The sequence below is a fragment of the Lepisma saccharinum genome, chromosome 19 (assembly GCF_977018435.1).
Source record: "Lepisma saccharinum chromosome 19, izLepSacc3.1, whole genome shotgun sequence".
In the NCBI taxonomy this organism is placed as follows: Eukaryota; Metazoa; Arthropoda; class Insecta; order Zygentoma; family Lepismatidae; genus Lepisma; species Lepisma saccharinum.
Genome location: NC_139247.1, coordinates 71,269,986 through 71,558,343, shown reverse-complemented (window position 1 = coordinate 71,558,343; position 288,358 = coordinate 71,269,986). Strand labels below are relative to the sequence as shown.

The 288,358-nt window shown below is 38.0% G+C and overlaps 5 protein-coding genes across 5 annotated transcripts in view; 3 read left to right on the top strand and 2 right to left on the bottom strand.

The window, feature by feature from the left end:
• Nucleotides 1-44,940: 44,940 nt before the first annotated feature.
• On the bottom strand, nt 44,941-108,227 carry Fkbp39 (FK506-binding protein 39kD). Its single transcript, XM_083141072.1, has 11 exons — nt 108,024-108,227; nt 97,337-97,426; nt 94,610-94,774; nt 91,998-92,069; nt 84,457-84,588; nt 83,151-83,270; nt 80,858-81,042; nt 59,319-59,394; nt 57,131-57,261; nt 50,957-51,135; nt 44,941-46,632 (listed from the first exon to the last, which is right to left on the bottom strand). Exons 1-11 carry the CDS (start codon nt 108,031-108,033, stop codon nt 46,551-46,553), a joined length of 1,242 nt encoding a protein of 413 aa, XP_082997198.1. The 5' UTR covers nt 108,034-108,227; the 3' UTR covers nt 44,941-46,550.
• Nucleotides 108,228-108,425: 198 nt separating this feature from the next.
• Vlet (COMM domain containing 10 protein valette) lies at nt 108,426-143,466 on the top strand. The gene is made up of 4 exons (XM_083141381.1): nt 108,426-108,658; nt 131,550-131,754; nt 132,915-133,070; nt 143,073-143,466. The coding sequence occupies exons 1-4, from the start codon at nt 108,624-108,626 to the stop codon at nt 143,274-143,276; spliced, it is 600 nt and encodes a 199-aa protein (XP_082997507.1). The 5' UTR covers nt 108,426-108,623; the 3' UTR covers nt 143,277-143,466.
• A 2,188-nt stretch (nt 143,467-145,654) lies between these two features.
• Nucleotides 145,655-180,122, bottom strand: LOC146002921 (U3 small nucleolar RNA-associated protein 15 homolog). Its single transcript, XM_083141071.1, has 9 exons — nt 179,714-180,122; nt 171,258-171,350; nt 170,676-170,860; nt 168,627-168,750; nt 167,524-167,704; nt 166,086-166,303; nt 164,611-164,912; nt 151,710-151,843; nt 145,655-146,045 (listed from the first exon to the last, which is right to left on the bottom strand). Exons 1-9 carry the CDS (start codon nt 179,801-179,803, stop codon nt 145,789-145,791), a joined length of 1,584 nt encoding a protein of 527 aa, XP_082997197.1. The 5' UTR covers nt 179,804-180,122; the 3' UTR covers nt 145,655-145,788.
• A 7,031-nt stretch (nt 180,123-187,153) lies between these two features.
• Nucleotides 187,154-206,383, top strand: LOC146002920 (glycosylated lysosomal membrane protein A-like). The gene is made up of 6 exons (XM_083141070.1): nt 187,154-187,257; nt 190,796-191,053; nt 195,205-195,414; nt 198,537-198,761; nt 199,989-200,272; nt 201,364-206,383. The coding sequence occupies exons 1-6, from the start codon at nt 187,192-187,194 to the stop codon at nt 201,533-201,535; spliced, it is 1,215 nt and encodes a 404-aa protein (XP_082997196.1). The 5' UTR covers nt 187,154-187,191; the 3' UTR covers nt 201,536-206,383.
• Nucleotides 206,384-232,179: 25,796 nt separating this feature from the next.
• The window catches only part of para (sodium voltage-gated channel paralytic), a 386,365-nt gene continuing 330,186 nt past the window's right edge, over nt 232,180-288,358 (top strand). The window contains exons 1-2 of the mRNA XM_083141023.1: nt 232,180-232,653; nt 282,438-282,496. The gene's annotated coding sequence lies outside the window, so the exon portion shown is untranslated. The remainder of the gene's footprint in view (nt 232,654-282,437; nt 282,497-288,358) is intronic.

The window sequence follows — 288,358 nt, the reverse complement described above, 5'->3', positions numbered from 1 at the left end:
TATCCTGTACTGCTTAAATATTCACTTTAGAGAGAGAGAAGCCTTTATCTCTTCGGCCCTCGAACCGAGCTAGCACTACTCTGAGGCCCCGGATGTTCTGCTTTCGTCAATGTCTTCATTTTCGAATCACTATATCTTATAAAGCAACCAGAGGACGCTGATTGATATGATCACCAATCGACTGTATGAATTGTCTTACCTCTGAAATCTCATTAACCGATTCTTTGTACAGATCAACCGAAAAATTGAATCCGCGTATTTATATCCTCATTATATTCTAGAACGTTCCGCAGATAAAACGATTCGTTAATATTGCCAGTAGTTGACTCCTTCTCTCATTCAAGAACGTAGCCTCTCCCGCCTTCCAGAGATTAGAAATTACAACGAATCGCCCTACGTATGGCGCTACCTTTGTTGTGCAGCTTCCAAATGCTGACAAGTCTCTACATAGTGCTCAAGTGCGCTGCGACAACACCGAAAGCGTAAGAAAAGTTTACGTGCAATATTATCAACAACAGGGTTATAGAACATTCTCCGTCTTGCCTCGATAATTTTCTATCTCCTTAAATCATCGTCACATTATTCAAAAAGCCGAAAACCTAATTTTATCTAGTATAAAATAGAAAATTTCCTGGGGGGGGGGGCTCGAGCAACCTCAACCCCACCTTGGATACGTGCTATTTACAATAACAGGGTTATAGAACATTCTCCGTCTTGTATCGATAATAATTATTTCTCCCAAATTATCATCACATTATTCAAGATGCCAAAATCCTAATTTTATCTAGTGTAAACAGAAAAAATTGCTGAAGGGGGGCTCGAGCCTCCTGATTCCCAACTTGGATACGTGCTATTGACAATAATAGGGTTATAGAACACTCTTCGTCTTGTCTCGATAATTATTTCTCTCAGATTTATAAATTTATTATCTTTACATTATTCAAGACGCCAAAAATTTAATTTTATCTAGTGTAAATTGAAAAATTTCCTGAGAGGGGGCTCGAGCCACCTCATCCCCACCTTGGATACGTGCTATTAACAATAACAGGGGTATAAACATGCTCCGTCTTGCCTCGATAATTATTTCTCTCCTTACATTATTTTCACATTATTCAAGAAGCCAAAAACCTTATTGTATCTAACGTAAACTGAAAAATTTCCTGGGGAGAGGATCGAGTCCCCTGTGCCCCATCTTGGATATGTGCTATTATCAATAACAGGGTTACGAAACATTCTCCGTCTTGCCTCGATAATTATTTATTTCCTTAAATTATTGTCACATTATTTTATTTCACACCACAAGAAACCAAAAACCTCATTTTATCTAGTGTAAACCTAAAACTTTCGGGGGGGCTCGAGCCCCCTAAGCCCCCCCTCTGGATACGTGCCTGGTCCCGGGTTCGATACCCGGTGGAGGCACAAAGTGGTTCGGATCCCACTTTAAACTGTGGGTCCAGTCCCAATTAGCCTTACTGTGCATAAAGTAGACTTAAAAAACCAACTCAAACCAAACCTACCTGTATTATTAGTAAAACACATTTTATGTGTGTGTTGGATATGGTATGAGATTTAATTAGGAAAAGCGATGGATAATGTAATATTTATACAAAGTAAATTAATGTATTATGTCCTTACAACAAATGTAACTATTATAGAATAGGAAGCCAGTGGCGAAATTAGCCGTAAGTTTTTTTTTAATTCCTCGCAGTAGTAAATATTGTTACAAATAAAATCCAAAAAATTAGATCCTCAACTCAGGTGGATAAGAGATCAAATTATAATTCTCAGCTTGCATTTACCTCCGATTATTAGAAGTATCATTCGACCGAAAAGCAATCTCCGACTGTTGGCTGATAAATGCGACGTGCCCAAAATACAGGAAAACGTAACAGCATAATCGTTCCATTATTTTTGTTTTGTATTTGTATTGCTTTTGTTTTATTTCAAGTATAATTTACCCCTTGGCTAATCGCAAAGATGAAAATGAATGGTGAGTAGATGAAATGGATGATCACAAATCCATGTGGATCACAAACAGTACAGAGTACTACACAGATTGTTGGCCAACATGCCAGAACCTAGTAAGCCCGCAAGAATGAAGTTCCTAGGATATATTACCTGAAAGAAATATTGCTATTTGAATGTTTCCCGAAAAGACACCATTTATACAATAACCATCATCTAATTCATTCGCCGGCTCGGTAGCCGAGGGCGTTAAGTGGTCGACTTTCGATTTCGCTTCCGAAGTTCCCGGTTCAAGTCCCAGCATAGGCATAGGTGTTCTCTGCGAGTCAGGCACGTATCCAGGAATTCCCTTCGTGGGGGGCTGAACACCATATTTTTAAGGTGTATAGATAGAACCTCACAACTGTATGTTTAAGGCCAGTGGTGGCAATTGGGTTCAAAAGGGGAGTGAGGGTGCAAGAAAAGTTTACTTTCTCTTCCCTTGGTATACAAGGGTTAGCATAAAGAGGTCATAGTGTGAAGGCAAAAGAATGGGGAGCAACTATCCCCAAAATCGTCGCCACTGTTCAAGGCTGCCAAATTATTCAGAACGTGAAATCGGAACATTTTTTACCACTCAACTCCTCTGTTTCCATGCATTAACATTGTGTGCCGGAACCATCTCAGTATGTGTGTTTGTCCATATCTTATCATCAGACATCAAAACATCTATGGCGTCTTCGAGTGTTTTTACGAAGCTGTTACACACGCACGGTATGGACAATCCACTCGACAACGCGAGACTCAAACTGTTGGCTGCGAACTGGACGCAGAAATTTCTCGAATATTTCTCTCTGATTCGAGCCTCAACACCACTACTGTGTCTTGTCCTCCCATGTTTACAGTTCTTATAAAAGCCGAAACCCACCAAATTATTCATATTGAGGCCTAAGCACTCGCAAGTGTTCACAATTTCTGTCACAACTTCCGCAGTCTTGTCATATATTGGCACGAAACAAAGTAAGTCTTCTCGAATACAGTTCGAAACAATTAATTCACAATGAAAACCCTTCCGATCCCAACACATCTAGTGTTTCTTCTCCCAATATGATTAAATGCTTATTCATTTATCTCCAGTGACGTGCCCAAGGGAGGGTTGGTGAGGTCATAACCCAATTTGACAAAGTATTCCTTCAAAACATGAACGTCAAAGAGAGGAAAAGATGGCAAAATGAGGACTGACCACCGAAAATAGTATGCATAACCCTCCTCTTCTAAAATTCTGGGAAAATTTGGTCCGGGCACAACTAACTCATCACTCAAAACTTTGATTTTCAGTTGATCTGTGCAGCTTATTTCTTTTTTAATTAACCGCTCCAATACCCGTTACTGCTTAAATATTCACTTTAGAGAGAGACCTTCGATCTCTTCGCCCCTCGACCCGAACTAGCACTACACTGAGGCTCCGGAAATTCCGCTGTCGTTAATGCCTTCTGCTTTGGACCCGAACTGGAACTAGTAGTAGACTTCGTTACTTTATGGTATTTAGTCCTTTTCATTTTCGAATCACTAGATCTTATAAAGCCACCAATAGACACTGACTGATCACTAATCGACTGTATGAACTATCACACTTATCTTTGAATACTCATTAAGCGATTCTGTTGTACAGATCAACCTGGAAATTGAAGCCGCGTATTTTAACCTCATTATATTCTAGAACGTTCCACAGATAAAACGATTCGTTAATGTTGCCAGTAGTTCGACTCCTTCTCTTATTCAAGAACGTTCCCTCTCGCGCTTTCCAGAGATTAAAAAATTACAATAAATCGTCCTACGTGTGGCGCTACGTTTGCAGCTTCCAAATGCTGACAAGTCTTTGCATAGTGTTGCGACAACACCGAAAGCGCAAGAAAAGTTTTAATGCAATATTATCAACAACAGGGTTATAGAACATTCTCCGTGTTGCCTTGGTAAGTATTTTTCTCCTTATATATTATCGGCACACTATTCAAGAAAACAAAAACCTAATTTTCCCGGACCCTGTGGCTGAGTGGTTAGTACATCGCGCTGCGACCCCAAGGGTCCCGGGTTCGAATCCCGCTCGGCCATGGTTGTGTGTGAATGTCAATTTATCATTTTCATAATTTCATCACTCATTCCCATCTTCGTAAATTAGCTAAGAGGAACAAAACGCGAAGTAAAATGAAATAAATCAAATAAAAAAAAAACTAATTTTATGTAGTGTAAACTGAAAAAATTAAGGGGGGGCTCCAGCCCCCTGATCCCACCTTGGGTGCGCGCTATTAACAATAACAGGGTTATAGAACATTCTGTGTCTTGGCTAGAAAATTATTTATCTGAAATTATCATCACATTATTTAAGAAACCATGAACCTAATTTTATGTAGCGTAATTTCCTGAATGGGGTGCTGGAGCCCCCTGATTCCCACCTTGCATACGTGCTTGACTCGATAATTATTTCTCTCCTTAAATTATCGTCACGTTATTTTATTTCACACCACAAGAAACCAAAAACCTCATTTTAACTATTGTAAACCGCAAACTTTCGGGGTGGCTCGAGCCGCCTAAGCTCCCCCTTGGATACGTGCCTGCTGGGAGTGTCCCTTCATCAATTTAAACTAATCATCACTCATCCTGTTCGTCGCGATTAGCCAAAAGTGGAAGAAGACGCTAAATAACAAAAACAAATTTATCCTCACCGTGGCGATCAACTGGAGAATCTGAAAAGTAGCGTAAAACATTAAAGGGAAATTCCAGGACATTCAGTAAAAATTCATATCAGAATATGCCCGGACAAGAACTTTCCTTATAATTAGACATTTAAAATAAATGCAATAGGTTAGCTGGAAAGAAAAGCTGGCAGTGGAATATAGCCTACAGGGACAAGATATCACGCATATAATGTATGAAAAATAAACTATGCATTGTTTCGGAATAAGTGTATTCTTCTATCGCGTATTTGATCTCTTGTTGTCAAATTAAATTAACAGCTTTGGTGTATAATATCAAAAGATGCATGAAAACACATCGTTTCATGAGCCATCTGCTACATTCTACGCATAGCTTTCTTCCGCTCGTGTCCGCTTGGTGACGTCACAAGCTCTAGCCAATAACGTGCAAGTCGCGGAGTGGCCCCCTCTGGGAAAGACCTTCCAAGGGTTCGTTCCAGGAAACACCAACAGAGGGTAGTAGTTACCAGCAGAGATAATGCACCATGCCAAATTAGTACCCCTATGCCATATATATCTCTCCTTTCCTCTAGTAGTAGCGATGGTGGTGGTGGTGGTAGTAGTAGTAGTAGTAGCAAAGACGTTTTTACCCTCGTAAATTATGCAAAAAAGGGGGTAGAAGTTGGTGCTAAAGCATTTGCGTTCGAACAAACGATTTAAATTATTTTTTCAACACGTTCATTTTCACATTAATAATGGAAAACAAGCACATAAACTATTTTTGAAAGACAGAAAATGCTTGATAAATGCATTCCAAATATAATTCTTTTTTACCTTAACATGTATAACTTTCATGCACGAATATATGTTTCACATATATGCAACATGGAGCAACGTGGATACTAAATTGTGTACGTATTGAAATTTCCTTTAATACATATTATATACAACATATATTATTTAAATACATTACACATCCAATTAATCCATCTCACAATAAACCAACAGCAAAAATTACATAAATCGTCTCTCAAATGTGTACGTTTCCTTTCATCCAAACAATGGACATTTTCACTCAATTTTTTTTACAACAATTTTAAAAACTACACCCTGGAAAAATGACCCCTGCAAGTTCTCGCGTTTCTCTGCGTCCAGTTTAAGGCAGAAACGAGACTTCCAAAGTTGCGAGGCTAGCGTTGCGCTGATAACACGCCGCCGCCATGTTACTACGTCACTCCTTAGGGAGAGCTCGCTTGTCGTCTGCTTCGAGCGTCCAGTTCCGGATGGGTAGCCCACGGTGAGCGAACACGTGCAGCAGTTTCGCAAATCTGTACCGATTTAAATAATGGAAGAAGGAGCGATAGGAGAAAGGAAAGCTATGCTTTGTAATGATCATTCTTCTATGAAATATCCCTGCTGCTCACGTGCAAAATAAATGAAAGGGTTCAGCTGCGTGTGTGTTCTCAGGCCATGCGAAAAATATTGCTTATAAAATTGGTTGCTGACCAGACACTCAAAAATATTTTTTAAACTTAAATTTATCGATATTTACCGTAACCTATGTAGTGCAAAATATGAATTTTCACATTTTTCAGTTTATTTATAAAGCCTATTTAACTTTCTTTTCCATAATGCAATTTCAGTTTGTGTTCCATTTCTGTTGCGCAAATTATGATCAAATATTTTTGTGCAGATAAGAGAAAATACACTGAGAAGATTACATTAGTTGCACAGCACATATCTATACTTAGTTTATGTATAATTATTACAAGGAAATGTATATAACCATGGGCGTAGTAGTAATGGCAGCACTATGTTCCTACGCGTCAGCAAAAATTCGATGCGGATGGTGTTATGTTACATCCGGTGGTAGCGGGCCACGAGCGATTTTATTGTTGAGTCAGCAGAACGTGACTGTTGACATTGAAGACATCGGAAGCGGTGGGGGGAGGGGGGTCAATGGATTTGTCACGTTGTTTCTTGATGTATGCTAACCTAACACGTGCGTATGTTTGTGTGTGTGTGGAGAAAATGCGCGCGCAACCATTGCGTATGATTCAAAGACATGAAGAAATGATTTAAAGATGGCGCCGAAGGTGCTTTACCCCCGAAAGTTTAGTGGCTAAGGTTATTGCTCTGTAAAACAAGAGGCGTCGAGGGTTCGATTCCTGGTAGAGTCAATATTGATTGATTGATAGATTGAGTTAGTTTTTTAAGTCAATTTTATGCACGGCAAAACTAATCAGGATTGGAGCTACAGTTGAAAAGTGGTGATTCGGACCACTATGTGCCTCCACCGAGTATCGAACCTGGGACCCCTTGATTACAAGTCGACGATGTCAATATTGAATGGTCTCGATTAGCCTGTGTGTACATAAAGGCAACAAAATGGTTGAGTTCGAAAATCGAGTTGGGTTAGTGGTTAATGTTGTCACCTGGCAATGAAGAGGTCGCGGGTTCGATTCTCTAGGTAGTTAAATTAGGCCAATTGTTTAGCCCCGCCATTATAGGTCCCCGATTAGTCCATCTGTGCATAAATAGTGTTTGAATAAAATCAATATGGCGGCCTTGGGTTAGTGGTTAATGTTGTCGCCTGGTAATGAAGAGGTCGCGGGTTCGATTCTCTAGGTAGTTAAATGAGGCCAATTATTTTGTCCCGCCATTATAGGTTCCGATTAGTCCATCTGTGCATAAATAGTATTTGAATAAAATCAATATGGCGGCCGCGTTTTGTGTTTAGCGGCGGCGGCGGCGGCGGCGACCGGGGCGCGGCGCGGGGCGGGGCGGAGCGGGGCGGCGCGGCGCGGGGGGTGTTTTTATTCCGCGAGATGTTTTAACCAAGTGGTTGAGGGTTCGATTCCCAATGTTGGTGAAAATTGGATATTCAATTGTATTTGTTTAAAAGTTCCGATTAGCTTTTTTGTGCACATAGAGAAAATGAACTAATTGGAAATAGGATGTTTATGCTGTAATGAAAAGGTCCCCGGGTTCGATTCTCAATGTCAAATTGGCTGATAATGATGTTGTTTTTAAAATAAAAAAAAAAGTGTGAATAAATTAGAATCTGTTGTTTTGCCGTGTGGGGCCCCAGTAACGATTATCTTAAATGCATAAAGAGTAGGTAAAATAAGCAAGATGGCCGTCACTATTGTTTTGTGATCAAAGAGGAGTCACAGGTTCGATTCAATCAAAGGAGGCAACATTCTATGTTTCAATTCCATGTAAAAGTCTAAAGTTATGTTTCGATTAACCTCAATGCATAAAGAGGAATTAAACAAAAACAAGCAAAATGGCGACAGATGTGATAAAAGAAAAATTGAATTAGTTTTTTTATAGTGACAAGAAAAAATAGCGAATCACTGTTAGAAATAGAATGAAAATAAACATACTTGCCTTTGCGTGTCCAGCGCTGTGCAGAAAAGCTCTCATGCTTTATCTCCGACAAGTCCACAATACACATTTTTTTTTATTGTATAGTTAATTATTAATGTTGTTATTAACACAGATTCTTACCAGTGTGAAGAAAAGCTCTCATGCTTTATCTCCGACAAGTCCACAATACACACTTTGTCATTATATAGTTAATTATTAATGTTGTTATTAACACCGATTTTTACCAGTGTGAAGAAAAGCTCTCATGCTTTATCTTCGACAAGTCCACAATACACATTTTTTCATTATATAGTTAATTATTAATGTTGTTATTAACGATTGTTACCAGTAGAAATATAAACCATGAGGATTTTTAAAGGGGTGATAAATGAAAAAAAGCCAAGACATATATTTTATCCCTGTTTATTACCAATATTTACAAAATTCAAAAAAGCCGCACACACACACACACATACATATGTAAAATGTTTATATTGTGTCACCAGTTTATCAGCATGTTATTTAACAAGTTTTTATTCTTCAAGTTTGTTCACTCACCCACATAAGGAATTGTGTCACTATCATATCCATTTTCTGCTGCAACCACTGAATTAAAATGTTTCACTATTTTTTCCACAAGCATGTTCTCGCAAAAAAGAAACACTTCTTTGGAAAGTCTTTTTCCGTCGATGTTTTGTATAGACAAAGGCTCAGGTTTTGTACATCCATGTAGATGGGAAAGCACAAACTTCTCCTTATTACATGCATGGACAGGGGAAATATCTGTGCAACCGAAACATTGTTCGCGAAGGTCGAGAATGCAAGATTCCACACAGTTTCCAAAATATGATTTCAGATACGGCGACACTGTTTCACACATAACTTTCGCATGCTCGATGCACACAAATATCTTCATAAAGTTCCGCCACGAACTTTCTGCGATGAACACTATCTCCAGGGAACCGTAAGCTGGTTTTTTCCTTATAATGATCTGACGACGATTGTACAGTGTGGTTATCAGCAATTCATGTTGCTCACTTAGTGGGTAGGAAACACGAGGCTGCTCACCTGGAATAGCGATGTAATTGTCGATTACTGGAAACAATTCCTGAAGAGCGTGCCACTCCTGCAACTGTAGTTCAACACCGGCCGCCCCGCTTCTGTGTAGCCTGACCACAGGTTGGAAATCCAGATGAGAGGAAAGTCCGATTGAGATAACCTTTGTTTTCGAAGCATTCAAATAGTAGACGTGATCAAATAATATCGACTGGCGTATAAGACTAAGCCCTGCGTCAGGTCAACCTTGCAGCAGGTTTTAGCATATGTAGATCCAAACGTGCGCGCAAGAATATAGTTCCACTGAGACGGGTTCTATTCCGACACAACTGCATACTTGCAAGAAAACAGTTATTTAATTTGTAATATACAGACAAAATAATACATTGATTAGCAGGTATGGACTTAATTGGTTGCAATCACTGTGCAGACGAACTTAGAACCGCAGATTCGCCAACTCGAATCTGTAATGCGTTGAAGAGACATTGAAACTTTAGAGCGAGTCGAGCGAGACTGAATGCGTTGCAGAGCGGGTGAAATCGCTGATACCAGTGTTGCACCTTCCACTATTTTAACCCTATGTTTATTGTAGAGCGGCGAGAATGGCTGAATCTCCTGTTCAGCGCGCAGTTATACCCGAATGTTATTTTGGGCTTCATCCGAAAGGAAATGTTCTTCAAAGTCAAGCAAGTTGTTTTAAATGCATAATCCTCCTTGCGGCAACAAGATCAAAGTAAAACAGGGCGTGAGGTGATTTGCCGTCAATGTGCACACGAATTGTATCACGGGTGTTGAATGATTTGCGGTTTGAGTTTAGCAAGAGGAAACGATTGTTTGTTGTTTGACGACAAAAGAATCTCCGCGGTATTAAAAGATATCGCAGTGAGAAGAAACATGTTTATTATTTGGACGAGACGTCCTTCAACTCGGTGGGTGGGGGAAGGGGTAATAAAACATGGAAGGATACCACCATGCAAAACCACCGCCAGGGCTGAAGAAACCGACGATGAGGGGAAGGGGGAGGCTTATTGTTTCACCCACTGGCGGCAATGAAAGCTTTGTTGAAGGCGCATATTTACTGTTCCGCGCAAAGAAAGGGAAGGGTGATTATCAGCAAGAAATGGACAGACCAAGATTTGAATCCTGGTTTAGTGAAGTGATTCATAAATTGAAACCAGAGTAATAGCGACAGACAATGCACCTGATTGTATATATCACCAATAACAAATCATGCTTTTTTGGTGGTACAACTTGAAGTGCGTGTGTCTTACAGTAACGGATGTATTGCGAACGAAGCAACCAAGTTTTTCATAAATCTATTTCTTTCTAAACCAAAAACAATAATTTGTCATTAAATTCAAAAGGGGCCTATCGTTGTTTACTTTTATCTTTGTTTATTTTTATTTTTGCGTGCTCGAAATATACACACATGCTCTCATGTTTAGAAGTTGTTTCGCTCTTATATTAATGACACATTTATTAAATAATATATGCGCAGAAAGTACTTTTAAAATGTTATGTTTCAGGAGACAAAGAGAAGCAAAAATACAATCCACTTGACATGCATGCGGGTTTTGATGTGTTGTGCGGTTGGCAATACTGTAGATTTTCTCAGTGTCTCCGATGTAAGCAGCTCGGCGGTTGAGGAAAGACTGGCACGGAAGATTCTGAGCTCAGTTCTCGCGCGGATTGATACACAAAACCTGCTGCAAGGTTAACCTGACGCTTGGCTTAGTTACTTGTTTTTGTTCTTCAGATAAATGCTGATCGCTCTCTTTCTGAAGAACCCCCTTGAAATTAGTGTACGGTTGAAATCTTTTTTTCAGCGGCATCGAAATAGAGGATTCCATGACTAAGAACTGCGAGATACTGCATGTCGCAGCGTGCAGATATATATTTGAAGAAATGCGTGGGTGTGTTTTTGAGACGCATGCGCGCGTAGCAAACCAAGCATGTGCTGGACAAAAAAGGTGGAGGGGGCGGGGCGTTACAAAGATCAATGGTGAGAGAAAAATCAGCAGAATATCATAAACGTCATATTGAGGAAATATTGGATAACAAATATTAATTAATTTAATTAAAGCATCAACCGCATTGTCGATCTGAAATTAGGTTTATAGACAGGGGGCAAAATGGAAAATATCGACGATGTTCTAGTATTGGATTGTTTCTGTATTTCCATCGGTATAATCCTCCACCACATTTGAAGCATACTGTTTTATCCTCTTTTTGAATGTAAAATAATCCTGCTTCGGACAGAGCTTCTACAAACTTGAATTCTTTTGATTGCCAGTTTCTGAAAGAGGACAATCTAGCATTGAAAGATCCCATCTCTGGATATTGCGTCATTGTTCTGTAAAGACACAAAACAAGATAAAGATTATAAATAAGCTGTTGTAAACTGTAACGCTACAAAATTATTAATATACTATTAGGACTATATGTAACTTGTATAAAATTTCAAACAGTATTTACTGTCAATATTTTCTAGTATACGTACCGAGTATTATAAATTTAATTTACGAGTCATCAAATAAGTTGTTATAATATTGTCGTTTTTTATCGGTACTGGGAATAAAATTTGAAATTTATGCATGGGTTCACCAGAGGCTCTATGGAATAAATACAGAAAACAGTAATGCCCACAGTACACAGACCCGTAACTTTGTATCTGATGAGTGTTGTACGTATAGAATTTAGAGTTACTTTCCAAAAATCGCAAATGGTTATGCACATGTGGAGGTTTTCCGTAACTATCAAAAAATTCTCCCCGGGAGTTACTGTCTATGTAAATTGCTACCCAGTGCTTCCCGGGGCTATCTTTGGGGTCTGTATTTACAATCAACGCTGCTGGTAGTTCCACATGTACAGGTAATTCATTAGCTGCGAAAACCCCAACATGATGATTGTCAAAGGCTCTATTTGATATTAACCCGTGAAGCAAATTTAAAGTCGACAGCATTGCTGGACACTAAATAGTAATATTGTGCAACTCACCTTGTTATACAATTAATCCAGATGAATATCTCTTTGATTATTAATTTCCATGAGAGCGTCAAATTCAGAGTAGATAACACAAGTCACAGTAGATTCCAAAGCCGATTTGAAGTGGACTTCCAAGCTAACAGCCCCTTGCCGTTGAAGGCTGCAGTGGGATATGGCACTTGCAGCTGCGTCTGGTGTTATATCGAAAACAAGTAATGCGTATCCCTGGGGGTATTCCTCACGCGATATATTGTTTCCTTCATCCATATAGTGTATCCCTGTTCCAGAGAATAATGTGTGATATGCTGTTATGTACTTGTTGTTTTCAAAGTCTGGTTGAAGTGGTTTGCCGGGAATTTGGACTCCATCAACATATAAAGTAAAGAAGTTGTAATTGAAATGTTGAAAATTGAATGGGTTTGTAGACAGAGTGCCGTTGAATGCATCGTTGGTAACAAACCCCACAACTAATCGTTTCGGAAGACGTCCAAGTATCACATTGTCAATTGTTTTTGAAACAATATCTTTTGGAATAGTTACAGCTTTAAGTTGTACTCTTGTTAGAGGGTATTTTGCTGTATGTTTTTGCAATATGCGATTGTGACTAAGTTTGATGGATGAACTGACCGATACTTTTCTCACATATAGTGTAGCATCCAGAATTTCCACTTTGCCTTCACTGTCATCTAATCCCATCAAGCAGAAAGTGTTTTTCGAAGGAATCAGTTTTATTCGCATTTCCACTCCATTGATCAAAAATTTCTCTTGATTGAAAATATCAGAATGCAAGTAACCAAACATATCAAATGTTTTACTCTGTTTTGTTAGTTGGTTACGTTTTGTAAAGCCTTTGTTGTCTTCCGAAACGTTATCAAAAGCGCCTGCTGTATCTTTGTACCACAATGCACTTTGGAGATGAGATGATTTTGCCGATATGTCATAGTTCAGTGCTTTTTCAAAATAAGACCTGTATGGGTGCATGTGAGATGGAAACGAGATGAGTTTGTTATTTAAGTAGATTTGTACTTCGCTGAACATTGCATTGAGAAAATCATTGACAGGTCCAATTGTTTTATCTGTGGGTAGCAATAACTGACCATTCGCTTTTACAATTCTGGCATCTATATTCAACATTGTGTGTGCTAAATCCATATAATCATCACCATGTCCAGGTATTACAAACTCGGTGGGGGCATTATCTGCCAGAGAACTAACAGGTTTGTATCCGATGGTGTGGTGTTCTAAGATGCTTGTCTGAGTAGGTTTTACCGAGAAAATATCCAATTCACTTTTAAAACACTCACATGATTTCTCCCTAATTAGCGCCATATCTAATCAAAAATATCTGATGTTATTTGAATTTTCTTACGGTTGCGTTTGGTTGTTTTCTTGGTGTTTGTATTGGCACTGGATCTCTTCTTTCTCTGAGCGATCCTTCCAGTTCGCTGTCCCGAAGCAGAGTGATTCCTTTTGAAATGTTTATGCCCCTGATAACCTGAACCAATCATTTCCTTTAGCTTTGTTTCAGCTTTTCTTTTAAGATTTGATCTGGCATCCGAAATTCTGGATTGTAGTGACTGTTTTAGGGGTGTTTTGTCTACAACATCACCTAACACATTTACCCCTGTTTTTAACATTTCTTTCCCTACAGCTTTCGCTCCTTTTTTGATAAGAGGCAAAGCTGACCGAAAAAGTCCTCCAAGAAAACTTCCAATGCCATGTCCTTTTTGATAGGCAGCACCGTAATATATGTTACCCACACCAGATCCAGCTTGTTGATGGTAGTATTGAAAATATGGGTCATTCATAATCAGAGCTTTTCACCACAACGTCTAAAATGAAGTTTCAAACACACTAGTCCGAAGGAGAATGGGATGTGTGCACCAGTGCTATCCCTTAAGTCAATTTCTATTTGTTCGAAATTATGTTTCTGCACTGGGATGTAATGTGGTGAATCGAAAATTTGCACACCATCACTTCCAAAAGTATGTTCCATAGGATTAATGTTTATAATACGTAATAGAGGGGCGACAGCATCTCCCACCATATGTGATTCCGCAATATCTGTGTAAATATACATCTGGGAAGGAATTTCTCTCACAACATTTGGAGGCGAGCGTCCAATTTTTACTTCTGATAGATCATCGGTCGGTTTAAAACCTAATATCCGTGCCAGTTGAGGTGACAATCGTACATTTATGTTTCTCTGCTTGGTAGATATATCAACAGTCACATGTTTGTACGCAGGATGATTTCGGAGACTAAAATTTAATGTTTCAGAATATTTATTGATTTCTGCAACAATGCTGTTTATAGATGCGTAATAGCCTTCGGATATTCGAAGTTCGTTCCATTTGACATCATCCATAGATTTATATTGAATATAGTTGTTAAATCTTGTAATGTTTAGTATTGAATAAGGATAATGCACTTCTACCAATGCCATCTCCCATTTGTTGGTGTCCAACTCCACACGGTTCTGAAGCTTTGTGGTGTAATTAGTTAGAGTATTACTTGGGAAATATTTCATGGAACTGTTACTAGGCAAAGTAAGGTAGAAAGCGCCTGCTTTTCTCATGATGTGTTATGAAGGTTATTTGTACCACTGATGAGAATACCTACAAAAATTTATGCCTCTCTCTCTCTTTTTTTGACTCCAAAAACGATGCGCTAATCCAACTGTCAAATAATCTGGAGTAACCTTTCCAATGAACTAACAACTTTTTACTGGCTCCTTTACCTTTGGTCGCAAGGATTTTATCAATTTCATGCATATCCGGTAAGCGGACCAATTGCAACTCTTCCGTATAAAATGTTCCATCGATTTTATGTCCTTGTAGATCTTTTAATTCATACACTTGAGGATTTCTTTTCAAAATACGTTCCACCACAAATATTTCTCTTGTCCAATTTTCCATGTAACCTTTGTCAAAGCGTTTTTTGGTTTTTGTTATTCTCACTGTATCTCCTATTTTGAATGGCATCTTCAATGACAATAGTAGAGATGAATCAGATTTGAGTTTTTTGTCATACATATTGTGCCATACTTTCAAAACCTTCTCAGGAGTAACATCTGCTGGTGCCATTTTAATACTCGAGTGAATTTTATGATTATAAGCTTTCAAAAGCTTTGGGAGTACATTAACATAACAGCTGGTTCTTTGCTTAGTAAAATACTTCCACATGCGTTCCTTTAAAGTTCTGTTGAATCTTTCAACAATACTAGCTTTAATATCAGGATTCTTTGTTGTAAAATAAATTACATTTTGTTTTTTGAGATATTCCTGCACAATACTGTTGGTAAACTCACGGCCTTTGTCAGTTTGTAATTTCAAAGGTTTTCTTTTGCTTTGTTTGAAAATTTGCTGGAAAGCCTTTTTTATACATACACCAGTTTTATTTTTTACAGGGACAGCCCAAGCATGCCTGCTAAAAATATCGATAACTGTGAGTATATATCTGTACCCTTTGTTGTGATTCCGCAAACTCTGCATGTCATTCAAGTCAGCCTGCCATTGGTCATCGATATTATGCACAAAATAAAAGTTTCTCGGAAATCGACGCTTTTCAGGTCTATGCAAAGTGTATGCAGTTTGCTTTGTCAACCAATGTTTGATTGTTGACAATGGTATGGATTTTTTTACAGCTTTCCATAATGTTGAAGCTGTAGAATAGGATGCTGGATGAGATGGATTGTACCAGATATTCTCTAATATTTTTTCGCTCATGGTTTGTATCTTGACCAAACTGGAACAGTACGTTTACGTTTGTGCCCTGGAAATGATGATACAAAAGAAATTGGTTCCTTTTCTTCTTCTTCTTCTTCTGTTAATTCTTGTGCCTCTTCTTGGTTAGCTCCGGACAGCGGAATATGGCGTCCGGGGTTGCCAAAAACAATCTGTTGAATAAACTCCTGTCTCCGGGGGTTTCCAATATATTCTTGAGGAATATTAGATAACGCCAGAGCTCTATTGAATAGTTGCCACCCAGCAGGATTGCTTGTTTTTCGTGGTCGAATTATATCCGATACTAGATCGACAATATTTGAGCCTTCAATTTTATTATTGTTAATAAAAACTGCCCCATATTTATCCCAATCAATATTACTATTATGTAAAAGACGTTCATACAACAGTTCGGCTTTTCTACGATACATGCTGGGTGTAGCAGCTAGAATTTCTTCTTTCATATCAGTCAACTTCTCAGTAGATTCTGTAATCGGTAGCGACACAGGTTCTCTTTGTTTTCGAGTAATAGACAGAAATTTTTGGAGCACAATACTGTAACGATCCCATTTTTCATCATCCGAAAGACCTTTGAGATTCAAAATTACTTGCATATCCTGATCCAATTGCGATAAGGATGTAGACGGTGCAGACATAACAGGATGTCTCATGTTATCCATAAATTCTTGAGGTATTATAACCATTTTTTTGGCATGCTCCATGTTCAGATTTTTTTCACTTAAATAAACTTGATAACACACCTCCTATTAAAGGGGCTAATAACGCAGGTAGAAATCCTCCGTGTTGCACTAGTATCTGTTTCTTCTGCTTTGTAGAGTGTCCTTTGGCAGAGAGATTACGTATCACCTTCTTGTACCGGCTCAATCTTGTTTTCTGAGGTGTTGAAAGAGGAACATTCCCTTTTAGAACATTGTAACAACACTCACAGATTGAATTAACTAAGGAAGAATCAGCAGCTTGTAATATCGCTGTGCGAAGAGCTGGTTTAGCATCCGACAAAACTTGGAGCACTTTAGCGTGTTTCACTCTTGGAGCCATGATGACAGAATAAACGACTAGTGATTATGCTTGCTTTTTTTGTAGGAATATATACATAATTGATATCATCGTCGGGAAATATCCGCGACCGAAAACGTACTTCTTCCGGAGTGTTCTGCTTCAGATCAAACAGCAAATATCCATGGGGTTCAGCGGTGGCATTGTAATATGCATCTTTTATAAAATTTGGATTCTCCGGGTATACTTGTCTAGATAAATAATTAATTTGGGCTCTGTCTCTTGGATTTTTGAAGCATACAATATAATGACTATTTAAAGATATATCCCTATTCCCTTTTCCCTGATGGAATAGATTTTGAGTGATAAAGAAAAGACTAATATCACGATGATGACACCCTTTTGTAAATAAATCTGTGACTCTTTGATCGCATTCCCTCATCTGATCATCGATAATAATAAGATGAGGTCCAGAATTTGGCACAAATTGGTCAATATTAGGCATTCCTTCCCGAAATTGTACAAAACCAGGGAAATCATTGTATGCAGATTGCCATTCCCCGTAGCACACCAAAATATTGTTGAATTTTACATTTACCATTTGGGGTAAACACTGGAGAAAATGCTTCACAAAATATGTCTTTCCACATCCTGATGGACCAGCCAATATTGCAGAGAACGGGTGTTTCCACAAGCACTCCATTTCTCAAACTGTGAAGAATGTTTTAAATTACATATAATATAAAAGTCGAATGTTATGAATATTTTTCTAGTTGTTAGATTTTACTGATATGTTGCATCTTCAAATTACATATATATATATATTATATTGAATTGTATTATATATATATATATATATATATATACACACACACAGATACAGACAATTTTCTTATAGTACAAAATTCATTTTACAACGGCACAACAAATGCCAGATAGCATTGTACGCATGCGCGTTTGTAAACCCCGCCTACATATTCCGAGCATCAGCGTTGTGTTAGATAGCTCTCCATTGTTTCAACAACGATAAACAGCTTGGTGGCCCAGATCAATTGGTTCTGGAATCTACTGTGACGTGTACCGTCTACTTTGAAGTATAAAAAGGTGAGTTGCACAATATTACTATTTAGTGTCCAGCAATGCTGTCGACTTTAAATTTGCTTCACGGGTTAATATCAAATAGAGCCTTTGACAATCATCATGTTGGGGTTTTCGCAGCTAATGAATTACCTGTACATGTGGAACTACCAGCAGCGTTGATTGTAAATACAGACCCCAAAGATAGCCCCGGGAAGCACTGGGTAGCAATTTACATAGACAGTAACTCCCGGGGGGAATTTTTTGATAGTTACGGAAAACCTCCACATGTGCATAACCATTTGCGATTTTTGGAAAGTAACTCTAAATTCTATACGTACAACACTCATCAGATACAAAGTTACGGGTCTGTGTACTGTGGGCATTACTGTTTTCTGTATTTATTCCATAGAGCCTCTGGTGAACCCATGCATAAATTTCAAATTTTATTCCCAGTACCGATAAAAAACGACAATATTATAACAACTTATTTGATGACTCGTAAATTAAATTTATAATACTCGGTACGTATACTAGAAAATATTGACAGTAAATACTGTTTGAAATTTTATACAAGTTACATATAGTCCTAATAGTATATTAATAATTTTGTAGCGTTACAGTTTACAACAGCTTATTTATAATCTTTATCTTGTTTTGTGTCTTTACAGAACAATGACGCAATATCCAGAGATGGGATCTTTCAATGCTAGATTGTCCTCTTTCAGAAACTGGCAATCAAAAGAATTCCCGTTTGTAGAAGCTCTGTCCGAAGCAGGATTATTTTACATTCAAAAAGAGGATAAAACAGTATGCTTCAAATGTGGTGGAGGATTATACCGATGGAAATACAGAAACAATCCAATACTAGAACATCGTCGATATTTTCCATTTTGCCCCCTGTCTATAAACCTAATTTCAGATCGACAATGCGGTTGATGCTTTAATTAAATTAATTAATATTTGTTATCCAATATTTCCTCAATATGACGTTTATGATATTCTGCTGATTTTTCTCTCACCATTGATCTTTGTAACGCCCCGCCCCCTCCACCTTTTTTGTCCAGCACATGCTTGGTTTGCTACGCGCGCATGCGTCTCAAAAACACACCCACGCATTTCTTCAAATATATATCTGCACGCTGCGACATGCAGTATCTCGCAGTTCTTAGTCATGGAATCCTCTATTTCGATGCCGCTGAAAAAAAGATTTCAACCGTACACTAATTTCAAGGGGGTTCTTCAGAAAGAGAGCGATCAGCATTTATCTGAAGAACAAAAACAAGTAACTAGTCTTATACGCCAGTCGATATTATTTGATCACGTCTACTATTTGAATGCTTCGAAAACAAAGGTTATCTCAATCGGACTTTCCTCTCATCTGGATTTCCAACCTGTGGTCAGGCTACACAGAAGCGGGGCGGCCGGTGTTGAACTACAGTTGCAGGAGTGGCACGCTCTTCAGGAATTGTTTCCAGTAATCGACAATTACATCGCTATTCCAGGTGAGCAGCCTCGTGTTTCCTACCCACTAAGTGAGCAACATGAATTGCTGATAACCACACTGTACAATCGTCGTCAGATCATTATAAGGAAAAAACCAGCTTACGGTTCCCTGGAGATAGTGTTCATCGCAGAAAGTTCGTGGCGGAACTTTATGAAGATATTTGTGTGCATCGAGCATGCGAAAGTTATGTGTGAAACAGTGTCGCCGTATCTGAAATCATATTTTGGAAACTGTGTGGAATCTTGCATTCTCGACCTTCGCGAACAATGTTTCGGTTGCACAGATATTTCCCCTGTCCATGCATGTAATAAGGAGAAGTTTGTGCTTTCCCATCTACATGGATGTACAAAACCTGAGCCTTTGTCTATACAAAACATCGACGGAAAAAGACTTTCCAAAGAAGTGTTTCTTTTTTGCGAGAACATGCTTGTGGAAAAAATAGTGAAACATTTTAATTCAGTGGTTGCAGCAGAAAATGGATATGATAGTGACACAATTCCTTATGTGGGTGAGTGAACAAACTTGAAGAATAAAAACTTGTTAAATAACATGCTGATAAACTGGTGACACAATATAAACATTTTACATATGTATGTGTGTGTGTGTGTGCGGCTTTTTTGAATTTTGTAAATATTGGTAATAAACAGGGATAAAATATATGTCTTGGCTTTTTTTCATTTATCACCCCTTTAAAAATCCTCATGGTTTATATTTCTACTGGTAACAATCGTTAATAACAACATTAATAATTAACTATATAATGAAAAAATGTGTATTGTGGACTTGTCGAAGATAAAGCATGAGAGCTTTTCTTCACACTGGTAAAAATCGGTGTTAATAACAACATTAATAATTAACTATATAATGACAAAGTGTGTATTGTGGACTTGTCGGAGATAAAGCATGAGAGCTTTTCTTCACACTGGTAAAAATCTGTGTTAATAACAACATTAATAATTAACTATACAATAAAAAAAAATGTGTATTGTGGACTTGTCGGAGATAAAGCATGAGAGCTTTTCTGCACAGCGCTGGACACGCAAAGGCAAGTATGTTTATTTTCATTCTATTTCTAACAGTGATTCGCTATTTTTTCTTGTCACTATAAAAAAACTAATTCAATTTTTCTTTTATCACATCTGTCGCCATTTTGCTTGTTTTTGTTTAATTCCTCTTTATGCATTGAGGTTAATCGAAACATAACTTTAGACTTTTACATGGAATTGAAACATAGAATGTTGCCTCCTTTGATTGAATCGAACCTGTGACTCCTCTTTGATCACAAAACAATAGTGACGGCCATCTTGCTTATTTTACCTACTCTTTATGCATTTAAGATAATCGTTACTGGGGCCCCACACGGCAAAACAACAGATTCTAATTTATTCACACTTTTTTTTTTATTTTAAAAACAACATCATTATCAGCCAATTTGACATTGAGAATCGAACCCGGGGACCTTTTCATTACAGCATAAACATCCTATTTCCAATTAGTTCATTTTCTCTATGTGCACAAAAAAGCTAATCGGAACTTTTAAACAAATACAATTGAATATCCAATTTTCACCAACATTGGGAATCGAACCCTCAACCACTTGGTTAAAACATCTCGCGGAAAAAAAAACACCCCCCGCGCCGCGCCGCCCCGCTCCGCTCCGCCCCGCGCCGCGCCGCCCCGCTCCGCCCCGTTCCGCCCCGCGCCGCGCCGCGCCGCGCCGCCGCCGCCGCCGCCGCTAAACACAAAACGCGGCCGCCATATTGATTTTATTCAAATACTATTTATGCACAGATGGACTAATCGGAACCTATAATGGCGGGACAAAATAATTGGCCTCATTTAACTACCTAGAGAATCGAACCCGCGACCTCTTCATTACCAGGCGACAACATTAACCACTAACCCAAGGCCGCCATATTGATTTTATTCAAACACTATTTATGCACAGATGGACTAATCGGGGACCTATAATGGCGGGGCTAAACAATTGGCCTAATTTAACTACCTAGAGAATCGAACCCGCGACCTCTTCATTGCCAGGTGACAACATTAACCACTAACCCAACTCGATTTTCGAACTCAACCATTTTGTTGCCTTTATGTACACACAGGCTAATCGAGACCATTCAATATTGACATCGTCGACTTGTAATCAAGGGGTCCCAGGTTCGATACTCGGTGGAGGCACATAGTGGTCCGAATCACCACTTTTCAACTGTAGCTCCAATCCTGATTAGTTTTGCCGTGCATAAAATTGACTTAAAAAACTAACTCAATCTATCAATCAATCAATATTGACTCTACCAGGAATCGAACCCTCGACGCCTCTTGTTTTACAGAGCAATAACCTTAGCCACTAAACTTTCGGGGGTAAAGCAAAATTCGGCGCCATCTTTAAATCATTTCTTCATGTCTTTGAATCATACGCAATGGTTGCGCGCGCATTTCCTCCACACACACACAAACATACGCACGTGTTAGGTTAGCATACATCAAGAAACAACGTGACAAATCCATTGACCCCCCTCCCCCCACCGCTTCCGATGTCTTCAATGTCAACAGTCACGTTCTGCTGACTCAACAATAAAATCGCTCGTGGCCCGCTACCACCGGATGTAACATAACACCATCCGCATCGAATTTTTGCTGACGCGTAGGAACATAGTGCTGCCATTACTACTGGCGTATATAAAGGGCATACTAAAATTACCAGTTTCCTTATTCTACCCGCTTGTTCATAAAAAATTCCTTCGGACTTATTTCATTCTCTTAAATTAGAGACGTATAGGACGGGATACGTATGGGAAGGAAATTTCGTAATTCCACACACCAGATGGGACTGCAGACCAATATCTGCAATTTCCTGATAGTTTCGGAATTTCTGCGATAAGAAACTACATTGAGACTGTCAAATCAGTTATTTTCTCCCCCTCGAATCATATTAAAGAAATTTGGTTCTTAAAAACGTAGTGACACAAGATGAACAGAAAAGTATCAATACTAATAAGTAGTGTGACTACATACACTGAAATGAAATACATATACTGAAATGGTACGATATAATTATTTTGAATTTTGTACTGCGAAAAAAGCCGCCTCATCTCGTTAACCCGAACGCATTAATTGGTTGGTTCACAACTTCGCCACTAAGGATCCTATCGAGACGAGACATGGCAGCCTTGGTCTCGTTCTCGTTGACAGTAGTAAATGTCTGTCTCGTGTTTATTTGTAAATGTATCATTGACAGTCTCGTCTCAATTTATAAACATCCGTCTCGGGTTTTGGAGGGCAATTCTCGTTCTCGTCTCAAGTCTAGAAAAATATAGAATTAACAACGTATGCAAAGGCTTATCATTATAAATACAAAAAAAAACTTTCTTAATATTTTTTTTTCCTCGTTTCGACGGTACAGCCCTCAAAAACTAAATATTATTCTGCTTATATATGCAAACCAAACTGCAGGTTCAGAATTACCAGGAATGAACTCGCGTTGTAATTATTATACACAAAATTCATGATTTATCTGAGGAAGTCGCGTCGCATGTTCCAGGTTTAACTCGACCTGAGCATGACTGTTTCCTTGTGAGTGACATTTCATTGAACTGGAAATTGTTACATGGGAGGATGTGTGCACGAGACTTTGGGGACAGTTAGGGGGATGCTTCTATTGTTAATGTTAGTGTTGTTCACGAGACGAGGCATGTTCCGTCTCGTCTCATAAAAGGAGATGGGACAAGTGAATGATTTCGAAATGAGATGGGACAGAAGAAAAAGTTCCTATCTTATCGTGGCTGGTTGGGTGATACTTAGATTGTGCAGTTGGTGGTAGTGTGTGTGTGTGGGGGGGGGGGGGTGTACTCCTGCACCCCGACTTCGAATACTGCTTGTAGTTATTAATCTTCATTGTAGCGATTAGCCAAAAGTGGGAAGAAATGTGATGTTAAGAGATGATACATACTAAATTAACCATGCGTTCTCATCGTTGCGGTTAAACAAAGTGAACGGAAAAGCGACGTAAAAGTAGGCTAAATACAAAAATTTGCAATATATATTAACTGAAGAAAACTGTCATTTACTGTAGGAAATTTAAAAACTTACCGTACCTTTTTATACTGTATCACCTCTTATATTGCAGAAATTGGCGTGTAAACCAGTGTGTTCTAAAAGTATTATCTTAAAATTTGTGAAGAAAATATTATGACGAAAATAATTGTAATTCCAGAAAAGGCATTCCTATAACATTAAGTTCTTGCCAGTCAGAACTAACCTATGTATTCGCAATGAACAAGGCTGTTCACGTGTTCAACCATTGACTGTTACAAGGTTTGCTTTGTCACCCTAATGGGAAAACCCTCCACCGAGTGGCTGAATTATAGTAAATACTACTATACTGCTAGGGCATAATTCATCTCCAAGAAATGGAGCACAGATTTTTGCACTGGAAGTTGTAAGATACTTGTTTTACACAGTAACAATTGAATTTTCTGTCGCTTCCGCGGCTCATGCTAAGTTGACGGGACGAGCAGAAGCCCCGCCTGCACGCATTTCTAAGTGATGACGTCAGAGGACCTCTTGTCTGTAGAGAGGACGTTTTCAAATCCGTGACGTAGGAGGTGAATTTCAGCGGTGTTTGAAGGCGTGTTTCTCGAGAACCGAAACAAATATCGCCGAGATATTTTGCACATCTCATGTTTGTATCATTATCTGTAAAATGAATGGATTTAAAACGTTTTTCATGTCAAAATGGAAATGTCCATTGTTCATGCATTTGAAACAAAATCAATTAAGACAAGTCTTATTTCTCTGTCTGGAAATTTGCAATGCATTACAGAGAACAATGATGCATTGCGAGCGAAGCGAGCAAGAAAATTTTACGAAACGTATTTTTATTTGCATCAATCAATCAATCTTACAACTTATTTTCATTTAGATCGTTCAGCGCCCAAGGCCGACTCCCGCCGCCCCATAGCTACGGTTCTGAACTTAATAAGACTAAGAAAAGGAGGTATTGCGAACGACACGAGCAAAAAAAAACTAGGAAAAGTATTTTTATTTGCATAAAATTTGAAGTTGTGAGCGGTAATTGCCCCCTGCAGGTGCACTTGGCCGTCAATGTTTGCCCTTCCTAGAACTAATCTCAGTCCAAGGTTGGGGGGGCAATCCCTGCCATTAACCGCCTTTGTAGGTACAAGAGATCTGGCCAATAAGGACGTTTGCAGCCCACGTGACTGTCCCTGAAAGAACTCTCCCCCAATTTGAGCTGGAAACAGCAAACGTAGACCGCCGCGCTATCTGTTGACAAAGTATGGCACTGCAATTTCCAAACGCAGCACAGTTTAAATTTAGCTTCCCGGTCTGTTCCCTTCTGTCTGTGGTCATACATCTTCCCCCCCTTCCGTAAACAACGCCAGTGCCAATGGCTGAATGTAGTCCACTCAAGAAAGGGATTGTTATAAGAAGCAATGAACTGTTTAATTTTTAACTCTTATCATTGGCCGCGGGAGTGGCGCAGGAACGTGGGGGGTACAGGGGTACATTGTATCCCCTTAAATTTTTGAAGGGGGTACTGTACCCCCCTAAATCCGTAAATCCCATTGTACAGTGGGATCCATGAGTATTACCGTGCAAATTGTCCATCACCAAGTTCGTGCACTTTATTTGACCCAATAAGAGCTTCAAGAATTAAAATAAAACTCGAAAAAGCTGTTGACAACTTCTGCACCAGTATACATAAAAATCCATCGCTTAAATCGAAAATTTAATGAAAATAGTCATGGACAATTTGCACGGTAATACTCATGGATCCCACTGTACCCCCTTAGATAATTTGACAGACGCAAGGTGCTACTGTTAAAAGAACATATTTTCAATTCTCTCAATAAAAAAGGTTTAGATATATTGTTTATAACTTACAAGCATTATCTTACTTACCACAGAAATTCAAACCATTGTAAACTTATTCTAGTCTACATTGTGCTTGCTACTATAATGTAGTTAGTTCTTGGAAACCTCTTTAAGGAGATGGAAATTGTGTAAAATTTCTGTGAAACATTGGAATCAGATAAAGTTTTCTCTCAGAAAATCACGCTCCAGATGAATGCTCCTTTGCGTAAGGGGAGTACACTTTTCAAAAGAAGTTGCCGCGTCGATTCAAAGATAATATACGTATCAATCTTCATCAGAAGAGTATATTACTGACCTTTTCCTTTGAATTTCAAATGAAATTTTCCGAAACTAAATACTTACACAAACGAGATGACACATGATAGACCAACTTGGAGGTACAATGTACAGTGGGATCCATGAATATTACCGTGCAAATTGTCCATCACCATGTTCATGAACTTTGTTTGATCCAATAAGAGCTTCAAGAAATAAAAGAAAACTCAAAACATGCTGTTGACGACTTCTGCACCAGCACACATAAAAATCCATCGTTTAAAAACACACAGGATGTAAGATAAAAATTAATGAAAATGGTCATGGACAATTTGCCGTGCAATACTAGTGGATCCCACTGTACTCCTGTACTTCACCCATAATTTTCATAACTTTGTAAGACAAGGGTCCCGGGTTCGAATCCCGCTTGGGCTTGGTTGTTTGTGAATGTCTATTCATCAATTTCATCACTCATCCCCATCTTCGCAAATTAGCGAAGAGGCACAAAACGCGATGTAAAATAAACTAAATAAATAAATCAATCATAACTTTAGAGTCTGTGTTTCCTCTCAAATTTCGAAACGAGACTGAAATAAATTTCTGCAAAATCAAAGCGAGGCGATACTTGATGTCCGAGATGATCTCGTTTGAAACTCTGGTATCATATTTGAAGAAATTGGTAAAAATAAATTTAAATTACTTTGTGTCTTATCCAGACATACCAAGTGTATAATTTATTGACTTCTTTTTTAAAATGTCGTGTACTTTGTTTACTGTAATTGCAAAGTTAATCCATTAGTGACAATTGCGAGCCTGTGATGTCCGGTTTAATCTATTTAGGATATAATTAAATATAATTCACATTCGGCTGGTAGATTGGTAGATTTTGGATTGAATTCACAAGCTCTTTGAGCGAGATGGGAAATTTTGATTGAGTGATTTGGTTTATTTTATTTCGCATTTCTGCCACTTTTGGCTAATCGCGAAGATGAGGATGAGTGATGATATGATGAAATTGATGAAGGGACACTCACAAATAACACCCATGCCCAGGATGGGATTCGAACCGGGGACCTCTGGCGTCGTAGAACGCTATGCTAACCCCTCCGCCACGGAGGCTGGCGAGGTGGGAATGTGTTTTGGATTTTCTTTGTAGATGCGAAAATATTTAACTGTGATGCGCACATGCTTTTCCTTACATTAAAGTTCACCTTTTCATGTAAACGAGGAATTGACAAGTCACCTTAAAACACGCATGTATCTGCATTTTATACTATTAAATACGAAAAGAAACCTTGGCCGGCTCTTCATATTATCCACAGAAGATTGAAAATAAAAATAAAACAACTTTCGAGCGTTTGGCTTTCCTTGCTTGCTCTGAGATCTGAACTATTTCGGTTTTGTATATGTAATGATAGTACTTTCAGTGCTTCAACACCGTCATTATGGACAACTAATTATGTAACAAATCACATGCATAACTTGGTGTGGACAAGGGGGGCATTTGCCTCCCCCCAAAATATTCAGATTTATTGAAATTTACAGGTTTGCGAACCTGAGGAGCAAAGTAGTAATATTTGTGATTTCGCAAACGTCACAGTTATTTAGCAATTGCGTAATCCTGGATACTGATTTTATGGGATGGAGAACTTTTAGTCTCTATTCGCCCAAAGTTAAGCCCCAGGTTTGATTGAATGATTTGTTTTTTTTAAAGTCTACTTTATGCACAGAAAGGCTAATCGGGACTGGACCTACAGTTTAAAGTGACTGTGTTCCTACACCGGGTATCGAACCCGGGATCCCTTGATTACAAGGCAATGACGCTGCCACTGCGCCATCGGGGAGACCCTCCCAGGTTTGATTTTAACTCCTCAAAATTAGGCCCAATGACTTATTTCTCGATCTCAAAATTAGGCCCCAAGTCTTGATCTTCCCCCTTCAAAATCAGGCCACAAGTCCGATTTTATCCCCTCAAAATTACGTCCAAGTCTGATTCTGCCTCTCAAAATTAGGCCATAGTTTGATTCTGCCCCCTCAAAATTATGTCCCAAGTTACGCCCATGTTAAAATTAAATGCTTTGTCAATTGTTTTACAAATATTCCAGACTTAGACCTCTTACGAGTTGATCGGGAACCTCTCAACTCAGATTTTTTTAAAAAATACAACACGGTATAGATGTCTGAGGAAAAACCGAATAGACGGCTTCTAAAAGGCATTGGATGTGGTACACATCTGCCATAAATTGTTTAAAGATATTTTTATGCTTAGCTATGGGACTTTAAAATTAAAATGAAATGAACTGATGTGGACTCTATAAGTATGATATATTCAATAATATGGTTTCTATATCCAGTTGGTGAGAGACGATTATTCCTGGTTGGGATGGCTGAAGATACAGGAGAGGCAGGAATCTTCCTCGAATTCTTTAATCCCACCCTGCATTAAAAATCAAGAGATGTGTCTTTGTTTGCAATTTTCACATTTCGAACTCCTGATATTCCGTTTCGTTAAATTCAAAATGAGCCCAGATCAAGGTCCTGAGATTTATAATTTTCGGAATTGTTATCTGGTTAAAATATGTTTTTAAAATGACCATAAATACTAAGAACTAAATTTTTTTTATGCAAATTCTTAATTAAAAAAACAGGAAATTCGTGTGCTGTTCTAAAATAGAATATTTACCATGCCTTCACATTATACCTAGGTACTACCTTAGAAGTAGTATGCGTAGTATATATATATATATATTTGCATATATGCACGTGTGTGTATGTGTGTATGTATATATGTATGTATGTAACCCCCCAAATGAAAAAAAACGTTCCTGCGCCACTGAGCCGCGGTGGCTCAGTCGGTAACGCGTCTGACTACTATTCTCAAGGTTCCGGGTTCGATCCCCGGTTCAAATCCGGGAACTTTTCTAACGTTGGAAGCGGCACCGGCGCCCACCCAGCGTCGAATTACATGGGTACCTGGGGGGAAACCCTGGGGTGGGGGTAAAGGCGGTCAGGGGCGTGATGCTGATCACATCACTACCCACTCATGACCGGATCAAGAAAGTGTGGGGCGTTACCCCCACACCCCCTATACACCTTCATACGCTAAGCACAGGAGAGCATTTTACCTTTTTTTTAAAATCATTTAAATCATTTGTTCACAGGGAAGAATTTCCGCATCAGCAGACGATAACTGATTTGTTCACTTATCCATACAAGTGTCCAAGCTTAGCAATACGTTACTGCATTAAAGATAAATGAATTTAGAGGAGAGTATTAAGATAACTTAATACTATGAACTACATTCAATCATCTCACCTGTAATTAACGCTACGCTATGGAAAAAATATATAAAATAATATGGTACATAGTCGTTTCTTTGCAGGGTAGTACGATGACGGATGAATTGCTAAATGTAACAGTACCAAAAACGTAACGCTGATTCAAGGTAAGTGTTGTTTATGTGTGTATGCAGATTGTATTTATAAAAGTACTTACAAGTGTTGATGTCTTAATTTTTTGTAATTTATACGTGGACGCATAGAAAGGTGAGGAAACTGTTGATTTGATTCATCAATTTAATATATTAGATAAAAATGTAAAATGTCGACGACTCGAATATATGCATGTCATTGTAACAGTCGTTGATGTGGAGTAGTACAGTATATGAATTGTATCATGCAGTCGTAATCGGATGTTATCAATAGCCTACTTTTTCTCTCCTCATCAGTTGTAACACTGCGAACATTTTTTTCTGGACTTGTCTGCAAGTTACTTTAAACTTACATGTAGTTTAAAGTACGTAAGGAGTGACCTTGTCCAAAATAGTGAAAACTTTGCTGTAGGGGCTTATCCAGTTTTTCTTCATACGGGAGGGCAGGACTGTCCTTGGTTGGTGCGGCGGGGGCTTATAACAAAACTTTTTCAGCAGTCGGAAGAAATCCCAGCTCTTTGTCTCTTAGTACAAAAATGCGATACAGCTTTAAAAAATAAAAAAATCTTGCAAAACAACAGCGTGGTTGGAAACACTTCAAGGGGGTTACGTCATGAAACGTACGCGACATCTGGTTACTGGAGAGCGTTGGAAAGATACATGAATTTGCGGTCAAATATATTGCACGATGGAAAAAAATACATCCACAACCTTTAAACAATCTATAGAAACTCAATTCCTTAAGTACTTTCTCCTGTAAAAATGAAGAAATTAGTTTGTGCGAGATCGCACAGTTACCACCATAATTCATAATTACACCTTATAGAATGTTCCGCAATGCAGAATAAGTAAGTAGCAATGTTAAAAAGGACGAAATATATGAGTTATACAGTATGTAACATTGTTATTCGTACACATAGAATTTCCGAGGAAAAAATGTCATATCTACTAGCAAATATAATCATTTTCATATGTACCTGGAAATTAATGTTAATGAAGGTTTCAAAAACAAATGTCAATAAAAATGTGTGTTCAAAGTATATATACAGAGCATATAATTTGTGTGAAAATAGAAAAACACGCTGTTTCATGCAACATTGTTATTCATACAGTCAAGAGTTTCAATCTTCCTCGCATACAGCGCCACCGCTATTCGGGCGATTTAGTGCAGTTTGCAACTTTGTAACAAGTTTGAACATGCAGGCGCGCTCCCCGTCAAGCTGAATGCTGGCATAGGTATTGTTGTAGGCCAATCGTCTATCTATCCGCTTGTTCGAAATGGGCAAGGTGAAGGAATTAAGTTCTGATCTGAAGGATGTTGTTATAAATTTGGCCCTTAGAGGTTATTCGTTAAGAAAAAATGGACAAACAGTCAATAAATCACACTCCACAGTTCAATACAAAGTAAACAAATTTAGAGAGGAAGATTCAACACAGAATGTGCCGAGAAAACCAAAAGAGAGACGGTTGAATAAACGTGATGAACGCTTTATTTTAAAAAGAGTGCGAGAAAACCCCCGACTAAGTGTTCCTCAGTTACGACCGTTAGTAGAAAATGTTGCTGGTAAGACGATGTCCGATCAAACTGTCCGACGTGCCTTGTGGAAGCATGGATATCATGGCAGAATACCACGAAAGAGGCCGTATGTAAATAAGGTGAATCGCAGAAATAGACTTTCATTCGCGAAATAGCACATCCACAAGGACCAGGAATTTTGGGATAGTGTCATATGGTCAGACGAGTCCAAGATTAATATATACGGGTCAGATGGGATAAATAGGGTCTGGAGAAAATCAAATATAGACAATGATCACATTAGCACCAGGCCCGTAGCTAGAGGGGGGGCAACTGCCCCCCCTGAGAGCCTGCTCTGCCCCCCCTGTGAAAAATACACAACACACTCCTACCTGGAATTCCCACTACTCTTTACAATATTATATCCCTTATTACTCTAGCAACATAACAAAGACATTTATTGATTTTATGATTTATGAAGGTGTGTGGGATTCCATATAATATATGAGTATTGTGGGGGGAAAATTACCTTCCAGATTCAGATTTCGGGAAATGATCTCACAATTCTAAGTATATAGAACAGTTGTGACATTTTGAGAAGTCTTGTATTAAAGGTGCCTAATGTGTTTGGATGTTTTTCTTGGATGTGTTCCTATGAAGTTTGAACTGCATAATTTTTTTGTTTCCTCAGTCTACCTTTTGGTAATAGCGATTCATGTAATAGAGAGATGGGAGTGGATATTTAATTTTTTTTTACTTAGCGTTGCTTTTATACCACATCTAGCTAATCGTGACAATGAGTGATGACGTGAAATTGATGAAGAGACACTCACAAACAGTGCTGCAACCACAGGGGGGGGGCAGGAGTATTGTCCACCCCCCCAATCTTGGACGGATGCCCAATCTAGGGTGGGGGCAAACACTGAAGTATAGAAACATGACTAGCAGAATCTAAGGAAAGCAGGACAAATGGATACTCAAAATGAAATTAATTTTCAAGTGTTTCTTGAATTTTTCTTCCAGACGGTTAAGGGCACTTGCAGGAGGCACAGAGGAACAATTGCCCCCTTGATTTCAAATTTTATATAAATGAAAGTACATTTCGTAAAATTTTCTTCCTTCGCTTCGCTCGCAAAGGTGGGGCGTGCACATTTGGGAGACAATTTGGCGGATGAATTTATCATGTAATGTATTTAAATAATATATATACAGTATATTAAATAAACTTTGAATACGTACACAATTTGGCGTTAACATGTTACACATGTATTTTCTTATTTTACGTCGCTCCATGTTGCATATGTGTAAAATATATTTTGTACATGAAAGTTATACGTGTCATATGTACAAAAAGAATAACGTTCGTCATGCATATTCTGTCTTTCAAAAATATAGTTTGTGTGCTTCTTTTCCATTATTAGCTGGCATGATATTGAACGTGTTGGAAAAATTATTTCAAATCATTTGTTCAAACACAAATGCTTTAGCACCGACTTCTACCCCCTTTTGCATGATTTACGAAAATAATGTCGTCTTTTAATGCTACTATTATTACTACCACTAGCACCACTATTATTATTATTACTATTATTGGCACATTTACCCTGGTACTTGACCCTCTCCCCTCCAGATAAAAAATTGTGGTTTCGCCTCTGCTCACAAACAACACTCATGCGCAGGCTTGAACCTGGAACCCCTGGCTTCGTAGTGTGTTATGTAACCATCCCAACATGGAGGTCGGCTAGTGAAAGATGTAGGACAGCTTACCGGCTCAAATTATTATCAAACACGACAAAAATGTGATAGTGTTTCACATTTATTATTTCGGTTAGAAAGCGATAAAATGTGTAGTTTGATACGGGTTACACTAAGCATCTTATGCAGTGTAAATATCAATTTCAAATCTTATGAGCCGGCCCCCGTGGCAGAGTGGTTTGCACATCGCACTACGATGCCAGGGGTCCCGGGTTCGAATCTTGACCTGGACATGGATGTTTGTGAATGTCCATTCATAAATTTCATCATATCACCACTCATCCCCATCCCCATCTTTGCAAATTAGCCAAAAGTGGCGCAAAGGGCGATGTAAAATAAAGCAAGTCAATCAATCAATCAAATCTTATGAATCATTTCTCTATGCAAACGCATGAAATATGATAAGCAACATAGGTGTGCGTTATAATATCCATTTTATAAAGGAAAAGTTAAGTTTTAACCCTGACTGTTCGCATGATATCGTTTCCATATCATGTTATATATTGCTCTAAGAATTTTAAACGGCAGTAAAAATAAATGACATTTGCAACTGCGAAGCTATGAATGGGATTGCATACATTAAGGACGAAAGATGCCATATTTAGATTGCTTGTAACATCGAAAGAAGAATTAGACGAGCAAATAGTGACTGAGAAAAGTTGCTTGCCTTGATGTCCTGTACACACTAAAAGTTGTCGGTGTTCATCAAGCGGCACCCTATGAATATAGGTTCAAGAAAATGACAAGTAGAAAAAAGCTGCAGTCAAATAAATACGATTGAAAATCTCTCAAATTATATTCTATTTATTTTCTTATATTTATAATATTACATTTTGTCTGTAGTAGACGTTGTCTGTTAAAGTACCTCAGGCACAACCTAATCTTTTGACAAATAACTATGTCAATTCTTCTGCTATGGAGTGGATTCTCCTAATGTTATTCACATATCTTAAGCCATTCTCTGACTGGAAGAAATCAGTATCAGAATAAAAAAAAATAATGATATTTGGGGTTTGTACGCTTCTGTTCAAAACGTGATAGCGATAAGCGGCCCAGAGACCTTGTACCGTGGAAATGGGGTAAGGCGAAGGAGGCCCCTTATATCGTTCGGTTTCGTACCATAGTCATTAAGGAAGGTATTTTTCATAATGTAAAGAGGATACATATCGCTCTATAAAACTTGATATGAAATATTAATGATGACACTATAATCCAAAAAGTCATTGATCAATCAAGGGATTCCTATTTGTTTGTCGGGTGTCAAACACAGTATTTCAACAACACAATATTTTGCAAATGGTTACCTTAACCGGTAGGAAAACATTGTCTGTAGTGATGCAAGAGTCTTTCATTTGAAGCAAATAGAATCCGTGGTGGACTAAGGAACCCATGTTTTAATGTTTTAGCAAGTAGGCCTACAAAATATGTATTACAAATTTTTACACAATTCATCAAAGTGTAGATAATATGTAACCATTATTATTTAATTAATTTGATTTTTCTTGCATAATACAACACAATGGTGTTGTTGGATTCTCATTAAGATTCCTTTGTGCGTAAAAATCTTGCATACTGGAAACTAGAGGGAAACATTATGAAGCACGATTTATAAATGACTTCCTTAATCAGTTCTGCAGAGAAGCTAAAAGCTGTTGGTACATATTAATCGTCTATTAACATTATTGACCTGTAAATATAAAGTAGATATTAGTATAAAGCAGATTAGCCTATTTATGTTAAACTTTATTTTTATATTCTTTGGTAGTCCGAAAGGTCATGATCGAAATATTGTTATTTGATGTTGCTTGACCTTTTTTTGTTCGTTGGAGTTTCAAGATATCACTCCTTTCCTGTTACTTATCACTTTTGGAGGAGGGAGGCAAGTGCCACTCTGTACCTTGCTATATCTATCTGCCAATGCAACACAATATATTACAAATTTGCCCCCTCTAGGATTGACTTCGCCCCCCCTACTAAGAATTTCTGGCTACGGGCCTGATTAGCACAGATCCAACAGTTAAAAACGGTGGTGGGTCATTAATGATTTGGGGCTGTATGTCATCCAAAGGTGTTGGTACCATCCAGTTTATTGATGGTATCATGGATGCATATGTCTATTTGGACATATCGAAGAACAATGTAAAGCAGAGTGTCCAAAAAATGGACATTCCGCCCATCTACAGATTCCGACAAGTTAATGACAGTAAGCATAAGGCGCGAGTTAACATGAATTGACTAATATGAAATGTGCCCAAACTACTACAAACACCAGCTCAAAGTCCAAACTTAAATCCCATTGAGCATTTATGGGCTATTTTGAAAAGGCGAGTCCATAAAGCAGGCACCAAGTCCAAACAAGAGTTGAAAACTGTTGTGAAAGCCGAGTGGAATAAAATAAGCTCTGAAACATGTCTGAAACGGGTTAATTCTATGAAGAACAGGTGTCAAGCAGTAATTAAAGCCCAAGGATATGCTTCAAAGTATTAGAACTGTCAGTCAATTTGCTCTGAATATACTTTTTTCTTTTATATTATTAAGTGTACGAATAGAAAAGTTGTACAAAAAATGGCATGTTTCTCTTTCAGTTTCATTTAATTTATTATTGTCATTGGTTATACAGAATGTGGGTAAGATTTTATGTTCCTAATGATATTAGTTATTGAATTGTAAAGAAACAATTTCGATAGAGTGTATTTACTTTCAGATATTAAAGCATTTTCTTTGAAAATCTGGGTGTACGAATAAGAATGTTACATACTGTAGCTGTTTTGACTAGATCAAAGTAGTAATTAAAGTACACCTGTTACCTTACCGTGAAGCATAACAGCCCAAAGGCTTTGTGCAAGTGCATATAGCACCCAATACAACATTCCACAACAACATGAGACTGGACATTTCCTACAGTTTCATAGATGTATTATAAAATAAAGTAAATTTCATAGATGTATTATCAAATAAAGTAAATCAAACACGTAGAACAGAAAACTTTTGAAAATGGCAAAAGTACTCCGAAGTTCCAGGTTTTACTTACACTGCCCATACTTTTGGATCTAATATCTCCATTTTTTTGTGCTTTCTGCATGCTGGATCCAATTTTATATTACTTAAAACATCAGAACCTCTCAATTAAAAAAAATCAACTTAAGTCTCGAGGGGGGTACATCAAACAATAACATTCTCTACCAAAATTCTCTGTTGTTTACTTTTTCAATTAATTTTGACACTGTAGTGACTTTACATTGTTTCATATGCAATTGGGCAATGAAAAAGTACATTTAGTGTCAAAATGACTATAAGTTGGACCTTTTTTTGTAATGTTTATGGGGTGTTTTTGAAAATTTTGGGTGGGATATTTGATAAAGTGACTGCTTAATCTTATTTATGAATGCCCACTGTATTCCCATGATTGACTTTAGTTATTTGAACTTAAATAACAAGCAGTCTACTTTTTTAAACTTGAAATGAATGGTGCCAATTTCAAGGGGAAGAAGAACTTGTTCAATCACTGTTATGAATTTAGCAATGTCTGGATCAAGGACTGAGACAAGACTGAACTAAAGATGCGTTCAACTCTGTTAGTGTAAGTGCCATGTAAGTGCATAGAATCTAAAATAGTTGTGAATGAAAAGTCAGAAAGTCAGTTTTAAGCCCATTTTTATCCTTAAGGTATGATAATCAGGACTGAATCAACAGATTAAAGTGAGATCTAAACCACTGTGCAATGTTCCACAACGGGTTGAACCCAGAACCCCTTGATTACAAGGTGACTGTATTACCACTATGACATTGGAGAGGCCCCAGTGAATGAAAAATGGTAGACAATTCATTGCATTGCATATTTCACTGAAAATGCCAGTCAAATTATATTTCAAGACTACTTATTGATACGTTACTTAAAGTGCAAATTCGAACCACTGGGTTTGAGTGCAGATCAAGACTAAATGTAAAAAGCGCTACATTTAAATTAATTACTCTGTCATATTGAATAAGTATATAACTTCATATTAATTGTACTGACCACTCTACTGGAAAGAAAGAAAAAATGTATATTTACTTCAGTTGCAGTATGAACATAAATACAAACTGTATTGGCACAAATGAAAGAGTTAATTAATAGTAGTGGTTCTCATACTGTCACAATAAAATATTTTAAGGAATGCAGGAAAGAATTCTTTTCTTGTTCACATCACACCTTTACCAGATGTATTGATTGATTGATTGAGTTGAAGATTTAAGTCCACTTTATGCACAGTAAGGCTAATCGGGACTGTACCTACAGTTTAAAGTGGGATCTGAAGCACTATGTGCCTCCACTGGGTATCGAACCCGGGACCAGATGAATTGAATCTTTAATAATGTTTACATGAGTAAATACATAAGAAAATTCTGTTTTCAGCAGTTTCCAATCTATACATTGGCAGCAGTGGTCATACACACCAAGTAGTAAAATTAATCTCCTCTGATTGGAAAAAAAAATGTTGAAAATTAGAATCCTTTATCAGAGCAATGACAATATAGGCTCTTTCAAAGTAAAATGTACTTTTTTGTTGTCAGTATGAATTCTTTGAGAATTATAGCTTAATATTTTAAATGTTTTTTTTTTTAAAAAAATCTTTCTTTGCAGGTAACAGAAAATATTAAAATGGTGTGCATACCATGTATCGTGATCCCTGTAGTCCTCTACATTTGGTACAGATTTCTGCAGCCCATATTTCTAACCTTTATACGACCATGGTGGCCCTTTGGTGAGGATAAGAAAGAAGAAAAGGAAAGCAAATCAGAGACAGCCTCTAAAAAGGATAAGGAATGCAAAGCCCCAGCCAGTGCAGGTGATCAAGCTTCCGATATCACCAGACAGAGTGAGTTGCTAGCAGGCAGCGAGAGTAAGAAAGATAATTAATGAACACTGTATATTTATTATGCTGATCATTCCTACATTTTCTAACGGCAAATACAGACTGGTGAGGAAAAAAAGTGTTAATAATGGAAAATTGTTTTTAGTGTTGTGTAAATATGTCATTCTGTTGTAAGCAAGCAGTTCCATTGTGCATGGATATTTTTATGTTGGGGTCACCTTGCTTCACAGTTTTTTGGGACTGCACATCGTGTACTTTTTATGGCATGAGTAAAATCTCAAATTCAGTGACAAATGGCACCACTCATTGTTCTTTGTTTTATCATGTTAAGATAAGCACATGAATAAAAAATTGCAATTCAATGTGAATTGATGTAATATATGATGCAAAAATTGGCTTTTATGATTATATACAGTTATTGAAGAGATTCTGGGTATTGTAAGCAGTATTAGAATACAAGAATGTTGAATGGTTTCAAAAATTTTAACAGAAAAAATATATAACTTTGTAAATAAATGTAGGTGTCTCATTTGAAAATGTAACCTTTTGCATACAACCATAATTCTGAGAAGAAAAATACAGCAACGGCATTAGGAGTAGCAAGTTGTGCAAGGTTTTGCCATTATCCCAAACGCATAGCACTAAATAGTGTAGTTCGCTGCACTTTTTGACACTGTGTAGTGCAGGTGTTTTCCAGTGTCAGGCTGGTGCAAGGAAATGACGTTCAACCAAGTAGACGGAAAGCAGTGTTCAAGTTCAGAAGATTCAACAAATGCCTGTCTGCTGCTTTAAATGTTAATTTGATTGGTTAGCACTCACCACTTGACCATACACCACACATACACCGACCCGAACGTTGTGCAAATGGTGCAGACACCAAGTACACTACTTGACTCCAAATCAACGAACTAGGCGACTCAGTATTGCACCGTGTAACCAACTAGACGCTTCGGTGCAAAGAGAGTCAAAAAGTACAGAGTCAAGATTAATAAAACTATGATAACATTCGATGTTTTCTTCTAGCAACAAGAGCTGAAATACTTTGTTGCACTACCTAATAAATGCTATCAATTCAACTTACCTTGGGGAAGGCCAACAATGAGGTGAGGGCTGCCATAATCCTTTACAAAATCAATGGCAGTCTAGGCTCTTTCAAAGTGAAATGTAGGTTTTTGTTGTCAGAATGAAGGGTGGGTACAAGAGTTGGATCTTTTCCAGCCAATTATAAACCACATATGGCCAGGGTGCAAATCAACAGGGTCAAGGCAGAAAGGTTGGAGAGTCCGCAATAATGACAACGGATGTGCAGGAACCCAAAAAGTCTGGACCTGAAAAAAAAATCCCGTTCCGATCCAGACTTTGGAAAAAATGATGGAGTTTAAAAGTAGTTTATTCCCTAAATTTTTTTTTGTACTGAATGTCCGAAATTTATTGAAATTAGCTAAATAAATCATTACCCGAGGGTGAAATTGTGTGTATAATTAACGTTTATTTTAGTATCGGGTAATGAATATTTTCCGCTCCTATAATCTCCCAATTTAGTCAGGAAATAACATTATTTTTCCCGTTTTGAACATGAGGACTTCAAAAATACCCCATCCTGTTTCCTTCCCAACCAAAAATTTTGCGACCCGCACCCCTTGCACTTCATTAAAGGTAGAAGAGAAATCATTCAAATCTCGATTTTCTCTTTGAACACCATGGTCAGGCAATGGTGTGTCATTGTGTTTGTCCCATCATTAATTTTCCCAGTTTATTATTCATCGTCATGTTTAACACAAATAGCAGAAAATTGACTTAAAATAACAATGAGCGTTTTTTATTTCTGCGTTCAAACGGGAATGAAACCAGCAAGTGTGCATTACCGCATCCCTCTGACTCGCCCTGACTGAAGAAAGAAGAAAATAAGCTCCTTTTTCCAGTTTTTATACTATGTCCGTATATCTCGCACTTTTTCACTTAAAATATAAATGTATTCATCCAAAGATTTACATGCTTTAAGCACTCTCGCTGTGTAGGAAAAAAATACTTTCTATTAAATATGTAGGCTACAAATATCGCCAATGAAACGATCAGCAAATGGATCTCATCTTGGAATAATGCCGTATTACTTCCTAGTTGCTCATCCAATTGATATGCAAAGGCCTCTACTTTGCCATGATATCTCTTATTCTTCTCATCATCAAGTGCTTTTATATGATCCATTTCATCCGATATACAAAACGAGAACAAAGGCCACAAGTACGTGCTTGAATTACCCGGCCGCCGTGAACTGGAAGTTGTTGTGCTACAGTACCACAATCGAAAGACACGAGAAGAACGTGTCTCATGGAATCTGCATATGGCAACACTGTGCAAACAAAACACAAATGGTCACAAGTCGCATACCGAAAATGGAGTCTGTTCATGAGGAGCAGTACGCGGCTTTGAAATTTTGCGTCCGTCTGCAGAAAATCGCCACGGAAGCATACGGCGAAGATGTCCTTCCACAAACAACCACATTTCGGTAGTTCAAGAAGGGCCGTGTTTCGACCACAAGCAGGGTGGTCCAGGCACTCCAGCCACCACAGTGAACGAGATCATGGTCAACACAGCTGCCCTCATTGTTCGGGAAGATCGCCGAATAACAATAGATGAACTGGCGGATGTGTTACACATTTTGCATGGTAGTGCGTTCACCATTCTGCACGATGGCTTGCACATGAGATGCATATGTGCAAGATGGGTGCCGAGATTGCTAACGCCTGTACAGAAGCAGGTGAGAGTGAAGGTGTGTCGGGAGCTTCAGCATCTGGTAGCGGAGCATGGCGAGGCCTACCTGAATTCCACCAAAACATTGAATGTGTCCCATGCCCTCCATACAGCCCGGATCTTGCTCCATGTTACTTTCTTTTTTGTTCCCTCATCTGAAATCGGAGCTGCGGGGCAAGCGTTTCGACTCATCAAAGGCGGAGGAAGTTCTGAAGACGATGTCAAAAGACGGGTTCCAGCACATCTTCCAGGACTGGCAGACACGATTGACCAATTGTATACAACTCCATGGGGACTAATTCAAAAAATACCATATCAACCTGGACCCTGCCTAATGTATTTTGTAAGTAAAAAAATTCATTCTCATTCTTTTTTGACGCCCTCATATGTTGATTTTCCCACTGAGGTTTGGAACCCTCTGCTTGAAGCACGAGTGCAGACTCATTTTTCAATGCACAAATCTTCTTTTCTTTTCTATGTAAAGCAAACAACTTATTAACCCTTGCACACAAGTGAAAGAATTGAATCATACAGAACAAATTGTCATATTTCCTTTCATTATCAATGGAACTTCCTCTTCAGTACAAACACACAGTGTATCCAAGTGAAGTACTGCGAAACTGCCAACATGCAGTTATACCATTATTACTGGCGAAAATTAGACTCAAGCAATTTATGGAAGGGGAATCGACTGCATTGTAAAGGTGCCTGATTTAGCTAATTAAATATTAAAACAGGAACACGCTGTTGATAAAAGCTTACGAACGTTTATGTACTAGTGGCATCCAGAAAAAGTTCCAATGCCACCTTTACGCGGCGCTAGTGGTCGGAGCGCAACACGCATATGCAGGCAGGAAGAAGTGTCGTGTGGCTGTAATCTTGTGCAAAGCAGCAGTTTTAGGACAATTCTAGGTTAAAGATTGCAGCTCTCATACAGTCTTCCACTGAATGTGAGGTACATGTGGTAATCTGATCTCTATTCAGAATCTGGAATAGAGCCACCAGCAATCGTGTGAGGTGTACAGACCAGACATCATGAGCAACAGTATGATCAGACGATAGAGGCCAATCCTATGTGCACGACCCCATAAAGCTGAGCACATGCAGGCTCTTTTACAACATTTCAAGTGAGAGATCTTGGACCACTCCCTGTACAGTCCTGGCCTTGCATGTACCCACTTTCATCTCTTGTTCAGCTGAAGAGATTTCAGGCAGCTACACTGCAGTACAGATAGTTCCAGTCTTTGCTGTCAGACATATGCCATGGGCACACAAAATTTAGTGTCATGCTACGACCAATGCCAGAACAACAGTGGTGATTATGCTGAACATTACATTAGGAGTCACTGTAACTAATTGTTTTAATTACTACTGATATTCTTGTTTTATTTATGCATAATCGGTAGGGACCTTGATCTTTTATTTTTCTTCCAAATAGGTGTTATTCTTTCTTTCTTTATTTTTACAATTCATTGTTATTTTTCCCAAAATTCACTTTTCATTTTAGCGCATATTGTGGTAAATATACCTAAATTTATACCTTCATGGTATTTTTAAACTAATGTTTTAAATTGTAGGTCATGTGGTGTACGTATTTTCGTGACAGTTTGATATGTTAGAACTAATTTTTGAGTAAGTTATTTTCCATTATTTCTCGTTCAACAAATGCCGATGTTACGACTCCCTTGTGGCGGTAGGTGAGCACTATCTCCACCAGAATCCTACCACGTACCTCTGTGATTCAAATCACTTCTTGCGCAACAAATACTGATGATGCGGCTTCTGTGTGAAGCCCACCACTTTGCTCTCTGGTGGAAATTCTTCCGATAGAAGTTGAGAAAATCCTGGGAAATATTTGATTGAATGTGGCTGTTGGAATTATTCCACGTACAACATGCATTATAGTTTTCTCTTACATAAAATTTGGAAAACTTGTGTTTTCTAGATACACAAATATGGCACATTTTGTTTCCTTAAGCCTAAAAAAGACAAGAATGTTGGATTTCGAGGTATTTCTCATTGTTGTTTAAGCACATTTTTAAAATTAGTGAAAAATGCAAACGATTCACATTTTATGCCAAGTTCTCGTTATTTTGCTATTTCAAACGGGTGAAAAATGTGGCCACTACTTCAAAGCATTTACATTTTTCACTATTATCGAGTTTGCAAAAAATCAAGGTCCCTACTAATTGGAACTTACTTCTGGATCAATCAGTAGATGAAAAGTGAAAATTTAGCAGGACTGAAGAAAGTGATATGCTTTTAGGATTAATTATATTAAATAATTTTATTTCATAACATTGGATATTATAGGAGTTTAAACAGACATCTCTCATCACTGGCTTCTGTTCTGGCGCCGTGGTTGTGTTGTGCATAAAAGGGGCCTAAAAGTGGAGGTCTAGATTTAGCAACAAGATTTCCTGTTCCCATGAAGCACTACATAATGACATCTTTCAAAGCAAACACCTGGCACATTCATTCAATCCTTTAAAAAATCAATAAAGACAAAATTCCCCGACTTTTCTTGACCTCTCAAACTCCCTGACATTTCCCAGGTCACCCTGATAAAAGTTCTATAACACTAGCCATAAATTTCACCCGGATTGGAAAAATCACGCCATCTTAACCACCGACGAAACTGAACGAAGGTTATGTATGATGCTCTTACAATGAATACATAAACAGTAACACACAAACTCATTAATTTACCAAAAGGAAACTTCATTTGACAATGTACAATAATACAATTAAAAATGTTAAACTGGGTCACTTTCATGGATGCAGCATTTGCTTCGCTTTTCGCTTGCCGGACCTCTTGCAGTTTTGGCCAGATTTCCCATCATGCTCTGCACCACTGTCACATTGATATTATGCATTGCAAAGATGAGGAGTGATGATATAATGAAAGCGATGGACACTCGTGAAGATCACCCATGACCACTGCCACAGTCAGCACATACATGTAGATATGGTTGGTTGACAATTTTGAAAATATACTAACCAGACAATTATTTTACCAACTAAAGAACCAGGTGCATGGCCTGGACTTCCTCAGGCTGAAATTTCTGGGATGAACCATGAAATACAGTGGAACCTCGATTTTGTGTTTTTCAGGGGACAAAGTTGAAAAAAATTTAAAATGTGGGAAAATTTTATAACATTTTCCTATGTTGGGACCATCAAGACTGATTGTATGTATAATGCAGGAAAATGTAAAATTGGGATTCCACCATATCCACACCTGCACCAAGAGGACTCCCTACTCTATCTGCAGCTAGGTAGCCATAGGATGTACCAATGAATGGTTCACAGGTTGAACAAGCCTACGTGCTCTAGTCGATTGTAAATACCTCTACTAGGTGATTTGAGCTTTCATCCTTTCATTACGTAAATAGGCCCATCTGACAGGCTTGGCTCCATCTTCTCGTTTGTTGAAATGATGAAAGCATTTGCAGTTCCTACACCCAAAGATTTGTAGCTGTGGCAGAAACTTCTAATTTCTTTGGACAATATCAGTGATCTGAACACCCTATTTTAAAAGTAAATTGAAAAGAACTGAATAAGCATATGGATATTCAAAAGAAGCCCTTAGCAGTTGTCCTCACTAGATAATAGGTTCCTTTCTCATAATATCACCAGTCAGTCAACATGTGAGGCATGTCAGGAAAGTAAAGATACACGTGCATGCTGTGATAGTTCTCCAGGAAAAAGGCCAATAACCAGCAAACATTCATTGTCAAATTGAGGCAGTTTATGGGAACATTATGAATTGCCAAAATGTGACTGAAGTGGTGGCGTGACTTTGTTGTTGAATGTCTGCTGAACATTCGCCCTTTTCCTGAAGAATATATCAATATCACAGCCTACACTTTCCTTTTGGGTTGTTTTTTTTCGCAGCAGCAATTTCCAGCACGTGAGACAAAAGAATCAGCGCAGCACTGCGAATAAATGCTACTGGAAAGAGTAAAGATCAAGGTTACTGTCAGCATTATGGCCTACATATTTTACCTAAGATATAAATCTGTAGTATCTTTACTTTCCTCACACACACCTTGTATTTTGATAGTGTTACCACCTGCAACTTATTTTTACTATTTTTTTAGAATGGTCAAGTGCCATCTATAATTGGCCTAGCAATTCAGATTTGATAAGAGTATTGTAATTAAGATGCTATCACAATTAATGTTTACCAGTATGTAATTCTTATTTTGTGGTATTACCATTTGTTTATATATCAACATCTTTTACTCAATAATTATATCATTTTTAAATACACCAATATAAAGATAGTATTTTGAATGAAAAATATCAGTGTTTCCTCATTGGCTCCTCACTAGTCTTCATTCATTAATCTGTTCCAATGCCTAACTACTTTTTTCTGTTACAGTATTAATAAAATAACACACTTTCTGCTTTTATATAACTTGAAATGTAGGATACTAATTTCCTTGGGAGGATGGACAACAGACTGGCTCCACCCTCTCCCAAAACTCATGATTACCCAGATATCTATAATCTGGATTCTTCCAATTGTCATTATCTTGTAATGGACTTGCTCTGTAAGAACTTCTTGCACAAGAAAGAGTCATTGATAATTTTATGACCCCCTTCATCACATCGAGAAGAAATGCAGCTGTAGCATTCTTGCACCACCATATATGAAAAATTTGTGGCAATTTTAAAGGATAAGGCAATTAAAGGCAATTTGGATAAATCAGGCAGAGAATACAACACAAGAAAATTTTAATATTTTTTATTCTTCATATGATAACAGACTCGTGCAGTTCAAAGTTTATCTCAAATAGGAAGTCAGAAGCCTCAACTGCAACTTACAGATCTACTTTCATGGCACATCAAGTTTCCAATACAATTCTTTGTTCAGTCTTTTTGTATGTATCAAAAGAAAAACAAACTCCAAATTTGCACTTACTTCTGCATATCTGAAGAAAATCTAAATGGATCTATTTCCACTGAATACATAATATATAGAATATTTAATTTTTTAAAAATCAAGATTGTACACAAAATTAGTAATTAACACATTTCACGTGTATTGGTACTTCAACAATGGAAAAATGCAGTTATAATATAGAGTAGTTTTCACTTTTTTTTTACTAATTTCGTGACCAGTGACCGATTTCATATGCCCCAAGTGACAAATTCAGGTAATACAAGTTCACTTATGGCTTGGCTGGACCTTTGGTCGACAACAAGGCAGCAGTTTTTGAAATTTCCCACCTTTTAAAAAAACTGCTATGATATTACAAAATCTGCTTAGAATTCATTATAGAGATTTTATGTGAATGTGTGGTATTGTATAAACCTTCACAATATCTCCAATACCTGTCTATAGCCATTTGCATTATTTTCCACCATATGTCTCAGGAATTTTGTAGTTGCTTGTAATTGGAGATAAGAGGTGTCCAATGAAGACTACATAATCCACAATCAATTTAATGTAATGCCAATGAGAAATTAAATTCTACATGTTATAATTTTTTTATACATAATTAATACTGAATAATGACTTCCTGAAAACCAGGCACGACATTCAAACAATGCTGGAAGCTAAAAGCATCTTGGAATCTTTGAAACAGCAGAAAAGTCAGACGAAGATTTGGAAGATCCGAAGGTAGTGTCAAAGTTGCAAGAAATGCTTCTCTAATGGTTATTTATTTTCAAACCCCAAACTTCAGAAGAACAGTGCAATCAAGACTATTCTTCAAGGATCACTTTTCTTCCATAAAGTTCATAACTTTCACTTGGCAAAATTTGAAATATGTTCCTCAGTTTTACAAGTCTCTGGTAGCTAATTTCCAAACATTAAGAATGTAAACCTTGCATCTTATTTATTCTTGAAAGTTATCTGCACTCCTCACGGTCTGTCAGTCTTTATCCCTGTTGCCTAGATATTCACAACAGTTTCGTGGCTATGTAAGCCTATTAAACTATCACGAATATAGACAACAGTGAGAGCATAATACACATATTAACACAGCTCTGGTGTCGGCCAAACATTCAGCCCAGCCTTAACTACATAAAAAAAAAAAAAACTTAGTACATTTGTTTAAAATATGGTCCCCAGTGCTAAACAATAATATATTGTGCAAAGAAAGCAAATGCAACTTTGGAGGATGGATTAAAAAAAAAATCTTGCTTCACCTACACGTTTTCTTACTAATTGTCCCACATCCCACCTACAACAACCTAGATGAGATTTTTTATAACTGCCCCAACATGTTGTAGTTAAAAAGGAATGTAACTTTCTCTGGTAACAAGTTACCCACTTTAATTCAGAAAAATAAATTAATCAGCCTGATATACAGAAACCATAATTTGGAAGTAGACAGGAAAAAAATAATCTGAAACTTGACTGCATTTCTGTGGTTAAACTAAGGAAATCACACACAAACAGAATAAAAGCAATACTCTAAGACGAATTTTTGAGATTGTACTTATAACTGTACCAATGTCATAAACCTGTTGTACTGAATTATCTAACGAACAGCCATAAAAATATTTCGGAGACAATACTGAATATCGTAATCTTTATGTAACTTGTTCAATGTCCTTTATAAAACATGTTCACGAGTGCATTTTTAAGGAAGAAAAGGCTCCGCCATGGAGAAAGGTAGCTTCCCTTCCAGTCGTGCAAGCCTGACAGATGAAAATGCATAACTGTAACAGTCCAATAAGTTCTTCCTCACTTAGCTTACACTTTTCAGTTCCACTTCAAACACTAGAGTACTGTTGGGAGGGATTACTGGTGGTGATCCTTTCTTTCCATACCTAAAAACACAAAACAAAAACAATATATTTAGGTTTAGCTCACTTGTACTAACAACACGAGTAAGCAATATTTTCTCACTTGACTGGTATTTGAGGCATAACTGTTTGTCTTTACCAGATGAGGTTGGTTTTGATTTTAACCAAAATTATGACAAATCAGAGTTGCTACGATTTTATTATGAAATTCCCGACATTTCCAAGTTTTCCAGTCCAAAAATGAAATTTTTCCAGACATGTTTATCATCATGATTTTTGGTTTTGAACCTTGTGTTTTTCAATTAAATATACAGGGTGTATCAGAAGTCCCTTACCACCCCTTGTAAAATCTGCAGTGATGAATTTTCATGGAATTTGATATGGGTGATACAAAATAGGCCTAGGGGAACACCTTTTGGAGTATGTCACGGGCACAGCCGCTATCTTGAATTCAACTTTTTTATTTAAAATGATAGGTGGGTCATGTGATTCATGACCATAGGCTAGAATTTAGTCAGAATGTCAAATCTGAAATCAGATTTCATGTAACTTTATTTGGTGAAACGTTATTGGCAACTGAAAGTGATGTTTACCTGTTTGATGCAGGTGCTGAACCATGCTGTTAACAACTGAGGAACGCATTCAGATCGTCAAACTGTGGGGTGGGAGAAGTGCCCCTGCAGTGGCTGCAGATTTCAACCTGCATCATCCAGAATGTCACCCTGTGTCACATGTTGCAGTGGCACAGTTATTAACCAAATTCAAGGAGACTTGCAGACTGCAAACAGTCACGGATGAAGCAACAGGTACGGCAGTGCTGGCCTCCTCCTAGACGTCACCGCAGTGAAGCACACATCGTATAGTAATGCAATGTGCTATGAGTCACAATTCAGTATACATGGTGCTACAGATTCACAAGTGGCATCCGTATAAGGTGCAAATGCAGCACACCTCTCAGAGGATGATCCAGACCGCCGCATGCAGTTTTGAGAGTGGGCTGCTAAATCAAACGTCGATATCCACATACTCCATTCCGATGAAGAGAACTTCTACGTAAATGGGGAGGTGAATAGGCAAAACATGCACTATTGGTCGCATGACAACCCCGTATGGTCAGATCCCTCCAAAATGACCAACACAGGCAAAATTATGGTGTGGGCAGGCATATAGGGAACATGGATAATCGGTCCTTTTTTCATTCAAGGAAATTTAAATGTGGAACGATACCTGGGGATGCTACAGGAACAGATACTGCCAGATCTGATGTCAGAAGATGGTCCATTCCCCATGTTTTTTCAACAAGATGGTGTGCCTCCCCATGCACCTGGATGAACAATTTCCTGGGCCATGGATTGTTGGATGTGGGCCAGTTGAATGGCCTGCCCAATCACCAGACCTAACTCCAATGGACTTCTACCTTTGGGGACACGTTAAAGCTATGGTGTATGGTGTAAAAATTCATGATCTTAGTCATCTGGAACAATGTATCATGGCAGCCTTTGAGCAAATTTCACCAGATACCATGTATCTGTGTCCACACATATTGGAGAAGCATCTGCACACATGCACTGCCAAGCTAGGACAACATGTGGAGCACATCTGTAACAGGTAAACATCACTTTCAGTTGCCAATAACTTTTCACCAAATGAAGATACATGAAATCCATTGTTGACATTCTGACGAAATTCTAGCCTACAGTCATGTATCACATCCACCACCTATCATTTTAAATAAAAAAGTTTAATTCAAGATGGCGGACATCCATGTGAATTACTCCAAAAGATGAACAGATTCTCTCGGGCTATCGACCAGGTGAGTTGCGGAAATTATTCCAAACTTTCCAGAGCTAACATCACTCATCTTCAGGGTAGAAGTGCAGTTCTGAGCGTCAACCCGGTGTATATACGTTCGTGGAAGGGGGGATCCCGGTGAAGATGGCATGTCTGCTACGTGCGCGTGTCTGGTTAACTAACGCTAACCAGGCTGCGTCCAGTTCAAGCTCCATGTCGCGATTAAGATTGTATTTTTCTTCATAAATGATTATTGCTTCCTTTATAATATGGTCCCAGTAGTTTGAAGTTTTGGCTATGATTTCTGTGTTGCTGAAATCTGGTCTATGTCCCTCGTTGATTGAATGTTCTGCTAGTCCTGACTTTTCAGGGTGGAAATACTTGATGGAGCTTTGATGTTCTTTACAGTGCTGTGCTATTGTCCTACCCCTTTGCCCAATGTATGCTTTCCCGCATTTGCAGGTAATATGGTAGACTCCTGGTTTTTTGAGTTCTAACTCATCCTTGGATTTGCGTAGTAGGCTTCTGATCTTCGGAGGTGGTTTGTGAATGGTTTTTATGTTATGTTTCTTTAGAATTCGGTTGATAACTCCAGAGATATTTCCTGTGTAAGGAAGGAAGGCTATCTTCTGGTCAGCTTTGTCCGTGTCGCCTGGTGTGTTTGGATTCCCCGGCATGCCCGAATTCCCTGGTGTGCTGGTCTTCTTGGACAGTACTCGTTTTAATGTCATGTTGATGTGTTCCGAGCACTCGTTCTGTTTGAAAGCTGTGCGAAGATGATGTATTTCATCTGATAGATGCTCCATGTCGCTGATGGAGATGGCCGGTGAAATAAAGTAGAGAGAACTGTAGCTCTTTGAGATAGGTGGTGAAAACTGTTGACATTGAGATATAGATCGGTGGGAGTCTGTTTCCGGTATGCACTGTGTCCCAAGGATCCTTTTGGCTTGCGTCTGGTGAGAATATCCAGGAACGGCAGGCTGTTGTTGTTCTCAGTCTCCATGGTGAACTTTATATTTGGGTGTTGATAGTTTGAATGATCTAGGAATGGGCTGAAGAGTTTCTTTACCGTACCGTGTGGCTAGACAACGAAGGTGACGTCGACGTATCTGTAGAAGGTGGTGGGTTTCAACGGAGCTGTGCGCAGCGTTTCGTGTTCAAAGTTCTCCATGAAAAAATTGGCTACACTCCAAAAGGTGTACCCCTAGACCTATTTTGTATCACCCACATCAAATTCCATGAAAATACATCACTGCGGATTTTACAAGGGGTGGTAAGGGACTTCTGATACACCCTGTATGATCCATTAATTATTATGAATATTCACTTTCACAACTTATGACGTGCATCTAGCCTTCAGGCTAAGGTAACAAAGGTACATTATTTCACCATAACAGATCTCCACAATATAAAAACAAAAGAAAAAGTTCATAAACCACCATAATATTTCATTTTCTGGCAGATTTATAGCGTCGTAGAAAATTATGCTTTTTTTGCTTACATTTATAAGTACACAGCATCTGGAGAAATTTTTGTTGCATAAGAAAATACCAACAAGACTAAATAACCTCATCTTCCCCAAACTTTGATAATTATGTTCATATTGTCAATGTACTTTAGTTATCGATGAGATATCTGGACTGCAAATTTTACTTTGATATTCATTCTAATATCCAGTATCATAAAAGTGAAAATTTATTACCGAGACTGAGAATCATAAGAACAAAAGAAACTAGTTTCAAAACTGAATCCAGAAGTGGAAGTGAACTGCTTGTTCATTTTGCAACTTTTTCTATTGCAGACTCCAAAATGCATGTAAATTCCATACGACAAAATTCCCTGACAAGCCCAAGTCCATGATATTTCCCTGTTTTCCCGATGCGTAGCAAGCCTGCAAATCATCACAAGTTGTTGAGTTTTAGTAAAATGTCATAAAAATTAATTTTGCACAAACTCAAACACTATGTATACATTATAGGGATGGGACCGATTAATCAGTACTCCATCGGTATCGGCCGACATAGGCATATAAGTGTATTGGTAAAATTACTGATTATTTCACCGATCCGATATATCAATAAATATCTGACAGAGCAAAAATCTGCAATTTTGTTGTAATTTTTATGGATAATCTCCATGCTCTACTTTCTAAAAAAGTAAATGTCTAAATATGCAACTTCTTTTGCATGGAGTCACCTTGAAACAATTAATTAAGGTCAATGAACCTTTCAGGTTCTTCAAGGACCATTTCTAATTTTATATCTGTTATCGGTATTGGCCAAAATTTCATATCGGCCCATCCCTAATAAATTATAACATTTAGGCCAGCTGTAGAAAAGCTCACTTCCTGATTTTTCTTAAGCTGCTAGTAGAAGAATGAGAATAGAAGGTGGTCACAAAATCAATGGACAAATAATTATATTTTTTCCTTGTTACACACAAAAAACACACTTGAAAGTGGCCTACATACTATTGTGTACTAATTAAATACTAATCTATTTTTGTAATTTACCTGGACATTAACACACAAAATAAATCAAAGAAACAAGAAACTTACGCCATATGTGGTGGACACTCAATCTTTCTCTTGCCGCCAACTTTCATTCCACTGAGACCAATTTCCCATCCCTTAATCACTTCGTTAGCGCCTAATTTGAACTTGAAACCTGGACCTTGCTGTGCGGAATCAAACTGCTTGTTGTTCTGTTTCAAACGACCAACATAGTACACTGAAACCTGAAAGAAATTATATCAATTATCTGTAACTAAAAGTGCAGCAAAACCAGTACGGTTGAAGTTTTAGCAAAGTTTGTCCAAATTTTGAATTTAACTAAGGTCACACACACACATACATATTCTATCATTCAAACTGAAGTACAGCGTGTCCGAGAAGTGTTTGTATGAAAACAAAAATTAACTGTACCCGCTAAATGCAACAGACATGAAAAAACGGCACCAAAATGTTCGGAAACTATTAAAGTTTTTTTTTTGTTTCATGTTTCTGTAACGTTGCAGTAGTGTAGCAGTGCCAGTGTTCAGCAAACCGGAAATGTATACAAATAAGGAAAAAGCCGAGTGCGTCCTGTGGTTTCACGAGAGCAGGTCACAAAAAACAGTGCAGAGACAGTTTCAAACATCGTACGGAAAGGTGCCGCCCGATGGTAGGAGCATTAAGTCGTGGTATGACAAATTCAAGACCACAGGTTCTGTTGCTTACGTACCGAGAAGTGGCTGACCATCAACCTCAGACGAAAGGGTGGAAGATGTCAGTGTGCAGTCCGAAGAAATACGTGCGTATGACCTCACGTGAATTACAGATTCCAAAAAGTTCTGTTCATCATGTGTTACACAAACGTTTACTGTTTCGTGCATACAAAGTGCAAATCCTGCAGGCTTTGTTACCCAATGACGGCAAACGTCGGTATAACTTTGCGGTGAAAATGTTATCACGCATTGACGCAGATAACTGATAATGTTCCTATCTGGAACGTGTTGCTTTTTCTGACCAGGTGGTTTAGTGAATCGACACAACGTGTGTATCTGATGTAAGGAGTCCCCTCATGAGGTGAGGGAGTCGACCATGGGCAGCCTGAAGGTGAATGTTTGGTGCACGCTGCTGCATGACAGAATAATCGGACCATTCTTTTTCTGTAAGGACACCGTAACATCTGGAGTGTATCTCGACATGTTGCAATTGTTTGCTGTTCCTCAATTGCTAGAATACCACCCAGATGTTATATTTCAACAACACGGTGCACCGCCACATTGGAGTCTGGAGGTTCGTTCCTACCTTGATCAGACATTTCCTGGAAAATGGATTGGTCGAGATGGACCGACAGCGTGGCCTGCACGATCTCCAGACGTAACCCCTATAGATTTTTTTCTATTGGGTTATGTGAAAGACAATGTCTACAGAACTCCTGTATCCGATCTTGCAACTCTGCAACAACCGATAACCCAAGTCATCACATCAATCCCTCCTGTGATGTTGGAGAAGTTAAATTTCGACTAGATGTACTCCGTGCTACAAAGGGATCTCACGTGGAGATTTATTGATTTCTTTCCTATTGCTAATAATACTTGAATAGTTTCCGAACATTTTGGTACCATTCTTTCATGTCTATGTTGCATTTAGCGGATACAGTTAATTTTTGTTTTCATACAAAGACTTCTTGGACACCCGGTATAACTTGTCCGTATAAAAATGTCAGTCATTTTTGACCAAGCATTTACAATGATTCGGATGACAAGACTGCACTCAATGCTTCTAAAAGATACAGTGAAACCCCGATATTACGTTCCCGCATTTTAAGTTTTCCCACTTAATACGTTCATCCAGTCAGGCCCCGGCAAAAGGCTGTGTTAAATAATAGAACCTTTACCTCAATCTTACGTTCGCTCTAACTCCCGTTTCCTGAGCCATGACGATATCTTTGGTCTGTGGAATGCTGGGGGGAGGCAGGGTACAACCTTCATTTGTCGCATCTTCCTTGAAAGACAGGAAGGGACAAGGGCACTTCTTGTAGTCCATGTGAAGAATAAATCCTTCTACCTCAGGATCAGACAACTGCACTGTTGCCAAACCGATTCTCTCTAAATGCTGCCTTCCCTATAGTTTGGACAGGTGTGACTGAGGTGTCTTTGTTCGCCCTTCCCCTCCACAAAAACGAGAGTGGGATTCGTTGCCAACTCATTTACGGAATCCTTCCTAGTTGACGGGAATAAAAAAGAGGGGGAGGCATGTTTCATGTTTGTAATTTTTTTCCTTTCTTCTTGTTTGCAGCGCTGGAAATGGAAAATAAAGATTTGCCATACCTGATAACAACTGCACTTTCTCTTCAATGGAAAGTAGTTTCGATTCCTAAGGAAATACGATTGGATCTAGTTAGATTACTTTCAATCTGAGGTTTTTTCACGAACGCTATATAATTTGGTTATCAGAATGAAACTGAAAACACACAAGTTAGTGATTTTTTTCTATGAGCAGATAGGGCGATATTTTACTCACTCTCTTACAAATATTCTTGTCAAATCAATTGTGTGGGGGAGGGATTGGGAGCGAAGTTTGGATACATGTATTATTCTACGTGAGGCAGAGAATGTTTCTCTATGCACATTACGTGACTTGTGCTGTAAAGTGATAGGCCAGGAAAAATGAGAATAAACGAGGAGTGTGCCGTTATTTCCTGAGAGCAACCAAATTTAGTGTGTATCTACATGCCATTAAAATGCAGGTGATCTAAGCTATCACATAAAGCCGCTCTGGAGCTCACCGAACCTACAAAAAATGTACCTGCGGGCAACCTTGGTGGGTAAAGGCTGCCCAAGCATGGTGCTGATCACCATCTCCTCCAAATTGGCAGGATAGAAGAGTATGTGGGGTTAAGGTAGCCTGAGCATGGTGCTGATCACATGATCTCCCACACCCCCTTTATATGCATCACGGCATGGTGCTGAGTGCATGGGGAACTGTACCTTCACTCTTTCATGCCCCTATGGTATCATCATTACAGAAAAGTGCCAAGTATTTCTGACCCAATTTTCTTGCTCCTGTGGAAGAGACATCTTAACCAATTAACATAAAGGTCACATGACATGATCTCATTCTTTAATGCCCTGCGTCTGAAATCTTGCTCCTATGTCTGAAGCATTGACATGACAACATGGGAGTGTCAAGCAGTGATCCTTCCTAAACCCCCTTCTTTGCAGAGCAGGAATGAGCACACTTCTGATAAGCGCTGCCCTACCACCTGTTTTAGTCTCCCTCCCATTGCAAACCGGTCAGAGGGTGTATGGGACCGGCGGGCAGCTGGTGCCAATGTTTCGTCTCCTGGCTCCAGAGCTATGACTCGTAAGGGAAGAAAAACGTCAGTGTTTTGATTCTCGCCTCAAAAGGTTTTTCTTCTGCCTTCGGATAATTGCCTTGAACACACACAGCAGTGCAGGAAGGAAATGCACATGATGCTAAGAATGATATAATCGCAGTGAAACTATTGGTGGAAGGGGTTTTGCCCTCCACAAGACTTCTAAATCCAATAATAAATTGTCGATTAATATGGATGTATTCATAATTGGGAAAAGAGAGACGCGGTAGTATATAAACACGGAGAAACTAGTACTCACTTTTATCCGCGAATGTAAATGGATGTAAATAACACTCAGTGGCATTCCCAAAGGGGGGGGGGATGATGGGGGTCATACCCCTCCTTTGGGAGAGTATTTCTAAAAATAATTAAACAAAAAGAATGATAACATCATAGGTAGGAAAAAATGGCTGACTACTATTAAAAGTATACGTAACCCCATCCCACTTTCGAAAATCATGCACGCGTCACTGATAATTTCTTGTGATGTCTAAAAATGCTTAAGTTTGACAAAGCTTGTTTTGTTCACTTCATGCTGTTGGGTTGATCGGGACTGGATACATATGCAGCCAAAGTGGAATCTGAATCATTCTGTATGTCTTCAGAACACTTTGGTTGCAGTATATAAAAACTCTTAACGTCCAGCTATAAATGATCATCTACCCCTCTAATTACCAGGGACTTCCACCCATACCCTACGAAATTTTGTCCCGTTAAACCGTCATTGACTTTCACAGCAGGTCTTGCTTTTTCCCCTGGAAATTCATAATCATACTTCTATGCCGTTGTTAAACAATTTTTGATATAATATACCCTTAAAAAGTAGATTGTGTAGTTATTTCTTACTGACACTTCCTTATGCTTTTCCGCTTTTTAAGTTTCCCGCATTTTACTTTTTCTTTATTTACAGGCCCCTGAAAAACGTAAAGTCGGGGTGTGACTGTATAAAGCAACTATGAACTTTCCAGAAAATGTAAGTGTTGACATTTACAATTTTACACATATTCAAAATATTTTTTTTTGGCAACATGAAATCGAACGAACAAAAAAATTCATATATGGGACAAAATAAAAATCCTTAGATGAAATTTCTTATAACGTAATCGAAGCATGCCATTAAAATACTATAAAGGTAACTAGTTCCATTGGTCACATGCCTCCATGGAAGACCATTGATTGCACTGTGGGATGTGAATCAAAGTAAAGTGCAATTTGCACCTTGTCTAGGTTATCAACTGTCACCCTCTAAGCCAATTGCCCAGTGAATGGAGCAGGTGGTAAGTGGTAATCAGATAGGGCAATATCTGGGGAACAAGGCAGATACATCAGCTTTTCTCAACCAAGGTGGAGAATGGTGTCACAGGTTACCTTAGAGACTTTTAGTATTGCATTACAGTATCTGTTAAGTAGGGGACAATGCTTTTCAGTCTCTCCTGAACATGCTCCAGATGCTGACAGTACTGGGTGCGAGGTGGGGTGGTGTTGTCTGGTGTCACAGTTTAGTGCTTAGATTGCATGGTTTTCCTTGATGATATTGTCTAGGAGGGAGCCTATTGTGCAACATACTGAGATGGTATGGCATGCATTTTTTTGAGGAGTTGTGCCAAGCCTGAACTACACGATTCTGTACTGGCACCTTTAACTACATTTCCTGCACCCAACCTAGAATGTTAAATGGTGGTTCTTTAGGAAGCAGTCTGCCATTTTCAATATACTGGTAGCTGTAACTCAAGGAGTAAATTATAATGGTTGATCAAATGAAAAGGTACAAAACGACACTGTTGGTGTAAATGAATACTTTATTCAAAATATCCTCCATAGGCCTGAGCACATTGATCCCATTGATGAACGAGCCGAATGATTCCTTCTTCCCAGAATTCCTTTGGCCGTGACGTGACCCAGTCCTTCACAGCATCCTTGAGTTCATCGTCCGAGGTGAAGCGCTTTCCTTTGAGATGCTTTTTCAGGGGACCAAACACATGGAAGTCACAGGGGGATAAGTCCGGACTGTACGGCAGATGGTCTAGCTGCTCCCACTTGAACCTGGCCAGTTCAGCGTGTGTGACCCTGGAGAAGTGTGGACGTGCGTTACCATGGAGCAGAACCACACCCTCCGTGAGCAGCCCCCGGTCGTTCGCCTTCCCCGTAAACATTCATTATCCGGCGATGAATATCGGCCAGTTTAACACCTTCCGCTGTCAGAAAACTGATAACACCTCGCTGCTCCTCAACAGTCGAATTTGCCAATGTTAACGCCATCCTGTCCGAACACGCACTGCCGCGTCACTTGGACGGCGCTCTGTATCGGAGCCTCTGCTCTCTCCTGCGCATGCGCGTTCCCCTGCATGCTCCGATGCCACGTGGCGACTTCAATCGCACCCCTACATATCACGCTACATTCTCCCATCGCGGCATCGGTATTATATAAACGATTCCGTTGTTACGACGTTTCGTACCTTTTAATTTGATCAACCCTTGTACATGGATGTTATCTGTTAAATAACAAAAAATCAGTAAGATTTATTTTCAGTCATAGCACTTTGTGTAAAACATTGCCCAATTTGCCTACATTGGCAGCTACAGTTTGAGATGCATTTACAGGGAAATATTCAAAATCACAAGTCTTTGAGAAGCTCTGCCAACTTCTATCTTATTCTTAAGATTTGAAATTTTCCCTACTCTGAAGATGAGTGACGTTAGCTCTAGTCTTTTCCAAAACTCACCTGGTCGATAGGCTGAGAGAATCCTTTCAAAAACAGGGATTTTAGTACTCCCATTTACCTTTCTTACTCTTCTCGACAACCATTTTTTGAGCTGATATTGTTTAATAATAACCTATGCATAAAAAATTAAAACTCTCAACTTACAAATCTTCCTGGTTTTGCCATTGGTCCATTTCCTACTTTAATGTCTTCAACGGTCACTCCGGCACCCAGCACTTTCTTTTGTGGCGAGACTTCTGCACCTGGTGTGTTCGGTGTCTTTGCATTAGCCATGCCTGTGAGAATACAAAGTTTGTACTGAATAATTCAGAATTCTAAGCAGGTCAATTCAACCCAGACAACATTCATAAAACTTACCTTCCTTTATTTTTCTTCTATTCCATTTTAGAGATGAAAAGATTTCTAAAGCAGATATGTATGCATCATGACTATTGTCTGGGCTGAAGTTACAAATCATGACATTTTTAAAACAAATGTAGTGTCACAATTGTGCACTAAGAAAAACTGCAAGCCACAATTTTTCCATTTCAACCTAAGCCATTTTCCCTATTAACATCTACACACATGGAGAACAATTTCTTTGTAATCCACATGTCATGTGTCAGATTCATGCTCCCATTATTCTATATGCTTTAAAACATTGTGTCCAAACACCAGTGGGATATCTGGTTCCAATAGAATGACGAACTCGCAAAGTTTCTTGCACACATATTACAAATGCTGTGATATCTAACCGATATTGCATTTTGTCCCACATTCATAATAGCTAGATGCACATAAAAAAAAAAAAAAAAAAAGGTAAAGTGTTCCCCTGTGCATAGCACCACGCCATGAAGGCGTATAGGGGGTGTGGGGGTAACGCCCCACACTTTCTTGATCCGGTCGTGAGTGGGGGTGATGTGATCAGCATCACGCCCCTGACTGCCTTTACCCCCCAGGGTTTCCCCCAGGTACCCATGTTATTCGATGCTGGGTAGGCGCCGGGGCCGCTTCCACCGTTAGAAAAGTTCCCGGATTTGAACCGGCCGGGGATCGAACCTGGGACCTTGAGCATGGTAGTCAGCCGCATTACCGACTGAGCCACCGTGGCCACATAATTTTGGTAAATAAAAAAGCAAAATTTTGGTACAAAAACAGTCAATTTCAGGCTCAAAAGCAGTAAATAAAATAACATTTGTGTGTTATAGCAGTGAAAAAACTGATGAAAAGTAGTATATAAAATGACATTTTGGTTTCAAAATTGTGAACATAATCCTAAATTTGATTAAAAAACTGCACTTATTTCACAAAATAAACATATCCCTTCCAATAGCACATTTACCCGTAGTAAAATTAACTTTATTCCTGTATAAAGGGGTCCATTTATGCCTTCAAATATTAAAAGCAGAATTAATCAATTTTCCGTGAATTACATAACACTCAGGATAATTCAAACCTCTGAAAATGTTGCATCTGTAAATAAACTAAATTTCTTGACAAAACAGGGTAGGAAAATACACCTCTCACCATTTAGAAACATGAAAAATTCACCTTACAATGTGTTATTTCACATTTTGTGTTATCGTCAAAAACTAAATATGCATACCCCTAATAATAGCATATCATGGAGAGCTTCCATCTTGAATTTTTAGCATCACTTCTTGATACTCTCTCATTCAATCACAAAATGCCTTCTCATATCTGTTACTACTGCCTCCTGGCGGCACTCCATGGTGCTTGTGCAGTTTCCTTCAAGAACTTTTCAGTTTTCATCTTACAGAACTTTAGACACAGAACATATTGGCATCTGCCACTATCAGGTTCATAGTTTACCTATGGTGAATATTTAATTTACGACTGGTATAACCACACACAAGAAGATAATCCTGATAGACTGGCCACGTGACCTACCATGTGCCAAACATTTTAGTGCTTGATTCACATCTTGCAAACTGGAAAATTGAACTTACAATCACTCGTATCTTGCGCAAAATTATACAGATTTAAAATTTTGAAACCATACCAAATTCCAGTATTGCAGGAATTACAATCCACTGACAAATGCTAGACCTCAAGCCCAATGGGTTATTGAAACCCACACATCAGGTGGTTTACCCAAATTTTTTTCCTGACAAGACTTCCTTTGTACTCGTACATACATTTACAAAATAACTGGTACTGCAACTCCACACCATTATTGGTAGAGATTATGCCAGTCTGGGCATGCTAGGCAAGCTAGATTCACATGTAGTGTGGCCTCATCTAGCCTTATGATTGTAAACACATTGACTATGGTGACAAATCTGAATTTTAATCAGTGTCGTAACTTCTGGGAGTTATGGATCTTACATACCTGGACTTTTCCCCTCACTCGTGTCATTCAGACTCCTCTTCTTGCTCTTCTTCGAACTCTGCTGATTTGGAGTTTCCTTCAAATAGAAATTCAAAATATTAATCAAATATCCAGTGTTGGATAGTAGAATAATTTAAGCAAGAAGACTTATGTGGACAGGTCATGTGGCAAGAATGGGAGAGGAAAGAAGAGTTTACAGGATTCTTGTTGGGAAAACTAAGAGACCGGTAGGAAGGCCAAGACCAAGATGGAGGGATAACGTTGAGATGGACATCAAGGAAATTGCTAAGGATGGAAAAGATTGGATTGGTCTTGCACAGAATAGGGACACATGGAAGGCTTGTGTTGCTGCAGCCATAAACCTTTGTGGTTTAAGAAGGCTAGAGAGTTAGTTGAAAATGAATGTTCCAAGGTGCTTCATAAATTGTTATCTGAAGAACCAGATTGCCATGCAAGTCATTATTGCTGGATTGGTCAGATTGGCATACAAAAAATGTTCATGTTTCAAGCAGGAAATACAAAATTTGTATGTACGTGGCCTGTCTAAAAAGTATTAAGACTTTATTCTGGGAAAAGAAAGTCACTTGCCTGGTGTGGTTTATGTTCTAATCCCCTTCAAAGTAGCCCCTTGCGATTTCACACACTTAGCCCAACGAGCATGTCATTGCTGGAAGCACTCCTGGAGTGCCTCTTTTGGAATGTCTCTCAACTCTGCCATCGCATCGTGCATAATCAGGGTGGCTACAAACAAGCAGAAATGAAATTCCCTGACTTTTCCAGGTTTTCCAGGACAAAATTTAAATTTTTCCCTGACAATTACAAACTAAAATAAATCTATGTTTTTGCAAAATGGAAATAATAAACTCATACAGATCCACATATGGTTTCGTTAAGTACCAATATCATCTTCTATGAAATTGACTTAATTTCTCTATTCTCTATGATTTGAATTCAAACTGCAAAACAGTGAATTTGGAAAATTATTACAATTCACAAGCTAGGGAAGGATTATGGAATTTTGTCATACGCAGTAAGTTTAAAATAAAATATTTGATTATTTTTAAAGTTACGACTAAATGAGATAAGAGTGAAGAGTGATTGATTAAGAAATACAATTTGTAATTTATCAGTCTCCTTATACATTCTCGGTATTATATGTTGATATTTCCACTGAGGTTTGGAACCCTCTGCTTGCAAAAACTATGAGTGCGGACTAATTTTTCAATGCATAAATATACTTCTCTCTTCTCTGTCAAGCAAACAACTTAACTCTTTTGAGCCTAACAATGAAAAAACAGGAATTTGGCATTGAAAACTGCTTTATTGTTTTTCGAAGTATTCTCCTTTATGGTCAATACACTTTTGCATTCGTTCGAACCATTTGTCAAAGCCCAATCTTCTTGAGACACCTCCATAATATGGTTTTCGAACGCATCAACGGCGTCTTCCGCCGACGAAAATCGTTGTCCACGCAATTTATTCTTGACATTCGGGAACAAGAAGAAGTCATTGGGTGCCAAATCAGGATTGTACGGCGGATGACCCATCAATTCGATTTTTTGACTGTTCCTGAAGTTGGTTGTTAGACGAGATGTGTGACAGCTGGCATTGTCTTGATGAAGAATGATCCGACGGCGTTTGTTTGTTTTCCGTATTTGACCGAAAACCTCTGGCAAACAAATTGTTGTGTACCATTCAGAGTTGACCGTTCTACGTTCCTCTAAAGGCACAGTTGCCACATGACCAGTTTTCCCGAAAAAACAGCCGACCATTTGTTTCGATGTGCTTCGAGCGCGAACAACTTTTGTTGGATTGGGTTCATCTTGAAACACCCATACAGTCGACTGCTGTTTACGTTCCGGCTCATATGCATATATCCATGATTCGTCACCTGTTACAATATTATATACGTCTTTTGAAGCACCATGATTGTATTTATTGAGCATTTGTTTGCACCAATTGACGCGAGCGTCATTTTGAGTTTTTGTCAAATTGTGTGGGATACAACGAGAACATACCTTTCTCACAGCTAAATGATCATGTAATATTTTATATATGCTGGTGGAACTAATGCCTATGGTTGCCTCAATCTCACAGTATGTCACATGACGATCTTGCAGTATTAGGTTTTGCACAGCATCAATGTTTTCTTGAACAACAACTGATTTTGGACGACCTTCGCGAATCTCGTCGGTGAGCGAATGGCGGCCACGATTAAATTCGTTATACCAGCGTTTCATAGTGGCAAAGGATGGGGCTTCATCGCCAAATGTGGAAGTAAGTTGATCGATGCACTCTTGTCTTGGTAATCCACGTCGAAAATCGTAAAAAATCATCGCACGAAAATGTTCACGAGTTAGTTCCATTTTATTGTTGTCGCGCAATCTCCAAGGCAACGTAAACAACACAAATGAAGCTATTGACAAAACATTTGAAGTACGTTATGGTCAATAATGCCAGACGATTCCGTACAAACGTCAAATCGCGCCTAACTTCAATCAGTGTTGCCAAGTCTCAAAATATAAATAGTGACCCTCGTATCAATGGGGTTTCTGCTACAGTACAGTATATCCAAGTGAAGTACTGTGAAACTGACAACATGCAGTTATACCATTAATGCTGACGAAAAGGGTATGTAGGTTGCCTATTAGAAATTTAACGCAAGGAATTTATAGAATAGCATTGTATAGGTACCTGATTTAGCTAACCACACATTAAAACAGAAACACTAATAATATAAGCTTCTGAAAGTTCATATACGAGGGGAGTGCTGAAAAAAACTCCAAGCACTAGTGGTCGGAGAGCGACACACACACATGCAGGCAGGAAGAAGTGACATGTAGCTGTAATCTGGTACAGTTGCAATGCAGCCGTTTTAGGACAGTTCTAAGTTAAAGATTGCAGCTCTCATACCACCGACTGCCATGTAGCCTACATTGCACGCTCAGAATTTGGCACAGAGCCACCAGCAATCGTATGAGGTGTGCAGACCGGGAAAGTATGGTGCAGACAATTCACGGAAGGCCAGTCGAATGTGCACAACCCCATACAGCTGAGAACACACGGGCCCTTTGCATCACTTCAGGTGAGAGATCTTGAACCACTCCCTGTACAGCCCTCACCTTGAATGTACAGACTTTCATCTCTTTGTTTAACTGAAGAGGTTTCTGGCAGGGCAAGGATTTGACAGCTACACTGTGGTAGAGATAGTTCCAGTCTTTGACGTCAGACAGATATGCCATGGGCATACAAAATATAGTGCCATGCTACGACGAATGCTAGAACAACGGTGGTGATTATGCCGAAAATTAGGTTAGGACTCACTGTTGCTAATGCAATAACATACAACTGATATTCTTGTTTTATTTATGCCTAATCGGTAGGGACCTTGATATTTTTTTTCTTTTCAAATTGGTGTATTTTATTTTTTATTTTTTACTATACGGTGTTATTTTCCCCAAAATTAACATTTTCATTTTAGCGCATTTTCTGGCAAATATCTGAAATTATACCTTCATGGTGTTTTTAAACTACTGTTTGAAATTGTAAGTCACATGGCTTACGCCTCTTTGTGAGAGTTTGATATCTTGAAAGTTATTTTGAGAAAGTTATTTTCCATACCCCTTTTTTAATTTTAAGGTAAGGATTTGTAGATAATGGAATTTTCCTAGTATATACTGAAGGGTGCATATGACCATAAGTGGCGACGGACCCAAAAAATTAAAATCAATCAATCTCACGTGACCGATACACATATATTATGGCACCAAAAATTGGCACTATCTTTTTTTGACTTGTTAGTGTTACGTTTCCCAAAATTCGCGTTTTTGTTTTAGAACATTTTTCTGCCAAATATACCGAAACTTAATACTCCATTGTGCTTTTAAACTATTATTTTAAATTGTAGGTCACATGGTCTACGCATTTTCGTGACAGTTTGATATGTTGGAACAGATTTTTGAGGAAGTAAAAGTAAAGTGCTCCCCTAAACTTTTCCATGAAGGTGTATAGTAGGGGTGTGGAGTTAGGGCCCCACACTTTATTGATCATGGCTGAAGGTAGGGGTGATGTGATCAGCAACATGTTCCTGGCTACCTTTATCCCTCAAAGTAACCTCAAGGTACCTGCTTCATATGATGCTGGGTGGTGCCGGAGCAGTTTGAATAGGTGGAAAACATCCCGGTTCTCCCCGCAGGGGATCGACCCTGGGTTTCTCGCATGGTAGTCAGACGCCCTAACAACTGAGCTCCATTAATTCTCGCTCGACAAATGCCGATGGTGCACACTTAGCTTGGTAATTCAAAACACATCTCGCGCGACAAATACGAACATGTGGCTCCCGTGTGAAGGTAGATACGCACTCGATCTCCTGTTAGAACCCTGCCACTTTGCTCTGTGATGCAAATGGTTTTGATAGAAGTTGAAAAATTCGTGGGAAATACATGATTTAATGTGGCTGTCGGAAATATTCCATGTACGTATAACTCTATAGTTTACTCTTGAATAAAATGTTGAAAATCTTGCATATTCTATGTACACAAACATGGCCTAGAAAAGTCAAGAATGTTGGATTTCATGGAATTTTTCGTTGTTTTAGGACATTTCTTTTAAAAAATCGCTAAAAACGCCAACAATTCGCATTTTATGCCAAATTCGCATTACTTCGATATTTCGAACGGGCGAAAAATGTGTCCAGACATCACTGCACATTTCTAAACATAACTTCGCACTAATTACCATTTTTCACGGTTTTGGCGTTTGCGAAAAATCAATGTCCCTACTAATTGGAAATTACTTTCTGACCACCCCTCGTATAAATCAGTAGATGGAAAGTGAAAATTTAGCAGGGCTGGCAGAGAAAAGTCAATTCTTGAAGAAAGTGATTTGCTTTTATGATTGAATAATTCGAGTAAATACGAGTATGATATTAAAATATTTATATATTTATTATTAGTAATTTATTTCATAATATTGGACATTAACCTTACTCAGTGAGAGATTAGTGACCATCTCCCACGCGTTTAAAGAGACAGGACAGAGAGTGGCGTTAATTTCATTGCAATACTAGTGTTGCAGTAAATTTGAGGTTGGGAGCATGCACTTGCCAATTTTTATAACGTTCATCAATGCAGATTTATGTTTCAATTTTTCGTGATAGTATTCAATATATATCCCATTTGCTTGGATTCTTCTTGACATCTAAGAATAGTGCAATGTCATTGTAAACGGATGTTAACTTGTGCAAAACCAGTAATACGTCAGGATGATGAAAGAAAACATTTGTAAGCACTGCTACATTAAATAAGGCAAAGTGAGCCAGAAGAGTAATTAAATTCCAGCAGCATATTTGCAGTCTACAGCTCTTCTTGTTTATGCATGCGCTTTTTGTTGGATGTTGCAGTCAATGCAATTTCTGTCGCATGTTGTAGTGAGATACTCTGTCGGGTGGAGATATTCGACAATGTATCAATGGAACCTATTTGTTTCCATGTTCCTTCAGTTTGCCCAACAAAATGCCTTACTACGACGTCCGATAACTATCGGACGGCCCCACCCGCTCGTATCCCCTCCATCTGTTGACAAGTCCCCTTACTACTCCCATACAGACAAGAAAAAATGATAATTCAATGCATTTTCCACGTAATATTTAGAGGCTTAGCCTTTACTCCCCCGATGATACCATATGGTATCATCAGAGTAAGGTCGTACTGGCCCGATGATACCATATGGTATCATGGTACGAAATGAATGTGCTTTTTGGACCTTCATACTCTTATGTTTGGGTGGAAACACTGACACAGGTCTGGAGCAAGCCTGGGAAATTCATATTGATGACCAACCTCCCCCCTCTCATCAACATATCCATGCCACATTTCCGAACAGAGTTTCATATTTTGGCTCATTATTCAACTTGTATGGCACCCAGGAATATGAAACATGTTTCAATCTCTTTGGAAACGTCCATTGTTTGAAGAGAATACTAAGGTTTGCGCCCTCTTCCCAAAATAGAGGGAGAAGAGAGGGCAAATTTCAGATTTTTCTTTTAAAATTCAGTGGTCACGCCCCGAAGCCCCCCTTCCTCAGTTTGGTGTTCTGAATTGTACACGGTTGCATGCTATGATGTTTTAGCTGCAAAACAAAACTTATCCAAAGTACATTGCTCTCATAGTGCGCGAGTTCTAACAAATTTCCTCCAAAAATGCAAATTACCTATTTTCCGTAAAAAAAAATAATCACATTTTGGCTTATTATTCAACTTGTATTGCACCCAAGAACATGAAACATGTTTCATTCTCTTGAAAAATGTTACTAAATTTCGCGCCTTCTTAACAAATAGCGGGAGAAGAGGAGGCAAACTCCAGATTTTTATTGTTTTTTTGATTGAAATTCGGGGGTCGCGCCCCCAAAACCCCCCTTCCTCGGTTCGGCGTTCCGAATTGTACACGGTTGCATGCTCTGATGTTTTAGCTGCAAAACAAACCTTATTCCAAGTAGATTACTCCCAAAGTGCCCAAGTTATAAAAATTTTCCTCCAAAAATGCAAATTACATATTTCTCGTAACAAAAAACAAATAATCACATCTTGGCTTATTATTGTATGGCACCCAAGAACATGAACTATGTTTCATTCTCTTGAGAAATGTCCATTCTTTAAAAAGAATACTAAAGTTCGCGCCTTCTCCCCCAAATAGCGGAAGAAGAGGGGGCAAACTCCAATTTTTATGTTTTTTCCATTGAAATTCAGGGGGATGTGCCCCCCCCAGCTGCTCCTCTTCGGTCCGGTGTTCTGATTTGTACACGGTTGCATGCTATGATGCTTTAGCTGAAAAACAAAACTTATCCGAAGTATATTGCTCCCATAGTGCCCGAGTTATAACAAATTTCCTCCAAAAATACAAATTACTTATTTTTCGTAAAAAAATAATAATCACATTTTGGCTTATTATTCAACTTGTATGGCACCCAAGAGCATGAAACATGTTTCATTCTCTTGAGAAATGTCAATTCTTTGAAAAGAATACTAAAGTTCGCGCCATCTTAGCAAATAGCGGGAGAAGAAGGGGCAAACTCCAAATTTTTGTTTTTTCATTGAAATTCGGGGGTCGCGCCCGCCAAACCCCCCTTCATCGGTTCGGCATTCTAAATTGTATAGGGTTGCATGCTCTGATGTTTTAGCTGCAAAACAAAATTTATCCGAAGTAGATTGCTCCCATAGTGCCCGAGTTATAACAATTTTCATCAAAAGAGTGTTCGAATTCAATGAAGACGAAATTCCCTGACATTTCCCTGACTTTTTTTGACACCTCAAATTCCCTGACTTTTCCCGGTTTTCCAGGTTTTCCAGGTCTGTCGCCACCCTGATAATGTCTTCTCAGCTGTCAAAATGAGAGCCTTTCACTAGATATTTTAGCTTTGGGAACAACCAGAACTCACAAGTAGCCATGTTCATCATCATCTTCAGATATCACTGTATTGAGAAACTGCATCCCTGTTGACAGCCTCCAGCATATCTTGTGCTACGTCACGTCAAAGTTTGTTCCTGTGAAAGCAGCTTAGTCGCAAGTTTTGCTGCTACCTTGTGAATGTCTAAATTCTTCCATAAAATTAAATGCAGAGAATCTTTGCTAATATCAATGTCATCAGCAATCACCCTGACTGTCAAACGACGATCTTCCATTATCAAGGACCTCACTTTAATCAAAGTTATCTGCATTCCGGCTTGTTGCTGGCCTCCCAGAATGCTGATCACTATCCTACAATGTGCGGCCATTTTTGAAGCGGTTGTACCAGTCCTTTATTTGGGTAACTCCCATGGCATCATCGCAAAACGCCTGTTGAATCTTGCGAATTGTTTCAGTTTTAGTGTCCCCAAGCTTCTGGCAACTTGCTGCAGTATCTCTGCTCCACATGTTCTGTCATCCTAGCGAACAAGGAAATGCGACAATACACAGAAACACTGCCTCATTTGCCACCTTACTCTCATCGACTTATGGGTCAGACTTGCCCAGCAACATGCGTGCATGTGCATGAAGGTTTGCTTCACCTCTTTGCAGTGTGAAGCCAACCTACCAAACACATTTTCAGTGGGAAAATAAAAGGGTGGATACTTTTTAGACAGGCCACATATTCTTAGAAATAGAAATTAAAATGAACAAAGAATAAATCTTCAGACTAGGGTTGAGCAGATACCAGTATCGCTTGTTACACACAATAATTACGAGATCAATGAACCAATCACATAAAAGGAACATTTACAATTTTGTACTTGATCAGCAGAATACTCATCAGTACAGTGGAACCTCGATTTTGTGTTTTTCAAAGACCCAAGCTGAAAAACTTAAAATGAGGGAAAATTTAAAATAGGACAATTTTATAACATTTTGCTCTGTTAAAACCATCAAGATTGAATATATAATGTGGGGAAATGTAAAAAACTGTGTCAGATCACTTCACTTTCTGAAAACAAAACTATTTCAAAAATTAAAAAAGCACACCACATCTGTGCATACAATTAACGACTAAGATTACAGGATTTTGCGAGAGAAATACTTATGATGCATAACAGGCACTACTCTCATTCATTTTTTTTTCTGCTAAAGAAATGTAACCTGTCTGCCTAGCCTAACACACAACATTATAACAAAGGTAAGTAAAAGTTTTCCACTGTGGAAGCAATTTTTAACAAAGTTGTTCAAATTTTCCTGCAAATGCTGAAAAACTTGTGGGTGTAATTTGAATTTGTGTTGTTCATATATACATGTTATAGACAGTGGTTGTGAAAACCCAAGCGGTTAGCTGTCAGAATTATTCATTGTAAAACTAATTTCTTGGAGCAAAAATTTTGAAAAAAAAAAAAAAAATGGTTAAATAAGTTATATGCAGTAGAAACCTGATTTTATCTTTCCCAGGGGACCAAACTTAAAATGCGGGAAAATGTAAAATCTGGTTTCCACTGTACAGTCAACTCTCGATTCTACGACCCCGGATATAACGACCCTTTTCCCGGGAACCGTGAAAAATTTAGAAAAATTTGGAAAAAAAAGTTGAAAAATTGAAGGAAATCGGCCGAAAAATACGTTGTTTTTCCTCCACTCATTCCCTTTACGAGCGCTCTACCGCTCACAGTTAGGTCTGAACTAAAAATAGACACCACCACACCATGCTTGAGTGATATCCAATAGCACTTGACCTCTGCCCTCCCCTCCCTCAAGCGCACCAATGTTACCCTACACCCGACTGCTGCTACCCAACGTGCCAGGCTTGTTTTGCCAATCTTGCTCTTGGATACGCGAGAAGAGAAGATCGAATGTGCTTGGATGTTATTTTAAATCGACTTGACTTGTTTCCTTGTCCTAAGAGCTGCTGAAAACTCACAGGACAGGGTGAGCAGCCCGAAATGACTGCTGGACTTGCAGTCTTTGCCAATGTGTATGGCAGGTCAAGCTCTTTCATCGATAAATACACCACCTTGAGAGATAAGATCGCAGGAATGTTCGAAAATACAGATGCGTGGCACCTGGAAGTCTGGCCCATCTGTCCAGCTCTGACCTAGAGTTCAGCAGGTTCCCGTGAGTGAGCAATTCTTGGCCTTGTAGCCGACAACTTCCGGTAACCGCTTTCATTCAAAACATGTTCTTTGTTCCCTGCAACACTTCATAAAAAAGCGAAACTGTTACAGATAATCAAAACCACATAGGTGAACTAAAGATCGTCAACCCGCTTAATGCGTTGTCATCCAGGTTTGCACAAAAGTTTACTTCGATCTTACGTGCATCATAACTCGCGTTTCCCACTTCATACGTTTTCCTAATTGTGTCGATGTTGTAATATCTGCCAAAAAAGTGTTCCGTTGGCTGACTGACTTCTCCCTCTTTTCCTGTCAGCAAACGTAGGGGGGGGGGGGGGGGGCGTTCCAGATTGTTTCAGCCAGGATTTTCTTGCTGATGCGGGCTGATTACAGGCGAGGGTGGAAAAGGAACCACCCCTCTTCCTAAAATCTAAAATGGGGCAACCAGTTCTGATTATATTCTTGAAAACGAACAAAAACCATAGAACAAGTAAAAAAAAAAAGTGACCCGCCCCCCTTTCTCCATCTCATTCTCCACCACTGGTGTGCAAGGCAATGTTGATAATTGCAGATTTCAGTTTTTATAATTTATTATTATTATTTTTTAATGCTGTTGTCTGCATAGGAAATATTGCCTGTATTATTGTCTGTTGCATCGTAAAATGTAAAGCAAGGGTCATTTCTTTCTTCTTTACACTGCTGTTAAAAGTTCAGTCTTCGACAGTTGCGTTATCTTTAAAATGCTGGGACTTTTCTCTTCCGCCACCTGTTTGCTCGAACTTCAGCCGTCTCCTTGCTTTTACAGTGTTTTAACGCTTTTGTTTGCAGATAACAGCGATGACTCATCCAGCAGGAAGGCAAAAGTTATTGTTTTGAATCTCGCAAAGCTGTTTTGATTTGACGATAACGAAATTCCAGAAAGGAAAACAAGAGTTAAAATAACTTCATGTTCTGCACCTTCTGATAAGCAAATCTGTAAATTTAATTTGCATCCGCTTTTCTTCAGAACCATTCATGTGGAGGAAAAAAAAAGTGTGTTCAATATAGGAATGGTCGCTGAGACTGATTAAAAAGACATTATTCAAGGGGAAAACCTTTGGAAGGGTGGGTGTTTGACATCGAGAATACTCCTAAATCCAACATTAAATCGTCGATTAACGTGAGAATAAATAACGATCTACCATTTTGATACTGTGAAAATGCTCAGTTTCATAAAGCTTGTTTTCAGTTCATTTTATGCTGATGGGCTAATCGGGACTAAATATACAGTTTAAAGTGAAATTCAATTCCAAACCCGAATGATTATCGACTGCCACGCTGTTTAATGACTTGTCCTAGAATAAGCATTGGGTGAAAACAGATCGCAAGTTGCGCGTTTCCTTTTTCAGGCTGGATTACAATGCAAGCCAAGGAAGGAGTTTCGACTGCTCCCTTGGAAGGGGAAGGAGGGTGAATGAAGTTGGTTGAAGCAAAGAAAAGTGACTTTTTTTTACGATGTATTTTACACAGCCGAACCAGAACGAAAATTACAGCCTTGCCTTTATTTTTATTTTTTTGTCTGGTACCTAGAGAGTAGTGATGGGCATTAGTAGACTAATATTAGTCGATTATTAAAACCATCGAAAAAATTATCGACTAATGAAAATTAGTCGAATTAGTCGTTCGACTAATATTAGTCGTTCGACTAATATTAGTCGAATTAGTCGTTCGACTAATATTAGTCGTTCGACTAATATTAGTCGTTCGACTAATATTAGTCGAATTAGTCGTTCGACTAATATTAGTCGTTCGACTAATATTAGTCGAATTAGTCGTTCGACTAATATTAGTCGTTCGACTAATATTAGTCGAATTAGTCGTTCGACTAATATTAGTCGTTCGACTAATATTAGTCGTTCGACTAATATTAGTCGTTCGACTAATATTAGTCGTTCGACTAATATTAGTCGTTCGACTAATATTAGTCGTTCGACTAATATTAGTCGTTCGACTAATATTAGTCGTTCGACTAATATTAGTCGTTCGACTAATATTAGTCGTTCGACTAATATTAGTCGTTCAACTAATATTAGTCGAATTAGTCGTTCGACTAATATTAGTCGAATTAGTCGTTCGACTAATATTAGTCGAATTAGTCGTTCGACTAATATTAGTCGAATTAGTCGTTCGACTAATATTAGTCGAATTAGTCGTTCGACTAATATTAGTCGAATTAGTCGTTCGACTAATATTAGTCGAATTAGTCGTTCGACTAATATTAGTCGAATTAGTCGTTCGACTAATATTAGTCGAATTAGTCGTTCGACTAATATTAGTCGAATTAGTCGTTCGACTAATATTAGTCGAATTAGTCGTTCGACTAATATTAGTCGAATTAGTCGTTCGACTAATATTAGTCGAATTAGTCGTTCGACTAATATTAGTCGAATTAGTCGTTCGACTAATATTAGTCGAATTAGTCGTTCGACTAATATTAGTCGAATTAGTCGTTCGACTAATATTAGTCGAATTAGTCGTTCGACTAATATTAGTCGAATTAGTCGTTCGACTAATATTAGTCGAATTAGTCGTTCGACTAATATTAGTCGAATTAGTCGTTCGACTAATATTAGTCGAATTAGTCGTTCGACTAATATTAGTCGAATTAGTCGTTCGACTAATATTAGTCGAATTAGTCGTTCGACTAATATTAGTCGAATTAGTCGTTCGACTAATATTAGTCGAATTAGTCGTTCGACTAATATTAGTCGAATTAGTCGTTCGACTAATATTAGTCGGATTAGTCGTTCGACTAATATTAGTCGAATTAGTCGTTCGACTAATATTAGTCGAATTAGTCGTTCGACTAATATTAGTCGAATTAGTCGTTCGACTAATATTAGTCGAATTAGTCGTTCGACTAATATTAGTCGAATTAGTCGTTCGACTAATATTAGTCGGATTAGTCGTTCGACTAATATTAGTCGGATTAGTCGTTCGACTAATATTAGTCGAATTAGTCGTTCGACTAATATTAGTCGGATTAGTCGTTCGACTAATATTAGTCGGATTAGTCGTTCGACTAATATTAGTCGGATTAGTCGTTCGACTAATATTAGTCGGATTAGTCGTTCGACTAATATTAGTCGGATTAGTCGTTCGACTAATATTAGTCGGATTAGTCGTTCGACTAATATTAGTCGGATTAGTCGTTCGACTAATATTAGTCGGATTAGTCGTTCGACTAATATTAGTCGGATTAGTCGTTCGACTAATATTAGTCGGATTAGTCGTTCGACTAATATTAGTCGGATTAGTCGTTCGACTAATATTAGTCGGAAACATTCCGACTAATATTAGTCGGAAACATTCCGACTAATATTAGTCGGAAACATTTCGACTAATATTAGTCGGAAACATTTCGACTAATATTAGTCGGAAACATTCCGACTAATATTAGTCGAAATGACCGAACATGTCTCATTTCCAGACGAACAATCGACTACTTGAGCAGAGGGCTTATTGTCAAGAAGGGAAGCAAAGCAGGTAGGTCTTGGAAAGGTCAGTGACTGGAATCTTTTATCCCTTGATGCCGCGACAGAGCTGGTATGCAAAGGGAAAGCTGACCCTGCTGTAGCTCTATCCCCCCCTACCTCCAGGGGGCGATCCCTACCGTCATTCATGTCGCTATTTTTGTTTTCTCTGAAGGGATACACATTCATAGTTCCGCCAGTGCACATTGTTGGTGCAAGAAAGACACCGCAACATTTTAAAAGCAAAACTATCCATTTCTGACCTTCAGATGGATTAGAGGGTTTATGATAAATGCATTTTACTGGAATGGAAATATTCTTAAACTTAAAAAACCGGTCGAATATAAGAAGAGAGTTTACAATCCACCAGCTCTGATGCAAGGTAAGGTAAAATTAATTTAATGAAAAATAAACATTAATTATGTTCGTGGGGCAAATACTAAAATATACGCTGTCCAGAACGATCTCAAACTTGCTGCAGTCGCTAGATGTTAATTTACCTTTCTGCCCCTTATGGTGTACAAATTTGCCAGCAACAACGGTGGCAGAGCGCGCAAGGTGGTTCATTCACATTCACACATTTTACGCCTCCGGGTTCGGGTTCGAATCCCGTGGTGGACATGGGTGTTTCTTATAAGTTTCCACTCATCCATTTCCTGTAATCACAATTCATTCTCATCATCCCGATTAGCCTAAAGAGGCATAAAAGCAATGTAAAATGAGGATAATAATAAAGAAAGATAGAGGATGTATGTCACTTTGGGTAACCACGACGATGAGGACGAATTGATCAAAAAGAACATCCATGTCCAGCCTAATACTCAAGGGGTGGGGCAATGGGGTAATTTACCCCCTCCAACTATGAAATGTTTTAATATGAAGCTGTAAAAACTACGAAAATAACATTGACGATTTTTCAGATTTTGCAAGAAATTCGATTTTATTCTTACATAAATGAATGGGTTGTTCGCGAAGCGAGATAGGCTCCAGGACTCTGCAGTCTACAATATTTGGTTATTTTATAATTTTAGTATTATAACCTTTAAAGGTTTAATTGATGCATATCTATCAGACGCCCGGATTCAGCCCAGAGTGTCCTTGTTTTAAATCCCCGTCCCGACTTTCTTCGAACTGCATTCACGATGAAAAAATGTCTTTTTTTTTTCATTTAATTATTTATTGAAATTTCCAGTACAGCAGAAGCCATTTTAAACCGGAAAGAAACAACAGTAAAAAGTACACTGGTGTTAAAACGAACACATTAAACACTAAACAAGACCAAAAAATTAAAAAATTATAATAAAGAAACGAAAATAAACAAAATATAAATAATAAACAAGACATGACAGTACCAAGGTAAACAGATTATTTACACAATGCATTACTTATGTACAATGTTTTTCAAGTTGGTGATAAGACGAATATGCAGTGAATATATCTACTTGGTTTGAGATGATGTTGAATTGTTTCGGTAGCCTTTGGAATATTGAACGTTGTATGAGCGAGAGTCTGGGCGTTGCAGTGTGGAAAGTTTCCTTGCTCCGTGTTTTATGTCTGGGCACTCTGAGGGAGAGTTCGTGGAGTTCAGACATGCTCTTCATTATAAGCATCATTGCTATCACATACTTAATTTAAAAATATATCATTTTCTATACATCTAATTATCATGATTGGTTAATTGATAGTCAAACATAGATGGTTTTGATTGATTGATGTTTTAAGTCCACTTTATGCACAGAAAGGCTAATCGGGACTGGACCTACAGTTTACAGTGGAATCGGAACCACTTGTGCCTCAACCGGGTATTGAACCTTGATTACAAGGCAAAGACGCTACCACTGCGCCATCGGGGAGGCCCTCAAACATAGATGGGATTGGGTGCCAAAACTTGAGGGGAGGGGGAGGATTCTATCTTGATTGACAAGGCTTAACACTATGAAAGCATAATATTTCATCTCGCAATCGTCGCATTAACGCATCAGATCACGAAACCAGTTAGAGCGACACATGATCTTTGGACGCAGAGAATTATTTTTTTAAGTAAGTACTTCGCAACATTAGTAAATTTTCTCACATTTAATATTAGTTGAAATAGTCACACGATTAATTTCAGTCGAAATCTACTTTATTTCCGACTAATATCAGTGGAAATCGAACACAACTGATTCTGATTCAGTTTCCAGACGAAGCGTAGACCACTGAAGTAGAGAGGGCTTATCGCTAAGAAGTGATGCAAGGGAGAATGGCCTAGGTGTATTTAATTTCTTGGAAAGGTGAGTGACTGGAAAATTCCGGTACCGCCTCACAGCATGCCAAATTGAAAGCGAAAGGTGCCCCTGCTGTAGTCATTCATGTGGCTATTTGTTGTTTACAATGGTGTCTTTTCTCAAGAGATACGCATTCAGGACTTGGAGAATTTCTTGGAATTCAAAGACCTAACCATCCCTAGGTATCATTAGTGGTGCAAGAAAGATATCGCAATATTTAAATCTCAATGTATGGCCTTCATGTGAACTAGAGATCTTATCTTAAAAGCATTGTACCGTAATGAAAATATTCTTAAACTTAAAACTAATGTCAAACTTAAGAATATAGTTTAAAATCAACCAGTTCTCACGCAAGGCAAGGGAAAATTAGTTTTAATAAAAATGAACACTAATTATGTTCTTGGAGCAAATACTAAACTTTACGCTGTAAAGTACAATCTCAAACTTGCTGCACTCGCTATAATACAACCTTGTATGTTGATCTTCACTTTGCGCTGAGTGGCCATTCACATTATCCGCCAATCACGACTCCGGGTTCGAATCCTTTCATGGGAGTGTTCCTTTGTAAGTTTCTACTCATTAATTTTCTTTAATCACCATTTATTCTCTCTTTGTCCTGATTAGCATAAAGAGACAAAAGCGACTAAAAATTTGGAAAATTATAACGAAAGACATAGGATTATTTACTGCAGAAACTTGTAACAAATAATCATCAGGTATTAGTAACGTTCTTTCAAGTTGTTTCATTATTGCTGTTTCACTACACAAAATAGGAATTTTACATTATGATATTGCTTCTAAGTTGTAAACCTTATTTTCGAACCGGAAAGTAATCATTACTTGAGAGAGGACCTCCCACATGGTGCAGTGGTAGCGTCATTGCCATGTAATCAAGAGGTCCCGGGTTCGATACCCGGTGGAGGCACAAGTGGTTCAGATCCCACTTTAAACTGTAGGTTCTGTCCCGATTAGCCTTAGTGTGCATAAAGTGGACTTAAAACAGCAACTCATTACTTGAGAAGGGTATATTGAAGCCTCTTATAGTATTCGAATTTTTATTTAGAGTCGCTTTTCTACCACTTTTGAGTAAACACGACGACGATGATGAGTGACGATTAAGAAATTAGTGAATCGAAACTCGCAAAGAAAGCCATGTAGATCCGCGTAATCAAGGGGCGATGAGGGCATTTACCCCTTCGAATTATGAAATGTTTTAATGTGATGCTATATAAAAACTATCAAACTAATTGACGAATTAATTTTATTTCGTCCTTGCATAAATGAATGGGTTGTTCGCGGAGAGGGGCAGGCTCCAGTCTGCCATATTTGGTAATTGTACCCAGGTAGTTTTATAACTCACATTCACATTCTCCCCAACGACGTTTCCGAGTTCGATTCCCAGTGTATACATGGATGTTCTTTTGTAAGTTTCCATTCATCAATTTAATCTAATCACCGTTCATTTTCATCGTCACGATTTGTCTAGGGAGACAAAAATGTGGCGTAAAATAAAAAATGTACGAATAGAGAGATATATCATTGCAGGGAATTGCGACAAAAATTACTTATCTTCGTATTTCTCGAAGTTTCCTCAAGTAGCTTAATCGTGATTCATAACGTTCAATCAAATTATTGTGATATTGATAATTCACTTCACAAAATAAAGACTTTCATACTTTAAGGGAACGGATTTACATGGAAATACATATCTACATATGATGCTAAAATCAATGTCATTCTGTATTATGCCGGACCCCGTGGCCGAGTGGTTAGCAGATCGCGCTGCGACGCTAAGGGTCCCAGGTTCGTATCCCACTCGGGCTTGGTTGTTTGTAAATGTCCATTCATCAATTTCATCATTTCATCCCTCATCCCCATCTTCGCCAAATAGCCAAGAGGCACAATACGCAAAGTGAAATAAACTAAATCAATCAATCAATCATTCTCTATTATCTTTTCGAATCTCGGAAATCGAATCGAGAAGGGCTATATTTATTTTACATACTTACATTTGGCACACATTTTACATATTTTTGTTATTTTTACATATAATTTTCAATTTTACAAACATTTTTCCATTGATGCAATTATTACATTTTCCATTCTTGTATTAAATACTAAAGTTTTCCGTTCATTTGTATTCTGTTTGTTTTATAGTCTCTGTTTATTTTGAATCTTGACAATTGAAAATGCATTTTTTTAGAATTACATTCTTACCAACAATAGAGAATACAAGATTAAGACTTCGCGATTAAATCCCTTAATTATTTTAAATATACTCCCATCACTTCATGCGATATTGAACACAGTTTCAGTCAATATTAATCTGTTTTAGGCACAATAGGATGAGATACGCGTTTCCTCACTCAAAAAAAGTAAGATCCTTGATTTGTTAACAGAAAATGAAGCACATTTGCATTTCAATTTTACATCAAAATTAATTTCGTGTAGGCCAAATGCATTTTATTCAGTAAGATGAGCTGCTTAAAAGTGCCATTTTTCACAATTATAAATCCATACTTAACTCCCTCATATTTCGATTATAATCACGAACATTTGTGCCCGCGGTGGCTCAGTCGGTAACGCGTCTGACCACCCTGCAAAAGGTCCAGGGTGCGTTCCCCAGCCGGTTCAAATCCGGGAACCTTTCTAACGGAAGCGGCCCCAGCGCCCACCCAGCGTCGAATGACATGGGTACCTGGGGCCTGGGGCCTGGGGCCTGGGGGGTAAAGGCGATCAGGGGCGTGATGCTGATCACATCACCCCCACTCACGACCGGATCAAGAAAGTGTGGGGCGTTAGCCCCACACCCCCTATACACCTTTATGGCGTGTTGCTAAGCACAGGGGAGCACTTTACCTTTATAACGAACATTTTTTGGTACATATCAATCCGTTCCCTATAACCCTTGTTTTCCTATCAATGAATATTCATTACTCTAAAGGATTGTGTCGAATTTTGCCTGTATTTGCAGTTTTGATAATTAGCATTGCATATCTGCCACTTGTGGCTAATAGCGACAATGAGGATGAGTCATGATCAGATGAATTTTGATGAAGATACTATCGCAAAGTGTCATGAAAAGATATGGATTTTATTTGAACCAGGAACTTTGGGTGGTAACTTCGTTAATCCAGAACTCAACACGTTCGTCCACCGAGTCTGCCATGACAATGCGTTGTCTTACACTATCATTTTGTAATCAATAGATCGCTGGATTTATATGCTGGGGCCTACATATTTTATACTGCCCCATTGAGCCTACATGAGTATAAACGTAGAATTAAAGAATCTCAAATAATAATAAAAGTTCAACTTTTATTAGTTAGGAAAGGAGTGAATTAGAGGTTTGACTGATAAAGAACTTCATGTCCAGCCACGTCAGCAATGGGGCCATTTTTTCCTAGAACTATGATACGTTTTAATGTGAAGCTATAAAAATTTACGAATATAATGAATTCTATTTCGTCCTTGCATAAATGAATGGGTTGTTCGCAGAGAGAGGCAGGCTCCAGTCTGCATATTTGGTAATTGTACCCAGGTAGTTTTATAACAATTGATGCAAGTCTACCAGACATCCACATTTTTTGGGACAGTCAAATCCCTGTCCCGAGTTTCTTCTAACTAACCGTCGCACCCTGCTTTTTCAGTCAAAAAAATGGTTTATAATCTCTCATCTCGTAATCGTCGCATTGGTGCGTTAGAGAACGAAACCAATCATAGCGGCGCATGATCTTTCGACACAGTTTCGCAATACTCTGGTAAATTTTCTCAGGTGTAATATTTCGACTATAATGCACAAATCAATAACATCTAATGTCTTACTTTTTTGTTTCATACCGAAAAAAGGCTTACTGTCACAAATAAATTATGTTTGTCGTTTTAGACTATTCAATTTCAACTTATTCGCTAGTATTTCATTCATCCTAATATTGCACCAAAGGCAGTTTACATCGTAATAAATAATTTTTAACTGATCAGAACTATATTTTTAAAAGCTTCACATAATGGTCACACCCCTTTAAAAATTTCGACCAATATGTGTTGGATAGTATGGGAGCAAGAACTCGCCTCCACTGTTGATTAAAGGAAATTTGAAAACACTGTTAAGGAATACAGTACTATTAGAATACTTCTAAGAATATATGTAAACATCAAACATGAAGCTGTACGACGTATGCGAGGTATCTATCAGTGAGATTGATTTGTTCCGTTACTTTAGATTTTAATGTAGCATCTCTATAATTGTATGTCTAACTGTAATACTACTATAGTAAAGTTATCGGTCACGTCTGACACTCCAACAAACAACATTTCGCATCTTTTCTTTGTTCCAATTAGGATTTGTCCCCCCCCCACCCAAGACACATGATAATTCCCGTGTATGGGCCTGCCTATGTCTTCTTTACGTCTTTATTTGAAGCCGGAACCTTGATGGTGACTGACATCGTGAGTACACAACTCAACGTTTCGGGCCACAGAGACTGTTCTCAATGTTCTCATGCGTGACCTTGTAATGAAGAGATCCCGGGTCTATTCTCTGTGCGCCTACACACACACACACGTCTGTGTGTGTGTGTGTGTGTGCGCGTGTGTGTGTGTGCGTGTGTGTGTGTGTGTGTGCGCGTGTGTGTGCGCGTGTGTGCGCGCGTGTGTGTGTGTGTGTGCGCGTGTGTGTGTGTGTGTGCGCGTGTGTGCGCGTGTGTGTGTGTGTGCGCGTGTGTGTGTGTGTGTGCGCGTGTGTGTGTGTGCGCGTGTGTGTGTGTGCGCGTGTGTGTGTGTGCGCGTGTGTGTGTGTGCGCGTGACTAATTTTAGTCAAAAAAGTAGTAGACTAATTTCTTCGACTAATTAGTCGATATTTTGTTTCGACTAACGACTAATTAGTCGATGGTGGAAATTAGTCGATGGTGCCCATCACTACTAGAGAGGGTGTGTTGTTTCTCCCGAGAGATCTAATCTTACCAGTTAATCTTGTAACAGACAATGCTCCAGTAAACCCGTATAAAATCCAACATTCATTCTGCCCGATTATCTCCGGACTTTTGCTGGCACCAGTCTGACTGGTGTCAAGATTCTTTGAGTTTCGCTTGCAATAAGCAAGAGATTGTTTTCCTTTGCATTGGTCTCAGTGCAAACGGATTTCTCATGAACTAGAATTGTAAGAATTTCCTGGAAAAGCAATGACTGTGCACAATTGAAATAAAGTAACATTATTTTAAATTCTCTTTTGTGAAAACTTTTCCATGTTCTATTTTCCTTCTCACAACACGCATCCTGTGCATAACAGGTTGTATAACAACCAGGATAAATGTTGTTACCATCTCCTAGGCATCTTATGTCCATTTGAGCTCCCTTTCAGCTGCAAATTCCAATAACGACCCCTTCGAAATAACGACCCTTTTCCTGGGAACTGTGAAAGGTCGTTGAATCAAGAGTTAACTGTATATGTAAATATTAGGGATGGGACTCAATCGGTACTGTATTAGTAATACATCTATACATCTCTTCTAATTTAGTGTAAAATTCTGCCAATTTGTTATAATTTTTTATGGATAATCTCAATGCCCTACTTTTAAAAAAGTAAATGTCTAAATATGAAACTTCTTTTGCACTGTAGTCACCTCAAAACACACCTTAATTGAGGAGGTACTTGAAATTTTATATTGGATCGGTAGAGCCCAGATGTTCAGGCAGTGAAAAGTATTAAAACTGGTAGACAAGTTTCAGAAAGAGGCAGTGAAAATTGAAGAGGACTAAAATTCTTCTTAAATCTTTAAAAACGTATTTACAAATAATAATTTGAATAACAAGGGTTATTGAAAAACGAAATAATTTTAAAAAATGCCTTGTCGGAATGACAAGGTACAAAAATGTTTGAAAAAGGCAGCATAAGGCGAAATAGGCAAAAAAAAAGGTTGCATAATGCCTTGTCGGAATGACAAAAGAGGCAAAAATGTTTGAAAAAGGCAGCGTAAGGTGAAATAGGGGGAAAAAAAAAAAAGGCAACAAAGTATTGTTCAGGAATCAGTCAAGGCTCAGCTAAGATAAAATAGACCTAGAATTAAGTACAGAGCATCCTGTATGGATTTGAAACTGCTGAATTAGTGTTCAACCATGATGGCTACCATTTGCAAAAGATACTTGGCACCGAGGGTTCCAATAGAAAACCCTTAATAAAAATCTCCACCTACCCCATTGGTTGGAGTCTTCCCAATTTGGTTTGGTGTCTTGGGGCTTTTATTTTGCTGCTTTGGGGTCTTAGCTTCCTTTGGAGTCTGGCTCTGCTTCTCTTTCTTTGGAGTCTGGTTCTGCTTCTCTTTCTTTGGAGATTGAGTCAGTTTCATTTTCTGTGGAGTGGGAACTTCTTCATCTTCATCTTGAAAGAAAAATGGTGGAGGAGGTTACTAAACAACTGCACCGGTATTTGTTGAATAATAATGTTTTACATCTACAGGTTAATTGTGCTGGTGCAAATGAATGATTACAGGCAACAGAAGTTGTTTCCTGTGCATTTGCACTATACCTTAACTGACACTCGCGCCTACTTAAAGCCGAAGGTTTATGGTTACAGCAACACAAGCCTTCCATCTGTCGCTATACTGGGAAAGATCAATCCAATCTTTTCCATCCTTACTATCTCAACGTTATATCTAACGCAATTATAACGTTATCTAATAATGTAATTACTCTAATAATATCTGGACATGAACACAAATTATGTAGTTCTAAGCAGGGTTGTTAAAGGTTCAGGAATCCATACATTCAAATGGGTTCTATTGGGTTCACTGCAGGACTGGAACCTTTTCCCTCACAAAAAATTCGGTCCAAGTTGCGTATTGTTACATTGAAAAAAGGTTCCTGGATCATATTTAAATTGAAGCGGGAAAACATGTTCCTGGACAGAATTAAAATTCTTCCGTAAAAAAGGTTCCTGGACACAATTTAAATTGATCCGGAAGAAGGTTCCTGGACCGAATTGAAATTATTTAAATATGAAAAGGTTATACTATACACATTTACGTTTGCTGATTTTCTCTCCCAGTCCGGGATTGAATTTATTTACAATTACAGACAAGGCTTGACCGATTAAAATTTGCCTTCTAAAAATGTCCGCGCGTATGTTTTACATTGGAATGTCACGCTACAGTTGTACAAAACTTAGCACAGGGAATAGATCAAAATGCTGCTCTTCTCTCGTGGGCCAGATTCAAAAACTCAGTTGTCGAGTTACTGTACATAATGTTATGCACTATATGGCATCACATTTGAGTTCAAACTAACCAGTCACATGTTGCTCTGGCATCCGATCCAGAAACCACAGCCAATAGGAGCCGTCGATGAGGCAACTTGAGGCTGCTGTTTTCCCAGCAGATATTATAACAGGGAACCGCAGTGCTGCTACAACCAAGTGAAGGAATGCACACGAGAGTATGGGGCTATATGGAGAGTGTTAACGTGACTGCAGAGTTTGAGTTTCAACCATTTCTACCTTGAACCTTAGATTCTTGAGACAGCCAGCACCTGGATTAGTCTTTCATGCTCACAAGTGGATAATTGTTTATTGTCAGGTCCGTATTCGATCAAAGTTGTGTAACGTTTCATTACAATACGGAACTTGGATCCTATTTAAACTGATTCGGAAAATAAGGTTCATGGACTGTATTTAAATTGATCCTGGAATAAAGGTTTCTGGATCGTATCTAAATTGATCAGGAAAGAAGGTTCCTGGACAGAAATGAAATACTTTACAGAAAAAAAGATCCTTTATTTATTTATTGAAATTTCCAGTACAGCAGAAGCCATTTTAAACCAGAAAGAAACAGCAGTAAAACAATAGATTAAGATTAAAAACAAAAGAACGGATAACATAAAATAAACAAAAATAAAACAAGCCAAAAAACAATTTACGCTTGCTGATTTTCTCTCCTGGACCTGAATTGAATTTATTTTAAATTCCCAGACCTTTAACAACCCTGGTTCTAAGTTATGTAACCTTCTACACTCACCTGTCCCCTAATCCCTTTTAGGTCCAAATATTTTCCCAAGGATCTTAATTTCAAACTTACGTTCCTCTTTTCATGTAATGAACCAAGTTTCACATCCATACAATGTTACAGGCAAAATTACTGTCTGGTATATTTTAACTTTTAGTTAGATATTATAGGAGAAGATAAAACCAACATGCATTTCCTGAACTAAGTCTGCTTTATCATATCAATAAACAAGTTGTTTCAACTTTGCATTTTAATGAAAATAGGCTTATTTGGAAAAAGTGGGATCAAAAGATGAAATTTGATTTGCAACGTTCAGGAAGTTATTTTCTCTTTCTCGACAATAATGCTGATACTCATCCTGTGTGATGGGATGTGCATGCTCGAATTGTACAAGAACAGTGATGCTTATCTTCATGCTGCAAAATTATCTACATTACAAAAAAATATATGTTTAAACAAGACAAATGCAATGAGGCAAAAAAATACGTACCTTCCTCGTCATCATCATCCTCCTCCTCCTCCTCCTCTTCAACTTCACTGCCCTCCCCTTCTTCGGAGCTTTCCTCTAACTCCAACATATCATCTGACTCTTCCTCACTTACTTCTTCTTCTGCAAATCAATACAATTATTTAAGAAAACCAAATTTAAATAATACAGTACATCATGACATGGCACAGCACAAATTGATGAAATATAAAGGTGGACTTAGGTATAATGAAATCAAAGAAATATTTTGCATTTTCTAACGATTATGTGCATCACCTTTCTTCAAAAACATTTTTATGGTTAAGTGAAGATTTACTCCAATGATATTTTTCCTGGATTTTCACAATCAAAAATGACTGGCATGCTTTTTCCACTTTACCTTCTCAATCCCTCCCAGGGACTTTTTTTTGGAACATTATAAAAAAGGTAAAAAAACTGTTTTGGTAATAGATATATTAAGAGGGTCACTCAATAAATAGTTTCCTGTGACATAAAATTTGTTACAAAAATTATTGAGTAACACTATGTATATGGTTGACTAGCCCCATCTGTCACATTCAAGGAAAAATAGGCATTTCTCCCACAGATGTGAAGGTGCATGCGCAGAGGGAAAGGAAACTACGAAACAGCGTGAAACACCAGGCTCAAGTTATTAGAGAGGAGGGCAGCATGGTAGGTGTAAGTGTATTGGACAGCAGGTGTCAGGAAGAAGTATGTGCCGTGATTTGGTACGAATGCGCAAATAGCTTGACATCATAAGCATTATGTTTATGGGAGTATTGTCTTACTTGTTCTCTTCGGAATACCAACTTCCAATGGTGTAGACAACACCAATGAAAAGAAGATACATTGAAGATTGTTATTGGTTGTGAGAAAAGTCAAAACTCCCATTTAAATTGCGATAACTTGAAGCATAGAATTCACGTATAATTTCCAGAATTCCCAGTGAGTAGCCATCCTGCATACTCTCTTGTAGAGTCTGGTTTCATTTTAGTAGCAGTACCAATTCCGGAGATATTGAAATAAATGCACACCTGGTGTGCAACTCAAACACAGGTTAAACATTACAGAATGCTATGCATAACCCAGGTAAGTACCATGGTACAGATCCTTAATATAATAGAAGATACTGACAATATTTCAGGCAAACCAAAAGGGAGAGTAAAACCACGAACAAAACATGAAAATAATCTTACAGGACCATTTCACAATAAGCTTTCTTTTAGGACTAGTAAGATTTTCATCAACGGATGACAAATTTCTTCAGAAAAGAATGCCACAGACACACAAGATGTTCAAAATATCTTACCCAATATAGAGTCTGACAATGGCTGTGCATTCACTTTTGCTTTCTTCGAGTTAACCGATCCATCTGGCTTATTGAGTTTCCGCTTGCTCGCTTGCATATTCATCGTGATGGCTGGAGATAAAGCGGATGTATCTGGAAAAGAACATGCCTTAAAATTAACAGAGTCTTTTACAAAGAATCCTGAAAACATTCTTTATGCTCAAAAGTTTTTACTAGCATTTGAGGTTACACAAGAATGATGAAATTAATTTATGTGGCAAACACCAAGTGTTGGCAGAAGACATTTTAGTGAACCACAACACCAAAACACTTTAATGTGAATCTATTGTGCTGTTTTTGTTTTGTGGTTCACTAAAAAGTGATTGGTGTTACTTTTGTGAAAACCCCTTGGCTATGTTGTTAAACAATATGTAAACATTAGGGTTGAAGTGATAACGACTGACACAGATTTGCACAAATTCTGACACAGATGCTAGGAAAGTATAATAATAATTGTTCAAAATATTGATTAATATTAGTAAGCTTATATTAAAATACATAATTGTCAATCTACTGGAGTTTTGCTTCAAAACATTCAAGAATTACAGCAGAATATTAAAATAACTGTTACGTATGAGGGGCAGTCAAATGAAAACCGAATACCCACCATAAAACACATTCCTCGCAAAAGTTGGCAACACTACTGTTACATATCGATACTGCCATCTGTAGGGTAGGAGAAATGAATAGTGAAAACGCACAGGTCCACACAGTTGCTTCATCATTGCTCAGGAGATGAGCGTAGTGAAAAGTGTGTTAGTCCAGCATTCGAAATGGGGGCAAGCAAAGAAGAGCAGAGAGGTGTGGTTCATTTCTTGGTGGCTGAGGGTGCTGGAACACGTGAAATTCATCGTCTCATGTCTGCAGTGTATGGCGAACACTGCATGTCCCTGACAAGTGTGCATGAGTGGCAGAAGAGATTCCGCAAAGGACGCACATCACTGCAAGACGATCCGCGGCCGGGACACACCAATCGAGCCATTACGTCTGATGTGATTGCGGGGATAGATGGTCTGATCTGCGAAGACCAACGAATCAGAGGCAGAAATTTGTGTTCAGGTTAGCATTAGTCATGGCTCTGTGCATGCCATTATCAAAGATCACCTGCAGTTCCGAAAAATTTGCACGCAGTGGGTTCAACATCAACTGATGGAGGGACAAAAGATTGACAGAATGACTGCATGTCAGAGTCATTTGCAGCGGTACCACGAGGAAGAGTATGGGTTTCTGTCACGTATCGTCACAGGGGACGAAACGTGGTGCCACCATTTTGAGCCAGAGAGCAAACAGCAAAGCCAACAATGCAAATACGTCTATTCTCCCCCTCCAAAGAAATCCAAGGCTGTCCATACGAGTTCCGGTAAGTTCATGATGACCTGCTTCTTCAACTGCAAGGGCCCTCTACTTGTCGACTTTCTAGAGTCGTTTTCACGTTCAGAAGAGAGAACGGGGCTTATGGAGAAACCGCACAGTGTTGCCAATACAGCGCTAGCTCATGTAGCCGGGAAATGATGACCTTCCTTCACAATGAAGGTGTTACATATTTTGTATATATAATGATAATTATATGTAATTATTAACATTAATATTATACTGTGAACGTTACAGTTACCCTTTTTACTATGATCCATTGCGATCACTACACACGCGAGTGTAATGCACGAATATGACACTTCAGAAATCACTTAAAAAAGTAAAAATCACAGAGCTCACACAACTGAAAACACTTTTTCGGGAGAGGGAAAAAGTCTCAAAGCAGATCTCTCACTCAAGTGACCCTGGCACATGGGTTAGATTCAAGTTGCAACCCAAACAAACAAATGAGTTATGGCCCACGTGAACTGATAAGACGTGAATGACTCAAGCAAGGCATGTCATATTTCTATCTTGAAGCCTCATATTTTGTCACGTGTTGGAAAGCCTTTCAAAGGTTAATATGGTGTCTTAATTTATGTGAAAGGTGATCTTCATTTCAGCATTAATGTCGACAGTAATGTAAACGAAAACAACGTGTATTTGCGACAGCACTAATGTTGCTCACAACAGCAGCATTAGAAATAATTGTCAATTATTAAATTTAAGTAATTTCAATTCTATTATAACAAACTGCATGAAGTTCATATTTTTACTGAATGGAAATAAAATAACAACTGGAAAACTTGGTGGTGATTAGCCGGAATGCTGCGGTGAGTCGGCTCAAGATGGCCAGACAACGTCTCCTTACTTCGCGCGCGGTTCGGGTTAAAAAAACTCTAAATGCATGGAAGTAATATTTCTGGGAACCTTTGAGTTCACTTTTTTCATAATGAAAGCTTCAATTTTACGGCATGTTTCAACGTTAGGAATGAAAACAATGTAAAAATTGTGTTTTCACAGAAAATTTGCATTTTTAATTTATCTAAAATTATGTAAGCAAGTTACCAGTTTTTTGTGTTCACCATCGTATTCTCTACAAAATTTCCTGCAAAACTGCAGGCACCGATTTTACTTAAGCTAAATTTGTAAATCCAGAAATTTCACAACAGCGTGCTCGTATTTCCCATAAGAAAAGCATTGCCCATAAGAGCCCATTGTGTCTTCTGAACGTGAAAACGACTCTAGAGTGTGGAGCCACAATCAATGTACAGCGCTATGCAGACACGTTGCAGTTTCTGCAACGTGCCATAAGGTCAAAATGCCCTGGAGTGCTGTCGGACTGAATCATCCTTTTGCATGATAACGCCCATCCCCATACAGCCAATCTGGTGAGGGATAAGCTTCAGACATTTGGCTGGGAAACGCATGAACATCCTCCGTACAGTCCCGATATTTCCCCTTGTGACTTCCACATTTTTGCTAACGAGTCATTCCATGTGAAATCACCCAATATTAAATCAATTGGTTGCTTGACCATTTTGTTATTTTTTTATATTTTCACCATAGGTGGTCTTGCTAATGACCTGCTCAAAAAGAATTTTTTTTTTTGAAAAATCTTCCGCCATCTTGGATTTCTGTTCATTTTTCATCACTGTGGGAAGCAAAAATGAGTGTTTACAAGGGTTTTAAAAAAAGGTTGCTGTGTGATTTCTATTACAGATGGAATGTTCTAGTTTTCACTGCCTCAAAGTAGAGATTCTGGCCTTTCAGAAAATGTATATATTGTAAGGTAAGAATCAAGTAACTGGGACTTTAATGGGTTTCAATATAACCATCGTAACGGGAAATTTTGCCAATTTTAAAGGTCTGTAAAATCAAAAGGGCTTGAAACCACAGGATGGAATTATTTTTGCAAGAACTATGAGTGGAAGGCTTTTCAGCCATGGTTAAACAAATCCGGGGTTGTAAGCCCTTCTGTCCGATTTTTAGTTCCGAAATCCGAAAATTTCCAAAATTTGTGAATTTCAAGGTCAAATATCTCTAAAGGGGGACCTGCCAAAAATTAGAAATTTTGGCCATGGATACTCCTACTAATACTTAGTAAAACCTGTGAATTTCATTTTGGGGTTCACACCGATGTTCATGTTACAGGCTGTCAAATATCTCTAAAAATGACATCGTGAAAACATAATAAATAGGCTTAAAGTGACCTGATTTCCATTATTTTATAATCTAGTTATTTTATAAGGGTAAACAGAAATTAAAATAGATAAACTAGTTAGTTACTAGTTGATATATTTCAATATATACTTAGTGTGCTTTTGTTAATAAAAATCAAATCAAATCAAAATCACTTTTTGGATTGAGAAGACAAATGTTAGTAAACAAACAAGAGTACTATTATGTCAGTAAGTATATACAAGTTGCATGCACATGTTTCTTAAAGGCTTATGAATATCCAATACTATCAAACCTTACTCAATACATCCACTCTGGTACATAACAAGTGTATGCGAAATATAACATAATATATACAACAATTGTCTGCGAAATATAACATAAGCTACCTGTAAAATATGACAAGCATTTAAACGCTTCAGAATATACGTATTCAAGTTCTTCCTCTATTTTTGTATCCCAGTTACATATACCATTATGATATACACAGTTTGCAATTCAATATATTACATGACAATGACATTTACAACTCCATATATCACTACACATAATACAACATTACATCAATATATATATATATACACTATCTACACATGGACATCAAAGTTACAGGGGATCTTGTCTGTCTCTCAATCCATGGAGCCATGAAAAAAAAAGAAAAAATATCTGACTGGTGCGTGGTCCCGAAAACACTGATTGGCACGGAGATGATTGATCAACGGACTATTTCTTATGTGCTTGTAACTTTAGTGACAGTTCTATGTTTTTCTGTTGAGTAAAATGTTGTATGTTCTCCCAGTAACAGTGGTGAAGTCACATGGTGTCAGAACATCAATTATATTGTTCAACTTCACCCAAGCAACATCATTTCTTTGTAAAGTAAAGCTCATTGATGGTCCACGAGGATTGAAGAACATCACTTTAACATCATTGTTTTCTTTTGACATTTCAATTACTTTACCTACATACCACCTGTTAGTGGCCACAGTGGCTCAGTCGGTAACGCGTCTGACTACCATGCTAAAGGTCCCGGGTTCGATCCCCAGCCGGTTCAAATCCGGGAACTTTTCTAACAAAGGAAGCGGCCCCGGCACCCACCCAGCGTCGAATGACGTGGGAACCTGGGGGGTAAAGGCGGTCAGGGGCATGGTGCTGATCACATCACCCCCACTCACGACCGGATCAAGAAAGTGTGGGGCGTTACCCCCCACACACCCTATACGCCTTCATGGCATGGTGCTAAGTACAGGGGAACACTTTATTTTTTTTACATACCACCTGTTATTGTAAATGCAAACGACTGTCATTTTCAATTATTTCATTAAAATGAAATATTCGTGGTGAGTCATCAATTCTGAACTCTACATGATTAATTTGAAATGATGCAGATATTCTACTGATGAGAAGAGTTGAAGAGTCCTTGGGTATGTAGCAGTGGTGATCTCTTGTTCCTTCAAATCTATGAGCTTCATTTAAGCGGTCATTCAGAAACCCTTGATCATTTCTTGTCACTTTCAGTCACCATGATGAAGTTTATCCTTTAATATTTTCCACACAAAACTCATACATGTCCTTTGGTGTAAGAATATGGCCTTCAGTTGGTCGCTGCAGACTTGTCTTTGCCACAAGTCTTTTTACCATCCCACCAATCCCATCACAAGGATCCTTGCCATGGCTTGTGACAAAAAAATGCCACTCAGCAGCCACACCGAAGTCCTGTTTATGCTTACATAAGTTAGAAAAATTCTTTCTGTTCTTATATTGGGCTCCTGAGCCATCTGAGAAATAATAAATTTTCTGTAGATTTGGGATGAACGTTTGAACAAATGGAATCAGCTGCTTTTGGAAAGCGTAAACAGCAGTTGTGTTGTGTACAATGCAGTCACTTATAATACAAAGACTTTTGATGCATAGATCATCTGAAGAATTAGTCTTAAAGTAAACACAAAAGGGGTGGACAGTAGCTTGAGCATTAATCCAGTGGTAGCTCTGGATTTCATCTTGTACAACAAATGTGAAGTTTTCAGAGAAATCACAAATCACTACACATTCATCCGGAGAAAGACTTTCTTTCGTTCTTTTGCAAAATTCTGATTGACTCTGAGCAATAAAGTGGTGACTTTTTAATTGCAGTAACTTCGAAGCTAAATTTTCTTTAAACTCTGAAATTGTTTCTACAACAGTGATCAAATTGCAACGAGCTGTTGTTATCCATTGTTTGTAAGTAATTTTTTTCTCGTCGTCATCATCAGAATTGTCCAAATCAGGATTCAGTTCATATAATTTTAAGTCTTGTGTAATTGTAAACTGTGTATATCATACTGTATATGTGACTGGTATACAAAAAATAGAGGAAGAACTTGAATACGTATATTCTGAAGCGTTTAAATTCTTGTCATATTTTACAGGTGGCTTATGTTATATTTCGCAGACAATTGTTGTATATATTATGTTATATTTCGCATACAATTGTTATGTACCAGAGTGGATGTATTGAGTAAGGTTTGATAGTATTGGATATTCATAAACCTTTAAGAAACATGTGCATGCAACTTGTATATACTTACTGACATAATAGTACTCTTGTTTGTTTACTAACATTTGTCTTCTCAATCCAAAAAGTGATTTTGATTTGATTTGATTTTTATAAACAAAAGCACACTAAGTATATATTGAAATATATCAACTAGTAACTAACTAGTTTATCTATTTTAATTTCTGTTTACCCTTATAAAATAACTAGATTATAAAATAATGGAAATCAGGTCACTTTAAGCCTATTTATTATGTTTTCACGATGTCATTTTTAGAGATATTTGACAGCCTGTAACATGAACATCGGTGTGAACCCCAAAATGAAATTCACAGGTTTTACTAAGTACTAGTAGGAGTATCCATGGCCAAAATTTCTAATTTTTGGCAGGTCCCCCTTTAGAGATATTTGACCTTGAAATTCACAAATTTTGGAAATTTTCGGATTTCGGAACTAAAAATCGGACAGAAGGGCTTACAACCCCGGATTTGTTTAACCATGGCTGAAAAGCCTTCCACTCATAGTTCTTGCAAAAATAATTCCATCCTGTGGTTTCAAGCCCTTTTGATTTTACAGACCTTTAAAATTGGCAAAATTTCCCGTTACGATGGTTATATTGAAACCCATTAAAGTCCCAGTTACTTAATTCTTACCTTACATATATATACATTTTCTGAAAGGCCAGAATCTCTACTTTGATGCAGTGAAAACTAGAACATTCCATCTGTAATAGAAATCACACAGCAACCTTTTTTTAAAACCCTTGTAAACACTCATTTTTGCTTCCCACAGTGATGAAAAATGAACAGAAATCCAAGATGGCGGAAGATTTTTCAAAAAAAAAAAATTATTTTTGAGCAGGTCATTAGCAAGACCACCTATGGTGAAAATATAAAAAAATAACAAAATGGTCAAGCAACCACCTCTGGGTGATTTGACATGGAACGACTAACCTGAAGAAAGACATTCATGAACGTCTGTTTCATTTGGACAAGGAAGTGCAACAGTGGGTGAGGTTGTGGACCTACCTCTTTCTACAAGACGAATTGATCGTCTCGTCTCCCCGTGGGATAAATGTTTTGAATAAAACAAACTTCATTGTCACTTTGTAGCAGGTGTGAACACAATCTTGGTGCCAAATACATAAAATTTATTTCTGCAAAAATTCCAGAATAATTAAGACTCCGTGAAAGTATCACACTGAAAACTGCACGACACACTGAAAACTGCACGAAAGTCATCAGCCCGTACCAATAAATAAAATCCAACTGATAATTTCCAATATTGGCACCACTGATATCTGCCCTGCTCTAATAAAAATCTACCATGAACATCATCAACACAGTGAGATGTTAAAACATTTACGAACATACTTGAAAACATTTTCTACATTTGGCAGCTTTAACTAGAATACCAGAAAGTTATGCAAACTCACCATCTTCCTCCTCCTCGCTCTCATCGTCACTATTCATCACATCGGACATGTCATCTTCTGGTACCAAATATCCTGGAATGCAAAATTTAAAATTTTTTACAATACTCTGCACGACCTTAAAAAACATGTGAAAATGTTCCTGCACCTTATAAGTTATGGAATAAATGCTGGAAAAAGGCATTTCTCCACTGTACTTTGTTTTAAAGGCCAGATATTTAACAAAAAATATATCTGGATATATATATATATAAGCAGTTACTTTGCCCACAAAAGACAACAGCCAATTAAAAAACTCACTTGTCAAAAGTATACCTTGTAGATACAGACTAATGGTTAAATGAAAGTTAGTTTATATTGCCACATATTTAACAATTTTACCAATACAACACTGTATTGGCCGATACTGTTAATCTGCCCTATTTCTATTCAAAATACAATAATTTGCAACTACAGTTGCAACATGCCAGTTTGTGTACGCTGACCTTGCCAATGGACGTATCAGTGCTTCAGTATCCAGTTTGCATGTCTTTGCGAAGTGTTGAGACGTTAACAAGTGATTTACATTGTTTTGTTTTAGTTCATGTAATACTGGTGCTTTTCTGCAGCCTAATAAAGCAACGAACAATTTACAACGAATTTTTACGTACGACCCTTACGTCATTATGAATTCTTGTAGGGAAGACAGAAGGCGTTGGCAGCAGAATTCCCCAGATGTTCCTGTTCCACACAGACAATGTTCGAAAACTTTTTAACAAATTTAGGGAAATAGGGTGTCATTGATAAGAATTAAAGGGGAAATGGCACGTGCTTACAGAGACCACGTTGGACCATGATTGCACCATACGCCTAAAAAATCCCTTTTGGCACCTTGCACAAGAAACAACATCTCCACGTCGTCTGCCATGCTTTTAAGCCTGAAACCATACATTAGAAGAATTGGAAGACATCAGGAGAGAAATTAAAGTAATATCAAAAGAGGAACTGACACACATTAGTAAAAAACTTCTTTAACAAAAGCCGTAAATGTGTGGACGCAAGTGGACGACATTTCCAAAAGCTCTTTTATAAAGGTATGTGCTCATTTTAATTGTCTATGTAATTGTAAAAGCTTATTTCACTACATAGCTAGTGGTTCCAGTTATGCAGATGCTGCATCCAGTTTGGTGGCAGACTCTGCCTTGAAAGGCTTTGTTGTAAAGTATTCTTTTTATGGTTCTTTAGAGGTTTCTATAAATTTCTGTGGACAGATTGGAAAAAACGTTAATGCTTCAGAACAGAAATATTCCAGAACAATGAAAATCTAGATGCATGACATGTAGATCTCTTAATGCACTAAGCTGCAAACCACTTATCCCTCACCTGTGAGATGTACAGTTCCCTGCCCTGTAGTGAAGGTGATCTACTCCCCACTCTGGAAAGTGAGATCCAACACTTGTTGCGGAATCTTCTTTTTGGAGAGAGAGCACAGAAGGAACTCTTCCTTCTCTGTTTCAAGCATTATATACACCAAATTTGCATAAATTTTGCACTTTGACATTTTTTTCGGGGTGGGGGAAACACGATTTTTTTAAGAAAAGTATTTTTGAGGGGATTTCCCCCCTTTCCCCCTCCATATGTATGCCGAATGTGCATAAATTATATATCGCCTGAATCTGTGATTCATTCTGCATACAACGGTATATCTTTCATATCTCTAGGGCATTTAGTTTCTGAGCTATAGTCATTTCAAGGTACCGCTGCATTTTGAAGCTTGAATCATTGGCCATTCCTTTTGGGGGTATAACTCAAGTTATTTGGTCAAACGACAATGATGCAAATATATTTCTGTTTCTTACATGCCAGCGATAATTTCTATGTGCATTTTGAACTTTTCATATCCTTTTTTTTTTTCGGGCGGGCGCGGGGGGGGACCCCATTTTTAAAAATATTTTCAGGGGATTTCCCCCCTTTCCCCCTCCATGTATACGCCGAATGTGCATAAATTATATATCGTCTAAATCTGTGATTCATTCTGCGTACAACGGTATATCTTTTATATCTCTAGGGCATTTAGTTTCTGAGCTATAGTCATTTCAAGGTGCCGCTGCATTTTGAAGCTTGAATCAGTGGCGTGCCGACCATTCCTTTTGGGGGTACAACTCAAGTTACATTGGTCATATGATAATAATGCAAATATTTTTGTGTTCCTTACATGTCAGCGATCATTTCCATGTGCATGTCGACACTGTCATGTACTTTTTTCTTGGGGGGAGGGTGGGGGAACCAAATTTTTTTCAGAAATTTTGGAATTTTGAGAGTAAGCACCCTCCCCCCCCACCACATATACGCCGAATTTGCAAAAATTTCATATAGTCTGAATCTCTGGTTCATTCCGCGTACAATGGTATATCACTCATCTCTCTAGGGCAATTAGCCTCCGATCTACACTCATTTGATTGAAACTCTGCATTTTGCTCAAAATCGGCTCGGGCAATAGAGGCTTACATGTGAAAAAGGCCTTGGGCGGCAGAAGGTTAATGCTTCAGAACAGAAATATTCCAGAACAAAGAAAATCTAGATGCATGACATGTAGATCTCTTAATGCACTAAGCTGCAAACCACTTATCCCTCACCTGTGAGATGTACAGTTCCCTGCCCTGTAGTGAAGAAGGCAATCTCCTCCCCACTCTGGAAAGTGAGATCCAACACTTGTTGTGGAATCTTCTTTTTGGAGAGAGAACACAGAAGGAACTCTTGCTTCTCTGTTTCAAGCATTATATTAACTGGAGCACTATCCTCTGGAAAACAAAGCAGGTTATACATATTTTACAGCACCTGTGCCACAATAGTATATCATAAGAATTTTGATTTGCAGGTTTTTTTTTGGCTAATTGCGAAGATGAGTATGAGTGACATGATGAAAGGAAACTTGCAAGGAACACTCACGCCCAGGCTAGAATTCGAACCCAGGACTAGTGCCATAAAGGTGCATAGGTTGTGGAGGCAGAGTACAACATTATCAATTTTGGTTAGGGATGGGCCAATACCGATCAAGTGCCAATATAAAATTTACCAATGTGGATAACCGATCAGATATAAAATTTCAATTTATTAATTTACCTCTAATTGAACCAAGCTTTTGCAATGTACAAGCCGACACAATATTGCACAATAGTGTAAGATATTTATAGATATATCAGATTGATAAAAATTATCAGTAATTTTACTGATCCCACCAATATCAATATCTGTTCCACTCCAAATTTTGGTGTGTACAATGCAAGGTTCCACTGTATAGAATTGCATAGGTCACGGACCAAGACGAACTGCTACAAAAAGATGTGTACAAGGGATGGTAAAGGAGCAGTTCTGACAAGATAATTCATGATTTATCTGACTTTTCTCAATGGATCGTGGGATATGTTGTATCCTTCAATAATTATATATTTTGCTTTTTCCTTATGTACCTTTTGCACAACAGAATAGAAGGTTTTCAGCAATCGCAAAATATGAAATTAGTACTATATAATTTCTAAAGAATTTAACCTCCATTAGTCTTCAAAATTATTTTATAATCTGAAATACATAATACTCTGTATTCTAAACACATGTCATCCTATTATTCTATTTCAATTCCTGCATTGTGCACCTAGCAACCTTGAAATTACACCTACCACTACAGGCAGCCAACCAATGCTCGGTACAAGTTGGGTTGCCTAGTGAAAAATGTCATCCTGAAATTATTTGTGAACACAAGGCCTTTGACCCAGTGTACCACCCCTCAAGATTTAAGTCATTTTTTTTAATCAACAGATTTCAATGTTTTACATATAAAAGTGTTTCCACGATTACAAAAGCACAAATAACAGATATTTGATCCCAAAGCATGGCAGACTTATGTATAAAAATTTCAGACATCGAAAATAACTATCAGTACCAAGCCTAACCTAACTACGTCAAGTTATAGCAGCTGTTGTGGGTGCTATATTCAGTTACACAAAGCATTCTGGCTGTTTTGCTACATGGTAAAGTTACACTAAGGTAACAGACTGACTTGAATTCAACATATCACATTTCCGAGAGGAAAACTCAACTGAAAATGTTCAGAAACAATAAAATCTTCATAAACCATGTAAAATATTTTACTTTCTCCAGGGGGTACAGATAAACAACTGTGAGAATACGATCTAAGCTAATAGATAATTTGAAAACACTTTACTATAGGTGAGACAGATTTCTTCAAATTTACAAGAGAAAGTACTTAAGCAAATCATTTTCTGTAGCGTTGTTGAAGTTCGGGAATGTAGTTTTGATCCATTTTAATGCAAATGCATGTGGGTTTCTACGAAAATTTATTTCCAACGTGCTATTGCCGCTGCCATTTGCTTTCTACATGAGAGCACAATGTTCCGTGTGTAAGATGACGTAAACCGCGTAGTCAGTGTTTCAACCCATGCCGTGTTTTCACTATAAGATGACGTTTCGAGGATGCGTCGTGAAGTTGTTGCCGGGTGTGGAAGATGCCATGGAATTTGTAATTCAACACTGACTCTTGAAGAAAGTGGAATGCAGGACGTGGAAAGTTAAAATTAAAAGAATTCAGTGTATTTACTTTCATCCAGAAAAAACGATGTCCGTATATGGTAAACTGAACAAAATGAGTGCTAATGGAACCTAACCTAGTAGGCATACCTCATCCCCGTGATGGTTCGTGGGGCTATCGTGAATTTTTGGTCTAACGTCAATGGTTTTTGGGGCTTACGTCAATGGTATAATAAATACTCTTATGTCAAAAATTGAACTTTTTTCGTGCAAAAATTTCGTGAAGTTTATTTTTTTAAAATTTAGGTATTTTTCTGTGAACAAGGTTGCAACACTGCACACCCACACTCCACACACAAAAACACTGGCACAACGTACAATGAATGGGTAAACTATCGCCATATTATGTGTGGAAATAAGGAAGAACAGTAAGTACTAGTTAATGTAAGAAATAGACATTATTTTAGTTAGAAATTCATTATTTCGCCTAAAGAAATGTTCTGCAATGCAGAATAGTACGTTAGCAATGTAAAAAGTGTGAAATAAATGATTTATAGGTGTCTCACCTATAGTAAAGTAGTACCGATATCTTTATATTTTATAATTAATGTCATTTAAAAAAATCCTGTTATGTACAGAGAGTATATAATGCACAAAGTTAGTGTGCAAGAGCACAGTGTTGAACTAAAATTTCCATGGTCTGCAGACTACTGTAAATACATCTTTTTTAAAAAAATTAGAGGTAATATTTCATCACAGATAATGCCAAATGAAAAAAAAAATACCAAATTATGATGAACTACTGTAAATAAACTCACCTGTAGAATCTGCATCTAAAACTGCCATTGATATATGGAAAGAGTTTTGTACGCATTGAGAGTAACGCTTCCCAGACTCAAGAATTACACCTGTTAAAATAAAAACATGTAATATTAGATCAATAAAAGGGTGGAATAAAAAAAAATGACCCAATCCCATACTCGCAGCATTCCTATTTTTTCATTTTGTAATTAACAAAATTAGTTACAACTCACTAACCGCACAAGCAAGATTTCATGTGTAAGTTCCTCCTATGGAATGGAAATCCCTCACTTCTAATTTTTATGTGCGTGTGTGTACATAAGAGTATAAAAACCCACGGAATATCATGCCTGCACCAATGAACTGCTTAAATGTGGGAAACTTGCAGACAACAAAACACCACCACAATTTGTAGAAACTACTGGCAATCATCAGTTATGGTGCTTATGGAGACAATGCTGTGGAATGTTCCACAATGCATTGAACAGTAGTAATACTGAAAGGTTAGTATACCACCAATAGTGTTTATTTAATACAAGAGCGAAATCTCACATTTCCCACACAAAGGCCAAACTCTGACGCCATAGAAAGTATAGGCACTGTGCAGGACCAAGTTGTAAATACTTGATACTAACATTTTCCCGATGGCTGTTCTACTTCAAATGATTTCGCTCCATGCACATATGGAGATGTTATAGGTATATACAGATCATTCCCTGACATTTGCTAAGCGGCCTGGCGTCAGCGATTGTCTTTCCCGGTGAACGGGGTCCGCGACAGTTGCATGCTAGTCTGTTTTTTTTGGCTCTCCCTGCCTTCGCTCTCTTTCCCTTTCTGTTGAATTTGCAGACTGACACCAGTACAATCCTCCCTCGGAAGTTGTGTTGTGTCGTGTCAGTGTGTTGAAGATTGTGGCTTAATATGGCACCACAAAAGTTTACATTACAACAAAGGATTTATCTTGTCGAGTGTTACTTCGGAAAGAGGAATTGTGGAGAAGTGCGACGACGTTTTGCAATGAAATTTCCTGGTGTTCCCGTTCCACATAGGACCACTATATTAAACCTCGTAAAAAAGTTTAGAGTAACAGTGTCACTTCTGAATAAAAAATAAAGTATACAAAGACAATCCGCACACCATGCGTGAGTTAAAGGAGTATTGTACGACAAATCGAGAGAATTATAGTACACAAACTTGCACGTGTAAATGCTAATTTCCTTCGGAGATGCCAGGAATGTGTTGCAGCAGAGGGACATCACTTTCAACACCTTCTGTAGTCAAGGTTAGTACACAATATGAAAACTAATTTTAATAGCCGTTCTAGCGACTGTCCTTGACCCCATTCACCGGGAAAGAAAGTGCTGACGCCGGGCCGCTTGCCGCCGAGTCTCGTAGCGAATGCTCTGTAGAATATTTATTCTTTTTTAACCAAATTCAAATAGTTACCAGTGTGGACAATTCTAAAAAAAATAAACTCCAAGGCATCACATGCGATGTTGTCCATTTGGCTACATGGGAGCCCTCGACACAGTAGCCCTGTCTAGTTGGCGGTACTTTTTGACAATGTGCAGTGCAGGTGTATCCAGTGTCAGGTTGGTGAAGGGTGGTGCAATGATATGACGTTCAACCAACTACACTGAAAGTGGTGTTCAAGTTCAGAATATTCAACAGATGCCTGTCTGCTGCTGTAAACGGTTATTTGACACCAAATACAGTACTTGACTCCAAATCAACGAACTAGACAACTCTGTTGCACCGTGCAACCAACTAGACGCTTCGGTGCAAACAGACAACTAGACGGGGCTACCCAACTCTTCCTATTTCAGTTAAATGCCTATGTCACGGCCAGGACTTATTTCCAGATCATACTGAAAACAGAACCTTTAAGCACCAAATTAACGTTATTCAAAAAAATCTATTGTACCTTATATATTGTTGAAAATAAATTAAAAATAAGCTAAAATATATTTAATTAGAATATGTCACGTATGGGAAGAAAGCCACCCCTTTAACAGGGTTGCAATCCGCGAATTTCAAGAATGTCATTGTATGGAATAAAGCATGTTTTCTCGTAGAATAAGGTAAGTAAACTAACATCCCACTAATATTTCCTTAATTTCAAATTGCAGTGTACGTGGCAAAAAAGTGTCCTTCGCAACCAAGATACAAATGACCATTTCGGATACTACGAAAGCTTGAAAAATACATTTCATGATTTTACAATAAAGAATAACCATTAAGGAACACAACCAAACAAAGTATCAATGGTAAGTTTCCACAGGTAATGAAGATCTAGCCACACTTTTTCTAGTCATATGGAACCATTACCGAACCAGTCATGAATGACATTTCCGGTCCGGTGAAAACTTGAAAGTTGCATTTCATGATATTAAAATATAGTATAAACATTAAGGAACAGAAACAATGTTTCAACAGTACGTTTCCACGAGTGTCGCTACAGGAGCTAATGCCAGGTGTCACTACAGCAAGCCTAAATCTTTTGTTTTAGACCGTAAGGTTCAGTCCGAGTGGTGTCATTTTTGTGGGAGGATGTTTATTTTCTGAAGTTTCACTCTGTTATTTAAAATGTCCCACGCTGGAAAGTAAGTATGGTGATTAATTCTGTCTTGCTTTCGTTATGGTGTGTTGAATGGTAAAAACATTTAGCAAACACATGTAATGTATATCCTAATGCTGTTAGCTAGTATTTTTTCTAGAAAGTCTATGATCCATGGAGATGTTGGTATTTATGTACGACTCGATTTTAATAAGGAGTTTCAACCGTTAGATATACATCACTTATGTATTGAAGGAATATTCGAAGTTACCGGCATTGTATTTAATAGTTTGAAAGTTGTAGTCAGATCCATATACCGCATTCCTAATTCAGATTCAAATATGTTTTTGTTACAATGGGAAAAACTTACAAGGTCCATTGATAAGTACAAACAATTTGTTGTTTACTTGCGAGATATAAACATAAATGTTCTAATTGATAATGCTGTAAAGAAATCATTCTGTGATACTCTCAGGTCTTATGATTATTATTATGCTAATGATCAAGTAACTAGAATGAAATCTTGCATTGATAATGTGATCACTAATGTTAACAGAAATATGATATCCTGTGGAACTATTGATCCCTGTTTATCAGACCACAGCGGTCTGTGGATTATTTTACCAATTTTAATTTATAACACACCCCCACCACAAAAACTACAAGTTTTAGATTGCTTGGTCAAACTAACATATGAAACCTCAGATAGCCTTAATGAAATTAATTTCTATGAATTGTTAAGTACCTGTAATAATTTGACTGAAGCATGGAACAAATTTGTACATACAATTGTCGATATTTATAATGAGTGCTGTCCAATAAAATACAGAACTATCAGCACTGGTAAGAAGAAAATGAGAACACATCTAACATGTTTCACTCCTAAATTAGCGAACCTTAGCGCTATTATGCAAAGACTACATGATAATGCCAAAAATAGCGATCAACTTTCTAAATTGAACTAGAATGAGATTAAAAAAAATTTAGAAAGGAAATAAAATTAGCTAAGCTAAAAGCTAATGAAGAGTACATAGCTAAGTAATAAATGCAAAGCTGCCTGGTCAATAATCATGTTTTATTGTGAGTTTTAAGGGGTTTTTAGCAAAGTGGTTTTAATTCTGTATAGGTCAAGCACTATGAAGTGTTTTTAACCCGAACCTTTCACCCAGTATCCTTACATGACACTTCTCTGACATGGCTTGATATTCCGAGCTGAAAACGACAACCTGAGGAAGGAAGCAGTAAAGCTTCCGAAACGTCGTCCACGTAAGAATACATACTCATTTGCGTAAGTAGACCAATTTGAATACTCTAACGTATTTATGTTTATAGATAGTGAGTAACACGCACGTAACCAATATGTTAATAATCAAAAAGGAAACTAAGATAACGGACGAAACAAAGTTGCCAAGTATCACACCCAATGAGTTTAATAGTTTCTTTATAAACAATCAAGAACATTTAAACAAAATTCCTGTGAACTATGAAGAAAATGTCAACAATGACCTTAATGGCTATCTTGGTAGGCAAAGTTTCCCACAATTTAATCATATAAATTTTAAGTGGATACAGATTACCACGGATGAAATTTTAATTATTGTCAAAAATGAAAAACTCCTATAGTGAAGATTTTTTCGGTCTATCAACATTTATTATAAAGCATATTATTGACATAATAGCACTTCCCATTACATATCTTATTAATGGGACATTAAATTATGGTATTTTTCCTGATAACCTAAAAATATCTATAACATTCCCTTTCCACAAAAAGTGTGATAGAGATAACCCTGATAACTACCGGCCTATAACCCTTGTTCCAGTGTTTTCTAAAATTATAGAGTACTGTGTACAAAAGCAATTGACCCCTTATTTTGAACAGAATTCACTTATTAATGTAACCCACTTTGGATTCAGATCGGATCTATCTACTATTAATGCGGTAGAGACTGTCGTAAATGAGATAATTAATGGTTTCGAGTCTGGCTCATATACATGTACTACTTTGATAGATTTAAGTAAGGCCTTTGATACAGTTGCGCATGAAATCTTGCTTAAAAAACTACAGTATTATGGAATAAAGGGTATTGAACTATCCCTTCTTAAGTCTTATCTCACTAATCGGCGACAGATAGTAAAATTTAATGGTACTTGTTTATTATCCTTGGGACAGATTTCGTACATAGGCCCACAAACCATTTCCGGTAAGGTTAGGCAGGGTCACGTATAGGTTACAATAGTTAAAAATTGGTTTTGAAAAAATATTCGTAGCCCCCCCCCCCCCGCACCATTCTCGCATACCCCCCCGAACCATTGACGCATAGCCCCACAGGTGTCCGAAGGATAGTAAACATTTACCAATTTAATAATAAGAAATCTGATGAGCTAGATGTTTTGTCTGGCATCCCCCTGGGATCAGTATTAGGTCCATTTTTGTTTTTAGTTTATATGAATGACCTACCTAATTGCCTACCGTATAAAACAGCTATCTATGCTGATGACACTACCTTTATTACAAATGATCATAGTATTCTTAACCTTAGTATCAAAAATAAAGAAATGTTAAATGCTTCTTCTTTATGGCTTAAAACAAATAGCTTGGTGTTAAATACGACAAAAACAGAAACTCACTTTTTCTACTTAAATAACCCACCATGCATCTTAAATAATCAGGATTATGTAAAATTGCTTGGCATATATTTAGATACAAAATTAAACTGGTCAGTTCATACCAAGGAACTGTGTAAGAAAACCCGTGTCTTATATGTATTGCGGAAATTAAAAAGGTTTAAGTGAGGAAATGATGATCTCTGTGTACTACGCTCTTTTCCATTCACACTTACTGTATGGAAATTTACTATGGGGAAACTCTACAGGTGCAAAGGAAGTCTTTAAATGGCAAAAGAAGACTATACGTTGTATTAAAGGAGTACAGGATATGGAGTCATGTAGGGAATTCTTTAAGGAATACCATATTATCACAGTGCCCTCTATAAATATTTATCATAGTTTAATGTACATAAAGGAAAACCTGCCCAGTTTTAGGTTGCGTTATAATGTACATGACTATAATACAAGGCACAATCTGAATATAGAAATACCATACGCTAGACTATGCACCACTCAACAAAATTTTAAACATAATGGAATGAGATTATTCAATTTGCTACCAGCAGTTTACTAAACACATTAATAATATATTAGTAAGATATTGTATATATAGTGTCACGGAATTTGAAGAACACTTCCGTCAGGGCCTGTAAAATGTAAATGTCTACTCATAATGCATCACAGAGCTGTAATCTGGATTTTTGTACATGACTTGTATTGTAATCAAAATACAGTACTATTTTCCAATTGCTTTCGCTGTAATAAAACATGAAGTTTAATTTGCAAACTGTATTGTTGAATTGTAATATTTTAATATGTATTTTTAATTTTCTTTTTTGTAATTTTTTATATTAGTATTTATATACTTATTATGACTAAGTCTATTGCAATCATGTTGTCTAATGACTAATAAAGTATTCTATTCTATTGATAAAAACTTTGCATTTGATGTTAGATTATTACTCATAATGTTAGCAATACCATATGGTAATGCTACGCAGATACATTAGATATTGGCTGTTCTTTCTAATTTCAACAATAAACTTCATTGATTAGATTTGAAAATCAATTTATTGAATCTTGAGCTATAAAAATAAATACTAATGACTTTTGTCTTCATTTACATTTTCTTATAGGCCTATTTTTATTTTAGACGTAATTTCAAATATCGGAATGAACTTTGCAAGGGAATATTACTTGCAAACATCTTAATTATTCAGTTATGTTTGCTATAATTATTACACAAATTAATTGTAAATATATTTTTTTACCAAAACCCAAGATAATTGTTTGTCCTTATGATTTCAGACATCTTACGCTTGCACAACTTGCAGAAGAACTAGAGAATAATGAGTATGACATTGATGGCATATTTTTGGACCACCTGACCCACAAGTTTTAACAGATGAAGATTCAGCAGATTAGGATGACGGTGGACTTATTGACAACCTTACTTTGAGAAAACTAAGTGCAAGGACGGAACTAGTTTTGGCAAATAATGTGAGAATATTATGAAACAGAGGATGAAGCTGTAGGTGAATCACAATCAGTGGATATTCTCTCACATTTTGATCCCTCAGCATCTCGACCTACAAGAAGAAAAGTACCTAAGATCCCTATCCCAACTTTTAAGCGAAGCTGGAAGGAAGAAGATATAAGGCGAACAGGTCGATAATTTCTGGAGAGTGATTTTACTCCAGTTGAGTTCTTTGAACTATTTTTTGAGTACATTTTGCAAGAAATTCAAAAGTACGCATTTTCAAAAACTGCACAAATCCAGAAATTTCTAAAAGTGACTTCAAATGTTTCATTGAGATTTTTATTGTAACTGGGTATTATGATTTGCCTGGTGCTAGGTACTACTGGGACTTGCACGATGACATGAAAAACAATGCAGTTTATAATGCAATGCGAGTGAACAGGTTTCATACAATAAAACGGTTCCTTACATTTTGCAGATAACAATAAAGTCATTGGCAATGATAAACTTTGGAAACTAAAACCACTGATCAAGAGGATAAACGAGCATTTCGTGGAACATGTTGTGCCTGTTCAGCAGCTCAGCTTTGATGAGTCTATGATCGCATATTATGGTAAACATTCCTGCAAGCAATTTATTAAAGGTAAACCTATAAGAATTGGTTACAAAGCCTGGCGCTTGAATACTTTGATGGATACCCCATTCGTTTTGATATCTATCAAGGAAAGAGTATAAAGGATTCCACTGATATTGAAAAGAAATTTGGAAAGGCTGCAGCTCCTGTTATTTGAATGCTACATGAACTTCCCGGAAATATAAAAACTCTACCTTTTGATAATCTCAGGGACAATAAGGGAAAACAGAATCCCAAAGTATTGTAAATTAGTACCAGCTAATGAAATTAAAAAGAAACCAAGAGGTACATACGATTCCTTGTCTAGCAATGATAATATGATAGCTAGTTTGTTGGCAAGACAACCACGGTAACCGTGGCCTCAACATCTTCCAGTATTTCTCCACTCAATCAAGTGAAACGATATAGTCAGACTGAAAAGAAAAGTGTTTGGTTCCCCAACCTTCTATGATAGGAGAATGTAACAAGTTCATGGGTGGGGTGGATTTAATGGATGAAAATGTGAATCGTTATCAGATTGGTATAAGAGGAAAGAAATGGTGGTCGTCCATTTTCACCTGGATCTTTGATACTGTTTTGCAAAATTCCTGGTATTTGTACAAAAAGTCAAGGCCAAAAGTTTCCCAGCTTGAATTTAGGCGGGAAAGAGCTCAATACTACATACTTCATTTGGGGTTCCACTACGTTTCCAAGACATGAGGGACGAGTTTTGGAAGACGTGAGGTACGATGGTTGTGATTGATCACCTCATAATTCAAACTGAATGTAATAAAAGACTGAGTCGTGCAGGATGGTTGTGCTCAAGCAGTGTTCGTACTGCATGTGTCAAATGTGGTGTTGGACTTACACAGTGTAACTATGTACTAATTATTAAATATTAAATGTAAGACTAATGTAAAATTGTTTGTGATATTTGCATTCTTTTAAAAAATAAACACATTTTTAAAGTAATTGTGAAGGTTATTAACTCTTTCGCTGCGGTCGTCGCATTTATGCACAGCACGCCAGGTGTCTTGCTCTGCGGAAGTCGCATTATTGCGAGTTCATACTTCCACTCGCTGCGGGTGTCGCATTTCCACAGTACGTCGCTTTTAGTAGCCTTCAGACATCTGTAGATACTATTTGGAACTATTTGAACTTGTAGTTTGTTTATATCCGTATGATGTCGCTAATTACGCCTCCCTTTAGAATACGAGCGTTGAGTGCTCTGACATGTCAGTTTCAAATGCATGTTTGAATGTAAACAACATGGCTTCGTCAAGTCGTCAACACTTGTCTGATAATGATGTTATTCAACTGTTGAATCAGAAGGTGAATTAAATTGTGACGATAATAGCGACAGTTTTTATGAGACTTCAATTGGTGACAGTGATTGTGTAGTGTCTGATGAAGAATTTGTACCGCCGTCCGTAACATCATGGAGCAGAGTGCAAAGCAGCATTGATCTAGGTGCGGGAAGTTCGACACAGGCAAGTGCTAAGTTAATTGGTGACAGTACAGTATTTAGCACACCATTTTCTTGTTTTATCAAATATTTCCCCCGCTCAGTATTTGAACACACAGCAGAACAAACTGAAGTTTTCACCACCCAGAATCTTCATACTACTTACGAATTTCCATGCCGCTCCACCACTCTGTGTCATCCCGTGTTTTGAGAAATACCATACCATCAGGGACTACAAAATGGTTTGCCAGTGCAAGGAATGACTTTTGTAATTTCTCTATAACATATTTTGCAATGTAATTTTTAAAAATTATTGTTTCTAAAAACTTTTTTTCAAAATTTCAAAATTTTTCAAAATATCATACCACCAGGGACTACAGAATGGTATTCCAGTGCAAGAATGAATTTTGTAAGTTCTCTCTCATATATATATCGCAACATAATTGTGAAAACTATTTGTTTATAAAAAAAAATTTTTTTTTCAAATTTAATTACGCAGCCAAGGGATATTGTGTGCCAGAGAATTCCGCAGCGAAAGAGTTAATTATTTTAAAAAAAATTACCAATTTGTAGGGGTGAACGCATAGCATTACCATATGGTAACTGTCTATAAAACAAAAAGGGAAAATGAAAAATGTCTAAAAATGATTCAGAATAACTTACTAGTACAAAACTCAATTTAGGATAAGAAAAATACAGACAAAAAATAATTCATGCGTTTCGCAAGGTGAAGACATTACCACTATGCCATCAGAAAGGTCCCCAGTACTGCCAATGAATGTAATAAAACATGATAAAATACACTACTATGGTCAGGTAAATACTTTTGCTGGTGAAAATAGCCTTATATGCTATTCTCACCACCTGGAGAAAATAGTCCTGGCCTTTTTATATATGGGGGTGCAGAAGTTGTCAACACGTTGCTTGAGTTTTCTTTCAATTCCTGAAACTCTTATTGGGTCAAATAAAGCACATGAACATAGTGATGGGCAATTTGAACATTATTATTCATGGATCCCACTGTACCTACATGCTAAACCAGAAGTAAATTTTACATCACACATTCGTCATATTGAGTTTCATTTGGCGTAGAAGAATTTGAAGACCGTTTGTAATAAAACCTAACTCACTGTACAATTTATATTACTAAGCTATGGTGCAAACTTTTTTTTGTAAGAATAATGTATCTTTTACTATATTTGATTGACACTGTTATAAAGACAAAGCATTCTATTCTAATTTAAAATTCTTCTACTACTGAGGTACATGTTTCATAGCGATAGGATGCATACACACCACACATAAGCGCCATCAACCCATACAGCAATGTGCAGCACATTGAAAAAAAACAACAAAAAAAAACACTGATGCAGGTATCTGCATGCTGGGTTATGCTTCAAACATGTTAAACGAAAATTAAATTTCACATCATATATACGTGTCATATTTGCATAGTTTTTTTTTCGATGTATCGTTCTTAATTAAATTCCGCTGGTATTCATATTTCATACAGATTGGATGAATTCACACACAAGCGCAATCACACTACTTCAGGGTGCACATGTGGTTAGGCTACAGGTACCGGCGTGCTAGAATACGCTTGAAACAAGCCAAACGAAATTATATTTCACACCTTACATTATAATAGTGAGTGAGTTTGTATCTGCCTTTGGATAATTAACAATTATGAATTCTTAATTTCGAAATCTAAAATCAGAAGGAAGTACAAAAAAAATAAAAGAACACGTGTTACGATGTGGTATTTGGAAACAGCCACGTTAGGAATAAAATACAAATATACACTGCACTAACAAGAACCAACTTTGGAATATGTTAACAGTGAACTACAAATGATACTAGTCTCCAGTAAAGATATAAACTATAATGGGTACATCTTACTCCATTTTGGATAAAACCTTACGTGCCGCCACATTCCACACCACGTGCAAATGACGATTACCAAAAAAAGTATTACTTACCCCAAAACATTTTGTATACTTTTCTTGGTTCCAAATACTTTACTGAGTATCGATTGAATCTATAACAAACACAATTGTCGCTGTTCTCGTGGTCTTCGTCACAGATTATACTTATACTTGCGATTTATGAATTTGTCGTAGACACTGCGCATGAAATTTCTCGAGTGTGTATGCTTTATGCGGAGTGTTCGGCCACTGAAAGAGGGCAGCACCAGGCAGTGCGCACCACAGATTATATATCCCCTAACGTGCGCACGAGAGAGATTTCTCAGTTCAAAATGTCCACTCTCATATCGTAAATGAGTAATACTACATCAGACGATTATCTTATGCGTGTGACAAGTACTGTGCGGTACATGGAAGAAGCAATGGAGACCCGTTAAAACCGAGTAAAATGATCTTATGTAATTTAGCAATGTTATGATTTATTTTGTTGCATGAGTAGAGCGTGCATTTATCACAACAGCTTTTGAAGTATTTTTTTTTACTTACGTGTCATGTAGAATTGATCATGAGTGAAATGGTGGAAGTAGTATGTCTATGGGTGGAACTTTTGACAACAAATGTAGCAAGCAAATTGTATGAAAATTTTTGGTAGAAATGTCAACTGCTGCGATATTTTCTCCAAACGCGAGGTAAATGTTTAAACTTTATTTCTTATTATAGCAACGTTGAAGTTGTAATTTTATTGAATGGGTCGAGTACTGTCACCAGGTTAACATATTCAGGTATTTTCACCAGTGGCTACGACTTGGAAGACCACACATTAGTCTTACACATATCTTTTACAATTTTATTAACCCTTTTATTGAAGGCTGATGAACCGAAAATAGGGTACGATAGCTTAAGTGGCTTTGTATCTGTGCATAGTAAACAGTTTTTAGAACATTCAAGCTTATACACAATAACCTACGCATTAAATAAACCCCTTTGCTAACTCTGGATTGAACTCTACTGATATGATCCTCCCATTCCAAATCATTATCTATTAAAAATCCCAAAAAGGTGACAGAATTCTTGGTACTACTTTACTATAGGGGTGACACCTATAAATCATTTACATTGCTAACGTACTATTCTGCATTGCGGATCATTTCTTTAGGTGAAATAATAAATTTCTAACGAAAATAATGTCTTATTTCTTACATTTACGAGTACTTACTGTTACTCGTTATTCGATTCTGTAACACACATTATGGCGATAGCGTACTGGTTCATCGCACGTTGTGAGCGTGTTTTGTCGATTTATGCAGTGTTGCAACCTTGTTCACCGAAAAATACCTACTTTCGTGCCCGGATTTGAAATTATGCTAATACCTCGCAAATCATTCACGTTAGCCCCACAAACCATTTTTCGTTAGGTTGGGTAAGCATAGTTAAAAAAATTAAAAATACTCGACACGTCATGTTATAGTGAAAACATGGCGAGTTGAAACACTGACTACGGGGTTTACGTCATTTAACACATGGAACATTGTGCTCTCATGCAAAAAGCAAATGGCGTTTGCAGAAACAACATATTGGGCAGAGATTTTCACAGAAAACAAGATTCATTCGCATTAAAATGGATCAAAACTACATTCACAAACTTCCACAATGCTACACAAACTGATTTGCGTAAGTACTTTCTCCTGTAAAAAGTAAGAAATCCGTTACCCCTATAACCATTTATAGCCACACGAACCATTCATATATAGCCCCACGAATCATGCACGGATAGCCCCACGAATGCACGGCAAGGTTAGGTTCGGTTAGGTTAGGCAAACATAGTTAAAATTGTCATGTTCTTGGAAAGCAATGGTGTAGTTGGAAACACTGACTGGGGTTTACATCATCGAACGCACGCAACATTTGATTCACATCATGAAAGGACATAGAGGCAACAGCTATCGTGCATCGGAGAGACATTAATGTTGAAAAATACATGATTTACCTGCAAAATATATTAAGCGAGGGGAAAAAACACTTCGGAAACATTCGTAAAGTATACAGAAACTCATTTCGGTAAGTGCTTTCTTCTGTAAAATTGAAGAAATACGTTTTGCGGATACGAAAATTTTACCCAAGTTGCAAGTTTTGGATCTTATGAGTGTTTATGCAAAGCAAGTTAGCAGTACACCAGTCCTGAACAATATCAGAAGTAGATTTTAATGAGGACCTTAAAAGATTATTGGAATCTGCATCAGCAAATAGGTAATTACTGACCAAGGGTGTTGAAATGTTATATGACAAATAATTTATGTAAATAATGCAGTGCAACAAATTTGAGCTTTGTGTCTTGCCGCGAGATGAAAGAAGGTGTTATTTGCTAAATCAAATATGCTGATTACGAAAATGAAATCAGAAATGTTCCATCACGTACCAATTTTTCTGGAAGAGATATGCCACATGTACATGTACCAGGTCGCCATCGGCGACCAAAAGTTTGGGGCTGGCGACTAAAATTTCGTTGTTTCAAATATGTGTCAAACACGCCCGAACATCTCAATCCAACATTCGTACATGGTTTTGGAAAGCGAGCCGATTGAAAACCCCGCGTCCACTCAATGCCGACACCATCTAATCGGCACAACAGTTCTGCAACTGTTGGGATGCTACCACTTTGGATGCACCTGCAACCAAACCCAACCCATTTTCCCTGCTTTGCTTTTCCTCCACTCGGACTTGAGGTGGGGAGGGGAGGGGTAGAGTGGAGCAGACCGTGGCCCAACCGAGACTCCTTGCTTGTGCACGGAAAAACCCTGTTTTCACAGTTGTGAACTGCTCTCGCGTGTGCCAGTGTCCAGTCTTTGTTGACAAAAGAATGCGATAAATGCACTCGTGAAGGTTGGTTGACGTGGTAGTAAATTCGTTCTGTTTACCTATTTTTTTTTTTTTTTGGTTCGGTGGTAGTTGCCTGTGAGTGAAGTGGTTCCAGAGAAATACATACATCAGCCTTCTGATTGATGGATGTGTATGTTCGATACGTGGATGCAAATGATTGGTCACATCAAGGAGGACATTTTAGGAGTAATAGAGCTTCCAAACTCTAATCTACTTCTGCTGGCTACTTCACAGCCATAACTAATTATTTAGATAAGGCAATAGGTTCAAAGAAATACAGAAACAAGTGTTACATTGTAGGCTTGGGTACTGCAGCAAATATGGTCGGGCACAAATCAGGATAGGCTGTGCTAATTAAAGCTATTTGTAATAAAATGATAAAAATTCACTGCCTTGCACACTGTTTGCAGTTAGCTGTGCTGGATGCATCTTAGAGCATTTTATTCCGTGATTAGGAATATTTTTCAGTGTTATCATGGCTCTTCTAAAAGACTTCACCTCTTGAGAGAAACGGCAGAAGTTACAGAAGAAATTCTAAAACTGAGTGATATCCACACTATTAGGTGGCTAGCCAGCAAGAAGTGCTGTAAGAGCTCTCTTGCAATCATGAAAGCTTGAATAGGTGGCCCAAATAGGTGGAAAAGACAATGATGGCGCTAAAGCTAAGGGTTTGCTGAAAAGTTTGAAGCAATTTAAATTTGTTAATCTTCTGTACTTCCTTTTGGATTTCTACAGGAAATTGAACCCATTAAGCGTGGCACTGTAAAATAAGAATCTTTTGATTGCATCTCTGAAAATAAGAATTGAACACTGGATGACCTACAATCTAATGTTGGACCAAGCAAACAAGATTTCTTGGACCATGTATCCATTTCAGGGAAGATCAGGGATGTGCAGTTCACAAACATTCAAAATGGAGAGCAAGATTTTCAGACTGTTAGAGGAAACTTAATTAACAATGCGAAGGTGTACATCACAGAAAGATTGCAATCTATATCAACAGATGTGATTGCATCTCTGCATGTTTTCGACACTTTGGGTCCGCCTCCCAAAGAAAATATTCTTCAGTTTGGGATAGAAGAATTAAAGAAGCTCTACATGTACTTGAACCCGAGCCTTCATAATGAGAAAATGGATGTTCTGTTAGCAGAGTGGACAGAATACAAACTTTTGTTTCCTTCTCTGACTTTGAATCAGATGCTGGAGAAAATTCACAGTGAGGAGTGTTCAACAAGATTCCCCAATTTGCTCTAGATTTTGACATTTTGTGCTGTTCTACCAGTGAGCACAGTTTCATGTGAGAGAGGTTTCAGCTGTCACAACAGACTGAAGACTACTTAATTACAGGAACTCTCTGAAGATTGAGACACTGGATGATTTGCCCCCCCCCCCCCCCCCTGTCAGAGTTTGACCCAGCAGCTGTGACAGCGCTACACAAACATTAATTATTTTTAATACTTGCTCATATTTTTATTACTTATGAATATAAAATAGTGGCGACCAAAGATTTTAGTCTGGCGACTGACTTCAAACTTGAAATTTCATGCCCTGCACTTAGCCTATATTTCATGTAGTTAGCAATATATTGTAATTCATGGAAAACAAAGTAGCACTTTCGCGACACTTCGAAACTACTCCATTACAGTACTGGAGGATCCTGTAGCTGTATTAAATACAGGTCATGGAACAAAATTAATTGTTTGTATTACAAAACATAAAAAAATGGTACGAGAAAGCTGCAAAAAGCTTGAAATGTACCTACAAGTTAGAAACGTGTCCTGGAAACTTTCCGTTTGTGGGTGGATGGTGAAACTTATTGTAGGAGTGTCCAGGAGTAATCTGCCAAAAGGTTTGGTGACCACCTTCCCATATATATCGTCTTTCCATGTCAGCGATATCTTTGTGAAATCGCTCACCATGTTGGTCACTTACATCTCCGAGATTAGGCGGGAAAAATCCAAATGAGAATGCAGGAAATGTATTTTCAAAGATATGTTGCACCCCATAACCTTGTAACAGTCCAGCATGTGTTCCGTCAGTTCCCTGTAATTGTTACCTGACATTACCCAAGAAATTGTTGCATACATCTTTGAAGACAAGACAAGCTGCCTTCTCAGTATCTGTCAGCAACTCTTCAAAGGTTATGTCTTTCATCAAGTAAGGAATCTGAGACCCATTGAAAATACCTTCTTTAATTTTTGCAGTACTAGTTCAGGAAATTTGGACAGTAAAAATTGAAAACCCCTGCCATCTTTGTACATTTCTTTCACAAAATTCTTCATGAAGCCCAATTTCAGGTGGAGCGGTGTTAACAGCACACTGTCTTTGTCAACAAGAGGTTCATGGGACACATTTGTTTCACCCGGATTGAAGCTTTCAATGGCCACTGTTTCACTACATAATGGTCTTTCCTTACCCTACTGTCCCAGTGACACAAGAAACAGCAATATTTTGTGTAACCAGTCTGAATTCCCAGCACAAGCCCCAGAACTTTGTGATCACCACAGATTTTTCCATTTGTGGTTAGAATAGCCAATATACTTCAGAAGTAATCTCATGTTCTCGTAGGTTTATTTTAACTGAACAGAATGGGCCACTGGTATCGAAGGTTTCTCGTTTCCGTTATGCAAGAGAACAACTTTGAGACTAGTTTTTGAGGAATCTATGAATAGGCGCCATTTTTCTGGATTGTGAATCAATCCAAATTCTGTAAACAGCCCATTTATGTCATTACAATATACCAGACTCTCTGCCATTAAGAAAAAGTGGAAAGACCAAGCTGTCGTGTACGGAATGATATACTAGTGTTTGGTTGTAGCAGGTTGTAATTCTGCTTGCCTTTTTGAAAGATTTAGATCTCTTACAAGATCGTTCAATTCTACCTGTGACAATGGCTGTGGTTGGGGCTGTGATGTAGATGGCGTTGATCACTACCGTCGTCTGTTTCATCTTCCAGTGTCCATTCCACTGGTGGTTTTGGAACTGAGAGATAATCAGAATGCAGAACTGGGTGCATTGCAGATTCCAAATTTGGATATGAAACTCTGTGTTTTGATTTACTTGAGTTTCCTGTTACTTTCGTTAAACAAAAGTAGCAATCTGTTATGTGGTCTCTAGGTTTTTTCCACAACTGTCGTACGGCAAATGGCATAGATTAGTGGGTTCCATGCAACCAGCCTCTTAAATAGCGGGGGCAACAGTTCTGTGGTGCCCAACACGTACCTCATCTACCTTTGATTCAAAATACAACTCGTACGCCTTTTTGACGATCAGAGAAATGGGATGTCTTTGCGACTTCGTCGTAAACTCACTACACACATAACAGAAAAGGTTTGGTGAATTAACACACATTCTAAACATCGCTGAACACAAGAAACACGCGAACACGCACAAACAGTATTCTTCACGTTAGGAGAATTTGCACAATACACATGGCAGGAACAGACACTGCTTGATCCCACTAGCAACTGACTGATGCAAATAAATGCAACTCCACTATACCTCAACCAAGTGGCTATCTATCCCTTCCCAAGACTACTAGAAGGAAAGGCTGGGGTCAGACACGCCTCTTTTCGCGACTGCCGCGGGTGTGACGTCATTGGGCGGACAAAACTCAGCTGAGTCTTTACCCCATACGGAAATAAACGTGGAAAGGCCGATCTGTTTTGTTCTTTTCGCTCCTTTTTTCTTGTATTTCTCGATTGTTGGGTTCAGGGTGCGAAATCCTGGAGGGGACGAGGGGGATTTCCCCCCACCAACAATCTTGGCCACAAAAAGAAACCACCAAAAATTTCCCGGGGGAAAGAGTTTTTGTTATAACAATGAAAAGATAAGCAATTACTTTAAATTTCAAATATACTTTACTAAGAATAATATTGAAAACACACACAAATTAGTGTAGTTGTGAGTGTTGAACAGGGACGTAGCTAGGTTGATCAGTTTGGGGGGGCCCAAAACTTAAGATTTTTTAATCAGACCTTTAAAAACTAACAAACTATCAATATACCATATAGGCCTACATATAAGTACATATAAGTACAGTATGTGTGTGTGCCTTATATATATATAGCCTATTTGGAAGAGAACATTATTTTCTCCTGTAGCCCCCAAAATTTACGAATATAGACTCGCATAAATCCATGGCCATTATTCGGGAATCTAAATGCAGAATGAACTCATTAACTTAATGGCATCTAGACAGTCTTTAAAAATCCATGTATTTTCTCTTATGTCAGATTTGAGACACCAAGAACAATGTCATTAGTCCTTACTCCTTAGATTTGTAGATTTGCTCGAAGAAAATTGAGAAGTAGAGAAAACCCTCTTCCGTGGGTTTAGATATAAAAGGGTGCTGGAATCAGGTGTACAAGTATGACAACGGTGCGAAAATGAAATGTTTGTGTAATGAGTTCAAGATAGGCGTTCCATGTATATTGTTTATACCAGAATCGAATCCGGCGTCCTTTAGTGCAAGGCGACACCGTTAACCACTAATCTATGGGATATGCCCGAGTCTTTTGTGGCGTCGTACTGTACACATTGGAGAATTATGACGATATATAAGAAATTTTATGCACACATCTAATTTCTTAAAAGTTACCTCATTTTTCTCTGAATATATGATGGCAATAGAAATAACAAAATTCCCGCGTGCTAAAGTTATTGCGCTCTCGTCTTTGGTAACACAGGTTCAAGGTTCGATCCCTGGTAGGAACTCCAAAATTTCTGTGATGGCCAAACATCGTGAGGACAATTGGGAAGCTAGTTGAAATCAATGTGTAAGCGAATTCCACTCTCAAAACTAGATGGGACTCGATATGATGACCATGCGTCACCGAATGGAAAAACACATCGGAGGCTTTGTCCTTCAAAATTAATTTTACTGAATAATTGTAGTTTTCTTTAGAGGACCTAAACATGGCTTTTTTGCCCAGTACAATGTTTTTTTTTTTCACCCTACTTTTATAGTTTTTCATTCAAAGGATTCCACTCCCGAAGCATGAGCATGACGCGCTACGAAACCACAGGTCCCAGTTTCGGACCTTGGACAGGTGTGGTTGCAACATGTCTCTCGCATCGCTATTCCTTCGGATCATCATTCAATCTCATCGTCGCATTTACCCAAGAGAAAAGCGGCGTAAAATAACGAAATAGAAATGATTGATTGACTTGGTTCATTTTACTTCACTTCTCTGACACTTTTTGGCTAATCGTGAAGATGAGAATGAGTTAAGATTAAATTGATGAAAGGACCATCACAAAGAAGACACATGCCCAGGCCGGGATTCAAACCCGGGACACACTGCTTCGTAGCGTAACCTGCTAACCACTCCACCACGGAGTTATCGGCCCAAATAGAAATGAAAATTAGAAAATGCCGTCTTGAATTTGCAGGAACCGAGTTCATCACGAAGGGCAAAAGATTTTCGCTCCCACTAGAGGTAAAGAACAGGAAATGCTTGATAAGTATTTTGGCTCTCCATATTTCATGATATTATTATGTAAGTAACAGTTATTTGTTATATAACTTCGGATTAATTCTATTTGTATGTGTAGTCAACTTTCCCGCCTAAGCAGCAGCCACAGCGTCTGCATTTGCGGGTGGAGGCCAGAGTTGTTAAAGGTCCAGGAATTTTAAATAAATTCAATTCCCGTCCAGGAGAGAAAATCAGCAAGCGTAAATGAGTTCTGGACCGTAAGGAACCTTCTCATCTGTAAAGTTTTCAATTCGGTCCAGGAATATTTTTTCCAGATGAATTTAAATTCGGTCCAGGAACCTTATTTCCTGATAAATTTAAATACGGTCAACAAACATTTTTTTTCCGGATCAGTTTAAATAGGGTCCAAGTTCCGTATTGGAATGAAACAATTCGCAATTTGGTACGAATTTCAATTGTGCGAGAAAAAAAGGTTCCGGTCCTGTTACGGAACCCTATAGAACAAATTAGAATGTATGCGTTCCTTGATCTTTAACAATTCCAGGGTTGTTAATGTTCCAGGAATTGTAAATAAATTCATTTCCCATCCGGGAGAAAAAAATCGGCAAGTGTAAATGGGTTCTAGGCCTCAATTCGGTCCAAGAACTTGTTTTCCGTATGAATTTAAATACGGTGTAGGAACCTTATTTGCGGCTGAATTTAAACACTGTCCAGGAAACTTTTTTCCGGATCAATTAAAATTCGGTGCAGGAATATTTTTCCGGATCAATTTAAATACGATCCAGTAACCTTTTCTTAATGAAACAATACCCTACTTGGACCGAATTTAAATTGTGCGAGTAAAATGGTTCCGGTCCTGCAACGGAACCCAATAAAATCTATTACAACTTATGGCTTCCTAGACCTTTGACAACCCTGGTCTAAATTAAGAAAAATCACAAAAAGTCATAAAAATATGCAGAATTTTTAAACGTAATATTTCTAGAGCATACACACTACTATAAAAAGTTTACTTCATACCTCGTTTCCTTCCATAAATGAAACGTGACTTATTCTTCATCACATGTGATATCAACCGCCCTGGGAGTCAAACCCCTGCTCCTGTGTGGTAGTCGGACACCAATTTAGAACGTCAATATGTTGGACATTTGGTCGATCATTTTTTTCGGGAGGACAACAAGCTGGCAGCTTCACACTCGAGATTTCACGTCGCCGGCCCCCGTGGCGTAGTGGTTAGCACATCGTGCTACGATGCCAGGTGTCCCGGGTTCGAATCCCGGACTGGGCATGGGTGTTTGTGATTGTCCATTGATCAATTTCATCATATCGTCACTAATCCCCATCTTCGCAATGAGCCAAATGAGGCAGAAAAGCGAAGTAAAATGAACCAAATCAATCAAAATTTCACTCGCAATGCATGAAAACGAGATCACAAGCACTCCGTGATCCTACCGGATGTTCGCGTTTACAGAAGCTAACTATGGAACCACTTCTCGGATGAAACTGTACTTCGAACTATCTGACAATCATCAATTGTCTACCAACATAGAATAGTTAGCTAACTATTCTATGCTACCAATCAACACAGTAGGGCGATGTTTCTTGAAAATGCGTGGAAAGTTACCAAGGGAGTCGGTACAATACAAAGGCTTATTATGGTTCATTGCAGGTTATGAGCACAAGGGTTGAGTGTGGGAACTTGAGGGAACCGCGACATCTTTGTCGTTCATCTCCCGCCAGAAAAGGGACAAACAATAGAATTTTGTCTCTTGCAAATTGAAAAGCATATGTCCATCCTGAACCATAAAGTAATTAACCCAGAAATGTCCTTGCTACCTGCAGCTAAATCTTCTTGTTTGTGCGCAGCCGATAAACAGAACCAGATTAAGAGAAGATTTTGTGGGAGGGGGTGACCTGGCTTAGGCCTCTGGTGTGAATGAAGGGAAAGTATGTTTTCAAAAGGTCCCCAACTTCCCAGAAACGGAGGGCCCATAAAATCACCGCATTTCCTACCAACACATCTGTTTGTGTTCAACCAAAGTGTATGTCACAGTACGATCCGAGCGCTTCGAGTTTTGTCGGTTGCGGTACTTCTTGAGTCAGTTGTCAACATGGAATCAATCGCCAAGTTCGTTCCACCTATGAATCGGTTCTTCAGCCTGAGTGGCAAAATACATGTTGTATGGAGGAAAGTTGCACCGGAAAATTACCTTCTTAAATACGATGAAATCTGTAAAACATCCAAAGATATTTATTCGGCTGTGATCCCTCTGACAAAACATCAATGTTCTCAAAATTCTTCGAACGGACTGTGTAAAACATTGCAATAATACAAAAACTGAACCTGCTCTGCAACACAAGGAAAATGTCTCATTAAGCAATCAATGTGCCTTTGCCAAGTTGGTAAGTTTAGTATGGCACTTTTTTTTTAAATAATGCTGATGGAATAAATCAATAAAGTTTGTTAAATTACAACGACTCCTTACCACAAGAATATAATTATTCTTTACGGATATCCCCTATAACGGTTGGGGGTTCGACGTGCTGACCCCACGTCACCCCATTACTGGTTAAAGACCTCCACACCTCTACGTAAGATTGTGGGAGGGAGACTGGCAGTCGGAAGATAGGCCAAGGCTCTTCCAGGGCTGTCGAACCATGGGTAATTATTTATTTATAGATGCTTAAATATATGTGCAACCACACATGTCTTTCCAGTGACTTATTGCAAGGGTTGGGTATTGTACTTGACTCAATGAAATAAACTTACTGTGTGAGGCAGATTCATACGAACAAAAATAGCCACAATAATAATAATAATTTACTTCAAAATGACAAAAATGTATTTACTTGTTCTTGTTTTGTTTTTTTATTCTTTGAAACGTTTGTTAAGGAGTTGAGTTGAGTTGGTGTTTTAAGTCCACTTTATACACAGTAAGGCTAATCGGGACTGGACCTACAGTTTGAAGTAAGATCCGGACCACTATGTGCCTCCACCCATGTATCGAACCCGGGACCCCTCGATTACAAGGCAATGACGATATCACTGCGCCATCGGGGAGGCATCGTTTGTTAAAGAGGATTCTCGCCGGACCCTGTGGCCGAATGGTTAGCACATCACGCTGTGACGCCAAGGGTCCCAGGTTCGAATCCCGCTCGGGCTTGGTTGTTTGTGAATGTCCATTCATCAATTTCATCATTTCATCACTCATCCCCATCTTCGCAAATTAGCCAAGAGGCACAAAACGCGAAGTAAAATAAACTAAATCAATCAATTAAGGAGGATTCTCAAAATTTGGTCTTCACGAAAAATATGCGACTCAAGAAATCGTACAGTTTGTGAAGATAATTACTTTTAACACGTTGCGTGTTTTAGACTGGCCCAATAGTAGAATAGTTATTTGATGCGAATACTACTTACCCGAAGATATGATAATCTACATAGGCATCCTGCCATCAGTATGGTACTTATTTTAGCTTGTATTTCGCTCTGATTCGGGACCACTTGTAACTGTTACAACAACCGCCTGGCAGCGGTAAAGCACATATATGCAAACTGTTTGCATATATGTGCTTTACCGCTGCCAGGCGGTTGTTCTTCAATCTGGCAACAAACTACTCAAGCTCGAAACATTGTTTGGACGCAACGGCAACATCCAACGCCCAACCCTGCCTGTTGTTGAGGGGTGGAAAGACCGCTCCTTCAAAATTCCGAGAAACATCGAAGTGCAAGGTTCCTACACTATAGCTAGAACCAGGAAAACGAGAAAGAAATGTAATGTTTGGGGTTCGTGCCACTCAAATTCAAGAACAGTGTTTCAAACTGAAAGCAAAATGTACTGAAACACTATTTTGCAATATTTGTCATGAATGTAAAATTTTTAGCAAATGTAGAACAGTTTGCCGGGGCCACGTGAACGTTTCGGGGGGCCGGTGCCCCCCCCCATGCCCCTCCCTAACGACGTCCCTGGTGTTGAATGCTTTCTGTCTCAAGAGATCATTAACAAATCTACATCAATACGCACAGTAAAAGTAAAACAAGAATGCAAAACAATAATAACTACGAAATCTAATTGATTTATATTAACATAGTGCACAAACTAAACAAAAACTTACACATAATAAAACCACTTCAACTGCCATAATTTATTAACATCTTTAATCGGTTAGTAAAGGAATTAGTTAGCTGCTTTACACTATCTGATATGTATGAAAGTAACAAATTAATTTCTAATTAATAATCAATAATTATTTTAATTGAGTAATTTATTTTTACTTTTAATAACATTACAAATATGTACATCGTATAATTCACACATATGTTTGTGGGGAGGGGGGTTGTAGGTTACGAACTTTCTCCCCCTCACCAGTTTTCAATGATTTCGCACCCTGGTCGCACCCTGGTGGGTTGTGAGGTGTTGCAGTTCACAATGCCTTCAGTGAGGTGTTGCGACGTGTCGTGATCTCCGATGAAAAAATAAAAACAGCAGGCGACAATATATAACTGAACACATCGCATCTAACAAGACTTGTTAGTGGATTGCAATACCAGTAGTCTCATTACACAACATCAGGCTACCATACACTTCAAAATACACAACTTGCTATTTATATACGAGTGATGCTTAAATGACAACGTAGTTCAACTTCCGTCCTCCATTGTTCTATTATTTATTCAGTCAAATTTTCATCACAATCCCCCCCCCCCCCCAAAGTTAAGTGTACTCAACCAGCTTTCACATACCCGCCTGTGGGCACCCCTGTTCGACATTCCACTGATTATATATACGTATAAGTATATAAAGTGACCCTCGACTTTCTTCAGTTGTATGTCTCAAGTTTTCGTTCAGTGAAAAGTTTTATAATTACGGCTCTTTTTTGTTCATAATTACTGCTTTGATTCGGCTGCGAAACCGGAGCGTAGAGCGATCTGTCCGCGCGTGACGTCACGCCTGACGTCAAGGACCACGTGATCAGGTATGGCCCCAGCCTTCTACTCTACTAGTCTTGATCCCTTCCCTCTCCAACCCTTCTCCTATGCAATGTTGAGCACTAGTAACAGGCTGGGCTGATAAGCGCCGCGACAACAATAACATGCAGTCGTGCGCTGATAAAATTGTGTTTTCAGATAAAAGTTTAGGTGATAGTGTTTTCACTATCATCATCAGGGCACTAAACTCCATAGGAATCACATGTTTTTGTTCTGCGGCAATTATCATTGTCGCACAGTGTAATAGAAAGAATAGGGCCCAGAATAGATCCTTGAGTACTCCATGTTTAACAGGTAACAAGTTTGACTCCTTTTCTTCAAAAACTACTCTGAGATCTCCCACTTAGATATGATTGCAAAAGTGATAGCGCTCCATCCTCAAAACCATAAAATCTTAACTTTTTTTAGCAGAAGAGAGTAAGATACAGTATTAAAAGCTTTGGACAAATCATAGAGTTCCACATTAACAATTTTCTTACTGTCTAACACTAATATACAATTTTTCAAGAATGAGACAGCAACCTTAGGCCTAATAGTACCAAGCCCAGTTCTATAGCCAAATTGAGAGTTACTAAATAACTTATTTTGTTCAAAATAATCAACAATCTGATTATTTAGGACAATCTCAAAAACTTTTGAGACGACTGGAACCAATGAAATAGGTCTGTAACTATCAGGAAAAGACTTATTACCCTTTTTAAATCTGGGTATCACTTTTACTACCTTGAAATCTTCAGGAAAAACTCACCCAATAATACATGAATCTTAACTGAAAAAAAAAAAAATCAATGAGAACCTGAATATTTAATAAAACTACTCACATAGTGACAAATCATGAGACTTGATGTAAGTAGTACAAAATTTGGATTCACCACTTCGTTAAGGTAGTTACTCTAGGGTGACCAGATTTTCTGAAACAAAAAGCAGGACATCCATGCATGCATAAGGGGAAATTGCAGCTATATCTAAAAGAGCACAGGCTCAAGTGCACCCCCCCCCCACCTCTTTGCACAGGAAAAGTACGTGTCTCCTAAAATATTATACAATTCTCTTTAATCTGCTTTTGTTCTTGATTTGATTTTTGTAGGTTGTCGCTTTTCTGTCACTAATTGCGTCAATAAGGATGAGTGATGATATGATTAAATTCATGAATGGATCGTCCATGCGCGGGCAGGGATTCAACCCAAGCCATGCTCCCCCTCGAAGATTACAAGAATCTTTGCTAATAAGTATCATTTAATTTATAAATATATTATTTTCTAAACATACAATTATAATGGCCATTCGGTGGTACTGGTAAATGAGTATTAAAGGAAATTTTAAAATATCGCTAATTTGCGGAATACAGTTTACTTTCTCTTGGTAGACAAGGCTTAACATTAAGTAGCCATCCATAGTGTTGGGGTAATGCCCCCCCCCCCCAGACCCCATAATCGCCACCACTGTAAGCAATAAAAGTAAAACAAAGAATGCAAGATAAATATACGAATGAAATATTAATTGATTATGTTAATAGAAAGCAGAACTTAAACATAATAAAAGCATTTCAACTAAATTTTGCAATCTGGCATTTTAACCAGTTACTTTGCTACTTTTCAACATTTTAAATATTTGAAATATATAAAAGTAATTCCTTTATGCATAATGTTTAGTAATTTACTTATGTATGTAACATAATAAATATGTATATTATAATAAACCAATAAACCAAATAAAAAAATTGTCTTCCACATTTTTTCAATTACCGCCCTCTCAAAAAATCTTGTGTACGGGCTTGGGTCCACGGTTACTGTATAATACAAGAGCGCAAATTCGACGACACATCAGTAAAACAAAGAAACCTCCCTTTAAGAAAAAGGAGAAAATAATAGGGAATAGCAAAATAATTATAATGATGTATGTACTTACAATGCTACTAAATTCTTATTCCAAAGGTGCAACGCCGTCCATTGGGTCACCACTGCCTGAGGAATAGTCACTGGCGGTCATTTCTTCATCCGAAGAATCCTCGTTTAGCTGTATAATTATGGGTTCGATGTCATCCTGAAGTTCATCTGCATCCCACATTTCACTTTAAATTCTTCTTACATGCTCCACACACTTTTTCCACAGTCCACTTGTCACTTCATCGAAACCTTCACAAATCAGTCGCTCCATGTCTTTTATTTTAAATGTGCTGTTTCTTGAACTCACGTAGTGTTTGACCTGGGCCCAAATAAGTGTATGGGGTTCAACTCGCAGTGATAGGGGGGTAACCGCAGAATTGTGTGGCTAAGATCTTTTGCCATTTCGTCTATTTTGTACGTATCGTACTTGCACCGGTGAATATTTATGATGTCCATCAGATCTCTTTTAAGCTTCTCATCTTCATAAGTGATGTTGTGCGTCTGCAGCCATTTTCGCATGTCATCCGCGGTGGCTCAGTCGGTAACGCGTCTGACTACCATGCTAAAGGTCCCGGGTTCGATCCCCGGCTGGTTCAAATCCGGGAACTTTTCTAACGTTGGAAGCGGCCCCGGCGCCCACCCAGTGTCGAATAACATGGGTACCTGGGGGAAACCCTGGGGGGTAAAGGCAGTCAGGGGCATGATGCTGATCACATAACCCCCACTCACGACCGTATCAAGAAAGTGTGGGGCGTTACCCCCACACCCCCTATATGCCTTCATGGCGTGGTGCTAAGCACAGGGGAGCACTTTACTTTACTTTTACTTTACTTTACATCCTTCCTCCATGATTTGGTGGGCAGCTGTTCTTTCTTATGGCTGTGGTATGATGCCTTGTCCAGAACGATGACGGACCGTGGAGGGAGATTTGGAAATATCTGGTCCCGAATATACTTTTCGTAGGTCTCGTCGTCCATTTCATCGTGTTCGTCGGCGGTGTTTTTCCAACACACAAAAACTAGTTTCGCATTTGGAACAAAACCATGTTCGTTACCGGCACGCACCAAAGCAAATCTCGCCCCCCGACCTGTGGGTGCACGCAAACCACTGGAAAGGCCACAAAGAAAGGCTTGTTGTGCAGTCTTTATTGTCTTGTCCCTCCACTCTTTCTGCACAGTAGCACCAGCATTAACCCACGACTCGTCCGTGTATACAATGTACCTGTTTTCCACCCTAAATTTTCTAATTTGATGCAGATATTTGTGACGCATAGACACAACATCTTCCTTTCAATGAGCATTGCTTTGCTTCCCCTTTTTTCACACAAAATCAAGTTCTTTCAACAAACGATGAAATGTTGTCCTCTTAAAATTTGGCAACAAAGGGTCAGCAATTACTGATCGCAGCACAGATCGAAGGGTTGGAGGATGATTTTTGAAAAATAACTCGTGGACTTTCCGCCGCACAGCGCTTCAAACAAAGTTGTCGTATTTTACATACCTGCTGTTATTTGGCGTTTTTCTCCTCTGTCTCCTTTTGTTTGGTGTTGTAAGAATTCCTTGAACTGCTTCGCTGCGAATTTTGTAAACAGTTTTATCTTACATGAAATTCCAGTAGCTTCAGCGGTTTCACTCACAATCCAACTAACACTTTTGCCAGGATTTTTCTGCTTTAAATAATCAAAAATATTTATTACAATTTGTCTCTCTTTACTTTTAAGACACTGGCCACTTTTTTGCTTAATAACACTTCCACTTGCCATTTTGCTGTTGTACAATAATAATAGAGCTAAATAATGAACTCCTTGAAGGACTACCCAAAGCGAGACAGCCGGCACACAATAAACCTCTTGACCCCACGGGACGGAAGTCTATTGATGAACTTTTGCCTGGACATTCCCCTCTTCCCAACAGGCCAACATGTGTTTGCAGTAAGTGGCAACATTCGGAGGGCTGTTATTTTTAGCTCCCCAAATCACGTAAACACAAGAAAAGAATACGTCTTTATTCGATGGTCTGACTTGTAAAAGAAGGTGTAGAATTTCAAAACCTTACATTCCCTCTGCTTATTGCATATTTATATTTTGCACTTCGAATGTTAAGCATTTTCCTTTCTGACAGAAACACTGTTATTTGGGGGTGGTGACAACAAAAGTAAAAGCCCATAACGGCCCATACTGAACTCTTAACTTGGCTCCACTATAGTCAAGATTTCTCCGCCATATTGCGTGTAACGCAAGCGAAAACGAACAAACAAGAATTACTCGATATGTCGAAAATTGAGATTATTTGCGTGAAAAAAACGAAATGGCACCTTCAAGAATCCTTAGGAATGCAGAATACATAAGTACCAATGTGAAAAAGAAGAAAAGAAAGGAATTTCAGATGTTTCCGGGAATACTAAACTTTTAATAATCTCTTGAATCCTTTTCTGAAATGTGATCTTGAAATATTGAATTGTAATTCATATTTACAAGTGACAAATCTATTCAGTAAGTGTTTCAATAACAGTATTGTACTTATGGCTATCAAGAAGCATTAAATTATTTCATCTGTATGAAATCCAAGGCATTTTACCAAAACACATAAATTATGTATTACAATTGATTACTTGGTACTACTTTCGTATAGGTGAGACACCTATAAATCATTTTTTCGCACTTTTTTACATTGCTAAAGTACTATTCTGCATTGCGAAACATTTCTTTAGGCGAAATAATGAATTTCTAACGAAAATGATGTGTATTTCTTACATTAACGAGTACTTACTGTTCTTACTTATTTCCACGTGTGTACACAATATGGCGATAGCGTACCCGTTCATCGTGCGTTGTGCCAGTGTTTTGTTGATTTGGAGTGTGCATGCAGTGTTGCAACCTTGTTCACCGAAAAATACCTACTTTCATGCCGGGATTTGAAATTATGCTAATACCTCGCAAACCATTGATGTTAGCCCCACAAACCATTCACGTTAGCCCCACAAACCATTTCCCGTAAGGTTAGGTTAGGCAAGCATAGTTTAAAAAAAAAATTAAAATACTCGACACGTCATCTTGTAGCAAAATCACGGCCTGGTTTGAAGCATTGACTACGGGGTTTACGTCATCTAACACACGGAACATTGTGCTCTCGTGCAGAAAGCAAATGGCGGCAGCAGCAATAGCATGTCGGAGAGAGATTTTCACAGAAAAACACACAAATTCACACTAAAATGAATCAAAACTAAATTCACAGACTTCAACAACGCTACAGAAAATGATTTGCGTAAGTACTTTCTTCTGTAAAAAGTAAGAAATCCATCTCCGCTATACGAAAGTGTTACCGATTACTTTAACAAATAGGAATAATAATAATAATAGGTACTATAGTTATACAGTTAATGAAAATCAGTGAAATATTATATATACTCATTCTTGATTTGGACTTTTAACCACTGTGTTACTTTAAAAAAAATTGTCAACGTTTCGGAGGCTAAATCTGCCTCAGTCTTCAGGGTAGCGTGTAGTCTGTTAAGTCATATGGTGTCTATAAATGGTTGCCCTGGAGGATTATTCTCGGCTGTCGGTCACAAGGACCTCTATATACATTAAGTTGCCAGGGAGGATTATCAGTGGCCCAGGCTCCACTTTGTCAGGTAGCCACGTCAAGACCTATTTTTGTATGTAGGTTGCCCGGGAGGATTATATTGTGGTGGCCCAGGCTCCACCTTGTCAAAGGATTGATGCTGTAGGATATCAGTCCCAAAAAAAATGAAAAAGCTTCTTCAGTGCTGCTTATGTGCTACTGTCACACCCTGAATGGTTGTGGACATATAGTTCTCCCAGTGTGTGTGCTACACTGATCATCGTTTGTATGCTGACTGGCCAAAGCAGGGTTGGAGATGTATCTGTAGACGGAGGCAGATTCAGCCTCCGAAACGTTGGTAAATTGTTTAAAAATAACACAGTGGTTAAAAGTCCAAAACCAAGAATGAATAAATCATCACTGATTAGCTACAAAGAAGAATTATATATTCTGTATATCACTATATAGTTAAAATGATATAAAAAATAACATTTAATGTCATTCAGTTCCAAAATATAGCAAAACTTTAGGGTTGAGGAGGGAGTAATGTTTGAGTGTGGGTATTTTTTAACCTTTTGAGTCCCAAGGCCATTTTCACAAGTAAGCCTCTCGGTCCCGAGCCGATTTTGAGCAAAATGCAGAGTTTCAATTAAATGAGTGTAGATCGGAGACTAATTGCCCTAGAGAGATGAGTGATATACCGTTGTACGCGGAATGAACCAGAGATTCAGACTATATGAAATTTATGCAAATTCGGCGTATATATGGAGGGGGAAAGGGGGGAAATCCCCTGAAAATACTTTTTTTTTTTAAAAAATGAGGTTTCGCCCCCCCCCCCGAAAAAAAGGATATGAAAAGTTCAAAATGCGCATAGAAATTATCGCTGGCATGTAAGGAACACAAAAATATTTGCATCATTGTCGTATGACCAATGTAACTTGAGTTGTACCCCCAAAAGGAATGGTGGGCACGCCACTGATTCAAGCTTCAAAATGCAGCGGTACCTTGAAACGACTATAGCTCAGAAACTAAATGCCCTAGAAATATGAAAGATATACCGTTGTACGCAGAATGAATCACAGATTCAGACGATATATAATTTATGCACATTCGTCGTACATATGGAGGGGGAAAGGGGGGAAATCCCCTCAAAAATAATTTTCTTAAAAAAATGGCGTTTCCCCCCGCCCCCCCCCAAATTTTTTTTTCAAAATGCACAAAATGCAAAATTTATGCAAATTTGACGTATATATGGAGGGGGAAGGGAGAAAACCCCCAAAAATTATTTTTAAAAATTGTTGAAATGTTTGAAATTTATATTTTCCCTTGAAAAGAGAAGTCCCTTTTCCCGCCTTTTCACCTCCATTTTCATGAAGAAAAAAAAAGGTGCAAGAAACATTTCTGTTAAATACATGTGTTAGGAACAATATAAAAGAAAAAAATCGAAATTCTAGCCAAAAATAGAAAAGTTATAACGTAAAAACTACGACGTTGACACAGCGTCTCGATCGAGATGCTTGGGACCGTGAGGGTTACAGTTGGGTATCTCGTTCGAGACGCTTGGGATCCAAAAGGTTAATGGTAGCCCATATCCAGACAGAGAATATTATTTTTTTTTTAAATGAAGTAACTTATATACTTTCTTTAATACTCTTTTTATATATCACTGGTAATTGACACTGGGGAAAATCTTATGTTTAAGAGAGCTCATCATGTAAAATATATATATAGTAAAAGACTGGGTGATTCTGGGAGCTACTTTGTGCAGGGATATTGTCCGAGGTCTCCCCCCTTCCTTCTGAATCACGATCAGATGCCCCATCAACTGGACCACTGGAGATACTAATTACTAGGGCTCGGAAGTTGAAGACCTATAAATTGCCAAAAAAAAAAGACCATAAAAAGACCTAAAAATATAAAAAAAAGGACGTATAAATGTGATCCAAATTAATTTAAAACTTCAGTTATAATTACATATTTAATGAATAAAAAAAATACAAAATTCTGGTGGTATGGAACACACGGCGAAAAAACTATATGGATGAAATCCATCTTCTTTCAGACATTATATAACTTCCCCTCCCTCTGCGTAGCCAGTGACGTGCACTGAGGAGTAGCTAGTCTAGCAGAGATAGATCAATCAATCTCACGTCTCTAATTATTTTCAAATCACAATATTTATTATCTTGAAGCCTCAGTTCATATGCAACACTTCTTTACACGCGCTTCTCGTCCCTCGATGTGATCAGCTGGCAAGGCTGAATACCCTAGCTGGCTCTTCTTCCGCCTTACCAGATCCAGGTATAGACAACTCCTCGAAGGGAAAGGGAAGACTTCTGCCTGTACCTCCATCGCCCCCCACTCTAATGGTTGAAAGCCCGTGGTTTCAGGTCCTCCAGTCTATCTCCTATAGGACAGATAGGGGATTGGTTTCCCTTGATTCTTTGTAAATCCTCTAAAGAACTCAGGGGAAAATTTTCTGCATTACTTACTTATGTTCTCTGCATTTTCACAACCTTTAATACATATTATACAATATGTATGTATAATATGGGATGTAGTTTTATTTGTATATTAATGGGAATGTACTTGTATTATGTGCAGACAAAAATGTTATGGTTTCCTTTCTCTTTTTTTTTTTCAAATATGGAATATATAATGATTAAATAACAAATATTTGCTCACGCTCTCTCTCGCTCTCATTTTAGTAGTGTTTTATTTAAATATACTAATAATTTGGCCTCCAATAAAAAATGGGTAAGCTTAACAGTCATAAATACGGATGTATTAATTGGCAAGAAAACGTGCGTTCTAATTCTTGTTGTTGGTTTATTTTACTGCACCTTTCTGACACATTTGGTTATCGCAAAAATGAGGATGAGTGATGATATAATGAAATTCATGAAGGGACCTCACAAAGAAGAATTCAGGCCGGGATTCGAACCCGTGACGAGCGCGCATTCTTGTTCCTCTGTGTTGTACTATGCAGTGAATAATGAAATAATTTGGAAAGAAAAATGTATCTCAGAACTCAAAAAGCCAAATGAATATCATTGAAGAAAGTAGAGAAAAGTGTGTTTTGTTACCTGTTTATCTCCTCTAATATATTGAATTTTTGCCACCTCCCATCGCTTTTTCTAGCTGTATAGATTTAATCGCGATAAGTATCTAATGAGCTTATGGAAGTCACGAGGGACAGTCATAAACAGAGAACTCTAGACTCCTGATTTCATATGCCCTGCAGATGCACTGGGAGGAAATTATTTGTATTTCCCCCCCTTTCTTTAGCGTTGCTTTTCCATCACTTTACCTAACTTCTGCCATGACGATGAAGGTTAATTAAATTAAACAGGTGAAGGGTAGTTACAAAGAAACACTCATTCACAGGCCAGGGCTGTATCCCGGATCTTTCAGTAACGAGATCGAGAGATGGAGAAATTAAGGAAACCAAGCAATGCAATTTTTTTGGAAAATCGTTAAACATATGCAAATATGGTGTTTCAAAAATCCAATTGAAATTTACGTACCACCGAGTAAATACGCAGTTTGCTTTACCGATACCCAAGTATCCGAATACTTAGAGCTTTCTACTCATATTTGTTGTCGGCCGACCTCCGTGGGGGAGTGCAAGTGTCCCCGGATCGGTACCAGGTGGACGCACATAGTGGTTCGGATCCCACTTTAAACTGTGGGTCCAGTCCCGATTAGCTTTTATATACATAAAGTGGACTTAAACACCAAATCAACCAACCGCGGGGAAGTGGTTATCACTGCACGCTATGACACCAGGAGTTCCAGGTTCGAACCCCGACCTCGGCATTGGTGTTTTTTGTGTTTGTCTCTTCATTAATTGTATTGTACCATCTTCGCGATTAACCAAATGTGACAGCGACGCTAAGTAGCATAAATCAAATCATTGATTGATTGTTTCATTTGGTTTGTATTACTTCGCTTTTCCTACACTTTTGGCTAATCGTGAAGATGATACGATAAAATTGATGAAGGGACAAACACAAATAACACCCATGCCCAGGTCGGGGTTCGAACCCGGGATCTCTGGCTTAATAGTCAAATCAACATGTTTTGTATTTTCGAAAGTGGATGGGATTAACGTGTGCTTCTTTTCAGTAGTCCTTCCTCATTTTGCAATCCTTTCCTTTCTTTGACGTTCTATTTTTAGGAATAGTGGGCCCTAAAGGGGGGAGGGGGATTATGACCCACACCAACCTCCCTTGGGCACGCCACTGATTGCTACCCCAAGTGTTGACATCACCGCACGTCACTGTGCGTAGCACCTCCTTATCTGACTTGAGATCTTTGCAGGCACGTGCTGTTTGGTCATATACACCGTGCTGAAAACTTCAAAACAAGATAAAGTTGCCACTTACAGCGCGACCTTCCAGACAAGTTACAGTTAAAGGACCTTGTACCGTACCTGCTTCAGTCATCCAAAAATGTTTTTCTCTTATTTCAGGGATGGTTCTAATTATTTTTTTTACTTTTTTTATTTATTTACTATAGAAAGGATGTTTAAGAGGTGATAACCTGATGATGATTCGAATTGAGAATGCACAGTAAAAACATTGTCGAAAGAAGGTGAAGTTGCAAAAAAAGCCATTAAGACCTACAAAAAAGCTAAAAATGGACCAATAAGCCAAAAAAGGACAAATAAAACCCACCATTTTCTGACCTACAATGACCCAAAATTAACATATATTATGTTGGGCCTCGTCTTCGGACACTAGGAAAAAAAAAAAGGATTTTTCCTCAACTTCCGAGCCCTGCTAATTACAAATTATTACCATATATTTGTTTGTACTTTTCAGTTTGGAGAAAGCTATACAGCTGATCAATGGATTAGATTCAGCAAAGTTTCCACTCCTGTTGAATAGAATTACGCAAACTCTCCAGTCAGAAGTTGCAGAAAAAGCATTCAGCACTGAAGAGAAAGAGAAATTGCAAGTTTCACTTGGGCTCGAGAAAGATGATCTCAATCTCTTGTTGGATTCCATCACTTTCATTATTGAACAGGTATTGGCTAAGTTAAGTTAGTTTAGAAATATGAGGTTGATTATTGTAAAAAAAAAATATTTTAACATCATTTTACAATGCTTATTGGTAGTATACAAAAAATAATTTGTATGTAGTATGGGCTGAATTCCTGGTAGGATATATTTGTAAAAAAAAGTACTATTTCCGGATTTTTAATCCATCTACATCTACCAGTCTTTGGAAAGGTACTAGAAGACACTGTAAAAAGCGAGGGAGGTTTCAAAGTGGAGCAACGCATCTTGAGTCTCTGACTCAATAATAAATGCAACATTTCGAACGCTTGTTACTTGCATGTTACTCAGACTAGGTCATTTTCTCAATATCATGCTTATATCACTTTGGTCTGTTGTTTGCACATGTGGGGTGAATGTTTTCCTTTAGACTGATGAGGCCCTTCACTTGTCACTTCTGTTTGAAACCTCCCTAACTGTAAATTACTGCATTCTGCATAAGACATAAACAATAGACTGTGTTGAACTGGAAGCAGATGCTGTTTTTTCTTACTGATGACCATGTGAAATTAACGTTATGAAAACCAGTTTCTTGTAATTAAATAACTTATGTGAAGACTAAGATTTTATTTGTAATTTTTTAATAAATCATACAATTGTTTATTATTGTTGAAACATACGGAAAAGTAACTGTACATTCGATTATTTTGTATTTGAAAAAGAAACTCTTGTGGAACTACATTAGAAGTAACTTGTTACCTGTGGCGTGCCTTGGGAGGTTGTTTTTTTTAAGGAATTCTGAGCCAAAGGGGGGTTCATGAATCCCTCTCCTCCCGGACACTGCTTCTTACTTGTGGTCATAGTAGTAGACTGAAGTGAATGCCCTGTGTTTTACTTGCACTAGAAGATGCATCTAATTTCAAGGTCCCCTCTTCTATTCTCAGTATTAATATTTTATTCTTCTGACAATGTTTCATTCTAGTTATCCACAACTTTTCAAGCTTGGTGGTGAAAATAATTTATTGTATTGTTCCCAAAATATGAGCACAAGAGTATGTTATAATAAAGATTACAGGAAACCTCTCCATTGTGTATTATCTGGCATTGAGCCATGTTTAAAAATATTTTACTATTTACTATAAGACAGTTAAATAACCTTTAAAATTCAATAATAATATTGTTTTATAGGCTGCGTATCACATGATAAAACCAGGCATGCTGCATCGACATTTGATTTCTCTCCATTTGGAGGGTGACAAAGCAGAGGCATTTGTTCAGAGCTGGATGGCTTGTGCCAAAGGAATTGTGGATCGCTTGAGACGCAAATCGTTAATGCCAAATCAGGTAAGATATACTGTAGTTCATTACCTGTTATTTCATAACATTGATGTTCACGAAAAGTAGGATTTGTTTTATTATTAATAGGAGGTAAGTTAGTAATGTTTATATTATTTATCATAAATGTTAGGATGGGTATTTTAATAATTCAATGTAGCATGTTACTTTCTTTTCCTAAAACAAAGCATAACGATATTAGGATCACATGCATTACTTTCAATTGGATCAGTCACCACAGGACTTCCAAGTGTTTGCAATCATCAGACGATGATTATTTTCTAATTCACTGCTGATGTAATATGTGTGACTACACAGGCTGTTCATGTTGTCTCATTAATAGTAATGAAATTATACTTTTATTGCTATTGGTAATTACTTCAGTACCAGTAATTAAAAAGTATCACTGGATGCATTTTGTCACTTCACGGTCACATGGGGCAATCGTGAGTGGACCTACAGTTGAAAGTGGTATCATGCAGACTCTACAGCTGAGTGGCTAGCATATTGTGGTACAAAGCCAGAGTCTCAGGTTCAACTCTGGTCAAGCATGGATTTATCAGTCAGTCATCCTCATCACTGCAATTAACTCAAGAGTTAGAAAAAATAGTGTACTCCACTGGGCATCAGACTGGTGTTGGAAATTAGTTGTAGCACACCGTGAGCAATGACCACCTACTTTTCTGCTTTTGGCAACTAGTGTTCTGGTGGTATTAAGGTGAAGAGTGACAGTTTGCATCAGGTATGCATTTATTTGAATATCATCGGAATGGGCACTGCTACTCAAAAAAGCAAGACGAGAGAAGATGAATTTCTCTCCATGTTGCAAGTGGAAGCAGTTTTTTAAGTTTATTATTAAGCTAGATACGATCTTACTTACATGAAATTTAAAAGATTTCGTAATTCCGCGTTGCACAATTTAATGGTTCAATCCTATTAATTTCGAAGATCCACTGTCTTCATTCACAAAAGGGTACGGCGTTTGAAGCGGAGATGGTACCGCGTCAGTACATTGTTTGTTCCCGGGCGGCGGTGGTTGCGATTTTTCCCGTTCGGCAGCACTGGCGCGCGCATCTTGGTTTGCATCGTCTGCTTCCTGTTGTCCGGTGGCGTTGTCAGTTGGGGGTTGGGGGGCTGGGCCGTGTTGCTCGGTAATGTGCCGTTCCTGTTCCCCGCGTGGCTGGAGGGGGGTCGAGTATGTGCATAGCATCTTTTCTTTTTCAGGTCGGGGATCTTTCTGAGGACAGGGTGCCAAGTTGGGTGTGCTTGTCCATTGTCCAGGTTTAGTGCTGGTTTCTGCTGGATGATAGCATGGGTTTCTTTGATGGTGTTTTCTATGACAGAGCCGGTTGGGTGAAGTATGGATATGGAGGAGATGGTGTGGTTAGTGGAGTGGAGGTGTTGGGAGAGGCCTGATTTAGGTGTGTCGTTTTTGGAATCTTTTACATGTTCGTTAATCCGTTCTTGGACGGTGCGGATGGTTCTGCCAATGTAGGTGGTGTGGCATTGGCATGTGGTCTTGTAGACACCGGGGGATGCAAGTTTGGGTAGGTAGTATCTCTTGAAGTTGGGCAGTGCTCTTCCGATTTGGGATATGGGTTTGTGTGCTACTCGGATGTTGAAGGGTTTGAGGGCCTTGGCAAATTTTCCAGATGTGGTGGGGTGGTATGGAAAGGCGATCCATTTGGGTTTAGGATTTTGGTTCGGGTTATCTCTGTTTCTTGGATGTCTGAACTGGGTTTCTGTTTTTGCGCACCACATGGATAGTTGGCGCTCGGTGTAACCGTTGTTTAGGCCTATTTCCGTTACGCACGCTATTTCGTCTTGCAGGTCATCTTCTGTGCAGCTGTGTGTGAAGGCTCTTCTGTAAAAGTTCATCCATACTCCAGCTTTCTGTTTTGGTGGGTGGTTGGATTTTGCATGGATATACTGGGTGCCCGAACCTGGTTTCCTGTATACAGATGTGACGAACTTGTCTTGGAGTCGTCGGATGCTGAGGTCGAGAAAGTTGAGGTGGCCATTTTGTTCCCTTTCAACGGTGAAGTTTATGTTGGGATGTATGTTATTGAGGGCAGTTAGGAGAAGGGTTAGGTCCTCTTCCTGTTTGTAAATGACTATGGTGTTATCGGCATATCTTTTGTATCTTATATGAGCAAACTCTGGTTGGGTGAGAATTGACTTCTCGGCCACATGCAGCACTATGTTGGATAGGGGTGCAGAAAGGGGGTTACCATCTCCTCCATATCCATACTTCACCCAACCGGCTCTGTCATAGAAAACACCATCAAAGAAACCCATGCTATCATCCAGCAGAAACCAGCACTAAACCTGGACAATGGACAAGCACACCCAACTTGGCACCCTGTCCTCAGAAAGATCCCCGACCTGAAAAAGAAAAGATGCTATGCACATACTCGACCCCCCTCCAGCCACGTGGGGAACAGGAACGGCACATTACCGAGCAACATGGCCCAGCCCCCCAACCCCCAACTGACAACGCCACCGGACAACAGGAAGCAGACGACGCAAACCAAGATGCGCGCGCCAGTGCTGCCGAACGGGAAAAATCGCAACCACCGCCGCCCGGGAACAAACAATGTACTGACGCGGTACCATCTCCGCTTCAAACGCCGTACCCTTTTGTGAATGAAGACAGTGGATCTTCGAAATTAATAGGATTGAACCATTAAATTGTGCAACGCGGAATTACGAAATCTTTTAAATTTCACGTAAGTAATTTTAAACCGCGTTTACCGCAACCACCATGAATAGATACGATCTGTAAAATATAGACTCTCATGTATTCCTTATGGACAGACAACTTCAACTTACAGCTAATCAAATGGAAGTTTCAACTTTTCCTAACAGATGCAAAATCTTCAACCTGTCCTGTTCCCACTGATGTATTTACACCATCAGAAGTTTGGTATTCCCAAGAGATGAAGTAAAATAATAAGCATAATGCTAACTTTTTATCACCTCCTATGACCATCCAGCACCCAGACCTCTCTTTCCCCAGCTTGCTGCACGGAATGGTTGGTGGGGATCGAGGAGTTTCAGGCCCTCACGTCTGGCTGGATGTAGAAACTTCTCCTCTTGCCCTTGAACATGATTGAGAACTTTTATGGTATTTTTGATACAACAGTGAAGTTGACCAAACAATTTGTATTACATTACTTTTTTTTCATCTTTCTCCTTCTGTGGTGGCTTAATTGTGACAATAAGAATGATAGATGAAATGTAAGGCAGAACTATCAAAAATAATGGTTTATTTGCTCCAACCTGCAGACTCATGCCTTCGGTATCAAGGTTTTGAATAAGTTATGTTGACTATTACAAATAAAACATCCATTATCTATAGGAATTATATTGATTATACAAACTGTTTTAATAAATTCAGATTGCAGTAAACATATTCTCCTTTGTTATATGGTCCCTAAAAGAGGAGTTGATTTATGATTTTCATGTTAACTTTTTGCTGCTGAATCCAATTTTTAGAAACAATATTTTTACCTTTGTGCCCAAATGTTAGACATTAGTCACCAAATGGTAGTAGTTTTAAGTCCAAACACCGTGATTACAAGAAGGAAGTGTTGGACAGTTCACTATTAGGGAGGCTTACTCATGGCATGTAATTATACGAACATAATTGTCACGTGCCAGTTTCGATGACACAATGAAGGTTGCAAGGAGGAACGTTTTCTCGGAAGCGACGATAGATGGCAGCACGCCATATAAAGAAGAGCAGAGCTCATTGTACAAACTAGGAGCGGAGAAGAGCGATTATATATATTATAGTAAATAAAAAATATATAAAGGAAGAGTATAAAAATTATAGAAGGAGTGAATAAAATGTTGTATATAGCAAATTAAGATAATTAAGAACATGCTCATATATGATTCGTTTAGGAAAGTCATTAGGTGAGCAAATGAATTCAGAAATGTATCTCTTTTTATTTTCCTGACGAGGAGAACATCGTCAGTGTTTTGGTTGTTTGTCACCGGTGGCGCTGTGTCAAATTAGACGCCCCGAAGCACTTTTCGGTTGCGCTTTTTATTAGTCGCACTGGGCCATTGGCAGCGCTGGTTATTAGCGATCCTGGTTATTCCCCTTTGGTCGTTAAATAGGAGGTGGCGCTATTGTCAATTTAGTCGACCCTACTCTTTCTACAAGTATAGCTTGTATTGTTTGACAAAGAAGCGGGGGGAAAGCGAGCACATAAATAAGATTACGCTTTAAAGGAAGATAATAAATTAAACGAAGAAAAGAAGAAGAAGCCTTTTCCATATTAAAAGAAGAAGAAGCCGTTTCTATATTAAAAGAAGAAGAAGCCGTTTCCATAATAAAAGAAGAAGAAGCTTTTCCATAATAAAAGAAGAAGAAGAAGCCTTTTAGAAGAAGAAGAAGCCGTTTCCATAATAAAAGAAGAAGAAGCCTTTTAGAAGAAGAAGAAGCCGTTTCCATAATAAAAGAAGAAGAAGCCTTTTAAAAGAAGAAGCCTTTTCCATATTAAAAGAAGAAGCCGTTTCTATATTAAAAGAAGAAGAAGCTGTTTCCATAATAAAAGAAAAAGAAGCTTTTTCCATAATAAAAGAAGCCTTTTAGAAGAAGAAGCCGTTTCCATAATAAAAGAAGAAGAAGCTTTTTCCATAATAAAAGAAGAAGCCTTTTAGAAGAAGAAGAAGCCGTTTCCATAATAAAAGAAGAAGAAGCCTTTTAAAAGAAGAAGCCATTTAAAAGAAGAAGAAGCCTTTTCGATTATACATATATATATATTCTCTGTATTTTGTCAAGTTCTCAGAATATAGATCCGCATTTTACTATATCCTCTCGGCTATAAAACGCTTTCTTATTTGGAATTCTCAAACAAAGAACCTATCCCCCTGAGATTAAGATATCTGTAGCCGTGGTAAATAACATGTAAGTACGTACCCACAAGGGGCGTAGCATTAGTGGCGACCAACGTTGCGGCTAGCAGAATTGTGACTGAGAAAGCAAAGAGAGAGAAAGCCAAGATGGAGAAAGCAAATAAAGTCGAGGACGAGGATAGAGAAACTATAATGGAGAAAATGGAAGACAGAAAGGAAATATTAAACTGCTGTGGAGAAGAGGGAAATAAGGAAGAAACTATCCTATGCAGCTCATGCAAAGAAATGAAACATTGGCTATGTGAGAAGATAAGAAGAGAAAAGTACATAGGAATAAGTGAAAGAGGAGATTACGTATGCAAAAATTGCAAGGAAGCAAGGATAAATGAAAAAGAAGAGAAGAAAAGGGAAAAAGAAGAAGAGAAAATTAAGGAAAAACCAAAGAAGACAGAAGAGGTGAACATGATAGAAATGTTCCAGAAGTTATCGATACAGATAGAAGAAAGTAATAAAAATAATAGCAGAGAATTAAAAGCACAGATGGAAGAAAATAGCAGAAGATTAGAAAGAGAATTAAAAACACAGATGGAAGAGAATAGTAGAAAGTTAGAAGAAAAGTTAGAAGAAAGTAATAAAAAGATGGAAGAAAGGCTCGAGGAAAACAGCAGGAAATTGGAAGCATCGAGATCCGAAACCCATGAGATGTTCTTGAGATTGAATGAAACGTGTGAAGGAAATAGAAAGTCGTTGGAAAGCAAGATAGAAGAAACAACGTTGTTAATCGAGAGTACAAGTTTAGATACAAATAGAAGAATAGAAGAGGAGGTTTCGAATCTTAGAGAGGAAAATAAACAAAGAAACGAATATTTGGAGAGAAAGCTGGTCGAAAGTAAATCTCAAATAGAATTAGCCGTTTCAAGAATAAAAGAAAACGAAAGCAAGATAGAGCAAGCTAAGCTCCTGATAGAAGATAGAAGTTTGGAAGTGAATAATAGAATCGAAAGGGAAGTTCTAAAACTCAGAGAAGAAAACTCGCATGGATTTCAAGAAGCTCAAGAAAAAACTCTGAGAATAGAAAAGGAGATTGTGGAAAATCTAACCAAAATGAATGCAGCAGATAAGAGAGGAAAGGAAATGGATAGAAAAATAAACGGAACAGTATCCAGGATGGATAAGACAGAGAAGAGAATGGAAGAAGTGGAAAGAAGATTAGGGAATATATCAGTAAAAGAAAGGAACGCTAGATCCAGTTTTCGATGCAGCGAAGAAGAGACTTATATCAAGAAAGAGATAAAAGAAGAAAGCTCTAGCGATGAGTCTACAACAGAAGAAGAAAGGAAAAAGGATTATGGGAACAGATCTCACCAAAGGAGAAAGAGAAAGTGGAAGAGTAGCGAAGAAGGTAGCAACAATGAGAAATTTTTAGATACGCTAGAAGAAGAGTACAAAGGCTGTGAAAGATATAAATCAAGGATACCTAGACCACAGGAACTACAGCATTTAGGTATGGGTCCAGGTTATTCCAATTTAGGAGACTACCTTACGGACTAAATTCATCGGTGTCGGCGTTTACAACAGCGTTAAACAGAATATTTGGTCTAGAAACAAAGTCATGGTTAGCAATATATGTAGATGATATGTGTATACATTCAAAGGATTGGATGGATCATATAAGCAAAATAGACTGGGTTTTATGTAAATTGAAAGAAGCAGGACTTACCGTTAAGTTAGAGAAGTGTTCGTTTGCAAGGAAAGAAATCAAGTTCCTAGGGCATATAGTGTCTGGAGGAAACGTAAGACTTTGTAGCGATAAAAATGAGGCTATAAAATGTCTTCCAAAGCCTACAACCAGGAAACAATTGCAAAGATTCCTAGGGATATGCAATTGGAGGAGCAAATTTATTAGGAATTTCGCTTCAAAAGCCAAGCCTTTATACGATTTTTTGAGAAAGGATGTGAAATGGAAATGGGCACAAGAGGAGGAAAAGGCTTTTAATGTATTAAAAGAAGACCTGACATCTAGTCCAGCTATAGGCCAGCCAGATTTTAAAAGACTTTTCATCATAGGAACAGACGCATCAAATATAGGTCTAGGGGCCTATCTCTTCCAGAAAACCGAGGATGGAGAAGATGTTGTAATTCAATATGCGAGTCGTGCACTGAAGGCGTTCGAAAGGGCGTATACGATTAGCGAACTGGAATGTTTGGCTATCATATTCGGCATTGAAAAGTTTGCAGTTTACTTAAAAGGAAGAAAATTTAAAATTCTTTGCGACCATAAGAGCCTTATATGGTTAAACTCTGCAAGGCAATGGAATCCTCGCTTGACAAGATGGGCATTACTTCTCCAGGAATACAGTTTCGAAATAGTGGACATTAAAGGAAAGGACAATAAAATTGCAGATGCCCTAAGTAGATCCCCTTTACATATGACGCAGGAACCAGAGGAAGTGTTGAAGTTATCCATAAATGCCATCATGGATGAAGAACTCGGGAACATATCCAGACAGGAATGGATAGAAAGCATGAAGAAAGACGAAGAATTAAGCGGCATCTTAAATGTCTTGAATGGAGATAGAAATGAAAACGAAAAGAAAATGAGAAGAGCGAGGATAGAAGGAAAATATGTAATTAACGAAGGAATGATTTTTAGAGTAAGCATAGAGAAATCCAATCAAGTGCAACTATGCGTACCTGGAGCACTAATTAAAAACGTACTCGCAGAAGTGCATGAGAAGTCTGGACATTTCGGGATTGATAAAACATTGAGGCTTGCCCGGAGGTTTTTCTTCTGGAAATGTATGAAGAGAGACGTGGTGGATCATGTAAGAAACTGTATGTTATGTATAAAAACTAAACCTTCAAAATTAAAAATGGAAAGAGAAGAGTTACACGTAACTGCAAAAAATCCTCTAGATATGATATCTATTGATCTGATTGGACCTCTCCCAAGATCGCGAGGATTTACATATATTCTTACATGCGTCGACGTGTGCAGTAAGTTTGTAATATGTTATAACCTCAAGAAGGCTACAGCAAAGGAGATAGTAAAATATTTAGAAGAAGGATTTGTCAAACATTATGGAGTTCCATTAAAAATTCTAACGGATAATGGTACACAATTTGTATCGGAATACTTTAAAGATTACCTGAAGTTTAAAGGAATTAAGATGATAAACGTTACTAGGTATCATCCAAGTTCGAACCCGATAGAGAGATATAACGGGGAAATAGTAAGAATTCTAAGAATGTTATGTCATGAAAATCATACGAAGTGGTCTGCAGCAGTTAACAGAGCCATAAGATGGATAAATAACTCTATATCTGAGGAAACAAAGAAGAGTGCGGCCGAATTGTTTCTGGGATATATGGAAGAACCCGGAATCTTCAAGGAATTTGATTGGCCGAGGGAAGTAATATCCAAAGAAGAGACTAAGGAAGTATTACTAGACATATACATTAAGAGAATGAAGAAAATGAACAAGAAAGCAGAGAATGGTACGAAAATAAAATTAAAAAAGGGAGACTTAGTATTTTGCAAAACACACCCAATGAGCAAAGCATCAGAGAAAGCAATCAAGAAATTGTTCTTCATATATGAAGGTCCATACGAGGTCATGAATTTGTTTCGGAACACAGCGGTAGTAAAGCATACAGGAACAAAGATAGAGAGAAGGGAGAACCTGGAGAATATCCGGAGGTACAACTGCACGGAGGAAGTAAAAAAGAGCTTAGTTAATGAATAATAGAAACAGTAAGAGAAGTCACATAGAACGAGGGAAAAATTTATAAATTTACAAATGAACTTTCCAATATATAAATTTTTCATCCTCAAGGAGGGGGATATTGTGTTACGTGCCAGTTTCGATGACACAATGAAGGTTGCAAGGAGGAACGTTTTCTCGGAAGCGACGATAGATGGCAGCACGCCATATAAAGAAGAGCAGAGCTCATTGTACAAACTAGGAGCGGAGAAGAGCGATTATATATATTATAGTAAATAAAAAATATATAAAGGAAGAGTATAAAAATTATAGAAGGAGTGAATAAAATGTTGTATATAGCAAATTAAGATAATTAAGAACATGCTCATATATGATACGTTTAGGAAAGTCATTAGGTGAGCAAATGAATTCAGAAATGTATCTCTTTTTATTTTCCTGACGAGGAGAACATCGTCAGTGTTTTGGTTGTTTGTCACCGGTGGCGCTGTGTCAAATTAGACGCCCCGAAGCACTTTTCGGTTGCGCTTTTTATTAGTCGCACTGGGCCATTGGCAGCGCTGGTTATTAGCGATCCTGGTTATTCCCCTTTGGTCGTTAAATAGGAGGTGGCGCTATTGTCAATTTAGTCGACCCTACTCTTTCTACAAGTATAGCTTGTATTGTTTGACAAAGAAGCGGGGGGAAAGCGAGCACATAAATAAGATTACGCTTTAAAGGAAGATAATAAATTAAACGAAGAAAAGAAGAAGAAGCCTTTTCCATATTAAAAGAAGAAGAAGCCATTTCTATATTAAAAGAAGAAGCCATTTCCATAATAAAAGAAGAAGAAGCTTTTCCATAATAAAAGAAGAAGAAGAAGCCTTTTAGAAGAAGAAGAAGCCGTTTCCATAATAAAAGAAGAAGAAGCCTTTAAGAAGAAGAAGAAGCCGTTTCCATAATAAAAGAAGAAGAAGCCTTTTAAAAGAAGAAGCCTTTTCCATATTAAAAGAAGAAGAAGCCGTTTCTATATTAAAAGAAGAAGAAGCTGTTTCCATAATAAAAGAAAAAGAAGCTTTTTCCATAAAAAAAGAAGAAGAAGCCTTTTAGAAGAAGAAGAAGCCGTTTCCATAATAAAAGAAGAAGAAGCCTTTTAAAAGAAGAAGCCATTTAAAAGAAGAAGAAGCCTTTTCGATTATACATATATATATATATTCTCTGTATTTTGTCAAGTTCTCAGAATATAGATCCGCATTTTACTATATCCTCTTGGCTATAAAATGCTTTCTTATTTGGAATTCTCAAACAAAGAACCTATCCCCCTGAGATTAAGATATCTGTAGCCGTGGTAAATAACATGTAAGTACGTACCCACAAGGGGCGTAGCATAATCTAAATATTATAATTTCATGCACTGATTTCCCTATCTCCCTGATTGCAGCTAACAGATATAGGCTGGTCCCTGAATCTACAAACATCGTCGTCCGCAAAGACGAAACAGAAAATTCCTCATGCAGTGTTTCAGTTGGGTGTTAACAATGATGGCACCAGTGAATCTCTGACACTGGAGTTTGACCATGACGAACTTTATAAGTTTTACAACCAGTTAGAAACAATACAATCACAGTTGGATTCTCTCAGGTGAACTGTTGGTGCTGTTGCAATATGAATGTGGATCATATGTAAGTGCAGATATAAAACTCTGTACATTAATTCAAGATGTTTGAAAGTGTATATGTATGTATTGAATATGAAGTATAAACCATACTTTATAACAATGTGATTATACATTCTTGTTCATTAATACTAATTAAAAATATAAAATCCAGCATATATCTCTGAAATTTTATTCAATATTTTGTGCATGTGATAAATTCTGAAAAGGTATTTTGTAAAGACATTTTAATATGTACACTCGCCTCACTTAGTACTGCAGCAGCATATTTGCAGAAGAGAATTAAACCTACAAGTGTATCAATATATGCTGTATAAAACACATCTTATTACTAATTTCGTTGTCCATACAGAAGTCAGCTCATGACAAGATCTCCAAACGAGGGGAGATAGGGTCGAAGTGCATGGGAGTTGATTTGTGTCAGTTAGAGAGAACAAAACACATGTCTGCAGCAAGTTGTTCCCCCCCCCCCCCCCCCAGAGTACAGAATATTTTTGTATTGCTTATGATGTACATTATTTACCCTGTATTTCAAAGAAAATACAGGGCAACAACTTCTTGCATCACTGAATCTGTTGTAACATCACTAGAGTGTGCGTCAAATCTCCTGCATATGGCAATAGCCAATAGCAGCGCACTGCAGCGGTGCCATGTCGAAATCTCACACGGAAAAGAGACAGCATGGTTCAGCGAAACATCTTATCAAGGAGAGCACGACAATGCCGCACGTCTGTGATTCGCTGGTGCGGTTCAGCCATTCAAGGCCATATGCAGGAGATTTGACGCGCACTTTAGCAAGTGTTTCTGACTCAGGGTGTACTACTCCCCCAATCCTAATAGTGAAGTTGCCTTTTAGCTACGTCACTTCACTTCCATCGGGGACCTTCTTGAGAGCGGTCAGTTGTACTAGGGATTCAAAAGATTAATCACTACTCTATCTGTATGGGTCAACATACATCCGTTTGTGGGTAAAATTATTGATCTCACAATCTAGTGCAATTTTCTTATAATTTTTATAGATATAAACATATAATCCCCACTGTACTTTATTTCAAGGTAAATGTCTAAATATGCAGCATCTTTTGCACTGCATTGGTTCACCTGGTAACACATTTATTACGGTCTGTGAACCATTTAGAATTTTATATTGGATTGGTAGAATATCACTTTCCTGTATTGGTAGATTTTATATTTCATACCGGCCCATCCTTAATATGTACGAAGGAGAGAAATGAAAACCAAATATTTTTTTATCTTGAAATGTATGTATTTAATACAAAAGTTATACACTTACATCACTTTTCAACAGGCATGTAATAAAAGTGTTCCAGTGCTTTTGAAGTGCATGGACACCTCTCAAAATTCTTTGGCTGCAGGCAAAGCCATCCATGAACCACATGACTTGCCTCTTCATTGGAGTTCAGGGTGGCTACTCATTGGGAATTCTGCATGAATTTTTCTCCGTAGACTTGAAAAATAATTTTTATTAATCCAAATCCCATTCAATTTATACTAATTTATAAATACCCTGAGGCAAGTTTTCACAGTTTACCTTTTATTTTTATTGAGGAAGGGGGAAAAAAAAAGAAATATGCATGGAAAATAGAACAGAATTATCTCAATTCATTTACTTTGTTAGTGTCCTTTGCAGAACGATCTTTCTGACAGATGAAAGATTATTGCAAGATATCTTGAAGTTTATTAGGTAATTTGAGTTCAAAAGTCTCATACAATTATAACATTTCATAGATAAGTATATCCTGTAACATTTGTGACTTGTGTTTGCAGATGTATTTCAAGTCTTGAGTATGTGAAATAGCAAATGTAAATTATGCATCTTAAATTATTTTAAATGTATATAAACCATTTAATTGAATTATACCTTTTGGATAAGTTTGAATCACACGGACTCTTTGTATTGTTAATATTTGTGTGGATGGTGAGAGGCGGTAATACGTAAGGTTGAAATAGAGAAATCATCATCTTCTATACCTGTGAATTTTTTTTTTAAAAGTTAGTCTTGAAAACCGGGAATTATACTTGAATGTTTCTAGAGTAGCCACCCTGGAGTTGCCCCTCAGCACACTTTGAGTGGTCCAAAAATGTGAAAAACTCTGGGGCAAGATCGTGTATTTGATGGTTGCAACAATTGATTGGTCAGTAGAGTCCTGCATGAGACCACTTTGTTTGAGTCCTCCACTCAATAAACTCTTAAAACACCAATTTTAGAATTTACCTGCGAGTTCTGCTGGTGCCCAGTTTTTATGCTCAAATCTTGATCTTTCTTTCACCATAAATAGATTGCCCTACTAATGATTGTCTCAATAGGATGCAAATAAAACATCCCATTCTAGTTTCTCTTTGTATTTCAAATGCAATAAATTTTTCGCTTAATTACAGTTCAATATCAAAGTTCCAACAACCAGAAAACAGATGTTGCTCTTCAGATGGTACACCACACTTTGCACTGTAACATCTTTGTTCAAGAGACACTAACAACAAAGTCTGCTGCGGCATCTTTCGATGGCTCCAAACCATGCCCTTTTCTCGCACCAGACACTGCTGCTGACACCGGAACAGAGTTCATGGAAGTGATGGACCCTGCAAGAACCATCTGAATCGCTCCCTGCAGAGCAAACATGTCTTTTATCGTGTCTTCCTCTACAGCAACTCTGTGAAGGAGTTGTTGGAACAACTTCTGTAATTCGGGATTTTCATTTAATGTTCCACCATAGATATCTGTAAAACAAAAGCATATAATTAAAACATCATGGATTCAATATCCCTATGAACAGTATTTCACTTTTCAAAAGTGGGGTGCGACAATTGTTGCTGAGTTGTTGTTTTAAGTTCACTTTATACTCACATAAGCTACTGGACTGGACCTACAGTTTAAAGTGGAATCCGAACCACTATGTGCCTCCACTATAGTTCAAATCACAAACCCTGACACCTTCTGTAAACAAAACCATCTGCATGCAGAAAGCATTGCAAACTCATAGAAGTAAAATAATCCACACGAAAATCCAGCGTTGTTACAGGATTCATTACGTAAGGTAAAACAATGGCAAATTTGTAGTATGGGATACGCTGCCACAAATGACGTCTCACTTTAAACCCAATGCTCTTTCTTTTTTTACTTATTGCTTCACCTTTATGGTTAACTCTTTGCACCAGTAATCATTTCCCATAAATTTGGCTTCTTTCTTTGAATATATTTTACTTGCATTTTTTAGACAAAATGATATAACATGGTAATGTAAATTTCTAAGGTTTGATATAGATAGGAGTGTATTTGAAATTTGTTTGTAGATTTTATGTAAATTGTATCTTATGTAAATAAAATATATAATGGGCATAAACAGCCATATGCATTGCTGTAAGTCCAATAAATATATTGATGATGATGAAAACAAGACAAAAAGTTCGTAAATTTATTGCGGTTGGAAACTTTGACAAGCATCCTAATAACGATTTTTGTTCCGCCAAATATAGTGCACTTCGTAAAATAACTTGGTGACATAGCAAGGCAAGATAAGTGTGAACATTTTGTAGTAATATAACTTTCAATGAGCTTAGAGATTTGTATACATAATGATATTTTATAACATTGGTTATTTTCTAAAAATAATCATGTGAACAGCAAGGAAGTAGTGCAACTTAGTAATATTGCCTGACTTAGCCTTAGAAAAATAACATGCTGAGTTCTATGCGTGAGGGAAAGTCTCCATTTACTCCGAGCTTGTTTTCAAAACACCAGCAAGGACAGCCTTTGAAAAGGGGTGAGAAACAGATTCTACTCAATATTTATATAACGTTCTGTCAGTAGTATCCTGAGAAACCAGTAAATGAAGTGGTTAAGTTGGTATCCCAGTGCAGTGGTGTGTCAGTGTCTGCAGTTTTAAGGGTTATGAAAGAGAGAATGACCGGGAGAGTAACAATGTATGCGGCTGCATATTCGTCTGTTTTGAGAACGGGTTCTCACATTCAGAGGCTCTTATATAAAATGAATAGGTGCGGCGAACTATGAATATAACAGCAGATGATTGCGGTCATGGATCAGCTGACGCGGAGTGATACATCGAATCGGTGAGACCGTTTGTTTACAGAAGGTCTCAGGGATGGTGATTTAGACCTTAGGTATCAAACCTGGGACCCCTAATTACAAGGCAACGATGCTACCACCATTGGGGAGGCCAGATTGCAACAATTATGTGAACCTTTTTTTATTTATTTAATAAAAAATATGTACTGGTATTACTGGTATGTAAAAATAATTTATTACTAAAATATCTTTGGTACAAGATTAGGATGCACACCATTTCTTTGAGACAGTTTAACGAACATTTTTCTGATCTGAAAAAGGAGTTACATTAGTTGTAATTGATTTATGCATTACAGCCAAAATATTACACTTGAGGAAACTTGCCACTATCATCAGTTTTGTTATCTGGCACAACGGTTAGGCAGCAAAATATGGTATTCTTCAATCTAAAAACTTACAATTTTTGTTTTCAAAATACACCATAAAAGTGGCTAGTGTACTATAAACAAAACAACAAATGCTTTCACAACAATTAAAATAAAGGGGGAAACCCCCTAGACAATTCTGGAATACACTCATGCACCTACACCTGCCACAAAATGACTTCGGACCTCATAATAGCACAAAAATACAGAAAATTCACGTGAATAGCTATTATTTCGGATTCCGTAAAAAAATTTCATTCCATGTCAAATATTTAGGCTTCGTTTCCATGGAAATCTTTCTAATATTGGGAAGTTCAATCTCATTGTTAGGACTTAAATTACTTCCGAAGTCTTATTGATTCGATGCCCACGCGCATCCAAAAGGTTCTCAAAAGTAAAGGTAACATGATTCCGTATGCATTTTTGCTGTATGTAATAGCTTAATAATAGCTTTTCACATAAATTTTCTGTGCTTTTGTAATGAGGTCCGAAGTCATTTTGCGGCGGGTGTATATATGCAAAAAACCAACACACTGGCCAATAAAAATGAAACATCTCGTTCATATTTTACGATTGCTTAAATCAGGTTATTTTTTGTCACTTTCCTTCCACCTTTGGCTAATCACTGCAATGAGTATGAGTGATGATGAAATTGATGAAGGAACACTAGCAAGAATACCTATGCCCAGGCTGGGATTTGAACTTGGGACCCCCAACATTGTAGCATGCTGTGCTAACCACTTGCCACATTTTATGAACACACACTGGACATCAAAGAACAAAAAGAAAAACTGGAACACAACTGTCAACCAATGACGTGCACTGAGTAGTAGCTAGTCTAGCAGAAATAGATCAATCAATCTCACATCTTTAATTATTTTCAAATCACAATATTTATTGTCTTGTTGAAGCCACAGTTCACATACAACACTTCTTTTTTCACGCAGTTCTCGCCCCTCGGTGAGATCTGCAGGCAAGACTGGGCTTTCCTCTGCCTCACCAGTTTCAGGTAGAAACAGCCGCCGGTAGGGAAAGGTAAGATTTCTGCTTGTACCTCACCATGAATGATGATATGATGAAATTGCTGAAGGGGCCTCACAATGAACATCCATGTCCAGGCCAGGATTCAAACTCATGACAAGCGCAAATTCTTGTTCCTGTGTGTTGTATTCCACAGTGAATAATGAAATACAACCTTTGTCAGAAAAGTTCCAGGACTGATTTTTTTTAATTCTTTACCTGTGATATTCAAACACAAGAAATGGGGTGTTATTCAGTCACCTGATATGTGTTCTAAATAGAAATGGCCTTGGTAGTGTTTCCATGTAAACACTAGGTGGCAGGGCTGTGCTTAGCAGCCCACTGTTTGGCTTGTTGGCACATTTAGTTCAAAGTTACACAAGTGTCGTGATGGACGTGCATTCCGAGCAGAGAGTTAACATTAAGCGTAGTGTTAAGATGGGAAACCCCTAGTGAAACATGGAATATGATACAGCAAACATTTGGTGACCAGGCATTATCGAGAAGCCATATCTTTGAATGGCACAAAAGGTTTCGGAAGGGCAGAGATAGTGCAAGATGATCCAAAGACAATGTTGATCCAATTTTTTCATGCTAAATGTTTGGTGCACCATGAATATCTGCCTGAAGGACAAACTATAAACAAAAACCTTTATATTGACGTCCTGAAACATTTGCGTCAAGCAATTCTGCGGCGCTGTCCTGATTTGTGGGCATCTGGGCAGTGGTTCTTATTGCACGACAATGCAGGGCAACATACTGCTTTATCAGTCCAGGACTATCTGGCCAAGCATCATATCTCTGCTCTACCACATCCCCCATATTTATCCAACCAGTTACCACATGATTATTTTTTGTCTCCCCATGTGCAAACACCGCTGAAAGGGAAGTGTCATGAAGATATTGGTAACAATCCAAATGGTTTTGTGACAGATGTGCTGAGAAGCATCTTAGATGAAGCTCTTCCTGCTTGCTTCCATGACCTCCAGAAACGGTGGCAGCTGTGTATAGATAGCCAAAGGGGACTATTTTGACAAAACCTAGGACCATCAGTTCCTAAGTTGAATAAATTATTTTTTACGAGCTCAGTCCTGGAACTTTTCTGACCAAGGTTGTAATTTGGAATGAAAAATGTATCCCAAAACTTAAGAAACGAATGAATATTATTAAAGTGTATTTTGTTACCAGTTCATCCCCCTTTAATATATTGAATTTTTGCCATCTCCCATCACTTTTTTCTAGCTGTATAGATTTAATCGCGATAAGTAGTTAATGAGCTCATGGAAGTCATGAGGGACAATCATGAAGAGAGAACTCTGGACTCCTGACTTTGCAGTGCCCTGCAGATGCACTGGAATTAAATAATTTGTATTATTTACCTAATTTCTGCCATGACGATGAATGTAGATTCAATGAAACAGGTGATGGGTGGATACAAGAGAAACACTCATGCACAGGCCAGGGCTTGAACCCGGATCCTTCAGGAAAAACATCATGAGATGGAGGAATTAGGGAAATGAAGCAATGCAATTTTTTTCCTCCAAAGAACATTAAACAAAGATGGTGTTTCAAAAATCCAATTGAAAAATGCCACAGGAAAATGCCGTTTACTTTATGCACGTATCCGAACGGTCAGTGCTTTTCTCTCGTCTTTGTTGTTGGCAGACGTCCGTTATCACAGCACACTATGACAGTATGGGTTCTGGGTTCGAACCCCAAACTGGGCATGGGTGTTCTTTCTGTGTGTCCCTTCATCAGTTTTATCGTGTCATTGCGATTAATGCTAAGTAACAAAAAACAAATCATTGATTGATTGTTTCATTTGGTTTATTTTTACTTTGCTTTTTTGCCACTTTTGACTAATAGCGAAGATGATACGATAAAATTGATGGAAGGGACACACACACAAAGAACACCCATGGACAGGCCAGGATTTGAAGCCAGGATTTCTGCCTTAGTAGTCAAATCAAATATTTTTGATTTTCGAAATAGGAGGAGTTACATGTATCTTTTTCAGTTGTGACTCCTCAATTTGCAATCTTTTCCCACTTTTGACATTCTTTTTTTCATAGGAACACTGGGCCCTAAAAGGACGGGAGGGTGTGACCCTCATCAACCACCCTTGGGCATGCCACTGATTGCTACCACAAGTGTCGATGTCACCGCACGTCACTGATGTCAACATGATACAATACAAGAAAAAAAGTTTAAATTTTGTGCAAAAGAATCTTGTCAGAAAACAAGTTTAACCATAATAATGTTTGTATTCTAAATAAGAACATTCAAGAAAGTATAAAATTTTTACATGCCATATATGTTTACAAATAACTAGAGGCACATATTTTTGGTAAATAAAAAAGCAAAATTTCGGTATAAAAAGTGAGTCAATTTCGGGTTCAAAAGTGGCAAATAAAATAAAATATCGGTGTTATAGCGGTGAATAATCACATAAAAAATACTACATAAAATGACATTTTGGTTTTAAAATTGTGAATATAATCCTAAATTTGATTTAAAAACTACACTTATTCCACAGAATTAACATTTCACTTCTAATAACCCATTTATGTAGTTATCCGAGTATTAAGTTTATTTCTGTGTAAAGGAATCAATTTTTGTTTCTCCAATATTAACAACAGAATTAATCAATTTTCCGGGAATTGCATAACTCGCAGGATAATTCAGACCTCAGAAGGTGTCGCGTCGGTGAATAAACCCTAAATTTCGTGTTTAAGAGTTAATTTCGCTTTTTGCAGTTCATTTCGCATTATTTCGTGACAAAACATGGTCACAAAATGCATCTCACACCTTTCAAAAACATGAAAAATTAACACTACAATGTGTTTTTTCAAATTTAGTTCTTTCGTCAAAAACGAAATATGCATGCCCCTACAAATAACATTGACAACGTACCTATAAAAACATGGGCAACATCTACGAGTGTTTTAGTGAACCTTGCATGTCCAATGTATCTCTGGAGGAATCGAATAATTCGAAACAAGGACCTTCCTTCTCTTCCTCCCAAGGCACTGGCAAGACCCTTCCGCCTGAAATTATATATATATAAAAGGAATTCAGTATTTATACAGGTACAAGAACTTAAACTACAGCTTGTTCTATAATGGAACAAAGAGCTTTTTCCATTGATATGAGACTTTTAAGCAGGGTTAGCCCGGGTGGGCCCAGCCCAGTTTTCCCCACAGGGGTTTTCTCAGAAAAAGCCACCAAAAACCCAGTCAAAATGTGTTTTGTTTTTTTCCAGAAAATGTAAGTTATTGCTTTAAATCCTTGTGAGGTTCTATAATTATCAATTTTTTTTTTGGAAAACTTGTAAAGAAAAGGCTTATCAGAGCTTATAATTCTAAAAATAGTAAATGTAGTACAAGTCATAGTGGTTTTTTTCAGGATGTTTTCCTCAAATCATGCTAGAAATGAACATTTAACACAAATAAAAAGATCATATATCCAAGAAACAAAAAAGAAAAGGTATCAGAAATTTTTAAATAAAAGGTTTGCATTTATTGGCCATGGTGGCTCAGTCAGTAACGTGTCTGACTACCATGCTAAAGGTCCCAGGTTCGATCCCCAGTCAGTTCAAATCCCGGGAACTTTCTAACGTTGGAAGCGGCCCCAGTGCCCACCCAGCGTCAAATAACATGGGTACCTGGGGGAAACCCTGGGGGGTAAAGGCGGTCAGGGGCATGATGCTTATCACATCACCCCCACTCACAACCGGATCAAGAAAGTGTGGTGCATTACCCCCACACCCCCTATATGCCTTCATGGCATTGGTGCTATGCACAGGAGAGCACTTTTTTTTTCTATTGATGCAGCATACTTGAAAAAAGCTTATAGTTTTGAAATGTGGTAGCACTTTGGTTATCAGTCACTTCCTTATGTGGGGGAATCCATAGTGGCACATCATAGTTTCAACTGTGATGATCAATTGATACAAGAATTTTTGCATGTTTAAACATTACAAGGGAGAATTGAGTACATTTTATTGAAATGTTGTTTATTGTGACATAATTAAATTGGAACACTCTTTAAATGATTTTTGTTATTTCTCATCCTAATGTGTTGCTTGCCTATGCAGTAAAATGTTATTTATGTCTGGTTAGGAGCTCTGTAGCCATGCAAATCGTGCATCTTCATAATTACCACAAACTTACTTGCATCAAACTTACAGCAACATTATGTACTTGCACTATAATTTGACAATAAAATTATCAAAATATAGTGCATGATTTAGGAGGAGCATGAGTTAGGGTGGATGGGCAGAGAGGGATAAGTCATCTATTTGATGACCATGTTAACTGCTGTAAATTTAGAATCATTTAGGTAAAATTATTTCTCCAGCTAAAATAGTGTGAACAAAATTGAACAATTTGTTTCAAGATGGTGGATGAAAAACTTATTTCCCACATGTTGCGGGCAGGCTCTATGCTATGCTCTACAATGTAGTAAAACTTATAAAATAATATTTCATAGCTTAGGAGAGGAGTGGTGGTAAATGGTTAAATCACACACATTCTATTTTGATAACCGCCATAAATGCAAAGCTTTTGAGTTACAAGATAACTTGAAGGATTGATCTCACATTGCATTTGAGAAATATTGGTCATCATGTTTAAAGATAGTAGACGACAGACTGGTTTAACATGTCTTGCGAAAACTTTAAATTATGCTCATATTTTACTAGGTTATATTTTCGTAGATTAAGTAACACAAGTCTCAGCAATGTTATGGCATCAGTTCAGTTTTAAGTTTTTAGTAAAACTCTGTAATGTAGTGTGTATTTTAGGAAGGTTAGGTAAGTCACCAATTTTGAGACCACAATAACTGCAGCAAATTTAGAGGTTTTTAGCTTAAATTAATCACATCTAGATACACCTCGGGAATGATTTTATTTTTCATTTGCATTTGTTCAAAGTATTTCAAGATTGTAATTAAAAAATAGATTTTTCTTATGCTGAGGTAGATTTCAAATTCAGATGACAGTTTCAAATCTCTGCCTAAACTACACTTTTGGAGATTAAGAATTTTAGGGCTTCACTTAAGCTATCATTTGACAATAAATGTTTTGAAATATAGTGCACGTTTGGGGATCATTGTGGACCAAATTGGAGGTCACCAATGTTTTGACCATAGAAATTGCCATTCTCATAGCAGCCAGATATTTTGAAAGATGTATAAGGTATTTCATTTGGATGAAATCAGCCAGACTATTAAATATGGCAAACATGGAGGAGGTATTTTTGCTTGAAACATCCAGAAAAATGATGGGAAAACACAATTGTGAACAAACTGTATTGTAGCAGATTTAAAACAATGTGTTACATAGTATTTTTGGATTATTTAATGGTCTATGGCATTAATAAATGAGATAAAAAAAAGTTTTTGTAGCTGTAGCATAATTCATTCCAACATAGGCACAACACTGCATTCACAAAATAAATTTGTTTCATAAACTCAAGTTCAGAATGGTTTTGATTCATTTACTTTATTTTACTTCGCTTTTTGTGCCATTTTTTGCTAATTTGCGCAGATGGGATGAGTGATATGATGAAATTGATGAATGGACACTCACAAACATCCATGCCCTGGCTGGGATTTGAACATCGGACCCCTAGTATCGTAGCGTAATGTGCGAACCACTCTGCCACGGGGCTGGCGAAGTTCAGAATGGAATATTCACTAATCGTATTAACTAAAAATGTGCTTAATCTTGAAAAACATATACTTTGACATGCCTAAATTTGAGTACATTATGTAGGAAGAAGGTAGCAAACCTGATTGTTAAAATTAAGTCTGTAAAAAGTTTATTATTGTTTTTTTTTTTGGGGGGGGGGGAAAGTTCCGGTACCATTCAAGTTGATATGTTACCGTGTTGTTTGTTAATGTGTTCATCATAACGACTACTCAACATTGTGTTATGATCATAAACGATGATGCATCCAAGCACACACACATGCATATGCATTTCTCTTGTTTGTTTCAGTGATTGATTCATTGACTTTCTTTATTTTACTCCTCTTTTCTGCCACATTTGGCTAATCGCAAAGATGAGAACGAGTGATGATATGATGAAGGGACACAAAGAATACCCAAGCCCAGGCTGGGATTCGAACCCAGGACTTCTGAGATAGTAGGCATTCCTCTTGTTAGAATAAAATGTTATTACTCCTCACCTATAATAAGATGCCAATATGGAGTACCGTTGTTGACTCCCAGAAAAAAAAACACTGGTCATAACATATTTTGTACCCCCACCCCTCGGTAGTGTGATTCTCGGATACACCAAAGTATGTGCCTCCTCATCACGGAATGCAACCCTGAAAACTGATCACAAAGCAACATCATTAACTATTACACCCTCCTGGAAGAATACTGTAGAATCAAACTGTTGGACGAATATTTTAGAACATATTATGTTAACAGAATTGTTAAATAGTTTTTGATCCAGTCAACTATTTCCTGACACAGTTATTTCTGGAGCAAGGGTGTGCATAGCATCAGAGAAGGGAGAGGAAATAGTGGGCAGAGCAAAACTGTACATGCTGCTGTGAAGGCTGGTAACTGCAGTCAAATTCAAATTTTGTGAAAAATATTTTTTTTTTCAGACTTATAGCCTAATATGTACTGAATGAAAAGAGGTATAATTTGTAACTCTAGTGTTCTTAGTTCCAGAGATATAAAATTTTATTTAAAAGCACGCAGAAGTTGAAATTTCCCGCTGAAAACAAGTCTGCACTTTGCAGCTTTTAAGGGTTAAGCCAAGCATTTTGAGAAGAATGTAAGATCAAAACTGAAACCAACATTTGGGTACATTTTTATGGAAAATAAAATCTAACATTTGATTTCAAAACTTGTTGCTTTTTACACCAAATAAATCCTCATTCCAACAGACACATCAATAACTGTGACTTTGCTTCATATATATGGAACTATTGGCATTAGGCATTTTGGCCCCATCCCAACTTGTCTGACTGTGCTTTACCACATGCAGAAATTCCATGCTCGATATCAATGTTAAGCATGGGAATCAAAATGCTTACAATGTAAGACAAAAATTCTGATCCTCTGGATAAACACAATATCAAAGAAAATTCTACTTTTAAATTTTAAAAAATGCATCAAACACATGTATACACTCAGAAGAGGTACTTACTTTTTCTGCAAACCAGATTTCTACTATTATTTTCCTGTAGTTTACGGTTATTACAGATTTCTACTGTTTGATTAATTTGGGTGGTCACTTCCATTTTGTAGCCATTACTCGAACAAGAGAAATAAGTTTTTGTGTACCTCTTCAGAGAACATGTGCATGAAGTAGCCATTACTCGAACAAGAGAAATAAGTTTTGTGAACCTCTTCAGAGAATATGTGCATGAATAACTGCATTTTTCATTCCCCAAAACATAATTCTGGAGTTGAAAGAAATAAAAGAAAAGAGAGAGAGAAAAGCTTTTATCAATTCCTGTATTATTTGGACACCAGCCTAATTTTATCACTTCAATGTTTGTAACACGTGAGCACACAATGTACTCCTGATGAAACAGAAGCTAACAACTAAAGCTCCATACTAAGGTATGTACAGTAGTAATTTTTCTAGTAAAATTTGATGATTAAATGTTGTAACATCGACAACTGAAGGGAAAAAAAAGTTTTCCTATCAATATATCAGTAAAACGACTGAAATAATAATTTAGTATTTTTTAGGGATGGGACCGATTAATCGGTACTCTATCGGTATCGGCTGATATAGGCATATTGGTAAAATTGCCGATTATTTTACCGATCCGATATATCGATAAATATCTTATAATTTAGTGCGAAATTGTGCCATTTTGTTGTAATTTTTATGGATAATCTCAATGCCCTACTTTCTACAAAAGTAATTGTCTAAATATTCAACTTCTTTTGCGCTGCAGTCACCTCAAAACACACATTTGTTAAGGAGATCAATGAACATTTCAGGTTCTTCAAGAACCACATCTAATTTTATATCGGATTGGTAGAATATCGGTTATCGGCAGTGGTCAGAAGTAGCGAGCTACTTGTAGCGTCACTACTGTAGCTAGCTACAAAATTTGTAGCTGTAGCTGTAGCGACGCTACATTTAGAAAATTGTAGTTGTAGCGGTAGTGAAGCTACAAAATTCCTGTAGTTGTAGCGAAAATTTCGCTACAGCTACATTTTTTCTCAGCATTTTGAGGTGAATTTTGAATGTGGCAACAGCGTCAGAAAAAATCGACAATAACCCTTAATTTTGCAGGAGGTTCATAAAGACAGTCTATTACATGGAGATACAGATTATCTAGATTGTCTAGAGCCGAGAGAAATGAGGATGATAATAACCAGCTTAATATGGAGGAACCAACTACGGAAGGAGCCCAGCAAGAGGATGATAACATGAGTATGATTTGTTTCCACATAAAGGAACTTCATGCGGGGATAGCCCGCGAAAAGATATCTGTCACCTCAAAAACCTTGATGACAGACATTATTAGCAAAATACTTGCGGAATATGAAGATCTGAAGACTAAGTTAGAGGTTACCCTCGCAGTTAACGATGAGATTAAGAAAGATAAGCAATATCTCCAAGAGATACTGAGATCAAGAGAAACATTAAATACACAAAATGAAAATAATGAGAATTCAACTTATGCTGGAAAATTAAAGATGAATACTATACCAGAAATACCTAAACCCTCAAAAGCTCTTAAACCAACTTTATTCATCAAAGCGAAAGAAAAAACACCGAAAGATATTCTAAGGGTAATTACGTCGAACATAAATCCTGCAGAAGATAAGATACGCATCACCAACATGCGTTCAACTAAAGAACTTTTAATAGTCGAATTGGAATCTGACCAGGAACTTAAGCGTATGAGAGATAACCCTAAACTTCTTCAATGTGGACTACAGATGGAACCCACAAGGAAGAAAAATCCTATGGTAATTCTATACGATATATCTAAGTCGTACAAGGATGAGGAATTAATGGATGAATTGTACCATATGAACTTTAGTGAAATTATGACTGATGAGGAAATGTATAACAACTTGAGGTTTAGGTTTCAGACTGGTAGGCGGAATCAGGCCTCATCTCATGTAGTTTTAGAAGCATCACCAAACATGAGAAACCTAATCCTAAGTAAAGGTAGACTGTTTTTACACTTCTCAGTGGCTATTGCTAGGGATTTTATTTCGGTGCCAAGATGTTTTAAATGTAAAGATTTAGGTCACATTAGTAAGTTTTGTAATAAAGAGACAGTGTGTGGGAAATGTGGAGAATCCCATGCAGAGGAAAACTGTCCGTCAGCAAATATATGGATTTGTATACCCTGTAAAATACGAGATAGAAATTGCGCTAAAGAAGAATGTCCAACCTATAGAGAGATAAGAGATAGAATTATTTCTAAAATTAACTATGGATAACCGTCCTCTAGATGCACATAGCAAAACTTTTGATGAAATTAAAGTGATCCAAATCAATGCGCAGGGTTCTAAGATAGCAACCCAAGAACTGATAAATTATATTAATACTCATAATATAGACATTGCTCTTATTCAGGAGCCTTACCACCTGAAAGGAAAACCAGTTGGCATTCCCAGTCGAATGCAAGTCTACTCAATATCTGACAAACCAATGACATTTACTATAATTGCCAATAGTGACTTACAAATATTTTGGTTAAATAATTATTCAACATCTCACTGTATAGTAACAAAAATTTGCTTAGGAGACGATAGCTGGATAATAGTAAATATGTACTGCCAGTATAAAGATCCTATACAACCCTATCTGGATCAACTGGAGAGAATTGTTACTGACCTATCCATGATTAACATCATAATTGGAATGGACTCGAATGCTAAATCAAAGCATTGGTTTAGCAAGGTCACAGATGACCGCGGCTTGGAACTGGAAGACCTACTGGCCAGTAAAAATTTACATGTTTTAAACAAAAGATCTGATATTCCAACCTACGCAAATAGAGCAGGAGCAACATCTAATATTGACCTAACAATTTCAAATATGAATGGGCGGTTATCAATCGATAACTGGTGGGTTGCTGAGAAGCTGACAGTTAGTGACCACAATTTGATCAGTTACTGTATCAAACTTAAAAGACGACACACTCTAGTCAACAAAAGTTTAACCAAAAGAAAATGGAATATGCGTGACCAAGAAATGCTACGCACTTTAGTGGCAAATGAAATAAGGCACAATCCGATAACCTTGGATAACACGATATCTGAAAATCTAGCTACAGTTACGCATATATTGGCTACAGTGCCAGGCCATATTTCTAAGATGAAAGAGCAGAAATGTACACAAGCCTGGCCAGAGTATATCATGAGAAGACGCAACATTACGCGAAGACTCAGAAAGCTCTATCAAAAATCCAAGACGGATAGAGACAGAAGATTCTATTTAGAGAAGTACCGAAATTCCAAATGGAAATACGGTAAGCTTATTGAACAATACAAGATCAAATCTTGGGCCTGTTTAGTACAACGGGAGATCCTCAAAAATCCTTGGAGTATGCCATATAAAATAGCAGCCCAAAAGAACTCAGAGAAATTCGTTCCTGTACCATTTAAGAAGAATGATAAATCTTACACAAGCTCATGGCAGGACTCGGTAAGCTTTATAATGGATGAACTACTACCATTGGACGATCCTGAAGAGGACACACCAATCCAGAGCAACATAAGATCTACAATTGATCTAACCTATGAAAATCCTACACTGGTGATGCCGTTTGCACAGGAAGAAATTGCCGCTGTGATTGACAAATTGAAAAATGGCAAAGCCCCGGGTCCTGATGGAACTCTAAACGAGTTAATCAAAATTACTAAAAACCAACTTCTCGGTGGTTTACAGACAATCTATAACCAATGTCTAGCAGAAGGGATTTTTCCTGAAGACTGGAAATTAGCAACGTTAGTGCTTTTCTTAAAGGATACCAAAAGAAATCCATCCAATGTAAAATCCTATAGGCCAATTTGCCTCTTGGATGTCTTAGGCAAAGTTTTTGAGAGGCTGATTACAAAGAGATTAAATGAAAGACTTACATTAATAAGGAACTCGAGCAAACAGTATGGGTTTATCAAAGGACGCTCTACTGAGGATGCGGTCAATCGTGTGATAACATCTATAAACCAAACTCATTATAAGTATGTTACTGGAATTACAATTGACATTAGCGGAGCGTTCAATAATGTATGGTGGCCATACTTACTACAAGAATTAAGAAGGTTGCAGATTCCTAAGCCTCTCTACAGTTTAATTTGTGATTATCTGAGAGACAGGAGAATACAGTTCGTTTGGGGACATGAGACAATCTGCAGGAGTGTCAACAAAGGCTGCCCTCAGGGCTCTGTCCTGGGGCCAGTCCTTTGGAATATAACCTTGGAACCATTACTGCTGGCTCTCAGCAGGATGGATGAGATCATAGATACTGTTGCTTATGCAGATGATCTACTAATCATAACTGGATCGAACAATCGTAAAGGCTTGGAGCTCAATGCTAATAAGATCCTGAATCGAGTAGCCATTTGATCTGAGGAATCAAAGTTGACCATAGCTAAGGAGAAGACATATCAAATCCTCCTTAAGGGAAAATTGGCTCGAGCGCCTATATTTAAATATCAAAACACGTCAATTAAAAATGTTCAAGTCATCAGATACCTTGGAATACACATTGAAACTCAAATGGGCCTAAGAGCTCATGTGAACAGTGTTACAGCTAAGGCCAAGTCAGCTTTACACAATATCTTAAACATGGGTAATACTGCATTTAAGATTCCACTCAAGATCGCAATGCAATATTATGAAGCGATATTTGTTACAAGTATATGTTATGCAGCGTCTACTTGGGCTTTCCTTACTAGGAAGAAAGCTGTCCGGGATTGTCTGAGATCGGCACAGCGCAACGTCCTGCTGAGAATTCTTGGGGCCTTTCGTACAACATCAACTATGTCAACTATAATACTAGCTGGTGTCTTGCCTATTGATTTTGAGGTTCAAAGACACGCCTCTAGATATTGGTTTCGGAAAGGAGACCAAGGTAAGATACTCACGCTCTTGGGAATTGATGTGAATACCATGCAGGACATTGATCTAGTCCTACAAAGCAGATGGCAACAGGAATGGAGACAATACTCGGGATCAGTACATACGAAGCTATACATGCCTGACGTTAAATTCTGGACAAAGAATTCACTCTTTAAACCAAGTAAAGGGTTGATACACCTCATTACAGGGCATGGCCCTTATAAGGCATACTTGAAACGCTTTGGCCTTAATCTAGATGACCAGTGCCAAGTATGTAAGACTACTGATACTCCAGAACACGCCGTGTTCTATTGTAATAAATTTCAAGATCCCAAAATAAGGGAACTTAGAGCTAAGCTAGAACCAGACCTTGTAAGACAACAACTTAATTGTCAACGAACCTTCCCTATAATTAATGCTTTGGCTGAGTTGATATCTACGCTCGAGGAAATGGAATTCAAACATCGTCAAGAGTCACCAGCCCGACAAGTGGTTCCAATACCACCATCTATTGAAAACATGGAACCCAATGGAACTAAGACTAGATCAAGCATAAGACTTGCTGCCCAATTAATGGGAGAAAGCAGTTCGGCATAAAATAATTGCTTAAATGAAATAAGATGAACAAGGATGGGCTTCCTAGAATAGAAGAAAGCACCACATTACATATATTAGAAGAGAACCTGACACACCAGAATTGGATGACTGAAACCACTATATATAGTTCAAGTATCCAGAAGCTGTCTACCAGTTGAGAACTGCAAGTAGAAGATTGAAGATAGAAGAGGAGGCTAGAGAACTCCCTATTCTTCGGGGATGTCTCTTCAATATATTTCTTATGAATATCAACATTTTTCGGATCTAAGAATTACTTATTTATCAAGTGCCATTATTATTCTCCTATCTATGGGATCTAAGGATTCCTCTAATATCTTACTCTATATTCTTATTCTTTTATTATATTCTTATCTATTTATTATTTCTATGTTATATGTATCTTATATTTCATATCTTGTTTATTATTTGGAGCTATTCAACTTCACAATATCAATTTTTCAAAAACGTCTTGGTTTAAATCTTAGGTACCAAGACTCAGAGCACTTGCCTCTTCTCTCTTACGTACCTTCTGACCCATCCACTACCAAGCTAATCCTTATACCCTACTCCGGGATACGGATACCACACTCAGAGAAGATCAAGAAAGAAGAACTGAGTGAGAGGGTACCAAAAGTGAGAGTGGCGAGTGGAGGCGGAGGATCGCCGCTCCGTATCCCATCCTGTCCTGTAGATTATATATATATGTGTGTAATTTATATAATTAGTATCTGAATAATTCAGATATCCAGATAACTAACTGACATATATGAATATATTCCTGCTAGCAGCTCGAAAAAAGTGCCTCGTTTGCGTCACCACCGGAACAAATCCTGTGGATATTCATGGTGTAAGAGACACCAAAATGTCATTAATTGCTGTGTAAGACAGAACTTTCAGTGCAAAAACGAGCGATGGATTTTCCACTGACAAGGGAATAGTGCCAGTAATAAATGGCTCAGTACATTAACAGCATTGATCATCGTCAGTATATAGGATCTCACCAGCAAGAAATTATTGTTACAAGAATGATAGAGTTTCTGGAATTACAATTATTTTCACGATAGTATTTGTTCACAAATTTTAAAATTACAATACGTTTAGAACACTCAGGTTTACACGACAGTTTCCTCAATAATTTCATCATATTGCAAAAAGTATGTACGAGTCATTGACTTTCCTGCAGAAACGACAATTTCCTTTAGTTAATATACATAGTTTTTAAATTTATGTATTTCTCCTACCTTTGCGTCACTTTTCTGTAACTTTTGCTAATCATGACATCATCATCCTTCGCTGTTTCCTGGCTCTGACTGGGTCGGCATAAAAGTAAAGCCTCTCCATTTTTTCCTGGTCTTTCACCACTCCTCTCTTTTCAAGGTGTTCCAATCTTGTCCTCTTCTCCTAACACTCTCCACTATCTGCTCTTTCCACCGACATCTTGGTCTCCCCCTTGGCCTTATTCCCGCTCCTTGTGCATTTTAAGCTCTTACTGGTAGTCTTTCTGCATCCATCCTCTTCATGTGTCCGAACCATCTCATCTGTGACTGATCTATCTGTCCTGGAGCTTCACTACACCCACTGTCTGTCGGATCTCCTCATTTCTTATTCTATCCCTTCTAGTCTTCCTCAAAAGACTCCTTAAAAATTTAATCTCCACTGCCTGCATCTTTACTTTGTCTCTCTCTGTCATTGTCCAAGACACTGCTCCATACGTAATTATTGGCACATAGTATGTGTTGTATACTACCTTCTTGAATTTCATAGGTACATCAATGTTCCATATTAATCTTCGAATGCTTTGATATAGTCCACCAACCATTTATCCTCTTCTGCATACCTCCTCATCTAATCTTCCACTTCTCTCAATCATAACAATGAGGATGAATGGTTTACTTAATTATTCTCTTATCTATAGTAGCTTTCTGCCACTTTCGGCTAATTGTGAGAACGAGGAAGAATGATGAATGATGAGCAGTGTGGGGAATGGAGGAGCAGCAGGATCTCATCCTCCCAGCTTGGTGTCTTTCCTAGTTTTTGTATTTGAGTCCATTTTATGCATAGATAAGCTGATCGAGACAAGATCCTAACCACTATGTGCCTCCCCTGGGTATCGAACCTGAGGCCCTTTTGTAGTCGAAGGGCTACAGGTACTTTTCATTCAAAATGCTGACTTTATATCAGTCTATAAAAATGAAATATTTATTCTCAAGGAAAATATGTTGATGTGAATATAAATACGTAATCCTACCAAATTTTATTTGTGTATAGTTGTAATAATTAATTTGGGTAACACCCTAATTGCAATATCCATATATCAAATTTGAATTGATATGCCACTTGCATAGGTATGGTATTCTCAAAAACTATAGTAAAAATAAGTAACAAAAGTAACATTGCTATCAACATTATCAAATGACTGGAATCATGATAATAAATAACAGAATCTATTTACCAGTAGAAGGGGATTTTTTTAATACCCATATGGTTGTTTTCTTTTTTTTTTAGCAGAAGTAGCGCAAGAAGTAGCAAAGTAGCGAGTAGCGAACAGGAGTAGCATAGCGAGCTACTTCTTGGGAAATGTAGCTGTAGCTGTAGCGAAGCTACTTTTAAAATGTAGCATTTTGATCACTGGTTATCGGTATATTTTATATTGGTACTTTATCGGTATCGGCCAAAATTTCATATCGGCCCTTTCCTAGTATTTTTATAAACACACACTATCTACTAGATTCAAGAGAAATTGAAGTACTCTATTGCTGTAAAATAAATTTCTAAATAAACTTTTTCAACTCAGTAGGTTTAACTTGTCACATTCTTTAACTTGAGAGACCAGTATATCATTCAATATCAGACCTAAATATTTGCTACCTGCATGGGATAGTCCACTACAGTCGAACCTCAATTTTACATTTTCAGGGGACCAACTCAAAAAACTTGTAATGCAGGAAAATGTAAAACCAGGGAAAATTTTTATAACATTTTGCTACGTTGAGACCAACATCCAGGAATGTAAAACTGGCGTTCCACTGTATTAGTTGAAAAATCTTTATTCGTTCAGTAATATTTTCAGACGACCCCATCATTAAATTACGTTCTGAGATTTTACAATTACTTCTTAATTAAAAAATGTTGCATGAAATGACTCACCGTATTAGCTCTTGCATTACACTAACTGTAGCTTCAGGGTACCTATTGACGCAGTACGGCAATAATACACGATCTAATGCTTTGGAATATTGAAATTTCTTAAAGAATTCATCATATTTGGCCAAATCTGCAGCATCTTCGTCCTCTTTCACTACCTCGTCCGTTGTATCACTGGGTTTTTGAGGCATGTGATGGTAGGTGATCTTTTCCCTTTCTCTTTTTGTAGGTTTTACTTCTTCATCCCGGCGAGCGACTGAAACTAATCCATCAACCATCCCAACAATCACAGTGTCATCATTTACCTGCGGAGGACAATAAATAATTTAAGGCACACCACTATAAAAGACAATAAACTGTTTAAAATCTTACATCATCTTCAATTTCAACTGAACGCCTTCATTATTTAAGTCCTTTTATTGGAGTTGTATCAAGGTTCAAAAAATATTGGGAAAAGAGCATGAATTAAGTACACCATATGGACAAATATACAGTGCATCCTTCAAGTCACGCAACCGAGATTTTCAACGAAGTAACTTGTGTACAAAAAGCGATAGAGACATGAAACTTTCACTGGATATTAACTTTTGACTATGTGGATATTTTTGAAACATTAAACAAGAAAACCATGCTCTACATGAATGTTCAGTATGTGGAAAAGGTGTAAAAAATGTTTTGTACAAAGGGAAGAAAAACATAGATAAAAGTTGCTTGCAATAATTTTCGATGGTCTCTGTGGATATTTATCAAACTGATAAAAGAACGATTCGTCGATTTTATGTGGTTAATTATGGCATATTCATAAAAAAGTACCCCCCCAAAAAAATTACGTGTACTGGCAACATTGGTTGCGTCAGAGGGCAGTACCAGGTATGCCCGACATCTGGCTATGTTAGTCAATGGCCAGATGAAATAAAAGATTTGAAATTTGTCATACCTACCCATTTTTTTGGACACAGTGTAGATGCCTATATCTGCTTCTTCAATTTCACGAGACCAAAAACTTCCACTCCCCCCCCCCCCTCACCTCAATTCAGCAGTATTTACACATTTACCTCCTACTTTGTTCCTACAGATATTTTAATTTTGTAGTTTCAAAAAAATCTCACAGAATCCACAATTCAAGGGTAAGGGGAAAAAACAAGAAATATCAATTTTTTTCGATTTTGAGGTTTACAGCTCATTCTGTTGGTTGGAACTTGTACTAAACAACTGTACAAAAACCACTGGAATGAAATGAGAAATGTGCGTGTAAGAGACGATCGAATATTTGAGGTACTGTGAAAGAACATAGGAAAGATTAGTATTAAAATGTAGTTTTCTCCAAAAACTGGTTTTGTGACATTCCTTGATCTTTGCCTTTCCCCTTCAATTAATACCAATAACTCAAGCAAAATTTTCTGAATTAAAGGACTATCCAGTATGTACACATTGCTTACATGTTTTACGACACATTAATACATTTTATGTTTACTTACAATTCCCATGCTTAATATTGCAGACGGATAATCCAACGTGTGAACAGTTTGGTACGTGGCAATGTCGTATATCTTCACGTGCCTATCCAGTGAACCACTCAGTAATCTTTTATCATCAGAGGCCAGCCTCAAACAAGTGATTGTCTTATGATGCTGGGACATCTTGGCTATAAGTCTGCCGCCGGTCAACGAATCCCATACTTTCACATCCGTGCCTCCTGCAATGAAGATCAAATGTTCACTTGCAGAAAGTATGATTTTCAAATGTAAATGTGAGACAATAAGTCTGGTGATTTATTCTTTCCGTGACTACATGCATTTTAAAGCATACTTCTGCAACTTTTAGGATTGGTCACAATATAAAACTCCACATGACTAAAACAAGAATATATATGAGAAAATTATAGTACAGTGTCTACTACGAATGAGACAGATAAATCTGTTCTCCAATTTTACTGATCCAATATATATATATATCTATCAGTATCATATATTTAGTGCAATATTCTACCATCTTGTTATAATTTTTATGGATATTATAAACACAAACTCTATTCCCTACTTCTTAAAAGTAAATATCTAAATATGCAGCTTCTTTTGCATTGCTGTCATGTGGAAACACACATTTATTAACGACGCCAATGAACCATTCACGGTCTTCAAGGACCATTTGGAATTTATTAACAGATCGGTAGAATATTTGTTATCGGTACTTTATCGATATTGGCCAAAATTTCATATCGACCCATCCCTAGTGTCTACTATTGATGCTGTAGTAGAGTAAATATATTCCTAAGGGAAAAAATAATTTCCATTATTTTCTGCTTCAACTGCAAGACATTTTCTGTCTGCAATTTAGGTAATGCTAAAAACATTTACAATTTTTCAAATCCCTTCCAGATGTCAGCTAGAAAACTTAATTGAGGGGTTCAGACCACAAGTGGTGTAACTCCACTTTTCATGAAAATTGAGTTGCATGTACCTAGATATAACAATGTGAAATATCAACATTTCCATGCTACAAGCAAGTATCTCCTAAGTTTCAAATTCTTGCTGGCAGAGGCAATACTATGTTTGTGCTCGAACAAATAAACATAGTAACACAGTGGTTCGGATCCCTTTTTAAACTGTAGATCCAGTCCCAATTAATCTTACTGTGCATAAAGTGGACTTAAAACACAAAATGAATCAATCAAATAACCATAGTACTAAGTTATTTAAATGTACTTATTTCTCAAAACTGTCTACACCTCTCAATTGTCCTGGGAAAAGAGAACTTCTAGTAATGCAATCTAAGAGGTAGAAACAAATGCAAAAATACAAACTTTCTTATAGTATCAATCATGGTGTATTTCAGCGAGACTTTACTCATCAGAAATCTAATCACTAAAATTATTGAACTTTAACTAATCATTTTCAGCAAATTAGATTTCATTACCTGCAGATATAAACACTCCACCCACAGGTAAAAACAATAAACTTTCAACAGGTGCACCATGGTCCACACAGAAAACACAGCTCCTTGTCCTTTTGTCGTACATTCGAACAGTGTGGTCATAACCGCCAGACAAAATAATATCTTGAGATACAGGAGAAACTGCACCAGCTCTAACGTAATCCTAGAACAAGAGAAGCATATTGATGGTACTGATAATTATTGCTAAACACAAGAAAATCGAAAACTTACAAAAAAATTGGTGTTAGACAAACCCCTGAGGCTACAACAATAGAAAAGTGAATGAAAAATGTAGTCTGATACTTCTTAAGGTAAAATGAAAAATGTAGTCTGATACTTCTTAAGATAAAAAATAACAACAATGTACAAAGTAAAGAAGTATAGGGAATTTACAGAAAAAAATTGAAAATCAGCCCTATAGATGCTGGATGAACAAACTTTGCAGGGAAGCATAACAAAAAATACTCTTTAAGAACATGCAATGTCCCCCCCCCTTTAAAAAACATAAAACATACTGGCAATCGAAAATGGTAATTTTGATTAATTGATTTGGTGTTTTAGGTCCACTTTATGCACAGTAAGGCTAATTGGGACTGGACCTACAGTTTAAAGTGTGATCCGAACCACTATGTGCCTCCACCAGAGTATCGAACCCAGGACCCCTTGCAAATGGTAAATGTGAAAATTGGAAGTTTGCTACTGGACCCCTAATTGTCGCACATTGTGAACATATTCTTTTGTTTTCATTATTAAGTTGAGGGTGAAAAATCAGCATTTTCAAACTCCTCTTGTTAATAATACTAACAATGGCTATATTGGTTTGTGATGGACATTCATGTGTATATAAATGAACAAAAAGGACAGGACTGAAATATCATCTGTAGTTTTCAAGAAATAATGTGTTCATTGCCAGCCATCCTGAGCGGTGGTGGTACAACATATATCAGGCAGCCTCCAAAGATGAAACTACTAAATAGCTCAAATTTCTAGCAACAAACTTCCAAAACAACACCAAACTTATATGTGTCTAACGCAAATGTGATAAAGTAAACTTTAATGTTTATGACTATGTAATTAATACGTACTGTGTGATCGCTGAAATGTGCCACTTCTTTCTCATTGGGTATGTCCCATATCCTGGCAGTCATGTCATCTGAAAAACTCGCAATGTGATTTTTGTCAAGTGTGAAGAAGCATCTGTGCACAGGGCTGGGAAAAAAAAAAACATTAGCTTCTTCGGTTATTTTTTTCAAGGCTTTATGATGGATTTTCAATGCATATATCTTTGAATTTAATCACCATTAATTTTCTAGGCAAAATATACTATGAATTATGAGGTATATTAATCTACACCAATATTGTGTTGGCAAAAGTAGATTAAATTACACAAATGTACAATAATTTTGTGTAACTTGTAAAAAAAAAAGTGAAGTACTCCCCTGTGCTTTGCACCACACCATGAAGCCGTAAAGGGGGTGTGGAGTTAGGGCCCCACACTTTATTGATCACGGCCGAAGATGGAGGGTGATGTAATCAGCACCATGCCCTTGCTGCCTTTACCCATCAGTGTTTCCACTTTATACAATGCTGGGTGTGCACCCGAGCTGCTTGAACAGGTGAAAAAAAAAACAGTTCTCCCCCACCGGGATCAAACCTGGGCCTCTCACATGGTAGTCAGACACCCTAACGACTGTAGCTTGTGACAAAAACAAATTATGCACCTATCAATTTTGGTAAATAACAGTCACAGGACACAATTTTTTTGTCAATTATTTAAGAAAGGATTACCAATAGAGTAAAAGCCATTTCACATTAGAATGTACTAAGAACAGAAAATAACAACATAAATTAAAATTACATGCGATAAAGTGACTTACATATTTCTACAAAAATGTTGTAAAACATGCCTGATTTGAAAAAAGATCTTCTATTTGGCTTGATGCTAAGTTATTGTAATGACTGGATAGTCGATAGAACAGGGAATGCTGGATGAGGCATATTCTTGGCTTCTGACAAGTGAAAAGTTGAGTGCTTCTTTTTGGGCAAGACAATAAACGAAAATGGATTTTTTGGAGAAGGCAATTATTTCTGATGCTATCAATGACTATTTTATGCAGGAATGTATGTAAAAATATTCTTAAAAAGTTCTTACAGGTGGTTCTGTTCCCCATTTACAATGTCTGTGGCCAGTTTCCACAGCCTTCTTTAATTCTTTAGCCTTTCCAAGTTTAAATAATACACTTCTCCCCCATGAGGGAAGAGAGTAAAATAATAGCCCCATTTAAACATTAAAATGTGTGGCATGGTTTTTATATTTTACTAGCTGATTGCCTGGGTATTTATTTATCCCAATCTCTATTAGACAGGAATATAATGAATTCTAACTATAGTGTAAAATGAACTTGGAGTTGAATGGCTTTGGGAGTATCACTATTCATCTCAGCGGCCCCGAAACCTATGGATTCCACACTAATATCGGTCATTTTACATGTCATTCCCTTCCCACCCCCACCTCTAGGCGACAACTATGGATTCCACTAATATCGCTCGTTTACGATTATTTTTACATGTCATCCCCTTTCCACCCCCACCCCTAGGGACACCAGGGGTGTCTTACCCCCAACAGTATTTCTTTTCAGATTCATATGTGTACCAAGTTTGGTCATCGTAAATGTCACCAATTAGCTTAGAGACTCCGAAAACTATGGATTCCACACTAATCTAGGTCATTTTTGACATTTTATTTTTCACCCCCTCTCACCCTCCATACCGATAGGTGATGAACTTGGAGTTGAACGGCATTGGGAGTGTCACTATTCATCTTAGCGACCCCGAAAACTATGGATTCCACACTAATATCGGTTATTTTCGATTTTTTACATGTCACCCCTTTACGTGTCTTACCCCTACAGCATTTCTTTTGAGATTGTAAGTGATATGTGTACCAAGTTTTGTTTGAAATCGCTCCAGGCATTCGAGAGCAAGCAGGAACAAACACACACACATACATACAGACACACATCCATTTTTATATAGAGAGAGATGATTTAATATTTAGGTGCACTTCACCCTTTAAAAAAGCAAACAAAAATTTTTAAAAAAAATATACATATGTAACGCATATATCCACTGACCTGCTGTGCCCTTTGAACACACGAAGAAGTGCTTTATTTTTCACATCAAAAAGCTTAATGTGTGTTTCACTACCTCCTGCACACAACAGGTTCCCATCTGATCTGAAGCTTCCGCCGTAAGCAGTTTCTTGAAAACGATTTAAATTCCTGAAGCTAACTCTTGTGATAGGATGATAGAGTTGGACCTGTAGTAGAAATCAACCAGAATTTCAATACTTAACTTCACCTACATTCTGAGAGTGAGTACAATCACATACCTTTACTCAAAATTTCTCAAAATAAAAATGCATTCCAAACCATTCATCGGTTTTTAATTTAACAAACACACATACTATTAAAATATTATTTTTCATGATGCAAGGTGGTATTTTAAGTAATTAATTTTTGTTACATTTTTGGTTATTTATGATCCCTTATTGTTCTCTTAGATTAATGATAGATACAAATGCTGGTCATGAACTAGCACATCAAAGTTACAAATTGAACATGCAAAGGCATTCATTCACAAAAGTCATGTTTTTACCAGACGATCACCAGATTACAGACTACAAAAGTATATATATTACCTTTTTTTTTACTTACCCGTGCAGAACATGTAACAGCAAATAAATGAGGTTCTGCAGGCGAAACATCTATGTAATCAACTGGACCAAATTCTTTGATTAAGACGGGAGTCTGAAAAAATAGAGTAATTTTTTCATTAAAAAAGATATAAAAATATTTACTTTGTAAAAAAAAGAAAAGTCATTGTATTTATTTCATATTCTCCATAAACTGAAGTTACAAATGACCTTTACTGATTTACCTCTACATTAATTCCCGGGTCCGTGGTCACATCCTACACCCTCGATTTTGCAAGGATTTTTTTTTAATGAAGATTGTGAGTTGCAAATTCTGAAGAACAAAATTTAGGAGCGCGGAAACAAGTATTTACGACTGTACAGTAGTTTAAAGTTGAGATGTAGCAGTTTGAAGTTGCGAGATGGAACTGTACTTGGGCCATATTAGTTTCGTAGCACCCATACTCTACTTGCAGCCATGTTAGTTTCGTTGCACGCAACCCATACAGATTCATAAAAATTTTCTTTCATCGTGGAATACATTTGACCGGGAAATAATGTATTTTTCAAGAGAAATAACTCAGCTACGCATAATTCACATTGCTTTCGCTATGTGAACTGCATGCTGCATACGTTTGATGACGTAAGCCCCTGTCAGTGTTTCCAACCCCTTTTTTTTCACTATGCTTGCCTAACCGAACCTACCCTTATCGGAAATGGTTCATGGGGCTATCTGTCAGCTACCCAGGCTATCCATCTGCTACCTGTACATAATGTAAAATTTTTACATGTGACGAACACGATAGTAGAAATTTTTCAGTGAAGAAGGTTGGAAACACTGCATACTCATAACCTGAGTCAAAATGTGCCTGCCATAATGTGTGTTACGGAAGCGAAGAAAGGAATCAAAAATATCACTCTGTATGTGAAAAATTGTCTTTGTAAAAAGCATAATGGCACCTTGAACTATGTTCCGCAATACACAATTGGTAAGTACGAACCATGCGAAACACAAATCCGGGTAACAGTTCGTTATATTGGAGACACATTTCTTCATTTTTACAGAAATGAGTTTCTCCAAGCTTTTCAACGTTGGTTGAGGTATTTTCTTTCATCGTGGAATATATTTGACTGGAAAATCATGTATTTTTTCAAGAGAAATATCTCACAGACTTACAATTGCCATTGCTTTCGCTACATGAACTAAATGCTGCGTACGTTTGATGATGTAAGCCCCTGTCAGTGTTTCCAACCCCTTTTTTTCACTAAAAAAAAAATGGCGGGTGGTCAGAGTGGTGAAACAGAATCACTCCGTAAACAAGTTAAATTTGTAAATGATTTCAAATGTTATAAATGTCTGAAAGTAGTTAAGAATGACATATTATGTGATGTTTGTGATTCATGGTATCACTTTGACAAGTGTTGTGATATTAAGGAAGACAACGTTCCAATGAATGATTGGATTTGTGAAAAATGTACCGCCATTTTGGTGACTGAATCAGACCCATATATTTCGGATCCAACAGGAGGTCTTAATGTAAATCAAATTCCTCCAGGTAAGATTAAAGATGAAATTGTCAATCTCAATAAAATAGTGGAACTTTTAACAGAAGACTTGGAAAATATGAAGGCTGAAAATAGTGAACTCAAAATCAAGCTATTAAACCATGAGGACACTGGACGCGCAAACGAAAGTAATAACGCAAATGAGTTTACTTGGAGCAAAGTTGTCCAAGGGAGGGCAAATAGACTCAAAAACCTAGAAACAAAAAAAGACTTTACTTCAAATAACCTCTTTGATTTCTTGGAAGTGGAAGAAATTAAATTAGATATTTCAAAAACTGATCATGTGCCTTTGATAAATAGGATATCTAAAAATCCTTCATCATGGTCTACATGTGCAGTGAATGGCAAAAAATCTAGTGGTAAAGTGAACCTAATTAGTGATAGTCATGGAAAAAGCTTGGCAGGTATAATGAAGGACAATCTAAAGGACATGCATGTGACTGGAATGGTAAAATCAGGGGCAAACCTAAATCAGGTCATGGAAAACATTGACCAATCAAGTAGAGGAATGAACCTGAATGACTTTACAGTGATAATTGGGGGGAGCAATGATGTCTCAAAGAATTTACGAGATGATGCTACAAAAACTCTCCAAAAAAATCTGGCAAAGCTAACCCACACAAATGTAGTAGTGGTCAACTTACCATACAGATTAGATTTACCTGAATGGTCTGTAGTTAATCATGAAATAAGTCGAGTAAATGAGAAATACAAGACCATCTGTAAGCATTTTAAAAATGTATCAGTCGTAGATGTAAGTAAATTTAATAGGCTAGAGCATACAAGACATGGTCAACATTTAAATTGGACTGGAAAAAATAGGTTAAGTAAAGAAATTAGTGAGGTAATACTGAGTATAATGAATAGAAATGTGTATAATAGGAAAGAAAGCATAGCATTACCTGATATTTTATCACAACAGGGAAACGACTAGATTTAGCCAGGTTATGTAATAAAACCTGGCCTAGCTTGATGAAACAATCGTATAAATCTAATGCTGACAATATCACGCCTTTAGATATTAATGGACAATACGCAGTTCATGATGAAAATAGTGAAATGAATATCAATAAGCAATTCAAACAAGCAAGCAATGAAATAAATTCCAAAAATAATGTCCTAAGCTTGCTACACCAAAATATTCAAGGCTTAGATGGGAAAATTATTGAATTCGAAACTGTAACTGATAATGAAAAATGTGATATTCTTTGTTTGTCCGAGCATTGGTATAAGTATGAAGAAATGAAGAGTGCACACTTGCCTGGTTATAAAATGGCCGCAAGCTTTTGTAGATGTAAATATAATAGGGGAGGTACATGTATTTTTGTAAGAAACGAAATGGCTACGGATGAACTTAAACTTGATCACTATCATCAAGAAAAAGATTTTGAATGTTGTGGTATTGTAATTGATTCCCTTCAACTATTAGTATTATACTGTTTCCAGCTTTAAAATGAAGTAGGTGTGGCCAATAAGTTACCGAAATTTGTATTAATGCGCGCGGTGCCCACTTTCTATTTGCCAGCACTTGCCCCTCCCTCCTAGCGCACGTGTTAGCTTCAGTGTCAGTATTTTTCACAACGTTTCGAAACTAAAGTGGCTTTTAAAAATGTGCAAATATTAGTTTTTAAAATGAACACTGTTGTAAATACGAGAGATGAAGAAAATATAATAAAATAGAGGTAAACACTTACGATGTCAGTTCTCGTCAATGGTAATATACCATGTAAGAAGAATTCACACAGCTGGCGGAGTGGTTATCACTGTGCGCTACGACGCCAGGAGTCCCGAGTTTGAATCTTGGCCTGGGCATGGATGTTCTTTGTGAGTGTTATTTCATCAATTTCACCATATCATCACTCATCCTCATCCTCGCGATTAATCAAGTGTGGCAGAAATGCGAAGTAAAATAAACCAAATGAATCATGCAATAATTTAACCAGCGTAGACAAACTCATATCCATGAAAAACAAACATCCACTTTCCTGCTGACGGCAGCAAGTACAAAATCGGCTAAAATGTGCCATCCGTGTTTTTGTTCGGCTGAATTTCCTTGCGGACCGCATAAATCCTTGTTTTTAAGACACCTGTTCAGAAGTTAACGATTCAACACAATACTCTGGATTCCCCGCAATTTTGGTATCGCCACTTGCTCAAGGTTTCAAATGTAGATGTTTTGTAACACTTGCTATTGAAGCCACATCAACATTCAATGATACTTACAACCTATAAACACTACGCAAAATCTCGAGAACCACCACACGGCAAGGGAGAGGGGGGCAGGTTTTGCAGGGTCGAGGGGAGGAAAGCTATAAATAGCCGTGTGCTTGAGGGTAATAGTGTTTCGGAAGATTCTTGACCACCAGAAGTAGTGTCTCCAACTATGTTAGTTTTTCCCTTATGAATTAGATACAAGAAATGTGAATGTCTTATTACGTACATGCGTGTTGGAACATTAATAAAACTTTGTAGTTGCGAAGTTGGCTATGTAGCAATTAGATACGATAACAGCTTTGGAATATTACCGAATTGTAACGATGTTTCTATAAAGGTCGGGTAGCAACACTGAATGGCACAGTTTGCCCATCTGTAACGCCAAAAGCTTGTGTCCCCGCCCTCTACAAATTCCTTCCTGGAAGCAGTTGCCAGTGTATGCATCTGGCATTTTTCTTTGACAAGCTGGGGGAATTCAGGTTCCTGAAATCTGAGCATGTTTTATGTGGGAAGTAAGGAAAGGAAGCATAGGTGGATCATTTAATAAATGCTAAACTAATATTCCGTACGATTTTAAGCATCACTGGTTGTATTTGCACCAAGCAATTTGGCTTTCTCAAAGGTTTCGCTACAATCTTTTGCAGTGTGTTGATTTTACCATTCTAGATAAAACGCATGAAGTTGAAAGTAGTGTGTGCGTGTTTGTGGTATATACATCAACACATGTGTAATCTAGAGATTCCCATGTCAGTTACTGTCAGTGTAAATCATGTTTTCTGATTCTGTCTAGTCCTGTGTTTCAAGATTATAGACTGTACTTAATATTGCGAATTTGCAACACTGCACAACACGGAGTGATGGACAAGTAGCGGGAATTTCGTTAATTTAAATGAGTGAATGTCACCATAGGTGCTTTACTAAAGAATGGTTATGAATTCATAAACAAGGATAAGGCTAGTAAATGCTTTGAACAGCATACAATGCTGTATTACTCTAGTTTCAAGACGGCATTGAATGGACTATCTATCAGGGTGCAAAAGGTCTGCGGAGGGACTATTGCCAGAATCCACCAATAGGGCTGCACTGGCTTTCTCCAGAACACGTGCTTTTGTTTACATCCACTTCGTAGTGGAAAAAAATGGACAATAGTAATTTATAGAACTCCTGACAGCAATATTAATGTCTTTTTTCATAATTTTATAAAAGTCATGGATTATCTGACAAAAAAGAATCATAAATTAATTATATGTGGAGATTTAAATATTGTTTTTTTAGTTAAGCATACACATACTAAAAAAATTAATAACTTATTAAAACAATTCAATTTAAATGCTTTAATTGACAAACCAACTAGGATTACAATTACTTCTCAAACATGTATAGATCAAATAATCACTAATATTACTAAAAGTGATTGCATATCAAGTATAGGTGAAGCAGAACTGTCTGACCATTCGTATCAGAAACTTGAAATTAATAATCTTAACTTAAAAACTCACAAAAATAAAATCAATAAGGATGTTATATATACCAATAAAAGAAATTTTAGTATGGAACATATTAATTATTTTAACCAACTTTTAAAATCTGAAACGTGGGAAGATGTGTACAGAGCTCAATCTGTCAACGACATATTTAATGCCTTCATAAACATATTCCAGTACAACTTTGAATTAGCCTTTCCTGCCAAACCATATAGAAATAAGCAATCTCCAATTAAAAAATGGATAACGCAAGGAATTAGAATATCATGTGAAAAGAAAAAAATGTTGTATAGACTTAGTAAAGTAAATGCCGACCCTTATTTTAAAGAGTATTTTAGATCCTATAAGAAAACTTACAAAAATGTAATTGCTGCTGCAAAGAAATATGAATATGATAAATTAATTGCCACCTCAAATAATAAAAGTACAGCTATGTGGAATATTATTAAACAATAATCTGGAACGATACATGATAAACCTGGAATTAATAAAATACTAGTGGCAAATGAAGAAATAACTCAACCCAAAAATATAGCTGAAAACTTCAATTCCTTCTTTATAAATCAAATTGATAAATTAATCCAACAACTCCCTGCACATAAAAAAAGATATCAAGGAATTAAAACTAATAATCACTCTATGTTCATATATCCCGTAACTGAACACGAACTTGATTCTCTCATAAATGCCCGCATGAGGAAGAAAAGTGCAGGTTATGATGGGATACCAGATGCTATAATTAAAAAATGTTCCCCCAATATCTTAAAAGTGCTTACCTTTTTATGTAATGAATCTTTTAGAGCTGGAGTTTTCCCAGACAAGCTTAAATTATCAAAGAGTTATACCTATTTATAAAAAGGGTGACACCTCAAGTATTGGTAATTATAGACCAATATCTCTATTATCATGGTTAGATAAAATCCTAGAAGGACTAATGCATAAAAGATTGAAAGACTTTCTTACAAAATTTAGTATAATTACGTCTAGTCAGCATGGATTCATAGAAAATAAGTCTACAGAAACTGCACTCTATGAATTTATTTCTAACATTTTACATTCAATGGATTCAAAATTAAATACTGTAAATATTTTCTGTGACCTTTCAAAAGCCTTTGACTGTGTTAACCATAAAATACTAATTGAGAAATTATATAAGTATGGGATTAGAGGCACAGCCAATGATGGGTTTAAATCATATCTATCAAAAAGAATGCAGTATGTTGAAGTTACTCATAATGCTAGTCATTATCAATCAAATGTTTTGCCTCTAAAACATGGTGTACCCCAAGGTTCCATTTTGGGACCCTTACTTTTTCTTATCTTTATTAATGATCTTCCAGCTAATATTAACAACTCCAATATAATTCTCTTTGCTGACGATACTAATATCATAACTAAACATGGTGACATGTGTCAATTGGAAATTGTAACTAATAAAGTACTAACCGACTTGACACAATGGTGTATTGAAAATAAGCTAATTTTGAATAGATCAAAAACTGCCTATATACTATTCCACAATCTACAAAAGATAAATTGTCCCAAACCTATACTAAAAATAAATAATGATATTATTAACTGTGTACAACATACAAAATTTTTAGGTGTTGTTGTTGATGAAAATATGAAATGGAATACTCATACTGATGTATTACTCTCCAAACTAAGCTCAGTCTGTTATGGACTTAAGGTATTAAGCAAAGTATGTAGTAAAGAAACCATCCTAACGGCTTATCATGCAAACTTTCACTCAAGATTAAGATATGGAATTATGTTTTGGGGAAATACACCTGGTGCCAAACAGTTGTTTATCTTACAAAAAAGAGTCGTTAGAATAATAATCGTGCCAATTATCGTGAATCGTGTAGGCAGGTGTTTAGAAGCCTAAAGATATTACCATGTTTGTATATATATGAAGCATTAATATTTATGAAGAAAAATATTTTGGTAACACTTTACTATACCTGAGACAGATTTCTTTAAATTTACAGGAGAAAGTACTTACGCAAATCATTTTCTGTAGCGTTGTTGATGTTCGGGAATATAATTTTGATTCATTTTAATGCGAATACATGTGGTTTTGTACGAAAATCTATTTCCGATGCGCTATTGCAGCTGCCGCCATTTGCTTCCTGCATGAGAGCACAATACGCTCTCGTATTGTCCGTATATGCTAAATTGAACGAAAGGAGTGCTAATGGAACCAAACCTAACAGGCCTAACCTAACCTAGTAGGCATACCTCGTCCCCGTGGAAATAAACAAGAACAGTAAGTACTCGTAAATGTAAGAAATATACATTACTTTCCTAACAAATTCAATTATTTCACCTAAATAAGTGTTCCGCAATGCAGAATAGTACATTAGCAATGTAAAAAAGTGCGAAAGAAATTATTCCCAGGTGTCTCAGGTATAGTAAAGTAGTACCAATATTTTCAATCTTAAAACAAATAGTAGTGTACATTCGTATGGAACGAGGAAGAAAGATGACATTCGGAGCGATTTTACAATACCGGGAATTTCTCCATTTTGTTTGAAATTCGGCATACTCACTAAATTAGGGCTCCTAATCACGAATCTCAAGGTAAAAATTGGCGCTCACGTGCCAAACTTTCAAAATAAGAGGGTCAGTCATCGCAACCGACAATGCACAATTGCTCATTATTTATCGCAAGATTTTCCGTTTCGAATAATTAAAGAACGAAATATATATATTCCTGATATTACTATGACCCTAAAATTTAACTGTGTTTCCTAACCTAACCACGCGCCAATGGTCCGTGGGGCTAGCCATAATTCAAGAATTTCTATACGTGAGCGCCAAATTTTAAGTGCAGATTCGTGATTAGGAGACCCAAATTAGTAAGTATCCGAAATTTCAAACAAATTGGAGAAATTCCCTGTATTCTTAAATTATACCCTCCGATATACCGAATTTTAATATTACAAAAACGTAAGTTTCGTAGCACGTAGATGTGAAAAAATTACCTTCCGCGCTATTATGAAACACCCTTTTTTTTAAAGAAACTTATATTTTGACGAAAATATTTGAAATGTGGCCGAAATTGAGGGTGTAGGATGTGACCACGGAGCCAAACACATGAAAATGTTCAACCTTGCATATGTCCTTCTATTTTATATTAGATTTCACATTGCTTAAACGATTAACATGTTTATACTCTCTCCTAGATGCTAGTTTTAATGAAATAACTTACCCCTAGTCTTTTCCAATATAATGTATCGGCAGTCACTTTGTGGCCAGATTTTGGAAAATACTTTACGTTTATCTTCTTGAAGGCTGCCATTTTTAACCACGTGATGTCAATTTTAATGGGCGCCTCCAAAACGCTCAAAATTGGAGCAGCGAGCTTTCTTTTCCCAAAATGGCCGTATCTAACTCTAAAAGCTTATTTGTACCACAGGTGGTACCTTCCGCTCATCTGTGGTAAGAGCTGAACAAATAAATATTGCATCGCGTAGAATGAAGGGTCGCGAAGTATTGTCGAACCTTTGCTGGTCGATGATGATATACGATGACAATTTTTTTCTTGGCGTGAATTTCATAAGTTAATCCAGTCCAGGGTTCGGAGAAGTATTTACGTCTCGTAATCTGTAGTGAAGGCAGGGGAGATGACATGGGTGTGTTGGGTAGCAAAAGTTGAGTTGAACCTGCATCCAAAGTAGTAGCGTTGTATCAGTTAGATTCTTAGTTCAGTCAGTTCCAGATGATGGCGCAAAAAGCAGCCGTGATTTTATCATATTCTATTCGCGATTTTAACCGATATGCCATCTGGTGGGATTTCCAGGAAGTACGTAGGATACGTTGTGTTGAAGTCGTTTAAAGCATGGGGAATATGCGAGAAAGAATGGTCTACTGTTCAGGTTTTTTTTTTCTCTCTAAATCGTTTTATGGGTCAGAACAAATTAAAAGTTTTCATGTGTTTCCACCCCGTGGAATCAACAAAATGAAATTTGTTAATAAATCAGGGAAAACGTAATTGACAGAAGATTGGTATGGGGGATATAACACTGTATTTCGGCATGGAAATTACGAAGAATGCACGAGTCTGCTTACTTTATTTTTCGAGAGATAAATATTTATTACCATGAGAGTCAAGTTTTAAATTGTACTTTATAAATAAAGCTCTTTTTTCTTTTCGAAAAATCATGAAGCGTCTTGCCCATTGCGTCCATGTATTACTGGTATTACGTATGTCTGACATTTGGAACAGGTGAAGGTCGATTAAGAGAGAAGATGAAAACAGTTTGAGAATGAATTAATGTCAAATGTAACCAGAAAAAAAGGTGGACACGCTAATGTTACTGTTTCATTCAGTACGATGTCCTTTTTCAGTGAGTATAGCCTGGTCATGAAATCGTGAATTTTTTTTATAAACCAGCCTTTCTCTTTCGAGAAAGAACTGCAACGATATGTTTGCAATTATCTCCTGTCCCAGCTTTTCAAGTACAGGTCAATTTCAATTCCTTTATTTTCAAATATTTTCCGAGAACCCCAGTTACAACATGACATGACGTGCAGATGATGCAGCACTGCTTTGGACAACCAGTGCGTATACATAGTTTCGTCTGCATTTTCCGTGTTATTTTTGCCTATCATAATTAAATGCTTCGTTCTCAGTACAGCTTCACGTTTGTTAGAGTACATGGAATTCACATCGTATTCGCAAAATTTAATAATAATGCGTAATTTAAACGTTTTCTACCATACCAGTCATTACAACACGCTGCTATTTTGTACTACTGCTGAATGTAAACAAAGATTTCTCCTACTTAGAGCGGCCATATTGGAAGCGACACTAGCACTCAGGTGGTAATTTTAATCGCGATGATTCGTAGTTTACATTTTACAAGCTTATCACATTTTATTGTGAATGAATGCCACAAATGTACAGAGTGATCAACGTTATGTATAATATCTTCATATTTGTACCTATTTGAAAATAATTATTAAGTGGAATGTGCTGACATGTTCCATACCATTCCATACCATGTGTGGGAAACAACCACTGTACAATGGTCAAAGGAATGAAATAAATCATATCATATCATATCAAAGTTCCATTACCCCTATCTCGTGTCCACATCGTCAAACATGGTCGCATTGTATTAATGTGAGATCATGGCAGAGGACAACTCGGAGGTAGTGTGACTACAGACGGTGTTAAAGGCGGAGCTACTGCGGAGCATGCGCACTCGTCTGGTCCCCCTCGAACATCCGGTTACGCTTACGGTGCTATGGACTTTAATATGAAAGGACAAAGTGGAGATTAATTTACAAGGAAATGGGGTGTCAGCTGTGTAGCATATGGTTGTACAGTTCGATCGGGAACAAATTTATTGAGTCAAGTATCACTTCGTAGGTTTCCAAAGGACGTAGAAAGACTAAACCTGTTGATACGAGCAAAACGAAGAAAGGATTGGTACCCGGAAAGGATTTGTACGACTTGCATTTTGTTACAACATGTTGATCGTTTATCTGCGTATTGTGTTGTGATGAAAAGCACGCCTCTTAGTGAGGTTTCAAACCGAAGCGACACGCGACAGCAGTGGTTCGTACCGAAGTGACAAGGGACACAGGCCCATTTAGTCTATAAATAAGCATTTGCCGCTCATTGGAAATCAAGTCTCAGGCGGCACAATACACGCCATTGGAAATCTGAGCGACACGTGCAGCTTGTCGTGTCTCTTCGGTTCGAAAAATTTCATTGATCACTGAGGATTCACTTCTAAGTGGCACGTAGATTACACACCGAAGCGAAAAAGTAACGGTCCCTTTACTCTAAAGGAAACAATTCACCTTGCATACGAGTACAACAGAGGCGACAAGATGCATGGTACTGAGAAAACAACAGTCCAGTCCAAGCGACACGTGCATTTTCTCGTGGTGAATTGATTCGAAAGGAAGCTTTCACACTGCAGCGATACGTGTCTCTTGGAAACCAACATTCAAAAATAAACAACACCTTCCGAATTAAAGAGACATGACAAATTGCAGGTGTCGCTTGTTGCTCAGAATGGGCCGTTTTATCAATATCGTGCATTGTGTTGTCCCGGCCTGTTATTTACGCAAACGTGACTGGTGAATGGTTTGCTTTAGATCGAATGCTTCTGTGCGAAATCCCGATATTGCTTGTCGCTTCAGTCTGAAAACTCCTTTGTTGCTTGAAGTAAATTCGTGCAAGTGAAAGTGGCGCGGAAAGGCGATGTTGAAAGCACATATATTTATTAGCATTTGCTATGTGTCATTTCATTACTTCTGCAGATTTGTTGGCAAAGATTCACTTAAGCATACTTTATAATATAATAATATCACTAGATTTATAGAATTATCTTTCCCTCACTTTTCCATTTACAAAATAATTGAATATATCTAAACTTTCGTACTACGTTTTGAGTTCGTCGTGCGTGTACATGAGATATTTGTATGTAGTATGCTATACAACTGGCGGCCACAAAGACACGTCAAATTTTAATAATCTGCCCTGCAGTTGATCATCCGACGGATTCTAGACGTCCACTCCTTCATAGTAGAACTTTAACAAATACCTTTCTTGACTATCGTCGCACAACTGATGAAAACAAGCGCTCAATTCTTACTTCGTATGCCGGTGAATCTGCACTGGACTGGTCTAAACCGGAAGTTCCGGGGGGACCGGGCAAGACCTCACCAATGTTTATGTTTACATTTTTAACACGGTCTATTCGTTATGATTTAGTCCAGAGTGTCTGTGTGTACCCCAACGGCAAAAGAAACAGTAGGCGAATTGTCCACCACCATTATCATTCGGTATGAATTACACAATGTGGTGACAATGAATTGAAATAAAGACGTCAATAAGCAGAGAACAGTGTCTGCTTCGAACCAACATATTTGCATTCCTTGAAACAATACAGAATGTACAATAAAAAACTAGTGAAAATAGTGGTGGTCAATTTGCCTACCATTATCTTTGCCGTTGACTGTACACCATCGTTTTCATAACTAGAGGATGATTCTCCGCCATGTACGAAGGGAAATTCTCCTCAACATTGCTGGCGTGTACATTTAGATGATGTAGATCCTGCAACAATATGAAACAACAATTCATTTACATATATGTAATACATAGGGGGTAATGGAACTTTGTGCTCACTAACATCTATGTAATACATAGAGGGTAATGGGACTTTGTGATCACTCTGTACATTAAATACCGACAAGACTGTTTCATACTTATAAACATTTACATAGCAATGTGTTTAAACGTGAACTACATATACTCCAACGTTAGGCGTTACTGGAGGCACCATTGGCAACAGCAGTAATAATAATAATAATAATAATTTATTGTCATTAAGCTTGTACAGCAATAGACAACGTTAAGAACAAAATACATACGACATATATTATAAAATAATATAAAATTATAACTCGTTTTATGTTTAAGTTGCACTAAAATACAATATTATTAATTTCAAGAAATTCTTGAGTTGAGTACAATGGTGTAGCAACTAACCAGGAATACAGTTTATGTTTAAATACATTCATAGGCATATTTGTCACATCAAGAGGTAGCTTATTAAATATTCTTAATCCTAGAGCTTCATAACTATTCAGGGATTTTGAGAGTCTATGATAGGGTATATTTATACGCCTGCTGTTTCTTGTAGTATAGGAATGTACATCTTGTCTACTTTGTAGCTGTTGCAAATTTTTCATTACATACAACAGCACAGTGTAAATATATAGATTTATCACAGTCATAAATTTTAACTTAATGAACAGTGGTTTACAATGAACTAATTTGTGTGAGTTGCTAATTATTCTCACGGTTTTTTCTGCAGTATTAACATTTCTTGTATATAACTGCAGTTCCCCCAAAGTAAAATTCCATATGAAATAATGCTTTGAAAGAAAGCGAAGTAAGCTGATCTTACGTAATCTTCTCTCGACTTGCACCTGTTACAAATTTCACACATACATAATACATGGATGCATTGGGTAAGACGCTTCATAACTTTTCGAAAAAGAAGAAGCTTTATTTATAAAGTAAAATACAATTTAAAACTTTACTTTCATGGCAAAATATATTTATCTCTCGAAAAATAAAGTGAGCAAACTCGTGAATTCTTCGTAATGTCCTTGCCGAATTAGTGTTATTCCCCATGCCAATCTTCTGTCAATCAATTACGTGATTTATTTACAAATATCTTGTTGATTCCACGGGGTGAAAACACATGAAAATTTGTTCTGACCCATAAAACGATTTAGAGGCAGAGCACAAAAAAACCTGAACAGTAGACCTTACTGTTTCGCATATTCCCTATGCTTTAAATGACTTCAACACAACGTATCATACGTAGACCAGTTCCTGAAAGTCCCACCAGATGGCATATCGGTTAATTTTAATCGCGAATAGCAGCGTGTTGTCATGGCTGGTATGGGAAAATCCATAGGCGCCGACTCCACGGGGCTTGGGGGGCTCGAGCACCCCAATGTTAACGATGTGGGGCAGAGCCCCCCAAATAATTTTGCTTAAGAGGATCTAATGTATTATTTTGCTTCTCTTGTAAAGTTTACTCTGAATTGTGCCACATGAACTTAACTTTAAATACACATTTCAAATGTTATAGATCATCAACTTTGGGGGCTGAGACCGCTAAACCAACAAATTTGGTGCGCTATGACCGGAGACAGCAAAACACATGACTTATTACTATATACTAAGTATATAATTATTATTTACTATTATACATATATTAATCAGAGACATAATTAATTTAGTCAACGACTTGTTAAAGACTGTTTGGGAATCCCTTAAAAGAATGCAAATATTTAGGAATATTTTTGATGTGAATGAGAAGGCTGGCCATACTGGACTGCGACCACTTTGCCCTCGTCGGTGGACGTTGAGACCCTCCAGTATGCAACAGATCTTAAGGAACTATGAAAACCTTCTCAATTTTTTGGAGAAATTTTCTGAAGAAGATTCTACTGACGCAGCATTAAAATGTGCTGGATACCTGGAGACAATACTTCACTTCAAGACATTTTTCTTTCTCTCCCTCTACTGCCATGTGATGGGTCCAATGGAAGAGGTAAACTGTAATATTCAGTCTCCACGCATTGGTGCTACAGAAGTGGAATCAAAACTAAAATACTTGACTGACATCTTTCAATAAAAGCGAATGGGTTTTGAACAGTTCTGGCAGAAATGCACAGAGGGTAAACCCAGCCTCGTTGATGAGCCAGAATTGCCCCGGCAAACGTCATGTCCCTAAGAGACTTGAAAATCCTGATGCTGCCAAAACTCACAAGTTCTACACTCCAAAATAGCATTATAAATCAATATACACTAACGTCTGTGACACAGCAAAATCATGTGTTAAAGACGGACATAAATCTACAGGACTACAAAAAGTAACAGCCGTAGAGAAAGAATGCATCTCAGCTGTGAACAGTTGCGCAACAAACTTTCAGAATTCTTTCGCCAAGATTTGGATGCCGATAGGCTCTCCTTACACATGTCCATGCTTGGTGATATCGCCAAACAGAAGAGAATGGTTCTATCTACCATCCGTGACATAAGGAAGTTTCTTTTGGAAGACAGCACCCTCCAGGAGCTTCTGCCTGAAGTTGTCAAATTCATGATGGTCCTCAGCAATGTGCCAGTGACGACAACCACAGCCGAAAGGTCATTCAGTGCTATTCGCCGACTAAAGACATATTTGAGATCTACAACGGGGCAGAAGAGACTAAGCAGGTTAGCGGTAGTCCACATACATCAAACTGTGCTTGATAATTGGGACATAAGATCGCTCGTTAAAATAATCCAGTGCGTAGAGCAACTCTTGCTTTATTTTTAAATCATGTTGATATGTTTTTGTTATGTATGTCACTTTATATCTTAGTGTACATGCTATTTTTTTTATTATTGCAAAATTACATTTAAAAAGTAAAATATTATAGCAAGAACAAAAAAGTAAATCTATTTTCCTGCGATTTGAGTTAGCATTTATGTTAACAATTAAATAAAACTGTTAAATATTGTAAATGTTCGTTATTTTATGGGTACGTCAACACACTGGCTGTGTCCAAAAGGTCATATGTCTGTTGCGGACATTAAACACACACCCATGCCCTCGCCGGGACTTGAACCGGAGACCTCTGGATCAAAGCGAGTTGAGTCGACCACCCAACACGCTCGGCTACCGAGGCCGGCATAACACTGTTACGTTGGCCTAGTCGATTTTCTTTTTCTGGTTACCTTTATGATTACTGACGTTAAATAATTCTCAAACTATTTTCATCTTCGCACTTAATCGACTTGCACCTGTTCCAAAATTTCATGCATAACACATTGTTTTCGAAGAAAAATTTAAAACTTTAATTTCAAGTAATAGAATCATCTTTCGGAAAATAAAGTGAACAGACTCGTGCGGTGGTGTGCCCAGGATTTTTGAAAGGGAGGGGTTACTTATACTTTATCTTGGTAGATAGCACTAACTTTGACGTTCTTATTTTTAGGAATACTGAGGAAAAGGGGGGTTAACTCCCACCATCGCCTTGGCACGCCACTGGACTCGTGCATTCCTCGTAATTGTAGTTGCGGAAAGTCCCACCAGATGTCATATTGGATTAATCGCGAGTAAAGGGGCGAAGACCGAGGCATGTCATGTGAAAGATCAAGAAATGAAAGTATTAAAAGTCATATTTTTTTTGACGTTCGTCGAGAGCATTGTAGAGTCAGACAGAAAGGTGAATATCTTAAATGTTAAGCTGTTAGTACCTGGTATAGAAAACTGTATACGACAGAATTAGAAATAGAAATGTAGTTTTGAAATGGGCAATATATCATCACCAGATAATGTTGTTTATTTTGCTTTGGTCTGATAAATGTAAGGATTTACACCAAATTTCAAATGCAGAATAGTAGACGGGTCATATTTTCTTGGTATTCAATACGTTCTGTACGTATATCCCTGGTAAAATAAAATAACTTGAGTCTAAGCAATATTACCTATATTACCATCCGGGAACTTTTCTAACGATGGAAGCGGCCCCGGCGCCCACCCAGCGTCGAATAACATGGGTACCTGGGGGAAACCCTGGGGGGTAAAGGCGGTCAGGGGCGTGATGCTGATCACATCACCCCCACTCACGACCGGGATCAAGAAAGTGTGGGGCGTTACCCCCACACCCCCTATACGCCTTCATGGCGTGGTGCTATGCACAGGGGAGCACTTTACCTTTTTTTTTTTTACCTTTTACCATGTACTGTAATTTGGGTAACAGTAGTATAAGCCGGAGACACATTATTTAAACTCGGTTGTTTTCAAATAAAAATCATTGCTACTTACCTCATATGCATAGCGGAAGATTTTTCAAGGTGCCATTATGCTTTTTACACGAAAACAAACACAATTTTTTACATACAGAGTAATTTTTTTAGGTACTAATCTGATATTCCCCAGACAGATTTCTTCTTTTTTCCAGAAGAAACTACTTACGGTAATAAGTTCCTGTCGCATTGTCTAACATCTGGAAGGTGTTTTGTGTGATGTGGGAATGTTTCATAGCGGAAATTCAACCATTGACGCATAGCCCTATGAACCATTTCCGGTAAGGTTAGGTTAGGTAGGGTCACGTATAGGTTACAATAGTTAAAAATTGGTTTCGAAAAAAATATGCGTAGAACCCCACACCATTCTTGCATAGCCCCACAAACCATTTTCGGAAACGTACATTCTTCAGTTACAATAACACTTTTTAAAAAAAAAATAAAAAAAATTGCAATTACTTTGATCAAAAAAACGTGAATACACGTTAAAGAATGTTCTGCGAAGCACATAGGTAAGTACAAATGTCAAAAAATGACAAAACCAAGAAGTTATAGGTGTCCGGGGAATATCAGATTTTTACCTTTTTTTATTCCTTTCTTCGCTTCCGGAATACACAATATGGTGGGCACATCTTGACTCGCCTTGTGGGTAAGCAGTGTTTCAACCTTCTTAACTGAAAAATACCTACTTTCGTGTTCATTATGTCATCACAAACCATTGACGGATAGCCCCCAAAAAACATTCACGATAGCCCCACAAACCATTGACGGATAGCTCCACTAACCATTGACGGATAGCTCCAGTAACCATTAACAGATAGCCCCAAAAATCATTCGTGATAGCCCCAAAAACCATTCGTGATAGCCCCAAAAACCATTCGTGAAAGCCCCAAAAACCATTCACGATATACCCACGGACCATTTCCGTCAAGGTTAGGGTAGGTAAGCATAGTTAAAAAAAAATCGTAAAAAAAAAGGCACGTTTGGAAACACTGGCGAGACCGCTTGAGTTTTGACGCTCGTGCCATCTGCAGGTACATAATGGAAACATTGACATAATGTCGCTTTACAGAAGATGCAAGTTCCTTACATAAAAAGTTATTATTTCTTGTTCTGCAGCATTCTATGGTGAAGTTTTCAGTTTGCACGAAAGAAAATACCTCGAAGAGCTTCGACAATGCTACAGAAACTGATTTCACTAAGTAGTTGCTCCTGTAAATTTGAAGAAATCCATTCCGGCGATATCGCATATTTACCAAAATACCTACTATCGTGTTTGTCACCGGTGGAAATTATACATTATGCACGGGTAGCTGACGATAGCCTGGGTAGCTGATGGATAGCCCCACGAACCATTTCCATAAGGTTAGGTTAGGTTTGTTTGGGTTAGGCAAGCATTGTAAAAAAAAAAAATGAGTTTGAAACACTGACAGTGGGTTACGTCATCGAATGTGCGGAGCATGCAGTTCACGTACGGGAAGCATGTCAATTGTGTGTTGGTGGGATATTTCTCTTGAAAAATATATGATTTGCCAGTCAAATAGATTCCATGATGAAAGAAAATACCAGGTGGTTATAATTAAAGTGACGGTGTTCAGAGTGGTATAGCACAGGCTGTAATGAGAGTAGCAGTCTGAAACTTCGCAGATATGCTAATGAAGCAATGCGCTTGCGAATTATGCAATTCTCGCCACCAGGGTAAAAAATGGCGCTGTAAGCAGTCAAAACTTGGTATAGTTACAGGAAAAACACTATAAATCACAGAAAACAATACTCTTTGTAATAAAATATCGCTACAATTTCACTATTCGAATTACATGAACATTACTAAAGGAAAAAGCAACAAGCGTCACCAACAACAACCAGGGAGCTCACACAATGGTTAGGCAATGTCACCGACTTTGACGTCAGAGTTACGGAAAATTCCACGTTTTGACTGCTTACAGTGCCATTTTTCACCCTGGTGGCGAGAATTAGAACTATTTTTTTTTTGCATAATTCGCAAGCGCATTGCTTCATTAGCATATCTGCGAAGTTTCAGACTGCTACTCTCATTACAGCCCGTGCTGTACCACTCTGAACACCGTCACTTGAATTATAACCACCTGGTACCTCCACGAATGTTGGAAAGCTTGGAGAAACTCATTTCCGTAAGTAGTTTCTTCTGTAACAATGAAGAAATGTGTCTCAGATATAACAAACTGGTACCTAAAATTTTAGTATCTGCGAAACTTCTGAAATTCCTTTATTTTCTTTTTTTTTCACTTTGGTACTTACGTATTCTGCATTGCTAAGGATTCTTGAAGGTGGCATTTCGTTTTTTTCACGAAAATAATTTCAATTTTCCACATATCGAGTAATTATTGTTCGTTCGTTTTTTGGTTGAGTTACACACTATATGGCAGGCAAATCTTAACTAGCGTTGTCTGTGAACAGTGGGTGTGCAGTGTTTCCAACCTTCTTCACCGAAAATACCTACTTTCGTGTTACTGATTTTGTATTTTTTTTCCGGGTTCGAAAATCTCACGAACCATTCACGGATAGCCCCACGAACCATGCACGGTAAGGTTAGGTTAGGCAAACATAGTTAAAATTGTCATCTTCAAAATTGTCATGTTCTTGGAAAGCAACTGTGTGGTTCGAAACACTGAACAGGTGTTATATCATCAAACGCACACAACATTTGGTTCACGTTGTGGAACGACATAGAGGTAACAGCTTTCGTGGTTTGGAGAGACATTAATTTTCAAAAATACATGATTTACCGGTGAAATAAATTAAGCGATTGGAAAAAACACTTCCACGACCTTTCAAAAGTGTACAGAAAGTGAGTTCGGTAAGTGATTTGTGTAAATAGTTTCTTCTGTAAAAATTAAGAAATCCATTTTGACTAGTTCAAAGTGTTACCCTTCTCTTAAACATTTCAATTTATTTTATCCATTTGTGTTATTCTAGATAACCTCATTTAAAAATCCCGAATGCCAGATATGTGAGAATTCAACAATAATCATTTATGTGAAGGCTGAGGGACATGACGACACACTGCATTACTTGTGGGGTGTTGCAGGAAAACCTTCTGTATTTTTGGCATTAACAGCATCAAATGTTACACTAAAAATTGACTGGAACACATTGTTGTCATCAGATCCAAGTGGAAGTATTAATTTCTCAGGTGGACAACCCTTGTATACGTTTGGAGTTGTAATTAACAAGGTATGTATTGCTACAGTAAGTGGTTTGCAGTATACGCCATTTAGTATTAACAGTATTTAATTATTATTTATCAAATTTCTTACAAAATACAGAGCGAATTTACAATACGGGAAGTATCTTCAATTGCTTTCAAATTCGGCATACTCACTAATTTTGGCCTCGTAATCAAGAATCTGCAGTTAAAATTTGGCGGTCACGTCTAGAAATTGCAAAATAAGTCGAAAAAAGTGGGTCCGTGAACAGAGTAAACACCCTTGATTTATGAAGAAAACAACTATTTTTTGCAATGATTAGCTTTTTAAAACTATGTTTACGACTACCCTTAATTTTAACTATGCTTGCCTAACCTGACCTGATGTGAATGGTTCTTGGGGCAAACATGTTTTCCACCTTTACGCAAGGTGCCATTTTTTCACATGCAAATCAACGCACCATGCAACGGGTCTCACTTATTGCACAACACTTGAGCAACGTTCTGTTATGAGTGTATGGAGAATGGAGAATCATAGCAGTAATTGACAAGGTTATTTTACAATTTCTAGACGTGACCGCCAAATTTTAACTGCAGATTCGTGATTACGAGGCCAAAATTAGTGAGTATGCCGGATATGAAAGCAATTGGAGATACTTCCGGTATTGTAGTACAAAATACACACAGAGGGTACCAAACAGAAACACACTTTTGAGAATTTAAAAGTCCTGATTAAATCTCTCATGCTGTTAATTCAATGTCCGTGACAACTCAGCAATGTGAAACTTGCAAACTCTCTACAGCATGACAAAAATTGTTTCCAATAAAATGTAATATTTTATCTGTGACAAATCTGCCTGTGAATATATTTAAACATAAACTGTGTGACTGGTTGCTACACCATTTTACTCAATTCACGACGTTTTTGAAATTGAAAATATAGTATTTTAATGTAAGTAATGAAAAAAAAGCATTATAACTTTATATTATTTTACTATGTATTTCACATGTATTTTGTTTCTTGACGTCTATTGCTGTATAAGCTCCATGACAATAAAATACTTTTCCTCCTTAGAAGACAATGTTAATGGTGACAGGAATGCTTTTTCGTTTCACTTCAATAGGAAGAAGAGAGAAAATATTATCACTGAAATTATTTATGATAATGATGTACTGTTCAGTGAATATGATATTGCTAATGCATTTAGTGAGATTTTTCACAAATCTTTCTCAAAAAGAATTCATGTAAATGTAAAAAATATTAATCTTCATTCATTTGAACACATAATTGCTGACTATTTGTCTTTCTCTTTTAAGCAATATGTTAATGGAAATCAGCATTTTTTCTTTTTAGAAAAAGGTCTACTTTTACAAATTTATTGGTTATAATAGACCCGCTTAAATCTAACATTAGGAAGCAATTCCAGATTGATATTTTATTTATTGACTTGGCTAGAGCCTTTGATAGTCAGCCCATAAGCTAATAATTTATAAACTCTTATCAAATGATTTCTGAAATGGTTTTCCAACTTTCTAGTAAATAGAACATCCTTTGTTAAAATTGGCGAAACAGTTTCCTCTAGAAAATAAATATTTTGAGGAGTACCTCAAAGGGCCGCCACTTGGCCCAATCTTATTTTCTGTTTTTATCAATGATATTACTTTATGTTTTAAATGTAGCACATGTTTACTGTACTCAGATGATATAAAGAGTTTTAAGAGTATTTTAACAAATAATGTTGTAGTTCAACTTCATGCTGACATTGATAGAATGTATTTATCAAGATCCTTTTGTTTTTTTGCGATTCCATCATTCTATGAATGCAATTTTAACATGGTTTGATTTTGATTTACTCCTGATAACACATACTGCGGAGTTTTAGTGATTACTTAAGATTTTGTTCAATATACCTATGCTTTTGTAGTTTGGTTCTCTTAGCATTAAAATAAAGTCACACTGCATTCTACTAAGGTTACGATTTACTTCTACATTAACTCTCACTAGTCTATGGTACTTACAGTCCCTTGTCATTGGAAAATACACTGTGCATGGGAAGTGTGCATGCTTGCGTAAGGTAAATTTTAAGTTGTTTTCCAACAATAAATAACTTTTTCGAAATCGAAACATTGCTCATTACTTTAGGAAGGTTCAAATTTCGTGTGACCTGATTCCAAAATTCTACGATAATTAGTCTTCCTGCTTGAAGAATTTGAAAAAAAACAATCATAAAACAATCGGAACCGTTACCGAATGTCATATTGGTGTAAGATTAATGAAATTAAAATTAACTTTAAGAAGTGTAAAGTTTTAAGTTGTACTAAGAAAGTTCATGACAACTATTATATTTATATATTATATATTATATTTATCAAAATAAAATCAAAGTGTGTGACAGCCGTAAATACTTAGGAATATTAATAGACTCCTCTGTCATATTTGATGAGCACATTTCCGAAATTTGCAAAAGAAAGAAGATGCTTGGTTATATATTTTTCTCATGGAAAGTTTTCCATAAAGAAGATACCTTTATATGCCTGCATAAAATGATAGTTCATCCTATACTTGAATACGCGTATGAATTATGGTTTCTGACAGCCATGAAACACCTTCAAAAAGTTGAATCAGTTCAAAAGCTTTTTATCAGGTTATTATGCACAAAGTTTAAGAAAAATTACTATGAGCAACATTATTCTGAGTGGTTAACACAGTTGAATATGTTAACCTTAGAAGAAAGAAGAAAAAATGGAAGGGATAAATTTTGAACAGAAAATTTTAACTTTCCAAATAGATACATTTTGAATAATATATCTTATAAAATTTCCAGATATTCTCAGAGGAATATCTCAATTCTTACATGTTTAAATAAGGCCAGAGGTTTAGTAACTACACTTGTTGAAATGTGCAATTTGAATTTATGATGATGTAGAAGATTGTATGATCCACTGTATTATTTTATAACTATGTATTCAATTCTGTAATTTTGTATAACCAAACTAGACATGTACCTAATTTCAAATTGTGCTCATCACTTAAAAAATAAATAAATATATTATTATTTGGTGCATGCCTATGATGTACTATTTATATTGCCTCCAAAAATAGAAGGATCACATAATGATCAGAATGAAAATACTGCTGCAACCCCCTTAACTTGCAAGTCATGATCATCGTTTGCCATTTCCTGCCTCTGGCTGGGCACTCTACTCATTTATGATAATTGGATAGTCACATTTTTATCCATTTATCCATTTTGCTTCCTTACATGCTTCTGCAATTGCCATATACTCGGCTTCAGTGGAAGATAATGAAACATAATTGTTTTATATAAGCCTTGCTTAACATACCTCCCTTATATATAAATACATAACCACTGTTTGATTTTCTATTTGGTACATCCCCAGCCGATTCAGCATCTGTGTAACCTAACAAACAATCATTTTCAAATTCAAACTTTCCGGCCCCTGTTGTGGAGTTGTCAGCACATCGCGCTATGATGCCAAGGGTCCCAGGTTCGAATTCCAGCCTGGGCATGGATGTTTGCGATTACCCCTACATCAATTTCATCATATCATCACTAATTCTCATTGTCGCACCATACTAAAATTTCATCATGATCGGACAAGCTGTTTTTGATTTATAGAATTTCAAACAGAGCAATCCTTTTTAAAACAAAATTAAACATGCCCTTTTTTGTACTCTTGAGGATAAAAAATATAAGACATAGTAAGAAAAATGGTTAGAGTAGATTAACGCAGAATTGAATAAGCTAAATTTTGATGTAGGTAACTTGTTTTTTTGTAGGCCTACTGGTTATTTTTTTAATCTGACAGTATGTTGCCATGGTCAATACATTTAAAAATGCAAATATTCATTAAAATAATAATAATTATTATATTGATTTTCTGTCTCTTGGGTTGAATGTGACAATGAAAATGAATGATGAACAGTTGAAATGGATGGTGGGACAATCCCAATGATACACCCATGCCTTGAACCTCAGTGGTTTCACCACTCTGCAATATAGGCCAGCGGAAATGCAAATGTAATTAATTTTATAATGTTTTTCAAGACGTTTGTTCACTACATGGTGACACATTGTATAGCATTTCTGGTCACATTGCGATTAGCGCCTCTGAGCATAAAGTGGACTTGAAACAAGCATTTGACTTTTTCTTCTAGCTTCTGGAGTACAATGACTTGTTGAAGAATGCATCTCTTGATCGTGAAACTGGTGGAAATATTACAGAATGGAATACAAAGTACTTCAGCTGGAACCTCGAATCTTTGTCAGAATCCTCTGTCAATAGTAAAGGGACCTCAGCCAAAATCAGTGGATCCTATCGTGATGAAGAAACAAACACAACAAGAGGAGGGATCATCTCGCTGACTGTAAGACATTATTTTGCAATGAGTAACAGATTAATATATGCAAAGTAGTGACTACAGTAGCAGTCAGTCATGGTTAGATACATACTTTAAGGCCAGTTTTAGACAGGAGCATTTTGGAAAAATCTGGGTAACATTTTAATTTTTTGAGCAACATCTACAGCCTGAGTTTTATACTTAACATTTTTATTCCTAAATATATTTAATTTTTTCAGAAGTCACTATATTATCACCAAATTTAGTAATTAATAATACTTTCCCAATAACGTTCATTATTTTCTTGCATCATTATTTGTGTTGAACACCAATTATAAAAAATACACCCCTCCCAAACATTATATTGAGCACCTTAAAATTTCTGAAAAGCAAAGATATAATTCATGTTTTCTCCATGTTGATAAATGGAAATTTGATTTTTTACATGTGGAAGTGAAGAGTTTATGAAGGTCCATTGTACCATTGTTATCTGTAAGTTCCAGGGTTAGCCTGGGTGGACCCAGTCCAGTTTTCCCCAGGTGTTTTTTTTTTTCCAGAAAACCCACCTCGTTAAAACCCAGTCAAAATATGTTTTTTTTAGAAAATGTAAATTATTGCTTTAAATACTTGTGAGATTCTACGATTGTCAATTTTTTGGAAAACTTGTAATGAAAAGGTTTAGCAGAGCTTATAATACTAAAAATAATGAATGTAGTACAAGCCACAATGGTTTTTTTTTCAGGCTATTTTCCTCAAATCATGCTAGAAATGGACTTTTAACAGAAATGAAAACCAATATATATCCATTACTCACCGGTAATTCCTTGAATTCTGGGAATTATACGGGAATTTACTCCATACACTTTTATTAATCCAAATCCCATTGAATCTATACATATTTATGAATGCTCTGAGGCATGTTTTTCACAGATTAGCTTTTGTGTTTATCAAGGTAGTAAAAGAAAGCTGCAGTGGAAAAACAAAACAGATTTCTCAGTCCGTATACACTGGTCGACATTTGCTAAGGAACAAACACATATTGACCCATATCTTTTTCATACACAACTCCGTTCAGTTTGTTGCCAGAAAGAGACCAGTAGAGGGTGGCAAGGAATCGTTGCGCCCATTCAAAAAGGAACGTGTGCGCTTGGAGCATCGTTATCAGGAAAATACTACAGTGCTGTGGCAGAAGGTGGTACCCACGGGAGGCAGTCAAACATGGTAGAGGCTGTTGGCAGTGCAACAGAAGAAGCGTGTAGGAAGATGGCGAGAAGAGTACATTTAAGTGATTACGAACAGGGCAGTGGTTGGTCAGCTGGAGTCAGGGCGAAGTGTGTGTCATTTCTCAACTTCAACTTCAGAAAGCTACTCGTACCAGAGGAACAGCTTTGCGTATGCATGGTGGAGGTCATGGAAGGTGTACAACTGCTCGCCAGGATCGGTACATCGTCCAGGTGGCAAAAAGGAATCGATCTGCCACTCCAGCCCAAATTGCTCAAGACCTTGTCGGTGCTTCAGGTGTCTGTGTGTCCCCAAAAACCATTACCCGATGACCGAATAGTGGTGGGTTGTATGCCCGGAAGCCAGTTAAGTGTGTGCCATTAAAACCAGCTCACCGTCGTGCCAGATTACACTGGTGTGTGCAGCATCGTAACTGGGACTAAGACAGATGGGCAAATGTGATGTTCTCCGATGAATTGCGGTACTGTGTGACAAGTGATTCTTGACATCAAATGGTGTGGAGAGAACGTGGAACACGATATCATGCACAGCACATCTATGAACGTGACAGGTATGGGGGACTTGGAGTTATGGCATGGAAAGGGGGGGGGGGCATAATGAAAAATGGGAAAACACCACTGCACATCTTCACCGCAGGATCCGTTACTGGAGCACGGTATTCTACCGAGATCCTGGAAGATTATGTTTGTTCATTTCAGGGTGCAGTGGACCTTGACTTTCTTTACATGGATGATAATGCGCATCCACACAGAACTGTCCAAGTGACACTGGAAAGAGAAAACATCACCCGCATATCTCAATCCCATTGAACGTGCATGAGATGCTCTCGGAAGGCAGGTTGCACAAAGGAATCCCCCACACTGGACCCTCCAGGAGCTGAAAACTGTACTTGAGGAAGAATTTGACAATATACCCCTCGGGCTCACGAATGCTCTCATCGACAGCATGCCAAACAGGTGTGCAGCTTGCTGTGCAGTCCGCGGTGGCCGCATGCCATACTGATTTCCTCTGGACTCACTCTACACATGCCAAATTGTGATTCATGTGCTTTCCTCACTTTGTTTTGCTTATGCTGGTTTTGCTTTATGACGTCCTGTTTCTTTGGTTGATGGGGAATCCCTGTCATCTTTTCTCAATAAACCTTAACTGATACCTGTACTTACATATTGTTCACTTGTTGCACCCTGATCACGTAGTCAAAAGTAATTGATGAAAACATGTTTGTTCCTTAGCAATTGTTGACCAGTGTACTTTGTAAATGTTCCTCGCATAACAATCTCTCTGACAGACATAGCTACTCATGGGATGGCGCCAAGTCAAACCTTTTCCAAAATTATAAGCTACGAGTTCCTTTATTACAGAAATTCGACTGTGATTAGCGTCAGTTCATTGTCTGGATACATTGGAATCACAATGACCCTTCATATTGTTAATATATGTGTGTGTGTGTAGAGGGGGGAGGGGTGGTAATAAATAAGGTTGAAATAGAGGAAATCTTACTGGTATTCTTGAATTTTTACAAAGTTTGCCTTGAAAACCGGGAATTATACTTGAATTTTATCATGGTCTTAGAGTAGCCACCCTGTCCAAGAAAGAAGAGATAAAGTTTCAGAACAAAGTTTAAAATTTTGAAATGTGGTAGCACTTTGGTTACGAGTCACTTCCTTATTTGGGGTGGGGGTTGACTATAGTGCATTACTTTGTATTTGCAAATAATAATAATAAAACTGGCTCCATAAATATTTTTAGTTTTGTCTACTCCTGCTCAGACATATTTCTGCTTTTAAAATGTGTGAAATGTAGTTATTAAAAAAAAACATAATGTGTGGCACAGCTATTTACTCTTAACATATTTTAATTTTCTGTCTAGTGAATAATTTACATGATCTTTTTTTATTATTTTTTAGCTAAATTGTTATGGGTTTGTAGACCACAGCAATCTTCTTCCTCATCTTTTACATACCGAGAACACAACTCAGGTTGATATTATTTTGGATGGCCTACAGACTGAGTATGAAAACTCTCGCTTTGCCCTGGAGTTATTTATTGCAAGCAGTGATCAAAGGAATCATTCCATGAAGATAGAGCCAGTGAAAAGTTTAAATGATGAACATACTCCTGGAGTATTTACAGTAAGTATAGTTTTTGGACGGACATTGTTACTATACAGTGGCATTTTCAATCTTACATCAATTATCTGACAGTAAAATTCTCCAGACATGTAGCATTTGTACGAAATTGTGAACGAGTCTAAATTCTCAGATTTTGCATTGTACCTTTCTGGTCCCAATGAAACAGAATGCCTAACAAAATTCCTGCATTACAAGTTCTTAGTTAGAGTTCCCTGAAAACTGCTTAATTATTCCATTGTAAGTGCAATTATTCAAATTTACTGAAAGCGTCGCTTCCACGTTTGGATGTATGTTTTTGGCAAATTATACACCTGTGGACCCTTTAACCTATCCTAACTTCACTAGGCCTCCCCGATGGCGTAGTTGTAGCATTCTCGCCTTGTAATCAAGGGGTTTCGGGTTCATTACCCGGTGGATGCACATAGTGGTTCGGATCCCACTTTAAACTGTAGGTCCAGTCCCGATTAGCCTTACTGTGCATAAAGTGGACTTAAAACACCAAATCAATCCAATCCTAACTTCACTCAACCTAAGCTAACCAAACCGCCTCATGTCATCTGATCTAACCTAACCCTAATAGAACCTCACCTAACCTTACCTGCCCTGAACCTAACGTAAGGGTTATGGGTTTGATTCACAATTGGAGCACAGAGGTAAGCAAAAAGAGGATTGATTGATTGATTTGGTGTTTTAAGTCCACTTTATGCACAGTAAGGCTAATCGGGACTGGACCTACAGTTTAAAGTGCTAGATGGAGAGGAGATGAAAAAAAATGAGAGGAGTAATCTGAGTTAATCAGTGAAAATTTAAAGAAAACAAAAATGTTTAGCCCTAGAGAGAATATTTTTGGGGTCCAAAATTTCATAAAATTGTTTCCAAGCAAGTCTGCTAATTTCTTAAGACAAATACAAATTTTCAACAATTTCCAACCATTAAGTCAGGTTTTGAAACAATGAATGCAAGATTCTAAATTTTTGTGGGATGTGTGTTTCAGCAAATTATGCAACCGACCGTGAATCTCTAAACCAAATCTTCAAGAATGTCATAAAAATTGCATTTTTGTAATGACCGCATGTGGAACAAATGTAGCAAGTTTGAAGAAAAACTGAGATAGTGGGTTAATACTTTAATTTTCTGTATGATTTGGTACAGAAAGATACTTATTTCTGTTGATTGCAAAATCACAATATTTGAAATAGCAATTGTATATTTTTCTTTTATTTATAGGTGATAGATCTCTTCACTCCATCCAGCTCAAATTTCCAGGCAGGAGGTTTTTTGCAGTGGCGGCCTGTTTCGTACACCTCCAGAGAACGTGACATATCAGATTCAACGGATGCAAAATATTACAATTTAACAACACCTGATAGTCCTACAGTTTTGCTTAATGATACATTACTTTATGCATATTATGGTTACGAGTTACTAAATTCAGTATTGGTGCAAGGCACAAATATCTCATTTGGAATTGAGGAGGATGGCTATTATAAGGAGTCTAATTATACAACATGGTAAGTTAATTTTTAATTTATTCTCATTTGTATATTTTTATGTTGTTAGATATGTTTGTAGTGATTACTTCAGACTTATGCTTGTCTGTGTAGCTCAATTCCTTACTTAAATGCCCTACTGGCCACCGTTTGTCTTGCTTCTTAATTTCGAACTGGTTGGGTAAATGATTTTTCCAACAAAAATCATATCCTATATTATTATTATTGATGTCTAATGATACATGGGAGCGACTAGTCAGAACCCACCTTAAGTTGGTTGGTTGATTTAGTGTTTTAAGTCCACTTTATGCACAGTAAGGCTAATCGGGACTGGACCTACCGTTTAAAGTGGAATCTGAACCACTATGTGCCTCCACAGGGTATCAAACCCCACCTTAAGTGATATGAGAAATATGGCATGAATTATTTCTTTCCTTTGCAGTGTCAAGGTTCCCACTGACAAGGAAAGCCAGGGAAATTAAGCCATGACTGAAAATTCATAAAATTGTCTACTTGCAGTGATGTGGATATTTAAGGCATAATTTGAAACAGAAATACTAGGAAACATGCTATTTCTTACAACTGGAGCCATTGCTTTCACATTTCCACTTAAAAACACACTTCAGACAAGAGTTAAATAAGCTAAAACATTACAAAATAATCTGGATATATGATGTCTCCTTGTTGGAGAAAACATTCCAGCATTCTCTAGGGCCACTGCAACCATCCTTGTTGGAGAGTGTTGGAATGTTTTCTCCAACAAGGATGGTGGCAGTGGCCATTGAAATTAATAGAACTAGGAAAAAATAAGTTGTACAGAAAAAGTGAGCACTAGTTTCTCTGTATTTATCATGATTTCATTGGTAAGCATGACAGTTCACACACTTTGAATTACCATGTTCACAAAAAAATCTTCATTTGTTTTAATTATGGATGATGGCGAATGTCCAAAAAGTAGAGGAACTTGCCAACAATCTTGAAAATTATGCTCATGGGCCAATAATTTAATGTGAGATTATGAAACTACACAGTCTGATGTTCTAAGCCATGTGCATGCCATAACTGGACTTCAGTTACATACTAACATGTCTTTCTTTGCCTTTTTTTGCCAGGACTTTCATGGTGGGTTATGGGAAACCTTTGGATGATAAATTTTCATTGTTGGTGATATTAGTCATCAGTATTGGCTTGGGCGTACCATCTCTTCTGATTGTCATTGGAGGTGTTTATGTTTGCGTGAGAAAAATATCAGAAAACAAGGATGACCTGTTTTCAAGTAGCTGAGATTCCTACAGGAAATGTGACGACTGTTATATAAAGTTTGATCTATATACATGCAACTATGGAATACCCCTGTATTCAGGAAAAGTTGAGTGGTATATTTGTAAATTATTTTTAGGACTTACGTAACATCAAGTGGTACATGTGAAGTGTGTGTAATTTTTTTCGTGCCTTATTAACTACAAATTTGGGAATTTGTCTTTCAAAGGTGTGAATGTTTACCCAAGTTGAAATATGTGAAGTTACTGAACTCTATGCTATTTTTTTGTCATATGATTAAATGTCATATGTTGTAAATGAAACATAATTTTCATGGAAGTTTATGACATACAAGCACAGTTAAAGTTGAATTACTTGTCAAGAGAATTATGTCATTATATTGAATAGAGTTGTGTTTCCTATGTACATGCATAATTCTTTTGTACATAGCATTCATTCTCTACATTGGTATGTGTAAAAGTTATCTATAAAAATAGTGTTTTAGCTATTTTGTTGAAAATCGGAAAATAATAACAGTTTGTCACAGAATTACACTGGTTGTTAAACGTTGTGCGAATCATACCAAGATGATTTATGACTTCTAATTTTTCTTGTACGTACACACAATTATTCTTGTAGTACATGGTTGTTACCAGGATCTAAACATGTTATATGATGTTACACTTCCGTAGACTTCTTTCATCGGCCATTTATTTGTGTCATGTTTAAATGATTGAAGCAATCGTAAACTAGAAGAAAACTTAGAGTAATTTCAAGTTATAGCTTCTTGTTCAGTGTGGAAATTCATCCCATGTGACATTCTTAACTTCAGTAAATATGACAAGTTCTTCAGGATATTTGTGACATTACCTTTCAAGTCATGAAAAATTAAAGTTTGTTTATTTTTTTTAATAAAAGCATAAGAGCTATAATGTAGTTTAATCACAGTAAGAGTTAATTTTTTTGTGATTAATTCATTTAAACCCTTTTTATTCCGTAGATCTGATATGGCAGGAATTGATTGTTATCTTGAACATGTATGCATACTATATTTATGTACGTATTTAGCCTGTTTTTGATATGTTTAAACAATGCTAAGTTGGGTGCAGATATGTATTACTATGTGTTGAACCAGAGCTCAATACTGGTGTACATTGAAGTTCTTCATCTACTTGTAGGTTAATTTTAAACATATTTATGTTTCATATTCTAAAATTTTGTGAAGATAATTAGATTAAGTGGGATGATTGTTATACATGACTCGACAAGATAGTGCATAATTTTCATTCTTGCATTACCGTGCTGCATGAACAATATGCTTACTTTTTGAGAAGATTCATATAATTAATCTTTGACACCACACTGCATTGTCTGCATTTGATTAATACTAAACTGAATTTCATTTTATTAATTTTTAAGAAAGAAATCACTGCCATTTTTCCTTTTTAACTAACTGATATAGTATGTGTTATCTTGCCTATTTACAGTGAATTATCGATGGCGCAGTGGTAGTGTCGTCGCCTTGTAATCAAGGGGTCCCGGGTTCGATACCTGGTGGAGGTCCATGGCACAGTGGTTCAGATCCCACTTTAAACCGTAGGTCCAGTCCCGATTAGCCTTACTGTGCATAAAGTGGACTTAAAACACCAACGCATCCATTACAGTGAATTATAAAGTCTCTAAAATGCAGGAGAATGTTTCATTATTTTCCATGCTCCAAAAAATGCAAATGTAAGAGAGTTGTAATGGGAATTAAAATGTGCTCTTATGTTCAAGACACAAAACGTCGTTCCAAAAAAGTTTCAAACACTACTCACGTAAGTAGTGTTAAACTTAACTTAATACAATTTAACATTGTTTATTTTATTTAATAGTGAGTAATACGCACCAATTTACAATATGTATTCAAGACACATTGCCATCTGTCTATACATTTTCAAATCAATAGTTAGTTTCCCTATGGACAGTTTTGGCAGTTCATTGCTCATAGTTCAAGTTAGAATACATTTGGGTACATAGGCTGTTCGGCAAAATTCCATATTTACAATCTGTAAAGTTAATTTAAACTTAAAACAGAACTGTTACTGATTCCAAAGCTTATATTTAACTGATTTTGATATAAATGATATTCTAACAGGTAAATGCTGTAGAAATTCCTGTTGTGTATTTTGAGTATTCGTAGACAAAGAAATAGTATTCACATATTTATGAGAAGGAATAATATTCAGAAAACAGAAATCATTACAAGGAAATAGACTTCTAAATTTACTGTACTGCAGAAATAGACTTCTAAACTTACTGTACTGCATGCACCAAAACTATATGAATGTGTCCTCTATTTACAAAATTTGCAAAACAAGAAATTGAATATTGACATTTTATCTATTGGCGGGGTCAGTGATTTTGGGAATTTTTCGAACAGTGTCCCTGCATGGTCAGAGCTTCTCTGGGGCTCACCCAGAGCATGGTGCTGATCACACCACCACCATTATGGCCAAGGATCCTCCCTGATGGCCTAGCGTTGTCACCTTGTAATCAAGGGGTCCCATGTCTGATTCCCGGTGGGAGCACATAGCACAGATCCCACTTGAAACTGTAGGTCCAGTCCCGATTAACCTTACTGTCCGTAAAGTGGACTGAAAACAAAACTCACTCAATCACTCCATCTTGACAAAGTTTGAGAATATTTGGGACACAACCACCACATTCTCCACACCATGTTCTTCGGTGAGAGCCACGGTAGTCTTGTCGGTAGGGTGTCTGACTGCTATGCGTGAGACCCTTGGTTCGATTCCCAGGGTGGGTGATCTAATGTCTGCATTTTTCCAGCCTCAAAACAATGGGTACCTACCGGTAAAGAGGCTGGACCATGTTGCTGATCACATCATCTCCAAAATGGCAGAGCTTGAGAATATGTGGGACACTAACCGCACATCCTGTAAATGTGCCTTCATGGTGCTATATGCGCGGGGAACTTTACCTTTTACCACGTTCTTCAAAATGTGAGAACACTTTGAGAAATGTTCCTGAAAGTCCAGCAGAAGTTTAATTGCCACTATTTGAACTGAACTTCTACTAACAGAGTATATTTGAATATTTCATTCAGTGATTTATCCACACACCCCAACACCTTCCTAACAGCCTCTATCCATATTTCCAGAACACACCTCTAGCTCAATTTATTGGCTCTAAATTTGCCCAACATACACCTCCTCTCAATGGAAACTTCTGGATAAATACCTGATTCAATTGAATAACATTTTTGATTACAGCAGTCTCCTAACATTACATATCTTTAAAACAAAGTGTGTATTTGAGTTGTGATAACTACTTGGTGCAAAAGCAAAAATCACAGTCATCTTACTTATGTAATTTGTAACATAATGATGCTTCACATTGTGATAAGGATGTTAATTGTGCGAATATTTATAAATTACAAAAGGAATTTTCTTCTTTGAAAAGTATGTGTAAAGATCAAAAATGCATTTTGATGTTATGTTGATATGTATATATATATATAGTATGATTGAAATATTTTTTTTACCTCAGGTATTGACCAATTCACATTGATTTTTAACCATGTATAATTTCTTTTAGTAAATAATATATACTGCTGGACAAAAAAAACCGGACACTTGCATTTTTTGTGATAACGCAATGGGTCGATAAAAGCTCTGGTACAAGGGCTAACTAAATGTTGCAGAAACTGAATTAAGTACGAATGCATAAACAAAGTCCGAGCCTATGAATGGTGCATATGGTACTACATGATCTGCCGAACATTCTGTAATATACCTGCGAGCTGTTATTGCAATTCAGATGTCAAATATTAAAGTGTCCGGTTTTCATTGTCCAGCAGTATATATTCCGTTACATACAATCTTGCAATACAACTTATGTCATGTGCTAACAACATCGTTGTTAAAAACTGCACAAAACAAGTAAACAGCACAAAAAAGACACATTATGAGTGTCCAAGCTTTCGACTCCATCCTGGGGCATCATCAGAGACAGAGGAAGGAGGAGTTGAAGGGTTAGACAGACTTGAAAAGTGTATTTTGTCCTGTTTATTTGTTTTGTGTGGTTCTTAACAGAAAGTTCATTTTACATAGAAATCCTTCAAAACCTTGAATATGCAAAGATGAAAGTTGGTGACACTGTACCAGTGTTTTCAATGTTTTAGTGTTGTGTATTGAAAACTAACATCTCGAGCACTCCTAAACCCACAGGTTTGATGTGAGGCTGGTCAAGATCAGTTAATTTTTGACATTTTCCTTTGGATTCTCAAGACTGTATACCGTCTCTATTTTGATCTTCCTAAAGGTCTCTTAAGGAGCTTTCAGACTGAAGCAACAAGCGGCACAGGTCCCTTCAGTCTATAAGAAAACATTCACCATGCATGAGTGAACAACAGACTGTGGGGACACGTGCACTCTTTTGAGATGATGGCCCAGTCCAGGTTACACGTGGAGCTTGTCGTGTGGTTTTGGTTCAAAAGGTTACATTGGTTACTTAGGGTTTGATCGCAAGCGATACATGTTACTTATTTTCTGTCGTGTATCGCTAGTTCCTTCAGACTGAAAGCTCCCATACATTCACATGTTCCTTGGCCTGCTTATTAAAATGTTCTTCATTTTATTATTCAGCATGTGAATATACTATGTATTGCAAGAATATATACAAAAAATACAAATATATGTAAAGTGTTATTTGATTATTCTATGCTATAACTGTATTTTGTTTTAGGTATTATTACTGTTACAGTTCCATGTTATATCATAAATGTTGACTGAAGTGATACTCACACAGAACTGATAATATAGAATATGATGGTGATTTTTTTTAAAAAAAATATTTGATACAGATAATAAAGTCTATTTTTTAAAAATATAGTTTTCTGATTCATTTGTGGGCAAATTCTATCGAGTACAAACTCTACATAAAATTTATTATGTGATCGTGTTGTGATGTTTTCCCAGGCTTGGCCATTCCTGATTCTCTCATTCATCTTTCTGTATTAATAGGAAGGTTTTTTGCTGTATGCTTCATACAGGAGCGGCACCAGAAAATTTTCACCGGGTGGGCAGGATCCATTTATTGGTAAATTAGGGTAGGTAGGTACAAAGTGCACATACATGAGTTTCACAAACGTGCATTCCCTTCCCCTGCTCTCTCCTTGCTACCAATTTTTTTTTACCCACTTCTTTTTGCTGGTGTACGTTTCTTATTTATCCTTTACATACTTTTCCCTCTGCTTATGCCCCCACTTCTCTCTCTCTCCTCTTTCTCACTCACTCTCACGTAATCCTAAGAGAGGGTCAAGGCTTCGTGCTTCATGGACGGAAGTCTCCTAGCAGCAAACTTATCTTAAACATGATTTTAGCATACCTGGTGGAGCCACATACCGGTTCAGATTCCACTTTAAACAGTAGGTCCAGTCCACATTACTTAAAACAAAAACTCAAAAAATAAATTGTAATTTTAGCATTTTAGATTTGGAATGCAAATTTTGCCAAAATTTAACATTTACAATTGCAAAGGTTTCAACTGCCCTCCTTCATTTGCCAGTATTAATAGGGTTACCATACGTCCGTATTTAGTACGGACAGTTTGTATGTTGACCATCGTGTCCGTGTCCATACTGTACTTTGCAAAAAATGTTAAAATGTCCGTACTTTTCCTAAGGATGTTTGAAGTTGTATAGAATATAAGATTTGTTCTGTGAAGTATATTCGTTCTGAGTTCCTTGTTCAGTGTACTGGCAATCCTGAATTGTGATTACTGATTTTGAAGTGGTTTAATCAGTCAGTTTCCATTGTTGTTCACGCCACACGATCTGACGGTTACTCGCTTTGCCTTTGTCTTAACTTCAGTCAGTACAGTGGCTATTTGTTGTGTGGATGTGTGCCGTAATCGGTAGTTCAGCTTTTTTGCAACATTTAAAACTGTAGTTTTATATTGTGTGTGAAAACATTGTATATCAAATATGGCATATATTTATATTTAATTTATATCGACTATATAGGTTTTAAAAATTTCCGGTTGTCCATATTTTAACTTCCCAATTTATGGTAACCCTAACTATTAACATCCTTTACAAAAGGAAATACCTTGTTTCTTCTTTCGATACAAGAGACATCCTGATTGTACATTATATATTCAAGGATGGCGACAAGGTATGTATACACCAACAAGAGTGAAGATTTTTTTCTCCATAATTCAAAAGAACCTGGCCGGTTCAAATCCGGGAACTTTTCTAACGGTGGAAGCGGCCCCGGCGCCTACCCAGCGTCGAATAACATGGGTACCTGGGGGAAACCCTGGGGGGTAAAGGCGGTCAGGGGCGTGATGCTGATCACATCACCCCCACTCACGACCGGATCAAGAAAGTGTGGGGCGTTACCCCCACACCCCCTATACGCCTTCATGGCGTGGTGCTATGCACAGGGGAACACTTTACCTTTTTTTTTACTTTTATAATTCAAAAGAATGGTTTTGAATGTACAGTTTTAATATTGTGAATTTTTAAGTGGAAAGTGTAGTACTTCCTGGATGAGGGTTAATAAATGATCATTTTACTTGGCTCACGGGAATTTTAGAAATTGATAAGTGCATATGAATATTAACATGCACAAGGAATGCACAATTTTAGTTAATTCTGCATTAAACTCCCAAAATAAGAACGAGAATTTTCACACAAGATATCACTGAAAAATGGTAAAAGTAAAGGAATTTGCTCAAAATGAATATCGGAATATCGTTGCAATTATGGAAGCGATCACTTACTGAAGTAAATCTTCATCTGGCCAATGCAGAAACAAGAGATTTCTCGATAGGATTCAATAGAAATATGCATAGCGCTTTGGAAAACAAATACTTTTACATACTATATTGTGGAAAGTAATTTAAACCAAAGAATTCATCAAATTTGAATCTTCTCTTCTTCAAAGCGCTTTAAAACCCTTGGAAAAAGTTTAATTTATTTACATTTATTATTAAGGCATGGGCCTTAAGAGGGGCAATGCACCTTCTGTCCTCCAAATTCTTCAAGAAGTATATACATCAATACAAAAAATATTGTCAATCTTGCCGATCCCTCGAATGTTTATGTGAAGTTGGCACCATGGTTTTTATCGAAACCCATACATTCTAACTAGTTCTATTGGGTTCCGCTGCGAATTGAAAGAAGGTTCCTGGAGCGTGTTTAAATTGATCTGGAAAAAAGGTTCCTGGACCGAATTGAAATACTTTAAATATAAAAAAGTTCTTTATGCTCCTGAATCCATTTATGGTTGCTGATTTTCTCTTCTCTCCTGGACAGGAATTGAATTTATTTAAAATTTCTGAACCTTTAGAAACTCTGGTTGGCAGCTCCTAATTATTGTCATACTATGAAAAGAAAGCATCTATTACCCAAAATGCTAGGATAAGGAAGCCACGAACTTCTTTTTCATACCATATTGAAGTAACGTGTTTGGTTGTTGTAATATATTTTTTTCAATTCTGTATGATTTTGTACATTCCTCACCTCTGAAAATGCCACTTTGGCTACAGCCAGATATTGCACTACTTCTAGCCACAAAAGTATTAACTGGATCATGTTTCAAGTTTTTAAATAAAACATAAATTTGACAGGTATTATCAACATATTTTCTGACGATTTTCCTTGTCTTTCTTAGGAAAGGAATGTAAATCCAAAAACAGCGAATGAGTAAAACTTCCTGTAGGATAATTTGTGACACTTTCTAGTGTGGATAATATTCATAAGAAAAAAATGTGGGCGGAGTCAAGAAAATAATATACCTTTTCTTATTGAAGCATTCATATTTTCCTAAACACTTACATCTTGAATTTGCTCAGATGTGTAGAGGAATTTTTGGGTGGGTACTTGTCCCTGGCTTCATGTCAGTGTAGGATCCACTTAATTTAATATCATCTATCATCTCCTTCCCTTGATCTTTTCTTCCTTAACTGTATTTCTTCCAATGCATCTTTTAGCGAGGAGTTCCTTCTTAACCACTTTCCCAGCCAATTTGTTTTTCTTGTCTTCAGCACTTCCACCATTCCTCTTTTTTCACCAACTCTTTGCAACACAGTTTTATTTTTACTGTGCCTGTCCATTTCACAATGTTTATGGATTTAGTTTATTTTACTTCTCTTTTTGTGCCACTTTTGTCTAATTTGTGATGAGTGATGATATGATGAAATTGATGGATAGACACTCGCAAACACCCATGCCCAGGCCAGGATTCAAACCTGGCACCCGTGGTATCATAGCACGATGTGATAACCATTCCGCCACAGGCCAGCATTTCACAATGTGAACTGATTCATCAGCAGATAATGGTTATCATCTAATAATGGCATATTTGCATTTCATCAAAATACCAATGTTTGTACAGATTTTATATTTCTGTAAATAATCTATTATTTTTCACAATTGTGTCATTTTCTTACTATCCTTATGAATATAAAACTATGATTCATGTAATTTTTTTTACAAAATGCCATCAAGGCACAACTTAGATGGTTTGGCCATGTTAATAGAATGAAGGGTGGAAGAATACTAAAGGGAATATGGGAGGCAAGATCAAGAATAGGAAAAAAGAGGCCCCAAGGAAGACCACGGCAAACATGGAACAAGAACATTGAGCAGACCCTGACAGAAGAGGCATTAAATGGGATGAAGCAATGAGGATAGCAGAGGATCGTAACCAATGGAGAGCCCTCTGCAAAACCTCAACACCTTTGGGTAGAAGAGGATCCGAGTAAGTAAGTTTTTTTACATTTCGAAGTGTGTGTGTCCTTTATGTGAGGTCACCTCATTACATACATTAATATGTTACCACACAATGTTGACAAACATTCACATATGGAGCTCATCAAGATAAACAGTTTGTTGGTAATGTTTTATTTCTTGAGGCCTTATTTTAACACTTCAAGGCTGTGAAAACCAATTTTTTCTTACCCATTACAATTCCTGTGGCAGTTTTCTACATTGATTGATTTTATTTATTTCACCTCGCTTTTCTGTTACTTTTGGCTAATCACAACAATGAAGATGAATGATGATAAGATGTAATCTCGGTCAGAAACACACATGGAAAGCACACAACACAAGTTCCAGGTTAATATCATATGTTTATATCATGTTTCATGATATCTCCCATGAGGATTCATTTTCCTGCCTACCCAAGTAGAGATTTCAGGAAGACAATCCCTACATTTTCAGGTAATATATACCAAGACTTCATACAGTCAAAAATACAATGTGAATATCACATATACACTGATGCTTCGAAATCTATGTCTGGATAAAGAGGAGCAGCATTTTACTGTGATAATTCTGCAGAATTCAAAATTTTTCTTTGCCATCTTATCTGTCCATTTATACTGCAGAAACTTTTGCAATATGGCAGGGATTACTTTATGTATTAGATTAGTCAAAAAGTAAATGCAATGTTTTTCTTTTCTTCCTTAGGTTGACTGTAGAGCTTTCTGCGCTCGCAAGCTGATAGATAGTATCGTTGTCTTCACCTGTGGCAGGTTACAGCGTCATCACTTCAGTTTGCTCTGCAGTGTTGCCAAGTAAACATGGCTGCGCCACTGTCCGTATGCACCACAGAAGAACAGCATTCTGTAATCCGTTTTTTGTGGTCTGAAGGTGTACCAGGAGCTGAAATCCATAGGAGACTTTCAGCACAATACGGTGACAATGTTTTACCGCTGCAAAGTGTTTACCAGTGGATTGAAAAGTTCAGAAGCGGTCGAACAAGTGTGAAGAACGAGGAAAGAGCAGGTCGTTCGGCCACATCCACTACTGATGACAACATTGAGCAAGTCCGTGAGCTGGTTCTGAATAACCGATGAGTGACTGTTGATGAAGTGGCAAACTATATGCACGTTAGTCATGGTTCTGCATATGAAATTATCCATAACAGGCTCAACTTTCATAAAGTCTGTGCGAGATGGGTCCCTAAAGAACTCACTGACGAGAACAAGCGAAATCGTGTGAGAATCTGTCAGCAATTATTGGACAGACATGCTAACGAAGGTGAAGCCTTTTTGAAACGAATCATCACTGGAGATGAAACATGGATCCATCACTTCGAACCTGAGAGCAAACGCCAGAGCATGGAATGGAAACACCCTGAATCTCCAGTGGAAAAAAAGTCAAGCGTCAACACTAGGGTGATGACTTTTTCATTTTTTTTCTCAAAAAATATTTCCTGTAGCACAAATGGATGAACTTTTGTCTATTAAGGACTAAAATGAGGTATATTCCATTGAAATATTGAAAAAGGTCACACACAAACCATTTTTAAATTTTATGTATGCCATTTTACCATTTCATAAAATTGTATTAACAATATTTATATATAATATAATTCAGCAAATGGAGTTGTGCAATAATTTATGCACCAGAGAATTGTATGGAATATTCCAGAAAATCATAGAACGCTGTGCGCCGTCCGGCCGGACTGAGACGTCATGGTGACGTAATTACTCGGGAAGCTTCTGTACAGTACTAAAATTTTCTTCAGCTGTTTCACAGTGTGGTATAAACTGCTATATAAGCGAGGTGCTCAAAGTGGGTAGTTGAGTTTTAATTAGATTAATTTGGTGTCAACATTATTATTGCCTTATTATAACTATTGCGCAATGCGCAATTGCGCATTATCCAGAGTATATTATAAAGAAATCCTTGTATTATTTGGTGCATTGAACTCTCTCGCTAATTATAATTGAGCATCTAATATATTATTAGTGTCTGTCTTTTTTTTCTATAATTGTTTTTTGCTTGTTTTTAAATAAAATATATGGAAACTCAATAACAATTACTTTAATTTGTTACGTATTTAATATTTACATTAAGGCCTTTTCTATTTCAGTTGCTGAGTAGAAGACAACATGTCGTTCAAGAAGAGCTCTTCTAACACGGAGAAGAACAAGGAAACCTGGACAAAGAACTTAGTCCAGTTTCAAGCGCCATCAAGAAGAGGCAATGTGGCAATTTATGAAGCACCCTTGAGTGAACGGAGTCACATGCCCCTGAAAAGCCACGTCATTGGACGCTTCAAATTTCTTGAATCCACTGCCAAAGAACAGAGAGAGAGGATCGGTCTAATTACTGTGGAGCTTAAAGCCCTATGGAGCAAAACATTGAACTTCCCGCATGTATCTGATCAAGCAATTTGTGCAAAACTAGCAAACCTTCTGAAAGACTATGAGCGATGCAGAAAGAAACAAAACTTTGATTCATTGAATGAACTGTTTGACGTGACCAAGGTGAAAGGCGAATGGATGTGCAAAGAGGATGAGAACCTCTACAAACTGCAAATTGAGAGCAAGGGCCAGGTTGGTTATTCCAGTGGGAAACGTGCTAGTGCAAAGACCATCCACCCATCCAAGCGAAAGAAGGCAATGGAAGTGACTGTGTCAACACTTACCAGCTCAGCGCCACCTGATTGTTCCGACAGTTACACGGACTCATCCGACAACATCAAAGACAGTCCTTGGGAGGATGAGAATGAAGCATCAACGAGCACAAGGAAGCATAACCCAACAGGCATTGCAAGATGCCTTGTTACAAGCTCAAAGCTGTCGTCCCACGGAGCAGCAAAGGTGTGCCGCCAGCTTTCTGCTGAGGGCATTGAAATCCCAACCCCATGTCAGTCAGCAATCCACAAGGCTATCTACTTGAGAGCTGCTCAGATGAAGAAGCACTTGGTGAGCATGCTTCATCTGGAGAAGTGGAGCATACACTTTGACGGCAAACACATTGATGGCTTTGAATATCAGGCCGTGGTCCTCAAGAATGAAGCAAAATAAATTAAGTTGTCTGTACTCAAATTGAAAGATGGGAAAGCTCAAACAATCACAGAAGGACTCCAGGTTGTGTTAGAGGAGTTCAACCTGTGGGGATCAATTGTGATGATTGTTGCCGACACAACAAGCGTGAATACCGGCAAGAAGACAGGCGTTGTTGTTCGGCTGCAGCAAATGTTCGAACAGAAAGGTCACCCCAAACCCAAGTTCATCAGTTGCCAGCACCATGTGCTGGATCGCGTTCTTCGCGTTGTCATGGACGATGAGCTCCATGGTTCGACTATAAATCACCAAACATCGAGTACTTCTTTGTGCAGGATTTGATGAGCAATTATGATAAATTGAAAGCAACCTTCAGCAACAGTAAAACTGAGATTAAGTAAACAGGCGGCTGCATAGGCGTAGCTACGGGGTGTGCCGGGTGTGCCTAGGCACACCCTAATGGGTTGCTTTATCAAAGAGAATTAAATACAGATATTTCAATAAGAGAGAAAATAAGCGGCAGTTTGTAAGAAGTTGAAAATGTCATTACTTGGTACAAATGTGTGCATTATCGCTGATGAAACGAGTGTCTATAGTTTTTCGATTTTTTTATGTCATTGGAGAAAGAAGATATTTACTGCATTCTACTCTGTACTGCAGTGCTTTTCTTCTATACCTGTCACAAGCTGCACGTGCTTACCCAAGTTTGAACTAAATTAAGAGCAACTCGGAAGCAGGATAGATTGGAAGCCCTGCTCTTGCTATTTGTGTAACAGGAAAAAGCTTAGTCTGTTGATGTAAATGAAGTTATTGACGAGTTTAAGAACATTGTACCCTTTGACAGACGTCTCTTGTTATAGATGACTTGTATTTTGATGTATTTGTTTGATTTATGAACATTTTGTGTGTGTGTAATTTCTATGCAATTTGATTTTTTTCTACTACATATATTCAGAAATTTCCAACACTTGTCATTTATTTATATTCCTTTACAAACATCAGTGCAATTAAAGAGCCAAGTGATTGTGTTGCAAAATATGCTATTAAAAAGGTGCAAGACCTCATTTTTTTCTTTGTGCACACCCAAATATAAAGTTCTAGCTACACCTATGGGCAGCTGGAGAGACGACATGAAGTTTCTCTACCACCTCACTCGTGTCTTCCGTCACTTCACTGACAGGAATGAGATCCCCTTCGTGAAGTTTCAACAGATCCCAAACATCAGCAATGCACGATGGAACTCTCGTGCCATTCTAGCCCTTCTTGCGTTTATTCTGATGCCTGAAACCCGGAACAGGCTGCGTAAAATTTGTTCATTCATTTCCTACTTGTGGGCTGACCATTGGTTCAGCAGTCAATTGTTCCACGCTGAAGATTTTGATGAACTATCTGCAGTTCTGAATGACTGCCCAACAGGTCTCAAATGCTTGAAAACCCACTGGAAAACAGATGAATCTCCAATCAACATTGCCCGAAGCAAACAGTGCTGTGAGCGTGCGATCAAAGTTATGCAAGACTTGCACGACTCCTGCTGCAACAAGGACAACCTCCCACTGAGATTCATCCTGTCCAATGACATTATCATGAATAATTGACTTCCTTGTGTGTTTGATGACCCTATATAATGTTGTATATATGTGACTCTAAAGCTTGTGTTCAATTTTATATCTGCTTACAGGGACTTCAAAAAATGGGCAAAAAAACTGATAAATAAAATTTTTAAAATCATTTTGTGCGCGAGTTTTTTTTATCTAATCACCTTGAAAGTAAGATTTTATCTAATCTTTAATAAAAGCTCATCAAATTATGATACAGGGAAATGAGGTTGTAAAAAAGTCATCACCCTATACCTGCTGCAAAATTAGTTTGGTATTGAGAGCTGAAGGAACACGCGTCACGGTGTTGCCATATTATGCGATGCGGTACGGTACGCAGTGCAGCCGTCTGACGCTGTGTCGAGGAACATGTGTTATGAAAAGGAACAATGATGAAATGTGTTACTGTTTTTCGAGGAAAACGGGCGCAACAACATTGATGAAATGTGTTACTGTTTTTCGAGGAAAACGGGCGCAACAACATTGATGAAATGTGTTATTGTTCTCTCTTCATTTCCATTTCCCTTACAACATGAACGAATTAACGAAACTAGCATTGTTTACAGATTACCTTTTCAATCCATTCTGAAAATATTGAATATATACACTTTCAATAATCATTTCCTTCCGAAGTCGCCGTTAAAGTCTGCCAATCTTTCAATTATACCGCAACTGAATTGCACAAAGTCCAGTTTGTGGGGCGTCTGACTTTCACGCGGGAGACCCACGGTGGTTTGTGGAACTTTTTCAAATATCCCAAGCGGCTCCGGGGTCGATTCAGCCCAAGTGAGTACCTGGGGTAAAGGCGGTTGGTGAACCATATCACCGCATCACCTCCATAATATGGCCAAGGTCGAGAATGTGTGGAGCCCTACCTCCACATCCCCATATGCCTCCATACTTTACTTTATTTTGCGTCCATTAATTTTTTTGTTAGAGAATCCCAGAGATTTTATGTCTGTTCTTAAATATGTTTCCTCACCTTGAAAAAGTCCCGAATCTTTCAACGAAACACGCAGTTTCCCAACAATGGGATGATCTTTCCTCCTATAATAAGAGTAAATGTGGCGACGAATAGCATCTTGCTGAAAGGTATCTAAATTTGTCACGTGTTTACTGATATTCCTCTTCTTTCCTGGGGTTTGCAGTTTTGAAGCCTCGCATTGATTTATTTATATATTTATTTCTACCACATTATATTTTTATTTCCCTATGATTGTTCTTAGACACACCGACAGCAGCAGCAGTCCTGTCCAGAACCTTATTTACAGAAATGATTGGTCCCCCATTGTTTTTCTCTTGCAAAGAACAAACCATCTCCCGCGTTTGGCCTTTGAAAAGAATTCCTTTTTCTTTTAGTGCATGGCCTCTTTGGTACATTCTCATCTCGAGTATTGCCTCCTGTGCTTGGCATTATTCCCACAAGCACACAACACACTCAAGCAGAACACAGAAAATTATGTACAAAAAACAACACGCTATATACAACAAAGAATACTCTAAATTCAATAAACACTAAACGAACGGACCGGTTAAAATATCACAGCAACGCAAAGCAACAAACAAACAACACGCCCTCTCCAAACAACATGAAAACTGACCGCAGGAAGAATCTCCCGATAAGCGGCAACACCGAGATAAACGTTTACTGTTGCTAGGTAACCAGGGCCTGGGTGAAGCACTTGGAAGATTTTGATTGGCTCGCATGCCAGCAACCCACCCTCCCGCAGTGACGTAGATCCAATTTTTCCACGTGCTTCTCAAGCGTCAATACCAAATTAATTTTGCGACAGGTATAGTCAACACTCTGCAGGAAAAGTGATGCTCACACTTTTTTGGGACTCAGAAGGGGTAATTATGGAACATTATGTGGAAAAGGGGACAACAATATACAGTGAACGATACAGTGAAATGCTTTCGAACAAGTTGAAGCCTGCAATTCGAAGCAAATGACGAGGTCGATTGTCGGAAGGCATTCTTGTGTTGCATGACAACATGCATCCCCATACCGCCACCAACACACCGCTCAAACTCTTCAGAATCTGGGCTTCGTGGTGTTAGAGCATCCTGAATACAGTCCCGATCTCGCCCCTTCGGATTACCATCTGTTCGGTCCACTTAAAGATGCTTTAAGAGGCTGTCGATTCGACCCAGATCAACAGGTGAAGGAAGCAGTGCATACATGGCTTGCTGCTCAACCGAAAACCTTTTTTTCTCAGGGTATCGGAAAGCTTGTGGAACGTTGGACCAAGTGTATTGAAGTGCAGGGGGACTATGTTGGAAAATGATATCATTGTAAGTTTTCTATTGTTGTTGTGAAAAATGAAAAAAAGATTGCATTTACTTTTTGACTGACCTAATACAAGAGATGAAGATGAATTCAGTTTTAATTGCAACTGATTCAGCCTCTGTGCTAAATTCATTACAGTTTACATCATGGTCATGTCATATGGAATGGTTCATTGTTAACATAAAAATACTGACACTGGGATATGATATCAACTTTATTTGGACCCCTGGACATTATTTAATAGAAGGGAATGCTATAGCAGATACTTTGGCAAAATATGCAACGAATCAAACAATCCAACGGCCATTTTCAATAAAGTTTCTGTCCATAGTTTTGGAATCACACATTAAAAAGATATTACTTACTGATGCAAAGTTTTTGGATGAATACTGGAACTCAATGTGGTAAGGTGTACTATTCTATACAAGAAGGAATTCCAAAGGAATGCTGGTTCAAACATGTACGACTCTCCCGGAGTACGACTATAATATGCTGCAGGTTAAACCATTGCCGAAGTTCACCTTTACAAGAAGAACTTAGTGCTTTCACCAGTTTGTTTGTGTAGTGAAAATATTGCAACTCCGAACCATTATATTTCAGTGTAAACTTTATGAAATGCACACAGAACAATTTTTACAGGACTTATACAAGAGTGGACATCAAGCGGCATTGACACTGCCTTGTTTACTGACTTCTCCTTCATCCTCGATAATCAAAATTCTTACAAAATATTTTAACAAGTCGAAAATAATGCTGTAAATGTGGAAAGAAATGGTTTAATTATTTATTATGAAAGGAATAATTGTGTGTAAATATTATATGCATGGATGTATTTTATTACTAATTTATAAATTGTCAGTGTATGGATTTTGTCCACAACCAATAAATATTTTATTATTAACAAGTTGTACAGAGGATTTTACTGGCTGATCTTCTGATTTCCTCACTAACAACATAAACTGTATGACTACAATTTCGTCTTAAGCTTTTTCTTGCATGAGGTGTATAAAATACATATATTAACCAGACAGAATAATATGCATTTCAGTACACTGACTGTGTGAAATATTAAAAAGATAATGAAAAACAGTTGTGATGGATATTCACTCATCTGGTGAAGTGAGCAGAAAAGTCTTTCAAAGGATATAATTATTATAAATTTGGAATAAAGTTGGTTTATTTTTAAAATAATATAATATTTATACTGGCTGGGACCAGGCCTGTAGCTAGAATTCATCTCCAGGGGGAGCTTGTAAACAAAGTCCATTTTTCAAGTTTCCAAGTTTAACAGTATCAAATTAAGTTAATATAAAACAACATTTAGAAATATAGGTGAGTATCTCTTTTGCCAAAATCCGTTGCGGAGAGACTTTTTGAACACACTATATCGGGGGGATATCAACAGTGCCAATGGTGAGCCCTGCCTGGCTACAATCTGTAAAATGCAGCCCAGGGTGTACTACAGTTTGACATTTGGTTGTCTTAAGAACCTACTCCCCTCTTACACCCTATTGGCAATTTACAAATTGCTATTTATATTGCAGTGATGTTTAAATGATAGTGCAGTTCAACTTCTGTCAAATTTCGTCTTAATTCCCATCCTAACCTCCTCTCTCTCCCCAAAGTTGGGTGGATGCAACCTGAACTTCCATGTAAAATTATTGCACTCCCCCCTCCCCAAGATATCTGAAAAAAAAAATGCTTTGGGGAAAGTTGTGGGATGCTTGCGTATCACCATGGAGTTGGTGGGGATGCCTATGCAAATTTTCCTAGTGTGGGATATTTTATAAGAATTTTCTTAACTGGAATAGCATCAACCAACGTTCCTCCCACTTTGACTGCTGCTGCCTCCAGTAAGGAAAAATCCTGCAGGTGGTCTTGCCGACATCTAAGAAGGATTGTTTGTTTGTTTGTGTTGGTGTTTTAAGTCCACTTTATGCACAGTAAGGCTAATCGGGACTGGACCTACAGTTTAAAGTGGGATCCGAACAACTTGTGCCTCCACAGGGTATCGAACCCAGGACTCCTTGATTACAAGGCAACGACGCTACCACTGCGCCATGGGGGAGGCCCTAAGATGGATTGTTAAACAGTTTCTTGAAAGTTTAATATCTTGGTACCAAAGCTATTTAGGTGTGGTTGAATTGAGTAGTACTTTTTTCCATAAGTGTTCCCCGTAGTGGATCATTGTTCTTGCCAACTTTCCAGTAATTCTCTTTTAGGTATAGTTCTAGTACTTTTTCAGAAAATTTTATTCGAACTGATCAGTGACTTGATTGTTTAGCTGAATACTTAGCTAATACATTTGCTATGTGATTTCCTTCATGAGCAGCTAGCGACAGCTTTAGCAACTTGTTGGAAGGCAAGGATTAGATTGGGATCATACTTCTTTGAATAATACCAAAGACATGTATGCACACTACTAATTACTCCCTCTGTCCCATAATTATAGTCCGGTATGCCAAAATGGTAGTACAGGAATTACAGACAAAGAGGCAGATGGAAAGCACACGCATGAGGAGAGGCACAGTAGATCAGTTTTCAGGATTGTGAAGAGAAACAATGTGACCTTATCGCAACGAGCAACAAATACCGCCCAGCCGATTACCAATGATTATGGGACAACAAACAAAGGTGTACCGGACAATAATTATGGGACAGAGGGAGTATTACAATAATCTTAACTACAAGCTTGTATCGCCTTTTAAAGTTAAAAAAAGCAGTAAAATTATAAAATCACTTTAAATAATCGTACTATACTCTGATTACAAGCTATCTATTTATGAATACGCCGGATGGAACTACTTTCACTTTACAATCTTCTTGTCAGGTAGCCAGGGACAGACTAATCACAAACAAGGTCATGACAATTAAATACATTATTTTGTGTCTTTAAAATGTTCGTAATATTATATTTCTACAGTGCCACCCTTTAGGTCAACAGATTTCTCCACGGAACTGATAACTTTCTTTTGGCAAGTGATTCGCACCTGCGATAAATTTTGTGTTCCATAATTTGTCGCTATGCAAGTGTTCGTGATTTTTTACTTGTCCTCTCATTCAAAGAGGAGAAACATTTGACAAGAACCATGTAGGTAGGACCAAGAGGCAGTGGAACAAGCTGTGTTTCAGTCTCATTTTATTGAATTTGTTGTTTCAGTGAATTGATATTTTGTGAATGTGATTTTGTGAGGCATCGATGCTGTCAGGACACGAAAGAGGCACATCACTCCTCTCGTGATAAAGGGGAAAGAATCTCCGGGGCATTTCAAAAGTTATAAATCATTATTAACACTTTTTCACCCATAGTCTTATCAGTGAAAGGCGCGTCATAACTTGGATTGGCAATACAATTAGCAACATTTTGTTCGCAAAAACAGGGTGAGTAATTGAACTTGGAGCACACCCATATACCCAGACAACCAGCCACACAACTGTAAGTGAGGTCAATATTCTTATGTAGGACCGAAACGTACCGTACAGTACTGTGTTGCAACAGGTGAGTGTATCTTCTTTTTTCTTAATGTAGTTCGTAATGACAATGTAACGATAATCATATTGAAAAATTAACAACATGTGAATGAGTTAGGCAGAAGTAATGTTTATTTCTGCTATTAGATGCACACGTGAGAAGGTTACGTTCGGTGCTGTTCTGTTGTTCATAACAAATCACAGATGGCGCAGCAGGCACACGAAACTTGTTTCTGTTAGCAGATAGACCTATGTCTATTTGGGTTGTGTATTTCAACTTAAAAGTGTGGGTTTTTGTATGTAACTGTTTTCTACTACTACTTTACCATTGTGTCGGAAGGGGGAATGATTGCTTAATTTTATACATCAATCAATCAATCAAAAGCAGATGGGAGCGATTGTCGTTTACTCTTATGTTAATAGGTTTATAGTAAGTTTTGGACGTCACGGAGACGTTAATCCTTTAATTCGGCAATGTTATGACTAGACCTCGGATTTTAGGTTTTTAACCATTAGCGTTTCATTAAAAAACGCAATAACTGATGAAGTTTTATAGTGCCTAAAATTACCTATTTTGCTTGTTAGAACCTATTTTAGGTTTACGTACCTAGATTAAACTTTTTTTAGGTTTTTATGTATATTTTTAAGGTTTTGCAGGATTTTTATATCTCACGGAAGGATTTACTCGGTTTAGTGATGAAACAATTCAATGATTGTCGTGTTTGAACCATGTTTGCTGTCGATTTGCCTCCCTCCAAGTCTATGTTTTTCAAGCTTCTAAACAAAACAAAATGCCTGATGCAACTGTTACCTGCACAGTCCAAGTGCAAACTTCTGATCTGCTTACTTTTGGTGCTTTCTAGCATTCAAATTTGCACCATTGACAAAACATCTGTTCAAAGATCATTTTCAGCATATAAGATGATCCTCACAGATAAAAGGCGGGGTTTTGTCTGAGGATAATGTGAAAAATATTGTTATGTGTTGTGCAGGAAATTATACATAATTCATTTATCATATCGATAAGTAACTTTTGCTAACGGTACAAGTATTAGTATTACAATAATTAGTGGATCATTTAGAAAATGATGCATAGAAATGAAAATTTTGTTGCTATTTGATGGTTACGTATATCTGTTAAAGTTTCTCACGGTTTCTTTGAAATTTTGTTTTTAACAATTGTACTTTATTATTTTTCAGGATCTTTGAACAATTTTAAGATTTTTTGGAACCTACTTCAGGATTTTTTAGTCTTAATTTAATATTTTAGAACCTATTTTAGGATTTTTAGAACCTATTTTAGAATTTTTAGAACCTATTTTAGAATTTTTAGAGCCTATTTTAGGAACCTAAAAGTACATTTTTTTAGAATCTAAAAATCCGAGGTCTAGTTATGACTCAATGAGCAGGTCGTCGATCAGGGTTGTTAAATATCAGGAATTTTAAGAAAATTCAATTCCGGTCCAAGAGAGAAAATCAGCAAGCGTAGGATTCTGGATCGTAAATAACCTTTTTATCTGTAAAGTATTTCAATTCGGTACAGGCAATTTTTTTCCGGATCAATTTAAATATGGTCCAGGAACCTTTTTTCGATGAAACAATACTCAACTTGGACCGAATTTAAATTGTTGCGAGAAAGAAGGTTCCGGTCCTGCAGTGAACCCAATAGAACCCATTTGAATTTATGGGTTCCTGGACCTTTAACAACCCTGGTCACGATGAGATGGTAAATTAGTAGGGGTACGGCGGGTAATATGGCCCTCTTAAGGAAAATATCATACAAAATCTATAAATAAATACCTAACCTAACCTAACCTAACCTAAGAGAATAATGTAAAATTGCGCAATACAATTTTTTGAAGCATTGTTTTTACATACATACTGAAAGAAATAATTTTTATGTGTGAAATAGAAGATTAGTGACAATTTCAGTTTATATCTGCATTTAGATAAACTTCTCAGTGTCGGGTGGTATTGCCCACAATTTAAAAAAGAGGACTTAATTGAAACGAAACATATTTTTGAGCACACAACTGTTTATTTTAATCACTTATTAGTTTACATAGTTGGCAATTAAAGCCTACTGCCCACATTACATTAGTGGACTCAGGTTTTCTATAAGCTATTTCAGGATGCCTCTTCATGAACGCCAAATAAAAATCTTTACCTGCCGTTTTCTTTTCTTTATTCATGTGGCAGTTTCAAACTTTCTGCTAAATCAAAGGAGAGTGTTGAGAATTCATTTCTGGACAATTGCATGAACCGAGCATCCAAGTTTTTCATATGCGTGACCAGCTTGTTCTCGTACATTTCATTGAAAGTTGGTTTAAAACCACCCAATTGAGGTTTCATTTCTACCTGTGGTTTAGTTTTAACACTATGAAGTTTTCTGCGTAAAGTAGTTCTTGGTACATTGTACCGTTATGCCGAGGTCCTGACCGACATTTTGTTCTCTAATTTCATGTCATCGGCAGACCATTCTCCATAGCCTTCACCTGCAGGCTTCTTCTTAAACTTTGGCATCGGCCCCTGAAATAAAATCATGTCATTATTTGGCCAATACCGCCCGACTTCAGCATGGGCCATGCCACCCGACCGAGATCGTTAAGGAAGAAAATGGCTCCCAACCAAACGAACAAACATCACTGTTTGAAACTTATAGGACATATTCTAGACATTGTGCACATTTTCTATCTCACCTATTTCAACACAGAAAGCCCTAAAAGTTAGTCGAGACATCGCGCCGAGAGCTACAAAACAAATAAAATGAAATATCTCCTAACAGACTGCACTGACAACAGCCTACTCTTTGCACGTGGCGGACAGACACTGGCGCCACGTAAGTAGCCTAGTACTGTACGGTGTTGCTACCTTGCGTCAAATCCTGAAAAAACTCAGTGGGCCGTACCACCCACCGGGCCATACTGCCCGGCGTTCCCCTACTACAACAGTTTTTCTCAACCCCCGTGCCCTGGCTACCGCGCAGCGATAGGTTCTACCTACTGAAGTTTGCGATTTTCAGCTCGATCTGGCAACCACCTGAAAAAAAATGGACTTTCGTTCGAGTTTCCACTGCGATAACAGAAAATGCTTTCGTGATAGTGTTGGTGAGGGATCAAACGACGTAACTGGTGGTCGCATTGTTTCCGCCTACAAATTTGGAGGTTAACGGACGACACCACGGTTAATTTAATTTTCGCAACAGTTTTCATTAACAGACATACTTAAGTGGAAATATTCTGATTAATTGGAATTTTTCGGCGTCGGCCAATAAAAATCAGTAGTTTCCAAATTAATTTAATGATATTGAAACTAAAAGATTCCATTAGATGCAGTCGTTATCAACTAATTTAATCCAAATTTTATATTTGACAACAAGCCTAGACAATCGAACTAATACTCCGTATGATTATGCTATAATCTATTTATTACTAATAATTTTCAAGGGTAGCCTACATATTAATTAACGTATCAAGTTCATTAAGATTGGGAAACTATTTACGGATAGGCATTTACGAATAAAATTATTGGGATCGAGGCATTGACTTTTGAGAAACGAATTTACCGGGCCGCGGGCTCACTGTACTACAAGATAAGACATGCCCCATTTTTTAAATTCCTAGGCTAGGGTAGGAATTCGTTACCCAAAACAATCCAGAAGCACGGTGTTGCTGTCAGTGTGTCCAGCAATTCAGAGGGAACTACGGTCGCCAGTCTGAATGTTCTGCGTGGACAGTTTGTTTTCTTAGATTTACGAAAACGTGTGTCAGGTGCGATGGGCCATGTAGAAGGTATCAGACGTGCAGCGGAAATTGCCTCTTGAAAGATTAATCTGGAAACGCCGCCTCCTACATGAAGGCTAAGGAATTGGAAAACCCATCTGCATGCTAGCAAGACACGTGCGCACTTTGTAAGATGCTTATATTTGAATAGGAATAAACTTCCGAACAGGGGTGCCACAGTAATGTGAGATAGGGATTGTGTTTTCAACTTAAAATCGAAGTTACATCAATCTCGTTCATGAAAGAAAATTAAATAAAACAAACCGTTATTTTGAAGAAAAAAAAACCTGCTTGAAAACAAGTGTAGTAGTGTTTTTTATTGCGTGTTTGACAATTTTATACTAAAGAGTTTGTTCAAAAGTTCTATTTTTATTTGTGAACAGAGAAAACGCGCGTAAATTTCACATTATATTTTAACATTTTCTAGCATTACATATTACCAGGCTGTCTCAGAAGTCCTGCACCATACAAGGGCAAAAATGAAACACAGAATATCAGAAACAAAGACAGACTTTATTCAGCAAAGTACAGGTCTCCATGTTCGATTACCTTCACCCATCTCTGCGACAACAGTTCAATCTGATGGTGATATCAGGTGGCAGGTTTAGAATTGAAAAACTCGCGACAGACAGAATTTACCTCATCATATGAATTTAAGTGCCACCTACACAGGAAATGTGTGAGAGAGCGAAACAAACCGTAATCCGATGGTGCAACTTCCAGACTATAGGCGGGATGAGGTAACAACTCAAATCCGTCAACCTCAGCCAGGGTGTTGGTCATTCTTCGAGACCGGTGACTGGGAGCATTGTCATTTTGCAGCAGTAACCTCTTCCTCCTCGTTAATGCCGGGTATTTCCCGTTCAGAATGGCATACACTCGGCGTAAGTGTTCAGAATACAGTTCACTGTTACAGCAGGACCTTCTGGAACAAACTCATAATGGACAATCCCGTCAATATTCCACCACACACTCAGCATGAGCTTTTCCCCAAATCTGTCCTGTTTCACATGGGTGATGGCCTCCTGTCTTCTTTTCACCCACTGTTTACGTGTATCAGGGTTTTCAGAAACACCCACTTCTCGTCTCCTGTCACAATTCTCCTCCAAAAACGAAGATCATGCGGGTTTTGTAGCGATGTCTGTCAAATTGCAACTCTGCGCTGGGTCTGCACCTCTGTCAGTTCGTGCGGACTCTGTCGATCTGTTTATTGGTGTAATCCATGTCATGCAAGCGACGGTTACTGTCGATTTGGATGCCCCAACCACTCTTGCTAACCCACGTGTGCTGGATTGTGGTGTAGCATTCACAGCATCCTGCAGAGGATCGTTGATGTCCATCGGAGGTCACCCCGTGCGGGCCTTGTCCGCGAGGCGTAGGTCACCTGAAGCGAATTTTTTAAACCAAGGGGACGCTGTCGACCGATTCACCACTTCTTCGTTCTCCACAATACAAATTTCCTCCACTGCCGCTTTAGCTGTTAGTCGTTTTTTTCCATAAAAAACGTAGCACTGCACGAAGTGCAATTTTGTCCTCACTCATCGTGCCCACTTTAACTTCACGGGAACACTCGCGACACATGCTGTGCGTGCCTTCACTTGATCCCACGAACCTGTCCTCTGTGCCTGCCAACAGCCCTTCACAGGCGGCGCCACCTACCCTCGCAAACTTCACCTATTAGAGCTCAGTGTGCTGATGGTGCAGGACTTCTGGGACAGCCTGGTATTTGCAGGGTGTGATAGCGTCCTAACGTCCTACTTTGGCAACAGCATGTCCTGCCTTTTGCTATAGTGATCTGGTAACCATGTACAAGACAGAGGCGTTTCTAGTTGCTCTATGCTGTGGAAAGGTTGCCGTCTGTTTCGAATTAGGCCAAGCACCGTTCATTAATTCATTTTAACAGAAAGCAACAGAACAGAAGTAGCATCTTTCCTGCAGTTTTTTGCCTTAATTGAAAACGGATCTGGAACGAACAAGGGACACTCGTGTTCTTCGACTGGCATTCTACGAGCATAGCTTCAATCCTTTCAATTTGGCAGTTTTATGGCTGTAACGTGCATTGAGATGTCCGCGCGAGGATAATACGTTTTGGTAACGTCGCATCCTACGACTGTACAGAAGTTCTTTTTGTTACCATTACTTCAGGTGAACGTTTAAGGTAGGTGTGTTTCCTTTTATTGTGCGGCACAGAGCCTGAAGTGGGACATGTCAGCCGGGGCATGTTTGCTCGAGACTTGGGATTAGCTGGGGGGAGTGCCTTGCGAAAATTTTACTAAAAGGGGGGAGATACCATCCTCCCCGTACCCACCCCTCGCTTCGAGCACTGGTGTGACATATTCAGAATTTTTGCTGCAATTGGGCAGATAATGGCTGGCATATGCATGTGCGGATTCTTTTTTTTAAAAAAAAAAAAAAAGCAGAAGAAAAGAGGAATGTACTTTGATATTCACGAATCATGGTATCCAAATGCACTCCAACCTGTTTATCGTACAAGCAGACTACCCGAGGATGTTTTTGAAAACAACAGTCGAGGTCCTTTTCAACCTTGTTTAGTAGCAAACGCAACTTTTAAATGATGTCAAAACATGATTTTGTCAGTTTTCATAGTTGTATAGAAATCAATTGGCCTTTTTAGTGGCCGAGAGCGTTGAGTAGGTTCAAGTCCCGACCTATCAATTGATGGAGAGTCTTTCATATTAATTTTATCTAATCATCGTTTATCCTCAGCGCCATAATTAGAAAAAAATGGCACAAATCAGCTCTCTGAGACATACCTAGAAATTTGTGCTTCCGAGGTGAGAATAGATTTTGGTTTCCTGTGTAATGTCCTTCTGGTTGTCGGCGAAATGAAAGAAAAGCCTGCTTGCAATTCATGCATGAAACAGGATATACAATTCACATCTTATATGCAGTTACTTCTAAAAATCAACTTCCAAAACACTGTTTTTTCGAGATAAGAATATGTCGAAAGGAACTTACGGTTTAAAAAATTTTATACACAAATCTTGCATATTTGACATCTCAAAGCCCTGCGAATTATTGCTTTTGACACTTTGAATATTTGAGAAATGGAGATTAGAATATATGGTATTTTCATTCTTGTGCTTTTGTAGGAATTATACATTTCGGATAGAGAATGTAATGTTCAGTAGAGCAGGTTAGCCTCGTTCTCAGTGAGCTGCCCTGTGCACTCGGAATTGAATAATTTCCATGAGGAGTAATCTTCGATGCAATCTCGCTGCAACTTACGAGCTGCGCGTTGTGGACCACCCAGTGCTGGATCTACAAATCTAGCCCCCCCCGCAAAATATTACCAAAGGTTTCCCTCTACCTACCTTCACACACACACCCCCACACCCGCACACCCCCCACACACAGCAGATATACATATAGGCAATCACCCTCTAGGTCCTTATATGTGGCTTTGTCAAAATGAGATCAAGAATTACACACCCACATACATTTTTATATATATATATATATATATATATATATATATATATCTTTTAAGCGGGAAGGGAGTGATGTGCATAGGCCCCGATTTCTTCAGAGATGCGGGGGGGGGGGGGTCGTCATAGCTAAGTAAAACATAAATACTGATTTCTTTCTGTTTGCTGGGGCAAAGGTTTTTTCTTTCAAGTTGGGACCTAATGCACTTAAGTTAACCTTTGCAAAATTGTAATTACAATAACTTTGACAACAAAACATATAGCCTATATATCAGGGTACATCGAACTTTATTTGCCGGATAAAAAATTCACTGTATTACTACTGTGATTATGTAATTATGAAACATAATACTTTACATGTAACTTTTAACTGAGAATTTGATTATGATATTCGGTTTATACTTATTCCTACAATCCTTTAGAGGAGTATTCACACATATTTACATAAAAGATAAAATTTTTATCCAGCCGAAGTCGATTTTTGGAACCCCAACTGTCCACCCTGCCCCCTCCTCCCGTCTCAATTTTCTACCCTGATCCCACTACTTTCCACCTTCGACCAATAAAAAACATGGCCTTGCTGTATATTTACGGTTTTAAAGAAGATAAATAATAGTCTTGCATTTTCAATGTCTTAATGTCAAAGAACGCGTATATTGTAGGTTGATATCAAAATAACAGTAGTCTCTTAAATTGCTACACGTTTCAATATACATTGGTCATTGAGAAATAACTTCAATTATTTTTTCTCTACACAAATCCAACTCTTTATAAAACAAATATCCACATTTATAATCGGAAATAAGGGTTTGGCTCTACTAAATCGGGAGGCTCTGGTCTGGCGCCGTCGAGAGGCCGGTGCCCCGGGTAATCGCTTAAGCCGCCCCGTTACACACACATACTATACACGTATTGTTTTGCACGTTGGTTAAACATTGGTATAAATATGTACCAATGTAACTTTCAGCCACATGAATGCAGTATGAAGTAGCACATACATGTTCATCGGTACATGCTTATTATATAAAACAGTGGCATATTGGAAACAGAATACTTTCAACTTCTGCTCGACTTTTCCCAAGGAAAACAATGGTGCCTATTTTGCAATGGACTGACTCATTCAAGAGCATATATACAGTATTCCCATGTTTCTTCCTCTATTATCGGACATATTCATTCATAATATACCATAAGTTTTCTTAATTCATTGTCGGTTTGAAAAAGGAAATAGTGAAATAGTGGTTTGAAAAAGGAAATAGTGAAATAGTAAACACACAGGCACAAGAACGACACTCAAACTGAGTGATAGTCCCACATTACCGATTCTGCCCATTTCAGAGCAGAATCCTGCGTAATTTCCCACTTGTGTGCGAAGTTTCTGTGTGCAAAAGTTATGTATTATGTTGAAAGTTATACATTGGGCCCCTTATAGGCACGGAAGGGGGGAGAGGAGAACTGGAGGGGCCCGGGTCCCCCTGGCTCCTCCGGTTTCGGCGCCCGTGGTGATGTGATATATACTATATATATAACTGTTTTCTCACACCTGGAAAATGATACATGTGTTACAATCATACAGTCATAACTTTTTCCTCATTAAAGATAGGATGAAGAAACCTTCACCATTTTCCCCGCATAAAGGAGCTCCAGGGCCCACGCAGCCTCAAATCAAATGGTACCCGGTGGGGAGTAAAGGCGGGCGGAGCGTGCCGCTGTTCACATCACCTCCAAGATGTCCGACATCGGAAATTCGTGGGGCCCTACTCCTACATACCCTAAATGTGCCTTCATGGCACGGTGCTATATGCACAGTGAACTTTACCTTTACCTGTATATATTGTATTCGTTTCTGTACCCCTGAGTAACTACGTTTATTTTTTACATACGCCAACCCTCTACTATGTCTATGGCTGAGGGCCCCCTAAAGGCTTACTTGTCTCCGGCCTCCCCGCACTGCGGTGTTTTGCGGGTTGTAGATCGGACACTGGGACCACCTCTGCTATTTTGTGATTCTACTTGCAATTAACAGTACTGGATCCTTCGTACGGCGTATCGCAGAAATCCAGGTGTTTCCATTTTTCTTCTAAATTGTGTTTATATTAATTATGAAACGAATTACTCCATTCTTTCATCTGTTGCTCCGAACGTTTTTCTCGCATTGTTCATTTGGATTTGCAATTAGTTCGGCTAGTAGCGTCACTTTTAACCAACGCCGTAAATATTTTATTCTCCATTTTTATCGAGGCCATAGTGCTTGAAACAAGCTGTAATGAGAAATAGTGCAACTAACCTCGCAAACATCTCGTTGAGGGCCAAAGTATGGCAAGCTGTTTTTCGTTGGGCGATGCCAGGCCAGAGAATCGAGTCCCATCGTCGCTGTTTTCTGGATTTCTAGAACGGAGTCTACTACCGTTGCTTATAATCAGCGCCTCGTTTGTCCTCACGATGCTGGGTCAACATTGAAATTGAAGCTACTACAGGGAATCGAGCCCGCGACCCCTCGTACCAAATACGAGAACGTTAGTTAGTCTACGATGGGTCTCGAGAAATAAATCACACACCATAATTGTTCGTTTTCCTCCATGTTTCTGAAAACAAGCTGAATGCATTTCAAGAGCGGTCGGGAATTCTTCGACACTTTTTTTTACACGTTGTTTGTAAGCGAAATCTAATGATAGCATGAGTACGCACATGCTGTACTGGTGCTGAGTTATCAGGAGCGAAGACACCAAACGGTGTCTTTTCTCTCTAAGCTGTATATGGAAACCGTGGATCGGTGGGAGTTCCCACATAAAGCGACTCGGAAACTATATTTACAAAATCCGATGGGATTCGGATCCATGATTCGTTCTCTGATTCTTGAATCTGCTATTCCTTACTGGATTCTCGAATTTAGGATTCGTTTCCCAATTTTGAAATCTAGGATTCCTTTCGTTACCTGATTCTCGAGCCTAGGATTAGTTAGACAATTCTCGAGTCTAGGATTCGTTACTTGTTTCTCGAATATTGGATTCATTAGCCGATTCCAACGTTATAATGATGCGAATTTTATAATTAACTATTCTGCTAACTTGTATTTCTTTTAAGTAAAGCTATGTCAAAGGGTAACTTCCACCAACACCTAGGGTGACCATAATATTTTGACCCAACAACGGGACGTCTCAAGGAAGTCAGTTTAAAAAATCCTAAAAAATCATAATACTATTATTATTATTATTATTATTTGTTCAAGTATGGATGACATAAACAAATAAAATTTGATCTGTTATCAAAAGGATAACTGTAAATTCAATGTTTCTCCTTTCTCCTGGTCAGCCTTTGATGTTGATCCTACGTTGAAGTATGCCAGAACTGTACACAACCTCGCTTAAACATTTACTGCTATAGAAATAACGGAATCCACATAAAACAATAAAAACCGTGACGCGAGCTAACCTGAACAGTAAAACAGCTGTCTGCTCGAATCTTCTCGACGACAGTGCAGTGCAATTAGCCCAAAGTGGCAGAAAAGCGACGCCAGATAACAAAAATAACAAATTTCTATGAAGTACTTGAAGCAGTGTTGCCATAACACTAGTTTAAAAATTCTATCGACTTTTTATTTTAGCATGAAATGTCTCAATTTTAGATTTAGTTTTCAAGCTAACTTCTAGACTTTTATAAAACGGGACATACTGAAGATTTTCTAAAGTATGGGTCCTCCTACCAACACCCTCTCTCCCGACCGGTCTCCAAGTTTATAATATGCTTATTTAATTTATCTGGAAATTGATCATGGGCTAGCGCGATTGCCCCATCGCTATTCCAAGGGGTCTGCCTCCATGGCATTGTGGACACACTATGAAGTCAGAAGTCCCAGGTTCGAACCCTGGCCATGCATGAATGGTCCCGTCACCAGTTTCATCATTCATCGTCACGATTAGCCCAAGAGGTAGAAGAGACACGTAAAATAACCGGAATAAAAACCTAAACATACGCTCTGCGCCCTATAAAAATGGTTAATGCGCCACTTCACAATGTACGAACAAACAATACATTTTCAAAAACTTCATTTACACAATATATTTTTTTCAATTTTCGAAAATTTGTTGTGGAATAATAGTTATTTTAAAAACACTGTTGTGTGTTGCTTCTTGAAAAAGATGCTGTTACAATAGAAGCAATATTTCTTTCCATTCCGATTGCCTTTTTAACGTTCGTGGATGATCGGCTATTCTCGACTGTCCTCGACTTAGACGGGTCCGCAGATCGATTCCGCATGAAGCCCGGGAGTGTACGTACAAACCGCTCGTGGAGAGAAGGAGGAAGAAAGCAACAAGGGTGAGGAAGAAACGCAAAATGGTGAGGACAACAGGATCATGACCGGGCATTTCAACAGCTGACAACATGTAACAATGACTGAAAGTGCAGCTGACAATGTATTCCGTTCACTTCGTCTCAACTTAACCAGATATTCCTAAGTGTTTTTCTTGGAACAATAGTGCATTCGTCTACTCGTATTTTAAGCTTGCTGCAAGGTTCTTGTCTATCGCACGCTTACATCTGCATCGGTGCTTATCGTTTAGAGTGACTTTATTGAATCACCATCTAGCACGAGCGCAATTAAACCCATTGTGACTGCACGGTGAACGTAAAGCTTCAGTCTGAGGATTGTGATAGTGTCCAGGACTCGACCGACCAGCTGTTCAGTCTACAGTACAGCAACTTCCACTGCAAGCTGACTGAGCAGGTCCGCATAGAGCACGTGGTAAGTTTTTTTTTTTTTTTTATTCTGGTGCAGTTTTCTGTGATTGCGAAATCGATATACCATGCTAGTCTGTTGACTGCACGTTTTGCTTGTTTTCGGTTTTGCTGAAAGAGCTGCAACTATGCGTTATCGACTGCATTGTATTAGAGTTGATATTTAACCTTAGCTTACCCGTGCCGTACTTACTTACCTTAGAGGGGAGGGGGTCACAGGCCCACACTTTTTTATCATTAAAATTTATCAACCAATTGCACAGTCACTGACATGAGTGTCTCGAATGACACGCATTCAAAGATGCCCACCTAGTGCATTTTGCCTCATATTTACATTACATGTATGTTTTTTACGAACAAAAGTAATACAGAAATATTGGGAACACCATAGGAAACTATGAAATTTATTTTCAATTTTTTATAAAAATTTTCACAGTTGAAAAATCGAAACAATTGAGGTTGTGGACCTGACAGCCCCCCTCCTCGGGTAAAGTAGGGTTAATTTAATGACTTTCATTCCGCGATAGCTGTGGAGGAGAGGGGTTGGGGCGGACGCCCGCGGTCGATCAGTCCATCCCCCGGATAACAAGAAAAACTAGACATATAAATACTCTTTTAGACCAAAAATGCATTTTTACACTATATTTTCTTGTATATTAAATGCTTGAGTTTTTTTGTCTTAAGTCCACTGAACTTACACACACAGAACTTGAAATGCATCAATTGACACAGTTCAATGAGTAGACCTTGGATTTTAGGTTTCTAACCTATTTTATCCTTTACAAGTATGAAAGAAATAATAAGTTATGTCAGCGTTTCGTTAAAAAACGCAACAACTCATGAAGTTTTATAGTGCTTAAAAGAAACTATTTTGCTTGTTAGAACCTATTTTAACTTTGTGTACCTAAATCAAGCCTTTTTTAAAGCTTTTTATATATTTTTTAACGTTTTACAGGATTTCTATGTCACACAGAGACATTTGCTTTGATTGGCCACGATAAAATTCAAACGAACGTGTTTGAAACGCACAATGTGATTTTTTAAAGTTCTAAACAAAGCAAAATGTCTGATGCCACCGTTACCTATACAATCCAAAGTGGTTTGATCTGTGTGGTCTTGCTTACTTTCACGTCACTTCGGTGCTTTGTGACATTCACGCCTTGCAAACTAACATTTCAGCATTCAAGTTTTTGTTGAAACATTATTTTTAGCATATAAGATGATCCTCATAGACAAAATTGCGGAGTTTGACTGTGGATAGTATTAAAAAAGATTGTTGCCTAACTATATGGCGAAGAGTGGATTTTAATAGCAAATTTCCAATGATAAGTTCTGCCATCGCCGTAGAGTTAGGCAACACACTTAACGTTATGCAAGATAGTGCGTATTTCAGGATATAGGTGTCCCATTTTCATTGCCGGTGACTATACCTAATCAGCATTTTCATGAATTTTTAACTATTTTAAGTTTTTTGAACCAAATTCAGGATTTTTCGACCCTAACTTAAGATTTTTAGGACCTATTTTAGGATTTTTAGAGCCTATTTTATGATTTTAGAGCCTATTTTAGGAACCTAAAAGCATACTTTTAGAACCTAAAAATCCGAGGTCTATTAATGAGTCATTTTCTTATCTTGTTTTTTTATTGATTTGGTGTTTTAAGTAGACTTCATGCACAGTAAGGCTAATCAGGACCGGACCTACAGTTTAAAGTGGGATCCGAAGCACTATGTGTCTCCACCGGGTATCGAACCCTGGCCCCATTGATTATAAGGCGACGACGCTACCAATACACCATCGGGGAGGCCTCATTTTCTTATCTTTATCTTTATTTTGTTATTTTTGGGAAGATCGTGTCTGATCTTTTAATGCATCACACGGAACAGAATATGACACACAGGCGTGCGCAGACCCTCTGATTAGTGGGGGCTAAAGCCTTCAGTCTGGAAAAAAAAACCTAATTTTATCTCAGTGTTTTAGTTTCATTGCATTGATGTGTGCGTCTGTGTGTATAATGCAGCATCATAGAGGCAGCATAACAAATAAAGCATGTGAGAGCAAGGGTGGAGGCACATAGTGGTTCGGATTCCACTTTGAACTGTAAGTCCTGTCCCGATTAGCCTTACTGTGCACAAAGTGGACTTAAAACACCAAATCAATCAATCAGTCAAGCATGTGAGAGTGTTAATAATAAGAAATTTGCCAGAGGACGAAACGAGATAGTTTTCAATTACATGGAAAATTATGCACCTCCCTCCCGGAGCCGTAACGACGTATTTTTGTCGGGGGGAGGCAAGTACTCGTAAAAACGTGCCAATTATAGGTAATAATAATAATAATAACGGCATTATTATTATTAGCAATAGTAGTAATAGTATTATCAAAGACGTTATTATCCTCTTAAATCACGGGAAAAAGGGGTAGAAGTCGATGCTAATGCATTTGAAGGGGCAGGGGGAAAAACGATGAATGTTCTTTCAAGACGATTTGCCAGGAAATGAAAAACAAGAATTTATATTCATAAATACGCCATTATATGCCAAAATAATTATTTTTAAGTATCTTTTTACTCCCACAGATGTAGTTAACCATAGGAAAATGTTGCTGGAGAATCAGAGGAAACCAAAAAAGAGTAACAAGCAAAATTATGCCGAAATATGTGGTTTTAATTCTACATTGCAGGTGTGCACTAATGAACAAAGACAAAATGAGAGTAACACTACAACATTAAAAAGAGTGATGATTGTTATTTATCAAACTATCATCAAAATGAAAAAAAGTTGGATCAGTCTTGGGGGTAACTCACTAACTATTGCTGATCATCAACTAAGTAGTCCACATAGAGAGCCTCATCATTTTGTATCGTAGCGTTGGTGGTTAGCATGGTCTCGTAAAACTGTTGAGCCTCTGGGTTGGTGAAAAATCGCTTCAAATCCTGGTGATCCATGTACTTGGGCAAAGGAATGGGCAGCGGTCCATCGTACAGGTTTCTCAAAATGGTTCTAGGTGAAGTATAGGTTCCTTTGTTCTTTCCTTGCTTCGGTGGTCGCCACATGACATCAGCGCGCAAGTTAGTGCCAAGATAGGTATTGCGGTAGAAAATTTTGGTAGGGTTTTCAGCTCGTATCTCCAAACAACGCACTGGCCTGGTAGGAAATGGACATTATTGGCTTCGAGAACTCAGTCCACACTTGAAGAGCTCCTTCGTGCAGTTTACCACAGCAAATGACGTTGGTTTGTGTCTGCTGCTCCTTATTACATCTCTTCATTCGTCCGGCAACTTAACATAGGACTGTTGATTTATGTGCATTACAGAGAACATTTAAATTGCGAACGAAGCGATCAAGAAATTTAGATCCAAATTTTTGCTAACTGAAAACAATATTAATTTAATATGGCGCAGAAAATTTCACGGGGCGCCATGGCATCCTCTGTTACATTTTTTAAAAAATTAGATCGTTCGGCGCCCAGGGCCAACTCCTGGCGGCCCATATCTACGGCTATGAACTTGACAAGACTGTAAGAAAAGCAGAGCGAAGCGAAGAAATAAGAAATGTTTCTTATTTGTTTGAATTTTGAAAAAAAGGGGGAATTACCCCTCTGTGCCCTTGCAGGTGCTCTTGGCCGTCTGGAAGAAATAATGCAAGAAAGACGTGAAAACTAATTCCATCTTGAGTATCTTTTTGTCCCGCTACTCTTAGATTCTACTAGTCTTGCTTTATTTTACTTCAATGTTTGCCCCCATAAAATTTATTTCTGTCCAGTCGGGGGCAAGGATGGCCACACCTCCTCCTCAGAAATCGAATGTCAACCTATATATATATATTTCACACGTATAAATTGATTTCAATCATACTAATTTACATTAATTATTATAATGAGGATGCAGGAATGCGATAATTTCAAATTCAAGTGGTGTTTTTTGAGGGGGCAACACTACTATCGAGGTAATATGCCCCTTGGAAAAATACCTTGCTTGTCCCTCCGTGGAAAAATCTGCGGACTCCCATGATTAGGGGGCGATTGACCTCCCTTGCCCCCCCCCCCGTACGAACGCCTATGTTTTGTTATACGAAAAAGTGCATGATTTGCAGTTTATGCACGTCACTTGAATCAACATATGTGTTTCAATTGGCACATTTCGGATTCTGTGTGTCGTTTAAAGTGGAATCCGAACCACTATGTACGTCCAAGGAGATTCGAACCCAGGGCCCTTGTTTACAAGGCGACGTCGCTACTTCCTGCCCATCGAGAAAGTCCCTAGACTGCCTCTAGAAAATATCCCACCTGCCCAGCGGGTCCACCCTGATTTTTTTCTGGTTCCGTCACTAGTTTCGGTGAAAAGAACAGAATGTCATTTGGCGATTTGCAGAACATTGATTCAAATTCTTGTATGTAATGGAACATTTACGTAGAAATATCAGCGAACAAAAATGCAAGCCCGATCCGTACTCGAACCCGGATCTCTGGCATACCTTGCCCTTGCCCTTGCCCTTGCCAAGGCGAAACCAGGGCTGGCTCCACAGCTCAGCTGGTATAGGAATGGCACGGTATGCCAGAGACCCGAGATCGAGTCTTGGTTGCATCTGTATTTTGCACTGGAATTACCACGTCGTACACTGTAAGGTAATGGTGCATTTGGTTATGATTTTCACGATACAACGTGTTCCACAGCAGCGTCAGTGTCGATATCAGAGGAAGGGGAGGGTGGGCGGACACCCCGGAAGTCGGCCGTCCCTCCTTTAGAAAGAATAAAATCTGGATTTTGAAAATATATTTTTTCAGAAACAATCTCGCCCCTTCTCCCCCTGCTTATTTTTCATTATCAGTAATTGGTATTGAGTTTGTGTGCCAGTGTCATACAGATTTGTATGCTGGCGGGGGAGCGTTGGAGTGCAACGAAGCATCAGTGTAGATGATTTGGCAGTGACAATCATATAAGCCTGTTTCGCATGATTTTACACAGGGAGGTAAAGCAAGACAAAATTTTGATTTGATTAATTTTTCTTCGCATTTCTACCACAAAGATGAGGATGAACGATGATGTTGTCAAATTGATGGAGAGGCGCTCACAAAAAAACCACCCATGCCAAGGCCGGGATTCGAACCCGGGAAAGGCACATTTTCTCTCCAACACTATTTTGGTTTCGAATTCTGATGTTCTTTGCTACGAGCCTACATGAATCTTACTTTAGGCCTTTTTAATTATCTAGCATCTTTAATTAATTAAATTTTTTGAGGAGAATATTACATGAATGACATATGAAAATTTCCCAACCAGACTACTATTTGCATGTAGAAGAATTGGTTAAAGAAGGTTGGGATTGTGCGCTAGCAATTCCCCCCCCCCTCCCGGAATGTCACGGTCTAGGAACATTCACAGGTTAAAAGTTTCTCATCACCACTGACGTACGATGGATTTTTTTCCCCTGAGAGTAATGGTGGACAGTAAAAGACTGCTTTCTAAGAGGGCGGAATACACAATATTAGCTATATTTCGTATATTTAGAACTTTCCACTCTCAATAATGTCAATCGGGGGTCAATTGAAGCGAGGTTTGCCTTTACCACTCTGTTTTTTTCCAGAGTTTTTCATTTTTTTACTTGAAAATTTTGATTTTCTCAAAATTTCGGTGGGGGGTTGTAGCCTCATCAGCTCCCTCTGCGCACGCCACAGCTCATCACTAATAATCATGTGAATCAATGATGTATTTAAGATTTCACTCAGAGGGGATAAGTTTTTCAGAAGAAACGAGAACATATCTTTGGCCCACACATTCCACGATTTCGTCATTTTTGGAGTTTTGCATTAGAATAGGAAAAAGGGTAGAGATTTGTAAGATCTGAAAGTCAACAAGTGACGATAACCGTACAAATTTTCAGGTTCGAGCGACATTTTGGGAGTGGAGCGTCAAGTCCGTTCGCCTTCTCCTTAAACAAATAAAAAAAACACTGATGTTTTACCATAAGTTCTACACGATCATGAATACATATCTTCCCTCTCAATTTCCCTCTCTCCTGTTACCTTTCTCCTTCTCCCTCTATTATATTCTTCTTTTCCTTCTCCTTCTCTCTTTCTCTCTCTCCTATTCTCTTTCTCGCTCTTTTTACCTCTCCTCCTATCTCTTTTTGACTTCATTCTCTTCTTATCTCCCTGTTTCTTTCTCTATATATATTCTATATCTATATTTGTGGCCATGGATATAAAACAACAGTGCGACTATTTTCTACCTGCGAGATAAACGAAGCAGCGTCGCACCTCTCACAGCCTTGTCCACGCATAAAGCGGCTCTGGGGCTCACTCAGACTCAAATCAATGAGTATCTGCGGGCAATACTGGGGTATAGGCGGCCGGAGAGTGGTGCTTATCACATCACCTCCAAAATGGCCGAGATCGAGAATTTTAGGGACTCTACCCCCCATCCCCTAAATGTGCCTTCATTGTACTGTGCTATATGCACGAGGAACTTTACCTATCTACCTTGCATTTATTCTATATTGCGCTGTTTCTTTTCACAACTATTTATTCACTCTTAATTCTGCATTTATTTGTATCATACTTATTTTCGATGGCGCAGTGGTAGCGTCGTCGCCTTGTAATCAAGGGGTCCCGGGTTCGACACCCGGTGGAAGCACATAGTGGTTCGGATCCTACTCTAAACTGTAGGTCCAGTCCCGATTAGCCTTACTGTGCATAAAGTAGACTTAAACACCAAATCAATCAATCAATTATTTTCGTATCGAGTTTATTTTTCGCTATTATTCAGTTCTGCTTTTTCCCGTTTATCACAGTTTGAAAACTGCTTTCCGCACTCATTCCATTGTTGATTACTGATTTCACTATTACTCGGTTTCACATTTATTTCTTTTGCTCTATCTCGTGTATCTACTGCAGTGTATTTTCTAGAACAGTGTATTTCCGAGAGGAAAGATACTGCCGAAACCTTCATGGTGGAATCTGAGCTACAATGAAGATAAAGTTGTTGTTTTTTGCGTAGTTTAGGAGGGGGTGCGGGCAATTTACAAATAGCTATTCATACTATAATACGTGCTGTAAATTTAACGCTTTTGAACTGCATTTTTAATATGCTGTACGTATGCTCTGGACGAAAATCGGTCGAGGCATTGCTAATATATTTTTTTGTCTTTCGAGATTTTCAATTTCTGCATAAATTCTGCTCCATTATGGTAGGTTAAGAAACGAAAGTCGCAATTTTAAGGCATAAGTTGAGCTATGTGTTAAACAATAACTTCGCAGTGCAGTCAACGTTTTCATCTCGCCACCGAAGTTCCAAGGTTCGAGTCTCGGCCTGGCTGCTCCTTGCGATTGTCCCTTCAGTACTTCTCGTCGCGATTAGCCAAACAGAAAAGCGAAGCTAAACAACAAACAATTATGCACCTTGTAGTAACATTGTGGTCCTCCTCCGTGGCCTAAGGCGCTGTGCTTTGGACTCCGACTGCGGGACGGCATGGGTTCGAGTCCGCCAGGGTTAAGTCTGGGCTTTCGGCCTGCGTAGAGGACCACCATCGTGAGGAAATTGGGGAGCTACGAGCGAGTAGCGCAACCCGGTCTCGGAACTCTCCTACAACGGCTGAGGGTTCGACGTGCTGACCCCACGTCACCCCATTCCCGGTGAACATCTCCACGCCTCTAGGTAGAATTGTGGGAGGGAGACTGGCAGTCGGGAGATAGGCCAAAGCCCTTACAGGCCAAAAAGAAAAGCATTAAACTGCGTTACTTTCTTTCCAAGTGGGAGTAGGGTATTTTCCAACAGATTGAGAATTGTAAAGTTGTTTTGATGAGGAGGGGAAGCAAGATCTTAAGTGTATGCGCCATATGAAATATTTTCCTTGCATCCTCGTTATTGATAAGCAGCTTTGATTTTTGCACAAAGCTGATAATCCACTTCCAAATAACACCTTCTCTGAAGGAAAGTTGATTTTTTTTTTCCAAAATTTGCTCACAAGATTGTACCTTTCTTTATCACGGAGCTATGAAGTGGAAAATGCAACTTTTATATTAGCAATCTGGCATCTTCAAGTTTGAAAAATACCCAAAAATTCTGACTGCTCTCTCAAGTAAATCCCACAAAGAAATGGTCACGTGCATTTTTCTCCTAGATGAATCTCAAATTGTGGTTCATGGGTCTCTTCTGAAAGAAAACGCATTAGCTCATTCCAAGCCAAGGAATTCTCCAATAAAGAAGAGAGAGGAGATGGCACGTGGAGATAAAATGGGAGTGATGGGACGGGATGCAGAGGGCTAAAAGTTCTTCATTATTATAAAAAATTGCAAAGGAAAGCAATCAATAATCCAGCAACACTGTGCACTACTATACCCCGTCTCAGTTATCTCTGGAGTAAAGTCGCGCATAGCATCAGAGAAGGGGAGGACATACAGTTGGCAAAGGGAAGCATACACGCTGCTGCGAAGGCTGGTAACTGTAGTCGCTTTTCCCCTCCAAGCAATCCCATTCCCTCTTACGTGTTCGTTGCTGGAGCCGTCCCGCGTCACTACTTGGTCAGATACTTTTATCGTTCGCCTGCTCCAGAGATAAGTGGACAGGGTATAGATATTTGTTTCACCTACTATCTAATTCTGTTGTTCCACGTAGAATATTTCAGCTTTCTTCCCACTCACAACCCCAAGCATCAAGGAGATAGATTTTGAAGTTGGTAGATAGTAAAATTATTGCTGGAGTAGCTAATACTAGGTGACTTCATATTTCTAAATTGTAATTTTAATTTAGTCTTTTCAACCTTCATGTAGTCCGATTCAGTTAAAAACAAGGGGGGTGTAATTCTTTAAAACATAAATCAATATTCGGAGTTACACTTTGATTCTTATTTAATTTTCACAGTTGAGGCAAGGGATTCACCATAATGCTCATTAACATTTTTACAATTTAAAACTTTTTAATATTTTTGCCTGATAATTTCTAACAAGATATATTTTTCGATTGTAGATTTTTAAAATTACAATATAACCTAGAAAATGGTTTTGTGAATAAACTCACACTTAAAATTGAAAAATATATATGCTTTATAATCCCCATTAAGCACACTTTATTTGGAGTAAATAAGCATTAGGAGTTTTGAAAGAGTGGGGTTAATGAACGTACACACACACACATGGGATTCTTAAGCAATCAAAATAGAAATCTCGTCCTCTTCAAATCATGGCGGAGTCCTGGAGGGGCCGGGGGGGGGGCCTGACCCCAACTTAAAAAATACTAAAAAGAAATAACACATGATTAAGTTCAGCTACTACATTTTTGTATGAAGCCATACCGCAAATCTTGACGTTTCGCATGATAGCATGTGCGGTAATTGCGTCGCAATAGCGGGTCTTACACGATTTGATTGATGTGTACAGTTTGAAGAAAGAAAAACTTAAAATAACTTTGTGTTGAGTCAACAGTTACTGCTGAGGCATCAAAAGAACTTCTCAATTTAATTTTTCTAACATTTCTGAAGCTTACTATTGTACCGTAACTTTTTTAAAGTAATACGAGTATTGTATCAATAAAAAATAATTAAATGCAAAATGCAATAAGCGTACTGTTTTGCTTCTTGTAAAACTGACAACCAATATACTAATTAATATTTGTTTACTTAAGCGAGGAAATTTAACATTTTCAAATCTAAAAGGCCTAAAACTCAGTGTTTTAAGTTGTTGTTTTTTTAATTTCCGGGGGAAGGTCTCCGAACCCCTTATAAGCTAGGGGATATTCAACAACCCTCAGGTACATCATATGCTTCTCCCAGAGTTTGCCCCCCCCCCCAAGCAAAAACTCAAACTCCGCCCATGCTTCAAATGCTACAGAGCAGTTAACTTGCAGTTTTGCTATCCTAAGCGCAGCGATCGCGCTGGGAGGCGTCTTGTAGGGACGACAAAATGATCAAATCATACTTTCAAGACATGTAAAAATGAGAAATCCTACAAAAATAAGAAGAAAATTGTTGGATAAATATGATTAAAATGATTATTCTAGAATTCTATTCACCATTCCAGTAACTACACTGCGCGAATGAAGCTTTTTGCTTTGGGGGGATGCAGGGCCGAATCTGCACATTTTGGGCCCTCCTGCAAAATATTACCCAGGCCCCTTCTATCTAAAATACACGTACCGTACTTCTGAAAGAAAACGTCAATACCTTTGCTGTTATTGAGTTTCATCAGTGTGTGTGGGCATACATTCATACATACACCTTTGGAACTTTTTTATTTTATTTTTGTTAGAATAGCTTTTCTTCCACTTTTGCCTAATCGCGACGATGAGGATGATGATAGAATGAGTTTGAGGAAGGAATACTCACACAGAACACCCATGCCCAGACCGTTCTTGCTAACCACTCCGCCACGGAGGTTGGCGTATTGTGCTTTTCACACAGAAGTTTTGTAAAATCATGTGCAGATTAAGCTTTTTGATAAATCACTGTTGATTGCTGTGTAAAGAGACAACAATTAAGCTGGGAATGATGGACCAATGCTTGTTTCATAACATTTCTCTAATTCGTCAGCTTTTGCTATCAGTTCGTTGGGTTGGGTATGCAGTAATGTTTAGATAAGCAAATCAGGTTTGAGGGTCCCAAAAGTAAGTAGTAATTTTGTCCCATTGTTACGTACCAAATAGGACTAAGTAATGTAAATAGTTTGTTAAAGAGGAATAGAGATGGCAGCACCAGGCGTGCAAGATTAAGAATTAGCATAATATATGTGAATAACTTTATAAATAAGAACAAAGCAAATTGGAAAGATGGAAAACAATAGAATCTACTATAAGAAGATAAAGAATAAATATAAAAGAAATACATTAATATATTTATATATTCGATAAATTAAACCAGTGATCATATGTAAATTGATCAGAAAACTAAGGAAGTCAAAGCACTGATACAAATTTGTGTCTTTGAACAGATATTGCATCTGACTGATTGATTTACCATTCCCATAGCGGAAATGTTGTTTACACCAGTGGCGGCGCGTTCCAGTCGACGACCCACAGCACTTTTGGTTGCGCGTTTCACCCGTAGTACCTACTTGGATGCGCGTGTCAGTCGTTTGGCACCAAGTATACACTCTGTTGTACCCAGTTAGTGTTGGCGCGTTCCAATCGCAGCCGCAAGGGAGATTAGTATATTTTCTAAAGCTTAAGGGAAAAAGTTGGAAAAAAGGATATATGAATTCATAAATCGTCAAAAAGCTGAAATAGAAGGAAGTCCAGATCTAGACCATCCATTAAGAAGGAAGTCCAGATAGAAGAATATACAAATTGAAGAAAAGAAATAGTAAAAAACATATTGAGATAAAACTTGACTGTAGATGAGAATTATAGAGAAAAGTAGCTCATCATGTAAATATTCTATTTCCATGTATCCTTGTTTATATAATATATTCGTTTAAACGTCTCCATTGAAAGGCATCCTGTCTGGTTTCGTTGTCTACAAAGAACCCTATCCTGTAGATATTCTAGCTGTAGTTTAAGATTAAGATTCATGCACTTTGCACCAAATAGAGGTAGCACCATACATGGGATTCTCGTCCCTTGCTTTTCGTCCCGTCTCACCTCTTAACTCATGTGTACGTACGGTAGAATCTCTACTCGTAGTTTCACGCCACAGACCTAGGGAAGTTACACTAACGGTTAGAAAAAAAATAATGTTCAGTTAGTGGTATGGAGCACTAAACATAAGTTATTAACCGAAGTATTAGCTAACTTAAAATTAACAACAAATCACCTTACAATATTCCGGTGGTCTTCTCTTCTCTGCTCTGCGGTGCTGGACAAATTACTATTGTTCTTTTACGCACATATATTTGAGTATGTAAAGGGCATGGCAAGGATCCCCTAAAGGCTAGCTCATCCTCCCTCGTAGATCCGGCACTTGGAGGAGGGTCCCATTCAGTGACGTATTTGTGATTTCATTTTGGGAAGTAGTTGTTTCTTCTGGTATGAAAATTCGTATATATGTGGAAAAGTGATGATTAGGGCGCGGATTTATATGCACTAAAACTTGTCAAAATATGAACTTAAAATATGCACTAAAAATTTTCAAAACAGCCCATTTTAAGGTTCTGTACACCTTACGTGGGAAGTAAATGTATCAGAAACTCACTGAACGCAATTATAGAAATGAAAGTGTGATAAATTGTGCTATTTAGTATCACCAAAACATACTAATTTACAAATGCTTCTAGTTTCACGTGAATTTCTCTACTCTCAACAACATATAAAATATTATCTAACATTCTTTTAACAAGACTAACCCCATATGCTAATGAAATTATAGGTGATTATCAATGTGGATTTAAACGTAACAGATCAACTACAGATCAAATTTTTCACATCAGACAGACACTTGAAAAAAAGTGGGAATATAATCAAAATGTCCATCAGCTATTCATTGATTTCAAAAAAGCATATGATTCGGTCAAAAGAGATAAATTATATAATATATTAGTAGAGTTTGGAATACCTAAGAAGCTTGTTAGTATGATAAAAATATGCACCAGTGAAACAGAAAGTAAAATTCGTGTGGGTATTAATATGTCTGACAAATTTACAATTCACGATGGGTTAAAACAAGGAGATGCATTATCTCTATTGCTCTTTAATTTTGCCTTAGAATATGCTGTAAGGAAGGTAAAAGAAACTAAAGAAGGACTAAAATTAAATGGTGTGACTCAGTTGTTAGCATATGCAGATGATGTAGACTTACTGGGGGATGATGTGAATACAATTAAGAATAATGCTAAAATATTTTTCAAAACTGCTAAAGAGATAGGTTTGGAAGTTAACAAAGAGAAAACTAAATATATGCTTACAGGCCGAAACCAAGTGTTAGGTAATAATCAAAATCTAATTATTGATAACAACTCGTTTGAACCAGTTTCCAAATTCAAATATTTAGGAGTAATATTAACAAATGAAAATTATATTAAAGAGGAAATAAAAAGTAGGCTTAATTCAGGAAATGCATGTTACTTCTCTCTTCATAAACTTTTGTCTTCTCGTTTAATATATAAGAAACTAAAAGTTAAAATATACAAAACAGTAATTTTGCCTGTAGTATTATATGGATGTGAAACTTGGTCCCTTACATTGAAAAAGGAACATAAATTGAGAGTATTTGAAAATAAGATCCTTAGGAAAATCTTTGGACCTAAAAGGGATGAGGAGACAGGTGAGTGGAGAAGGTTACATAATTTAGAACTACATAATTTGTATTCATGTCCAGATATTATTAGAATGATTAAATCAAGAAGACTTAGGTGGGCAGGCCATGTGGCACGAATGGGAGAGGAAAGAGGAGTTCACAGGATTCTTGTTGGGAAACCTGATGGTAAGAGACCTGTAGGAAGGCCAAGGCGAAGATGGAGGGACAACGTTGAGATGGACCTAAGGGAAATCGGTAGTGATGGAAAAGAGTATATAGAACTTCCTCAAGATAGGGAAAGATGGAAGGCCTGTGTTGCTGCAGCCATGAACCTTCGGGTTTAAGAAGGCTAGGGGGGAGTTTAGTTTCACGTAACAAAATGATTATATATACACATGCATTCCTTTGTCTGGAGGCTTGCTCTAAGAACTGCAATATTGCAATTATAATAATATACGTAGCTATCTTGTTGGAAACACTATGCTCTTTTCATTGAATTAGTCCATATCTTATTCTTTTACATTAGCATTTCAATATACTAGACGTTATTTATCAATGTTTTCGGGTAGCAGACTATTGCGATTGTCAGAGAATAAGTCTTTGTATTTTGAAAATGTTCTTTCCATTTCACAAGATGCCACTGGACAGTATTTGTTCGTTTCATTTCTTGTGTTGATATCCTGATGTAAAATTGTTTTTTTTTCTCTGTATTCAGAATTTTCAAATAAATAAAAAATAAATTTCAGTTTTGAAATACTCAGGCAAATCCTGGACACGTTCCCCCTGCAGGAACTGCATACCTGGGTTTCTGGAAGCTATTGCTAACTCTTCCTCCAATTCAGTTTTTTCAATTTCTCCTGGTACTATTGTCTTTTGAGCAATATCGAAAAGAGATTGGATGGACAAATTGATTGATTGATTGATTTAGTTTATTTTACTTCGTGCCTCTTGGCTAATTTGCGAAGATGGGGATGAGTGATGAAATGATGAAATTGATGAATGGACATTTACAAACAACCAAGCCCGACCGGGATTCGAACCCGGGACCCTTGGCGTCGCAGCGCGATGTGCTAACCACTCGGCGACAGGGTCGGGCTGGATGGACAAAGAAAGGGAAAAAAATCTAATTTCTGTCTGTTCAAAACTATGAACGAAATTTTACCATATTTTTAATACTTCATTTAAGATTCAGATTAAGCATTTCTTTCAAATTAACAACACAATCATAAATTGACATACAACAATGGTCTGTATGGCCTAATGCGGTGATTCAACACTCCGAATGTGAATCCATCACCTCAACCGTCAATTCAAATGAAGCAATGCTGGAACGTCGCCCTTTAATAAAGAAAATTGAGACTGAAATTGAAATATAATTGTGACCATTTTCCTTATCAAACCCAGGGACCGTACTATACGCTCATAAAAACGGCATTAAATATATCAATAAGTACACAAATCCCAGTTTCTATAGAACTGCCAGCCTTCTCCTTTCAATCACTTCAAATCACTACTAAAATCACCAATAAATGATGTTCAATCCGAACCATTATGTTGTTTGAATATTTAGCTGCTATCCATCGACAGACATAAATAATCGCAAAAAGTTATTGTATTTTTATTATGTCTAATTTAAGAATAAAATGCGCTCATAGTGCATATCTTCATCTGACCATCATTCCCTTAGTTTCTACCGTCTTCTTATTTTGAACTAAATAACAGAATGATCCTTCACTAGGTTATACAGTAGCATTGTCCGAAAAAAATAACAACTTTATAAAAATCACAGTGTCCAGACCTACGCAGGCAACAAATGTTTTCTGTTGCCAAAAATGAAAACTCCGTTTGAGCATTGGTAAATTTGCATTTCGGCAATTTTTCATTTAAGCTGCCAAAAACTACTCTAAATGCGTGAAATGTATTACATGTTTAGAGCTGTTACTTCTCTCGTTCGTCATTTATTGTCACTTCTATAGTGCACACAGACACACTCACAGATTTATCAAAATGTCACATCAACAGATAATCCTCAAATAATGCGACCCCAGTGTTGTCGCTGGAATTTGGAAATGCGACTCATATCTCTGAAAGGTCGTTGGTTCTCTTATCTTCGGAACCAGACCACCTGCAATGGTATGAGACCCAACTACTGCCCATGACCAGACGAAGTAGGCTATTTTTAAATGCTGACCGGGAAAATGAAGCAAACAAACATGAAACAAACAATTACATGAAAATTACTCCCAATATATGCAGATTATATGCACATTAAGCTAAAATATGCACTAACGTCCCAAATATGCATTTATATGCACTATAAAACTTTGCCAGAGTAATCCACATCAAGTGAAATGGATAAATCCGTTGAGAGCATATGTATGAATTTTCTTTAAGGAAAAAAAACATGTAAATATGCAAGAATCCGCCCCCTAGTGATGACAAATCATAATTTCTCGGGGGTTTGAAGACAATTGTCACGTGCCAGTTCCGACGACACAATGCGAAATGCAAGGAAGAAATGTTTCACGAGAGCGACGATAGATGGCAGCGCTCCACATAAAGCAGAGCAGAGTTCATTGTAGAAACTAGGAGCGGAGAAGAGTGATTATATATATATTACAGTAAATGCAAAATACATAAAGGAAGAGTATAAAAATTATAGAAGGAGTGAATAAAATGTTGTAAATAGCCAATTAAGATAATTAAGAATATGCTCGTATATGAAACAATTAGGAAAGTTAATAAGTGAGCAAATGAATTCAGGAGTTTATTATTTTTGATCCTAGTGATCAAAGTTTGATTTAATACCTCTGACGAGGAGAACATCGTCAGCTTTTGTGGTTGTCCGTCCCTCGGTGGCGCTGTGTCCAAATTAGACGCCCCGAAGCACTTACGGTTGAGCTCCTTATTAGACGCACTGGGCCATAGGCAGCGCTTGCTGTTAACGATCCTAGGCTATTCCCCTTTTGGTCGTTACATAGGAGGTGGCGCTACTGTTAGTTTAGACGCCCCTAATATTTCTATAAGTATAGCTTGTGTTGCTGTATAATGCAAAAAACGGGGAAAGCGAACACATATATGATTACGCTTTAAAAGGAAAGAAAATAAATTAGAAGAAAGAAAAGAAGGAGAAGTATTTTCACTAATCAACGATAGAAAGAAAGAAGAAGCCTTTTCCCAAAATAGAAGGAAGAAAAGAAGAAGAAGCCTTTTCACTAATCAACGATAGGAAAGAATAAGAAGCCTTTTCACTAATCAACGATAGAAAGGAAGAAGAAGCCCTTTCCCAAATCAAAGATAGGAAGGAAGAAGAAGCCTTTCCCCCCAGGGTCGTATCACAATGCTAAACCTGGTAGTAGTCCGTTTCACTTAAGTTAGAACCAGAAAACATTGTTCTTATTTTGAAATTTCCGGCCTTCTTGTTTTTTAGGTTATACGTATTTCGGTATTTGCTGCCTTTTTTTGTTGCATTTGATATCATTTTTTAAGTTTCTTCTTTATCCTTCTCAATTATTTCATGAGTTTTAAATGCACTTGCTAGCATGACTTACACATTTAAAATCACTAACATGGTATTTTAGCAAGTAGCCTTTAATCGTATTTCTGGTCAATGCAAAAGCACAATATTATTTTTAACTGAAATCTTTGGCAATGGATTTTGTGATATTAGTTGTGGTAAATTTACTTTTCTTCCAGCACACTTAAAATATTTTGAAGCCCACTTTGAGTTTTCCTTGCTAGCAACTATTATCGCTTTAATATGTGATTTTATAGTAATATTAGTCACAACGTAAAAAATACGTATATCTGATGCACACGAAACACAACTGTATCAGGCCACTCTGAAAGGAAGTTATTGACTTGCACTGAAAACTTTTCGGAGTATTTTATTTAGCCTTGAAGTAAACATATAGAAAACTACATTAGTAGGTACTTAATTGCTTTTTCCTTTTTGTTTCGATAGTTTAAACCACCAAACAGATTTTATCAAATTATTCAACTAGTCTCTTGACATTTATGTAAAATCAAGCTTTTATTCTAAGAGCGGAAATTATTTTTAGATCATTATTTTGAATTTTTAGGTCATTTTTAAACAAATAGGTGATTTTCTTAGATTTGTTAGATCATCAACTTTCGAGCCATAGCTTATCAGTCAATGCTGCCTTGGGGTTTCGAGTACCTTACAACATTGGTTCTAACCTAAATCTTATAACATTTACACACGCAACTTATAAACAGCATATTTACGTTCTAAGAAAACACAAAGAGAGCTATCGATCTACACCGAAAACTTGACAAAATTTATGTTGCCAGTAGGGGCGGCTTAAGGGCCGGGCGACTGTCAGGGGCGCAGCCAGCGGGGGCGTCAACCGGGGTGTCCTCCTTGAGTAGCGCCAAAACCTTAATTTTGATTAGGATAAGCGTGGCTAAACCCGATATTTCATATTGGAAAGAGCAGTAACGCAACGACAGGGGGGCAGGGGACGGAAATGAGTTGTAGGGGGGGAGCAAGGGGGGCGGCAAATATTGACGACCAAGTCTACCTGCAGGGGGCAATTATCACCAACAACTTCAAATTTTATGCAAATAAAAATACTTTTCGTAAAATTTTCTTGCCGCTTCGCTCGCAATTAGTCTTATCAAGTTCAGGACCGTAGCTACACCCTAGCCACCGAACGATCTAAATGAAAATAACTTGTAAAATTGATTGATTGATTTACGCACTGAAAATCTAATCGGGACTGGACCTACAGTTTAAAATGGGATCCGAACCACTGTTCCATGTGCCTCCACCGAGTATCGAACTCGGGACCCCTTGATCACAAGGCGTCGATGTTAACACTACACCATCGGGGAAGCACAAAAATTGTAAAAGAGAGAATGCATTGGATTCCCGTGAAATTATTTGCGGCCTATTAAATCAACATTGAATTTTGGATCCAAAAATTTTCTTGCTCGCATCGCTCGCAAACCTGTCATTCTTATCTATAATGCATTGTAAATTACCAGACAGAGAAGAAAGACTTATCTTCATCGATTTTGTTTTAAATACATGAATAATTGTTTTGAGGAGAGGGAGCGTGCACATTTCAGAGACAATTTATGTAATTTTTGCTGTTGGTTTATTGTGAAATGGATGAATTGGTTGTGTAATGTATTTAAATAATATATTTTGTATATAATATGTATTAAAGAAACTTTGAATACGGTCACAATTTAGTGTCCACGTCGCTCCATGTTGCATAATGTGAAACATTTATCGTGCATGAATGTTATGCATGTTAATGTAAAAAATAATAATACGTATTTGGAATGCATTTATCAAGCATTTTCTGTCTTTCAAAAATAGTTTGTGTGCTTGTTATCCACTATTAATGTGAAATTGAAGGTGTTGAAAAAATAATTCAAATCGTTTGTTCGAACACAAATGCTATAGCAGCAATTTTTTGCATAATTTACGAGGGTAATAACGTCTTTGATACTACTACTTCTATCACTACTATTACTAATAATAATTATAATAATGTTTGTCTCGGGTTCGAATCCAGGCTTGGGCATGGACGTTTGAGAGTGTCCATTTATCAATTTCATCATATCATCACTCATCCCCATCTTCGAAAATTAGCCAAAAGTGGCACAAAAGCGAAGTAAAATATAGCAAATCAATAATGACAATAATAACGTTATAATAATAACATTATTATTATTAAAATTATTATTATTGGTACGTTTATTATGGTTCTTGCCCCCCTATCAGACAAAAATTCGTGGTTGCGCCTCTGGTAAACAGTAACACAACATGAAAAGGAATGAGTTTTAGAAAAATAAAAATAGATGGCAGCACAAATTTAAAAAATATAAATAAATTGTTGGAGGATAAGCGTTGATTTAGTGAAAGTAAAAATATGGTACATGTATGTAGAGAAGATGAGCACAAGGTATAAAAAATATAGAATAGATGGAAAGGAAAATGAAAGTGGTTTTCTTCATTTAAGAAGTTGAAGCTTACAGTCAGTTGTTAGGTATGCACAAAGAAGTATTCAACGAAGCAAGAAATATCATTCCTACCATCCTACTTTGAATCCTATGCCGTATAAAGTAATACGTACGTTGAAATCATGTTGAAAGCTAAGTAATTAACTGCTATTTTTGTATCATTATGTAGGTATTAAATAAGTGCATACCTACAATAAACGTATTCTCTAACAGAAATACTTCAAGTATTTAATACGATAAGGCTATTATTTTCTTACTTAAAACCGTCAATATGTAACATGGTCAAGGAATTTGTCTGTTGTCAAGGTTTTTATTGGGAGTAGAAGGTAGGGGTGAAAAGTAAGGTGGGCGCCAAGAATCCACATCGCCCGGGTCAAAATTTTATCTTGAAGCGCCTCTGATTAACAGGTTAAAACTGAATGTCCATCCTACTTACGAGCTTCTTGTAAACACTCTAATACATGTTCTATAAGGTTGGTCAGTTGGAGAATGGTGTCCTCCTTTAAAGCATATACTAGGATAAATAAAAAATTATCTACACTTTTGCCACGACTTTTCTCAGGTTGACCACACTGCCTTCAGCGCTTGTTTGCTATAAGGTTGTACTTTTGTGGTTTGATCTTAATCGCTCCATTTTTCTTTCATTTGTTACAGATTAAACATGGCCGCTCCACTGGCAGTGTGCACCAAGGAAGAACAGCGACCAGTGATCCGATTTCTCTGGTCTGAAGGTGTGTCAGGGGTTGAAATTCATCACAGCCTTTCAGTACAATACAGGGACAGCATTTTACCACGTAGAATTGTGTATGAGTGGATCGAGAGGTTTAAAAATGGCTGGACAAGCATGAAACACGAAGCGTGGGATCCTATAAACCTCCACCACTGATGGGAAGATTGAACAAGCTTGAGAGATGATTCTGATGAAGCGATGGTCACCCATCATCCAAAGAGATTATTCTGACATCATCAGATGTACTGAAAGCCTGCGATGAATTTCAGTCCCTAACACAGCTTCAGACCAGAGAAATCGGATCACTGATCGCTGTTCTTCCTTGGTGCACACTGCCAGTGGAGCGGCCATGTTTAATCTGTAACAAAAAAAAGAAAAATGGAACGATTAAGATCAAACCACAAAAGTACAACCTTATAGCACACAAGCGCTGAAGGCAGTGTAGCCAACCTGAGAAAAGTTGTGGCAAAAGTGTAGATAATTTTTGACTTCCCCTCGTACTTGTCGGTATGGAAATCTTTGCTGACTGGAGGGCAGATAATGGACGCGAATGATTTTTCAGTTGTGTTTGTTAGATAGTTGGGAAATGGTATCCATTTACTTTGAGGGAGATAAAAACATCCCTGGCAGGGATAAAAATAATTTTACTTTGCCGGGGATAAAATATTTTGTGTGGGGGAAACATCCCCCCGTTAATTCGCACAATGAGAAACTGTGAGTAAATGAGTTATGGTAAATTAAATCTTTTCTTAAAGTTATCAGTTGAAAATTATTTTTCTCATCATTGCGTTGTTCGTTTGCAAGCTTCGTTTGCCTAGTAAAAGCATAGAGAAACTTTTCTTTAACTGATGACAGCGTATCAGCGGCGGCGCCAGGATTAACCATCTAGGGGTGCTGAGGGGGTGCGGAAAGAAATTTAACGATGCTGAAAATAAAGAAAACATGAAACACACATGCAACCTTTGAAAACTGGGGAAGGAAAGCAAGGACAGTTTACTTTCCCTTGGTAGATAACGTTTAGCATAGTGCGGGGGCAAAAATAGAAAAAAGCGGGGAGCAACCACACCCCTAATCGCCGCCTCTGATTAACATAAATTACTGACTGAAATAAAATTATATGTGTGAAGTATATAACTTTAGATTCATATCCATTTTCCAGGGAGACTGTGCCCCTTGCTCTCCCCCTGGACGTCCATGATGATATGTATTAAGTCTTATACTACAAGATAGTGGTCATACAGTGCAAACATTCAGATACAGGTTACAGTCTTATTGAACTATGTAGTGAAATACAAAATGAAATTACCCTTGTCTTTAAAAACAATTTTGAACCTTTTCAATGTAACCAATGGAGGTACTACAAAATACGTACATATTACCTTCCGTCTGCTACTTCAGGACAAAACGCAAAGCGCACAGCAACTTCGTCTTTGTTAAAATCCCTTCTGCCGCACTATACCCAACAACGAACTGTAACATTTCTTCTTGAACATTGGGCCTCTTCCTAACAGTTTTTGAAAAAGCCTGAAATGACACGTTTACTAGACATGTTACGTGGAACAAATACATAGAACGTGTTAACAAGAAAACTACACTTCACGTTACAACCCGCATTAACTACAATTTCCCGATACCTTACCTTTGAAAGCAGCTGAAATTTTTGTTTCAGTGCGAGGAAGAACAAGCAGGAGGAAAATAAACAACTCACATTAAGCTATAGGCAATTATCGAAAACCAAACAGACCACTTGAAGAAGCAAACGAAGAAATATTCATAACAACAATGCTGACGAAATTTTAAACGGCCGATGCTCTTTATAGAGGCTGCTTCCAGTACAGGAAAGGATGTGTATCGGCATCTCTTTCAGTGCTTGCCTGTTGCAAGAATAACGGTTTTACTTCAGTACGGCTCTCAATATGACGACATGACATAATATGACACTATAAGGGTTAGTGTTTTTAGTTGAACGTAGGGGGTGCTGAAGGGGGTGCGCAAGCACCCCCTCGCGCCCCCTAGCGCCGCCCCTGCAGCGTATTTAACTATATTTTTATAATATTGCTCTTTTACAAAATTCAGGGAATTTACATGCCGAATATTCTAATACTAATAAGAATTCCAAACAAAATATTTGTAATAATTGCATTATAGGTATGAATTTAAGCCATGAACAAGAATGCTCCAGTACAGCACAACGTTGATTGGGGTGGGGGCGGGGGGACGTAGCTGCACCTTGAAAAATTCCTAGGGCCGGACCTGGCCATAACCACCAAACCAGGGCCTACCTAAAATTATTTTATCCACCCTTGAGTCCACCATAAAAAAAATCTGGCGACTTCACACAGGAAATAATCTGCGTTGTTTACGAAATGCAATTCCGGGATCCTGCTTAATTTCTGTCGTCCAGAAATTCGGAGATTACAAGATTATCACATATATTTGAGATTATTTACATTACGCATTTCAAACATATTATCCGTCCATGCTTAGCGTAAGCATTTCCCTAACCATATTCTAGTTGTGACTTGAGACTGTGCAATCATTTGTTGATTCCTTTGTGATTATTTCTTTTAAATGACCTTAATGGTGTTTAGCTGGCTTTGTTTGGTGTCATAATATATCGGAAAAAAATCATGTCACAATAAAATTATGCTCATCTTTGTCCCCATTGTCAGCAGAATGAAAAGTAATAGTAATACTATTACTGCTCTTTTCGTTTGCCAGTTAATTTTTACTACAAGAAATTTAGTAAGTTTTAAAAAGGGAAAAAGTCGTAATAATCTATTTGTAATATTAAGAATATTATTGTCTGTTGAGTAGTGCTATGATCCTCTGCAGAACGTTTTCCGTTCTTTCCATTTTCTTTATGATCCGTTATGAGTTTTTGACACTCGTAAACCCTATTTTGCAACCTGGTGAAATGATCCAGAGAGAAGAAGGAAGAGAGGAGGGGATAAATGATTTATCAGCATCAAATATCCGGATTACGGAAATAGTCCCTAGTCCCGAAATCCCGGGACTATTCAATCTAGTCTGGATTGCACTTTCTTATCCAACCCGGGACGCCTTGGTTACAAAGCGACGATTGTCTGTGACTGTTACTTATAACCGTGTTAGACGCAACCAGTTATTTTGATTTGAATTTTGTTATTTAGCGTCGCTTTTCTGCCACTTTTGGCAAATCGCGACGATGAGGATGAGTAATGGTACGATAAAAGTGATGAAGGGACATTCACATAGAACACCCATGCCAGGCCAAGATTCGAACCCCGGGACTCTTGACGTCATAGCACGCTGTGCTAACCACTCTGCCGCGGAGGCAGGCAAATGGTTACTTCCAAATAGTGAAATAAACAGAGATGCCAACTTAAGATAATTTTTGGGGGAGGGGAAGATTGGCATAAACAATATTTTATGTGTAAATATATATAAAATGTGTTCTTTTACGTGAATTTGGGGGGAGGGGGCAGAAAGTGTCTTCCCCCCCCAAAGGAAATAAATGCTGTACCCTTGTATCTGCACTTTTCCAGACTTCATGAGTCATCCATTTCTATTCACATTAGGTAAAAAGAAACGAAAATAAAAGGAACAAAGATACTTTCGTTCTAGCCATGCCGTTACAGATAGGAAATTGACGGGGCACTATTATTTTTACATCTCACAAAATTAAATAAACTTTTATAAATTAGAATAGAGCAGCTTTTTCACAAATAACGATTCAGGAATGCGCTTAATGATTTGCATAGATCGATTAGTGAATGAACGTGCATGATAAGAAAATATGTATTGATTTTTAAAGCGTTTTGCCCTATTCTTGCTGCGAAAATATAACGGATTGGTAAGTGCTGCCCGACGGCGAAAGCTGGAACTAAAGTTCACGTGCATCGATATTTTTCGCCTTCCTCTTTCTCCAGCGAGAGAAAAAACTAGCAGGTTTTTGTTTTCTCGATTTTGAGTCGGATCGTTGAACAAAGGGCAGAAAGATAATTTGCTTCTTTATTACCAATAATTTTCTTTTTTCTCACACATTCTGTTTATAGTTTCCTGTTTACATTGCTATTTGGTATAATGTTTTCTTCGAATTCTTGGTTTAGGGGAACTTCTTTTGTTCCAATTCGTGTCATTCTTACTGCACTTTTGGCCTCCCCGATGGTGCAGTGGTAGCATCGTCGCCTTGTAATCAAGGAGTCCCAGGTTCGATACCCGGTGGAGACACACAGTGGTTCGGATCCCACTTGAAAAATATTAAGTACAGTCCCGATTAGCCTTACTGTGCATAAAGTGGACTCAAAACAGTAACTCAATCAATCAATCTTACTGCACTTTCATGACTCTTTGAGCTGACGTAAGCAAATATATATTAAAAATAACAAACTAATCTTCATTGAAAATAAAGCATGTTACAGTTCTGTACAAGATTGTAGTGAAGATATCTTTTGTACTGATTTATGTAAAATATGGGGAAACAAAATTTGTGTGTTGGACGAAATGGAAATCGAATTGAAATTTCTTAACTAGCCTAATTTAAAGTGGTTAATCTTTACAAAATTTAAGACTCCATATTTTAGTTCGAATCTCGCACCTGCAAATTATTTTATAAGGCTGGCCAAATACTCGTACTTATCATAGGCTTTCATTCTAAGGGCAGAAATTATTTTTAGGTCATTTTTTTATCAATCTTAAGGTGATTTTTTAAATGTTTAGGTTATCCTACTTCAGTGGACCAGGGGGGGGGGGTGACAAAGGCACTTTCTATCCCTCCAAAATTCATGTAGAAAGACAGATATTATAATATGTATTTACATATATAAAATATTGTTTATGCCAACCTCCCCCCCCCCCCGATAATTTATTTTAAGTTGGCGCCTCTGATACTTATTCATTTGCATTATGCATTCCTTAATCAAATTAACACCAGCAATTCTTCGTGAGTGGTTAGCACAGTGCGCTACGAGCCAGAGGTACCGGGTTCGAATCTAGTTTTTGGCATGGCTGTCCTTTCTGGGTCCCTTCGTTTATTTCATCATATCATCACTCATTCACATCGTCGCGATTAGCCAATATGCGCGCGGGAAACTACCTTAAATAAGCTTATTAAAACAATATAATCCGGTCGCGATTAGCCTTTCTGTGCATAAAGTGGACTTAAATCCAAACTCAACAACAACGAAACGGCAGCTGAAGATGAGGATACTTGTGTTGTCCCTGGAGCGGCCCAGTAGATGCAAACAATGGAAAAATCACCTGCTTTGATGAGGTAAACTAGCTGATGACGTGGTTTCGTCAGTTGTATTCACAGCCTCTCCTCCATGCCCCTGGCACTTCTTCTGGTGCTGATAATAGTACCTCTTGATGCCGCAGCACGGCGCTCACGCTCGTCTAGTTGCCTTTTTACCAGCAATCAAATCAATACGGCGCGTCCCACGAGGAGGCGGTAGGGTGTCTCCCGCTTATTACGTAACCTGCCTCGTCGAGGAATGGAACTCGCGTCCTCCTGGCGGAGGGCAATCGATGCTGCTTAAGATTATAATCATCTTCGCTCTCTGCACCACCCCAAGGAATGCAAAATTCCTAACTTTTTATTCAAAAAATTCCCATTCGTATAAAAAATCCCTTAAACGAGGCAATATTCTCCTCCTCCTCCATAAAAATTCGCAGCAGAGAGGGAATAAAGAATACACTTCTATTAAAATGTTCTGACATAAGACAAAAAATTACCCATAAAACTTTGAAGCACCAATCCAGTTTCCAAATAGACCCTATATAATTTCCTACAGTTTACACATATCTAATCAATTCTTCAAAAATAATACAGCGAGTAAAGCACCTTCCTTCTTCACCTGTTTCTCTTCATCATTATCATAATGATCATCGAGAACAACGATCTTCATTTTTTTACTTCTAATCAATTGATTGATTGATTTGGTTTAATTTACCAAGTTTTTCTGCCACCTTTGACTAATTGCGAATATGATGAAATTGACGAAAGGACACTCATAAGAACATCCATGCCCAGACCGGAATTCGATCCTGGAACCCCAGGCGCCGTAGTGCGCTGCGCTAACAACTCCGCCACAGAAATCGGCTAGTCAAATCGTCGACATTAGTTAGCCAGGATATTTCTTCATTAAATCATATTCTTGTCTCAGAGTGCGACCAAGGTACTGGACACACACACACACTAAAGCTATCCTCTGCGAATTGAATGATTCTATTAAGGCACGTAAGGTGTAAGGAGATGTTGTGATTAGTACCACTCTCTGACCGCCTAAACCCTTAGGATTGCTCCCAAGTACCCATTCCATCGGAGGCTGAGTGAACCACAGAGAATGGGATTATAAGGCATAGCCGTGAAATTGGGAGGAACACATATTTTGTTTTCACGCAAACATGAAATGTGACATTACACAGTGTAAGGCTTAATTTTGAAGTTTTTACAACATGTTTTTGTCACGAAATGATCCGAAATGTATTACACGATACATCGTGTACCGAAATCCAGGTTAATTAACTACCTCGATGATTTTCGGAATCTGGAGTAACTTGTGCGTTATGCATATTCCCGGAATATGATTAATCTTGTGGCAGAATGTGGGATAGAAAATGACTCTCTTTATTAGCAACCAACCTGATATATCTTCAATAAGCACATAACTTAAACGAATATACAATATATATATATATATATAATTTTGATATTCATAATTTTAAGTTTAATCGAGTTTAATTTAGTTCCTTATTCTTCTGATATAATTTATCACGTTTTCACATTCACGAATTCGGGTCTCCCCTGTGGCACAGGCGTCGCCTTGTAATCAAGGGATCCCAGATTCGATACTCGGTGGAGGCACAAATGGTTCGGATCCCACTTTAAACTGTAGGTCCAATCCCAATTAGCATGTCTGTGCATAAAATGGACTTAAAACACCAATTCAATCAATGAATCAAATCACATTCATGAATTTTTCAAGACATTCCAATTTTTTTCGTTAGTGTGGTGTCATATACACACATTGATCATGAGAATCCAATTTATTTTATATGGTATTACAAGCATTGAAGTGATTCCTTAACAATATATAACAACATCTTTGTTCAGTGGGCGAGGCTCACCATATACTTTTTTCCCATGTTACTTATTACCTCACAATAGATCTTATGAAGAAGGAGTCGACATCTTTAAATTTTAACAACTTGATGAGCTATGACGAAACTTTATATTTGCAGGCCTTTTATGTAATTTCCCTCTTTTGCTTTTCAAATCTCCCTGGTGGATCCGCATTTCCTCGATAACCGATGATCTCGCTCTGCGCACCAGCAGAGATGCTGTCTCCATGGCAACCGCGTGAATGAATGTCGATCTCCGAGTGGCCCAGGGAAGCGGCAGTTCCCATGAATGGGCGAGCTGTTTAGCCCCGGCCGAGGGTTTGTTTCGTCTCTTTTGTCCCTTCCCTTCATCTGGGCTGACCTGCCTCGGCGTGGACTTTCGAACTGAAAGCTTTCGATCCTTTGGCGGAAGCGGAAACAGAAAATAAGCGCTTTATTTACCGTCACTTTTCAGACCACAAAATGTTAATTTTGTACAGTATCAATGTTAATTTCCAAGAAACCATTTGGCTTCAAGGTATGGATATCGTGAGGTTTCTTGTAACAAGGAATCAGTATTTGGAAGTAACTAGTTATTTGTAACTCAGTTAACTGTACCAGAGTTACTTTTTTGCAATGCAATTAATGTTGTCAGAAGTTTTTACAGTTACTTTTACATCTACGACACTTAAATTGTTGGCAACTCTGTTTAGAGATTTTTCTTATCTCTCTATCCTAAGGTAAAATGATTTTCGTGGAATCATCTATACTTTATCCCGGGAATCTCTGGAGCAAGGCCGTGCATAAAGGCGAGAAAGCGAGTGGGAGGAGCGAAGTAGTGCACGCTGCTGAAAAAGCTGGTTAACTGCAGTCACTTCTTCTCCTCCATGCAATCCCGTTCCATCGCACTTGTTCATCGTTCGTGGCCTCCCTGATGACGTAGTGGTAACGTCGCCACCTTGGTGGAGGCACATAGTGGTCCTGGTCCACTTTAAACTGTAGGTCCAGTCCTGATTAGCCTTCTGTGCATAAAGAGGACTAAAAAAACTCAAACTCTAACTTGTTCATTGGTCGAGCCCTCCCGAGCTACTACTTGCACAGAGACTTACTTTCGTTCGCTCTTTCCATAGATTCCCGCGACAGAGTATAAGGCAAAATATTTCAAGGCTGACTGAAAGTGTAGACTGCTTGTTTCCAGTTTGTCTAAAAATGCAGCGGAGGTGAATAAAGGGGATCACATTCAATCCTTCCCAATGAGACTTGCCAATGTAGGGTCAGGTGTCTTGTTTTGACAAATATTTCCAGATATCAGCGTTCGTCATACTGAGAATGGAATTTGCTTCGGGAAATCGCTCGCTAAGGGCCGTTAGGTTGATAGCCTCAGAACAACGAGTTCTCTATTGGATCTGTGATAACGAGAAAGAGTTAAAGTACTTCTTGCTCACTTTTTGTAACGGTCAAATGACTACTGCCTCCTAATCAAAAGCTGCGAATGAACATGTCAACACCTGCAGGTATGTGAACATGAATCTTAATCATCTTTAATTATATAGATTTTCTACACACACACACACACACACCTACTTCCTCAGTACCTCAGTTCCTGACTTCGGTCTTCATGTCCTGACGTCCTCACTTACGTCCTGATTTCCACACGTTCTCATCACTCGTCCTGACTTATTTCCTCACTAACATCCTGACTAACGTCCTTATTTACGTCCTGACTTACGTCCTTAGTTGTGTCCTGACTTACGTCCTGATTTACGCTCAATTCAGTTCTCACCTCTGTCCCGAATTCAATCCTGAATTCGTCCTCAATTCAGTACTGATTTCAATGGCATGTAAGGGGTGACCCTCTATGAAGACACCCAAATGTGAACCCGCCTTTCACGTAGTTCACTTTGGACTGTATTTTGCAGACTAACGAGGCTCCGGCGTCAGGACTAACAGCTCTCCTATGTTGGGCTCGTGTCATCCACACATGTTTGTGATTTTCCCTTCATTCCCACCATTCAGCTCCATTAGCAGAAATGCGACGTTAAATAAACCAAACCAATCAACCAATGAAACAATGACTAGAGTGATAGGATATACGACGTGACGTTACGAAATAATGATAATGACGGTGACAGTGTTCTAAAATTAGCTTTTGCACAATGATGCGCGAGTCTTTCATGTTCTAATGGTAATTCATAATGAAATTCTAGGGTGTTCGGGAAAAGGCACATGTGTCTATTGCTTTAATTCAAGTCAAAGATAATAATAATAATACGAGTAATAATTTATAATAAGAATTCTTTTTTAAAAAAAATTAGTTCATTTTATTAGTTAATAATAGTTCTTACTTCGTTGTGTGATGCAAGGTTGGAATTTTTCCAGATTTGTCCCCGTATAAAGCGGCTCTGGAGTTCACCCAGGCTCAAATCAATGGGTTCCTCGGATTGAAAGGCGTCCGGAGCGTGGTGTTGATCACATGACTTCCACAACGGCCGAGATCGAGATTGTGTGGGGTCCTACCCCCACATGCACTAAATGTGCCTTAATGGCGCGGTGCTGTATGCACGGGGAACTTTACCTTGCCTTACCTTTGTATTAACAATCATAACTATAATAATAATAATAATAATTGGTTATTGATATTTGTACTATGCAAGATTTATCAAAAGCGTTACACCACCCTGGAACAATTTCTGGAGTAAAATTGCATTTTTGGACTTAAGTGCGTTTTACTGTCAACCTTGAATTACAATACTTTCAATAATGTAGACTTTTATACTTAATAATCGGACGGTATTTGTGGGACTAATGTTCCGTAACATGGCTGCCATACCCTTGGAGGTTCCTTCCCGCAGGCTATACGGACGCTGCTGTCAATCAATACTATAAAGTCGTTTGGCCGATCGATAGCGAGGAGTCATGCTTGCAGAGGTCAAGGTTGACGTCGTAATGGGCAGGGGCTGTGTCGCTGGCATCCATGCCCACAAATCAAACGTTTCGTATTAACAATGGAAGCACTTGCTCCGAACGGTTTTCTTTCCCTTTTCTGGCCTCCAAAATAGATGCGAGTCTGAAATTCACGGTTGAGATTTTTGTGGGCAGGAGAGCATGAGTCTCTCCAGAAATTGTTCCAGGGGGTGTCACGCTTTTGATAAATCTTGCATAGTACAAATATCAATAACCAATTATTATTATTATTATTATTATAGTTATGATTGTTACTACAAAGTTAAGGCAAGGTAAAGTTCCCCGTGCATATAGCACCGTGCCAAAAAGGCATATTTAGTGGATGTGGAGGTAGGGTGCTACACAATCTCGATCTCGGCCATTGTAGAGGGGATGTGATCAACACCACACTCCGAACGCCTTTACATCAAAAGAACCCATTGATTTGAGGCTGGGCAAACTCCAGAGCCGCTTTATACGGTGCCAAATCTGGAAGAATTCCAAACTTGTATCACACAACAAAGCAAGAACTATTATGAACTAAGAAAATGAACCAATTTTATTCTAAAAGTATTATTATTATTATATCGTTGTGGAGACTGCCTCCTCGTTGACACAGTAATAAAATCGTTGCCTTGTAATCAAGGGGTTCCGGGTTTGATACCAGGTGATACAGATAGTGGTTCGGATTCCACTTTAAACTTTAGGACCAGTCCCGAATAGCCTTTCTATGCATAAAGTAGACTTAAAAGAAACAACTCATCCCTTGGTGAGATATCCAATGGTAACATGATTACGCCTTGTTTCCATGACAGAAAAAACAGTACATATGTTGACCAAGTCAGTCTATGTTTCAGTACAAATAGGGTTGAAACGTCACGTTACGAAGTGTTTTTTTTACTTAAATATAGAGAGCTTTCGTCAGCATATGTAGTGTTTTTTGTGCCTTGGGGAGACTTTTCAACTGGATGAGTGAATATCTAACACATTTATTTTTCATTTTTTATACATTTAATGCAGTTAGTGTACTGAAATGCATAACTATTCTATTTTGTTATTAAGTTTTACACATACCCACAGTTTTCGTTTAAATAAAGCTTTGAAAATTAGAGGGAAGATTTAGTCATAATGTTCACATTGTGTGACCTCTCGGATAAAACTCTATTTTGGAATTTAAAAAAAATGTAGAACCCTGTATTTTTTGGATTAAATGCCATCCCCTCATGGCGGAGTGGCAGTGTCACTGTTGACCCATTATTCATTCTCCTCCGCTACTTCTGTTAATCGTTTATTGTGGCATGTAGTTTTTCTTCCCTTGCAGTCTCATGACTATAATCCTGCCATTCATATAACGCACTAGTCTAGCTTTATTTTTTCACACACTGTCCAACTGAGATTCCCAAATTTCCTTTTCGTCCTCCTCGAGAATAAAATATTTTGAATTCTTCACTTACCCATTCACCACTTTGTTTCTCCCTCCCTTATGATATTCCAATAATACAGTGGACACTCTTTAATTCGAACTCCAAGGGGAGACGGAAGAGTTCGAAGTATGCAAAATTCGAATTAACAAAAACATCACGTCATTAAGGATGGTTTCAAGGGGAATAAACTTCTGTTCGAATTAACGAGCAATTCGAATTAAAGAGAGCCCACTGTGTTTATTAATTTCTTCTCATTGTCACTTTCAAATTTCCCAACTTTCCCGCCTGAAAGAATGTCCTGACATCCCTTGTTTCAGTCCTCAGCATAATAGAATTATTTTGTTGACCTCTGTTGTTATCACTGAACGGGTCCTTCCCAGACATCCGAATGGGGGAATTGTTTCCGTCCGGAATCTCTTGCTTTGGAAAAACTGATCATGCCAGTTAAAGTTACTCTAGAGAAGAAACTTACGGCAGCTTCCCGTTACCTTCCACACACCACGCTCTTTTTCGCATCTTGAAAGATCGCGGCTAGCCTCAACTAGGAACCGGTTCCTCGGGACTTCACCGAAATTCTCCGCTCCAAGCTCATTGGGGCTTGGGTATAGGTTGATGGTTTTTGATCCGAACAACTTTGGGAAATCCCAACTAACCTTCGTCCTCCCATTCAAAATTATTGGCATAAAAGAATGAACATTTCATCCTATATTTGTAAAAATAAAGTTTTCGACTTATTCAGAATCCATTCTCGTGCCTGTATTATCCAATGACTGCATCTAACCCATCAGAGTCTGTTTGAAATTCGGATGTTTTGAACTTTGAACACCCAATACGGGCCATGTGCTGCAGCGGTCATTTGTACCAATTAGATTTTTTGATTCAGAGGAAAAAATACTTTCAGAATCGACATTCGAACCTTTTGAAATCACTACAGGCAATAAACTCACACAAGGGAAATATCCAATTTAGACCACGGGCTTCTCTCGAAGCGATATTTCTTGCTTGTACGATTAAACTTGATTGCGTGTTCAACTTCTATGCTGTAATAAATATATGCCAGAAAACAAAATTAACGGATTCTTAGGTATATAAACGTTTCTTATGCGGAGATAAGCAGTTTTAACCAACAATAAAACCCAAAATCTCGAATAAATGTATTTAGTAAATTATATTTTTCATTAGATTTTTTGTTTGATACGCACATAGAAAATTTTTAAAAAATAGAACCGTTTTTATTGATTATAATGTTTTTTTCTGTGTAATGAATATGTCAACATTGTTTATCCATGTGAAAAGAAGATATAAGAAATGCAATATCAGATTTTTCTAATCCAATTTCGTCCTCCGTACTCCCCAAAAAATACGTTTTTTTACCTTAATAGCTCACATGTTTAAAAATAACTATTCAAAAACTGATTTTGCCTCATACGTTCAAATTAAAAGCGTGTGCTTGTGTGTGTATATATATAATTACACTTACGACGGTTGCTGGAAAAGTTTCTGCAAACTAGTGTTCCGCTATTATAAAAATCGGAAGAATAGACCTTTTTATGTTTAAATTATATTTGGTTGTTTGTTTAAGACTATTCGTTTATTTTTCACAGCAGTTTGAAGAAGTAGTTTCGTGTGAGAAATGGAAATTTCTCGTGAACACTTTCGAGCAATGATTTCTTACGATTTCAAATGTAGTTTAACACCTAAACAATACATCGAGCGACTTCATTTGGCTTTTGGGGATGAAGCACCATCCAATAGGACTGCGTACAATTGGTTTTCTGAATTCCAGCGTGGTCGCACATTTCTCAGTGATGAATTTCGTGAAGGTCGTTCATCCACGTCTGTTGTTGCCAGTAATGTTGATGCCGTGCGTGAAATGATTGAGAGATATCGGCATGTGACATACCGGAAGATTCGGGCATCCTTGAACATTGACATGAAAGCAATGCATACGATTTTGCATGGCCATCTGAACGTACGGAAACTTTCAAGCCGTTTGATCCCACAGAACTTGACCGAAGCTCAAAAACAGGCTCGTGTAAATTGGTGTAAAGAAATGCTCAAAAAATTCAACCGAGGCAAGTCAAATTTGTTGTACTACATCGTTACAGGAGACGAAACTTGGATCTATTCATACGAAACCGAAACTAAACAGCAATCCACTATTTGAGTGTTTCAAAGTGAGCCGAAACCAACAAAAGTTGTTCGTTCAAAGAGTGCTGCCAAGCAAATGATTTCTTGTTTCTTCGGTTATACCGGACATGTGGTAACAATAGCTTTAGAAGATCGAAGGACTGTAAATGCTGAGTGGTATACAACAATTTGTTTGCCAGAGGTCATCAATGAATTGCGTAAAACAGACCCAAATCGTTGCATTATTCTTCACCACGACAACGCCTGTTCCCACTCAGCACACCAAACTGTTGATTTTTTGTCCAGTAAAAATGTCGAATTAATTGTCCGTACTCACCCGACTTATCACCTAATTACTTCGTTTTGTTCCCACACATGAAAAATAAGATGCGTGGTGAGCCATTTGTGTCGCCTGAAGCAGCTGTTGACGCATTCCGAACAGCGGTTTCTGAGGTATCAGCTTCAGAGTGGAAAAAAATGCTTTCAAAATTGGTTTGAGCGTATGCAAAAGTGTATCGATCTTAAGGGTGAATACCTTGAAAAACAATAAAGCCCTTCCCAGAATTTCACGTCTTTTTTCATATTGATTGCAGAAACTTTTCCAGAAGCACCTCGAACAAACTACAAAATTAAGAAACATTTGTGTTGATTTGTTTCGCAGTTTGTGTCCAATTTATAACACAGTTGCCTCTAGATGAAATCATAGAATTTTTTGTACACGTTTGTTCTGTTCATACACTACTGTTAGTAAAGTGTTCAGGAGTTTTGAAAGGGGGTGTTTACGTATATTTTTTTAATAGTCAGCCCTCATTTTGATATATTTTTCTTGCCTTTGACGTTCATTTTTTTTTTAGAAATTCTGGGTTATGACCCACCCTCTTTTGGAACGCCATGGAGTACAATAATCCAAAATATATGAAATTTTTTTAAAACTAATTTTCCACGTGTTCAGTATTTTGATCTGAAGAATTTTTGAGACAAGGGACAAAATGTTGTAGTTCAAAAATGTTTGTCCTGACCTGTAGATGAAGAAACAAAATTTGCGTTTAAACCTTTCGACTATCACTGTGTATTGGGACTTGAAATAGCTCAATGTATTCACAGGAGACTCGTTTAATGTGTCGAAAATGCCCGATTTTGATCATATTTGGACCTTCTGTTTTAGATGCTACAGGTTCAATGTTAAGTTTCCATTTGTCAGGTACTGCAATGAAGAATATTCGGGATTGATTTCCGATAGAGGCACATTTCAAGTTGGGATTAGAATTCAAACTGTTCTTTAACTTCCCATTAGAGTCCCATTGCATCTTTATGCTTTAAAACGTCTTTGAACATTTTCAACAGTGATCAGAATGCTACATTTTAATAGTAGCTTCGCTACAACTACAGCTACTCTACCAAAATGTAGCTTCGCTACAGCTACAACTACATTTACCAAAAAGTAGTTCGCTACGCTACTCCTGTGCGCTACTCGCTACTTCGCTACTTTTGCAAAAACTTGAAACAACCGCATGGATATTCAAATGAAGCCTCTAGTATGATAGTTGTACTTACTGGAAAATACGTAGATCCTGTTATTTATTATCATGATTCCCGTCATTCGATAATTTTGATAGCAGTTCAGTTACTTATTTTTACTATAGTGTTAGAGAATAACGTACCTATGCAAGTGGCATATCAATTCAAATTTAATATATGAATATTGCAATTAGGGTGTTACCCAAATTAATCATTAGAACTATACACAAATAAAATTTGGTAAGATTGCGTATTTACAAGGGTCGTTCAAAGTTGACCAAGACTTTCGTGCGTAAAATATTAATGAATCAATGTAGCGTTGCATTACTTCGGCAGGACAGACCATGATTCCTTGCGAGTAACCATGATCCTTTGCGACACATTTGGCGTATGCGCAGTAGTGTAAACAAAGAAGGCGGCAAGTGTATCTGTTGCTGCGGAACAGCGGTGTATAATGAAATTTCTCGTGAAGGAGAAGATGAAACCTGCTGACATTTGGCGAAGACTTCAAGGAACAAACACTGTCGCGGTCAAGAGTGCACAAATGGTGTCAACAGTTCAGTGAAGGGCGAGAGTTGGTAGCAAATGAATCGCATGGGACACGTTCACCCTGCCGTCTGCCGGTAAGATTTTGGGAACTGTCTTCTGGGACATGAAAGGTGTTATCCATGTGGATTTTTTGGAGAAGGGTGCCACAATTAATGTCCAATGTTACTCAACACAGCCTCACGGTGCTGTACGTAGGGCCGTTCGGAAGAAAAGACCTGGAATATTGTCGAAACATGTCATTCTTCTCCATGACAATGCCAGGCCACACACGGCCCATTTGACTCAAACAACGCTTGCCAACTTGCAATGGGAGGTTTTACCATACACTCTTTACAGTCCAGATTTAGCCCCCAGTGATTTCCACATGTTTGGAGCTCTTGAAGAGCATTTGTGCGGGACGCACTTCCAGACAGATGAGGAACTCGAGAACGCTGTCCTGCAGTGATTACGACACCAACCTACTTCTTTCTACACCAAGGCATCAAGGGGCTTCCATAACGATGGCAACGGTGTCTGGATATTCAGGGCGAATACTCTGAAAAACTGACATAGTTTGGTGCTTCTATGTATGTATATTTCCTGTCCAGAAGTAAAAGTCTTGGTCAACCTTGAACGACCCTTGTATGTTCACATATCAACATACTTTTCTTCAGAATAAATATTTAATTTTTTAATAGACTGATATGAAGGCAGTTTTGAATGAAAAGTATCTGGGGATCTTTTGTAATCACATTGCCCCAGGTTCGATACCCGCCGAGGCACATAGTGGTTTGGATGCAGTCCCGATCAGTATATCTATCCATAAAATGGACTCAAAACAAAAACTACGAAAGACGCCAAGTTGGGAAGATGGGATCCTCCTGCTCCTCCATTCCTCACACTGTTCATCATTCATCATTCTTCCTCATGCTCACAATTAGCCGAAAGTGGCAGAAAGCGACTAGATAAAAGAATAACTAAATAAACCATTTATTCTTATTGTCATGATTAACGAAATACATAATTATGGCAACTGCACATTAACTAAAGAAAATTGTCGTTTCTGCAAGAAAGTCAATAACTTGTGCGTAGTTTTTACAATATCATATAATGAGTAAACTGACGTGCAAACCCAAGTGTTCTAAACGTATTGAAATTTTAAAATCTGTGAACAAATAATATGATGAAAATAACTGTAACTCCAGAAAGTGTATGTCTATCATTCTTGAAACAATAATTTCTTGTTGGTGAGACCCTTATACACTGACACTTATCAATGCTGTTAACGTACTGAGCCATTGGTTGCTGGCACAATTCCTTAAAGTCGTTGTAGTGGAAAATGGATCACTCGTCTTTGCACTGCAAGTTGTGTTTTACACAGTAATTAATTACATTTTCATATCCACAGGATTTGTTCCGGGGGTGAGGTAAACGAGTCATTTTGTTTTCCAGCGGTGCAACAAACGAGACATGTTTCTCCCCAAAATAGCGATACAACTCAAAGAAACGTATCTGTTAGCCGGAATATATTCATATATGTCAGTTAGTTATCTGCATATTTCAATTATTTAGATACTAATGAAATATATTATCACATATCTATACCTAGGTAATCTACAATATAAAAAAAAGTAAAGTAAAGTGCTCCCCTGTGCATAGCACTACGCCATGAAGGCGTATAGGGGGTGTGGGGGTAACGCCCCAAACTTTCTTGATCCGGTAGTGAGTGGGGGTGATGTGATCAGTATCACGCCCCTGACCGCCTTTACCCCCAGGGTTTTTCCCAGGTACCCATGTTATTCGACGCTGGGTGGGCGCCGGGGCCGCTTCCATCGTTAGAAAAGTTCCCGGATTTGAATCGATCGAACCCGGGACCTTTGGCATGGTAGTCAGACGCGTTACCGACTGAGTCACCGCGGCCACAATCTACAGCATCAAGATATTTATAATGTAGATTATCTGAATTTCCATGTAATACACTGTCTGTAAACCTCCTGGAAAAGTAAGCATTATTGTCGATTTTTTTACGCTGTTGCCACATTCAAAATTTTCCTCAAAATGCAGAGATGAAATGTAGCTGTAGCGAAATTTTCGCTACAACTACACGAATTTTGTAGCTTCGCTACCGCTACAGTTACAATTTTGAAAATGTAGGGTCGCTACAGCTACTGCTACAAATTTTGTAGCTAGCTACAATAGCGACGCTACAAGTAGTAGCGCGCTACTTCTGACCACTAATTTTCAATATATCTTGCTTGTTTCAGATAGTATAAACACCTGAAATTGCCAATGGTCACATAATATTTGGTAAGCACTTTAGATAGGAATAAAACTAGTCTCTTAAATGGGAGAAATATATAAAGTCTAACTCGGTACTCACAACATCTTGTCTTAGAATAGTTGAGGAATTGCAAAAACAGAGACATTATACATATTCTTTGAGCTACGCGATCATTTTATATGCAGCCGAGTTCTGCGAAAGCCTCCATTAGATAATAGAACCGGATGTGATGTCACGCTGGAGTCAACACAGGAACTGGGTCGAGAGAGAGATAAAACACACCGGGGAGCGAAGGAGCGGAGAAGAGTGGATGAACAGAATCTATTAGACTGGACCACAGGGTGGTCCATGATGCTCTGTTTAATCTCGTACATGGCAGATGCAGCTGTAGAGAAATACTGGATACTAACGTCATATCACCTCAGTGGCCAAGCGTCGACTCCTGATCTTAAATTCAGGGTTCCGAGTTCTGATAGAGCCTCCCCGATGGCGCAGCGGTAACGTCGTTGCCTTGTAATCAAGGGGTCCCGGGTTCGATACCCGGTGGAGGCACATAGTGATTCCGTAGGTCCAGTCCCGATTAGCCTTACTGTGCATAAAGTGGACTTACAACACCAAATTAATCAATACAAGTTCTGATACGAGTATCTACTCTGTGATGTAGTCGGTAGGGCCCTGACTGTCATGCAAGAGACCCAGGTTCGGTTCCCGGGGTGGTAATGTAAGGTCGGAATTTGGCAAGCCTTGTCCCCGTATAGAGCGGGGTATCCTAAATGGGCCCCTGAGGGCGATCCTGGGCCTAAAGACAACCGGAGCGTGATGCTGATCACATCACCTCCAACAATAGAATATGTGGGACCGTATCCCCACATCCTCCTGTATATGCCTAATAGCTTGGTGCAACGTGCACGGGAACTTTACTTTTACTTACCTACCTGTGACTACGGTGCTGTAGTCGGGCCGATACAAATAAATAAATAAATAAAAATGTTAATTTTGAAGTGTAATTGGAAAAGCAATGCATACAATTAAAAACGAAGTATACGCGCGCATGCTACAGCTGATTTAGCTTCTCGTGGTATTTCTTCAAATTTGAACGCTTTAATTTTAATCATTCTTTGATCTTTTCCTTGTGCCAATTATTACAGCATCATAATTAACTTTTTAAGACACAACTATAATTTAGCTGTCGTATGTCTTGTATTCTGTAAGAGAAAATTACAGATTTTCTCTATGAACGAGGGGAAGTCAGTAAATAGGTCACAAATTGATGTGGGATGGCTGATGTTAGGGCTAGGGTTTTGATGCAAATGCATCTTCTTTTTGGTAAGGCAGAAACGTTGTATAAGTAGGAACGTTTTTTACACGTAAGTGTATAAATTGGGATGCCTTTGTTAGGGCATTTTTTGCATTCTATTTTTTATACCTTTTTAAACCGTTTGAGTAATTTTTTGGCCTTTTATAAGACATCTTATGCATTTTTCTGCATTTTGGTGAAAGAAGTTGCATTTTACATGCAAATGTAAACCCTTTGAAGGAGATAGGTTCCCGACTCTCGTCTCATTGCCCTCAGCGCAGTTCTGAAGGATTGTTTGAAGAAACAAAGAAATTCTGTGCAGTATTCTTGATACAAGCTGTTGTGTAACAAATCAGCTCAAAGAATTTGATTTGCCTCTCTATCAGTAAATACATTGTTGCCGAACGGATTATTGTTCAAAATTTCTCTTTAGTTGCACTCCATGGCATTTAAAGTGACTTAACAGCAAGTGATATTGTTCATTTCAAGTACGCTCCTCTTGTGTCGGGTTGAAGTCGAGATAAGTTTTTCCATGTACAAGGACCGACAACCGACAATCATTCAGTTTTGAAAATTTGCATATGATTTTCGTTGTGTACTGCAACCCAGTACTTAAAGTCTAAAAGATGATAAAAAGTTAACTTTCTCACTTGTACTACCATACGCAATGAACATGTGATAGATACTGTAACGTTAAATTGTAATTTGAATTTCTCTTGGTAGTTTATAAATTTGTTCTACAAATCTTTCAGATTTTTTAGGTCATTTTTCTAAGTTTATAGGGCATTTTTTGCATGTATTAGGTCATAAATGCATTTTTAGAGGTAATTTTTTTGGCAATTTTAAGGTCATCAAAATCCTAGCCGAGTAGTGAGAAGTTTCTAAAGGTGTCATTAGGTGGCAGCACAATCCAGGTGATGATATCCAGTTAGCAGTTTCTAGATAGCAGACGCACGCACAAGCAGCTCAGTTTAAGAATGGTGACCGTGCTCAAGGAGTGTAACTTCGAGCTGAGAGGCGAGTGACGATAGACAGCGTAGCACTGTAATTAATAGGGTATATTCATGGTTTAGCCTACAGCATGATGCATTCGAATTTCCGAAAAATGTGCGCACAGTGACGGCAAACGTTTCGCGGATGAAGATGTAGAACGTGAGGTGCGGCTGTGGCTGGGGCAGCAGCCCAAACACTTTTATGCAGCAGGTTTTGGGGAAGTGATAAAGCGATGGTGGAGATTATGTTGAAAGATAAAAAAAGGTTTTCAAGTCAGTATCTCACTTGGTGTTTTTCAATAAACGTTTGTGACGTACTTATTGACTATGTATTTCCCCCAAAATCAGTTCATAAATTCTCAATATACTATAACTAGGGGCGTGAAGTTTTCGTTTTATTTTTCCCTAAATTTCGCGGTTATTTTTTACTGCATTTCGGTGTTATTTTAAAGCAATATTCGGTGTTATTAATTAAAAATCGGTGTTATTTTTACATTCCTTTTTATTGTTCCTTCTATGGTTAAGATTTTCACATTGCTTTAGTTCTGAAAGATTAAGGCAAATTTTTGTGAGAAATGACCAAATTTCTTGCATTTAGGAAACTATTTGATCTCATCGGTAATGAAATGTTTATTGAAGGATATCGCCCAAATCTTTGAACACTATCATATTTCAAATCTTTCACTCTCACAGAATAAAATTTTCAAAAATCGTTTTCTTAAATTAACTTTTCAATTTACAATAACATTGATAATTTTCCACGTACAGATGGTGCGTAGTAAATGTTCACAGTATTCACTCACCACACTTCCAAAAAAAAAACAACCATTTTAAATAGAAAGATAGCAGTTTTTCTCCATTCACTCTAATCCTGATTGCTTTAACAAAGGCTTCCACAGTGCGATATACACCTTGTCTTCTTTCCTTCTTTTAAGCTTCTCGAAGCCTTCGACGACAGATATGCCGGTTTGTTACACTCACATTACTTTTGTTCTCGGGCCTCCCAGATGGCGTAGTGGTAGTGTCGCCGCCTTGTAATCAAGTGGTCCCGGGATCAATACCCGGTTGAGGCACCACAGTGGATCGATTCAACAAACTGTAGGTCCAGTCCCGATTAGCCTTTATGTGCATAAAGTGGACGTGAAACAGCCTCTCACTTCCATTGCGCTTAATCAAGGAATCCTTCCGCTCCCATGTTACTTTGCAATTCAGTGATTACAAAATAATGAAGTTCTATCTGAAGCATAAAGTCTTTCAGAAGCAAACTAATGCATTCACTGCGGGCTTTGGGATGCTGCGAAGTACACCACAGAAGGAAAAGGAAATGAAAGACACTGCACAAACCATGCAGCTTCAGTGATTCTGACTGACTGAACTTTCCCTAACAATGCCAAAAAATCCCTCTCAGAACTCAAAATACCCACACCCCTATGCCCCTCCCCACACAACAGGCGTTTCTCCCTGAAAATATTCCCGTTCCTACAAAACTTCCCTCCTGAGAAGATCCCCGCAGTGAAATCTATTTCAGGACGAGGTCAAAGCACTGTCAGTAATTTTGTGCCAAACTGCAATACATGAAGCATGAAAAACTTTTTTGAATCGAACTTTCACTAGCGAGACTAGAAATGGACAAATCTCATAGCGCTTCTGGTGGTTCTTTTTAACAGAAGAAGTGTTAAGCCCAGATTATATTGCATATTTCGCGGCGTTTTCGCGTTAAAATGCAAATTCGGTGTTATTCTGAAAAATGGCATAATTCGCGATATTTCGCGATTCCGAAACACCGAAAACTTGCCTCCTCTACCTGCCCAAATACATTTTAAACACTTTATTTTGCTCTCCTCAACTTTTCGGTGTTATCGTTAAAACGAAAACTTCACGTCTCTATATATAACATATAATTTCGCTTCCAGTCCGTCGCTGTGTGCATTCGTTCAAAGAAACGAAATAAAACTGTATTGTGTTGATGGATCTAGAAAGGGCATATCTTTCAGATATGGGAAAACAATTCATATTATCTTGAGAGTGATTTGTTTTATTCATTTAATGTTGGTGAAATTCCTTAGTGTTGCTTTCCGTTGCCTGAATAATACTGTGTCTACTTTAACCAATTCCGCGATGAAATGTAGGTTTAATTGATCCCATCTCTTGAACTGTCATCCAAGTTGATCACCTCGCAATCAAGCGCTAAGAGGGAAATAAAGGGAGAAGGGTTGGCGAATTCAGCGCCGGAGATTAGAAGAGAAGAGACTGACGCAAACCACGATCATGCACTCGGTTTTATGAAAAATTGAATGAATATTAGACGAAACAATTGCAAGCATCCGACAAATCAATATGTGCTACTGCTACATGAATTATGAATCACGTGACTGATTGCAATTTCCATTCAAAAGATGTTGAATCTCTTACCTTGGACTACTTTCTCCCATAGAGAGTTGCTAATATAAATTTTTTGTTATATTTTATGTTTTTGTTCTTGAAGGGTTTTAATGAACACGCCACGTATTCTTGTGTCGCTTCCCCACCCGCATCAACAAGAAACGCCTGGGCAACTTGTCTTTGAGCCAGCGAGTGAGGACGGAATGACCTCGAATAGATCGATTCCTAAGGTCAAGCGGGGGCGGACGGGAAACTCTCATTCCTACGAGCAGGGGCTCACAACTTTTCTTCTAAAACGACAAAAGGATTTACAATTACAGCACGTTCGATGAATACGAGACAATGCACGATTGAGGATATATTTTCGTAGTCTCCGTGCGTGCAAAAAATTCCGTGGCTTGGATTGTCGAAGTTGTAAAAGGCAGGTCCGTAGCGAGGGGTAGCCTATGGGTGTGCAGACCAGGGCACCATGCCTAGAAGACGCCATTGAAAGTTCTTCTTGGTAAATATTACTAATAAAATGTGTAATACCTAGGTACATAGTTTATAACGATGTTATTTTTTTCAAGTTGGATAATTTAAATTACTTTTTTCTAATGAGAACCTTCTGCACACTGTAATATTTATTTAAATTATTATTCTTAACTTTTCTTCTGTTACTTGTAGGCTTATATTCTGGTAACACATTGCTGGAATTTTCTATTTCGAAAAGGAGTGATAATAGTGCGTTTTTAAAAACGATCCTATATTATTTTATGCATATATGAGTTTTTCCTTGATTCCTCATTTCAAAATTTGAAGGATGTAAATTTCACACACCATGGCACAAGAAGAAAATATCAAAGGACGCAATTAAATTCCGGAATTTGGTAGTGCGGGGGTCGAGGGTGTACCCACACTTTTCCCATGGGGGATAACAATAAGATAGCACAACCAGTAACACTAACTAACTAACTAACTAACTCTATAACCTTCTTAAACTCGAAGGTTTATGACTGCAGCAACACAAGCCTTCCATCTGTCCCTGTCTTACCGATTTACTTTCGGTCCATCTCAACGTCATCCCTCCATATTCGTCTAGAATCCTGTAAACACTTCTTTCCTCTGCCATTCGTGCCACATGGCCTGCCCACCTAGCAAAAATTGGCATAAAATGAGCAGTCGAAATCAATGAAGTGGCATTAAAACTTTTGCCATTAAACAGAATGTTTCATAACTAATTTGTCAATGGTTGAGGGGGCAAATGCTGCCCTTTCCACCCACTTGATACGCCAGTGGCCAGGCACGTGAGCTATTATTTGTGAGACAGACAACTGATGTTAATATATATGTTCAGAAGTCGACAACCTAAAATGACCTTAAAATCATAATAAAATGACCTGGACAGAGTTACTTTGGACTTTACGATGTAATGTTTTCAGGAGAATAGAGAGATGCTTGATGCAGGGACACCTCGTACAGATTCCTTAAGACTTACTTATGCTTGGATTTTCCCAGCCAAGAGTCAGGGAGACGTGCATTGCGAGAAGAAAGGCTTCGAGTGTCTTGGAGAAAGAGAGACGGTGCAGCGTCTCATCCTCGGAAGAGGGCTTAATGCTTGTCTTTGAGAAGTGAGGAGGCGGAAGGGAAACCCTTTGAGAGCGAGCCCTCGGAGATGAAAGGCCTCTTAGAAAAAGAGATTTCTGCGTTACAGTTATAGTCTCCTCGAAACTAGTTCTGCCCGCTAAAGAGGGAAACAGGCAAACTAGTGTTTTGTTTGAGAAACAATCGTACGTCAGGAGGTAAGCAAGACGGGTTCATACACATCCAGCGGGGACTGAATCGTGGCTTAGAGATTTCTGCGCCCGGGGCAACAATAGAATTTGACGGCAAACGCTGTTATTCTCATTACTTCACTTTTGAAATATTTCGTTAACAGCAAATCTCAGACGTCATATACACATGCTTCCTCAATTGCACGATTGCCTCGTCGCTGTAGTCGTTGCCACTGAACGAATTAAGCTTTTTGTTTTGGGGGGAGGGGGACGCCCACTCAGTGCCGTATTTGTGATTTCATTTCTGGAGGTAGTTTTTGTGATTTATGCAAATTTTGATATGTTATCACTTAGTATTGTCTCGCTGTTCTAAATACCTAGGTTCTAACTTAGTTCATTAAATCTTAGGTTCTATTTACACTCTAAGAAAACCCCAACTCAGACACAAGAAGAGCTATCGAAATAGTGACACCGAACACTTGGCAGTGGCGTCGCGTACGGTTTACACACGAGTGTTCACAATAATGTTTTGTACTGAATGCAGATTTACTCCTCTCCCTTGAAACTTCATCTTCAATTTGAAAATGTGAGAATAACAAGTTCAATTTATTTTAAACAATTTCCCCTCAAATTCACGCTATATTTGAAGTAATACAAGAAGGACTTAGGGGAAATTTTCCTTCTCCCCCTTAAAATCCGCCAGGTTTAGCGAATTCTCGCTAAAGTTTTCAACTATGTAGCTCAGACATTTTCGAGTTCCCCTAGACATGCCTTGTATATGCTGCACTCTGGTGCCGAATGTAAGAAGTATTTCCGCTTGCATCAGTGTTCGCACAGCGAAATGAACATCTTCGGGGTATAGTGGCCAACAGCCCCTTATCTGGCAGCTCTATGCAACACGCACAGCAATTGTGTTCAACCCCTCCGTTGAACACAGTGGGAGTCAGTGTTACCAACTATCTAGAGAAGTTATCAAACGTGAATGAAGTCGTGTCAGAGTAAATTGTGCGTATATACTCGTACATCAAGCATAGTATTTTTCGAATAAATATACGTATGTGTGTGTGCTTTTAATATGTACGTAATTTAAGACATATACACGAGTGTTCATGGGCTCATGTGAACATTATCACGACGCGCCTGACACATGGTCAAGTTTCTCTTACCAAGTTCAACTTTAATGTCCATCTCACCTACCTACAAATTTCTTGTGAACACTTAGGTGCAAAATATCAGCACTGTGTCTTGAAGTGGAAACAAGGGTGGCGCCAGGGGGCGCAAGGGGGATGCTTAATTTTCTTCCACACCCCCTTCAGCACCCCCTACGTTCCACTGAAAACACTTGAAAGAGGTTCCGATATACATACTTTACTGTACTGGTGGCAGCCTCAATAAAGATCAGCGGCCGTTTTTCTTTCGTCAGTATTGCTGCCAATAATTGTTTCTTCTCTCGTTTATTCAAGTGGTCTGTTTGCTTTTCAATAATTGCCTGTAGCTTAGTATGGGTTATGTTGTTTTCTTTTTCTTTCTTCATTGTTGATAAACGGTATATTTTCCGCCCAATTGTTTCTCCTCGCACTGGAGACAAAATATCAACTGCTTTCAAGGTGTCACCAGGTCGTGCTCAGGAAATTATTTAATGCAATGCGAGTTGTAAGGGTATAGTTTTCTTGTTAATACGTTCTATGTATTTGTTCCAGGTAACATATCTTGTAAACGTATCATTTCAGGCCTTTTCAAAAACTGTTAGGAAGAGGCCCAATGCTCACGAAGAAAGTTGGTTGTTGGGGTTAGTGCGACGGAAGGGATTTCAACGAAGACGAAGTTGCTGTCCACTTTGCGTTTTGTCCTGAAGTGGCAGACGGAAGGTACATATTATGTATTATGTACTTGTATTTTGTACCTCCATTGGTTACACTGAAAAGGTTAAAAAATTGTGTTTTTAAAGGCAAGGATAATTTCATTTTGTATTTCACTGCATACTTAAAAAGACTGCAACGTGTATCTGAACGTTGACTGTACGACCACTTTCTTGGAGTATAAGACTTAATACATATCATGATGGACGTCCAGGGGGAGGGCAAGGGGGGCACGGTATCCCTGGAAAATGGATGTCAATCTAAAGTTATATATTTCGCACATATAATTTTATTTTAGTCATTAATTTATGTTGATCAGTAACGGCGATTAGGGATGCAGTTGCCCCCCGCTGTTTGCTATTGTCCCCCTGCACTATGATAAACCTTATCTACCAAGGAAAACTAAACTATCCTTGCTCCCCTCCCCGATTTTTGGCACCTTGTTCCCCCAGTTTTGAAAGGTTGCATGCGTTTTTCATGTTTTCTATATTTTCAGCATCGCACCCCGTAAAATTCTTTCCGCACCCCCTCAGCACCCCTAGATGATTAATGCCGCTGAGTGGAAAACAGCTTAATGTGTCTTGGATCGGTGAGGTTGGTCAGTTGCAGAACGGTGTGTTTTTCTTTAATACGCAAGGTTGCATCTTTTTGGTAGGAAAATCGTTGATGACTCGACCATTAAAGGACGCAAAAAATTGTTTATGATAGATAGTTATGAAATGGTACACTGTGTGAATTCAATTCCATTTTCTTTCAGGGGGATAAACACATTCCTGGCATTGATAAAAATAATTTTCTTATGACGGTGATATAATGTTTTTTTGGGAGGAAAATCTCCGGCATCCCTCCGTTAATTCGCGCAATGGTCGTTGCAACCCACTGTCGCCATCGTATGCTGTTGTCGTCGTCATCATTGCAGTCGCCGTCGTGGTCGCCATTTTCGTTGCAGTCGATGTCTCTGTCATTGCCGTCAACGACGTCTTTCCTTATGAAAGATTTTCAGAAAGAAAGATATAAAACCGCAGGAAAGATAGAACATCGTAACAATCAAGATAGTCTGGATCTTCCGATGCGAAGCCAGCGACTCCAGCAAGAATGATAAACAAAATGGTCCATTACTGCGAGTTTTGGGAAGGACATGTAGATATGCGAGTAATTTAACCCAACATGCCATTTTAAATATTAGACAACTCTGACTCAGACTTCAAATAAAGGGACCGACGCTCACTTTTAGACAAAGCCCGACATGATGAGACCTACCAACAGCAACCACCACACCACATAAAGAACCCACAGTAAATTGGATCCACAGCTGATTGGCTACTTCCCAAACGACACCTGTCGCGTGTCGCTTCAGTGTGAAATCTCCCTTAAAGGGATATCAGACCGACGCGACAAGCGACACTTTTCTTTTGATATCCGACCCTCAGACATATATTCAAACTTTCGAACCGAAGTGACAGGACAAGCTGCACGTGTCGCTTGCTTGTAGCTCGGACTCTGATGTTTTCTCAATACCGTGCATTGTTTCGCTTCGGTCTGTGTTCGCGCATGTGCAGTTTTGTTTTAGATTGAAGGGGGACCCTGATGCTTGTCGCTTCGGTCTGAAAGCTCCCTAAGGAAGACCACGTACTCTTAATATATCAACAGAGAAGGCAGAGGAAGAAAGAGGGAGCAAGCGATGCAGCTAAATCCCTACCCGAAGTTATGAGCAAGTCTAAACTTCCGATCATTGCATCAACATTCAAGACAGGTTTTGTTGGAGCTTAGGAGTATGCAAAGAAAGTTAATCCTCGTTTCTTGTGCTTCTGTCGCTAGAAAGTTGACAAATTGTAATGAGCTTCTGTTAGCAAAACCCGTCGGCGAAGACGAATCAGGAGATTTTTGGCTACGATGAATCCACGCTTCCAGTGGATGACCTCATGAGCCACTCCTGCCATTAACCTAACTTTAGTTCAACGTTAAAAGTGTATTAAGATGAAACTAGGAGAGATATTGTGTGATATTTCGTGGGGAGTAGTGGACTCAACACGCATAGAGGGGCAATTAAAATTTATTTTGAACTGGAATTTCTATTCTGTAATTTCTTCTAGCATTAGTAGTGCCTATTTAGTACATGAAAGATTCAGGGTTTTACGTTTTTGAAGCATAGATGTTCTTAATATAGGTTGTGGCAGCGTTAGAGAGTAAGGAAAGAAGTAAGTGAGGAAGTAAGTCAGGACCGAAGTGAGGATTGAATTCAGGATGTGAAAGTGAAGACTGAATTCAGGATCGAAGTGAGGACTCAATAGAGGACTGAAGTCGTGACTGAAGTCACGACGTAATTCATGGCCGAAACGAAGAAGTAAGTCAGAACTGAAATGAGGACGGAAGTCAGGATTGAAATGAGGACGTGAGTTGAGGTTAGGTCGGGTCGCGTCAGGTCAGGATACGTTAGATTAGTGATGTTGGGATGGGTTGAGATGGGTTAGGTGGTTAGGATATGTAGGATAATTTACAAATCCATTTTTTCAGTTCATCATTTGTTCCCATTATTACTTTGACCTAGGGAGGCAGAAATATGACGCAAAATGCAAATTCTACGTAACCTCCGTGACCTTTGCAAAGCACTGGCTCTCGAAGCGCCAGGGTGGAACAACTCCCCACAAGTGCTCATTTGCATTTCTTCCTGGATGTAAAAGAAGAGAGATAAATAAATAAAGCTAATCGCGAGTAGAATAATGAAAAGTATCCGCCAATTAAATACGAGGGAAAGTAAGTTCCGAAGACACCGGCAGATGGCAGGGCGGACGAGCTTTCCGGCCTCGTTCATTGATCCAGTCGGGAGTCGAGCACGCAAACCACGGGGGCAAATGGCTGCGAACAGAATTATTGTTCAATGTTGCTTCTTTAAAGACAAAAATGTAATAATCCTGACAATTTAATTACATTTAATTGCACTGTCTTCCCATTACCAAATCCCTCAAGGGATTTATATGTCTTCTCCATCAATATTCAATGTCAGTTAAGACTTTTTATTTCAGATGTATAAAGAAATAGATTTGATGGACTGTCTTGTTCAGTGCATGAAAGAGCAAAATGGCCCATTTCAGACAACCCTCATCTCTTTAGAGCCTCATCACTCTAGCCTTCTTAAACCCGAAGCTTTATGGTTGCTGCATCACAAGCCTTCCACCTGTCCCTATCCTGAACAACATCAATCCAATATTTCCATCCTTACCAATTTCCTTTAGATCCATCTCAACATTATCCCTCCATGTTCTTCTTGCCCTTCCTACAGATATCTTACCATCAGGTTTCTCAACAAGAGTACTGTAAACTTTTATTTCCTCTCTCATTCGTGCCACATGGCCTGCCCACCTAAGTATTCTTGATTTAATCATTCTAATAATATCTGGACATGAATACAAATAATCCAGTCCAAGACCGAACTTTCATCCCTCAAAACCAGACTCCTCCTACTTCCTTCTTACAGCCTTCTACTTACATCTCCTGTAGCTGGAAATACATTGTGCTGAAGTAAACGCATTCTTTTGTATTTCCTGCCTTCTACAAAGGTAAGTGTAACTCATGAATGAGAGGTACAGTATTACGATTTTTTGATCATCTGGGGAATTTCCATTATACTCCTCTCTGATTTAGTAGTTAAAAGTTTATTCAAAGTTGAACCTGTTATATTCTAACTCTCCTAATACCTAAGGTTTCTCTTTTTAGAAACCGCTGAGTTCTACTAAGCCAATCATCATGAGCATTCACAGAAGGCTATGAACAAGGTAAGTGAAATTTAAGTGCATGGTATCTGCATGAAACTTTAGGAGGCAAAGTAATTTGAAATTGTATAAAAAAAGAAGGGAGGAATTGAGATTTTGTTTTAAGTCCACTTTATGCACAGGCAGGTCCATTGGGATACAAACCACTATCTGCCTCTACCAGGTATGACCCCTTGATGGATTCATTGATTTGATGTTTCACATCCACTTTGTGCATAGTAAGGATAATCGGGACTGAACCTACAGTTTAAAGTGGTATCCGAACCACTATGTGCCTCCACCTGGTATCGAACCCGAGACCCCTTGAATACAAGGCGACGACGCTACCATTGCGCCATCGGGGAGGCCCGTATGACTCCTTGCTTACGTTACCACTACAACATTTAGGAGGCAAAATGTAGGGGAAATATATCATTAAGAAATGAAGAAGGTATTGCAATGGCCAAAATTTACTACAAATAAGCAAATGAAGTTATGTGCATGTTTCTTATACGAATTTTCCTCATTGATTTCAAGGTCTCTTAACATACCTTTTTATATTTGCATTTTCCCCATTGGACTTATAAATATTTTTCGCTGGCGCAAAGTTAAGTTTTCACTTTTTATTCTTATGCTGTTTCCTATTAAACGTTTAATTTCTAACCTGATTTTATTGCAATCTTCAATTTGGGTTGAAGAATATTTATTTTAATGTCGAAATTTGATATTCGGTTGTAAAATTTTCACTCTTTATCAGAGATTTTTCTCTTTATTTTTAAAATATATTTTCAGCAACCATTTACAAAAGAGAATAAAGTATCGTGTAGTCGACGATTTTTACTTTACTTTTCGTTCGATAATGCTGACTAGGTGACTTTGTAAATAATTGCATGCCGTTGTATATGTGCTTACCGAGAATCTTCTCTCGCTTGCCCCCAACTGCCCTGGCTGGCTCAGGTGTGGCAACACATTGATCGGGTTCCAGAACGCCACGTGCTTCTCGGAATCTCGGAATCCCCAGCGAAGCAACGCAATGAGGAGGAGGGATACCGTCTTCCCTTCTCCTAAATCCCAGAGCGTTGCTTGCGCCCTCTCATCTCCTTCCATCCTAACCTTCTCCGCTTCCTTCTTTGTGAATTCCGAATCCCTCGGCTGCGACAGTCAATCGGCGAGCTCTAAGAAAAGAGTCCAGGGGAATCTAGGTATCACTGCGCTTATACGTGGACACGAATTGAGAGGCTCTGGCAGTGAACGTCTTGTTTTCTCCTGTGCAGCGAGAGCGATCAACCGTTGCTGGATTCATATTATTAAGTAAATGCACTCTCCAGGAACATAAATGCAGGCCTGGATTTATATATGTGAGGGGCCGGGGTTAAGAACATCATGAAGTCATACTATATACATTGATTGAGTTGGTAATTTAAGTCTACTTTATGCACAGTAAGGCTAATTGCGACTGGACCTATAGTTTAAAGTGGGATCCAAACCCGGGACCCCTTGATTGCAAGGCAACGACGTTACCACTGCGCCATCGGGAGCACCACTTTTATATACAATTTCAGTTGTGTCTTTCAGGGTAAGTTATGTCACATGTTGAAAATATATTTTTGATATGTTTCAAATATCTCATTTTTCACTTTGTGTCCATTTTAAATCAATTTTCCTCAGTTCAGCCCCCTTTACCAGATGGAGGGCCGGATCTACAGCCCCCCCCCGAAGTCCTCTAAATCCTTACCTGTGTGAATGTATTATTGTTACCATCTTTGTTGTTATTACACGTATTAATAATAAGTACATAATGAATGAATGAGTTATACATTTTTTGGGTGCGTCGGCACATATGCCATTTTGCACCCTTGAAAGTATACAGAGGAGAAACCCCTTAAATCCTATATTTTACAATCTTCACTGTTCCCCGATTGGCTCCAATGAATCTCCATTTTTACGTATATTAATTTTTCTCCTTTTCAAAACGAATTTAGCTATTTTATTATGGAACTATTTTACAATAAACAAATATTTTTTGTCTTTACACGTGAAGCTGCAATAATACTAGATCATAAAGTGCATGGTCTTTAGAAAGATTTAATGTGAGAATGAAACTAACGAAATTCACTTTCTCAACAACTCTTTTGAGACCTAAGACCTTTTTTCCTAGTGATCACTGTATATAGTTCTATCGTCCCTGTTATCTGGTGTTTGAATCCGAAGTCCGCTGCTGCTGCTTTAAGTGGCCTCCAGATTATCTTTATAATCCTGAGTCAACACCAAAATTTTCATTAGATTTAACCAGGGATAAAATGGAAGACCACTCGCACCGAAGGCGAGAGACATAGCCATTTTGCTTCTCTGGGCTCAACTTGAGGAACCTAATCTAATGTCTTTAGTGGTGGATCTACTAATGTAACTCCTTCGAAAAACCCTTGGCCTCATTCTTCTGCTTTTTGACAGTTGTTTTTACTAGCGATGGCCAAACGGATCCGGATCCGGATCCAAGAGTTTGGTATCTCAATCCCATTATAATATTACCACACCTTAAAATGTATTATGATCTTCAATTACAAAGAAATTTTTCAAGATTTTTTTTCAAGTGTTGTTCCTAAAATATGCATTAGCTAACACACTCGTACACAAAAATAATCTTACTTGTTTAACATAAAATGTCAGGGGTGATTTTGTAAATGGCATTGAAACGAATATGTTTTCATTCGAATGTATTGGAAATGAAAACACACATAAATGTGAGACATTCCATTCCAGGATGAAACCTTTAACACATAGGAACAAGATAGAAATGTTATACAAAAATTATACAATTGTTCTACAGTTACAGTTTTACAAATTAAAATAAAACATTATAATATATGCAGTGTTATATAATTACAAAGTGTAAGACTAACAAGGGAGGTTATCTAAGTGTCCCCCTCCGATTTCCATGAAACTTGGCAGGTGTATAAAGGGAACCAAAGGAAGAAATACGTGTATTTTTGTTTCAGCTAAAAAAAACGGTTTTAGGGGGCAACCCGCCCCCCTCAAATGTCAAGATAAGGAGAAATTGAAGTAGGGATCTGACCCCTAAACCACGTAAATATGGCATAGGAAGAAACAGGGGTCATAGGGGCCTTCTACACAACTTATAAACTTCATGGAAATCGGAGGGGGACACAGGGGTCAGATCCCCACGTCAATTTGTCCTCATTTTGACATTTGAGGGGGTGTGTCCCCTAAAACAGTTTTTTAGCCGAAACAAAAAGACACGTATTTCTTCCTTTGGTTCCCTTTATACACCTGCCAAGTTTCATGGAAATCGGAGTGGGACACAGGAGTCAATTCCCACTTCAATTTGTCCTCATCTTAACATGGGGGGGGGGGGGTTGCCCCTAAAACAGTTTTTTTTTTTAGCTGAAACACAAAAACACGTATTTCTTCCTTTGGGCCCCTCTATACACCTACCAAGTTTCATGGATATCGGAAGGGGAGACTTAGATCTCCCTTGTAAGTGTATTAATTACAAATCGCGCACGCGCACACACACACACTATTATATATATATATATACACTGGTCAAAAAAAAATAGGGGAGAAAGCAAGAAATCCAAAAACCAAAGTTGGTAAGTCAAAAGTAGCAATGTATTTTGATTAGGTGAGTGTGTCCTCAACCAGTACAATACATGTCTATTGAGTCATTAGCACAACAGAGTTCTAGGGGTGATTTCTGCAAGGTACTGCACAAAATCAGGAGAACAGCACGGTGATAAGACAACAGAAATGGACAGATACGCAACAGATCCATACCTCTAATAAGGCGTGTGGTCGCCATGAACTGCTATGACAGCTGCACATCTGTTTTGCATGGAACCAATAAGGTTATCAACGACAGCATGCGGGATATTCACCCATTCCTCCAGAAGGGCCATTTCCAACTGTTGCAGAGTTGTAGGCGGCGCTGGCCGAGCAGAAATGCGTCTTCCGAGTGTGTCCCACACATGTTCAATGGGTTTCAAGTCTGGGGAGGACGCTGGCCATACCATTCGTTCGATACCCTCATCCCGTAGCATGGCGTCAACCAGACGTGCTCGGTGAGGTCGGGCATTATCGTCCACAAAAATGAAACGATCACCGATATCTCCAGCCATTGGGACAACATGAGGCCCGAGGATCTCATCCCGGTACCGTAAGGCTGTCAAAGTACCGTTCCGGATAATGTGCAGGGGGGTACGTCGACCAACACTGATCCCTGCCCATACCATTAAGCCACCGCCACCATACCGAGACACTTCGCGCACATGTGCGGGATAATTGCGAGTCCCACGTTCCCTCCAGATGAGAATGCGTCGATTATCTGACTGGAGACTGAAACGCGACTCATCCGAGAAGTCAACTGAACTCCACTCTCCATGTCCCCACTCACGATGTTCCACAGCCCACTGTCTGCGGGCCCTACGGTGTTGGGCATTCAGAGGGACACACACCATTGGTCTTCTTGCATAAAGACCCCTTTCCCGCAGGCGATTTCGTACAGTTTGGCCCGAGACTCTTCGTCCTGTTGGCAAAACAAGGCCGCGTTGCAAGTCAGTTGCAGTTTGCTGCCTATTCCTGCGAGCCGACAATGCTAAGTACCGGTCTTCCCAAACTGTTGTTGACCGTGGGCGACCTTGTCCAGGCCTCCTTCGTACTGTACCTGTCTGTTGAAATCGTGTCCACAACCTGGAAATGACCCTGCGTGACACACCAAGGGCTGCTTCCATCCTCCCAATGGCTCTCCATGCGCTAGAATCCCCTAAATGGTGTTGTTCTGCCATCGTTCCTATTCAACACTACTCAACTGAATCCCACCTGCACTTACGGTCTGCCAGCACCAAACAACCGGTGTTCCCAAGTGACCTCGTGATTGCTCCTCATATCACAAATTCTGCCACGTGCCTTATGGTGTCACTAGAGAGCTCTTCATGCTGATGATTCATCACAGATGAATTGTACTGGTTGAGGACACACTCACTTCATCAACATACATTGCTACTTTTGACTTTCCAACTTTGGTTTTGGGATTTCTTGCTTGCTCCCCTAATTGTTTTGACCAGTGTATATATACGGTAGTGGCATTAATTCTGGACACTTTTAGTGAAATGTTATTTTTTTAAAAATCTCGAATGTAAAAACTTTATTCTGTATAGACATATTAAACAAGTTTAAATGACATCGTTCAGCAACTTCAATAGTGGCATCTGAGTGCAGCATTGTAGTCTGATTTATGAATGTTATTGTAATTTTCAACCAACAGAACGCTTGTGTGCGATAGTTGTATAGGAGGTCAACTGTGAGCATCATTCAGTAACAATAACATTTTACTAAAAAGTGTCCAGAATTAACGCCACTACTGTATGTGTGTGTGTGTGTATGTATATATATTATATATATATGTATATTAGCAGGTAACAATATGTTATAAACACATTCCTACTTTCCAAAGAAGCGCTCATGTGGGATGGCAAGAACTTTCGGCTCCGGATCCGGATCCGAAAATATTTAGGATCCCGATCCCAAGGATCCGGAACCAAACGGATCCGGATCTGGCCATCCCTAGTTTTTACAAGTCAGTGTTGTCAACTGAAATCCCTAATATAAATGGAGGACATCACTTGTAGTTTGTCAGTGAATACCTCGGATCTAGCTGGGAGGACCGCATACGTGTAGACTAACCCCACTTGTCAATGGCAAACGCTCATAAATGCATGTCGGACCGGTTTCACAAACTCCTTACAAGAGCAGGCCGTTTTCCACGGCATAAGCGTCAAATATCAGCGTGTTTTCAGCGCGAAATCTAAAATTCTGCACTGCTTTAAATACAATTTAATATCTTAAAAACTACGCATGGTAGAGTGACAG

Coding starts and splice junctions, on each gene's coding strand:
- Fkbp39 (XM_083141072.1), bottom strand. Junction 59,395..80,857: donor GGAAGACTCCAACCAATGGG/GTAGGTGGAGAT, acceptor TTCTATTTGAAG/GAAACTCCAAATCAGCAGAG. Junction 51,136..57,130: donor TGGCAAAACCAGGAAGATTT/GTAAGTTGAGAG, acceptor AATTTCTTTCAG/GTTTCAGTGTACTATGTTGG.
- Vlet (XM_083141381.1), top strand. CDS start 108,624: ATGTCAACTGCTGCGATATTTTCTCCAAACGCGAG. Junction 108,659..131,549: donor ATATTTTCTCCAAACGCGAG/GTAAATGTTTAA, acceptor TGTACTTTTCAG/TTTGGAGAAAGCTATACAGC. Junction 133,071..143,072: donor AATCGTTAATGCCAAATCAG/GTAAGATATACT, acceptor CCCTGATTGCAG/CTAACAGATATAGGCTGGTC.
- LOC146002921 (XM_083141071.1), bottom strand. CDS start 179,803: ATGGCAGCCTTCAAGAAGATAAACGTAAAGTATTTTCCAAAATCTGGC. Junction 166,304..167,523: donor TGGAGTGTTTATATCTGCAG/GTAATGAAATCT, acceptor TCTTCATTGCAG/GAGGCACGGATGTGAAAGTA. Junction 151,844..164,610: donor GTAATGCAAGAGCTAATACG/GTGAGTCATTTC, acceptor ATATAATTTCAG/GCGGAAGGGTCTTGCCAGTG.
- LOC146002920 (XM_083141070.1), top strand. CDS start 187,192: ATGAAAGTATTAAAAGTCATATTTTTTTTGACGTTCGTCGAGAGCATT. Junction 191,054..195,204: donor TTGGAGTTGTAATTAACAAG/GTATGTATTGCT, acceptor TTTTTCTTCTAG/CTTCTGGAGTACAATGACTT. Junction 200,273..201,363: donor GAGTCTAATTATACAACATG/GTAAGTTAATTT, acceptor TTTTTTTGCCAG/GACTTTCATGGTGGGTTATG.